At 38.8% G+C, this 248,315-nt stretch overlaps 6 protein-coding genes across 15 annotated transcripts; 2 read left to right on the top strand and 4 right to left on the bottom strand.

Annotated features, from left to right (window-relative positions):
* The first annotated feature begins 51,624 nt into the window (after positions 1-51,624).
* Positions 51,625-54,727, top strand: LOC135733042 (uncharacterized). Its single transcript, XM_065293274.2, has one exon. The coding sequence runs from the start codon at positions 51,829-51,831 to the stop codon at positions 54,634-54,636; it is 2,808 nt and encodes a 935-aa protein (XP_065149346.2). The 5' UTR covers positions 51,625-51,828; the 3' UTR covers positions 54,637-54,727.
* A 3,007-nt stretch (positions 54,728-57,734) lies between these two features.
* LOC135782765 (uncharacterized) lies at positions 57,735-60,810 on the top strand. Its single transcript, XM_065293273.2, has one exon. The coding sequence runs from the start codon at positions 57,797-57,799 to the stop codon at positions 60,626-60,628; it is 2,832 nt and encodes a 943-aa protein (XP_065149345.2). The 5' UTR covers positions 57,735-57,796; the 3' UTR covers positions 60,629-60,810.
* Positions 60,811-63,366: 2,556 nt separating this feature from the next.
* On the bottom strand, positions 63,367-66,978 carry rmp64 (ribonuclease MRP subunit p64). The gene is made up of 9 exons (XM_065292511.2): positions 66,828-66,978; positions 66,438-66,592; positions 66,191-66,279; positions 65,987-66,115; positions 65,742-65,819; positions 64,543-64,904; positions 64,386-64,450; positions 64,054-64,289; positions 63,367-63,873 (listed from the first exon to the last, which is right to left on the bottom strand). The coding sequence occupies exons 1-9, from the start codon at positions 66,976-66,978 to the stop codon at positions 63,489-63,491; spliced, it is 1,650 nt and encodes a 549-aa protein (XP_065148583.2). The 3' UTR covers positions 63,367-63,488.
* A 454-nt stretch (positions 66,979-67,432) lies between these two features.
* tex30 (testis expressed 30) lies at positions 67,433-69,041 on the bottom strand. Its single transcript, XM_065293270.2, has 5 exons — positions 68,961-69,041; positions 68,564-68,800; positions 68,398-68,449; positions 67,849-68,060; positions 67,433-67,703 (listed from the first exon to the last, which is right to left on the bottom strand). The coding sequence occupies exons 1-5, from the start codon at positions 68,973-68,975 to the stop codon at positions 67,545-67,547; spliced, it is 675 nt and encodes a 224-aa protein (XP_065149342.2). The 5' UTR covers positions 68,976-69,041; the 3' UTR covers positions 67,433-67,544.
* A 1,075-nt stretch (positions 69,042-70,116) lies between these two features.
* poglut2 (protein O-glucosyltransferase 2) lies at positions 70,117-77,115 on the bottom strand. The gene is made up of 10 exons (XM_065251619.2): positions 76,773-77,115; positions 75,506-75,711; positions 75,147-75,352; positions 74,939-75,016; positions 74,692-74,864; positions 73,728-73,965; positions 73,248-73,457; positions 72,827-72,916; positions 70,667-70,771; positions 70,117-70,287 (listed from the first exon to the last, which is right to left on the bottom strand). The coding sequence occupies exons 1-10, from the start codon at positions 76,949-76,951 to the stop codon at positions 70,270-70,272; spliced, it is 1,503 nt and encodes a 500-aa protein (XP_065107691.1). The 5' UTR covers positions 76,952-77,115; the 3' UTR covers positions 70,117-70,269.
* A 2,433-nt stretch (positions 77,116-79,548) lies between these two features.
* On the bottom strand, positions 79,549-246,933 carry stxbp5l (syntaxin binding protein 5L). 10 transcript variants are annotated; one of them, XM_065251620.2, is made up of 30 exons: positions 246,012-246,933; positions 219,579-219,676; positions 172,979-173,060; positions 165,914-166,014; positions 155,808-155,942; positions 138,432-138,495; positions 136,715-136,798; positions 131,475-131,598; positions 129,358-129,433; positions 125,122-125,279; positions 124,262-124,334; positions 122,648-122,795; positions 122,390-122,457; positions 119,504-119,544; positions 119,141-119,358; positions 118,827-118,993; positions 118,398-118,523; positions 116,642-116,793; positions 111,574-111,642; positions 109,676-109,741; positions 105,620-105,724; positions 99,659-99,712; positions 97,240-97,422; positions 87,985-88,083; positions 85,673-85,912; positions 85,030-85,393; positions 84,658-84,823; positions 83,842-83,953; positions 82,256-82,476; positions 79,549-82,036 (listed from the first exon to the last, which is right to left on the bottom strand). In XM_065251620.2, exons 1-30 carry the CDS (start codon positions 246,177-246,179, stop codon positions 81,995-81,997), a joined length of 3,804 nt encoding a protein of 1,267 aa, XP_065107692.1. In that variant the 5' UTR covers positions 246,180-246,933; the 3' UTR covers positions 79,549-81,994. The 10 variants fall into 10 exon arrangements, with proteins under 10 accessions (XP_065107692.1, XP_065107693.1, XP_065107696.1 ...); XM_065251621.2 differs by lacking the exon at positions 99,659-99,712; XM_065251624.2 differs by lacking the exon at positions 87,985-88,083 and having other exon boundaries at positions 81,490-82,036.
* Between the last annotated feature and the right edge of the window lie 1,382 nt (positions 246,934-248,315).

Below are 248,315 nucleotides of genomic sequence, written 5' to 3'. Positions count from 1 at the left end.
TAGCACTTTTTGACAAGTTTTGTCAACCCAGTGCATGCAAGGTTTGTGCTGTGAATCTGAATTAAAAGTGAATTAAAGAATAGAAATGAAAAGAGGTTGCGTGTCTTTGTCACAAGCCAGGGGCTGGCTGCTAGTGGTTAAGCCACGCCCCTTCTCAACTTCCACCTCGAGGAGGTCCCCAAAACCAACCCAATGACCAGACAACAACGAGGACAGGTAAGTATAAAAATATTCTTTATTTATTTAAATAGTTAAAATGTACGGGGACTTGGGGAAAGGGGAATTAAAACTGAAATCAGGCTCTGCCCTCCAGGGGGCCACGGCCGAATGAATGACAGAGGGTAGGGGGGGTTTGCGTCGGGGAACTGGCTCCCGCCTCTGGTTCCCTCTGCCCGTGGCGCGCTCCTCTTCCTTCCTGGAGGCAGAATAAATCACAGTCAGTGTTGGTATAGACTTTTCTTGTCCGTGTACCTGTATACAGCGCAAGGCGGTTCGCCGCCTATTTCCCACAGCTCCTTGCTCGTTGACTCACTCTCCTTCCCTGTTTTCTCTCTCTCCACAGACTACAGCGGGGACACGGAGGCACGGTGGATCGGTCTCCACGGGCTCGCTCACCTCTTCACCGACTGCAGCTTTTTAGTACGTATGGTTCTCCTTCCGAGCTCGTTCCCTTAACACTCACACTTGTTCTCTCTATTCCTTCGCAGGTGACGGCTGGGACACAAAAGGCACAGTGAATCGACTTTCAAGGGTTCTCTCACCTCGTCGCTGACTACAGCTTCTGGATAGGTATGACTCTCTTCACAGCTCGGTATCGTAGCGTTCACACTAGCTCTCTTTCCCTCCACAGACGACTCAGCGTACACGCTGGCTCTCTTTCTCTCCACAGACGACTGCTGGGACACAGGGACACAGTGAATCATTTTCAAGGTTTTCTCTCACCTCTGCGCTGGTTACAGCTTCTGGGTAGGTATGGCTCTCTCCACAGCTCAATATCTCAGCGTACACGCTGGCTCTCTTTCTCTCCACAGACGACTGCTGGAACACAGGGACACAGTGAATCGGTTTCAAGGTTTTCTCTCACCTCTGCGCTGGTTACAGCTTCTGGGTAAATATGGCTCTCTTCACAGCTCAGTATCTCGGCGTTCACATTGGCTCTCTTTCTCTCCACAGACTACTGCTGGGACACAGGAACACAGTAAATCGGTTTCAAGGTTTTCTCTCACCTCTGCGCTGGCTACAGCTTCTGGGTAAGTATGGCTCTCCGCAGCTCTCCTGACACACTCCTCTTCCCCGTCAATCAGCAGACATAACAATTCGTATGGTATTTTTACAGGGTGGCGGGCTTACGCTGGCTGGCTACACAATACGTCGACCGGACGGTGGTTTCAATGGGACGCCGGGGACCAAGGCCCTCTCGGCGAGCTCGTTGGCTTACAGAGGGGCGAAAACGTCACGCCGGCACACCGGGTCGAGCGCTGCCCTTTCCTCGAGACCCGTTGGTCAATCGAAAACTGGACCGGGGCGCCCTTTCGTCGAGACCTCGGGGCGGCGGACCTCTTTCGCCTCTAACTCTGTGATGATGAAAAAGACACAGGTAAGGTAACAATATTATATGTGTTACTCACACACACCGCCAACCGCGCAGTTCTTCGCCGCCACTCCAAAACACAAGTCCGCCCGGCGTTGGCTGCGAGAGGTACTTCGAGATACCACTCCGTAATTTGGAAGACTGAAACACACTACAGCATAATCACATACAAGTTTTATCTAGGGCCGCTTTCCTCTTCGTCGTCCCGGGACGAGTGACTGGAGGCGGGTTTACGTCTGATAAGACACAGCAATCTCACTACAATACACAGCATTACACAGCACCACTTCAAGTGAAAATTTCTACATCCAAAGACTCACCCACCACGTTCAGTGCACACGATAGACACCCGTCTTCCTTCACTTCGCTCTGGGCGAGGATATGGAGATGGTAACATGGCCTAGTGTTTGTTTTTCGCCACTGTAGCTGCTTCACACAAGGACCCTTCGGCTCACCCACCACGCCGGTTCAGGGGTAGGGCCACTCACTCTCTCTTGGAAACACTCAAACGATCTGCAAGTCAATGTACATGCAAAACACCTCCTTCACGGCATTTTGTTACTCACATCTACTGTACTTCCTTCGTCCTAGGTTGACTTCACACTGCAATAACTCCAGATGCATAGACAGGGCATTTTCCAGCCATCAACACCACTTTTCCACAGGTGTATACTCACAATGGTAAGTTTCCTCTTCCTTCGTTTCTCTCATCCAGCTTCAGTATCCGTCTAAGGTTTAACCTATAAGGTCTTCGATATCCTTAGCAAGGTAGATCTACGATCCAAACGAGAGAGAGAGCAAGTACAGCAATCCAAATAGCGTATCCGGCGAGCCCAACTCGGCGCTACGATACACACCAACACAACAGGGATAACAACAGCCAAGACCGTGGTTTAACTGTTCTTAAATACTCTCCTGGGTGTTGCTCTCCTCCAATCACCCGGCGCTCCTCTTAATAACTCCCAGCTGTGTGTAGTTTGGCTGATTATAGCGTTTTCTCTTACCGGTCCGGGCGGAAACATCCGGGCGGAACCAAAACTTTCCCAACTTTTGGTTCCGCCTAACAGATCGTCACTCCTGTGACATCTTGCCATGTTATTAGTCTATAGGTTGCATTACAGTGGGCTCTAGCTCTATTGTGTTTGGTATGTCTACCATCATTTACTAGACTTTTACCAGATCATTGGTCCATGTTTATGACCCTGACAGTCATTGTTACTGTATTTTGCCATAAGTCTTCACTGTGCCTATTCAAAGCTCGAGGGCCAACACATAACTTCTAGATTTATAAGTAAGGGATAATGTAGAGGCAGCCGGTAGTTATTGGGAAATAAGCCCCGACAGTGTGATCAGGACCCGACGCGAAGCGGAGGGTCTTTTATCACACTGAAGGGGCTTATTTCCCAATAACTACCGGCTGCCTCTACATTATCCCGCTTATTACACGGCTACTTGCCACATAAGAAAAAAAACTGGACATGAATATGAATTTGAAACATTTTATTGGCATATTTGTTTTAAATTAACATTTTTATCCTTCCGCGAAACTTTGCACAGATGCATAAAATGATCGTAATACCTTATTAAGATCCTCTGCTTCATACTTGTCTCCATTTTTTCTCTTTTAGCCAGTCTTTGAGAAGTTTTAATGCCCATTCTGTATTTTTTTGTGTGTTGGCTTCGTAGCTGTCATGCTCTATTTTGTCAAGTTCAGTCTCAGTAAGCTCTCTGTGTCTTGTCGTGGTTGTTGAGTGTTTGTCACAAGATGGCGCCAAACAGACAGTAATCTTTATTGATCTTTATTGGCGCGGAGCGATTTTACTCGTGCAAGTAGTCCGGCTATGCGTTATTATTTTGGAGCGGTTATTATTTGAAAAGAACGAACCTGCAAATGTCTCAACTGACCAATCAGAATCAAGCATTCCAGAGAGCCGTGTAATAAGCAGCAATAAACAACATTTTAACATTTTATAATGCCTAGTCTTACTTCTGTTATTTTGATGAAAGTAACTGAAAAGTAACGCAAAAGTAGTGTAACTCATTACAGTTCAGAGTCAGTAATATTGTAATGTAACTAATTACTTTCAAATGACAGTAATTTGTAATATATAATGTATTACACTTTGGAAGTAACTTGCCCAACACTGACTATATCCTATTATAAATCTACAAAAATGTTGACAAACTATATATCATTGGAAAGCTCTAAGAATGTAGGTTTCATTTTCAAAACGTTTTAGCAGTAATAAAAATGCAGTGACAGTTATGTATTAATTTATGACAAGAGTATGCAGCAAACCGTTGACACCTAATGGCCGTTGTTGGTAAAACCACTAAAAGTGTAACACAAACCTCATTTTTTGTGATTTTAACTTGAAATTTGGATCACAACTGCTTGAGACATATGGCTTCATGTTTACACTTTTTTGAGATATTTACCTTTTTATAATTTTTTTAAATAAAATAAAATTGTCTTCTTTAAAACAAGACCAAGATTAGGGTTCTAGACCAAAAAATGCCAGAGTTATATTAATTTGAAGATGCACTTCAACCCCCCCCCCCCACACACACACACACACTTAAAAGGGTGGGGTGACGCCGAAGAGGTTAAGAAACCTATATCTTAAATGACATCCTAAAGAAAATTCCAAATCTAACCTCAAACCCAAGTTTGGTTTAAAAAACATAAAAAAGAGAAATTAATGAATAAAACAATATTAAAATATGTGCCATATAAGTAAACAGGAAGGACTGGCATATCATGTATGGCAAATTGGAAATTGGCGTATGTATTAGACCAGGGGTTTTCAAAGTTTTTGTGTGTGTGGACCACTATTTGTAATCAAGAATTTTTGCGGACCACCTCATAATACTCATTATAAAATATGTCTACACAAAGTCCTGAATTAATCTGCACCACTAAATAGGCTTACTAGCACTAACACTATAACTGGTCATCACAAACAGGTTTGTTAAAAGAAAGTTTACTTCACAAAATGGCTGCCACATCTTCATACACCGATCCATTTTGTTCGGCACTGAACTCGAATGTCACGGCCGAGCGCCACTGGCCTATTTTAGTTATCACACAATAACTTGACAATTTAGTTTAAAATGTATATCAATATTCTTATATCAATATAATTTATATACATATTCTTAAAATATACATATTCTTATTTTGCCTTTACATGGACCATCTGCAGTACCCTCACGGACCACTAGTGGTCCCCGGACCACAGTTTGGGAATGGTCGTATTAGACGACTTTAAACTGCATGCTATTTATACGCATTTCATGAGAATGGCTTGATTAAATATCAATGGAGTTCTGATATTACAATTCACCATGGAAAACAGCACGTGAAGAAGAGGTCAGTATAATTTTCACTAGTAAAACTGGAAGTGCTGCTGTAAGTGTACATCGACTACAAACATATATTTTCAAGAAAACAACACGGCTGCAGAGTTGGTGTGGGAAATTGCTGCTCAAGTCAGTGTGTATGTTTCATTTATTACTGTTATCAGAGATAAAAAACAATTAGTTTTGAACTTTATATTCATTTTCATTTAGATGCAATCCTATGGACATAAAAAAGAACCTGGCAGAGGCTAAAAATGAAAAATAACAACATAAATCAATCAGGTTAGACTTAGAGAGATAGTTCACCCATATATTTTGTCAACATTTACTCACCCTCAAGATGTTCCAAACCTGCATTCATTAGTTTGCCTGCGCATTCAGGTCTTAATGATTAATAGTAAATGAACTTGGCTTGCTGTCCTCGAAGGGAGCTCTACACCAGAGTTCTGAACCTTCAGAGAGAGCGAACCCAAGGCCGGGGCTCGAGTCCCAAATTCTATTCCCTGCAACAGAAACTGTCCAGAGAAAGAAAGAGAGCAGTGAAGGAGGAGATGGGGAGGAGGAGGGATGCCAGAAAAAATGCAGCTGGACCTTGAGGCCTGAAGGCTGCCTAATATACACCCATAATGATGATTGACAGGCCTCAATGTTTAGGCTCCTCCCGAACCTATGTTTAGAACTAACATTCTACGTTTCCTACTATGAAAGTTAATGGTGCTCCTGGTTCCTGCTTGATTACAAATATCTTTCTTTGTGTTCAGCAGAAGAAATTTATAAAGGTTTAGAACAACTTGAGGGTTAGTAAATGATGAAATCATTTTCATTTTTGGGTGAACTATCCCTTTAAGCATAAAAGTTTCACAGGGGAGGAGCAAACCGCCCCGGTCGCGGGTCACGCTCCTCCTTCCGTTTCCACTCCGAGGAGGTCCCAAAACACCCCAACGACCAGACAGACGAAGAAATAAAATTTAACAAGTTTTATTAAATATGAAAAGACCACGTAGGGGGATTTAAATACTTTAAAAAAAGGACTTCCAGTCTTTAGCCTTCGCCTCATGGGCACACACAGGGGAGGGACATTTAGGTACACTGGGCTCTTGGCTCTAGGTGTACAGGTGAGTATATAGGGAGGTACACTGGACTCTTGGCTTTGGGCGTACAGGTGAGCACACAGGGAGGTACACTGGGCTCTTAGCCTTGGGCGTGCAGGTGAGTATACAGGGAGGTACACTGGGCTCTTGGGTCAGGCATCTGAAAGCACTCAACAGACGTATCATCATACACTGAGACAGCACATATGATTTTTCCACACAGCAGCCAGTTCAAACTTCCCTCCTTCGATACTCCACACAATAGTCACAGCAAATTCTTACTTGACATAGTTGCCACGCCGCCACCAGGCGGGGGAAAGGGTTAATGAGTCGCAGTCGGGTGTATTTATGTAGAAAACCGCCGCCCAGCATCACCAGTTCACTTCTTCTAATGCAGGGCTTTCTCTTCGGCCTAGGGAGGGATTTCTGACAACACTGGCACAGCACAACACTACAATTCTTCAGGTGTACACACGTCAAAAAGACTCACCCACTGCACTCCACACACTCATGGTGAATTAGGGTCAGAATCACCACGTTGGGCTGGGAAATAGTTCTGAATAGTTGAAAGGATTTAGTGCGGAGGATGGACCAGACGTCAAACCCACGACTTGTAAACACACTCCTTCCTCTTCTCACTGCGTTTCTGGTGACTTCTCAATGTACACAATCTCTTTGAGGTAAATAGTACATGTCAACACAATTGCTTCTAAAGGGATGCTTTAACACTTAGCTTCGTTTGTCTTCAGCCCAATCCTCTGTTTTAACTTCGCCCAGTCTGCAATATCCACAATAATACGTCTCTCCAAGCACACCGATCGCTTCGTCTTACCCACAGCATTGGCCGGAATAAACACTTCACCACACTTCTCGTCTCCTTCGGCCCCCGTACTCTCTCCGCGAACGCCGGATCAACGTGGCTTTTCGACTCCTTCCTTGAAGGTTACTTTTGTCTCTTCAGCCCCCGTACTCTCTCCGCGAACACCGGATCAACGTGGCTTTTCGACGCTTCCTTGAAGGTCACTTTCCATCCGCCAATTGGTTTCCATTTACCCAACGCTCGGCTCGACTCTTGGTTTCGGTTCTTTAGTTTCGGTTTCTTAGCTTCCCTTCACTCGCCCCCTGTCATAACAAAACCCCAGCGGGTCCCGGAGCGAACTCGACTGCTACTGCTTCTCAAATGCCCTTTTTATGAGCCTCCTCTCCTCGTAAAAGCCCAATCACTGAATGCCACATATTTCATGCACACCTGATCAACATTACTCCTGATATCTCTTAATTCCTCTGCCCGGAGTCGGCCAGAACCTGCCTGGTGTTTCACGGACGCCGGGCCGGGTGGAACTATCTTCGCTGTCTTTAGGTTCCGCCGTGTAAGTCACTCCGTTACAAAAGGCTAACACACACATGCAGGTTCCACACATGTAGGCAGTGAGGACCGATTAAATGATGATGAGACTTTAGAAGGTTTAAAGAGCTGCTTCACATGTAGCCTGGTAAGTAGTTAAATGTTTTGTTTTACATTTTGTCTCAGTTGATTTGACGCTGTAGCGATTCAGTGGGAGGAGGAGAACGGCGTTATTTAAAACACCATAAACCTCCGACCGAAACACTACGGAAATTTCAGGAAATTTGGGGAAATTCCCATATTTAGCTCAAATGGAATAATAAGTACAATTAACTGTAATTAATTAAATTATTAAGATTTTTAACTGATTTAGCAGAATAATAATAACAATTAATTAATGTATTTGTCCAGCAAATACTCATAATTGTACATTTAAGAAGTTAATTCCGTGGCCTTTAGAAAATAACATTCTTACTGCTATAAAGTATTTTTAAGCATGTAGCTTTAAGATCTTAACGGCAGATTAAGTGACATTTATTTCATGAGCATTGAACACAGAAACAATTCAATCGTGAAATGCAAAACCGGTTTATTAAACTACGTTACACTACAAAAACACACAAGACTAACTATACATACAAACAAGAGAGAGAGAGAGAGAGTAAAAGAAGGGCAATATCACTATAGACTTAACTTCTGCACAAATCATCAGAACTCTAAGAATCACCTTAATTAAAAGGGGTAATAACTTTTTACAGCGAATGAACAAGCGATACTTGCGTTTGGCTTTTGTGAGGCACGTGTGTACGTCCAGCTGTATGGGCGCGTATGTGAGGAAGAGAGTTCCTGAGTTTGTGGTCACGTGACGGAGTCCTTGGAGGTGTCCGTAGGAGTTGTTCCTTTTTGGGTTAATCCGTCGGTCTGGTTAATCTGTGGCGATTAATTTGTCCAATTTGTTAAAGTTTGTCCAAGTGTCAGGGTGCCCGTGAAAACTATCCGAGAGAGGGACAGGTCTCACAGCGAGCCCGGCTGGGCGCCGTGGCATCGCTGTTGAGCAGCCGTTTGGCGTGCTGTGCGTGAGCTGTGTGCTGTGAGCATCGATGAATTGGGGTGCAGGCCTCTTAACCTGAGCTTAGACCAACCCCTTGAAGTTCAGATGACCAATCCAAAAGGGTGTTGATAGAGTAGGAAAACTTTGTCTTTGTTTTACCAGACTCATTTGCATAGATGGACTATGCTAAAGATTTTGTTAAATAATAATTTGGATTAATATTTAACAAGTTTGATATCAGTTATGGGAAGATGATGCATATCATTGATCAGGAAAGGAAAAGGGGATCATTAAGAGTGTAAACAAGGTATGGTTTGAAACACACATCAAATAGTAATCTCATGAATGTGAATTATGAGACATGCTAAGATGAATAAAGCATCCCTATAGTGTTACGAGAAAGTGGTTCATTACAGATACAAACATGCAATACAAGGATATATAATCCCACCCATAATAACGACCCAGACTGAAGAGACCTCCAGTTGACGTCCAGCCAGATGTTACAACGCATTTCTCTAAATGAATGTAATTCAAAACAGTTAACACAGCAAATGCTCTCAAAACAGTTAACACAGCAAACTAAACACACTCTTATGTTGGCAAGACAGTTAAGTATTCACTGCACAAAGAAACACAGCGTTTTATTCTAGTGATGAATTTATTAAAATTCAATATTCAATATCAAAACTAAAATTATGTTCTCTGTTGATTTGATCACAAATTCAGCTGAAAATACACAAAGTAAAAAAAATGAAAATACATGATTTTCATTAGGTTCTTTAATGAGGAGTTGAAACGCATTGAATGCTTGTGCCCCAATATCTCCACAGGCCTCTTACATCGGATGAAGAACCCTTACTTGGTTGTAAGGGTTGCAATCATACTTTCCATCTCCAAGAGGAGAATAATTCCTCATTTGGGTTTAGGAAAGAAGAATATGGTGGAAGGAACACCATCCTGGGTGATTCTCAAACCACTCTCGCACTAGTGCTGAATGGTGAAAGTGGACATTGTTCTAAACAACTACAACATTCCACATAATTTGCTCCTGAACACCCTGCGGAAAGAGGATTTCATTGAGGATGTTACAAAAATGTAGGAGCCTTGCTGTGTTGTATGATCTCAAGAAAGCATTGTGTGCCACAACAGTTGTAGAAATTGTGGCACAGAAAGTGATGTTGCCTCCTTGTTGTCCAGGAACATTGACTGTAGCACGATGACCAATCACATTTCTCCCTCTTCTCCTTTTTTGTGAAGATTGTAGCCTGTTTCATCAACAGGTACTCATAATGAGTTGCACTGCCATCCAACTCCAAGTTTCTCTAGAACAGTGGTTCTATTTCATAGCTCCAGACCGCCAGAGGCATAAGCAGAGTGAAAAATATCATGTGCTCGCGCATTGGTTACGAGAACTTATTGATTGGTTGTCATCCCATGACCTCATGACACATATAAAAACCTATCACAACATCATGAACTTTCTCTTTGTCATTCTCGCTTGGTGAGAACTTCGTTCTGTGTGCAGCTTATTTGGGCCTGCAATTCGCTCCCCACTTAGCTGTTTGCAACTGGAATGGTTTGAGTTGGATTCTATTTGGATTTTGGATTATTGGATTTTTCTACTGTTGGATCGTAAACAGTGTCGCATCTTCCAGCGAGCACCTCTTGGTTTTACAAGGTTCTCTCGCGCGGGTCACACGACAGGATATTTACACCGGACAGGTAAGCCATGTTTGTCTTCTGGTGGTCGCATTGACGGCGATTACCTATTGGTTTACCTGGGTTCTCTCGCCTAAGATTTTAGCCTCTCGCATTGAGTACCTGCGGTTTTCCCGGGTTCCCTCGTGCGACGCTACTAAGCCCACTTGATAGCTTTGCTCGACGCACCTGTATCACGCGGTCGGCGGATCGCTTTGTGGAACGGTTGCCATGGAGCATGCGTCTTGCTCGCAGTGCCTCACTGCGATGGACATCCCCGTCGTGCCTGGGTAAAGAACATCTGCAGGACGCGTTGCAGTATTATGCCTGTCGAGCTGTGTCAACAACGTCTGTTTAACGTTTGTTCGCCTGCATCGAGAAATCGAGTCACGTGTGCCCCGACGGACGAAAGTAAACGCAACCTCAAGCATCACGGTGATGGCGAACAACCGAAACTAAAGAAAAAGTCGTCATCTACGCTGGCGAAACGCATGGACGAGCTGGCTGCTACGGTGCAACAGATACAGTCACTGTTGGCCGGATCAGCTGCTTCAGCGGCTAACGAATGCCACACGGAGGTGAGGGAATGTACGGCTCAAGCCAACGCTACTGATCGCTTACATTTTCTATCAACGGATGTTGATGGGTGCGACGCCTTATTGGTGGCAGCCACGGATTCGCTCTTCAGTGAGTCTTTTAGTCAGCCTATGTCCAACGCTATGTTGCCTCCTACCCAGTCTTATCCGCTCCCCTCCGCCAGTGGCAGCGCACCGGGGACGGGAAGTGAGGCGTCCTCCGCATCACTCTCGTTACGTGACACTTTAAAGTGTGTGCTGGCGAAACTGGAGCTTGATGTCCCAGCGGCGTCTACAGGTCCGACCAACATGTTGTGCCGCTCGGTACCTGGAGTAAGGATGCACGTCTGCCGCACTGCAAAGATTTTACGGAGGTAGTATCAGCTGCTTTTCAATCAGCATTGTTGTTTCGGCCTGACCGTGTTACCCGCATGCTTGCGGACATGTCCACACCTGACACAGTAAGGCTCGGATCGATGCCGTCTTTAAACCCCTGTGTAGCTTCTCTCATTGTCTCGCCAGACGAAGCCCTGTGACAGGATGTACGCTGTCCTAACAAAGAGTGCAGACGTACAGACGACGTTCTGGTCAACACATAAAACACAGTGGCCAGACTGGGGCGTATTGGCAACTCAGTGGGGCACTTGCTTTTGGCATTACATTCGTCCCTGGATTTCGCCAACCATGATGACACAGTGGCTAGCTTAATGGACGCCTCTCTCCAGGCTCTCAGCGCTGTAGCCGGTGACTGCGGGAGAGCCCTGGGCCTCCTCGCATACGTGTGACGTCAAGTTTGGCTAGCCCAATCTCCCTTGCCAGAGGTCTGTCGTAATAATCTATGCCAACTACCCTTGACACCGGGTCATCTGTTCGGACCAGCTGCTCAGGAGGCTCTAGAACGACGGGTGCGTGTGTCGGAGTCCCGTTCACATCATGTGAAACGATGCACACCATTTAAGGATCCGCCACCGGACATACGTTCGCCTCGTCTGGCCCCCACTCCACAACGCGGACCTGTTGGGTCTTCCAACCGTTTCTCCCGTGGTCGACACAATCGCCCCACCCCACTGCTACACCGTAGGTCTGCGGGTACACGCTCACACCCTATGCCGATGAGACAACCACCATACCAGCACCCCCCAAGCCTTCAGAATATCCGGCTAGGCGATGCTGACGGACCCGGGTCGACGGCGACGGGTTTTTCCGCACCTCAAATGCGGTGCTGGAGAGACATAACATTCAACGCATGGCTTCTCGAGACTCTCGAGAAAGGTTACAGACTACAGTTTCGCCGTCGACCTCCCTCTTACATCCGAGTTTGTCACACGTCGGTATCGGACGGACGACAATGCCTCACCCTTATCGCGGAGGTTCAAAGTTTAATGCAGAGGAATGCCATAGAGGAGGTAAACCCTCTGCTGTGTTCGGGAGGTTTCAACTCCTGCTACTTTCTAGTTCCCAAAAAGGATGGAGGGTTCAGACCCATCCTGGATTTAAGGCGCCTAAACAGGTTCTTGAAACGCCTACCGTTCCGCATGTTGCGCACGGTCGATGTGATTCGTGCCGTTGTTCCAGGTGTGTGGTTTGTTACTGTGGACCTGAAAGACGCCTATTTCCATGTGCCCATTGCAGTGGAGCACAGACAGTTCCTAAGGTTCAGCTTTCTACACAAGACCTACCAGTTCAAGGTCCTTCCGTTCGGGCTCTCTCTGCCCCCCCGTGTTTTCACAAAATGTGTGCAGATTGCCTTAGAGCCACTGCAACAGGACGGTGTTTTATTTGTACTTCCCTACATGGACGACTGGCTATTGTGTGCAGCCACACCAGAGCAGGCTGTAGCCGACACCGACCGCCTGCTGAGACATGTCGAAGAGCTGGTCTTCAGTGTCAACTGGGAGAAATGGCACCTCACTCCTACACAGTCAGTACACTTCTTAGGCATGCATCTGGACTCACGGACAATGCGCGCCTCTCTTACCGACGCCAGGAGGTCGGTGATACACCACACCCTACAGAGTGTCCGCTTGGGACACCTGATACCTTACATTCATCTACTGAGACTGGCGGGTCTGCTCACTGCAGCTTCCACAGTGATCCGCTTGGGTCTGCTTCACCTACGCCCTTTTCAGCGATGGCTGATCGCTCTTCGCCTATCAACAGTCCGCAACCTCTCTGGTTATCTTTCCCTTGCCCGGTGGCGGCAGGATGATTTTCTACAGTCGGGTGTCCGGATGGGTCCACCCCCGTCAAGCAGAGAGGTGATCACGACGGACGCCTCCCTTTCAGGCTGGGGCGGCGTGTGGCAACATCAAGGTGTGAACGGCCTGTGGGAGCCACATCCACTGAGGTGTCACATCAATGTTCTAGAGCTACAAGCGGTTGTCCTGACACTCAAGCACTTTGAAACAGCTCTGATGAGAAAACACGTTCTGGTCAGGACGGACAACACATTGGTAGTGTTCCTTGTAGGACAGGTGGACAAGTTTTGGTTTTGGAGCTGGACCATAAAACAATGAAAAACACATTCTGTGTCTATTTTTGAGAGACGTGTTGTCTCTCTCCACAGGGGTCACGGATACCCAGGAACTGATCTGTATTTCACCCCCTCTCTCTTCTCCTTTAAGGTTTTGGTTACTGGAAATATACTAAACACATGTAACATTGGATATATCATATGTTGTGATGCTACAAAGGTTTCATCTTCATGTTTGGTTTCAATTTAAAGGTGATGGTGCAATGGTTAAAAAGGTCTGATTTCTATAATACTAAGAGAAAGTGTATCAAAGTTTAAAACTTAAAGACATAATCTGTACTCCTGCGAGGGGTGTCACATCATGAGAAGATCTAGATTACAGATGGTTAACAGTCCCATTTGGTGCTCCTTCAGGTCACGAGAACCGACCAACCAAATACTGATTTGAGATTTTATTATTCTTTGTCTCATACTGTGTATATAAGGTGGCTTGGCAAGAGACTCTGGGAAGTATTCTTTAGCAAGAATCTTCCCCACACTTTGGGTGTGTGTATTCAGCCATTATGGAAGTATTCTTTAGCAAGAATCTTCCCCACACTTTGGGTGTGTGTATTCAGCCATTATGGAAGTATTCTTTAGCAAGAATCTTCCCCACACTTTGGGTGTGTGTATTCAGACATCATGGAAGAAATCTTTAACAAGAATCTTCCTACACCATTTTAGGTGTATTATATTCATGATAGAAGTACTCTGTAGCCAGAGTGTCTATTGCCAGGTATGACTTTGTAACTTTTGCAACTGTTGATCATTTTAATTGGAATTGAATCATATTCTGTATTATATGATATTCTTTAAGCTGGAACCTGCCTGGTATAATAAATTGTTATAATTGATTCATTTTAATTCTTCAGAAATTGTATTGATTTATTTTAATTCTTTCAGAAATAATTATGACTAGTAGATTAGAAGGAGTCTGGTATTACCGCAAGATTATTCTGTCAGGATATGAACACACTGGTGTTTTGATGGTCGAATGGAGCATGGGGCACATTCATTAAAACTCTCAGATTTATGTCTATCACCTGCCTTAGCAAGTTGCATGAGCGCTAAACTAAAGTAACTATTTTTATGATCGGAGCAAGCATGGAGCGGCCAGACATAAAAATATTAGTTTTCCCGGCAACCTCTGACTAAGATCAGACTGACAATTTTGTGCCCGTGAGATGTACGCAACGGCCGGCGTATATCCTGTGCGATATCGGGTCCCTAATGAACGAATAACTAAGACTATGGGAATTTATAAATAATCAAATATCTAAATTATGATCAACAGATAATTGGAATAATGCACTAAATTGTTACTTTATTAAATTGGAGTCAGATTATAATTTAAATACAGAGGTCAAAAGAATTTTTATTAAGCCTGATATGGAATTATTCTTCTAGAAGCGCTGAGGAAGGAACGAATACGAGACCCCTTCACCCACTCCACTTGTATCTGTCGTTGGGCTTGTGGGTGGTACCTTACAATTTGTAGGATTGAAAATATAGAGATTTGTAATATAAAAAATATAGGAATTGATTACTTTGTCACAACTTGTCACAACCCCCATTTCCATACTGTACCATCTGCATTCCTGTGCTTACAAAGACTATTGTTACAGCTGTTTATCCAGTACAGTGGGGGTTAAAGGTGTGGTCTTCTGATTGGTCAGTTTGAATGTATCATGTTTAGTCACATGGTCAAGGGATAGAGAATAAAGGTCTTGGTTTTCATGAGCTGGGCTTTTGCCTTTTGGCATTTGCCATTTGCTTTCTGCCCTCTGCTTTTCTTCTTTACCTGAGTTCTTGGGTTTAGGCCTTTAGGCCAAGATTCCAGTTCTTAATGGTGATTCTCTTTCTTCTAAACTTTATTTCTTTCTCTGTTCTCTATCTTAGCAGGTAATATCTCACATACATTGGAAACAGTTAATTGTTTGTATTAAGTACCATTTTAATGCATTTATAGTGTAACCATTTCAATTGTAACTTTAAGTCAGTACTGTTATTAAACCTTTCATTTACAAATCTGTTGTTTAGTTTTGATTTAGTGTTAATACTTAAACGCTCCATATTGCAATTCAATATATTTATATTCTAGCAATGCTCTCCCACATATTTTGCTATTATAACTGCACTTATTTCCGTCATTGGTATAGGTTGCAGAAGGGTGAAAATTGACCAGAAATACACAGTTTTATAATATCTTGCTGTTAACATTTCTCAGTCATTTCGGCGTTCCTACAGACTGAACCACTGTAGTGAATCCACCCTTACATCCTTATAAATCACCAGGGCGGCACGAGATCACTGCCTTCTCTGCGCCTGACACAGAAACTCCAGACTTGGGTGAAGCCGCGTCTGCTCTCCCTGCGGGCGACACACGTTCCCGGCCGCCTCAACACTGCAGCAGATTTGCTGTCTCGGGGGGGACCGAGGCCGACGGACTGGCAACTGCACAAAGAGGTTGTGCAGAGGATTTGGCATACATACGGCAAGGCGACAGTGGATCTGTTCGCCTCCAGAGACACGACTCACTGTCCTCTGTGGTTCTCGGAACGGACAGAGATGCCCTGGCTCACGAGTGGCTGGACTCAGTACTGTATGCTTTTCCACCGACAGCTCTGATCTGGGCGGTACTCAGCCGGGTCCTGGAAAAAAGACACAAGGTACTTCTGATTTCTCCCAAATGGCCGAGCATGCCGTGGTTTCACTTGCTTCTGGCTCTCACGACGGGACCGACTAGTCCGCTGCCCCTGAGGAAGGACTTGCTGTCCCAGATGGAGGGCTCCTTGTGGCACCCCTGCCCGGAAAGGCTGAAACTCTGGGTTTGGCCGCTAGGAGGAGTTGGGACGTCTTGGCCTGTTCAGACAGGGTCAAACACACTGTTCTGAATGCTCGTGCATTATCCACTAGGACAGTTGTTTTCAAACCCTGGGTCGCGACCCTCTGGTGGGTCGCGGAAATTAAAAACTGGGTCGCCAGAAAGATTTCAAAAAAATGTTACTAAAATAATTTATTCAATTTTACTATAAAAACTATAATAATTACAACACACTTGAATAAAAGCACAGTAAAAAATAACTTTTAAATACACGAAATAAAAAAATACTCCACCTCTGTGTCACATGACCCATGTGCGTGCGCAGCTTACTGTATTAAATTGCGTGCGGGGTCACAGCCATTTTTTAAATGATGCAAGGGGTAAATAAAAACTCCTAAATAAAAATAAAAATGTGTTTGGTCTGATTTAAAAATATATATATTTTAAAGGTATTTGATTGGTTTGTCGATAGTGAGCGCGGAAATGTTTTGTTGTTTGCTAAGCATAGCGCCACCGTTAAGACACGGTTGAGTTTTGCAGTAAGACTGACACGTTATGGTTCTGCTGTTATCTTTGAACTATTTTTGCTGCTGAAACAACAAAAACAGTCAACATTGCGTCTAAAATGTAAGTGACTAAATATTAATTACTTGTTTAGTGAACTGTCATATGAAATCTGTAAATTTTCAACCGTGATGTATGCTGCTGAACTGTATCATGTTTTTTAAAACTCCACTTTTTTTCCGCAGTATGTTTAACCCACTCTTAGCTCACTTTGTGTTTGCTGCGCTTATTTGTTTAACTTAGCGTTATTACATTATGCACTTTCGGTTGCTATTAAGACTAAAGGATGCAGAATCATGATTGTGTTTTGGTGATTGTTATTTGCGTTTTAATCTAAGGTTACTTGTCCCTGATAAGCGGACAAGTGTTGATGTAGAGCCCTGCGACGTGTTTTTAGACTGCTTCAATAATTAATGATATTATGAATTGCAGTGAGGTTGATCTCATTTGTGCCCCGTCCGTGAATTTGTGTCTTGCGTCTGGTCTGCTCATTAGGTAAGTTATATGTACATACAGATGCGCATGCACGTTTCACCGGGCTCACTTCACTCTGACGGCTTTCGGCCCCGCCCTGCTACTAAGGGGGGGGGGGGGGGGGGGGGTAGAGTGTGGGTCACATAATTTTTATTTTTTAAAATTAGGGTCACTCCTAAAAAAGTTTGAAAACCACTGCACTAGGACGATGTACGACAACAGATGGAAGCTGTTTGTCACTTGGTGTACGGAAAGAGTGCTGGACCCCTATGGCTGTCCTATGTAACGATGGTCATTCACCAGCTATGCTGAGAGTTTATGTTGCTGTGCTTTCAGCTTATCGGACTCCAGTGGATGGTGTTTCCTTGGGCGCGCACGCTTTAGTGGTGGCTTTTCTCAAAGGCGCACGGCGTCTACATCCATGTGCGCAGCTAGAGTTTGCCCCTTGGGACTTGAACGTCGTTTTGGATGGCCTATGCTTACCGCCGTTTGAACCTTTGGAGCATGCCGAGCTTAAGTGGCTTTCGGTTAAGACCGCTTTCTTGTTGGCCACAACTTCCGCAAAAAGAGTCAGTGAACTATACTAGGCGTAGAGTGTGGCGACCTCATCGCCCATCCTGAGACTAAAATCAAAGGATGCAATCAGCCAAGTCATGCGCATGACGTAAAAATGCGATCGGCTGTGCAGGGCTAGTAACCCGCATGGCTTAAACAAAATTACTCCGAAAGTCACAAAAGAAGTACCCATTCCGGGCAACAAACCGTCTTCGTCGTGTCGCTGTGCGAATAACTCGCTAATGACGGTGTATACACCCGACAACGCAGCGATAACACAGGACAACAAAAATACCACAGACTCAGCATCCCACCGCCACTTCTCCCACCGTAAAACAACCAATGTAGCAACGTACAATGTCCGAACGCTACGCAGAATAAACAAAGAAGGTAAACTCTCAACACCTGAAACACTCAAACAATCAGAAAGATTTCATCAGCTCATCCATGGCTGTGAAGATAAAAATATAGATATTGTAGCAGTACAAGAGCATAGACTATCAGCCTCAGACAACATCATTACCTATACAGAAACCTACAACAATAAAGAATGGCGATTTGACTACTGCTCAGCAACAAAAACATCTCAGGGAAATCATGTCGGAGGAATCGGCCTTCTTACAAACAGTGAAGTAGCCAAAACCATGACATCAACAACTAAGGTTTCAGACAGAATAATGAAAGCTAATTTTTCTGGCAATCCATTAACAACTGTCATTGTTGCATACGCACCAACTGAAGAAAAGCCAAAAGCAGAAAAAGATGATTTCTATGCCAAGTTGTTAAAGTGTGCACAAGAAGTACCACCACACGATATGCTTGTCATCGCAGGTGACTTTAACGCAAGAATCGGCCTCGACAGCAGCATATCGAACCCGAGAGCAGTAGGCAAACATGCCCTACACGAGAAGACGAATGACAATGGCACTAGACTTGTAGAGTTCTGCGAGACAACAAACACGAGATCTGCACAGTTCAGATTCCCACACAAGAAGTCTAGAATCTGGACGTGGCAACCCGACATTAACAGAAAGAAAAACGACAACAAAAATCGAGCACAACTTGATCACATACTTATAAGAGGAAAATGGGCAAACTCAGTGAAGAACATTCGAGCATATAATACAGTAGATGTCGGCTCAGATCACCGCATAGTCAACGCCCAAATAAGAGTCAGTCTGCGCGCACCAGTCGAAAATAAGAACAAGAGGCCAAAATACGACTGGAGTAAGCTAAAAGAGAATAACGAGCTACAAAACAAATATGCGATCACAATCAAAAACCACTTCAGCGTGCTAAGTGAAGACGAACAAGACGTACAAACTAAATATGACCACTTTGTAGCTACCATCGAAAACGCGGCTAAATCAACAGTCGGTCTTATCAAGAAAAAAGCCCCTAAAAACTGGGTCTCAAGCCGAACAACGAATTTACTCAACCAACGAAACCGAGCCAAACGAGACCGAAAAGAAAAGCCAGAGTACCATGATCTAAATCAAAAGCTTCTCGAGTCTTACCAGCAGGACAGGATCGCCTTCCTATCAGAGAAACTTGAGCGTCTCAAGGAAGCGGCGAAAGCAAACAGGTTACAAACCACATGGGAAGTTATCAATGAGATCAGCGGCAAAACAAAATCAATAAACAAGCATAAAATGAAGAAAACAGATGGTAGTGACATCAGTTCTCCTAAGGAACTGCTAGACGAGTGGCAAAATTACTTCAAAACTTTACTGAACAACGAAACAGTCACGGAACATCTACACATCGAGCCAGCTACCAGAGACTTAGAGATCGATATAGGCCCATTCACGTTCGACGAAGTCAAAATGGCTGTAGACGAACTCAAAAATGGCAAATCACCAGGTGTCGACTACCCCATTACCGCTGAAGCTCTCAAATACGGAGGCCATCACACAGTCAGACAGCTGTGCAATATATGCAATGATGTCTACATGCAAGAAAAAGCACCAGAGCAATTCACCACTAGTCTCATTGTCCCATTGCCTAAGAAAGGCAACCTCACTTTGATGAATAACTATAGAGGGATCAGCCTGATGTCGATCGCAGCAAAAGTCTACAATAAAGTTCTTCTTAACCGAATAAGAAAACCAGTAGACGCTATCATGAGAAAGAATCAAGCAGGATTTCGAAGAGGAAGAGGATGCACCGAACAAGTTCACATTCTTAGACGAATAATTGAGGGCGCCATCGACAAGAACCTAGACCTCTACATCATATTCGTTGACTTTAAGAAAGCGTTCGACTCGCTCATACGAAACGTCATGTTCGACATCTTGCGACACTACGGAATTCCCGAAAAAACCGTAAGAGCTATTCGCACTATCTACAACAACTCAAAAAGTCAAGTATTGGTCGAGGGCAAGCTATCAGAACAGTTCAACATCTCAACTGGCGTTCTTCAAGGAGACACGCTAGCTCCCTTTCTATTCATCATCGTCATAGACTTCACCCTAAAGAAATCAGAACAAGAGCATGCAACATCAACGGGCTCACATGGCTTCACGACGAATCTATCAAGATCATCGAGATATCCAGCCACTTCACTGTTCGACCTCGATTTTGCCGACGACATTGCGCTGCTTGAGGGCGGCGACAACAACAAGCAGCAAAATCTAGAAAAATCGCAAGCTCAACTACAAACAACAGCAAAGTGGGCTAGACGAGTAGGACTTGAGGTCAACATTAAAAAGACGGAAGCATTTAGCAACCAAGAGCTTGCTGGGCCAGGGATGCCGATCAACTTACATCAATTCATTGAACTCAACGGACAAAAAATCGAGTGGACAAAAGACTTCAAGTATCTTGGCTCTTACATCGCGTCGAGCGAAACAGATATCAGAGCACGAAAAGGACAAGCGTGGGGAGCATTCTGGAAAATGAAGGATGTATTTCTATCAAAAACTCTTCCAATCAAACTCAAACTAAACATCTTTGAAGCAGCGTGCATCTCCGTCCTCCTGTACGGCTGTGAAAGCTGGATCATCAACCAAAAAATGCAAAACTCACTCAACAGCTTTGCCACCAGTTGCTACAGAATTATGCTCGACATCAAGAAAATAGATCGAATAAGTAACCAAGCTGTATACGAAACAGTTGAAAAGAACCAGCTTATTCTTCAAATCCAACAAAGACAGCTACGTTTCGTTGGCCACTCACTCAGAAGAGACCCAAACGACCAAATTAACAAATATGTGTTATATGCACCCGAAGAACGACATGGCAAACGAAGCCGAGGAAAGCCACACACATTATATCACACATACATCGGCAAACTAATTAACAACGACATGCCACCAACTGCTGACGAGATGAGAAGAGCTGCTAGCAATCGAACAGAATGGAGAAAACTTGTGACCGACTGCAAACCCGTTTTGTTCGCAGCCGATTAATGATGATGATGATGATGAACTACATGCCCTTTCTGTGAGTGCTCATTGTTTGAGATGGGGCCCTGACTTTAACCTGGTCACACTGTGGCCTAATCCTGCCTTCCTGCCTAAAGTGTTGACTCCTCAATTCGTCAACCAACCTTTGTCTTTATCGGCGTTTCAACCTACGGACGCTTCTCGACAGATGCTATGCCCGGTACGTTCTTTGCGGCGCTACGTTGAAGTGACCACTCCGTGGCGCACAACGGATCAGCTGTTTGTTTGTTTTGGTGCGTGTCGGAAGGGAGCGGCCCTGTCGAGACAAAGATTGGCACACTGGGCCACAGAGGCCATTGGTGCTTACGATGCAATGGGCAGGCCTGCTCCGAATTCTGTGAGATGTCATTCGACACGCGGTGTTGCAACTTCTTGGGCTGCGTTGAAGGGGATCTCTATTGCTGACATTTGTTCCGTGGCAACTTGGTCGTCGCCGTGCACTTTTTCAAGGTTTTACAGGCTGAATGTGGTTTCACTACCTCCTGTCTCTTCTGCCATACTGCCTGGTTCAGTGTGATGTGATTTTTGTTTGTGTACTTTGTTATTAAAGATGTTGAGTTTATTCTGAAATGTCTTTATTACATTCCTCGTGACTTGGTGGTATCAGTCTTCCACTCTGTTTATGCCTCTGGCGGTCTGGAGCTATGAAATAGAACGCTGGTTACGAATGTAACTGTGGTTCTATGAATAGTGGAAGACCGCCAGAGTCTCTGGTCACTCGGTCTGGCGAGCAGGGACGTGCACAGACATTTTGAGGGGCAGGGGCTCAAGTGAAATAAAGGGCACTTCTCATAATTATGTATAAACAATTATATATATTAACGCAATTCTGACTTCCTTTTTAAAAGAATATTAAAAAAGTTAATTAATTTTATCTTCCTCAAACTCACGCAATTGTTTAATTTTCAAAAGATGTCTACAAAATAATCAGTTGTAGACACCATGGTCTCCTTAGTAGTCTAGGTTTATAGAGCAGGAAAGGAAGCCATTACACAATGTGCATGTTTTGAAAACATTAAATTACACATTAATTACAAATTTGTTAAAATGCTAAAAACAAAGTTGTGACTGCTGAGTTAGCGCCAGGGGCGGCGTTTGCGTATGGCAGGGTATGGCAGTTGCCATACCCTAGCATTCAGACAAAACACCAGAAATCAACAGGCTATAATGAAGCTTATTAAAAATAATGTTAAATATTTTCAGTAGAACATATCTGAACATTGGTACATCACTAATATGGATAATTTACGCGTGTGCGCGACTTCATGCTATAATATAGGAACCGACATGTGGAAGACATCAACGATTTCTCGCCTCACCCTCGCGGTACTTTGATGTCATCAACCTGTCGTTTGTGCATGAGGTCTCATAATGACCGCTGTTGTTATAATTTTTATTTTCGCAAGTAAACTCCTTTTTTTTTACATTCAAACAGACTCACGGTTCTCCCCCACACTCGCGCAATGCATATTGCATACATTATTCCAGAAGTAAAATGATTTGTTCTCTGTGGATAAATAAACATGTTCTCTTACACTGGGCAATTGTATCCCAGTCGAAGTGAATTGTATTAATTATTTGCGCGCGTTTTTGAATATGGCGCCTTGTGGAATAAAAACTGCACGACGACAAAAGGTAAGACTTGTTTTTGCATTTAGCCCTGTTTTATTAAGTTTTATTTAGTGTTTTAGTCTTAGTTGGTTGGCTGGCTGGGTTAACTACGTGTGCTCTATCACATCATTAAAAGTCTTTATTGTGTTTTTATAAGTGTTTATTGGCGGCTGTAATGACAAGATTTGTGAAGGGATGTTACAGTATGTTTTTGATATTATCTTGTTTTAGTTTATCTGTTGCTGGAGTTGCACTTAGTTAAGAATGACAACATTTGAAAATCATTTTAAACAACCATGATTTCTATTTTTGTTTTTCATTTGTATTGCTTCCGTATTGTTGTCAGTAAGTGTACATCCGTGCAATAATAGTATAATTTTATACAGGTTGGTGGAGTATGTACACATATGGATATAATGTGGTTTCATAGATTCGTTATTTGAATGGCCTTCTTGTATGAAGAATTTTTGCCATACCCTAGATTTTCGTGAAACGCCGCCACTGGTTAGCGCTACATGCCAATAAATGCTATATCATATGCTAGCGTTTAGCTGATTAGTTGTTACTCAAAATGTATTTTTGTCTGATAAGGGCTCAAAATATAAGGTCTGTTTACTAATGTGAGCTTCTGGCATGAGCCTCAGAGCAGAGCCAATCAGAGCAGAGCTCAACATTATTATTCATGACCCTTTCAAATAGGGCAAAAATAGACCATTTCATTCAAATGATAAATTCTAGGGTTGTAAATTGACATGTAAAAACGTTTCTGGATAATTTTTGCACTTAATAAAGCAACATACCTTCTATGTAATTGTCAAAGAACAATTTAACATATTATGACAACACATCTATGGCACCTTTAATCTTAGGTTTCATATTTATTAGGGTTACACATGTCAGAAACAACAAATATAGATTAGGCCTATCTTATTTGTATTTTATATTTTACTTTTTTGTGATGTCAGTGAAAATTCAGACTGGGCAAGTAAAATACTGAACCATCAGATTTCTTCCCAATCTACTCCAGCACTCCAGTATAACACATTATACTTATTTAACAGACATTACAAAAAACGCAAACAAAAAAGCTTACTACTGTAGTTAGCAATTATATTATTGTTTGTGCTTTATTATTTTATTGTCCCTGAATCATTATGTGTAACAACGTGTCCCATATTTTGTGCATAAAACTGTTAATATAAGAATGCTTTCTTCCTCACACACTTACCGGTAGCTGCCTGCATAATCATGCACATGATCGCGTCTCGTTCAGGGCAGGCTGAGCTTTGGCGCTTGAAGCGCGAATGATGCAGCACGAGTGTTGACAAACCAATCATAAAGCGAAGTAAGTTAGAGAGGCGGGACTAAGGAAAGGTAAAGCCAATCATATTAGCGATTTGAATTTTGGAGGCGGGACTCATCTGTTAACCATTTGTGTGCCACAAATAGCGCTATTTTTCTTTATATAAGAGTTTAAATCTCATTTAAAGGATTTCTGAATAAATTCATGTTAAATTAAATAAGCAACAAGTAAAAAACACAAGAAACAGACAGACATCAGTTGTTACATGAATAAAGATCATATTATTATTATTTTTTTAAAAGCACCCCAGAAAAAAAGGGCACTTTCTCTCCAGGAATAAAAAGGGCAGGTGCTCAAGCCCCCTGTGATGTCTATGTGTGCACGTGCCTGCTGGCGAGAATGACCATTGAGAAAGTTCATGACGTTGTGATAGGTTTTTATATGTGTCATGAGACAATGGGATGACAACCAATCAATAAGTTCTCGTAACCAATGCGGGAGCGCATGATATTTTCCACTCTGTTTATGCCTCTGGCGGTCTTCCACTATTCATAGAACCACGGTTACATTCATAACCAGCGTTCCCAATTCCAGTCCTCACCCCCCCCTTCCCAGAATGTTTTAGATGTCTCCTTATATGAAACACCTGAATTCATTAAGGCTCCTTAATTAACACACTAACGAGCTGATAAACTGAATCAGGTTTTTTATATATGAAGACATATCAAATGTTCTGGGGGGGGGGTGAGGACTGGAATTGAGAACCACTGCTCTAGAATATAAAGAACACAAGGTACAATACAGTAAATTAGTGTTTTACAGTAATTTATCCCTCTATTCTCACTCTACTCCTCTATCTTCTTTTCCTACATCTTCAGCTCTTCTTGCTAGTGATGGGAGAAATTAAGCTTTTCGAAGCTTCGAATCAATTGAACCAATTGCTTCGAAAATTGATTCAGTTTTCTGAAGCAGTTTGAAACACCACACACGCTGACGACCCTTGCTGGTCAAAATAGTGTAAAAGCAGATATGTCCAAACATTTTACACATTTTTTAAGAAAATAATAGCAAGATTTGTATTAAAATATGTTTAAAAAATTATTTAACTTAATTAAGACATAGTTAAAAGTCTATTATGTGTTTTTAGTTTTATTTAGGGCAAACAAATCATTAAAACTAACTACCCTTTTAATTATGCACATTTTTAGGGCCCGAGCACCGAGGAGCAGGCCAGAATGGCCTGCACCGTAGGTGCGAAGCCCTATTGTTTTTGCTCGGATTATTAGGGCCCGAGCACCGAGGAGCAGGCCAGAATGGCCTGCACCGTGGGTGCAAAGCCCTATTGTTTTTGCTTCGTTTATTATTATTAGGGCCCGAGCACCGAGGAGCAGGCCAGAATGGCCTGCACCGTGGGTGCAAAGCCCTATTGTTTTTGCTTCGTTTATTATTAGGGCCCGAGCACCGAGGAGCAGGCCAGAATGGCCTGCACCGTGGGTGCAAAGCCCTATTGTTTTTGCTTCGTTTATTATTATTATTATTATTTTCCGAAATGAATCGCATTTTTGAAGGCCTAACCATGCTCAAAAACTCATGAAATTTTGCACACGCGTCAGAGGTGGTGAAAATTTACATGTGGTATAGGCGTCAGAAGTGGGCATGTAGAAATGGCTCGATAGCGCCACCTGCAAAATTTCAAAAGAACAGCCCCCCCACTACGAAAAACGTACAGATACGAAATTTGGTAGGATCATCTATCACCCCAAGACTACAAAAAAGTCTCTTGGAACTAAGCTCTAAACCCCACAGGAAGTCAGCCATTTTGAATTTTCTCTGTCATTTTTTGACATTTCCAAGCGTCATACTTTAACGAACTCCTCCCAGTGATTTAATCCGATCATCATCATATTTGGTCAGTATCATCTAAAGGCCTTTGCGATGCTAAATTGCGGAGCTTTTGACTTTTCATTGGAGGGTGTGTCTGTGGCGGCCTGACAAATTTCAGCGTTTTCGCCATGAAACAGGAAGTTGTTCTAACTCAGGCATACAATGGCCAATCTGCCCCACGCTTCACATGTTTGATAAGGGTCTTGGCCTGAACACATTTCAATGCCAATATTTGGCTTCAGTCATAGCGCCACCTAGAGTTAGCAGAAAATGCCATGTTTTACGCTGTGATTTACTGCTCGTAGAGATTTAATCCAATCATCATCATATTTGGTCAGACTGATCTTAAGCCCTTTGCAATGATAAATTGCGAAGATCTTGACTTTACGTTGGAGGGCGTGTCCGTGGCGGCCTGGCAAAGAGTGATGTTTCGCCATGAAACAGGAAGCTGTTGTAATTCAGGCATACATTGTCCGATCTGCCCCCGACTTCACACGTTTGATTAGGGTCCCAGCCTGAACACATCAACATGGCATAATTCAGTAACAGTCATAGCGCCACCTAGAGGCAGCAGGAAATGCCATGTTTGACGCTGTGACTTACTGCTCTTACAGATTTAACCATATTAACATCATATTTCATCAGTCTAATATCAAGACCTTGTGTGATGATAAATAGCAACGACCTTGACTTTTCGTTAAAGGGCGTGTCCGTTGCGGCCTCGCTAAGTATCGCTAAATGAATCGCATTTTTGACAGCCTAAACAAGCTCAAAAAGTCATGAAACGTTGCACACGTGTCAAAGGTGGCGAAAATGTTCATGTGATATAGGCTTCAGAACTTGGGGTGTTAAAATGGCTCTATAGCGCCACCTACAAAAATTTAATAGAGCAGCCCCCCCCCTACGTTAATCGTACAGATACGAAATGCGGTAGGATCATTTATCACCCCAAGACCTACAAAAAAGTCTCTTGGAGCAAAGCTCTAAACCCCACAGGAAGTCAGCCATTTTGAATTTTCTCTGTAAATTGACGGCAAATTTTGGCATTTCTGGCCTTCGTATTTTAACGAACTCCTCCTAGAAATTTAATCAGATAATCATCATATTTGGTGTGTGTCATCTAAAGGGCTTTGCAATGCTAAATTGCAGAGATCTTGACATTTCAATGGAGGGTGTGTACGTAGCGGCTTGCCAAATTTCTGTGTTTCTCAAAGAAACAGGAAGTTGTTCTAACTCAGGTTTAAAATGTCCAATCTGACCCACGCTTCATAGGCTTGATAAGTGTCCTTTCCTGAACACATCAACATGGCAATATTCAGTAAAAGTTATAGCGCCACCTGCTGGAAGCAGGAAATGACATGTTTTACACTGTGATTTACTGCTCATTGAAATGTATTCAGATCATCATCATATTTGGTCAATCTGAACTTAGGGATTTCACAATGATAAATTGTGAAGATCTTGACATTTCGTTAAAGGGGCGTGTCCGTGGTGGCCTATCAAAGTTTGATGTTTCGCCATAAGAAAGCTGTCGTAACTCAGGCATGCAATGTCCGATTTGTCACAGACATCATATGTTTGACAAGGGTCCTGGCCTCAACACATCAATGTTGCAACAATCAATTACAATCATAGCACCACCTGCTGCACAAAGGAGGTGTGGCACTTCAAAGTTCCTTTGAATATCCACCTATATTTACCCACTGAAATTTCAATCCCCCTGGTTTATTGCTTTACTAAGGCCATAGAGTGCCGGTGCACATGCGTGCGAGGGCCCTTCCATCACTGCTTGCAGTTTTAATTAGGGCCCGAGCACACCGGGGTGTGAGGACCCTATTGTTTTTGCTCCGTTTATTATTATTATTCTTCTTCTTCTTCTTCTCCGAAATGGATCGCATTTTTGAGGGCCTAAACATACCCGAAAACTCGTGAAAATTTGCACACGCGTCAGAAGTGGCGAAAATTTACATGTAGTATAGGCATCAGAAGTGGGCGTGTAAAAATGGCTCGATAGCGCCACCTGCAAAATTTCAAGAGAACAGCCCCCCCACTACGAAAAACTTACAGATACGAAATTTGGTAGGATCATCTATTACTCCAAGACCTACAAAAAAGTCTCTTTGAGCTAAGCTCTAAACCCCACAGGAAGTCAGCCATTTTGAATTTTCTCTGTCATTTTTTGACATTTCCAAGCGTCGTACTTTATCGAACTCCTCCTAGAGATTTAATCCGATCATCATCATATTTGGTCAGTATCATCTAAAGGCCTTTGCGATGCTAAATTGCGGAGCTTTTGACTTTTCATTGGAGGGCGTGTCCGTGGCGGCCTGGCAAAGTGTAATGTTTCGCCATGAAACAGGAAGCTGATGTAATTCAGGCATACATTGTCCGATCTGCCCCAGACTTCACACGTTTGATAAGGGTCCAGGCCTGAACACATCAACATGGCATAATTCAGTAACACTCATAGCGCCACCTAGAGGCAGCAGGAAATACCATGTTTGACGCTGTGACTTACTGCTCCTAGGTATTTAACCATATCAACATCATATTTCACCAGTGTAATCTCCAGACCTTGTGTGATGATAAAAAGCAACGACCTTGACTTTTCATTAAAGGGCGTGTCCGTGGCGGCCTGGCAAAGTATCACTAATTGAATCGCATTTTGACAGGCTAAACAAGCTCAAAAAGTCATAAAACGTTGCACACACGTCAGAAGTGGCAAAAATTTACATGTGGCATAGGCGCCAGAAGTGGGCGTGCAGAAATGGCTCGATAGCGCCACCTGCAAAATTTCAAGAGAACAGCCCCGCCGCTACGAAAATCCTACAGAAACTAAATTTGGTAGGATCATCTATCACCCAAAGACCTACAAAAAAGTCTCTTGGAGCGAAGCTCTAAACCCAACAGGAAGTCGGCCATTTTGAATTTTTGCTGTGATTTCTGTGCAAATTTTGTCATTTCCAGGCTTCGTACTTTAACGAACTCCTCCTAGAGATTTTATCAGATCGTCATCATATTTGGTCAATCTCATCTAAAGGCCTTTGCGATGTTAAATTGCGGAGCTTTTGACTTTTCGTTGGAAGGTGTGTCCGTGGCGGCTTGACAAATTTCAGCATTTCGCCATGAAACCGGAAGTTGTTATAACTAAGGCATACAATGTCCAATCTGCCCCACACTTCACATGTTTGATAAGAGTCTTGGCCTGAACACATTTCAATGCCAATATTCAGCTTCAGTCCTAGCGCCACCTAGAGGTAGCAGGAAATGCCTTGTTTTACGCTGTGATTCACTGTTCTCAGAGATTTAATCAAATCATTATCATATCAGGTGAGACTGATCTTAAGCCCTTTGCGATGATAAATTGCGAAGATCTTGACTTTTCGTTGAAGGGCGTGTCCGTGGCGGCCTCGCAAAGAGTGATGTTTCGCCATGAGAAAGCTGTTGTAACTCAGGCATGCAATGTCCGACCTGTCACAGACATCATACGTTTGACAAGGGTCCTGGCCTCAACACATCAATGTTACAACAATCAATTACAATCATAGCGCCACCTGCTGCACAAAGGAGGTGTGGCACTTCAAAGTTCCTTTGAATATCCGCCTATATTTACCCACTGAAATTTCAATCCCCCTGGTTCATTGCTTTACTAAGGCCATAGAGTGGCGGTGCACATGCGTGCGAGGGCCCTTCCATCACTGCTTGCAGTTTTAATTATTATTATTATTTTCCGAAATGAATCGCATTTTTGAAGGCCTAACCATGCTCAAAAACTCATGAAATTTTGCACACGCGTCAGAGGTGGTGAAAATTTACATGTGGTATAGGCGTCAGAAGTGGGCATGTAGAAATGGCTCGATAGCGCCACCTGCAAAATTTCAAAAGAACAGCCCCCCCACTACGAAAAACGTACAGATACGAAATTTGGTAGGATCATCTATCACCCCAAGACCTACAAAAAAGTCTCTTGGAACTAAGCTCTAAACCCCACAGGAAGTCAGCCATTTTGAATTTTCTCTGTCATTTTTTGACATTTCCAAGCGTCATACTTTAACGAACTCCTCCCAGTGATTTAATCCGATCATCATCATATTTGGTCAGTATCATCTAAAGGCCTTTGCGATGCTAAATTGCGGAGCTTTTGACTTTTCATTGGAGGGTGTGTCTGTGGCGGCCTGACAAATTTCAGCGTTTTCGCCATGAAACAGGAAGTTGTTCTAACTCAGGCATACAATGGCCAATCTGCCCCACGCTTCACATGTTTGATAAGGGTCTTGGCCTGAACACATTTCAATGCCAATATTTGGCTTCAGTCATAGCGCCACCTAGAGCTAGCAGAAAATGCCATGTTTTACGCTGTGATTTACTGCTCGTAGAGATTTAATCCAATCATCATCATATTTGGTCAGACTGATCTTAAGCCCTTTGCAATGATAAATTGCGAAGATCTTGACTTTACGTTGGAGGGCGTGTCCGTGGCGGCCTGGCAAAGAGTGATGTTTCGCCATGAAACAGGAAGCTGTTGTAATTCAGGCATACATTGTCCGATCTGCCCCCGACTTCACACGTTTGATTAGGGTCCCAGCCTGAACACATCAACATGGCATAATTCAGTAACAGTCATAGCGCCACCTAGAGGCAGCAGGAAATGCCATGTTTGACGCTGTGACTTACTGCTCTTACAGATTTAACCATATTAACATCATATTTCATCAGTCTAATATCAAGACCTTGTGTGATGATAAATAGCAACGACCTTGACTTTTCGTTAAAGGGCGTGTCCGTTGCGGCCTCGCAAAGTATCGCTAAATGAATCGCATTTTTGACAGCCTAAACAAGCTCAAAAAGTCATGAAACGTTGCACACGTGTCAAAGGTGGCGAAAATGTTCATGTGATATAGGCTTCAGAACTTGGGGTGTTAAAATGGCTCTATAGCGCCACCTACAAAAATTTAATAGAGCAGCCCCCCCGCTACGTTAATCGTACAGATACGAAATGCGGTAGGATCATTTATCACCCCAAGACCTACAAAAAAGTCTCTTGGAGCAAAGCTCTAAACCCCACAGGAAGTCAGCCATTTTGAATTTTCTCTGTAAATTGACGGCAAATTTTGGCATTTCTGGCCTTCGTATTTTAACGAACTCCTCCTAGAAATTTAATCAGATAATCATCATATTTGGTGTGTGTCATCTAAAGGGCTTTGCAATGCTAAATTGCAGAGATCTTGACATTTCAATGGAGGGTGTGTACGTAGCGGCTTGCCAAATTTCTGTGTTTCTCAAAGAAACAGGAAGTTGTTCTAACTCAGGTTTAAAATGTCCAATCTGACCCACGCTTCATAGGCTTGATAAGTGTCCTTTCCTGAACACATCAACATGGCAATATTCAGTAAAAGTTATAGCGCCACCTGCTGGAAGCAGGAAATGACATGTTTTACACTGTGATTTACTGCTCATTGAAATGTATTCAGATCATCATCATATTTGGTCAATCTGAACTTAGGGATTTCACAATGATAAATTGTGAAGATCTTGACATTTCGTTAAAGGGGCGTGTCCGTGGTGGCCTATCAAAGTTTGATGTTTCGCCATAAGAAAGCTGTCGTAACTCAGGCATGCAATGTCCGATTTGTCACAGACATCATATGTTTGACAAGGGTCCTGGCCTCAACACATCAATGTTGCAACAATCAATTACAATCATAGCACCACCTGCTGCACAAAGGAGGTGTGGCACTTCAAAGTTCCTTTGAATATCCACCTATATTTACCCACTGAAATTTCAATCCCCCTGGTTTATTGCTTTACTAAGGCCATAGAGTGCCGGTGCACATGCGTGCGAGGGCCCTTCCATCACTGCTTGTTAGGGCTCGAGCACCGAGGAGCAGGCCAGAATGGCCTGCACCGTAGGTGCGAAGCCCTATTGTTTTTGCTCGGATTTATTAGGGCTCGAGCACCGAGGAGCAGGCCAGAATGGCCTGCACCGTAGGTGCGAAGCCCTATTGTTTTTGCTCGGATTATTATTATTTTTTTTTTTTTTTTTTTTTTTTTTTTTTTTTTTAACACTTTTGGACTTTTTGGGGGCCTTAACATACTCGAAAACTCTTGAAAATTGGCACAGATGTCAGAGTCGTCCGTCATCGCAGAAATCCAAAGGCTGGAACACGGGCGTGGCACGGGGGCTCTATAGCGCCCCCTGTAATGCAAAAAAAAACATTGATGCACAGATCGGGCAAAAATTTACGCACATGTACGAGAGTTGGTACGCATATAGATCTCATCGACCCGAACAACTTTCGCCCTCTAACATTTAAGCTCCGCCCAACAGGAAGTCGGCTATTTTGGATTGTTTAAAAAATGCATGCGTTGAACTTTTAAATACTCCTCCTAGTGGATTCATGGGATTGACACCAAACGTGGTGATCATGATGCCGAGACATTGTACTTGCTAAATTGCGAAGGGATTTTTGATATCTCGAACGGTTCTGCCATGGCGAGGGGACGAATTTATGGCGAATTCAGAGAAACAGGAAGTGTCTAATATCTAAGGCAAAAAATATCTTATTGTGATGCCATGCGGGGTGTTTGTTCGTCTGAAGATTCCGATCGCATCGATGTGCCTATTGTGACTCCCGGGTATAGCGCCACCACCAGGCGCCAGGAAGTGTGTCAGTCATGAACTTTTAAATACTTCTCCTAGGGAATTCATACGATTGACACCAAACGTGGTGAACATGATGCTGAGACATTGGACTTGCTAAATTGCGAAGGGATTTTTGATATCTCAAACGGTGTTGCCATGACGAGGCGACAAATTTATGGCGAATTCAATGAAACAGGAAGTGTCTAATAACTAAAGCAAAAAATGTCTTATTGGGATGAAACGCAGTGTGTATGTTCGGCCAAGGATTCCGATCGCATCGATGTGCCTATTTTGAGTCTCGGGTATAGCGCCACCAACATGCACCAGGAAGTGTGGCAGTCACAAAAGGTGGATTTCTTGACAGTTGCATGTGGTGAACTTTTAAATACTCCTCCTAGGATTTTCATGCGATTGACACCAAAAGTGGTCAACATGATGCTGAGACATTGTAGATGATAAATTGCGAAGGGATTTTTGATATCTCGAACGCTGTTCCCATGGCAACACGTCAAACTTTACTTTCATTTTCAGGCATATTTAAGCTCTTGGCGTGCACTTTGGGTGCCTTAACATGCTCGAAAACAACGGAAATTTGGCACAGATATCAAAGTCACGTGCCACTAGGCTCATGCAAAGGCTGGAATATGGGCGTGGCAAGGGAGCTCTGTAGCGCCCCCTGTAATGCAAAAAAATAACATTGATGCACAGATCGGGCAAAAATGTACGCACATGTACGGGAGTTGGTACGCATATAGATCTCATCGACCCGAACAACTTTAGCACTCTAAGTTTTAAGCTCCGCCCAACAGGAAGTCGGCTATTTTGGATTGTTTAAAAAATGAATGCGTTGAACTTTTAAATACTCCTCCTAGTGGATTCATGGGATTGACACCAAACGTGGTGAACATGATGTCGAGACATTGGACTTGCTAAATTGCGAAGGGATTTTTGATATCTCGAACGGTTCTGCCATGGCGAGTCGACAAAGTTGTGGCGAAATCAGAGAAACAGGAAGTGTCTAATATCTAATGCAAAAAAATTCTTATTGTGATGCCAAGCAGAGTGTTTGTTCGCCTGAAGATTCCGATCGCAACGATGTGCCTATTGTGAGTCTCGGGTATAGCGCCACCACCAGGCGCCAGGAAGCCTGTCAGTAACCAAGGTGGATTTTTTTGACAGTTCCATCCGATGTTCTTTTAAATACTCCTTCTAGGATATTCATGCGATTGACACCAAAAGTGGTCAACATGATGCCGAGACATTGTAGATGATAAATTGCGAAGGGATTTTTGATATCTCGAACGCTGTTGCCATGGCAACGCGTCAAACTTTACTTTCATTTCGAAGGCATATTTAAGCCTTTCAGTTGACGCCGATGTTCTTTTAAATACTCCTTCTAGGATATTCATGCGATTGACACCAGAAGTGGTCAACATGATGCCGAGACATAGTAGATAATAAATTGCGAAGGGATTTTTGATATCTCAAATGCTGTTCCCATGGCAACGCCCCAAACTTTACTTTTATTTCAGGCATATTTAGGGCTCTTGGCGTGCTTATATTAACCTAAAAGTCGGCACACACATCAGAGTTGTCGGCTGTTAAGTGTGCAAAAACAGGTCAGACATAGGCGTGTCTCTCAAGTGGCTCACTAGTGCCCCCGTTTGTCTAAAATGTGGGGTTTCTTTTACCTACAGTCCCCAAATGGCTCAGTAACAACATTAAATAGCCCACTGATATTTACCCACTTGATGCCCTTGCCCACCGTGCATCGTTTTCTCGGACGCACTGTGTAGCGGTAAAAAAACGTGCGAGGGCCCGCCATTGCTGCTTGCAGCTATATTTATTTTTATTATTATTCTTTTTTTTTTTTTTTTTTTTTTTTAACACTTTTGGACTTTTTGGGGGCCTTAACATACTCGAAAACTCTTGAAAATTGGCACAGACGTCAGAGTCGTCCGTCATCGCAGAAATCCAAAGGCTGGAACACGGGCGTGGCACAGGGGCTCTGTAGCGCCCCCTGTAATGCAAAAAAAAACATTGATGCACAGATCGGGCAAAAATGTACGCACATGTACGAGACTTGGTACGCTTATAGATCTCATCGACCCGAACAACTTTCGCCCTCTAACATTTAAGCTCCGCCCAACAGGAAGTCGGCTATTTTGGATTGTTTAAAAAATGCATGCGTTGAACTTTTATATACTCCTCCCAGGGGATTCATGCGATTGACACCAAACGTGGTGAACATGATGTCGAGACATTGGACTTGCTAAATTGCGAAGGGATTTTTGATATCTCGAACGGTTCTGCCATGGCGAGGCGACAAAGTTGTGGCGAAATCAGAGAAACAGGAAGTGTCTAATATCAAAGGCAAAAAATTTCTTATTGTGATGACATGCGGTGTGTTTGTTCGTCTGAAGATTCCGATCGCATCGATGTGCCTATTGTGACTACCGGGTATAGCGCCACCACCAGGCGCCAGGAAGTCTGTCAGTCACAAAGGTGGATTTTTTTTTGACAGTTCCATGCGATGTTCTTTTAAATACTCCTCCTAGAATGTTTATGCGATTAACACCAAAAGTGGTCAACATGAAGCCGAGAGATTGTAGATGATAAATTGCGAAGGGATTTTTGATATCTCAAACGCTGTTCCGATGGCAACGCGTCAAACTTTACTTTCATTTTAAAGGCATATTTAAGCCTTTTAGTTGACGCCGATGTTCTTTTAAATACTCCTTCTAGAATATTCATGCGATTGACTCCAGAAGTGGTCTACATGATGCCGAGACATTGTAGATGATAAATTGCGAAGGGATTTTTGATATGTCAAACGCTATTCTCATGGCAACGCGTCAAACTTTTTACTTTCATTTTAAAGGCTTATTTTAGCCTGACAGTCGCATGCAATGTTCTTTTAAATACTCCTTCTAGGGAAATAATGCTATTCACACCAGAAGTTGTCAACATGATGCTGAGACATTGTAGATGATAAATTGCGAAGGGATTTTTGATATCTCGAACGCTGTTCCCATGGCAACCTGTCAAACTTTACTTTCATTTTAAAGGCATATTTAAACCTTACATCTGCATGCAGTAAACTTTTAAATACTCCTCCTGAGGAAATAATGTGATTCACACCAGAAGTTGTCAACATGATGCTGAGACATTGTAGATGATAAATTGCAAAGGGATTTTTGATATCTCAAACGCTGTTCCCATGGCAACGCGTCAGATTTTACTTTCATTTTAAAGGCATATTTAAGCCTTTCAGTTGACGCCGATGTTCTTTTAAATACTCCTTCTAGAATATTCATGAGATTGAAACCAAAAGCGGTCAACATGATGCCGAGACATTGTAGATGATAAATTGCGAAGGGATTTTTGATATCTCAAACGCTGTTCCCATGGCAACGCGTCAAACTTTACTTTCATTTTAAAGGCATATTTAAGCCTTTCTGTTGCATGCAGGAAACTTTTAAATACTCCTTCTAGGATTTTCATGAGATTGACACCAGAAGTGGTCAACATGATGCCAAGACATTGTAGATGATAAATTGCGAAGGGATTTTTGATATCTCAAACGCTGTTCCCATGGCAACGCGTCAAACTTTACTTTCATTTTAAAGGCTTATTTAAGCCTTTAAGTTGACGCCGATGTTCTTTTAAATACTCCTTCTAAAATATTCATGAGATTGACACCAGAAGTGGTCAACATGATGCCGAGACATTGTAGATGATAAATTGCGAAGGGATTTTTGATATCTCAAACGCTGTTCCCATGGCAACGCGCCAAACTTTACTTTCATTTTAAAGGCTTATTTAAGCCTTTCAGTTGACGCAGTTATTCTTTTAAATACTCCTTCTAGAATATTAATGAGATTGACACCAAAAGCGGTCAACATGATGCCGAGACATAGTAGATGATAAATTGCGAAGGGATTTTTGATATCTCGAACGCTGTTCCCATGGCAACGCCCCAAACTTTACATTTATTTCAGGCATATTTAGGACTCTTGGCGTGCTTAGATTAACCTAAAAGTCGGCACAAACATCAGAGTTGTCGGCTGTTCAGAGTGGACAAATAGGTCAGACAAAGGCGTGTCTCTTTAGTGGCTCACTAGCGCCCCCGTTTGTCTAAAATGTGGGGTTTTTCTTTTACCTACATTCCCCAAATGGCTCAGTAACAACATTAAATAGCCCACTGATGTTTACCCACTTGATGCCCTTGCCCGCCGTGCATCGTTTTCTCGGACGCATCGTGTAGCGGTAAAAAAACGTGCGAGGGCCCGCCATTGCTGCTTGCAGCTATATTTAGGGCTCGAGCACCGAGGAGCAGGCCAGAATGGCCTGCACCGAAAGGTGCGAAGCCCTATTGGTTTTGTTAGAATTTATTATTATTATTTTTTTTTTTTTTTTTTTTTTTTTTTTTTTTAAAACTTTTGGACTTTTTGGGGGCCTTAACATACTCGAAAACTCTTGAAAATTGGCACAGACGTCAGAGTCGTCCGTCATCGCAGAAATCCAAAGGCTGGAACACGGGCGTGGCACGGGGGCTCTGTAGCGCCCCCTGTAATGCAAAAAAAAACATTGATGCACAGATCGGGCAAAAATGTACGCACATGTACGAGACTTGGTACGCTTATAGATCTCATCGACCCGAACAACTTTCGCCCTCTAACATTTAAGCTCCGCCCAACAGGAAGTCGGCTATTTTGGATTGTTTAAAAAATGCATGCGTTGAACTTTTATATACTCCTCCCAGGGGATTCATGCGATTGACACCAATCGTGGTGAACATGATGTCGAGACATTGGACTTGCTAAATTGCGAAGGGATTTTTGATATCTCGAACGGTTCTGCCATGGCGAGGCGACAAAGTTGTGGCGAAATCAGAGAAACAGGAAGTGTCTAATATCTAGGGCAAAAAATGTCTTATTGTGATGACACGCGGGGTGTTTGTTCGTCTGAAGATTCCGATCGCATCGATGTGCCTATTGTGACTCCCGGGTATAGCGCCACCACCAGGCGTCAGGAAGTGTGTCAGTCACAAAGCTGGATTTTTTTGACAGTTCCATGCAATGTTCTTTTAAATACTCCTTCTAGGATTTTCATGAGATTGACACCAGAAGTGGTCAACATGATGCCGAGACATTGTAGATGATAAATTGCGAAGGGATTTTTGATATCTCAAACGCTGTTCCCATGGCAACGCGTCAAACTTTACTTTCATTTTAAAGGCATATTTAAGCCTTTCTGTTGCATGCAGGAAACTTTTAAATACTCCTTCTAGGATTTTCATGAGATTGACACCAGAAGTGGTCAACATGATGCCAAGACATTGTAGATGATAAATTGCGAAGGGATTTTTGATATCTCGAACGCTGTTCCCATGGCAACGCGTCAAACTTTACTTTCATTTTAAAGGCATATTTAAGCCTTTCAGTTGACGCCAATGTATTTTTAAATACTCCTTCTAGAATATTAATGAGATTGACACCAAAAGCGGTCAACATGATGCCGAGACATAGTAGATGATAAATTGCGAAGGGATTTTTGATATCTCGAACGCTGTTCCCATGGCAACGCCCCAAACTTTACATTTATTTCAGGCATATTTAGGACTCTTGGCGTGCTTAGATTAACCTAAAAGTCGGCACAAACATCAGAGTTGTCGGCTGTTCAGAGTGCACAAATAGGTCAGACATAGGCGTGTCTCTTTAGTGGCTCACTAGCGCCCCCGTTTGTCTAAAATGTGGGGTTTTTCTTTTACCTACAGTCCCCAAATGGCTCAGTAACAACATTAAATAGCCCACTGATGTTTACCCACTTGATGCCCTTGCCCGCCGTGCATCGTTTTCTCGGACGCATCGTGTAGCGGTAAAAAAACGTGCGAGGGCCCGCCATTGCTGCTTGCAGCTATATTTATTTTTTTTTTTTTTTTTTTTTTTTTTTTTTTAACACTTTTGGACTTTTTGGGGGCCTTAACATACTCGAAAACTCTTGAAATTTGGCACAGACGTCAGAGTCGTCCGTCATCGCAGAAATCCAAAGCCTGGAACACGGGCGTGGCACGGGGGCTCTATAGCGCCCCCTGTAATGCAAAAAAAAACATTGATGCACAGATCGGGCAAAAATTTACGCACATGTACGAGAGTTGGTACGCATATAGATCTCATCGACCCGAACAACTTTCGCCCTCTAACATTTAAGCTCCGCCCAACAGGAAGTCAGCTATTTTGGATTGTTTAAAAAATGCATTCGTTGAACTTTTAAATACTCCTCCTAGTGGATTCATGGGATTGACACCAAACGTGGTGATCATGATGTCGAGACATTGTACTTGCTAAATTGCGAAGGGATTTTTGATATCTCCAACGGTTCTGCCATGGCGAGGCGACGAATTTATGGCTAATTTAGAGAAACAGGAAGTGTCTAATTTCTAAGGCAAAAAATATCTTATTGTGATGCCATGCAGGGTGTTTGTTCGTCTGAAGATTCCGAACGCATCGATGTGCCTATTGTGACTCCCGGGTATAGCGCCACCACCAGGCGCCAGGAAGTGTGTCAGTCATGAACTTTTAAATACTTCTCCTAGGGAATTCATACGATTGACACCAAACGTGGTGAACATGATGCTGAGACATTGGACTTGCTAAATTGCGAAGGGATTTTTGATATCTCAAACGGTGTTGCCATGGCGAGGCGACAAATTTATGGCGAATTCAATGAAACAGGAAGTGTCTAATATCTAAAGCAAAAAATGTCTTATTGGGATGAAACGCAGTGTGTATGTTCGGCCAAGGATTCCGATCGCATCAATGTGCCTATTTTGAGTCTCGGGTATAGCGCCACCAACAGGCACCAGGAAGTGTGGCAGTCACAAAAGGTGGATTTCTTGACAGTTGCATATGGTGAACTTTTGAATACTCCTCCTAGGATTTTCATGCGATTGACACCAAAAGCGGTCAACACGATGCTGAGACATTGTAGATGATAAATTGCGAAGGGATTTTTGATATCTCGAACGCTGTTCCCATGGCAACACGTCAAACTTTACTTTCATTTTCAGGCATATTTAAGCTCTTGGTGTGCACTTTGGGTGCCTTAACATGCTCGAAAACAACGGAAATTTGGCACAGATGTCAAAGTCACGTGCCACTAGGCTCATGCAAAGGCTGGAATATGGGCATGGCAAGGGAGCTCTGTAGCGCCCCCTGTAATGCAAAAAAATAACATTGATGCACAGATCGGGCAAAAATGTACGCACATGTACGGGAGTTGGTACGCATATAGATCTCATCGACCCGAACAACTTTCGCACTCTAAGATTTAAGCTCCGCCCAACAGGAAGTCGGCTATTTTGGATTGTTTAAAAAATGAATGCGTTGAACTTTTAAATACTCCTCCTAGTGGATTCATGGGATTGACACCAAACGTGGTGAACATGATGTCGAGACATTGGACTTGCTAAATTGCGAAGGGATTTTTGATATCTCGAACGGTTCTGCCATGGCGAGGCGACAAATTTATGGCGAAATCAGAGAAACAGGAAGTGTCTAATATCTAAGGCAAAACATTTCTTATTGCGATGCCAAGCGGGGTGTTTGTTCGCCTGAAGATTCCGATCGCATCGATGTGCCTATTGTGACTCCCGGGTATAGCGCCACCACCAGGCGCCAGAAAGTGTGTCAGTCACAAAGCTGGATTTTTTTGACAGTTCCATGCGATGTTCTTTTAAATACTCCACCTAGGATTTTCATGCGATTGACACGAGAATTGGTCAACATGATGCCAAGACATTGTAGGTGATAAATTGCGAAGGGATTTTTGATATCTCAAACGCTGTTCCCATGGCAACCTGTCAAACTTTACTTTCATTTTTTAGGCATATTTAAACCTTACATCTGCGTGTGGTAAACTTTTAAATACTCCTCCTGAGGAAATTATGTGATTGACTCCAGAAGTGGTCAACATAATGCTGAGACATTGTAGATGATGAATTGTGAAGGGATTTTTGATATCTCAAACGCTGTTCCCATGGCAACGTGTCAAACTTTACTTTTATTCCAGGCATATTTAGGACTCTTGGCTTGCTTAGATTAACCTAAACGTTGGCACACACATCAGAGTTGTCGGCTGTTCAGAGTGGACAAATAGGTCAGACAAAGGCGTGTCTCTTTAGTGGCTCACTAGCGCCCCCGTTTGTCTAAAATGTGGGGTTTTTCTTTTACCTACAGTCCCCAAATGGCTCAGTAACAACATTAAATAGCCCACTGATGTTTACCCACTTGATGTCCTTGCCCACCGTGCATCGTTTTCTCGGACGCATCGTGTAGCGGTAAAAAAACGTGCGAGGGCCCGCCATTGCTGCTTGCAGCTATATTTTGTCATTAAATCTGTCTATAAACAAAAAGTAGACAAAATGGCCTTGTTAGTCAGAAGGATAAATGTTTTATGAACTTTCATAATAAAACTGACCCGAGTTCACCTAAACATATTAGACACTGGTCATGATATCAACTCCCCCTAGTGGTGAACCATCGGATTTTCGAAACGTTTTGAAACAGTTATGACGTAATGAAGCCTCGTTTGCTAAAATCACGTGACTTGGGCCAGTTTGAAACAAGCTCCGAACCACTGATTCGAAACAAAAGATTCGAAGCCTCATGAAGCAGTGCTTCGAAAACGACCATCACTACTTCTTTCTCTTTCTTCATCTCCTGTTTCTTCTCCTCTTCTTTTCCCTCTACCCTGTCCACCACCTCTTCCTCTTACACCTCTTCCTTTTCACTGCTCCTTCTACTTCTCTTCAATCGTCTTCTTTGTTTTTTTCCCTTTTGTAGTTGTTGTAATTAAGACAGCTGTGTAAACAGTTAGGAAATTTGCTTTTTTTGTGTTGAGTGAATTACTAACTCATCAGATATCAATTTGGAGTTATTTGAGTACATTAGGTGTGCAATTGACTAATTCACAGAGTTTTATTTGTTTTGTTTTTTAAAGGGAAACAAAAATTATTTTGATCTGTGTGAAGACCAATGAAAAAGCTGAAAATGTTTTTCCCGATTAAAGATTTGGTTGGCTGTATGAACTGTTGTGATAACATTAGGGAATTTTGTGCACAGTGTTTTGAGAAAATTATGCTTTTGATTTGTAATTTGTATGAACTGATGCAGAATTTACGATCTGTTTAGGACTATCACAAAGTGTTAACTGTTTTGAGAGCAGTTACTTGAGTTCGGAGTAATGTACCAAATCAATTGAGAAAAAATTTAATCTGTTTGGGAGTAAAATCTACATTATTCCTACAGGAAGAGAAACTCGTTAATAATATTAAACTTGAGGCAAAAAGAGAGACTGTTTTATCTGTTTATAGACGAACAGCAGGGCTCGCAGGCGGGTACCCGTGGGTAAAACGCATAATATTTAATGTAACGGGTGGAATTGTATTAACGTGTCATTTGCAGATCGGGAATCAATAGGCATTAATAAAGAATCAATTTGCGGTGCGACTGGGCAGTCTTTGTCAATCGGCCCGGGATTGAAATTAAATGATGCTGATGTCATGTAACGGGCCGGGTGTACTGTTAATAACTGTGGCTGCAGGTTATGACTCTGCGAGCCTAAATTTAAACATGCGAATGAAGTAGGCCAGTAAAAATATTTTTAGAAAATACATTTTGGAACAAAAAAAATCAGTATAGGCTTGTATTTTGAATTGGGTTGAATTGGGTTGTGTTTTAGGAGCAACTAAAATGAATTAACCCTGGGATTGTTTTCTTGCAGTGTAGGGCATTCAATGTGCTGTGTGTAAATTTAAGCGGCATCTAGCGGTGAGGTTGCGAATTGCAACCAATGGCTCAGTACACCCCTCACTTTTGAAACGCATAGAGAAGCTACGGTAGCTACCCCCGGACAAACATGTCGTATTCGGAGACAACTTAATAAAAAAGTTTGTCCGCTAAGGGCTTCTGTAGAACCATGGTGGCACAAAATGGCGACTTCCGTCTAAGGGGACCCTCAGTATGTTGATAAAAACGTCTCATTCTAAGGTAATAAAAACATAACAGTTCATTATGAAAGGTCTTTATAGACCTCTGATAATATAGTTTTGTATTTTATTTTGGATTTCTGTCAAGAGATCCTTCTAAAAACTACACACTGCACCTTTAAGCCTCTTAACTTTAAAATAATTGTTGTTTATATTTACTGTCAAACTGTAATTGATTGGTGTAATTTAGGATGCTTCAATATTTGATCACTATTTATAATAAAAACGGATACAGTGAGAGTAATTTCACTAGTATTAATATTATTAATAAAAATGGCCCTCACTCTTTTTACTGTGTGTTACAGTTACAAAAAACTTTGTAAACCATTATCATGTTAATTTTTTATTTAAGATTTAGACTTTCATTTTAATGTAGTCAACAAAAATTTTAATTACCAAGTTCGCCGTAAAAATCATAACACATGTTCCGGTATAGATTCTATGATAGATCAATCTGCCCCCCCCCCAAGCTTAAATGTCAAACTACAACTATGGCTACAACCACACTTTATGTAAAACACACATGTATTCTCATGAGATCATGTTGTTTGATCTGTACAAGTACATTCACAGTTTCAACAAAAAGCTGTTGTTCTTTATAAACTGAAACCAAAGTTAAGAGGAAGTTGTTCATCCAGTAAGAAGTGTAGCAGATCTTTATAGAGACATGGGAAAAAGTACATGTTTTCTTTTGCACAGATCTAATCATCACATTTAGAAATAGCTTTTTATTTAACTTCAAAGGGTTTTCTTTAAAATGATATAAAGATATTGCATTTATTTCACTGTATGTGGTTATGGGGACACTTCAAATGTTTTTAGGCAGAAATTGTATACAAATTGTATATTCCTCCCTTCAGTTGAAGTAAAATAACTTTTGCATACATTATGATAGAGAAAAAAATCATTTTTCCTCTGTAAGCTGACAATTGCTGGAATCAAACAATACTATCTGCAGATAGCTGGAGCACCAAGTGTATCATAGAACACTGTTCAGAGTTATACACTTTCAAATAAAAACTTTAGAAAAATTATTTCCAATAGGGAAACCTGGTCTTCCGAGGAGGTGTACTCTTATTTGAGGGTCAAGAGGACCCAGCTGTGAAACAGTTGATTGAAATTAATATTTACATAGCCAAGAGGGCATTGACTGTTAATAGCCAAGAGGGCATTTAATTATACAAAATTTTGCTGCTTTTATGGACTCAAACTAAACATTAATTTTTCAAAGAGGGCAGTTGTCACAAATTTGGAAAGTCAGTGGGCTGATTTAAAGGTCCCGTTCTTTCTGTGTTTTTGAAGTTTTGATTGTGTTTACAGTGCACAATATAACATGTGTTCATGTTTTTTACGTGTTAAAAATGCAGTATTTTTCACACAATCTACTTATCTCTATACCACTGTTTTTACTGTCCTAAAAACAGGCTGATGTCTTCCTTGTTCTATGAAGTCCCTTCTTCAGAAATACGTAATGAGTTCTGATTGTGTTGTTTGTTTATTGTGTTGTGATTCGATAGCAGCTTAGCTTTGCAGTGCCCGTTTGAGCCAAATCTGGCAACTGATGTATTCCTGTGGGTGGAGTTTAGTCAAAAAATAAAACAAATGTTTTATTGACATAATTCAATCGGGAGGTAGAGGGCTGTGGTCCAAACCGGCCGTTCGCTCTAGGCTTTGAAAGGGGAATTCTGTTAAAGGAAATATATCACCTGGCAGTGAACTTTAAGCTTTATACTTTTGCAGGTATTTTTTATGCTTTAAAAGCAACATTACACACTAACTAAAGTTTGAAAATGGGATCAGGAAGAACGTGACCTTTAAATAGACTATCTGAGATGAGCACAGACAGGCCAGCTGACAGTCTTGCCTGGGCCCGGGACAAGATAATCTTAGAGGGCCCCTCGGCCCCCCTACTTTTTACTGGTAACAAGACATTTGGCATTATCAGATTCATGCCCCACGAATATTGCATTATTATACATTGTATTCAACATTTATAGAGTAGTTAAATGTAGCACTGACACTATATACTGACACAAAATAACTTTTATTTATATAACGTCAACCTCTTTTGAAAACCTCTATTTTCTTCTTCTCTTTTATTTCTTTTCTGAGCCCCAGACATGTGCTGAGTCTGACCGGATATTTTGAGCGTACTGAACTTCAAATCAAATGGCATCATAAAACTTTCATCAGTGGCCAAACCATTTTTGTGTTGGGCGGGGGGTTCTTGACCACTATTTCTAGTACAGGAAGAAAACAAATAAAAAGTTTTTATGTATCTCAAATATTAGATTTTTTACCACAAATATGCCTATTTTCTTTATTTTTTTAATTGCAGTGTTTCCCACAGGATTTTGAGAGACTGTTGCGGTGATGACGTCACACGCCGATTAGCATATATGTGGCGTCACTGCGTCGTGTTTTACTCTTTAATCTGTCACATTATATTGCATTTCAACACAACTGAATGCTATTTTTACATATTATTTGTTCTGTTTCTGTTGTCTATAAAATAGTGACTAAACAGGACCCAGTAATGAACCAGTAACTCCTTGTTAATGTATGTGTCACGGCCGGGGGCGGACCCAAATATACCAAAGGTCACACCCCTCTCAACTCTACCACCTCGAGGAGTTTCCCAAGACCACCCCAATGACCAGACAGACGAGTATACTACGTTTAAAATAAACTTTATTTAAATATTTAAAAAAGAAAAAAAGGGACAGGGGAAAAGGCAAGTTTAAAAACTAATGTGGCTTCTTCTGCCCTCCAGGGCCACTCGTGACAAGGACCGGGGACAGGGGCTCCTTAAGGCACTGGTCCTAGCACCCGTGGCGCACTCCGCTTCTTCCTGGAGGCAGAATCAAGAACACTACACAGAGGTAAGTTACTCACGACACTGGGGGTCTTCGTTCACACAGAGCATCCCTTGTGACACAGGTAAGTGGTTGTCACAGACAGTGGACTTTCGCTACAGCGTCGGTGCACCGTGTTCCTTCACCCGTCCACTCAAACTTCTCGGGCGTCGTAGGGACTGATGGGTCCAGTGGCACGGAGCTGAACGCTTCCCGAACTCCCCCTCCTGTTTCCACGACCATTATGACTCATATTGAGTCATAGCCGCAGCAAATTTAACTGCTCATGCTATCATGTATTCTGTTGTGCTATCTGTCGTTTTCTGTGCTTTTCACTGCTTCTATTTATGTAAAGCTGCTTTGAAACAATTGACTTTTGTGAAAAGCGCTATATAAATAAAATTGAATTGAATTGAAATTGACCAGGGTCCCGAGTTGGGGCGAACTTTCGTTGAGGCTCCGCCACCACAAGCTTCTGTTGGATGGGTCGAACACACACACACACAACTATGACCTTCAATCCGCACAGTGCACTTCCAAAAATACTCACTCCTATCCACCACTGGGTTTCACCACTGCCCGCTCTATCGAAGAGTGAAGCTCTCTCTAACACACCCGGGCCAAGGCTGAATTTCACTCTCTCCGTAGGACTCGGGCCACAACAGATGTAATCCTCTCACGATTCGTCCGAGGCCGGGCGGTTTGGTCGCTACAAGCACAGCATACACACAGCAAGCACGGCACAACACCAAGTAATAAGTGAAACTCACCCACGACACTCTTGTACACACTTCACGTGATATTAAATATGGACTTAGCCACCAGGCTTCAATTCCCTCGGTAGGATAGCTGGGCGATGTTTTGGTCACCGTTTGAGAGTAGGCTTTATATTACTCACAGCCCCGATGTGTTGTTTGTTACTTCTCTGGCTCACCCACGCTTTCTTGTCCCGCAGGGCCACTGATCGATGCGTAGACGGCGCTTCCTATACAAATGTTTCGACCGTGTTTCCGGTCAACCCACGGCTCGCCCACTCTTCCCTCTCCGGTGGGGCCAGGGACCTCAAACACAAGAAAGACACACACCAAGCAACTCATCTTCGAAATATCACACGATGAACCCAATGGCCGTTACTCACTCTTTGTTGTCAATAGCCTCCTGTATCTGTAATCCCGTTGGCTCTGTGTCTTGCTCACTCACGAGTGAAAAACTCTCCCAATATTCCTTCGCTAGCTGTCTCTCCTTCCTTTACTTCTCCAAGGGAACGATCAAGCCAGCACAAGCGTCTGCAAAGCAGCAACACAACGCACACAAAGTACATAACAAGCACCCCGGTGTGGTGTCCCTTTAATTTCTTCACAGCCCCGTCCTTTTCGCCTCTTCTGGCGGCCGCACTCTTTCCTTACACCATAGGTGACTCACTGATCAACGGCGCCCTTTGGCTCCTCCAGGGACGGGGCATGTGGTTCGGTTTGCCCAAGGCATAAAGGGACTCACGCCCGAAAACAGCTCCCTCTTTGTGCCTCCTTGGACCTTTTTATGTTGCTTGGCTTTACTCCCTCCTCCAATCGTGTCTCTCAACTACATTCGCCACACCTGTTGCTCATTTTCTCCCACTCTGTGTTGCCAGGGAGACCAGGAAGCGAAATGGTGTTTTTAAAATCGGGTCTGGGCGGAAACCATCTTCACGGAACCTTTCTCCGCCACTTTTGGTTCCCGCCCTACCATAGTCACCTGGTGACATATGTTAATGTTAATGTAAATCCAATCAGCTCTTTCTTTAACTGCTGCTTAAAACGCGCCCTCATCTGACAAAATCATCATACATTTACATTGTGGCTGTACTGATGTTGCTCTTCTCATCAGTGTTGTTGCGTTATGAGCGCTTTTATTTTAATTACGAGTGGTAGTTTTATTGTATATCCCGTATAGCGCAGACAATTTGTTGCAAATTCAGAAATATGAGAGAATACACGGTTGCTGTTACTACAGAACACGTGCACGAGCATACCGCATCATAAGGTAAGGAGAGAGCTCCGACACAGACTCACACCAGAACGGGTATGTGTGGTAATGCTCACAGAGGAACGGGGAGTTAAAATACTTTTGACTGTTGAGAGAGTTGCGCTGCTTGCAACATGAGAGAGAGAGAGGGGAGGGGGCGCGCACTGTTGAGGCGCTGCATGCAACGAGAGATGGAGGAGGGAGGCGCGCTAAGCGCTTGCTACAATGAATAAATAGTCAAATTAAAATGTAAATGGGAATCATGAAAAATCTATTTGTGGCGACCAGTGTTGATTCTGTGACAGATAAATCAATGTATGGGAAACACTGAATTATTCCATAGGTTCCAGTTCTGGGCCCCCCCCCCCTCATCCTGGGGACAACAGACCCGTTTGTCCCCCCCTGTCGGCGGGCGTGAGTACAGATATATCTTTTAAAAGGAAAGAAAAACCAGTGGGTTGATTGTGAGAGTAGTTGTTTTTGGTGTAACTTGTCTTGATATTTCCAAGGTGCAAGAGACTTTAGCTACAAAAATAAAGGTGAGATAAGAGAGACGATAATTTTTTTATGAACTATGAAACTATAAATTGCTCTATTGGACAAATATTAATGAGTTTGCATAGTTTGTTTTCCAAGTGCTTAGAATGTGCAAACGAGGGAGAGAGAGAGAGAGGGAGAGAGAGAGAGAGAGAGAGAGAGAGAGAGAGAGAGGGAGAGAGAGAGAGAGAGAGAGAAAGAGACTACAGTGTGAAGAAAAAACAGTGGGTTGCTTGATTGATTGTTTATGAGTGCCTCTATCGATGAACTATGATACTATAGAGAGCTAAATGATATGGACACAGTATTCAAGAGTGCTTTATCGATGAACTGTGATACTATAACGTGCTCTATGACATGAACACAGTGTTTAAGGGTAATTTATCGATGAACTATGATACTATGAATTACTCTAATCAATCAAATAAACACAGGAGAGACAAGGGAAAAAACTTCTGTCCAGTTTAAAGCTAAGAAAGCATTTAATAATTGTTTCATGGATTTACCATGGGTGAATTTTTTTAAACTAACCAAGAGGATTTCTGCATTTTATTTAATTCATATGAGAATGTTTATTTTGTAAATTAGGGGCACATCATGTCAACAGTGATTTCTTGATTTTTTGTTCAAGTGAACCTTATAAACAAAAGCTGAGCATGTTTAGGGAAAGAAAAGTTTAGTTTCATTTCACAGCAATATTAAATTGTTTATTTAGGATGTTTTGAACATACAAATGTTAAAAAAATAAACCAAAAATAAAATGTTAAATGTAAAAAATTTCTGTAACACTTTACAATCAGGTTAATTAGTTAACATGAACTAATAATGAACTGCACTTATACAACATGTATTAATCTTTGTTAATGTTAGTTAATGCACTGTGTACTAACATGAATAAACAATTAAAAGCTTTATTTCTATTAACTAACATTAACAAAGATTAATAAATAATGTAACAAATGTAGTGCTCAGGGTTTGTTCACGTTAGTTAATACATTAACTTATGTTAACTAATGAACCTTATTGTAAAGTGGGTAACTATTTATTCTCACATTTGTTAAAACATTACGTAAAAAAATTATGGTTAAATGCTTTTCTAAAAATCATACTTTTTAATATTTAGTCTGATATTAAATGTGTTCTGTTCATACCTAATTCCTTCTTGTTTTTCATAATGTGATATTTAAGGAATTGCATTGATTGCAATTAGGGTCAATCTGACACGCTCAATTAAAATCGTCACAGACATCGAACACAATACAAGAGTTAATGACAATGGTTTTTATAGTTTGGGATTGCAATTATGTGCAAGCCCGGATTGACCATAGGGAGGACCGGGAGAACACCTGGTGGGCCGGTCTGTTTTATAATTATTTTTTTTGGTCATGCACCAGCACTTATCCAGCCCCACTCACGTAATTTGAGTGTCGGAGATGTCCCCATTCCTTTATGCATAAGTGTGTCCCAAGTCCCGACCACTTATTGAAAGAAAAATTGCATTATGGGCCATTAATCTCAAAACCACATGGGAAACGCAGGACGTGCTGCTTTCTTCTGCTTTTCAAAGCACTCGCCTGTAAACATGAGTTTTGTTTCAGTGTCAAAGACTGATCGACTCCAAGACACGCCACATTGCTGCAGTAATTCAGGCAAAAGGAGCCCCAACTAAGTATTGAGTGCTGTACATGCTCATACTTTTAATGTTCATACTTTTCAGTTGGCCAAAAATCCTTTCTTTGTATGGTCTTAAGTACAACCCCAAATCAGAAAAAGTTGGGACACTGTAGAAATTGTGAGTAAAAAAGAATGGAATAATTTACTAATCTCATAAACTTACATTTTATTTACAATAGAATATAAATAACATATCAAATGTTGAAAGTGAGACATTTTGAAATGCCATGCCAAATATTGGCTCGTTTTGGATTTCATGAGAGCTACACATTCCAAAAAAAGTTGGGACAGGTAGCAAAAAGAGACCAGAAAATGTAAATGTACATATAAGGAACAGCTTAAGGATTAATTTGCAACTTATTAGGTCAATTGGCAACATGATTGGGTATAAAAAGTCTGTCAGAGTGGCAGTGTCTCTCAGAAATCAAGATGGGCAGAGAATCACCAATTCCCCCAATGCTGCGGCGAAAAATAGTTTGCTGAGTTTCTCAGAGAAAAAATGCAAAGAGTTTGAAGTTATCATCATCTACAGTGCATAATATCATTTAAAGGTTTAGAGAATCTGGAACAATCTCTGTGCGTAAGGGTGAAGGCTGGAAAACCATACTTGATGCCTGTGATCTTCAGGCCCTTAGTCGGCACTGCATCACATACAGGAATGCTACTGTAATGGAGATCATAACATGGGCTCTGGAATACTTCCAGAAAACATTGTCGGTGAACACAATCCACCGTGTCATTCGCCGTTGCCAGCTTAAACCCTATAGGTCAAAAAAGAAGCCATATCTAAACATGATCCAGAAGCACAGGCGTTTTCCCTGGGCAAGGCTCATTTAAAATGGACTTTGGCAAAGTGGAAAACTGTTCTGGGGTCAGACGAATCAAAATTTGAAGTTGTTTTTGGAAAACTGGGACGCCATTTCATCCGGACTAAAGAGGACAAGGACATCCCAAGTTGTTATTAGCGCTCATTTCAGAAGCCTGCATCTCTGATGGTTTGGGGTTGCATGAGTGCGTGTGGCATGGGCAGCTTACACATCTGGAAAGGCACCATTAATGCTGAAAGGTTTATCCAAGTTTTAGAGCAACATATGATCCCATTCAGACGTCGTCTCTTTCAGGAAAGACCTTGCATTTTCCAACATGACAATGCCAGACCACATACTGCATCAATTACAACATCACGGCTACGTAGAAGAAGGATCTGAGTACTGAAATCGCCAGCCTGCAGTCCAGATCTTTCACCCATAGAAAACATTTGGTGCATCATAAAGAGGAAGAAGCGACAAAGAAGACCTAAGACAGTTGAGCAACTAGAAGTCTGTATTAGACAAGAATGGGACAACATTCATATTCCTAAACATTGGTTCTCCTTCAGCTGTTCCTTATATGTACATTTAACTTTTCCGGACTCTTATTGCTACCTGTCCCAACTTTTTTGGAATGTGTAGCTCTCATGAAATCCAAAATGACTCAATATTTGGCATAACATTTCAAAATGTCTCACTTTCTACATTTGATATGTTATTGTGAATAAAATATAAGTTTATGAGATTTGTAAATTATTCCATTCCTTTTTACTCACAATTTCTACAGTGTCCCAACTTTTTCTATTCAAATTTTCTGAGATACTGAATTTGGGATTTTCCTTATAATTGTCAAAATTTAAAGAAATAAACATTTGAAATATATCAGTCTGTGTGTAATGAATGAAAATAATATACAAATTTTACTTTTTGAATGAATTTAGTGAAATAAATCAACTTTTTAATGATATTCTATTTATGTGACCAGCACCTGTATATTTATTTAGCAGGCGAGAATTTTTTTTTTTTAACACAAAAAAGCAACTGGAAAGAAACTCACACATCTGTGGTATCTTGTCACAAAAAAAGGAAGTTATGTTTGTGTGAATTTGAGTACTTTCACATAAGAAACTGAGAAACAACACCGAGTTGAGACAACTGAATCACAACAGAAGAACTTGAGCTGCATAAAATTACTCAGGAACTGAAGATGATTCTTTTATTTACACTTTTTAAAGTTCATTTACAAAAAAAAGATATTCTGACAAGGTCCTTTACCACTGGAGACAGAGAGACAACATCAAGACGGGACAATAGAATCACAACAGAAGATTAAGCTGAAGAAAAATCATCCAGAAATTGAAAAAGATGATTCCTGTGTTCTCATTCTTCCTGTTGTTTATAAAGACTTCATGTGTATTTTCTTGGCTTGCTGGAAAGTGTATATTGTTCAATAATGTGGAAGAATTTCCAATTGACACAACAAACTCTGCCTTCTGCAGTCGTGTCACTGATATTAAAGAGGACCTCCGCAGACTTCCATCAAATTTACTGAACCTCTGGATTTACATGGATTATAATATGAAGCATATTGGTGTCTTGGCTCCAGGGTCATTTTCACGCTTCTCTTCTCTGGAATACCTTGAAATCAATGGATGTTTTACCGAGATCTCTTCAGATGCTTTTACTGGATTATTAAAATTAACTTCATTACAGTTGATTGCCGATCCAAAAAGCTGTTGTGATGCAGCTGTTGATTTTAGTGGCCTGCCTTCACTGAAAAGTTTGCGTCTTTCAAAATATAGTTTGTCATTAATGGCAGCAAATGTTTTTGATACAATTCCTCAGTTAGAGAGATTAGACATAAACAATGTGTGTTTAAAAGATTTATCTGAGATTTTGTGTCGACTGGAAAATATAAAATCCCTAAAGCTGTTTAAACTCAATGATCAGGAGTTAAATAGTCTTCAGTTTCCAAACTGCTCCATTTACAACTCCTCTAGCAGTAACATATCTACTGTATACAATATTGAAGAGGTACATTTGATTTTGGGATCAATAGAGCACATAGATAAAGGGGCTTTAAATGTTTTAGGAAATTTGTCTGAACTAGAATTGGGTTTCAGATCAGATTTCCTGAGAGATCTTTCTATGATTGGAGTAAATAAAATCTTTGAGTTGAGGTTCTCTGTGGATGTACTGAACATTGATGAGTTGTGTTACGCAGCAAAGTTATATTCTATTAAATCTGTATCTGTTTCTTACCAGATTGTTAACTTGCCAACCATGCCCACAAATATTTCTGAAGACTGTAAGGTGATTGTAGACATTACTCTCAATCAAATGCTTAAGGTAAAGCCTTTAGATGTAGGTTTGATTTTTCAAGTTTTCAGCAACCTCTCTAAATTTGATCTCCGTAAACATGTGCTAAGATCAAATGATTTTAAATCTCTTTGTTTGTCCAATCCACAGTTAGTCAAACAGCTGTCTAGTATGATTTTAAACTCCAATGACATAGGAAAGATTATTTCTCAGCAGTTTATGTGTTTCATAAATCTTGAACATTTGCACTTAAACTTTTCAAGAATTTCTAGCATAGAAGCTTTTGGTTTCGTTGGATTAGACAAACTGAAAGATTTAAACCTATATGGCAACAAGTTATCTTACATTTATCAAGACACATTCAGTGGTCTATATGATCTGATGTTCCTAGGTCTTCAAGAAAACCCAATAATTCAAATTCAATCAAATTCATTTGGACATCTCATTAACCTTCGCAAACTACTACTGGGAGATCTAAACTTTCTACCAAACATTTCACAGGTCACGCTGCATTTCTCTGATATATTTGGACGCATCCCGTATAATCTGAGTAATGTGTTTATTAGTTCAGGCTTAAGACCAATGCAGTTGATTATTGGAAATGCTACACTGAATCAGAGTCTTGATCTCCGAATCAAAGGTCAATATGTGACAGTGGAGGATTGTGACAGTCCACTCTTAACATCTGTAGTCAAACTTCAAATAAATGCAGAATATATCATCTGTGGAAAGGAGTTTATTGGGAAATATGTTAAGTCAGTTGTTAATCTGGAATTCACATCACTGTTTTCAGACAACATCGGTGACTTATCAGTAATAAATCAACTTGTTCATTTAAAAACCTTAAGGCTGGAAAACATTGATTTGTCAAAACAGCCAAATGTGCCAATAATGTTTCACAATTTGACAAAATTACAAACCCTGATCTTGATAAACTGCAAAATTTTCTTTTTGGATGGAAGTCTGACAAAGGACCTAAAAGCACTGACAGCTCTGATATTTAAACCAAAGAATGATGTGATAATTCTTCAAGACTTTGTTGAACATCTCAGTAGTTTAAAGTTGCTCTATCTCATGGGGTTGCGATTGCACTGCAGTTGTGATGATGCTTGGCTGATCTCTTGGGTGAAGAGCAACAGGCAGGTACAGGTTGTTATGAAAATGCCCACCATGGAGGAACTGCAGTGTTTAACTGATAATGGAGTTGACCATCTGAACTTTATTCATTACACCCAGGAGAACTGTTCATTTGATATTGAATTCGTGCTCTTCATCTCAACTTCAGTTTTTTTATATTTGTTTATTTTTGTAGTGTTTTCATATCAGTTTGCAAGACAATACATAATGCCGTTCTATCACATTGCCAGTGGATGGTTCAGAGAGGCTTTGCGTATGAAAGCCAAATGCCAGTACCGCTACGATGTTTTTGTTTCCTACAGCAGTAAGGATGAGTGCTGGGTCATGGAAAAACTTCTTCCCAACTTAGAGCAGCGTGGCCCTCCATTCTTGCGTCTCTGTTTGCACAGTCGTGACTTTCAGTTGGGTCAAGACATTGTGGAAAACATCACAGACAGCATTTATGCAAGCCGCCGAACTCTTTGCCTTGTCAGTCGTAACTACCTCCGCAGCACCTGGTGTTCTTTGGAGATGCGTTTGGGCACCTACCGGCTCCAGGTAGAACAGAGGGACATTCTTATCTTGGTCTTCTTAGAAAAAATCCCATCTCGCTTGCTATCCTACCATCACAGGTTGGCCCGTCTGGTTAAAACTAGAACCTATCTGGACTGGCCAATGGACATTGAAATGCATGAGGAATTCTGGGACAGATTGTGGTGTAAATTAAGCTCTGATTGAGCAATGAGGCTTTACTGTACACTGTATGTATCAACAAATAAGCTCACACACTATCAAATTGACTCCATTGTTTATGATCAAAATAAACTTAGCCAACTTGGCAAAGTTTTACACTCACCTTATGCCTTTTTCTTTTGTATGAAGTAATCAATATGACCCAGTGAGTTAATTAATGTCTTTTGGGGTGAGACAATAGGTTTGTAAAAAACAAATCATTTTTTATGATTGCGTATGTAACATTATAAAAAACACAGTTTGGAACTCCAGGTAAGCTCTGCAGCTTTGACATTGGGACAATTTATATTTTATTTTGCGTGATGTGACTATTAAAACACGTTGTGAGATATCACCACTGATATACAGTAAGTAGAAACATCTCTCTGGCTTAAAAAAAAACGTACCGCGTTAAGGTTAAATGGAAAAGCAATAGTATATAAATATAGTTTTATTAACTTTTACCTTGCGCAAAACAATAACAACATAAAAGACACAAATATGAATTAAAAACAAGTAATAGTTTCATGACACCACTGGGGGTTTAATCTAACTTTTTTAACACAGATAGGCCTACATCAGAGCCAGGGAATCTCTGTCAGTGATGTAACCCAGATAGGGCATTAATCGGTGGGGTGAGCAAACACTGACGTCCAATGATTCGTTTGGAGCTCATGTACCAAATCTTTCTAAGCAAATGTTCAAATAAGTGCTATCTTTACAGCATTGTTTCTCTGGATAATGCAGTCTTGCCTGGTCCAGTTGGTGTACGATTAAGAGGCCAATGATAGTTATTACTGACATGAACACAGCCAAATACATACATAGGCTGAGAGCAGCTGTTAAAAAAAGGACCTTAGTTCTACCAGAAAGACTCGAAGATAGGTTAAGACTTGACATAGGAGTTTATTTAACAGTAGTTAGCAACCAAGGTTAGAATGTAACACAGTATAGTTCTTTGGCGTAGGCCCCGACCATAGTTCAAATCCGGGGGTCACGGATTCTTGCGGTTCCTGTCTGAAGATGAAGACAGGCCAGAATCTAATCCCCCTTGAGTATGGACGGAACCGACCTGGTGATGGTGGTTGGGAGGGTGGGTTGTAAATGCTGGCATCAGTATCTGCGAACGCAAAGACAGGTGAGTACGAGGCTTATATACTCTCAGTATCAGGGGTGATTGATTGCGCCTTGTGACATGAATGACGTAACATTCGAGTTTCCTGGTAGAACTTACGCTACGCTACGCTAAAGCTAACATTTCTTGTGCAGTGGCGGCGTTTCACGAAAACCTAGGGTATGGCTAACATTTTCGTACAAGAAGGCCATTCTCAAATAACGAATCTATGAAACCACATTATATGTGTACATGCTCCACCAACCTGAACAAAATCATACTACGATTGCACGGATGTACACTTACTGACAACAACACGGAAGCAATACAAATGAAAAACAAAAATAGAAATCATGGTTGTTTAAAATGCTTTTCAAATTTTGTAATTCTTAACTAAGTGCAACTCCAGCAACAGATAAACTAAAACAAGATCATATCAAAACATACTGTAACATCCCTTCACAAATCTTGCCATGACAACCGCCAATAAACACTTAATAAACACACAATACTTTTAAATGATGTGATAGAGCACACGTAGTTTACCAACTAAGACTAAAACACATAAAACTCTTAGTAAAACAAGGCTAAATGCAAAAACAAGTCTTACCTTTTGTCGTCGTGCAGTTTTTATTCCATGTATTCCAAGTGGCCATATTCAAAAATGCGTGCAAAAAATTTATACAATTCACTTCGACTGCGTTACAATTCACAGTGGAACAGAACTTCCATGTTTATTTATTCATAGAGAAGAAGTCATATTACTTCTGGAATAATTTATGCAATATGCATAGCGCGAGTGAGCTTGAATGCAACTGCCATACCCTGCCATATGCAAACGCCGCCCCTGTTCTTGTGTAAAGAGGTGAATTTAATAACAAATACTGTCAGACCAGGGCTATAGAAATTATTTTTTTAACTATTAATTGCTTTAAAACATTAAAAAAATTTATATTGCAAAGCAATGTATTTCACTTCATGTGTATTAATATTTCTGTGGGCCCCAACATACACCCGGCGCATTGCAGCACAATGTGTTTTTTGCTAGTTTGAGCCCGACGCAGTTATTATTTTCACGTCCAGTGTCACGTTGGCTTGAAAACGATGTGTTCATGTGCATTGTTGGAGCGTTGCAATTTTGAGGCAACTAAAATAGACTACGCAATTGACCAACTAAAACCTGGTCTAAACTCAATGGTGCAATATTGTTTTTGTTATTTAAAGAGTGCATTAGTAATATGCGCCTATAAATGAGACGACAATACGCGTTTGCTTATTACACACATGGGTGCACATCAGCATACAAAAGTTTTTAAATATAAAAATTGAAAGGATTAAAATTTAAAAGCTCATTATTGAGTATCTTGGACATAACTGAGGACCGATTATGAGACTTTAGAAGGCGTAAAGAGCTGCTTCACCTGTAGACTTGTAAGCAGACTTTTTTGCTTTTAAAAGTGCTAATATTGCATTTATTGCGATTTGTTTTTTTTTTAAATGCTACTCCACAGATTTATTGTATATGATTACTTTGTACTCTTGTATATGGTGAGATGAGAAACATTTTAAAGTAATATTTTTTAAAACACCCAGGGTGCTGCCCCAGTGGTGAAACACCTCTCCACATGTTTTTACTTTTTTTTGTTACTCCTGTTTGTTAAAAATAAAGTATTTGTATGTTTGCAGGATTTTATGATTTTTTTAAATAATCCATAAAATACAGTAGTGCAAAGCATATAATCCTATATAAAAGTATGCAGGTGTTGAGTGAAACACATTAAAGGACAGCCTGACTGATGTATCATCAGTATTTATTTATTTTGTTGCTTAATTTTTATCAGGGCTTTATGCATGAGTACAGAAAGCAACAGACTAATAAAGCAACAGGAAAAAACATCTTTGACGCCGGCACAAAAAAGGGAAGTTAATTTCTTTATCTAAATATATTTATTCTGACATGGTCCTTAACCTCCAGAGACACAACATTAAGACAACAACAGAATCACAACAGAAGATTAATACTGAGCTGCATGAACCACTCATGATTTGAAGATGAAACATATGTTTGCCTTCTTCCTATTGTTTCTAAAGACTTCATGTGTATTTTCTTGGCCTGCTGGGAAATGTGTTGTGTACAATGATGTGGAAGAATTTCCTGTTGACTCATCATGTAACCGAAAAACAAAGTGTGCCTTCTGCAGTGGTGTCACTGATATTAAAGAGGACCTCCGCGGACTTCCATCAGATTTACTGAACCTCTGCATTCATATGGATTATAATATGAAGCATATTGGTGTCTTGGCTCCAGGCTCATTGTCACGCTTCTCTTCTCTGGAATACCTTGAAATTGATGGATGTTTTACCGAGATCACTCCAAAAGCTTTTACTGGGTTATTTAAATTAACTTCATTACAGTTGACTGCCGATCCAGAAAGCTGTTGTAATGCAGCTGTTGATTTCAGTGGCCTTCCTTCACTTAAAATTTTGAATCTTGCACAGTATAGTTTGTCATTAATGGCAGCAAATGTTTTTGATACATTTCCTCAGTTAGAGAGATTAGTCATAAACAATGCGTGTTTAAAAGATTTATCTGAGATTTTGTGTCGACTGGAAAATTTAAACTCTCTAAAGATGTTTTCCCTCAGAGTTGATTTAAATAGTCTTCAATTTCCAAACTGCTCCATTTACAACTCCTCTAGCAGTAACATATCTACTGTATACAATATTGAAGAGGTACATTTGATTTTGGGATCAATAGAGCACATAGATAAAGGGGCTTTAAACGTTTTAGGAAATTTGTCTGAACTAGAATTGGGTTTCAGATCAGATTTCCTGAGAGATCTTTCTATGATTGGAGTAAATAAAATCGATAGGTTGAGTTTTACTGTGGATGTACTTAACATTGATGAGTTGTGTTACGCAGCAAAGTTATATTCTATTAAATCTTTAACTGTGTATTACTGGGCGATTAACTTGCCAACCATGCCCACAAATATCTCTGAAGACTGTAAGGAGATTGTAGACATTACTCTCCATCAAAACTTAATTTTTAAGATTGTAAAGCCTTTACATGTAGATTTGATTTTTCAGATTTTCAGCAACCTCTCAATTTTTGATGTAGATCAACATGTGCTAAGATCAAATGATTTTAAATCTCTTTGTTTGTCCAGTCCACAGTTAGTCAAACAGCTGTATATTATGATTCTTAACTCCAATGACATAGGAAAGATAATTTCTCAGCAGTTTATGTGTTTCACAAATCTAAAATATTTGGAACTAATTACAAGTAATATTTATAGCATAGAAGCTTTTGGTTTCATTGGATTAGACAAATTGAAAAATTTAAACCTTTTTAGCAACAATTTATCTTACATTTATCAAGACACATTCAGTGGTCTATATGATCTGATGGTCCTAGATCTTCAAGAAAACCCAATAATTCAAATTCAACCAAATTCATTTGGACATCTTATTAACCTTCGCAAACTACTACTGGGTGATCTAAACATCCCATCAAACATTTCACAGGTCACGCTGCGTTTCTCTGATATATTTGGACGTATCCCGTTTAATCTGAGTAATGTGTTTATTAGTTCAGGCTTGAGACCAATGCAGTTGATCATTGGAAATGCTACACTGAATCAGAGTCTTGATCTCCGAATCAAAGGTCAATATGTGACAGTGGAGGATTGTGACAGTCCACTCCTGACATCTGTAGTCAAACTTCAAATAAATGCAGAATATATCATCTGTGGAAAGGAGTTTATTGGGAAATATGTTAAATCAGTTGTTAATCTGGAATTCATATCATGGTTTTCAGACAACATCGGTGACTTATCAGTAATAAATCAGCTTGTTCATTTAAAAACCTTAAAGCTGGAAAACATTGATTTGTCAAAACAGCCAAATGTGCCAATAATGTTTCACAATTTGACCAAATTACAAACCCTGATTTTGGCAAACTGCAGAATTTTTTTTTTGGATGGAAGTCTGACAAAGGACCTAAAAGCACTGACCGGTTTAGTGTTTATGCCACAAAATGAGGTGATAATTCTTCAAAGCTTTGTTGAACATCTCAGTAGTTTAAAGTTGCTCTATCTCGCTGGGTTGCGATTGCAATGCAGTTGTGATGACGCTTGGCTGATCTCATGGGTGAAGAGCAACAGGCAGATAGAGGTTGTTATGAAAATGCCCACCATGGAGGAACTGCAGTGTTTAACTGATAATGGAGTTGATCATCTGAACTTTGTTCATTACACCGAGGATAACTGTTCATTTGACATTAAATTTGTGCTTTTTGCCTCAACTTCTGCCTTTTTATATTTGTTTATTTTTGTAGTGTTGTCATATCAGTATGCAGGACAATACATAATGCCGTTCTATCACATTGCCAGTGGATGGTTTAGAGAGGCTTTGCGTATGGATGCCAAGCGCCAGTACCGCTACGATGTTTTTGTTTCCTACAGCAGTAAGGATGAGCGCTGGGTAAAAGAAAAACTTCTCCCCAACTTAGAGCAGCGTGGCCCTCCATTCTTGCGTCTCTGTTTGCACGGTCGTGACTTTCAGTTGGGCCAAGACATTGTGGAAAACATCACAGACAGCATTTATGCAAGCCGCCGAACTCTTTGTCTTGTCAGTCATAACTATCTCCGCAGCACCTGGTGTTCTTTGGAGATGCGTTTGGGAACCTACCGGCTCCAGGTAGAACAGAGGGACATTCTTATCTTGGTCTTCTTAGAAAAAATCCCATCTCGCTTGCTATCCTACCATCACAGATTGGCCCGACTGGTAAAAACTAGGACATATTTGGACTGGCCAATTGACCCTGAGATGCATGAGGAATTTTGGGACAGGTTGTGGTGTAAACTCATTAAATGTAACTAAACTGTCTTAAAATTCAATTGAAATGAAATGTATAATAATAAAATTACCTTTCAAAAATTTCAAAAAAGTATCTTAACACTTTTCATTTTTTCAACACTGGATGGATGGATAGATAGATAGTAAAAGGAAGAATACGCAACACATGCAATAATTGTGGTAGTACACTGTACAGATAAGCATGTATAAGAAACTAGGGCATGCTGAACATTACAATTGAATATTTATTTAATATTGTTGTAATGATATGGAGAATGTTCAGAGTGTAAACAGGCCAACAGAACTGCATAATGATGCAGTCAGTGCAAAAGTAAATAATAATTGACATATAGTGACCTAACGATGTAGTGTAGAGTTTAACACTAAGATGGTTGTGGGGATAAAACTGTTCTTGAACCAGGTGGTTCTAAACCGAATCGATTATAAGCTCTTAATAATAATAGATGGGACTGAATGTTTAAGAACCTACGTTTAAGACTTCATTAAATGACAGCTATATGTTCAGTATTGTTTATGTACAAACTTGTTAATTTGAAAATGTTTATTCTACTGCCTTTTAACATTCATCTAGGTGCTGTAACTCCCTTGTTATATAAGGCCTGTTTCAGGCCAGTTTACATCACTTATTCGACGCCCATGTTAACAGATTATTCACACCACGATCTGAAGCTATTTATATAGTCAATTTTTTGCTGAGCTACTGGTAATGTGCTGTGTCCAATTGGTGGGATGTTATTTGGTGGATGGAAACCAATAAAACACCATTCAATCTGAATGGAATACGGCCCAAAAAATATTACACAAGGGAAATTTGTAATGGTTTTAATGGCAGACTTGTAATGGAATCCAATAAAATCCATATTAAATCCATTAGAATTTATGTGTGTGTTTCTATTGTTTAAACTAGGAATTTTACTGGAAAATCATGTAAGTAGTCAGGCCTGGATTGGCTATAGGGATAACCGGGAGAATACCCAATTGGCCGGTCTGTTTTTTTGGCCACGAGGGCCGGTGTTACCATGTCACCGAGTTGAAGGTTGCTGCTTTCTAGAATTCTTGCATTAGGGTCCATTAATATTAAAAACACACGGAAAACGCAGGACGTGCCCCTTTCTTCTGCTTTTCAAAGCGCCCCGCCTGTGAACACAAATTTTGTTTCAGGCGCTTCTATATTTGAGTGTGCTTGCCGCATGTCTAGATTTAAAACAAACTTGATCGCGACTTGATACGAGCAGCCTCTATAAGGAAAAGAATCTACAAATCGTATTTTTTTTTTAATAGTCTATGAATAGCCATTATTTATCGTCTATTGCAAGATTAACAAAAATCTTTTTGATGCAAAAACTCAGTTTATTGGAAAAAAGTATGTTTCAGATAAATATGATGTTTTCTCATATAAACACATTTTTAAAAGTATTTTTTTTGACACATGGTAGGCCTACCTTACCTTACATTTATACATGATCTAAGTACTAAAAAAAATAATTTAAAATTGTGTATTGTATATCAGGGGTTTTCAATCTTTTTTAACCCAACAGGTTACCCACCATTTTTTTAAAATAGAAATATAAGGAAAAACACAAATACATTTGCTCATTTTCAGTAGTTTTTTAATATGTTTAATGGAATAATATCAAAATACCTTATTATAGGGCTGCAAGATTCTGGCAAAATCATAATTTTGTACAATTACATTACTGTGTGAAATGTGTACTATATAATGTATGCAATCTTAACTACAGATAAGCTGCCAAACCTTCCTTCAAATAGTGGTGATCCATGAATTGTTTTTCAAACCTAAACTACTCTAAGAGGACTCTGTTGTTATTGATTCTTTGTGGAGTTTACCATAAGATACGTTTGTCGAAAGCGGTTTGTTTATTTTGTTAATGCTGAAACCATCTATACCATATTTTTTCTACCATGGACCAAAAATCAAACATGACTGAGGGCGGTGGGCCGAAAGTAATATTGCTGTGTTATATTAAAATTAAAGTTGCCCTGATTCTCCTAATTTATAATTTTCTAATATTTAAAAAAGAAATAAGCAAACATTATTATGTTTATGCATAATAACTAACACAGTTGTTTTTTCAAAGGTTTTGAAATAATTTTTTAATTTCCTTTTGTCTGTGTGCCACTGCCTCGTCCTCTCCATTATTAGTATATACTAAGTTCGTTGAGTTTCATGATGCATGCTATAGTTCAAGTATACATGTACAAATATTTTTGTAAACCTACTGATGTGCAATCATCAAACATCAGATAAACAACTTAAATGCCATGAAAACAGACCCAAAAATATTTCTGTAACATCTAACAAGGTTAAAGAAGCAAACACTGATAAACAGAGAAACAACTGAAACCTTTTTGTACATTATTTTCTCAACCTCAGACTATTTCTGAATGTGTTTATCAGATATGTGCAGCAGTTTCACTTAGCAGGGTGACAACAAGACGACTTCCTCATTGGCATGGTCTCAGAATTAAACTAGTACTCTTGCTTGAAAACTAAATGTGCATGTTAAACAACTACTTGTCCAGCACAAATCATTGTAATCTGTAATTTCATATACATTTGTTCAAAATATTTTACATTAATGAAATTCTTATGCAAGAAATACTAGTGTTCTACTTATAAATCTTGTGTTGACCTTTTTTGTTTATTTTGCTAATTAATTTTCCTTTAGGGTTTAAGAAAAAATAAATTAGGACAAAATATGAATTGACTACATGTGAAATGTAATAGATTTTAGCTAGAATTTTATTTTTTGTTTTTACATGATTGTGTTGTCAGTTTTTCTTCTTACATTTTTTTTATATAAAAAAGAATTCATTATTTTAGTGTTCCAACACGAAGAAACTAAAATCCAATAGATGCAAAAATATCATCAATGTCATCCTTGTTTAAGTTAATTGGTTTCTGCATGACAGTCTGTGATTGCAGTTTTTCCTCCTCATGAGTTGGTGCCTCATTATGTCCAGATATCTCTTTGTTTTGATCCACTGGTCTGCAGTTCCTCTTGTTCTTCAATGGCATACCAAACAAGTTTTTAACCGTTTTAGAGGACATCTTGACACACATCGATCCTCGTCTGCAGGTTCTGTAGTGTACCATGAATGATCGAATGGAGGTTCTGTGGTGCCACTGAGATCTTCGAAAAGGAGCAAAGGTACTGGAACAGTTCTTCTGAAGCATCAACGCCTTTCGAACTTTGACCTTAAATTTCTTCAATCTTTTCTCCACCCTGGGGTTAAAACAAATATGACTTCATCATAATTCATACATTTTAATGTAGAGTGATTCAGTTTTTTTGACTGTACAATTTGTGCCTTTTCGCTTTAAGAGTACACAACAAAGCAAGAATACCAAATACGTGGACAGTTAAGACATTGAATTGTAGTACATAAATAGTATTTTTCTGTACCTGATGCTATCAGCTTCCAGACTTTCCATTCTCAAACACTTGAGGAATAAGAAGGACAGCCGTTTACGCTCTTGATGAAACTTAGAGCTCTTGCACCAATGTATTACTTCCTTCAGCTGGACCGTCATGTCTCTGAAGGAGGAGACCTTCCTCACCGAGTTCAAGAACTTCCTCTTCTGACAGACTCCAGCTTGGCTTGAGATGCCCAATTTTTGTCGTGGTTCATGAGACAGAATCTTTAAGAAAATTGGACCAAAATGTAAGTAAAGCAATCAGAAGAGTACAGGTACTGGTTGTAATAGTAACCAAAATTATAAAAACAGACCAAATACCTGTTTTGTTGTTTTACAGGGTTGTTGAAGCATTGCCTTTATGTCCAGTACACAGGAGGAAATTTCTGGAGATTCACAAGCCAATATAATTGTATATCACATATATTTTCATAATAGCAGAATTTTATAAACACATGGGTCAGAAAATCCCAATTACCTGGTCGTTGTTGTGAAATTGCTGTCCCCAAGTCCATATTAAAGCCTTTATAGTGACCAGAAGCGAATACTTGCATCTCTGTGTCCTTTTCTCCCTTCTCCTCCTCTTCTGTGTCCCCAAACAGTCTGGTAAGGACTGAAAACTGGGACTTTTTATTTCTTCTTGAGGACCATGAAGGTTTTGTAGAGTCATCTTCTATAAGCAGATCAGGGTATGACAGGAACAGGAAGTCTTTCAGGTCCGCAGGCAGAGTGAAGTCTGTCAGGTAGGCCATGGGCTTAGACTGGGCCACGTTCTTTATAAGTTCAGTGGTTCTACTGTACATGGGAATGAGGACTCTCAAAATGCCTCTGAAGAACACCCTAGCGAAAAATATTATGCATAAATATAAATATGGATTTGGTTTCAAAACGCAATAAATCCATTTTGACTAATTTCGGTAAAAAACTTGATTTCTATACCAAAAAAGTGACAAGATGAAAACCACTATTTTCTGTTGCAAACTTTCACATAGCATCCTTAGGTCATAAAATCATAAAAAATTGAGATCCATAATATGATTTTTAAAGATTTATTATAAAAACTGATTGGTCCTGCTCGATATTCGTTGGCTTCAAATAAAATAATGGAAAGTTTTTCATAAGATCCCCTGGGGTCAATGTGTTAGCATGACAGAAGCTTGATGCTGTCGGAAGAACAAGCAACATTCGACATTTTTCAGTCTCCTGAGTGCCTTTTGCGTAAATTAATAGATTTTAATGGCTTATGTTTCTTTCCTGTCAAAGAAAACCACCACAGGTTTATCAATGCCATCAAAGTATTTTTTGTTTTTGTTTGTTTGTTGATCACGAAGTACAAAGTAGATGAGGAAAACTAGAATTCTGTGTGTATTCAACATGCCGCCATTTTTCTTTACAATGCGTGGAATGGTGCGCTGTGATTTGTTGAGCAGATTTATTGCATTCTGCAGAAAAGAAGGAGTGGTGTTTATGGCGTTTTGGAAAAAAAGGAGAAAAGATGACAGAATAATACGCCGTATATTGGATTTGGGTAAAATTAAGAATTTACTTTTTAATACTGACCTGATACAATACTGATTTTTTTTAAATGCTGTTTATCGCGTTTTGGAACCAAACTCTTCATATATTTATTCATTTATTTACAGCAAACCATTTTATACCCATAAGAGATAAACTCACCACAGACGACTTAGCATGCTGGTTATCACTACGTTCAGGACAATGAATTCGGCCAGCTTCAAGTGTTGTCGTGTCCGTCTGCCTGGGGAGTCAAGAATCACAGCTATGCAAAGTTCACATTACTACCGTGAATGTTACTACAAAATCGAAGCATTATTAATAAACATGCATTATGCAATCTGTTTTTGATGTACTCCAACATGTGGCCCCGAGCAAAAATGCAGGTTAATGAAGATTTAGGATACAGGAATGCTTGCATGCACCGCTCCAGTGTTCGAGCCAACAAGCTGGAGGCACCAAGTAGTTTGAGACAGAGCCACTCCAACATAGGCTGACTGGGAACATCACAATCCCCAACCTCTGTTCCAGCTTCACTACATAGAAACCATTTCAAAAATATAAACAAGAACATTCAAAAACATAAATCATTAAATAAACCCATGCCTCACCTCTGAATGTTTTTAGGACACAGTTCCTTCAGGTCCTCTATTGCTGCTTGTAAATTCATCTCTTTCAAACGGTTTATGCATTGTTCAACCTGCACACAATGCAAATGAGCTTATACACTTTACCAGATTTAATTGCATTTAAATTTAAATGAATTTAAATGCATATTAATATGACTTTACTGCCAGTCCTGCGTCTATATACAGGGAATAATTATGCATTTTATACTATAAGACACTGGGTTCCCACCTGCTTTAATGCCCGGAATGGCTTGTGTTGTCTGAAGCTATTGTTCAAGACGTAAAGTAGTTCATACAACACACGGATTTCTGTCTGCAAAACTTCACTGCGTAAAAGTGTCAACACTTTCTCACAGTCAGCAAGCAGACATTCCACTAGGACACCTTTAAAAAACACAACACAAATATATGTTTATGCTTGGTGAATGGAGACGGAGCAGTGAATGTTATATATTGTGCAAAATCGCCCCAGACAATTTCACGTGCATCACTATAACGTTACATGAGTTTTATAAAGCACACGTGTGAGCCATGCGTTCAGATCAGATGCATCTAAACCACATGCTTTATGTATATCCGTAATAGTAATAATAATATACTTTAAAATATCGACACGTACCCGTTGAGTCGGTAAATTCGACTCGACACGAAGACATAGCGCTTGGAAACGGAATATGTACTTTATTCCAGGGTTCCTGCGCCATGTTTACTGTTGTCTGTCGAAGAGCGCCAACCAGCCAATCAGACGCTTGCTCGAACGATCGCGTCATAGCTCTTAAAGGTACATACATAGCATACACGTCCAACATGTATGGCTCATTTGTTTGAACTGTTATTTACGCTCTTATTTTAACAAAAAAATATAAGTATACAGTTCATTTTGATGACGAATTAAAGCTAACTGAGAAGTAATTTTTGAAAACGGTCTGTATTTTATCTTCATATGTTATGTTGTTCTGTCAAACTCACTCTTATGGAAATGTGTTAGAATATTTTTGAATCTTATTATTATGTGTTTGTTAAGCGTTTATTTAATAATTTCCATTCAATTTAATACTTCTAATACATCTTTACACAAGCCTGTTGAAATTGTTACTATTAACAGCAATTACTTTGAAAAGCGATTTTACAAAATTGTTTTTCCATGTGTACATTAAATAATGAACATATTTACTATTAAAATAGTAAATAAATAAAATACGGTAAATTTTTATTATTAGAAGCAACAATATTTATTTCAATAAAAAAACATTAGGAAGAATAATATATACATCAAGGAGTTATATATAAGAGATAGATAACAGTCATCAATTATAATCATCATCAAATGCATGTCTCATTTATGTTGTTTTATCCATGCAATGATATGTGAATTGACTTCCTCCAGGACTGATTCTTCTGTCATGCCCCTGACCGTAAGTCCATGGCCCGCACCCCTGACCCAGTGAATATCAGTAGGACACTGCATTAACTTCATAACATTTTCCAAAAGTTTCTGGGAAAAAATAAGCATAGGATGTTTTTAAAAAGCAATAAAGCTCTCACAATAAACCACAGGATAAAAAAATATTAGGCCATTAGTTCAACAAGAACAACTTCAGACATCACTGTACCAGCTAAAATTTCATATCCAGGTTTACCTGTTCACACATGTTATCTGCAGTGCCAGAAATAAACATCACAGGAGTGTGGGACAATGCACAGAGGTCTTGGCTCCGCTGAATGTGCACGTGCGTTTGTCCTGGTGGATGCAGTGGGAATGACAAACATAAAAGACCCTGCACTACATCCTCCTGCACCTCACACATAAGTCGACCCACTGCAATGGCTGCACGTGCACCCATAGAACGACCTACAATAGAAAGGACATACATTTATAGCTTTCTAGGCCACAAAGGCAAAACATTTCAGAGAAATAAAACCAAAATAACACCTCTTAACCTTTCAGTTCCCCTTTTAATTAACTTTGGGGCGTTTTCCTGAACAGGTTTAAGGTTAATCCAGGACTAGGCCTTTACATTACTGGTGTGCATCTTGAGTCAAAACAATGGCATTGATATATTTTAAGATGTCAGTGCAATATGTTTCCAGTTAAGACACCTTTACATTTATATTTTAGTCTGGGGCTAGACCAAGCCCTGTCCTGTAAACTGCCGCTGTGTGTGGAACTGCGTGAGACAGAGACCTACCTCCCAAGAAAATGCTGTTTGGGGTGTACCTCTCATGAGTCTTTAAGTAATCCTGGTGGGTAGTAAAATTAAATATGTTAGACAAATTAGTCAAATATTAATTCATTTCTTAAATTAAAAACAAAGAAATGTGCACGATGTGCTTATATGATAAATAAATGCTTACTACAACAGCTCTATAAGCTCTGATCCTGTACGCTAGGTTTAGTCCTTTACATGTAAAGCGCAGGCACAGAACACCTGAACGCGCCAGAACGCGTGCGAGGGTCTCCAGCTGCGCCATGTGCATGTCTCCCCCCGCGCCGTGCGTCATTACCATGGCTGCAAACCCCGCGCTGACGTCAGCGGGCACGGTAAACACACCGTCCAGCTGTTTCTGCTCGAACGGGATTCTGACATTCTCCTGCAATATTGAAACACAATCTCTTAAAAGTTAAACTGTTAAAACTGCAACATTTTGGGTCCTAATGAGTGTTTTCTAACATGCTTACTCACTCTTCGACAAATATTTACATATTAACTGACATATAAGTTGAATTTAATATGTCTATAGAGAACTGCACCTCTGAAAACTCCATTAAAGAAGTCAAATTAGTAGAAGCAAGTCTTGCAGCGTGGAAGGTGGGAAACGTCGATGTACACCAGTCTATGTACACATGAATTATGTTGCTTATTGCGCCATCTGGTGTAGAGGAGTGAACATGCGCCTCGGAAAATCTACATGCATACAACGTGGCCAAAAGTTTTGAAAGTGACACAAATATTACGTTTTACAAAGTCTGCTGCTTTAGTGTTTTTAGATTTTTTTGTCAAATGTTCCTATGGTATACTAAAGTATGACAAAGTCAATGTTTGCAGTATTCACCCTTTCTTTTTCAAGACCTCTGGGCTACATTCTGACCCTCTTAAGAAATGACCACAAATTCTCACTGAGAGTAAGGTCTGGGGAGTTTCCTGGCCATGAACCCAAAATGTCATTGTTTTACTCCCCAATCCACTTTAGCCTATGATTGGCAAGGTGCTCTATCATTCTGGAAAAGGCTTTGTTCGTCAGCAAATTGTTTTTAGATGGAAAGGAAAAGTTGCTCTCGGAGGACATTTTTGTACCATTCTTTATTCAGGGCTGTTCTCAGGCAAAATTGCGAGTCCACTCCTTCCACACATGAATGGTTTTTGGATACTTTATTGTTGCCATGACACAGAACTGATGGTAATGCTCACATTTTCTTCTCCAGAAAAGCTTTATCCTGATGCCTGCCCCAAGCAATCGGAAAGGGGATTAATCAGAGAAAATTACATTACCCCAGTCCCCAGCAGTCCAATCCTTGTACCTTTTATACCATTTCTTGACACCAGGCAATTTCAAAAGTCTTCGCCTCACTGTGCATACAGATGCACTCATACCTGCCTGCTGCCATTCCTGAGCAAGCTTTGCACTGGTGGTGCTCTGATCCCGCAAATGAATCAACGTAAGAAGGACATGGCACTTGCTGAACTTTCTCAGGCACCCTAAAGCCTTTTTTACAACAATTGAACATCTCCCATTGAAGTTCTTGATGATCTGATAAATGGTTGAGTTAGGTGGAATCTTATTCTCGCATGTGAATCTTTTTTTGTGCAAAGCAATGATGACTGCACATGTTTCTTTACAGGTAAAAATGGTTAACATAATCTTATAATAATTGATGTTATGATGTATAATATAATCCAGACAGGCAAAAGTGTAGAAACAAATATTTAATACAAAAAGAGGAAAAAAACATTATACACAAAAGAAACTGCATATTTAAGATGGTTGATGTAAAAAGTATGTGCCCTTAAGAACATTCTCTGATGTGAATCCATCCTGATATTTATACTGAAGTAGGTCACTCACAGCTCATCTTTGACCTGTACAGAAAAAAACATAAAATGCAAATTGTAAAACAAACAAAACAAATGTTTTATCTGACTGCGAACTTATGCATTATTGCCTTATGTCTTTTTTTCTGTGGACCGAAACAAATTCTGCTTTATCACAGCAATGTTTTGATGTTGCTACAATGAATGCTACAGTTGATTTTGTACCCATAATGAAAGTGATACTGTAAATTACCAGTATGATTAAATCACTTTGGAATCAAAATACACTACTGTAAATGTAAGACCTTAGGTCAGATAAACTATAGAACATATAACAAACAATCTCTTTTTTATTGTGCCAAGCATTTTGTACAACAGTTAGTATATAGATTTACAGGATTTTATTGGCATGCCTGCACATACACACCTTTTTTCTTGCACAGTAGCATGGGAACAGATCATCGTTTGGCTGCTCCACCAGCTCCATGCCATCTCGAACTTTAGGCTCAGTGACTTGAAGTTTAGCGTATTTCTAGACACACACGCAGACAGAAGTATAGTGAATTTGACTGATTAGTAAAACATTAAAAGAAAAAAATGCAAGATGAATCTTTAGAGTCATAAACAAATCCCCAAGCAGTATCCTATCCGGGTTCGTTCAGTTAAAATTGTACACATTTTGCAGTTTTTATTTTGAAATGAACTGCTTGATATTTCAGGGTTAAGAAAGCGTAATGTAACATGTTTCTTTATCAGCAAAAAGAATCACATAAAATTCAAGTAGCCACTATGGCTTTGACCTGCAACACTTCCACACCTTAAGGTTTATAGCTGAGAAGTGCATTAAGGTCAGAATGTGTGTTTAAAGATTAATGTTTGCAGCCTGTGGTTATGGAAAACCATAAAGTTCTCAGATTCATGACCTAAGGGGTACTTGACTACTGTGAGTGAAAATTGGGACAATTTTTAATTTGCAAAATTTTTTGTCATTACCCAGCAAGCAATTTGGGCTAAAACCAGGCAAAATTTGGGCTGTCAGTGAAAATCTAATAGACGATTCATCTACGTCTACGAAACCAAAACACCTTGAACACCTTTTGACTTTGCCTACATGTTGGAATATCATACATCTTCAAGTTATTTTGGCAAAAATGGCATGTAACCAAATTCAAGGCTATTTAGGGTAGAAGTGGGTTACTCATAGCCGGTCTATAATGGGTCTATAGTTAGCCGTCATTTCAACGTCTTGGTTTTTGCTTGCTGGGTAGGGCGGTCATGTTTATAAAATTTGCCTGATGATTATCCGTCTAATAAATACTTGCGGTTATGGCGATTAATTGTCTTTTTTTCTTCTTTGACAATTTAATTGTCATGAAAATTGTCATACTTACTTTTCTGTGATTCATTTATTGACACAAATTGTCTTATTACCAATTTAATAGTTTGTAAATTGCCATTGCAGCATAAGATTAAAATTCTTTACAATATGAAAGTATTTTTTCTTTGAAGAAAATACATTCAGAAATGTGAAAAATTAAAAAAAGAAACAATCACTATAAAGCGACAATGTAAAGGACCCTAAACTAAACCTGAGATATAATGATGATGATATTTTGATAAAAACTAATAAAGCTGATACAACTCAAATGATAAAAAAGATGTCATTTGAAAATAACATTAAAAGCAGAGCAAAAATGCTGGATGTAGGGCTGGCACAAATAAATGTATTGTACTAAATATGCCCTTGTTTTTCTAAAGGTGTGCAATAATTTTGTTTATCTAAAATACATTTTTTTATTTTTTTTTTAACTTTTTACTTTTATGTAAATTGTAACCGTCCTACTTGTGACCCACATAAGATAAAACATTATATGGGTTTAAATGACAAATAAATGGTGGAATTTTCCTTTTCGGGTGATCTAATTTTACCCTCAAGTCTAATAATTAATTCAGGTATTTTTGGAGATTTACATACAAATTAAGGAATTATATGGATAATGATGCATCACTGATAATTAGTATTAATCTTCGATTCAACATACACAGTTAAATGAATGTGTGAAAGATAGGAATACCAGTATTTTTGTAATCTTATGGGGACATTTTGAGGCTTCAAGAGGAAACAAGCTTATAAATCAAACAGAATGTTGTTTATTGAAAATGTGAAGTAGCAGAAAGTTTTCTGTGATTGTTGGGGTTAGGGTTTGGGAATAGAATATACAGTTAATACAGTATAAAAACCATTACGTCTATGGAATGTCCCCACAAAACATGGAAACCATTGTGCGTGCGTGTGTGTGTGTCGTGCAGACGGTAAGACATGTTATCTGATCTGTGTATTTTATGGCTTTGAACTCAACACATAAAACTTAGATGAAGATGGAAGATTAAGATAGGATAAGATATAAACACTCATAGGTGTAGAGTAACTGCACTTAAAAAGTAAAGAAAAGGATGTTACAAGCAAAAACAAAGTAAGAGTGTCAGCAAAACAGTGACCTCTTCTCTCAGTGTTGCCACCAGCACAACACACATGCCAGAATAAAGTACTGAAACTGAAAAAATATCACCATAAAAAAACAATTACCTGGAAGAGTTTGAAGTAGTAACAGAATATACTGTCACCCATCAGATGGGTTCGAGCAAACTGCTGACCTGCCAGGGCAATTTTCTTAGCCTGGATGAGAGTGAGAGAGAGATATAGACAGAGAGAGAGAGAAGGGCAGAGGAAAAGAAAGATGAAGAAAGGCAGAATTGTAATAATTTAATGTTTAACTACTGAAGCAACTGCTTTTTTTATCACATTTGTAACCCCACAGTTGTGTGAACCCATTTACCTCTGTCTCACATTATAGCATCACCACAAGCCTACATCTAAATCTTTTACCAATTTAAAAATGAAGAATGCTAATTTATAGCTACAGCATCTCTGCTTATATTATTTATTATACCAGTTCTCTTTTAAACAGTCTTTAAGTTCACATCAGGCATTAATGAGGAGCTTGTACCTCCTCATCGTGGTCTCTAGCCCACTGGATCTTCTCCAGTAGATCACTGAGGTCAGCCCTGAAGGGGATGTAGTGTTCCCACGGCTGGAGCTGTTTATAAAAATGCTCATAATAGATGGAGTCGTGTTTAAACACCACGCTGTTTCCTGCCAGCAGATAAGGCAGTCTGTATGCCGCTACTGTTCCGTCCACATTGATCTGGTACTTATACTGTAAATAAAATTATAGATTAAAATGACATCAAGAACCTCAACAAATGATATACTGTATCATATCAATGGCCTAGAAAATAATGTTTTATTCTTAGCAAAGTGTTTTGTTCAGATTACATGACCAGTTGAATTTAATTTTATTAACTGCTTGCTTTATCACATTAATCCTTCCTTATCCTTCTTGTCACTTTAAGTTGTGAAATAAAGTAATCATGAGTTATAACATCCCTGTGATTTCATCTATAATACCTTCTTAAGCATCTCTTACCTTAAAGAAGTCGAAGAAAGACACATGCTTGACAATGGGCCCGTAAAGACTCTCATCATGTTTGAAAAAGAAGAAGTTGGTGAAGGCAGCATCGAGCATTGCAGGGTTCGCCCGAGCCAGTTTAACCAGCTCCAGGCGCTCTTTCCTGCTGTCCCGGCCCCTCCAAAACGCTTGACTTATCTTCTGCTCCCATGCTGGACCTGTGTGTCCCTGAACAGACATCATGTCCAGACTCACTCTGTCACAGTTGAAAAGATACACTGTATGTATATATAATATATGCAACATATACAGTAAAAAACTATGAACTTATATATGGTGTTTTCAAAATTAGCACAATATCATTAAATATATATTGAGCATTAGCACTAGTTTATTTAAATTGAAAAAGCCCTATAAGGAATCAAAGGGACACTCCAATTCTTTTTTTAAATATGCTCATTTTCCAGCTACCCTAGAGCAGTGGTTCTCAAACTTTTTCCGCATGCGGCCCCCCCTTGTGTACGGTGCATTCCTTTGCGGCCCCCCCAAAGATCATTTATGACAAAAAACTGTTCTGAAATGAATGTATTTTATAAAATGTCATAAAACTGGGGCCCCCTGGCACCTTCTCGCGGCCCCCCTGGGGGCCCCGGACCCCAGTTTGAGAACCACTCCCCTAGAGTTAAACATGTGAAACATGTAACTACAAAAGAGTCAAGTTTTAAATAGGAAAAATATTGAAACTCTTTGGTTATTTTTTTTTGCGCAATGCTAATGGTCTAGTCAGATTCAAGGGATTAAGCTAAGCTATGCTAAAAGTGATAGCGTCAGACCCGGAGATCAGCTGAATGGATTCCATAAAGGTAAAAATCGCGTATTTAACTCTAGCTGAGCTGAAAAATTTTATTTTTCAAAAAAAGTGGAGTGTCCCTTTAACTGTAGCTACATGGTAATTCCTTAGAAATCTGTTGGGTTATATTACCTGCCCATGGTCTCCAACACAGATTCAGTGAGGTCATAGGTCGGCATGACGATGTCTTGAGTGTCATTGGATCCACACCATGAAAAAATTGGGCTGGGCTTCTCTGAGGCGCGCCTCTTCTCCAGGGGCCAGTCCCCCAAATTCACGAAGAACTCAATGTCTGGAAGCCTGACCTTCAAATATTTTTCATTAATTCAAATGCATAAAATGCTTATTTGTAGCATCTGTATATTGGACTAAAACTTACTTTACGTGCGAGTGAAAGAAGAAAGGCATCCATGAAGATCCTGAATCCAACATGTTCTCCGTATGTTTTTATATAAACCTAACATTGAATATACAAGCACTTGATACCAGAACTCAGATTTATAAATGCATCATTCATAAATACATCAGAAAAAATAAATAGTACATAAAAGCCCCATGAAATCAAAACTAAAAATTTGTGTGTGTACCTGGTTGTTTTTGATGGTATAATGACACAGGCTGTGTCTTTTCTCAAATCGCAGAGGGATCTCTTGTGCATTGTGGTCTGGATCTACACTGGAGAAGACTGATAAATCGCTATCTATCTGAGAGAAAGTTTCGGGGCAGTGCATGTTCTTCTCCCATAATGCACCACTGGGCTCTGGGCAGTCACATGATTCGTGATACACTGCACCTGGAAATAAAGAAGTTGAGAGTCCGAATGACACGATGAAGAGACAAAGGTTAAAGACATAAATATATATGAAGGTTGTCGCAGAAAGGTTAGCATTTGACTCCGTTCACCTCTACAGAGATGAATCATGAAACCAAAATTGATTCTCTTTACCTCTGAGCACATATGGTGACCTCCCCACAGCCTTGTCTTTTAACAGAATCCGGATGTGCAGATCTGTGTAACTGGCGTACATGCGATACCGAACCAGAAAGGAACCATCATGCCGGTCTAAAATCTGAACCCAGACTCTGGCATACGGGTCCGTTGGAGATGTAATCTGAACTTCAAATGTCTTCTCCCCAGGAGAAGTTGTGAAACTGAGGATAGGGCATTCAAGATGACTGATATTAGCCAAACAGACACAGTTTTTTTTAAGGTTAGGTGGATAACAGCTACAGAGGAAGAAAGTATCATGTGTGTAAACCGATGCCTTCATGTAAACAGATGAAATGTGACTCCAAACTTCATCGCCTTATGTGAAAATTAAAGAATGGCTGTCCTGGGAATTCCCCTGGCATATAATGTAGGGGTTTATTGTTTTTTTTTTTTTTAAATGTAGATCGCAGAAGACAGAAGAATCTTTAACATTGCAGTTAAAAGAAAACAGTCGCAAAATCAGAACAAAATAAAGGCTAATATCTATAATACAGGCAGCAAATATCTTTAATAATATCTCAATTCAGCTAATTTCTTATTTGCACTATTCCTAATAAACAATTAAAAGTAAAGGTTCTTAAATGGTTCATTATAGCATCTAGTTCTTCATCAGAGATTGTTTTTCTTATTAAGGATCATGTATATTGTATGCAGTTCTTCTTAAATAAACTTTGAGTTTTATCATAAATTCTGTGTTATTAAACTTTTTAAATTACATTTGACATTAAGTCATGAATTTGCTTTGGGAGGGCCGCAAAGGGATTCACCCTACACAAGGGGGGCATATGATGTAGTATACTTTTTATATTGAATGTAGTGAAATGTAGTAAATTGTAGTATACTTTAGTGTATTATAGTAACCATACTATGGTATAATATATGATTACTGTAGAATTAACTATAGTAACACTTAATACTATAGTATATCCTAATATTCACAAACAATAACATCCAAAAACACTAAAGTATATAGGAATTTAAAACAGTATACTATAGTAAATACTAAAGCATACTACTTTTTTTTTCATTTGGGGATTCTGCAGTATCATTATCAGGGTGTAAAGCTCTTTGGGGTTCTAACTGGAACCATTATTTTGTGAACGTACCAAATGATATCTTAACCTGCATAACTATTTTGGGGTTTGAACCCACAACCTTCACCTTCCCTTCCAGATCTGAACCAAATCAACCACATTACTCTCAGCTGGGGCAGCTCACTCACTTTCTTCCGGTGGTGTCCACAGTCTGAATGAAGAAGAATCGAGCAGGGACAACAATGTTTGTCTCCAGTCCAGGACCCCAGATCAAAGTTTTGCTCGCGCTGGGTACTGACGCTGCCTTTGATCTCCGCGTCATGAGAATGATACAATGTATGAAGAGCAGCAAAAGTTTTCGTAGCATTTTAACGGAGGGCGGGCGAAGTTCAATATTTGCATGCGGTTTAAATTATCGGACAGTTGGGTGTGTTCATTTATAATGACAACCCAACGCGCTTAAAGCCTTAATAAAACATCGCATAAAACACTGATGATGATGATGCATACTCACATTCAACGATATTTCTTCTTATGGTTCAGTATGCAGAGCTTTAAGGGAGAAGGCGTGTTCAACTTCATGCGGCGCTGCGCAGCCGCAGAAGAATATAAGCGTATGACTGCGAGATCGACTCAAGAAACCAGGTTTTGAATCGCTCTCGCGGTGCTTTGATGTCATAGGCTGATCAGTATGCGCAGGGCTGGATTTAGTCAAACGTGCAAAAAATACAGGGTGTATGTGATTGGTCGTTCTCGCCGCGTGTGTAATTTACTAGAAGCTGATTGGCTATTTAATAGGAAGATGTTTAACGCCTGGGCGTGTTTGGCACATCATCGACCGTTTATTTCTGTGAGACAAATATTGAAAATTTACATCAAACGCGGCAAAACGCGGAACATAAACTAAACACGGTGCCGAAAAATCTTGCCGTTTTATTGTTAACGCTCAAAGATATTGTTAACGCTCCGCTAATGATCCACTGATTCCGGTAATCCATTTCTTGTTTTCCCGCCCGCTCCGCGCAGCATCTGTGTCAACTCTCTTCCTGGAGAGCGAAGACCACAGAAGTTTGTTGCATTAATGGGTAGATTAACTACATTATATCAGTTATTAAAAAGCAGAATTAGTAATTTGTTAGTTTGTTTATGTATTTTTTTCGGTAATGATTTGATGTCGGTGTTCTTAAAGTGCTAGTTACAATGCTAATTTTACCACTTAATTTTAAATTAGTATTTACACTCACCTAAAGGATTATTAGGAACACCATACTAATACTGTGTTTGACTCCCTTTCGCCTTCAGAACTGCCTTAATTCTACGTGGCATTGATTCAACAAGGTGCTGAAAGCATTCTTTAGAAATGTTGGCCCATATTGATGGGATAGCATCTTGCAGTTGATGAAGATTTGTGGGATGCACATCTAAGGCACGAAGCTCCCGTTCCACCACATCCCAAAGATGCTATTGGGTTGAGATCTGGTGACTGTGGGGGCCAAACCAATTTCAAATGATTCCAGCTTTGTGACATGGTGCATTATCCTGCTGGAAGTAGCCATCAGAGGATGGGTACATGGTGGTCATAAAGGGATGGACATGGTCAGAAACAATGCTTAGGTGGGCCGTGGCATTTAAACGATGCCCAATTGGCACTAAGGGGCCTAAAGTGTGCCAAGACAACATCTTCCTGAAGGCTTCCTGAAGTTAATGTAATAGTTGTGTAATGTAATAGTAATGTAATGTTCTGCAATACTGTACAGTAAGCTCAAGTTAAAAGAGTACAATTCCATATAATCTGCTTAAAGTGCTCTATTTTCATGTACTCATTTTGTACATAATATAGCCAACATTTTTTTGTTCTTTAGTACATTAATATGAAATATGCTAAAATGTATTTAAAAATGGATTTAGGTATCACTTGTAATACATTTAAACCTATCTTTGTACGAAAGATGAGTACAAGTTTACTTCAAGTGGTATACATTTTTTAAAATACGAGATAGTATGTTAAATGCATTTCAGTTAATATTCATGACATGTCAAAACAACAACGATAAGGACACCTATGTTTTAAAGATTATCTTAAGTACTAGAAAAAAAATTATTTTTGGTATATTATGTACAAAACTATAATGTGTGAAAGTAGGGCACTTTAAAGGGATAGTTCACCCAAAAATAAAAATTGTGTCATCATTTTCTCCCTCTCATCTTGTTACAAACCTGTATAATATCTTTGTTCTGAAGAACACAACGGAAGATATTTTGAGAAATGTTTGTTACCAAACCTTTAATGAGCCAGATTCACTTCCATAGTAGGAAAAAGAATACTATGGAAGTCAATGGGGCTCATTAACGATTTGTTTACAAAACATAGGTAAAATAAAACTGTTGGCAAAAACTTTAGAATTGGGTGCGGCCGAGGGGTTGCTGTCGCAAATACGCCCTCCCCTGACAAATGTAATCTCCCTCCAAACTTTTGGTAAAACTTGAGAGCCCTGTTTCTTATATATGCATGGTTATAATCATTGTTTGTTTGTAAAATTGAAGTAATTAATTAAAATTAAATTAAAAACAGTGGCTGTTTCTCAATCCGAAGGCTGTAGCCTCCTGAGGTCGCATTTGTAGGCTGCATACGTAATCAAGACGTCTTATTTCAGAATTGGAACAATTATAAAGTTGACTATTATTCTTAGTTAATCGTAAATTGTTAAAATAGTGCTTATGATTTGTGAATGTAATACTAACTTAATTTAAATAAACCAGACTTGATGACATATGCAACCTTTTCAGTCAGTTATTGTATAGTGGAATTAATATGTATGAAGAACTCTAGATAAGGTATCTAGATAAGAAATCTATATGTATCTTTGCATATGTACAACACAAGAATAAGCAAATAACTGGAAATCTTTTGTCTTGATTGATCCTTCCAATCCATTATGTGACAAAAACAATCCAGTCTCAAAATGTTGTGTACATCAATCAGTGTTTATTTCAATTTGATTTGCATCAACATATTTTTCCATTTTATTTTAAATAACCTCTATAACACTATTATATCTATAGGAATGAAAGGTGGCATTATCCATTTAAACAAGACATTGCTGCCTTCTCTGAAGGTATCAGAGTCCAGGTGTTGTTGGGTTGGAGGAAACGGTACCATCAGACACGGTACCAACAGGTACAGCTTTCACGAAGGAATATCCAAATTACATTTGTCAATAATTTAGTTTAATGACCATATCACTATCCCCCAAGATGGGCTTTACATTTTCATATAAAAACATACAAACAAAACACCCTGTCTTTGAGAGTCAGTTTTTTATTCGTTTTTTGACACTAAAGAGAATTATTGGATAATCTGTTGAAACAAATATAATAGTGAACATGAACTACAGGAAACCCCACAGGTTTCTTCGGCAGACCTTTCCTTCATAGTTTTGGCTTCTGATCGGCTGACCATTATGGAGACTTGAGCGGTCACGTGTCCAATTACACACTCTCCACGCATGCAATGCCTTCGTAACATCCGTCTTTCCTCCGACTTGTACAGTAATGAGCTTTATTTCAAACTTAAAAACGCGAGAACAAAAAAATATATTGCGTAAGAGCCCAGGTGTATCTGCGTGAGCCTTGAGTTTGTCAATGCACAACATTTACGTCACGGTGTAGCAGCTTGTATTTACAAAGCCAAATGGACAGAGGCATGGACTACGTAAGAGATGCTGAGTTTGTTACAGTAAAGCACTAGAAGGTATGAGGTCATCAAAGAACAAATCCTAAAAACAAAACATGAGTCTCAAATACAATTCCGGAAGATTTTGCTTACATTTAACACTAATTCAGTACTGCAGGGTGACTCACTCTGCTTATTCTTTCCAAACACATATTCAAAAAACATGAATATTCATCAGTAACGCCCACTGGTCGCTCTAAAACACCATTTCCACATTCAAATGATAACCAGAATACACTAGTAAACAATCGTCGGACAATACAGTAGTAAAGTATAAAACATTGTTGGAGATTATATTGAGAAGAAGAAACAAAAATTGTCTCTTGTACTGGAATGTGAAGGTAAATCACTCCACAAATGCAATTCAAACTTTGGCAGAGAAAACAAGAGGTCATTTACTCGTTCTCAGCGAGGTACAAAACAAAGCACAATCTTTGTTACATGTGCCCCTTAGGCAACCAAAGAGACTAGAATCAAACTGAAATAACAGGCCAGCTGAAATTTATCCTTTTAAGAATAACAAACATGACAAATAAAAAAAACAAATGATTGAAAAGCCAACCATTTTGACTTGAGTTTGGCTGGCTTGTCGTATCTACAGGTAAGAGCCCAGAATATTAACCACAGACGAGAGTTAATTCATCGCTAGTTTACAGTCAAGATACTTCACCCATCTAGAATATGGCACGTTACGTATTACATACTGTATGCTTATTGAAAGAAACTCGCTCCGAAAGGACCTTACAGACACACACTCGTCACATGGCGCCAAATACATTTTACTACCCACGTTTTTTTAAATCACTTCATGTCGTTCGTTTCTAGGGGAGGGTGAAGTAACTTCTTTGAGACTGAGTAAAAAGTTGTTTGTGGTGCTTTTTTGCGAGCTAGCAGCAAAGAAAACGGAAAAACGTTGTGTTGTTGTGACGTTTGTGACTCGGCATCATGGTGTTGTTTAGGTACGATGCTTTTTACCTGCGGTTGTAAGAACTGTGAAAACTCATATCTTGGAGATGACTTGGGTTACACAAGGGAGGATAAATTTGTCTAATTTTTGACAAGACAAAGTGGTAAATATTCAGAAAATATACATTGCTGAACGAAACAAGAATGGAGTCATCAAAAAACAAAATATTTTGGCCTTATAGCAATGCAGGTATAGTTTTTGTTTATATATATATATTTGTTTGCTATTTCAAAAAATATAAAGTTTTTTGTCATAGTTTCTATTATTGGCTTATGTTAATAAATAAAAGTTTTCCTTTAAAGTAACATGCTGCTTTTTAATATGGCAGTTTTATGTTTTTATAGGTCATCCATTTTGTTTCATGCACCCTTGTTGATTTCGTAACTTTCAAAGTATCTACACAGCTCGAGCCAATTTGATTCTTGTAAGGAGACCCAAATCAACCCCTGTACATAAATGAAGTCGGATTTACAGCGTGGGATTATGGAACCCCTACTTGTAAATGGTACACGTCCATCGTATCATAATGTGGCGTTAGTCTTTTTAAACCAATCATTGTAAGACAATCCTGTACACAGACAGAAGAAAGGCTGACCAGCCCTTATGTCATTCTCTGTCCATCCTTGAAGTGCTCTCTTTGTGAAAGTCCAAGTACCAGAGTAGCGCACTCTTGTGGCAGAAGAGCAATATGCACCATCACCCAGCATCGTCTAAAACTGATACCACTTCTTGTCTTTGCATTTCAGCATCAGCTGTGGGAAACATAAAAAAGCACATGAGTTTAAACAAAAGCTCAGTAAAGATGGAAGCATCTTTTTCTTTATATGTGACTAATTTACATAGAACGTTGATTTGCTTGTGTTAGAAAATAAATGATAATGACTTTTAGTGCACCTGTTTAAACTGGACTGCATGGAGGCTTAGCAATACTGTTTGCCCATAACATTTCAATAAAATCTATCTTTTCATACCTCGTGAGCATGTTTAGAGAAGGTTTCGGCACTAGTCATCATATGGGCGGTTCTCTCCTCCAGCTCGCCCAATCTTTGTCCTCTCTCATCCAGGGCAATACGAGCTCGTGCCAGATCTCCCACCACCCCGCCTGCTGCAGCCTTCATGCCCTCCATACCACCCTGTCCCGGGATGTGCTGGGCCAAGCTGCGGGATGCCTTACCTGCCGCTGCCTCACCAACTATACAGAGCAAGAGAAAGGGTTCTGAAAGTCAAACTGTGCTTTATGTCAATCTTCCTGACTAAGTGGATGATTTTTGGCAAGTGTAAGCTGTAAACTAGACAGTACACTCACCTAAAGGATTATTAGGAACACCATACTAATACTGTGTTTGACCCCATTTCACCTTCAGAACTGCCTTAATTCTACATGGCATTGATTCAACAAGGTGCTGATAGCATTCTTTAGAAATGTTGGCCCATATTGATGGGATAGCATCTTGCAGTTGATGAATATTTGTGGGATGCACATCCAGGGCACGAAGCTCCTGTTCCACTACTTTCCAAAGATGCTCTATTGGGTTGAGATCTGGTGACTGTGGGGGCCATTTAAGTACAGTGAACTCATTGTCATGTTCAGGAACCCAATTTGAAATGATTCAAGCTTTGTGACGGTGCATTATTCTGCTGGAAGTAGCCATCAGAGGATGGGTACATGGTGGTCATAAAGGGATGGACATGGTCAGAAACAATGTTTAGGTAGGCCATGGCATTTAAACGATGCCCAATTGGCACTGAGGAGCCTAAAGTGTGCCAAGAAAACATCCCCCACACCATTACACCACCAGCCTGCACAGTGGTAACAAGGCATGATGGATCCATGTTCTCATTCTGTTTACCCCAAATTCTGACTCTACCTTCTGAATGTCTTAACAAAAATCGAGCCTCATCAGACCAGGCAATATTTTTCCAGTCTTCAACTGTCCAATTTTGGTGATTTCGTGCAAATTGTAGCCTCTTTTTCCTATTTGTAGTGGGGATGAGTGGTACCCGGTGGGGTCTTCTGCTGTTGAAGCCCATCCACCTCAAGGTTGTGCGTGTTGTGGCTTCACAAATGCTTTGCTGCATACCTCGGTTGTAACGAGTGGTTAACTTCAGTCAAAGTTGCTCTTCTATCAGCTTGAATCAGTCGGCCAATTCTCCTCTGACCTCTAGCATCAACAAGACATTTTCGACCACAGGACTGCTGCATACTGGATGTTTTTCCCTTTTCACACCATTCTTTGTAAACCCTAGAAATAGTTGTGCGTGAAAATCCCAGTAACCGAGCAGATTGTGAAATACTCAGACCGGCCCGTCAGGCACCAACAACCATGCCACGCTCAAAATTGCTTAAATCACATTTCTTTCCCATTTTGACATTTAGTTTGAAGTTCAGGAGATTGTCTTGACCAAGACCACACCCCTTAATGCATTGAAGCAACTGCCATGTGATTGGTTGATTAGATAATTGCATTAATGAGAAGTTGAACAGGTGTTCCTAATAATCCTTTAGGTGAGTGTATATTAACCGACAAATGCCTAGAGATATATAAAGTACACTCACACAGCTCCTCTCGGTCAAATGTTTGGGCGTTGCCGCCAAAAAAGCCCTTAAGAAAGCCACGGTTCTGAGCCTCGGGGGTCTCAATGGGTGTAAAGAGTTCCCCTAACATCTCCTGCAGTAAATGGAGAAAAGTTTAAATAGAAAAATGTGACCATGTCCAGGTTAAATAAAATTTTAAATTAGAAGTATCAAAAAAGTTTTTAAATTATCAATTTCACTTTAATTTAATGTTTCAGATAGAATTACAGTGAATATTAAATATATCAATATTTAAATATATATAAAAAATAACAGCACAAAAAAACACCAGCAGATGTCAGTAAAGTTACACAATTCATCCTCTCTCTCTCTCTCTCTCTCTCTCTCTCTCTCTCTCTCTCTCTCTCTCTCTCTCTCAGGTTTAATTTAGTCGGAGGTAATTTGACTTGGAAATAAAAAGGTATTTTGCTTTTTATAAATCCAAGTTAGGATAAAAAATGGCACTGATTTTGGGAGGCCAATGAAATCATTTCCAGTTCATAGAGGGTGCGTATTTCACATAACGTACACTGTACTGCACTAAAATTTTGGGCACTGTGCACAGTATACATACTACATGCCGCAGAAATAGTATGAATAGCATAGCAGTGCCATTTCGAGCCCAGCTAGTGAGAGGGGAATGACATAGGGGAAAAGGGACAGAATGACAACCTGTGCAACAGAAATTACAGCGGAGATGCAGCAGGGCTCAGCTCAGCAGAGCTCAAAGCATTTCTGACAAGCATGACATTTCACTTCAATAGGCACACACGCGCACACACATAAAGTCAAACCCACCTGTAGGTTGTCACACATCTCTTGGCTGTAAGTGATTCTCTGTATCTCTGTAGGGGAGCACAGATACAGTGCCTGTCCTCCGTTCGTGAAGCAGAAGGTTCTGGCAATGCGCATGTCTGTAAGCGGCAGGTAGCTGATGTCTAGCAGAGGTCGTAAACTGGGAAGGCTGCAAGGCACACACATAAGAAGGGAAAGATGCCAGGTTTAGCTACTGCATTCCAAAATCCTTTGTACTCGCAAATTAATCAATGGAAGTGACAACTCTCAATGTATTCGATGAGTTTCTGCAACCTGGATCAAATGAATACTGAAAAGGTTTCTGGCATGACCACACTATCCCATATTTAAGACAAAATAAATGTTGACATATACCTCAGAGTCATGATGTGTCCGTTGGCGCAGAAGCAGGCCAGACAAACGCTGTTGCAAACGGACACCACATCGGCACGCAACACAAAGGACGAATCGGTGATGTTGTGCACGTATAGACACGCCTGGGAAGGCATGAGGAACACTTTGGCCTGCCTCTCCGAACACACCACGGCTAAGTGACCATCTCCACAGGCCTCTTGAGAGGAAGAGGGCGAGAAGTTGACCAGCTTTCGTTTGCGGGGTCGATCTGGGTCCTCTGGGGCATGAAGGTCCCGCCACACCTCGTAGGGATTTTGGATTAAAGCGCCCCCACAGTCAAGGAAGCCAAACCGCAAAACGGAGCCCTTTAGCATTAAAACTGTTCCTAAAATATAAAGATTAGGATTTTTTTAGCTGCTTGTTAAATTTTGTTTCATTTAAAATAAAAATGTCAATATCACAAAATTCTTTAAACAAAATACAATTTTAATTTGTTTTTATTGCATATCATTTTTGGATGTTTGTGCTGTTGGATGTTTGTGTGAACCCAAATTCTTATCTGAAAGCTTGCATTAAAATACATGGTCTCTCTTTATTTACTTTTATAGACGACACATTATTATTTTTAAGAAACCAATGAATAAAAAAGTCTGTCGGGTCTCACCAGTTGGAGCCACAGTAACTGGCTCTTCCTGACGTTCCTCCTCATCCATAGGGATGGATACTGGGATGATGAGCACCAGGCCCAGACTCGTTCCCACCCACAGACAGGGCGTAGGCATGCTGTCCGACTTACGCCCGTACGACTCTGCAAACTGCAAGGTGGTCACGGCCTCTTTAGTTTCCCGGTCAATGCTGGAAACACTGGAGCTCCGTGAACGACTGAACGAGTTTTCTCGACTCTCTGAGAAAGAACGAATAAGGGAGGATAGGAGAGAAATGTCAGGAGTAATGGAAGGTGAAAGATAGTGGAAGTGTTGAAAGATAAAGAATTGCAGAGAAAGAGAAGATAATAGAAGGAGAAAACAGAAAAAAATTAGAATCCTTCTGAGAAAAATTAACTCTTTAGTTTATAGAGGGTACAGACAAAAAGACAAGTGAAGTCGCTATACTCCTCACACATTCAATTGCATAAAGTGATACAGGTGTGCAATTGCAAACATAACAAAAAACACAGTTTTTTTAGATTTGTTAAAAAATACACATAGTGACACACACTAATGCACATCTGATGAGCACACACATCTGCAAATGCATTTCTCCTAACTGAATGTTCAGACATGTCACACACAACACACAAACTCTCTAAACTTATTTGTGTCATCTATAGCATCTTTAAAATCTTACTGCACATAAATTGTTTCTATATACACACGTTCATGCAGACCAACACACATTAAACAATTTATAATTAACAAAAATCTATTAAACTAAAGGATAAATAGTACTGTATACATCAGTATATGACATTCAGTATGATTACTTTCTGTGCATTGCAACTCAGTTTGTCTTATAATAAAAACTGTATCATGATACAGATTAATAACCAAAAACAATATTTATGAAAAGCTGACAGACTTAATAATATCAAAACATTTTAATGTGTGCAGAGATAGATGCACAATGATTTGTTTAATCAATCATGATGGACGATTTCGTGCCTGCCGCTTCTAAAATATGGATTACAATTAATTTAATTATAACATTTATCATATGTCACAGCGGCTCCTATAAACCACCACCAACTGCATTGCATTACTAATACTCAGTTGCTGGATGTCAATGTCATAGACTATCTTTCAAAAGTTTTGGGTCATTTATTTTTATTTTCCACATTTAGGATAAATACAAAACTCATCAAAACTATCGATTTCACAAATGTAAATATAATATCAAATAATTGTTATATTTAGCATCTTCAAAGTCCTTGAGTCATTGTATATAGTAAGTACATTATAAATCATTATTACTCAGAACGTACGGTGTAATTACACTGTAACAAGGACAGCGTAAAATAAAGTGTAACCTTGTACTCTTGGCGTATTATCTTCTTGAGGTCACACGAAGATGCTTTGTAAACAATACTGGAGTCCCATCTGTGCTGGGCTCATATCGGCTGCTTTTTCTTCACTATTCATCTTTATTCATGAATAAAGTTTAATCTTTAACAACAGTTTTTTAATGTAATAAATGACAAATATATTTTTTGTTTGTAAAATAATTTTAAGCATACACCTTCAGATTCTTAAGATTGATATTTTTACCTCAGATGACCCGAAACGTTTGACTGGTAGTGTATGTGTGACACATTTGTGTGCAAATAACTATTAAAACCATATCCAGATTATTAAAGCAGTGTAGATAAATATATATTAAGTGATTAAACATTTACATTATTTACTTGAATTAAACATCTAACACACATCTATACACATACATCAAACAAACAAGATTTTAGCACAGCTGGCACTGTTTCCTGAGAATGACCCCATTTTAAAATGTGGCGACTGTCATGTTTTTTGTGGCTTTTTTACTTTTACTTTTTCTATAAAAAAAAAAAAAAAACTTGACAACACACCTTACTATCTTGTGCATATACTAAACAGTAATAAAATAATTTCATTTTTAGGTAAACAAGCCTGGTTACCATGATCCAGTTTAGTCTTGGACTAAGATAAACAGTTCACACTTTATCACATGTAGTCCAGCACTACATTTAATCTGTGTCTAGATGTTACAACATGATACAGACAGACGACTACAAGCCGACAGATTAACAGAGGCTGATGTGAAACACAAAGCAGACATTTTTGTAATGTTCAGCATTGGGAATCCAATCCAGTGTGAAATGCAAAGTGAAGATCCTAAACATCATTAAACGTGATGAGAGAAGAATTCTGACCAAGCAACAATGAGCCACAGGACGGGACGCTACGGGTGTGAGGTCCAAGGGTCGCCTCAATCGGCCCTCCTTACCTCTCTCGCTCCAGGAGTAGCTGGTGATGTGATGCTCATCGTGAGAGTACATACTGACTCCATGTAACTGCTGCAACATGGCCCGTCGGGACGGATAACCTACCACCAAACGTACATACACATGCATATACGCACGACATGCCAACAGTCACAATCACACATAGACACACAAAGTGACGATAACACACCACGACATACAAAATTACACAAAAAAAGAACGTATACAGTACGTTAAGACGGGACCAGACGATCACAGTGTACAGAGTGACAGAAACGGAGAGAAAGAGAAAACAGATAAACCGATATGTAAGAAAGAAAGAAAAAAAAGAAGGGGTCCTTTTGTCTCGTCATTTTTAAAAATTGACAAGACAGGTCGATTTTTTCAAATACCTGTTCACAGCACATCAGTACATCCAACAGAAAACAACCTGATGAGCAACAGCAAAATCAATTCATTCTGTGAAGGTTGCATCAATGTTAGGATGTTTGTTGGGTGTATGTGTTATCACAACAACTAACGCCCCATTCAGACAGACAGCGACCAGCAGTAGCAGAGCGACGCAATCTCGTTCATTGCAATGGAAACCGCCCGACTTCCGGCGGCACGAGCGAAAGTGACCATTGGCGACCGTATGGGTGTGTCCAGCGACGCGAGAAAGTTAAGAAAAGTTTAACTTTGTGCAAATGTCGAGCGAATGTTGGGAGCGACTACCAATGAGAACGAAGCAGTGGAGTTCACGTTATCCTCTGGCGTATTACTGGCGTGGATGGTACTCATTTGTTTATGGCAAGCAGATTTAGAAATGCCTCATTAAAAGAGACGAGCGACACACAGCGATAACATCGCTGACTGTCTGAATGCGGCTTAAAGGAATAGTTTTATGCTGTACTCAACCTCATGTTGTTTCAAAAATCTTCCCAAACTTTTGTGGGAAGCACATGACACTTTTTTCTATACAGAAGGGATATCAAACTCCAAAGCTCACTGAAGTGCTGGGAAAGTTATTTTGACTTGAGTTGCAAGTCTTCTAAAGTCATGTTATAGTTTTGCCTTAGGAACAAAGCAAATTTAAGTAATCATGTCCTGACCATCTTCCTCTCTGAAGACACCCTACCATCCAGCAAGCAATTTTGTTTTTAAAAGAGGTCTAATAGCTGTCCAAACACAGCATAAATCTAAGCTAAAACAGGGCAAGATATGGGGCCCTATTTTAACGATCTGAAACGCAAGTGTGAAGCGCAACGCGCAAGTGAGTTATTGGGCGGATCTTGGGCGCTGTTGCTATTTTCCGGGCGGGAGAAATAACTCTTGCGCCAGGCGCAAATCAATAAGGGGTTGGTCTGAAGTAGGTTCATTATTCATAGGTGTGGTTTGGGCGTAACGTCAAATAAACCAATCAGAACCCTATCCAACATTCCCTTTAAACGCAAGGGCACAAGTTCCATGGCGGGTTGCTATTATTATGACGGATTTACCAGGCGCACGCCAGGAGCTGTTCACAGCCGAGGAGACCGACGTTCTTGTAAGAGCAGTCAAAGACAGAGAAGTTGTTTTGTATGGGGATAGGAGAAACCCACCCAAATCAGCGTAGGTTAAACAGGCGTGAGAGGAAATAGCCACAATTGTCTCATCAGCTGTCATCCCCATCGTTGCGCCAAGCGCTACAATGATGTCAGGAGACGGGGGAATCCCAAGCTTGCCAGCATAAATCGGTCACGCCGTGTAACGGGAGGTGGATCTGCCTACACATGACCTGATACCAACAGAGGACATCGCTGCGTCCACCCTCACCGCTGAAAGGGTTTGGGGGCTTTGAAATCGGACCCAAGAAACGCAAGCAAGGTCCAACCCCAAAGTACTCTTACAAATCAAGTTCATATACATTAAGGTTTCTTATGAAAACATTTGAATTATTATTTACATAAAATAAACGTAATACAGCCACACAACAAACTTATGAAAATATTTTAATCGTTATTTGCATGAGAATTTTTTAACGCAGCCACACAATAAATAAAAACTATCACCACAATGCTCACCACTATGATTCCCCTCATCTCGTGTATTAATATTTTTAGTGTAACAATTTATGATTTGCAAAAATAACTGTTGCATCTGTGTAGATTAGATGCAAAGTGTATGCACGTTGTGCACGCTATACATTATGGTCAAGCATGTGCCCTTAAAATAGCATAATGAACAACGTGCAACGCGCCACTGACTTTAAACTTTTTTTTCTGGTCAGTGGCGCAATTGTTTTTTGAAACTGCAAAATAGCATCAGGGATGGTTTGCGCCGGAACACGCCTCTTTTTTGCGCTGAACCGCCCAGGGAGCGCAAGTTCATTCCCTAGTTTGCCGACGTGCGTCTGTGGAGGGAAAAACCCGCTGTGCGCCGGTGCAAAATACGAATGATACATGCGTCACTGACAAAGTCAATTGCGCTGGGTGCAAGATAGGGCCCATGGTCTGTCAGTGAAAATGTGATAAACCTAGCCCAAAAACAAACTAGCTAATTAATTAATTAATTTAGAATGCATTAAGCCAGTGGTTCCCAAACTTTTTCAGTGTGCGGCCCCCCTTGTGTACGTTGCATTCCTTCGCGGCCCCCAAAAGAAAATTTGTGACAAAAAGCTGTTCTAAAACTCAACATTTTAATAAAAAAAACATTAAATTATACAAAAAAGTAGTGCTTTTGGTTAGTAGCCTTATTTTTTTAGGTTTAATTACTCAGAATTCATGATAAATTTATGTACTTCAGAAAATGTCATAAAACTGGGGCCCCCCTTGCACCATCTCGCGGCCCCTCTGGGGGCCCTGGCCCCCAGTTTGAAAACCACTGCATTAAGCCCTGGAAACACTGCATGATTATTGGCCGTCCCAGATGAAAGATTGGCATCGTGAAACAATCGTCAGGATTTCTGTGATCGTGGCTCTTCATCGGTGGTCCTATGTTTTCGGTCCTACCGCTTTCCTAGCCTACGATAGTTTTCTGACATTGTCAGAAATTCAGCTTGATCAACGCACAGTGTGTTTATGACACCAGTGCATGCTGGTGACATTGCGCTAACGTGTGATGCAGCCGCCAAAGCTTCCGTGTCATCATTGTACAGTCTACATGCTTGTCGTACCCAAGATACTACTCTTTCAGTTCTTAAAAGCTGTTTAGTCGAGAATATAAATGAATAAACTTAAAATCTGTGGTCAGTTAGTAAAGAAAGTACCTATATAAAAATTTTCTTCGACGACTTTTCGATATGTAAGTTCCAGGTGATCAGCGGGGCAGCCTCAATCCTCAATTTTATGAGACAATTTTCTTTTTATTATTCATATGAAGTCTGTTATTTGGTATTGTCATTTTAATTGATGTTAAAGTTAAAATCACATATTTTCTATATAATCACTGTGGTAAATCACTCCATTTTCCTTTAACTGGATTTTTTCTTTTGTTTATTTCAAACGTTTTGTAGTATTAAAATAAATTGTTGCGTTTTATATCATATTTAATTTTGTAATAAATACATTAAAGCTAATCAGCGTATTTACTTGTTACCTCAACCACATATTCATTTTTCAAAACAAAAACAAGCAGGGTTTTTGCATTTTATATATATTTTGTTTTATTGTAAAAATACATTACAATAAAAATAGCCAGGACTGCACGTATCGGTTAGACTGAATGATGACCTCAAGTACTCTGCTGTTCCATTTGCAATAGCCGAGCCGGACTCGTGTCCTCCCGTCCTCGGAGTTTGCTTTTCTGAGCCTAACTTGGCGTTCTTGGTATTGAGAAACGGCTCTTGTAATAAGTGTTGACTTTGCTTACATGATGTAATATCATATAGCTCACAAGTTATTTTGGCAAAAACAACAATCAAATTTATTTTGGAAAGAAGTGCGGATTACTCATATCCGTACGACATAAGGTCTATATTTAACCTAGTTAACTTAGACAGTAAAATGACAGCTTTCGCTTGCTGGATTATTTTAATCCAATGATACCTCAATGATTTCAACTATTCTCAACAACATGAGGATGAGTATACGATACATTTTTGGGTAAACTATTCCTGTCACAATGAGCACGACAGAATGCTGATCTTACATAGCATTCACTTCACAATTTGAAACAATAAAACAAAACAAAAAGCTGCATATCCAAACACTCGACTCTCTCTCACAAGCACATGGTGTCAAATGTTCACACAAAATCACACCGCCGCTAGGTTTGGGTACAGACACACACATTGACCTTTTCTATTAGCGACATCACCTGTATCTGTGGGGACAGTAAAGATAATTAGCCGTATCCGTCCTGTTAGCCTGTTAGCTTAAATATTTCATGAAAGAGACAGAAAAAATCTGCTCGCTTTCTCTCTCTGGGACTCCTTTGCTTAGGTCACAGTCTGTCAATCACGGCAGGAAATCCAAATGACAAACCTTATATTAGAAACACCAACAACGCCCTCACCCTATGGAACGAGCAAACAATTTCTGATGTTGGAGCCTCTTTTTTTTAGCAAGAGTGGTTTTATAAATACTTTATGAGACGTACAGTAACTTCATTATATTATAAGTTGAGACATACAGCATTTATTTGTATCCAAAGCGACTTATAGTGCATTACAAGGTATACTTTTTCCTCAGTATGTGTGATCCCTGGGGCTCAACCTCATGACGTTTTGTGCTGCTTTGCAGTGTTCTACCAATTGAGCTACCGCAACACTGTTGCTGATAGCTTGTTTGTGTTTTTTTACGGTGAGGTAATTTCTTTGAGCATTTCTAACTGTGTGTGTTTCCACGCTTCACGGTTGTTTATACGAGACTACATATCCCAGCGTTCTCATCTCCCGCCGCTCTCTCTTCCTGCGGCGTGTCTCATGAGCGACGGCCTGGCTCTCCTCGCTGCTAATTGACCTTTAATTATCCCAGCGACCCCACTGCGGCACCACATGCCTGTTACCGTAGCGATAGGGATGCACACCACGCGCCGAGACCAAAGGAGCGGCAGGCAGTCCTCTAACGGACAATAACACTTCTTCATAAGAGGAGAGAAATAAGTCATGTCTAAACTGGACTGAGCAGTGGGAAAGGACATGGATTTGTTTCAACATCAAGACTCAATTAAAATAATTCAAACTGAGAAGAGATTCAGAGATGAATATTTTGCTTGGAAAAAATGTCAAAATATCCAAGTGAAAATGTAAAAGTGATGGGAAAGGAAAAGAGGTGTTTTGACTAGCTAGTCAGCCATCACCAAATCTTTTCCATTAAATATGGATTATGTCAAAAAGCGCACTGACGGTCAGTCAGAGGGTGTTGCGGTCGTTGTGAAAATCTTATGAATTCTGTGACACTCTCTGTATGCTGCTGTCTGACTTTGGCCACTTGTCCTGGTTGGTGTCCTTCACGTAAACAGGATTACGGACACAGGTGGCAACGATTGGATTAGTAATTGACAGAAAGTCAGCGTGGAGTGAGGATATGATCTAAGTGATGTGTTATATTAGGGACATAAATGACTGACAAGGACAGGGCATTGACAGTCAAGCACATTTGTCTGTGAAAGTCTTTTGAAGAACAGACAGGAAGCCTAATGAACTAAGGTCATGATGTTTTGGTTTGACTCAAATGCAATGATTCTCCGACTCGACAAGTTAAATACCTACATCTTTAAGTTCATACTTATAGTTCAATTTTTTTGGTTCCCTTTCGAGGGAACACCACGCTGCGTCAGAGAGCTGATGCTTTTGGAATGCCTACAGTGTGACAGTGTCTGAGTATTTATATCAAATTCAACCAATGGTTGGCCGTAACGTCACCGGCGGAAGCCAGAGAGCATAAAAGGATGAAAAGGAATGCCCACTTTTCGGCATATGCCGAAGCGGGTGTACAGGTACGCCGGAAGTATGGCAAAGAAGACGCAGCATTTTGTTCCCTTCTCAGGGAACAGAGGTTACATACGTACCCTGAGACATTATTTTATTATTCATATTGGCATTTTATCAGCGAACCTGAGTATAACGAACCATAATGTGTAAGGATAAGGTCACCACCCGACTGGTCGGCTTTGATGACGCATTTTCTCTGTGCACCCTCTGTGCAGCATTCATATTTACTCAACCGCAACAACCGAGCAATCGCACCACAGTTTGTTTTAATCAAATCAAACATGTCAAGTATGAACACACCCTTCTGTCACTTTGGACTGGCATGGCCAGTTCAATATTGTTTACTTCCTTGCAAAACCTGCATTATTATTGTGAAAGGGCTCCCAAAAGAATCTGATTTATTTATGCTATACAAACTATCAAGACCAGACTGCAATGTCCTGTGATACTTCAGAATGATATGCAGAGAAGCTCCTGACATCCAGGAACAGTTCAAACTTTTAAATGTCTTATTTGTCACTCATATATTGAGATATAAATGAATGGTCTTTCTGCACTGAAAAGCAGGTTATTATAGGACCAGAGATACAATTATTTCATGATACAGTAAAGGTATGACCCCTTAAAGGTGCAATGTGTAACTTTTAGGAGGATCTCTTGACAGAAATTCAATATAATATAGACCCTTTTACTGTTTGTATACAATGATGACGTGGCAACGTATGCGCGCGCAGTTTGGCAACGGAAGTATGGCAAGAATCAGCAGTGAAGCAACACAGACAGAGAAAGTTATTTTAAGAAGTTGACCTGTCAACTTTTTCAACACAGCTACCAGATCCGTGTACTATAGTGGAGTGGATAGAAGACGTTAGCAGATGGCCAAATATAAAGTGGCCAGATACATATATATGTATATTAGTATATTATATTAGTGCAACCAAACGCAAAAACCAGACATTTTGATGCTGGGAAACCGTTTTAATAAACTTTCTGAGTCGCTTACACGTTAGAACCAATGGCGAACAACACCACTTCTGTTGCCGAAATGTGCGCGCAGGCTATTTGATCACGTGGGCTGTAAAAGGGTCTATACATAACTATATTATCAGTAGTGTAAAAAGACATTCCACAATGAACTGGATTGTTTTTAGTACCAAAGAATGAGCCATTTGTTTCTATATACACAGCGGGTCCCCTTACATGGAAGTCGCCGTCATGTTTCTACAGTAGTCCTAAATTAACAAACTGCTCTACAGAGTGCATTTCATCCCTACGTTGTCTCAGACGACAACATGTTTGTCCTGTGGCAGCTACCATAGCTTCTCATTGCGTTTTGAAATTAAGGTTGGTTGCAATTCACAATCTTACCGCTAGATGCTGAAAAACGCACATTAGACCTTTAAAAGTAAGACTCTTTGTTACTTTCAAGAATGGGCACACACACACAAACATTAAAACATAGCAGCGATATGCACAAACACTTGAACATATACACTCTGATTATGCGTTTTGTAGGAACGTACGGCATTGTCTTAACATTCTCTAGTAAGCATTAAAAAATATTTCACTGAGAGGGTGTAAAAGAAAGACCAAGGCCATGAATGTAACATAAACCTAAGCTAGTTTTTTTCAGAGTCCGTCTACACTCATTTTTCAATTAACATCACCAACCCACTTGTCGAATGGCTGCGTGCAGAGGTGGCAATTAAAAGCATTTTAAACAAAAGTATAATTAGGCTCGCAGTGGTGTCTGCTTAAGCCTCCATGTTTGATGCAAACATACAGTCTCAAACATTAAAGGGATCAAAGATCCCCAAAGCTTGTAATGCTCTCATTTTTGTGAGTCACATTCTGCAAGGTTTGTGCTGTGTTTTCTAGTTTTACTTTGAAAAAACATGGGCGAACATTAATTAAATACACCTATTTGCAATGTTCCTTCTATTCATCCCAATTTTAATCAGGATGAACAGGATTCGACTGAAGTTCAAAACACAAACCTAATATGAGATCACAAAAACCTGTCCCCAAATTGTAAAAAGTGTGTTAAAAGTGCCCTGTTACCCCTTTTCCACCTTCAACATTCTTGTCCCATTCTGTGTGTTGCCCCAAAGAAAAAGTGGCAATGGGTGAAAAATACCACCTGAATGTTTAATGAATCTATTCAGTATCTGAGTTGGGATGACATAACGTCTCTAAATTAAATTACTTGTGAACGTTGAACAAAAAGATTTAAAACTACCAATACTGAATAACAAAGACTCTATTGGTCTTTCGTAAGCAGGTTATGTTGTAAAAGGGTACGCTTACACGACAACGATTGTACTAAAAATTTTGTTGTTTTTCCTTGGTGTATTTAAAAAAATTAACGTACACACGGATCCACAAGAACAATAAAAACACTGTTATATGCATGCTGGACCAATCATTGGCAATGATATCTTGTAAAGAAATGCTGCCCGCCTGCACACAAACAGTATGCATTCATCTACAGAGTAATAAATAAAAAAAGGTCAGTTTATTGCTGCAAGTGACCCAGGATTATAAAACGCAATTGTTGTTTTGGTTGTTAAGTATACTCCTATATGCCTGTACCCTGAACACATACTGTAATACATATGCGCATGGCATCACAGTTTTTACAGATTTTGTTGTTAGCAAGAAAATGATATTGGTGTCCTTTTAACCCTGCTGAAAAACAATAGAAACCATCACAGAAATTCTTTTGGATTTAATGGTTTTAATTGGAATTTTATTGGTTGTAATGGAAACTATAATGGTCTTTATGGGTCTCTCCTGGCTTGTGTTGGGTTCTATTGGTGGGGCCATTAAATCTTAGTGGAATATGTACCAAAAAAGAAATTGTGCAGTGTTTTAATCTTTAATGGTTCCTAATGGTATTTTAATGGAAACCAATAGAATTTCTGTTATGGTTTCTATTGTTGTTTTTAAGCAGGGTAAATACTTCCTCTTTGAAATAACTTTTAAAGCTTGTTAATTGTAAATAAACACCATAATGAATAACAGGTTTACAGTTTTTGCTTGAAAATGTTGTCGTGTAAACGTGGCCAAAGTCAGTTACATAATGACACTGTTTAGTTCCTTAGCTCTTGTGATTTTCTGTCCGAACACCTATTCGGTGGAAAAGGGGTAAGTTTCCTGCATGGCATGAAAGGGCTGTTGAAGTCACCAATCTCTCCAACAGTGTAAAAAACAAAGCATTAAACACAAAATGCAGTCAAATCAGTGCAAACCGCAATAAAACCCCAACCCCCTCCTTGTATCCCTTGATGAGTGGGAAACATGCAGGAAGGGATGTGGATACGTGGAATTAAAGGGATAAAGGAGTTGGAGAACAAGCACACACCTTCGGTGAGGGAGGACACAGGCAAAGAGACCTCCATGCATGCGGCGGACTGGGCCTTGCGGAAGGGTGGTCGGCCGGGCCCTCTGCGGGCGAGGCGTGCACCTTCTGGGCCCCCCGGGACTCTGGTCTTCCCAGAAGGACAGGGCTGAGAGGTGGGGCTAGTGCAATGTCCATTCACATGATCTGTAACAACGGGCATAGCATTAGCAAAAAAAAACATACTGAGATTAGTAAGAGAGAGAGGTGAAAAGGACAGTGAGATGAAAAATGGAGCCGCAAAGGAGAGAACAGTATATTCAGAAAAAGAAAGAAAGAAATGGAAAAAGGAAAAGAAAAAAACTTAATCGAGCATTCGGAAAGGCATTCTCATCCCATCTTAATCCAAGACAGTTAAAAAGATGATGCTTGATTTCACAAAACAAACAAACCAAAAACTCATTCTATTCCTGCAGGGAAGTCACAGTTTTCAGCAGCACCTGGGTGAAAGTCTCACTAGACCCTGCCTAACCAGAGCCTTATGTATGACTTTGATAGACTCCTGACTATTTTAATATTCTAGCTGCATATTCCCTCTTTCCCACATTCAGATCTTATATCATTTTCGATCAATCAATTTCATGCCAACGCAGCCATCCAAATCCACAACTGTCTGCTGATATTTCCTATCAGTGGAATTTTCATTTTAATACTGCATGTAGCCAAGTCTCTTCAACCAAACCTCGAAACAAAGCATTGGTAAGAACACCATCTGTAATAAGTACATCAATATTGTAAAGTCATTTTTATTTAAGTCATCTACTGTTATCATCCTTTCCATTTTACTGTGTACTGTCAGAAAAGATCTCTGAGGTGAACCCTTTAAAAAGTCCTAAAATGTACTATTTAGGCACAGATCATTTGATACCAATACTGTATGTACCTCTGAGATATTATTATGAACTCTTTAGATAGAAAAGGGTACCACTCCAGTGACAGCTAAGGACCATTTTTCATAATTTTTTCTGACAATGTAAAGTTATATTTTAATGCTATTTTGTAGCAGTCATTGATACTTAATGGAAAGAAATTGTTTTTGATTGTAGCTACTAAATATTTAAAATTGTCCCAATTGTTCAACATAGCCCAGAGGAATCATTGCATAGCAGCCCTGGAGGGTCGGACAATGTGACAGAGCTGCCTCTGGGATGAGAAAGCCCAAATAATTGACCCTGTCCGCTGTCATTTTCATGCCTGTTTTCCCTGGCTTGCACCAGAGGTAAGGGTCAATGTTTCTAAATGAGCCCAGTGGCCATTCATTGAGAGCCTGAGAGTGTCAGCTACAGCCCTGGTGCATTCAAGGGGAGACAGTTCTGCTTCACCAACATTACATAAAGCAATTTAACACCAACCTAACTATAGACACACATACACCCACACTGCCTCTCTAACTCACTCCCACTTAAAAATTACCTTTCTAGTATGTTACCAATCTTTCTATGACCAGAACCCTCAAGCTAACATTTTCGTATTATAAAATGACCCACTGTGCATTGTAAGATATTCTGAACAGTTTCCAGCGAGGTCAAATATCAAAACCTCCAAGGATTAGAAACAAGAGTAATTATTCACAGCCCAGAACATTTCCTATTGTAATGCTGTTCAGGTCAACCTGTTAAAGAAACTTGTTATTACACATAAGGACATATTTGGCACAAGAAATTGTTCAAGTGTTCAGCCCTCAGCGAGAGGTGTGTTAGTCGCAGCCTAGCACGAAACAAAAAGCCAGACGATAGAGAGAGAGAGAAAGAGAGGAACAGTAAAGAAGAACAAGTACTCGGCGAAAGAGACACAGTGAGAGATTTTGGAGCGTTGCCATAAAAGGCCAAAGAATGGTCCAAGTCACGATGAGGCAAGCTCAGTTGCAGAAAATGGACTCATTACATAAGTGCATGTCTATTCAGAGCCATAGAGAATGATCCAATCACAATGAAGCAGGCTTTTATAGAGTAAGAAAATGAACCAATAGGGTTAGAGCATGTTTTGAGATAAACAATGATCCAATTACGATGGAGCAAGGCTGTTTAGAGGTAAAAGATGAACCAATTGCGAAACAGCAAGTTTTTAGAGTGATACTCTTTTTAACTTAGGAATGAATATGTTGAACAAACCACCTTTGTAAACACTTGCAAAATGTACATTGAAAAGCAAAAAAAGTTCAACCACACACAGAGATGTAAAGAGGAAACTTCATGGAGCGCCACTTTATGAATTCAAATTAGAGGAAAGTGACAAAAAGCGATCAAATTAAAAATACATCAAATATGAACTTTAAAGTGCAGGGGCTTTATCATTTCATTCTCAACAGGATGGAAACAGAGAAAGTTGATGAATCGAAGGCAAGAATCAAGAAAATGAACTGCTCGCTTTCGGCCTACCGTACCAAGATCAGTCTTAAGATCTGTGGGTAGACTTAACTTTCTGCCTGGTCCCTTTACTGAAACAAAACAAAATAGGACAAAAAGGGGCAATTAATTGATTCAAGAAAATAAAACGAAAGATGCAAAGATCAACAAAACGAAGAGATCAGATCAAATCTAAATCATATACTGATGAAATAAAGAAAATTATTTTGCGCAACACATGCAGGTGTACACATTGACATGTGACGCATCATTCGACTGCCATGCCCCATCGCGTACTGCCACCAGACAAAATAAGACGTATCTGTACTTTTTTTCGGTGCATGCAGTACACAATCCATGTTTATTTTTATTCCCTCCAATGTGAGGTAAGGACATATGACATAGTAAAATTTCATAAATTGATTTAAAAAAAAAAACAACAACAACAACAACACAGAAACCAAATCACACATACAACTATCAACACCCACAAAAAGTATAAAAAGATAAAGGTCAACATTTTGCAAGCATTTTGCATCCGCAAAGGTTATAGTAGTATGTGCTGAGCTAAATGTTTTAGGAAGAATACATGGTAAAATTACTGCGGAGATGGATTTATCAAAGAAACTCAAAAATGGATTCTGAATATCAGTTCATTATAGGTTTTCACAGCTGTAAATATAAAATACATCAATAATCAAGCAAGAAACTTTTCAAAGACTTTCTGTTATCTAAAAGACTTTTCAACTGAAAGTTTGTAAAGTGGGGTGCAATTATACAATATCATTTTAGGCTTGGTACTGACGTTGCTCTTCGTAAAGACCCCATGAAATGATCTGATGTATGCAATTGTCTTTTCTATGTTGACATACTGTAAAAAAATCTACATATATTTTATGTTACTTTAACTAAATTTGTTAACTTGTTTTCTGGATAAAATCACCCTATATAATGTAAAGAACATTCTGTGGAAATATAACCTTGATATCTTTAATGAAAGCAAAATCATTGAGTGAAATGTTTCTAATCTCAAAATTAGATTATGAGACTTTAGCCTGGATTTCACAGACAGGGTTACATATTTCCCGGATGAAATGTATGGGACACATCAGTAGGCTGGTACTTCTTTAAATAAGCCTATAGCCTATTTTGCGCTTCTTGCTGTTATAGGTGGTAGAGGAGGGAATCATCTCCTTAATATATAAAATATATATATATATATATATATGTGGATATACTTTGAACAAACAAAGTATTTGAATTTAGAGACATGGTTATGGTATTCACTTTTTCCCACTCTTCCACCATGGATGTAAAGATGGACAGTATTCTGGATGGAAGGAAATTGCTCCTGGAAGTTGCAGTAATTGAAACCCCCCTAGATCAATAAACTGAGCTTTAGATGTGGAATCCTTGCCAATAGTTTTTACACCGATAGTATCAGCTTGCACATGGATGTGCATGTGTAGAGAAATGGACAAAATGACCAAAAAGCGTGACCCTACATGCTGCAATGAGAGAGTGATACACAAGCTATGAGTTGTATGTTGCGTGTATGTGTGTCTGCGTAAACATGTGTTGCACATCATTGGTTATTGTAATCCAGTGGCACAGCCACAATGGCAAACAACAGCTGGCATCCGCTGATTTCAACGTCAGACCTCCAGTGGCTTCTCTGTATTATTGTCTTTTCCATGGGCAGAATTTCAGGAGTTGTTTAGCCATTCCAAACACCACGTCTCCTCTGTGAGGCCGAATCAGAAGAATAGTAATTTGGGATTGTTTTTGGATTGATCTCAAAAAATGGTCTTCTGCCATCCTGCATTGCAATTTGCATGAATTAGGGACTTCTTTGCTTTCAGCTCACGCCATCTTTGGCTAATTCGTAGAGGCGGAAAATACTTCAGATGGGCGCTAGAGATTTAGATGGCAAACTACAATGAATCGAAAGTAATTTTACTCTCACAAACACACATTAGCATTTTTAAACCACAATGTATTTTTTTGTTCGTATTGAATGGCTAATCATGATCATTTTACTCTTGTTGCATTTTACCTCTTGTATGGTATTGAAAAACACTTTCATTTTCTGGCTAAAGAATGCATGTCTAATTAGTGTCACCATTTAAGTGACCTTTGTTTTTTTTATTTATGTTTTTAAATTGAGCCAACACAAGGCCATTAACATGCAGGGCATTTTCAAAGGTAAACAAAGCATTATTAGCATAAATCTAATGCTCATGCTTGTAGCCATTCTCACTGCCATGCTCAGTAACAAAGCTTTGCAGTCAGTATAATGCAAATTGATTTATGTTTTGTTTGAAATGTTATAGGCAAAAAACATAGCACACATGTCCAGGAAATAGAGAAATTCTAGAAATACAAATGAACAAAAGCAAAATACACTATATTGACAAAAGTACTGGGACGCCCCAATAAAGATAAAGATGTTTGGGACAGCACAGAGGCCACCTTAAACAGAGCACTGTTGTCTCACAGCAAGAAGGTTCCCGGTTTAAGCCCTGGCTGGGTTAGGAGGTCTCTGTATTCTGTGTTCTCAGTGTGTTAGCATGGGTTTACTCTGGGTACTATAGTAGTTTATTACACGGCTCTCTGGAATGCTTGATTCTGATTGGTCAGTTGAGACATTTGCAGGTTCGTTCTTTTCAAATAATAACCGCTCCAAAGTAATAACGCATAGCCGGTACTACGGTACTACTTGTATGTTTAAAATCCCTCCGCGCCAACAAAGATTACTGTTTGGCGCCATCTTGTGACAAACACTGGACAACCACAATTAAGAATGGACAATTTTGACATTAATTTTAACATGTACGGAAAAAAACAAAACATTTAAACAGTGGATAGAAGAACGAACAACGACAAGACACAGAGGGCTTACTGAGACTGAACTTGACAAAATAGAGCGTGACAGCTACAAAGCCAACACACAAAAAAATACAGAATGGGCATTAAAACTTCTCAAAGACTGGCTAAAAGAGAAAAAAATGGAGACAGACATGTATGAACCAGAGGATCTTAATAAGGTATTACGATCATTTTATGCATCTGTGCAAAGTTTTGTGGAAGGATAAAAATGTTAATTTAAAACAAATATGCCAAATAAAATGTTTCAAATTCATATTCATGTCCAGTTTTTTTTCTTATGTGGCAAGTAGCCGTGTAATAAGCGGGATAATGTAGAGGCAGCCTGTAGTTATCGTGAAATAAGCCCCTTCAGTGTGAAACAAGACCCTCCGCTTTGCGTCGGGTCCTGATCACACTGTCGGGGCTTATTTTCCGATAACTACCGGCTGCCTATACATTATCCCTTACATATGGTTTCCTTCCACAGTCCAAAAACTATACACACGTTGATCTATACACACACTGAGAGAAGGGCAATTTGACATCTCCAATTTACCTAACCTGCTTTTTTACCTAGTGATTAAACAGTTCTCCCCATGAATAAAGTGAAAAAATGCATTCAGTATATGTGTAAACATGTTTATCTATTCCACGCTCTTCGAACGAATGTGTTAAAACAACACATTATTGTTGATTGTGGGACAACACATTAAATGTGTTGTCCCAGAATCCACCCATATCTGTGTTATTATTGAAACAACACATTTTGTGTTACTTTTAACACAACTTGTGTTATATTTTAACAGAAAATGAGACATAATGTGTTAAAAGCTTTATGCACAAAGATCGTAAAAATTAACACATCCTTTCGAAGAGTGCAGTTATTCCAATAAAAACAAATATTAATTCTAAACCATACAATACTATTTTAAATAGTTTTGTTTTCGTCATTGTTGCAACAGTTTTGGAAAGGAATTTTCTGTGCTGAAATGACTCTGCCCGTGTACAAATCATTGATGGGTTTGGGTGATGAGTGTTTGGCTCAAAGCCTGCAAATCATAACAAAGGTGTTCAGCTGGGTTCCAGTCTCGGCTCTGTGCAGACCAGTCAAGTACTTTCACACCAGACTGAATCAATCATTTCATTTTTAACCTTGCTTTGTACATACTGTAGAGGCATTGTCATGTTGGAATAAAAAAAGGTGTTCTGCCCAAACTGTTTGTGCGCTTCTATCAAATAAGCAGCACACAATTTTCTTGAATATCATTATATGCTATAGAAACTAAGATTTTGCTTACTGTAATGTCTAAAGTAGTCAAACCTGTTCATGGGCGTCTCAAAACCTTTGTCTATATGGTGTAAATGCAACAACTAAATAAGTTTAAACTTTCAAGTTTAAACATATAACTTGAAACAAAAACTTTGACCAGATTAACTCTTTCGCCGCCATTGACAAATTATCTCGTCAATTAAGAGAAAACGCTTCCCTGCCAATGATGAGTATTTTCGGCTTTCTGCAATACCACTATTATCCACCAGGTGGTGCACTTCCCGTCTTACAAAACCTGGAAGTATCGCGATAGAGCAAACAGCTGTATGTCCGTGTAAGTTTTTAGGATCGCTCTCAAACTGATCTCTAACTAATTTTATTGTCTCAGCCTTTTCTGCTCAAAATTTTGTGTTTTTGAAGAAACCTACTCATATTTGAGAGGTGATAAAAGAGAACTAATGAAGTTAGGATGAAAGCAGATGTTCTGTTCTTTCATTTCATATATTGTATGTTTATATATTTAAAGAAGAAAATTCTCTGGAAGGCATTCAACTTTTGTGAAAATCCTGAAAAATGCTTACGCTGGTGGCAAAAGAGTTAAACAAATTATTATTCGCCATATGTCAATTTTATTATAAGTAAAATGTTAAAGGGATAGTTCACTTTAAAATGAAAATTCTGTCATCCTTTACTCACCCTCATGTTGTTCTAAACCTGTATGAATTTATTTTTTCTGATGAACACAAAAGAAGATATTTAGCGAAATGATGGTAAACACACAACAGTAAGTGACCATAGACTTCCATAGTAGGAATAACAAATTATGATGGAATTTAATGGGTACTGTCAACTGTGTGCTTACCATCATTTATCAAAATATTTCTTCATTATTTATCACAATACTTCCAAAATATTTTTTTTCTACTATGGAAGTCTATGGTCACTTACTGCTGTGTGTTTACCATCATTTCTCAAAATATCTTCTTTTGTGTTCATCAGAAAAAATTAATTCATACAGGTTTAGAACAACATGAGGATGAGTAAATGACGACAGAATTTTCATTTTAAAGTGAACTATCCCTTTAATCAATAAAAGTTAACCAATAAATGAACACCATTCCAAGATAGTAAGTGTCTACAAACATAATAGCCAGTAGGACATTGACAAACACCTGTTCACATTTACACACACATACAGTACATACATGATCCAAACAGGTTCAAACATAACTGTCCATTGCTGCCATGTATATAGAAATCCTAATAAATCTTTCAAATTTGAGTCACCTGTCTTGCACTTTAAATCTTTTCAAAATGACATGAAATTTAAAAACATAACAAGTAAATGTTTATATTTTAACTTAAACACTATTTTGACCCTGTTACATATGCCTACATATGCCTAAGATATGTTACATATGCCTAAGAGTTAAGTAAGCACATATTGGGAATGTTAAGCTACTTTATAAAATGTGTTATTCATTTGGTGTGCATCAAATTCTGTTAAGCATTGCAAAATAAGTAATGTGAGTCCATATTATAACTCATTCAACATCCTGTCTAGGCCATTGTGATGAAATCTCATCTTTAACATACATACAGATGGTACGTACTGTTTACTATCATGCCCCAAACACACACATGCCAATACTACCCACACAGATACTCGCATACATTCACACTCACACACGCCTAACACCTCAGCAGCAAAGAGCGTGGCATGTGGCATCACGAGCGTGAGGCTACTTCTACTGCAGCATGCGACCCCCAAACAAACACTCACACACACGCACGCAAATAAAAGCGTCGGTGTGTGTGTGTGCGTGTGTGTGTGTTTTTAAGGGGCTGGACACATTCTTACCATTGTCTAGGAGATAAAACACAGGACTGTAGTGGCAGGACCGGAGGTTAGACACAGGTTCTCCTGTGCCTCGTGGGTCATTATGCAGGGAAGGGGAGTAGGGTGCTGGAAATCAAAAATTACACAATTACAGTCACATGTTGAGGATTCAGTGAGGCTAAAGTACTGCTAAACAACTTTTAATACAAAGGTCTTTAGATTTTTGTAGGATGGAAGCATAAAACTAATTAAAAAGCAATCTTCTATTAAAACCATTATATTATTAACATTCTAGACAAGATTCTATATATTTACATGTGCAAGAAAAGGTTTTTTTATTTGTAAAGAAAACACATAATAGGCCCCAGATAGTGGAAGACAATTAAACTACCCCATCTCAAAAGTATTATGAAATCTTATGGCATCTTCTTGCAATTTATTCCTAAACATTTCTTGCAAAGTTTATTCTACGTTGAAAACGTCTGACAGAATTTATCGAGCAGCACCTGGACGTGTCTTTTCATTTACTGAATATATGTCACCTCACAGGAGGGTCTTCATCAGTTGTTGAATGGTGGAAATCCCCCAATTTTTAAACCACATCACACATCATGAATTCGCAAGACTGACAAATCACTGCAGATGTTGTCGACCTGATGGCGTGAATCGTGATTGATGTGAATTGGGGCCAAATTGCTGGGGTAAAGATGAAAATACAGCACTCTAAGTGGCGCACAAGCATATCGCAAACCCTGCTGGTTGGCATGAATGGCCCTTCTCAGTCCTTTTATGAACCAAGTACCATTCCCATCCAAAAGCTTTATATTGCTTTCTCCAAAACAGTCATTCTTAACATTTAGATATGTGACTCACACTGCCCAAAATGGCCTTTTCCTTTATATTGTGCCATCAGCTTTTCCTTTTTCTCTATGTTGATCTTACTTAAGATGTTTTTGAAGTTAAGGCAGCTCTGTAGGTACAGTGCTGCTTCCAAATTGAAGTATCAGAGGTGTCTATAGTTGTGTATAAATGACATAAGTGCTGATATAAACTTGTTCTTGTGATAACCTGGGAACGCTTTTGTTTCCTGTCAGCAGTAACTGTAATTGTAAAACTGTGAAAAGTTTATTAATGCCACATCTGTGCAGCATTAAACTGTGCCGTCTGTAAGTAAATGCACCCTCATTATGGTTTAGCCAAATTAGGTTGTTTTACTTTTTCACGAGAACATCGTAGACAGGGTTTGCTGGGCATTAAAATCCATGACTTGAGGCTTAAAATGCAAAATGGTGACAATATAGACAACATTGTTAAAGTAGTCTGTTTTAGCTGTGCTGTAGCTGACCATCAGTTTATATTAGGGATGCACCAATACAAAATTTATATCGATATAATATTCAATAACTTAGAGTGACATCTGCCAAAACCGATAATTTAGTGTTTAACTCCTCGTTTCAAATCATTATGTCATGAAATCCTAGAAGTGCAGAGCATAAACTGCAATTTTGTTGTCATTGTGACCCAATTCAAAATAATTACACAGCATCAGTGTTGGGGGTAACGCATTACAAGTAACATACATTACGTAATAATATTACTTTTCTGAAGTAACGAGTGAAGTAACGAATTACTTTATAAATGTACACATTAATTTTTGAGTTACTTTTTAAAAAAAAGTAATGTGAGTTACTTTTTAGTTTAATTAATTAGATAAAAAAATCTAATGTAATAAATTAAACTGAACATGTTTATTATGCACTCTATGTCTGCGTGTCTGAGCGGGAACAGTTTGAGTCAGAAACGGAGATGGCAGGCCAGAGCTTGACATTTTTGCGATGGAAATATGCAATTTCTGAATGCAGAACTTCTCAGTTATATAAAAACACCTGCCAGGCCTGAAAGAAATCAAGCCTCAGCCAAGTAAGAAAAAGTAACTTAAAAGTAACTAAAAGTAATTTAAAAGTAACTTTAAAGTAACGCAAGTATTACTTTCCATGAAAAGTAACTAAGTAACGCAAATAGTTACTTTTTAGGGGAGTAACTTAATATTGTAATGCATTACTTTTAAAAGTAACTTTCTCCTACACTGCACAGCATGAGTTCTGATGCATTTTCCCTTTATTGCATTAATTTATATGTGCTCATTTAGATTTAGATTTTCTGGTCTCTAAACCTTCATCTTTTTCTTTTAATTCCAAAATAATCTGTTACTAAAAATATCACTACTGGTCACACAGTCGATGGCTGACATTTCATCCTATTAACCGCCTAGCAGTGTAGTCGGCCTTAGCAACCCACTTCAACCCTGCTGACAAATATAGCAACTGCACAAACAATAAACAACAACAACTGGCAAACACAGAAGTAACACTTCAAAGTGGAGTGATATCTCTGGAGGTAACACTGTCAATACCACCTAAAGCTTGAAATAAAATCCCACATCTTCTTAGTCTGGGACAAAGACATGACAGAGTACAAATGTGGTTGAGATTGGGATCGAGACTTTCAAAAAAAAAATTTCTTTTTCTTTTAATATTCTATTCTTGTTCTTTTAGAATAACTTTTATCTTCATTTAAGGATTTTTAAGTAAAATGCTGCCTTTATAATGTGTATATGTTTCAGTGGCTGACATCCAGCCAGGCCATTTTCAAACATCAGTCATAATAGCAGCTTCCACAAAAACACATTTGAATTACCTAGCAGCAGGAGGTCAAAGCAACAAATCCCACAGAAAGAAACACAAAAGGGACAAAATATTGACAGACGATTTTTTTGCTACAAAGCATTCTGGAAAATAAATCGCAAACACATAATGTATTTAATTTAAGGTCTGAATTCGTAAAAGAACACTTCATCCAAGAATGAAAAGTCGTGTAACGAATCATGACATGGTAAATTCAAATGCCGTTGACAGAATTTCCATATTTGCTCGCGCTATCTCTTTCAAAATGCCTAGATCTCCTCATCCCTGATACACAGACAGTGTTTACAGAAGTAAATTCAGAAATAAACCCAGCGTCAGGCTAGAGCCCACTTTCCCAAGTGACTTCCATCTTTCAGGGGCAGCCTGCTGAGATGGGAACTGGGAAAACAAGCAGAGGCTTCAACTGCACCAAGACATGAGAGCGAAAGACAGACAGAACAAACAGCGAATTTTGTATTCCAGAGACACTGCACAAAATGTGTCTCTGGTTTTTCAAACAACTTCAAAAAACACACAATGAAACAGTTCATCAACTGAAGTGTCAAAGCCTTACTGGATTACTTTATATTAAGAGCTCTATTTGGATTCTCAAGGACATGCGCCATTGTTCTCATCATATTCATGCCACAAACGTGATGAGCAAAGTTCTGTAAACATCATCTTATCCTTATCAAAATTCTGGATATGATGTTAAAAAGAAAGGAAAAACAAAGAAAGAGAGACAGACATTGAAGAAAAAGCCTTCAGGGATTACAGACCTGTGCTGTGAAAAAAAACTTCAGACTTAGAAGAAAGAAGACAAAAAGAAAATGAGATAGAAATGCAGAAAGGTTGTCTGAGAAATACGGCTTTAGTTTGCATTATTATATATACTCTGTCACTTTAGTATAGAGTCAAGCGATTTTCATTTGAAGAACGCATTTTACAACATATATTGGCAAGAAGATAAACTCCCTTATTCATCAAAACAAGCAGTCCCACCTAAAACGTATGCTATTGACAAGTGTTACACTTTTTTAAAAAGTCAACCAACAAATAGCCTGCAAACATTTTTAAAACAACTTAACACACATTAACATTCATTTGTTATGGATTTTAATGGCTCATTAGAAAGCACACATCCAAAAATAGCTGCAGTCGGTCTTTGAGTAAATACAGATTTTCTAAAGTGACTGGTGAAGAGATTAGAGGTAGCAGTGGGTGTGGCTAAAAGACTCACACATATTCATAGGTGAATGTAAGCAGTTATATATGTTGCTGTCTGAGGTAGGTTAGTCAGAAATTTATGTGGCTATCTGGCCAGATGAGTGGGTGTGGTTGTAAGTTGGTGTGACAATCAGCTATGGGTGTGGTCATGATTGGGTGTGGTTACCTGAGGTGGGTGACTTGCTCCTTTCCAGGTCCAAAGATACCTGATTATCAGAAAGCTCTGTAAGGCCTGCCATGAAGGAACATGAAAAGCACGATAAGATGAGTTAAAATGAAAATAATCATTGGATTTCATTGCCACCGAACACATCTGCATGCATCAAACCACCAGAACAAACAATGTGGTCTGGGACACCACCATGATCCTGGAACGTTATATATTTTTGCAAGGAAAATATATATTTCTCACCTCATGCTATATTTGCTATTTTACAAAAAACTTCAACTCACATTGTTGTTATTTTATTACTGCTTTGAACACCAGATCAGGTGAGCTGCTATAAGCTGTTTAACTCTTTCCCCGCCATTGACGAGATTTCTCGTCAATTAAGAGAAAACGCTTCCCCGCCAATGACGAGATATTCCGTCTTTCCGCAATACCGCTATTATCCACCAGGTGGCGCCCTTCCGCAACTTTTTAAAACCGGAAGTATTGCCCTATGCCAAGCTGCTGCATGTCCGTGTCTGTTTTAAAGATCGCTCTGAATGGGATCTCTATGAAAAGTCCGTCATAAAAATGGAATTATTTCTGCTTTTTGCTCAAAATATGGTGTTTTTGCAAAAACCTACCCATATTCAAAAGCTGATTGCAAAAGAACCACTAAAGGTAGGATGAAACGTTTTTTTTTGTTTGAAAGCAGAGGGTCTGTTCTTTCATTTGGTATATTGTATGTTTATATATTTAAAGAAGAACATTTTCTGGAAGGCATTAAACTTTGGTGAAAATCATGAAAAACGCTGGCGCTGGCTGGCAACTTTTTTTAAAAACGCTGGCGGTGAAAGAGTTAACTGCTCATGTAACCTCTGGATAATGTGTACATTCATTCCAAAATCAAACATGTGCACCAACACCACCAACACTTTCATGCATGTTTGCGTGTGTATGCAGGAGAGACCGAGGTGAAAAACAAGTAACATTACTGTTACTCAAGGCACAACGGCAAAAATATTATACTGTAAGGCCTGCACTGCAACAATATCAGTTACTGTGTGATGGGTGTTTCACATGGTACGCAGCGGAATCGCCACGCTACACTTTTCTTATGTAGTTAAAGCGTTTTGTGCAGCATTTGGTGCAAATATTTTTGCCGGCGCCTGCCTTGAAGAGCTGTGCTCACAGGTGGGACAGGATTTTGGGTGCACAAGTACTGCTCCACATGTGAAACAGCCTGTGTTTTCGCATGTCTCCTATTAAAAATGAACTAGACACTCGCGACTGCCGCCCGCGTACCATCTGAAATGCCCTTAAAAGGTGAAGAACAAAAAAATCCTTCTGAAAAGAAGAAGTTTATGTAGAAGATTAGTATAATCGCAGTAATTGTACAACAAAAATAAAATCAAAAATATCACGTAAATGCAGTGAAAGCCTCATCTACGGTACACACTGGACAAATCCATCAGCTTCAATCATGTTCATGGCTGAGCATTTTATTGTAGATAAAATGCTTTGCTAGTAGGAAAATCTTTTTTTGTTTGTCGCAAAATTGTTTTTGTTACATAAGTAATTATTTATTTTATTAGACATTTTAAGAACATGTGATCATGTCTGATTAACTCTGGCACAAACCAATAACAACACTTAGCAAGGAGACAATCAAAGATTACGATTGGATGTTTTCATACTCTTATGTACTTAAATTCATCGTATACATTTTAAATCAAAGTAACCATAGTTAATTCATCCTGACTATAACATACTTTAGATTCAGATTTATACTACATGCTAAAAAAAATCTTTCAAAAAATACTGATAAATTTTAATGAATAACATCTCATTGTATCCGCCTTGCCTCCTTGCTGCTGTGTTGCCGCCGTCGGCCCTTCAACGGAGACGTGACTTACTCTGGTAAGAAGTACGGATCCGTTTCTTTGAATCTGAATAAAAGTAAGACAGGCCACGCATGCAAGTGTCTGCGACAGCGCCCCCATGCCCCATCACCGCCACCCACGAGAGGAGAAAGGGAGTGAGGGAGGAAAAGAGGAGGGGAAGAGAGAAGAACAAAACAGGCTCAGAGTGACTAAAGGTGTGTGGCTGCAATCTGAGCAAGACCCATTGTACTGTGTGAGGGAGAAAATGAATGTAATGTATAACACGGGGCCTAACGTTTATTTTTCTTTCTTGCTTCCAAAAACAATTAAAAAATGTAGAAAACCAGAGCTATATTAAAAGTTATAGGCAATAACTTTAAGTCTTAACTTTTTGGAACAGCCACTCAAAATGTATTTTCGGGTACGATTTGCGGTCATAAAAATATACAGAGAGATAATTTCAGACTGAGACCTGAATGTGTGGGTGAGCATTGAGACGCTCTCCATCTTTTTTGAGAGCTTACATAAGCTATGAATCGAAATCACTCCTCGAATGCACCAAACGACCTTTCTGCCCACCTCTGCATCTCCATGTCGGCTCAAAGCTGCTCGGTTTCTAAAGATACGGCTGCCTGAACAAGAGAAGGGGGAGCGACTGCTTTGAAGTGAGGAGCCAGCATGGCCGCCTCCCCGCAGCTTCCTTTTGATGAAGCTCTATGAAAACATATCTTCATCTCCAGCACTTTCGCTCATGATACTTCCCTTCTCTGGCTCGTCCGTGTGTGTGTGCGTGTGGTAGAAGGACAGAGGAGAGGAGGGCATGTGGAGTGTGATCTGTGCCTGGATTAGTAGCAGAGATTCAATATGACAGGTTTGCTGTGTTCTCTGTTAGGAATCGTGCTCAAGCAAAGATCAACAGCAGAACAGATATACAAAGGACGACATGCAAAGGAGGCAACAATGAATGCAGTCCATCCCATGCAGTTATAAGAGAGGGACTGTGTGCTTGTGCAACATTACAGACAGAAAATTTCCAAGCATGGACAGAAGTATGACAGTATGATTTGCAGACAGATTCGCAAAGATTGGGTCTCATTCACTAGAAATGGGTTTGGGTGTTAAACCTGTATAAATGTTTTTACATAGCACTTAATATACTTTGTTACAGTCACTCTTATTTTTTTTAACTTTAGGTTAAATTGAGAAACAATTCAAACAACATATAAACCAAAATCAAATGCTCCTGTTGGCCTTAGACACATTACGTCATAATTTTAAAAATAAAAGACCCTAAAACACTGTAATTCTTCTTTTAGGCTAACAAAAATAAAAAATAAAAATTAATTTGATTTGATTTGGGATAGATTATTTCATATAAATGTAGCCGATCACCTTATTTTTTTTTTAAATAAGTTCACTCTAGGGGCGCAGGGAAATGTTTTAGGTTGGTGTGCTGTGTGTACGGGCGTAACCAGCTATAAAGTCACCAAGGTCCAGAACATTTTTTAATCCTCTCTATATTAATAATAATAATTAACATGTATTTTCAGATCGCTGCAGGGTTTGAATGAGAAAGTTGTGATGCGGGCACAGGAGCAGCCTCCACAACTATGTATTCTTTATATTGGCAGATACTATTTGCACCTCAGTATATTTGTATATTAAAGAGCACCTATTGTCCAAAGTAAACAATGACACAAGTTATCATCTCCAACGTAAATCTCTTTTCTTGTACTACAACAAACACAGGGATTGTAGGCAATAGTTTACTTCCTCGGCCTGTTGACATGGACACAACGGTCATTATCATAATTATTCCCGCTTCTGACTCACAGCCTGTAAGTTAACTTCTGTTAGCATTTTTAACACTGTAAGGAGCTTCACATTTCCGGCTGACGGCAAAGGTATTCAGGGCAATCACAACGTACAGATTAGCTGGCCAATCAGGGACACAGCGCTTTTCAAATCTGTGCGTTTCAGGAAGAAAGTGAAATCTGGAGCTACAAAAATGTACGGTATCTAAATTATTTGTTTTTTAACCTTAAACCATGCAAACACATTGTATTATACCAAATACACAAAATAACACTGTATTTTAGCAATGAAATAGGTGCACTTTAACAGGATGCAATAATAACATAAAGTGTAAATTTTTATATGTATTAAATAGATGCTGCAATATTGGAAGAATTAAAGCCCTCCCTACACGACCACTAATCCTACCCAATAAATGCATTCATTCTTAATAAACACTTTATTTAAAAAAAAGGTGGATTGAATCAAGGATATCATGTCAAAAGCCAGATGTATGAGCCACATGCATCTCTGTTGAATTCTGCTCATCTTTCTTAAGCATGTTTTTAAAAACTAGACAGACTCAATGAAAAAAAAAACGAGTGTTTATAGTGTTTACCAACAAGAGAAGTGACACTCAATAAAACACACCGAATGAATAAATAAATGAACCAAAATTTGTTCCAATCTTGTGAAATTAGGGGGTGCTGCAACTCTCCCCTACTCCCTGCGCCCCTGGTTGACTCACTCCAATTATTATTCAGAAAAGCAAACATTTTACTTTACTATTGCTGCACTTGTTGGCACATAGCTGTACAGAAGAGCTTGTGCAGAAAGCCTTTATATGGAGATGGATGTCATTTGTATAATTTTTTTATTAATTGCAATTAACAAGCTTTCTCATTTAGGTTAATGAGGTTCTGAAACTATAATTATTAGTGAATGAGACCCTTTGTTTTTGAAAGCTGAAGTGCTAAGCATGTTGCAGATGGTCTAATCTCGTGTTGCCAGACTTTTGACACAAAGTCTGATTTACAATAGAGTTTATTTATTTGGTCAAGAACCGCCCACTTAGACAGAAATAGGTCAACCAGCTATTTTGTAACTACAGTATACTATTTATAAAAGCACAGAAAATAGCAAAAAAATGTATACTCAGACTTTCACTTTTTCTAAAAGTAACACAAACTGATTATTTCAAATATATTTCACACAGAGAAAACCAAACAGAATACAAAGCTTTGCACTTAAATGTCTAGTTAACATGCATCTAATTACCTATGTTTCAAAGCTTTGATTTCACTAACCTGACAAATTTACCCTTTTTCAGACATGCCAATGTGACCTTGTGAAAAATAAACTCCTACATAAATATTAAAAACCCTGCGTGCCCAGTCTCACAAAAGTTGCATAATGTCACCCAGTTAGGATTGGGTATCGAGAAGCGGTTCCATTTAAGAACAGGTCAAACAAACAAACGGGAAATCGATGTGACGCGCACATTTCGATTCTGTTTATCGATTATTTACTTTTTCAGTCATTCTCACATGGCGAACAGCAGTGAGCATTTTACAGTTGTATTTATCTGCCAGGACCTGCATCAAGATCCCCATGCACAGTTCATTATACTCGGCAATATAACTGATTGAAGCAAATGTTCAAAAGTTTGGTTTAACTTTGTGACTGTAGTATTGCCAAAGGCAATACATGTGGTAGAGGATATTTTATATAATAATAATAATATTAAAAAAGTTACATTTATATAGCACTTTTCTGCAGCTCTCAAAGTGCTTTACATATGAAAGGGGGATTTTTCTCAACCACCACCAATGTGCAGCATCCACCTGGATGATGGGACGGCAGTAATATTGCGCCAGAACGTCCACCAAACACCACACACCAGCTTATTAGTGGAGAGGAGACAGAGTGATATAGCCAATTAGTTGTTGTAGGGGATGATTAGTAGCCCAATATTAAGTGAGGAGATACCTCTATTATGATGAAACATTTGCTTCAACACAGCGTTAATCTGAAGATTTGTACCGTGTTTAAATCTCCCAGTCGTGAGTCATCCTACAACGCACCAGATACAGCTAATATTAGCAATAGCAGCATCTCACAGTCGGGTACAAAAGACAAATTCACCTTCGAATTACAGTCGCATACTTTTGGATAAACTGACAATCACTTTTGTTTACTTGTTTTTTTAATAGCGATCACGATCAGCAAACATAAAAAACATTAGGCAGCTACACGACAACATAGTTTATTTTAAACTATATAAATTTGTATCATTCATTCTGGCATTAAACAATTTGTGTTTTATTCATGAAAAACGTAATGGACAAGTCTTAGCTTTAAACGCCTCTTAATGAATGATTAAGTATTTTTTATTTTTAAACAGTCACTTGTTGCGACCTAGTTTACTTGTATTCAGTATTTTTATTTAAAGAGAATCCGTTCACTGTAGCCATGAAGGGCTAGATGAGATGGTGAATGAATATCACAGGGCGATGACACGATTTGTGCAGTGGTGGCTCGTGACTGCTCATCCAAGGGGAGCTAATTCAAAACAAGTGTTCGGAGTGTCATGGGTGTGGTACCCTTTTCAAAAATATGTGTTCTGCGATCCTGTGTGCATCACGTGTTTTGTCAAAAAAGTGCCTGGTGCACACGTGTCAAAATCGTTTATGATAAAAGAGACACTCACGTTCACAAAATACACGCAAGAAACTCCCTTTACAGTAAACTCTGATTACGCATGATATTATGCGAGTATCTGGAAAAACGCGAGCATCTCTTGTATCATTAACCCTTAGACGCATCTGCAGCAGGCACTTATTTTGGCATGACGCGTGATGCACATAGGATCTCTCAAAGTGCAGAACACATATTGTGAAAAAAGGAACCACAAACATGACGGGCTACGCATGCTGTGACTAACTTTGCATCGAGCACCCTCAAAAAAAAAGAAGTCACCGGCCGCCAGTGGATTTGTGGTAAAAATCTTGAAAGTATTTGCTTAAATTTTTCTCTCAGTAAAAATATTGGAATCAGAACCTGAAATCGATAAGAAACTGATTCCATAAGCAGAATCAGAAAATTTTAAACGATACCCAACCCTACACCCTAAAGTATGCCAAACTACTTTTTTAAGGTACTGTATGTGTCTAATATGCATCAGACTCTGCATCGGACTGTGGGCGGTCCATGCCAGTAATGTGAGTGTCCACTGCTGATTATTTTATAGCTTAGTTACAGACCGTACTTGAATGTATGTGGTGTGTGAAACAGATTGTGTTTGTACCTGATGTGGACTGACGGTTCTTACGAGGAGAGCGTGTTAGCCTTTGGAAAGGGTCTGCAGATCCGTACAGTTCCACAGTGCTCATACACAGAAGAATAGTTTTTTGCAGGTAGTCCACAACTGCCAAACCATTGCAGTTACCAAAAGCCAACCTATACAACCACACACACAAACTCTTTCATTAAAACAAACGCTTATGTATTACTGTAAAGGTGTCAGTCACACATTAAGCTTATACAGGCCAGTCATGGGTAATAGATTGGTGTATGGATGACAGGGAATGTTAGAGGGGACTGAATAATAATATTCCGCTTTTTGACACACTTTGGTCATTTTTGAGAGTGATGCTAATGGTCTAATCAGATTCAATGCATTATGCTAAGCTATGCTAAAACTGGTACCGCCAGACAGGGAGATTGGCTGAATGGATTCCAAAACAGTAAAAATCAATTGTTTAACTCTAGGGGAGCTGGAAAATGAGCCTATTTTTAAAAGAAGTGTAGTGTCCCATTTTAAATGAATACATAAATGCTTTGTTCTTTTAATGTTAATGAGGCTATGTTCCCATTTTGGGCTTATATAAATCTACGTCATCTGATGTTGTTGAAAAACTAAAACTGTACTTGCACACCTCACTTCACTGAAGTAACAGCAAATAAAGTTGGCTTATGCTTGACTCATTCGATCTGCTGTAAATAGCCAGCGAGCTTTGCATGCCTTAGAGGCACTGAGAGTCATTCACTCCACTACGAATACCCAGTTAAACTGTCTGTGCATTATTTACTGGTAGTTGCAGGAGATAGAGAAACAACACAAAAATACCAACTGAACAATTTCTAGGCTGTCTGTGTTTCTACATATGCGCATGTGGATCTTTGCAGTTAGATTCGAAAAATTTAATGTACCTAGTAATATCAAAAACCAACCTGCATGCCGTGTCACCATTAAGCAAATCTCATGACAGATAAAAGAAAACTGAAAGAAATCTAGATGTGCAGTGACATTTAAACTTTAACTAAAGTCTTTCTGTTTATTGTAGCCAGACAGCATCAGTGTAACCTTTGCTCTTGTAATAATGCTTTAATGTTTAAGGTCATATGTGGCTACAAGTAAATCAAAACAGGATGACAACAGGTGCATGATTCAAATGAAGGTCAAACTATATGGTCTCAGTTTAACCACTTGAATCAAAATCATATATTGAATCAAGGTGATCTCACAAGAAATCGTACATATTTTACGAATTGGCTAATTCTTATCAATTCATATGAAATGAATCATGCAAAATCGTACGATTCTCATGAAAAAAATAAACCAAACCCCTAACCCTGCACCTAACCCCAACGTCACGTCAAGGCAAATCGTACCAAAATTAATGTGGGTGTATGAATTAATACAAATTAGCTGACACGTAAAATATGTATGAATTCTCGTGAGATAGCGTTGATCGTATATACCAAATTGCCTTATTCACATAGGCTACTGTAGAGGCATGTTTGCATTAAAAGGAATCACAAACATTTAGTTGAATCATGTACATGCAGAACTATAAAGACAGCCAATGGAGTGATGCTGTACAATCCTAGTAAAGTATGCAGCTTGCTGCAACCCAGCATTTTGAAAGAACCAAGCCGGAGTGCCATTTGCAATTTTTAGTCTGTGTGTATGTGCCGTTACCTAATTGTCACAATCACTTCAGTGAACTTTGCAACTTTCTATAAAAAGAAAATTTTATTTAAGGAGGAAAGCCACTTACAGGCCATAGGCGGAGTTTAAGTCCAGACTGGTGATTTGTTGAGGTGGCTCTCCGTCGACCCACAGCAACTGAACCACAAGCTCTGCCTGGTATCCGGGAGGCATTCGAATCATACGATCTTTAACCCTTACAGACAAATATTAGAAGTTATTTTGCAGTTGCAATTTCAGGCTTTGGCCTTAAAGAGCCAGTGAGATGCAAATTTCGACTCCCTACTTGAGAATCCAAAAATTGTATTAATTGTGCACTTTTTGGTTTAACTACTTTGCACATTTTTTCGAGGATCTGTGTGGCTCTTTAAAGTTCTTCACATACTGTATTTTCTTATCTAGTAATCTATCTAAAGAGTCTTATTCTTAAAAATACTCAGAGTATTAAGTATTTTAATGTTTCTTTATAAATAATTTGATAAATAATGTAATGTCTGACTTAAGGCAGGGAATGCTGTCCCGCACACTGTCCGGTGTGTTGCTGCGGGGACTGGGGGGCTGGGGTTGGGGAGAATGGCCGCTGGGGTCCGAAAAACATGGGGTGTTTTCAGTATCAGACGGAGAAATCACATCCTCCATATCGCACTGTAGTCGCACCTCCAAGGACTTCAAATGAATAAGAGCACACAAACACAGGAAAAAACACAGTTTAATCCATCAAATCGATATGTTTTTTAACTATCAAAAGTGTATGGAAATCTACACAAACAGGAAGTACTGTTCATTGTGTGCTGAACTGTTTATTCAACTCACTGTGATGATGGTGTTGGCGTCGTGCTTGCTAAAGCGATATAGGATGACGTGGGCACTGATGCCAACCACACAGAAGATACGGCTCTGCGGGCACCAGCTGATCATCTGAACGGCGAAAGGGTCTTCCTCCACCAGCTCGGCGCTACGCCCCATCTCTCCACTTTTTGGCTTCTCGAAAACTTTTGACGTCTTGAGCTTATACAACATCTGCAGTGTGACTGACAGAGGCGGAGCTTGTCATCATCACATCACAAAGCATCCAGGGACGTTATTAATACGAATCACTGCGGCGGTAAGAAATTGAGACAGAAACAGCGTGAAGCCAAGAGGGGCGAGAGAGCTCTGAAAAGAAAAGACACTTACTCGCTGTGGCATCCCAAAACTTTATCGATCCGTCTGCATGCCTGGGCGGGACGACAAAGAGGAAGGACAAAGAGGTATGGTATGAGGGAATGTGCGTTTTTGTTATACCAGCTGTAATGACGGCTATAGAAAGAAACCCGGAGAAAACAACGTGCAGGGTCAATAGCGCTATTGAATTAAAACTGGAAAGTGAAATACATTTTTCAATGAGAGCGAACCAGAAGGGCACATTTTAAACATCTTTGACTAAAAAATAAAAAAGGAACACAATCGATACACTCGAAAACGGAACAAAAACAACATCAATCCAGACGTTTGAAGCAAATAAAAATATTATAGATGAACACCTCCTGTGGACAGAAAGTTTCACTTCAATCATAGGGTAAATATCATCTGTATTTACCCAGTCTCAGTATCTGACTGAGTGCTCACAGACCATTCACAGACCACCCACAGTCCTTTCACTCACCATCTGAATAACTCTCACAAAAAGTTGAAAGCACTTTTGAGGTTTGGGGAAGCTCTAATCTGATAGCTGACTTTACATAAGTTCAGGGAGTTTAATCAGTCCAGCAGGAAGCCAAGTCATGTTTACAAGTTTGATACGGTGAGTGCTTCCGAGAATAAAACAATGACTAGACTGAAAGTTTGCCAGCTATAGCGGCATCAAATCTATTGAGTTATGCTCTATGTGTTATGTTTGTGAAAAACTATACTAAATAATAACAGACATTTGTCTTTTTTGTGACATAAACATACATCTTTAAGGTGATGTTTGTTTATGTACCTGTTAGAGACTCAATGAAACTAAATTTCTCTGCTGGTACCGATAACCGATTATTAGGAGTGATGTCTACCCATAATGATTACTGATACCAATAGTTTGGTAGTTTTACCTTTTATACTTTCTTTAAAAATTAATACTAAACAATTATCTCTATTTAGGACCGGATTAAAACAGTGTAGTGCCCTGATGACCACATCTAAAGTGCCCCCCCCCAAAAAAATACAAATAAATAAAAGTCTAGTCATTCAGGGCTCCAGACTAACTTTTTTTGTTATTACCAGCACTGTAGCATGGACTGAAAAATGTTAGGAACACAAGTAGTACATTTAGGGCACACCTTAAATCAGCCTGCAATGAAATTATTTACATTTTTTTCCAAAATAACTGCATAACTGAAAAATACTGGTGTCCCAACTTGTTTCAAAGCAACTGGTCTTAGTTATATACAAACCTATACTCACATGACTCACATGAACTAAATTCTGAATATTAAAATAGTATTTCCACATTTTGTGAATTACAGTTTTTCTCAGTTGCTTTGGTGAATTTCTCACCTCACTATCACGTGCACAACAGTTAATGCAGTTCTTAAAACAATTGGTACAAACTGCAAAACCTAGTTGATAACCTGCAATAGCGTGCCACTTGCTCAAAATGGATAGGTCATTCGTCAAAAGCAAGTATTAATGTCAATCAAGTGTCATCAAGATTAAAAGTCCTGACACCTTTGTTTATGAACAAGATAGTAAAATGGCTTTGTCATGTTTTCATTATGACAGTTTACTCTGTACATTTTTTCCAATGCAAAAAAGTCAGATCTTGGTGACATTAAGTGAAAATGCTCAATACGGCACTATATACTATTTTGCACAGCTATTTGAAAAATACAGTAAAGTTGCACATAACTTTATATAGTGAGGTAACGGAGTACAAGACACTGAATGTGTATCTTTCAGATTTTTACTGCATATGCTCTCTGCAATTATAATTTGTTCACAGCATTGTGCAAAAGAAGAAATACACCCTTATTTACAACAAACATAAACTCTCTTTGGTTAGAGCTGTGCACAACTGCAAACATTATTGCAGTACATATTGGAACTGAACATACAACATACATAGTACTGTAATCATTCTTGCATATCCAGACATTCCTCTCTGTCTGGCCACATCATTTCAGAAATTGTTCAATTTAAAGACATTTTCGGGATAAACAGATTTTAAAAAATGATTTTGACAACTAGTTCAACATTTTTGTATGTAATGACTCAAGCAATAAAATGAGGACTATTAGTTTTATATGGAATGACTATTCAGCATTCACAAGTATAGTTAATTTTGATTGACATGACATAAGCAAATGATAATGTTATAAAACAGCAGAGAATTGTATGAAAGCAATTGATGCATGTCCAAAAACATTCGCCATTTGTTCGAATGAATGAAAAACTGCTACTATGTGCACAAATGACTACATTTTGTGGAGGTTGAACTAACTGTTGTGCAAATGTAAATAGTGATGTGAGAAATGCACCAAAGCGACTGAGAAAAACTGTAATAGCATTCAGCTAATTACCATCGACATTGAACACACAGTAAGCGGATGATTTTACTAAACACTTCATTAACACACAGCACAATTTGATGCATTTCCTGACCCTTTTTAATTGACAGGAATAACGGCTGATTATTTTTTAATTGATAAATTGCTTTACAGGTAAATTGATAAATTGCCTTTTTGGCAAAATATTGGTGCATTTCTGGTAATTATTATTTTTTATTATTATTATCATCATGGTTAACAAATGCAAAAGATGAGAGTAAAGTTCAAGTGTAAAGACAACAAAAACATTCTGTATTAATGGCAAAATGTCCTGGTTATGCTTACATTATTTTCTTTTGCAGAGGTGAACACAATTCTACTTTTCTAAATTTGCATATAAAGCATGTGAGCATTTATAAAATTCTGTATTCTAAGCAAATTACTGTAAATTATAAAATAATTCTTAATGCTGACATGAGCTGTAAGCCACAGCTGATTGTTGGAACACACACACACACACACACACACACACACACACACACACACACACACTTACCCTGTGATGATAATCTCTGGATACGTCTGCGAACCAACAGTCCATGTACCACCACTGACTGGCCACTCCTGAACACATAAATGCATAACATCAAACAGTAAACAAAATCAGCAGACTAACACATACACATCCGACCCACAACTCCTCAGAAAACAGATGTTAACCTTGAAATGATAAGGTGATGTCTTTTCAAAGTGATTACTGGGACAAAAAGGACACATTTGACAAAGGGCATGTGTTGCAATTACTTTGACTAACCTTGTGGCTGTAGCCTGTCTTTTTATGTTTGGCTCCTATGGAATAAAGCACTGGTATGATGTCAGGGGGACAGTCGGCAAAGTAAGCCGTGCACGTAACTGGAGACTCGTGGATGTCCATGGGGTATGGGTTCTCAAAGATGGGAAAACTGTAGTGAAGAGAGGGACGTCTTAATAAATACCAGGCAATTAGAATGCGGATAGCTGTGACTCATAATCGTGATAGCATGAATCCTGTTAAAGGCGATTGTAAACTGGCTAATATAATGAGATTTTATATTAATATGCTAAGGTGCTACAGGCAACCGTAAACAGCCCACAGCAGGGGTCTCAAACCATATTGTGTGTGTGAGCTACCTGAAGAGATAAAATTATCTAGAGGGCTACTTGTATTAAATATAAAAAAGCATGTGCTGCTCCTTTTCCTAATGCCTCAGGCAACAACATGTTGCTGATATTTTAACATTTAATTATTATTATGTGTCTTAGGAATATAAAATGAGTTATATCCTGGCTTATTTAATATTTCACAAGCTCCACAAATTATTTTACTTGACAGAAAAATTGCTCATTGCACTCCAAACATGTTATAAATGCAATACGGCACTCAAGGCAGTGCATTACGGTGATTTTATACTAGTACATTTTGTGTCCAAAAACATCTTGTAAAATCACTTGAGTGGCTTATTGCTTCAATATAACAGATCTTGAAAGTGCTTTAAAGTGCCAGGAAGGGCATTCCTAACAATACATCACTTTAAGTTGAAAACTAAATAAAAAAGACAGTTTGCTTTTGAGAGGACTTAAGTGCAACAGTGTGTTTTTTCTTTATTGTGTCCTTGTAAAGAATTGGGCTTGAAGCTAAGAAAACTTCATATCAAACTGGCAAGTTTGTGGCAGAAGTGTCAAGTGGACAGTTAGTTTGTGTGTGTGTTTGTGTGAGGCTGGCCCTGGCTCAGTTTTTTAATAATAACTCATGTGATTGATGCGTATGAGTGACAACTCCAGTGACATTTACTCTTAACAAACAAACGCACACACACACACACACGCACGCACGCACGCAGGCACGCACGCACGCACGTTCTGGTTTCCATGTTTTTTGGGGACATTCCATAGACGTAATGCATTTTATTCTGTACAAACTGTATATTCTATTCCCCTTACCTGCCCCATTCCCTAACCCCAACCATCACAGGAAACTGTCTGATACCTTAGATTTTCAAGAAACATCATTCTGTTTGATTTATTAGCTTGTTTCCTCATGGGGACATCAAAATGTCCCCACAAGGTCACAAAAATACTGGTATTCCTATCTTTGTGGGGACAATTGGTCCCCCCAACGTGATAATTACCCGGCCGCACACACACACACACACACACACACACACACACACACACACACACACACACAAACTCAAAATGAAATCTATTTCCACAAAGCACACACGCAATATATTGGGTGTTGGCCGATGTTGTTGCCCCTGGACAAAGCACTAGTTTGAGGTGTTACTGAGGTGCATCACATCGGGTTACATCATTCAGACACTCACAAGGGACATGAAGTGTGTAAGCATGATAGTTGAAAAGATGAGCTCTAGAGGAAATTGCTCACTTGCTCTGTGTTAGATCCACCACAACAAAATCTTTCTCCAGCAAAACCACCACTGCATATGGCTCCTGAACCTCTGTCAATACAAACACAACAACACATCACCATTCATGAACTCGAAAAAAACAACATCTAGAACTATAAATATTCATTAATCCGCTGTGGGGAAGGAATGACAGTCTTATATTTTGAAACCAAAAGGAAAACGTCTGACTTTGTTGTGGTATGTTTATGTTGTTGTGTATATAACTTTTCAATTGTTAAACACAATTAAATCCCAATAATGTTCATAATTTTCAGGTAAAACCAAAAATGTTAAGCCATTAGCTGTTTTCTTCAGCATAGATAGATAGACAGACAGAGACAGACAGATAGATAGATAGATAGATATATACAGATATAGACATATAGTGCAGTGTATTGTGGGTAGTAATCTATGTGCATGTGAGTACTTCATGTGTGTTTGACAGTTTCTTGGCCATTTTTGCTTTTCAGAGGAGACAGGTACAGCAATGGTATTTCCCCTATGACTAAACAGAGCCAAAGCTGTCATCCTCTGAAGAATACAAATGTAAAGTCAGAAGAAATTCAGTTTCACATCAGAAAAGGAATGATACTACTTCCCTTCTGCGCTTTGGAAATTAATATTCTTTTAAGTTCGCTGTTTTAACGGTTTGGTTGATGCGTTTGTAAATCACTGAATTGTAAGAAAGAAGTTTGTTGGGGCATGAAACATTTGATTAAACAATTTCTTCTACCAGATCTTTGGTATTTTGTGGCCCAAAAACAATCAGGATCTTAAATCACTGATATCATCAAACTGAAACATAGATTGGCAGGATTTCAGTGCTCAGCGTACTCACCGTTTGAATAGGGCGTCTCACAGAGCACCATGAAGTCCACGATTGGGTAATCCATCTCTAACACTGTGATGGCTTTACCATGCATGATGGTGAGGGTGGGTCTTCGTCCTGCCTTATCATACGACAAACCCCCAGAAAACACGACGAATGCCTCACTACTGGAGGACAGAAAGTGGAACATGTCATGTTTTTATGGTTTTGGTATGGTGGCCGATAAGTGCAAAACAAAACAACAAAGTACAAAATCAAAGCAAAAAATTTTAAACACAACAGCAAAAAACACAACAACAAATCCAACAAAAAATAACACAGTCAGAAAACATTTTGTTTAATTTTATATGGTTTTCTGAATTATTTTGTTTCCTGACTTTTTCTTTTGTTTCCAGGCTTATTTTGTTTCTTGACTTGTTATTTTGTTTCCGGACTTATTTTGTTTTTAGACTTGTTATTTTGTTTTCTGACTTATTATGTAACTTATTTTGTTGCCGGATTTGTTGTTGTGTTTTTTGACTTGCCATTTTTTTTTTACATTTGCCTTACATTTTTTTGTTTAGATTTTGGATTTTTTTGCATTGTTTTGCACTTATCTGCCACCATAATATGAGGTAGACAGCAATTAAACACAAACAGTTTGCACATATAGTAGAAAACCAATATTTTAAGCAGGACTATTTAGTAGGGATGTGCATCGATGCATCGCGTTCCCATTAAAAAGACCTGTCTAAAATTGATTCTGAATAGTAAGGCTCCGATGCAGCATTTCACCGTAATTCATTCATTGAGAAAACGAGCATTTGCCAGATTAATTGTCACAACTCTACTATTTAGTGTTGTGGATTGTGTTCAATTTGAAGTGGTTTGCCTCAGATTAAATTTTCTTTTAAACTAAGTGGATAATCAGGCCCGGCTCCAGATATAAGATGAAAGGAGGGCCAAGTGATATTCAAGGTGGGCCGGTTGGATTGGAGGGGGGGGTTCTTTAATGTTTTTTTGTACATATTTTGGAACTATCTAGTAACTTTATATATATATATATATATATATATATATATATATAAATGGTTAACATGTTTATTTTTACATTCTCTCTTTTTGCATTTGTAATATTATTTTTTTGACTCCTTAACAGATCTAGGGCCCTATCTTGCACCCAGCGCAATTGACTTTGTCAGTGACGCATGTATCATTCGTATTTTGCGCCGGCGCACAGCGGGGTTTTTCCCTCCACAGATGCACGTCAGCAAACTAGGGAATGAACTTGCGCTCCCTGGGCGGTTCAGCGCAAAAAGGAGGCGTGTTGCGGCGCAAACCATCTCTTATGCTATTTTGCAGTTTCAAAAAACAATTGCGCTACTAACCAAAAAAAACTAGTCTAAAGTCAGTGGCGCGTTGCGCGTGGTTCATTATGCTATTTTAAGGGCGCATGCTTGACCATAATGTATAGCGTGCACAACGCGCATACACTTTGCTTATCTAATCTACACAGATGCAACAGTTATTTTTGCAAATCATAAATTGTTACACTTAAAAATATTAATACACGAGATAAGGGAAATCATAGTGGTGAGCATTGTGGTGATAGTTTTTATTTATTGTGTGGCTGCGTTAAAAAATTCTCATGCAAATAACGATTAAAATATTTTCATAAGTTTGTTGTGTGGCTGTATTACGTTTATTTTATGTAAATAATAATTTAAATGTTTTCATAAGAAACCTTAATGTATATGAACTTGATTTGTTAGTCTACTTTGGGGTTGGACCTTGCTTGCGTTTCTTGGGTCCGATTTCAAAGCCCCCAAACCCTTTCAGCGGTGATGGTGGACGCAGCGATGTCCTCTGCTGGCGTCAGGTCCTGAGGCAGATCCACCTCCCGTTACACGGCGTGCCCGATTTATGCTGGCAAGCTTGGGATTCCCCCGTACAAGGACGTCGGTCTCCTCGGCTGTGAACCGCTCCTGGCGTGCGCCTGGTAAATCCGTCATAATAATAGCAACCCGCCACGGAACTTGCGCCCTTGCGTTTAAAGGGAATGTTGGCTAGCGTTCTGATTGGTTTATTTGACGTTACGCCCAAACCACACCTATGAATAATGAACCTACTTCAGACTAACCCCTTATTGATTTGCGCCCGGCGCAAGAGTTATTTCTCACGCCGGGAAAATAGCAACAGCGCCCAAGATCCGCCCACAAACTCACTTGCGCGTTGCGCTTCGCACTTGCGTTTCAGATCGTTAAAATAGAGCCCCTTGTATCAATTGAGTAACTTTAGATTTGAGAAAAAAGGGCAGTTCTTTTAAAATAACTATTTACATCAACTAAAACAAACTTACTTAGTTACAAACTAAAAATGTAAATTTTATCTGAAATGCTGTTTTCTTAAGAATTATTCTCATGTCTGTTAATATACAGTAGTATATCATTACAGATTTTTGGCCAAAAGACTGTCTGTTATGTGGTGTAGGGCCAGGGTGGGCCAAGCCTCTGACTGGGTGGGCCAGGCCCACTCTGCCACAACACACCACCCCCCCAGGGAGCCGGGCCTGTGGAAAATTAAAAAAAATTGCTGCATATGGGCTTGAAAAACCCTATTTGCAAAATAGTGAAGGAGTTTCAGGCTTCTGTTGATTTCTATCATTATGAGTGAATCAAGACAAACTCTGAATTATGATAATTTACAGACCCCGGTCATCAAGATCCTTTACAGTCTTATAAGACCTGATTGTCTCACGACCAAAGTCAGTAGATATGCATTTCTTAGAGACACCAGAAAAAGTCCAAATGCATGACCAGCATGTGTATATCTGTAGGTATGTACCCTGCACGTACACGTAAAAGGATATACTGTGCAATAAACGAGTTACTTAGTACTTTAAATAAATGCATTCAAAAAAGGCTAAGACTGATTAATGTGTTACATTAGCGCATTTAAGCAATAAAACACATCACTTTTCTGCATGGAATTTATTCTTATAATTATAAGAGGAAATATGAATGTACATTATATAATTCATCATAGAAAATTACAGCCAAAGTGCTGCTCATATTTGTTACTAACAGCTGAATAGTATAATGCTTTCACAAATGTCCCCTCTGCTTTACTATAGCAATAGAGAGAAGAATATTAGACCTGATGTCTTCATGATATTTCATGACTCGAACCCGACCTTGAATCTAACCTGGACGATAATGGGGTCATCTGCACTTTGACTGTGGCCTGACCACCGACCCAAGTTCAAGAACGCTGTCACATTATCACTATAATTCAAACCAGAGCGTGTGAGGTGTAAACACAAGGTGTTTGAGTTAGCGCCTGTTCACGCTAAGAATAAAACAGAAAAGCAAAGCAAATTGCTGAGGGAAGGTCTATTCACATGCTTTGATGCAATATAACCCATGTGACGAATACTAATTTCACCTGCTCGGGTTCATCAGCCAACAAATCACAAACAATAAAGAATAAATTCAAAATACAACCCATGTGCGAAAATAAATTTGACTTGCTTTAATGGAGTGATAAAGTGATATTATTTCACAGTATGATGAAAATAAGAGAAGTTTACTGTTGTAACGGTACGCCAGCTGTTGTAAAAAAGTGGTGCTCTGAGATATTACATTATAAATACAATAATTTACAAATCACTTTTAATTTCCATATGTCCCTTGTGCTCAGAGGGTTTTATACACATGACCCAAAAGTAAATTCACAGCAACCGTTAAATTTGTATACAAACAGCCTTTTAGCAATTTTTTGACAGAAAGAAACAAGTGGGAAAAACAATATTACAGGCCAACTCATCTAAAATTTCATTAAACAGCGACAGCCACTTATGACCAATTTCTCGCACACTGCAGAGAGAAAACAAGCAAACAATCAAAGATGTAGGCTTCCTCAAATGATGTTTCTCTGTTCCTCTCCCAAGGAGGCTTTTCAAAAGCAGGTTGTAAACTTTAATTGTTTTGTGACAACATAAACCAGCAATAACGGTTCTCGAGTGGGACTTGGACGCATATATCACAAACAAATCGGAGGACAAAATCACTCTTTATCACTCAAATCAAAATTTGTACCAAAAAAGCTCAGAATGAATATGAATTAATTAGTCCGACATTGTCTTTTGGTGCGACAGTCTCATTTAAATCTTTCAGACTGTGCCATAAGCAAACAGTATAGAAATGTACTTTTGTGTTTTTAAAGAAAGATGCTGGATATCTGTACTGTACATCTGTTTTGTCTTACCTGTTTCTGGAAGTCTTGTATTCGACTTTGAGAATGGGTTTACAAGACTCTTTTCTTCCATCTCTCTGGGATTTGCCTGAGAAAACAGACAACATGGTGAATTTTAAGGCGGGCCACATGACAACTTTAGTCCCGATTTAAATGATACTGTGGGTACAGAATTTTTCCCTCAGTCTATGATTTAATCTTTTTAGGAAATTTCAAACGCACTGGATTTTTCAAGAATAAATACAAATGTGAGGGAATGAGTTTCTGTGTAAGTCTGCCGTGTTCGAAATTACTTGACAGTTAGGTAGTGAGTGATGTCTTTAAGTGTCTGATGACTACAGTACTATATTAAAATCTTTTCAGATTTTGACAGTGTTGTGTAAATGTAGTGTAATTCATGTCTTATGCTCTTGCTTCTTCACACTAGAACTTTCTGACGTTGTTCAGCTTTATATAACCCACTGAGCTCAAGGTTAAGACCCCAAACTTATCCACCAAGACTAAGAGTGAATCACTGATTCCTGTCAAATCATACCCACACACTGAATCATCCTCTATAACCAACACACCTGCTGAGGGGGTGTGTTTACTGACTACGTCAGAGTCACTTTACACTAATAGACGGTGAGTCATCATGGCTGAATAAGTACAGTATTGAACTCTGTGTGGGTTTACTAAGCTGTACTTTAGGGACAAATTTGTCCCCAAAAGTTACCCAAAGCTTTTTTGGGGGAATTCTCTTCTAGAAAATAATTAAATTGTAAAGCAAAAAATTTGTTTAAAAAAACATGTTTTCTCTTTTAGGGGATAGGGTTTGGATTAGGATTGAAATTATCTGTTAGTCTATCTGTTAAGTCTACATTGTAACTACACTGTAAAAAAATCTCTGTAGAGATTACAGTATTACAGGGTATTACTGGCAACTAGTTGCCAGTAACTTACTGTAGATTTTATATTTATGTTATTTACTGGCGACAGTTTGTTCACAGTTAAATGAACATGAAACATTTTCACTCTTTATCTTCTACAGTAAGTTACTGGCCACCAGCTGCATAAATAACAGTATTGACCAAACAGCCGCAATCATAGATCATATGACTATATGGTTATTTAATGGTCCATATACTGTATGATGCTGCATTCCTTATTTTTTATGTAAAAAAAAATTAAAATAAAAAAATGTATTGAAACAACAAACAAACTAGAATTTCTCGATTATTTACTTTGGATATTTACGTGGGTAAAATACTGTAAAAGTGGTAGACCAAGGCAACTTTGCATTGAAAAATTATTTAAATTTTTATTTTAAAAAAAATATTTTTTTTAAAAATATGAAAAATTTATTGAAACAAAATGAATAAACAGGAATTTCTCGATTTTTTACTTTGGATATTTACATGGGTATAGGAAAATATTGTTGCGCTCTCAATGTTTCTTCAGGTGCGTAGAACCAAGAAGGATATGTAGAATGAGGTAGAAAAAATGGCTGACCGCACACTGAATCCAAAAAGACTTAAAAGGTCTAGAAAGTACAAAATTTATTTATTAAAGTGCATAGTGCAAAAATGTGAATTAAAAACAGAAAAACCTGAGTAAACGTGTCAGCAGCTGGCTATCCTCAGTGCTACTTTCTAGAGTCTTTTTGGACTCATTGTGCGGTCAGCCATTTTTTCTACCTCATTCTAGATATTTACGTGGGTAAAATACTGTAAAAGTGGTAGACCAAAGTAACTTTGCATTGAAATATTATTTTAATTTTTATTTTTAAAAATATTTAAAAAATATATAAAAAATGTATTGAAACAACATAAATAAACTAGAATTTCTAGATTTTTTTACTTTGGATATTTACGCGGGTAAAATACTGTAAAAGTGGTAGACCAAAGTAACTTCGAACTGAAATATTATTTAAATTTTTGACTAAAAACATATTTTTTATTATTATTTTAGCATCTTTGAGATCCTCACTTGTTATTTACTCATAAACTTGCGAGGGAGCAGGTGCACCAGGCAACATGCCTGGTATGTCATAATGCATCTGTGTGTGCATGCGTGTGTGTGTGTGTGTGTGTGTGTGTGTGTGTGCGTGTGTGTGTGTGGTGTGTGTGCGTGCGTGTGTGTATTCTCACCATGAGGAAAGGTGACTTGAAAAGGTTTGGCTGTGTTTCTCAAATGCCACATGCTCAGACTGCCATCAGAATGACTGCACATAAACTGACGCCCCTCATGATGCCAGCTCACTGAGTGAATAGCCTTAAAGAAAAAGAGGGAGAAAAAGAAGAGCACCGGTTAGAAATACATTAAAAACACACATTGAAAATACATTAAACATTTTTTTTTTGGAATCTTGGTTACATAATGTAGTATCACAATAGAAGTTATTGGTTTATATCCTGTTAATTTCATACACAAGCCTTATTAGTCCACTGTAAGACACTTTTATGTTCAGCCAGGTCAAGTGAGGACAGGAAAAAAAATATTGCGAATGATACAGCCTAAACTCAAACTCTGTAGGCCAAAGTTCTGACCATTACAGCATTCTCACTTGAGAGGAATAATTGCTTTTTCAAACTGTCTCTAACTCATACTGTCTCATACTGTACTTCACCACTGTGATACTGCGTACATACCAAATGCAAAGCATCACGTTCCTCTCTCTATATTACTTGGGGGATTCAAATTGCGCAAAGACACGTTTGAGGTGAATAACACATGTTTTCAGAGCAATTGCGGCACCCGATTCGCTTTCACATTGTCTACTCGCGCAAATTGCTCATGTACTCTCCGTGATGTTGCTTTAATTGCACTCTTTTGGGTTCTGCCTGCAGCTTGCCTTAGTCAACTCATTGTATGCATACTGCATCTGTTTATTTCCGATCAGAGCCGGCCCTAGACCTTCGGGGGCCCTAAGCACAATTTGGTCGGGGGCCCATTTGACTGTTTTAAGTAAGGCCTAAAGAAAAGAAATGACTACCTTATAACTATACTGTACATATTATATCTACTATGTTATTTAACTCACTATATACGGTCACCGGTGATCAGCGCGAGATGCGTTTTTCAACTTGTTCTTGACTTATGACATTCATATTTTTTATTAGTTCCTTTAAACTTTTGTATTGGTGTTGGATTAGTTGTACTGTGAGCTGTTTATATTTTACACAAAAACGAATTTAGACTTAGATTACATCCCAACATTTACTAGCCTTCCAGTAATGAACAGTTCACCTTTGTTGATTCTCCTTATAAACATCTTAATGTAAATGCATTTGTTGGTATTTCAGTTGCATCTATTTAATCTGCAATAAAATACGCGAACGCGATCTCTTCCATTGCTGATGTTTGCAGTCCACAACAAAGCGAGATTCATGAAGCATCCGGCTAGTTTGACAATGATCAGGTGATGAGTGACATCATAGGGTCAGTCAGGGTCAAGATTAGCGGGGAACTCGCCATAATAAAGAACTAAATAAAAACAAATGTGCTTATTATGATGCCCGATAAAGAGCGCTGTTCTTTTAAAGAGCCATTTCTTTTTATTTATTTTATGTTACTTTTGATGTATATTTTTTTTCAACCACTAGCTGGCAGTGACTCTATGAGGCCCTCTGCTGGCCACGGGGCCCTTTGCAATTGCAAGTGTCGTTTAGTGGCTGGGCCGGCTCTGTTTCCGATTTCTGTATATATAATTATTCTTATTATCAGAAATAACTTTTTTGCAAGTATTTTGAATCTCTGATTTTTCTGATTTCAAATGAATGTTCAGTTTAAACTCAGTTTCCCTCAGGATCACAGAGAATAAGTGTTGTTCATTCCTTTAACGATGCACATGCACTACTAGTGTTGCACCAATGCAAAGTGTGCAAAATCTCAGTTTTAAACATAATATTAATTAAAAACAAGTGATTTTGTGGACATCAAATTTTATTGTTTTTTGTACCATAATACTTAATTCTGTGTAACTGGAACATGTTGTACAAATTTTTTTGGATATTATATTTATTGGTTCTTCCTAACCCCAAAATAGTTGGTAGAAATCTGAAAAAAACTAAAGTTCTAGGTTAAAGAAGACATATGATGAAAATTTGACTTTTTCGTGTTTAATTATAACCCCAGTGCTTCTATCAACCTAGAAAATGTGAAAAATAACCACCCAGTAACTTAGTCTTGGTAAATAGGTCATTAAAATTTGGCTCCACTTGTGATGTCAAAAGGGGATAATTCGGCCCCTTAATCTGCACTATCCAACCACAGCACTGCCATTTAGTGCAGAGATCAGCTCATTTGCATTTAAAAGGACACACGTTATAACAAATAATCTATATGGTATTTTGAGCTAAAACTTCACATATGTACTCTGGGGACACCAACGATTTATTTGACATCTTAAAAAAGTCTTGAACTGTGAAATGTCCCCTTTAAAATGAAATACAATTTGGGACATTTGAAATAGGCTTGAAAGAAAGCATATTGTATAAAGACAGAAAAGAGAAATCAAAGCCAAGACTGTACAGAAATAGACAAAGAGTGCATATGTGCATGTGCATCTTCTAGTTGGCAATGGTTAAATTAGGAAAGGTGAAGACAAGACTAATAGTTCTGGCCTTTGAAAGTCTCACACAATCTGAAAGAAACGTCAATAACCCGATCTCAGTAATTACTCCACGATTAAACCAGCCAGATATCTGCTCATCTACTAACTAATGTCCCACAGTAAATAATAAGTGAAATGATATCGGCATCAGAATTATTGGATCTTTGTGACTGTGCATATTGTTTAGGTTGTTTGAGGCTGACGCATACCAGTCACAAACATAAGTCACATGTCTATGACAGTGATAAAGTTAGACTCAAATACAATTAATCATAAATCATACATCTATAATATATTGTGTTAATCAGTAGGTCCATGGAGCACAGATAGATTGCATGAAATTCTTTCATCTCCATAAAAAAAATGAACATCAATGTTGGTCTGCGCTCGTCTATACAGTAGCTGGTGGAAAAGCATGGTCTTTCTGTTTCAAATTGATTGACCAATCTAGAGAAGAGCCCTAGTGGTAACACCTGCCTGAGACGAATAAGAGAAAGACTTTTGTACCAATCTATTCCACTTTCTTTCAACAGAATTTCTGACACCCCTCTAACAAACATGTGACTTGTCTTTCGACTCATTTTCTCGTGTCTTTTCCCTTCCGCAGCACAAAAGCTTCGTCTCTCCCCGCTTCACTCCCTTATTCGAAATCCTTCTATCAAAAATAATTTTTTCCCACAAGCATGGGCATTTCAGACGGGCATCTAAACTAGCAATTAGCAGGCCCCCAGACATTTTCATTTACCCACCCTGACAAACGCCTGCGGAGCTATGGTACCCGGACTCTCTCTGCACAGGCGTCGCTGACAGATGATCAGAGAGTGCCGTTGTTGCATTGAAGCACACAGTAAAGGGTTGAAATGAAAAAAGGGGGGGGAGTTTTTTTTTAGGTTTTGAACATTAGCCCAGTGGATAGGCTGTTGCTAGCGGAGTGGCAGTGTGATTGAAATACACTTTAAAGGGATGAATACAGGCAGCCGGGGCTGCACGAAGAACTTTACTTTTCAGAGAGGAAGATAGTCATGTGCCAAGCAGCGATTATGCTAAACACATCCACATTTCACAGGGAGAGAACTTAAAGGGGAAAAATGTGTTCATTGTTGTTGTATGTATAGCATCCACAAATTGGAAAGAAACAAGCAGGGTGGCCAATTTTTGGTACCCAAAGTCAATTTATTTGGACAATTGCTAGCCGGAGAGACGTCATTTATTTATTTATAAAGTTATTTTTGTTCTTGTCCCGTATTTGTGGCTGAATGCTGGAATGTAACAAGGTAAAAAATATGTCGGAAGTCACACGGGTATGTTTGTAGCAATAGACCCTTTTAGAGCCCACGTGATCAAATAGCCTGCGCACGCATTTTGGCAACAGAAGTGGTGTTGTTCCCCAGTGGTTCTAACGCGTTTGAAACTCAGAAAGTTTATTAAAACAGTTTCCCAGCATCAAAATGTCTGGTTGTTGCGTTTGGTTGCACTAATATAATATACTAATATATATATATATATATATATATATACACATTATATTTGGCCACTTTATATTTGGGCATCTGCTACTGTCTTCTATCCACTCCACTATAGTACACGGATCTGGTAGCTGTGTTGAAAAAGTTGATAAAGTCCACTTTTTAAAATAACTTTCTTTGTCTGTGTTGCTTCACTGCTGATTCTTGCCATACTTCCGTTGCCAAAATGCACGTGCATACGTTGCCACGTCATCATTGTGTAAAAAGATTTATTAAAGGGTCTATAGCCAACAAAACATTGTATAGATCGTAAATTACAGATTTTATGCCAAAAATCATTAGAATATTATGTAAAGGTCATTTTGCATGAAAAAATTTATACATTTCCTACAATAATTATATCCAAACTTTATATTTGTCAGTGGGACTTTATTTGGACAAATTTAAAAGGCAAAATTGTAATCTTTTTACATCCTCAGATTCCAGATTTTCAAACAGTTGGTCAAAATCTCAGCCAAAAAAATACTATCCTAACAAACAATACATCAATGGAAAGCTTATTAGTTCAATTTCTTTAATTTCTTCAATTAATTCAATTTCAGATTATGTATATTTTGATATTTTTGCAACCTCAGAATCCAGATTTTCAAATAGTTGGCCAAAATCTTTGCCAAAAATACTATCCAAACAATACATCAGAGGAATACTTGTAAATTAAATTTCAGATGATGTATAAATCTCAAATTAAAAAACTGAACCTTATGACTGGTTTTGTGGTCCAGGGTTTAATATGAGCTTTCATGTCACAAATGTGAACACAAACACACACTAAAACATACAAAAATAAACATAATACTCAATAAACATACATACACATTAAATGAGCATACCCCCGACTTACTTAACCCTATTACACTAATGCTTAGTGTAATTATCTTTTCGATTAATATATACATAGACCAGTGACTTCTTTATTCGAGGGCCCACGATGCAAAGTTCGTCACAACATGTATGTAGCCTATCATGTGTGTGGTTCATTTTTTCAAAAGATGTGTTCCGCGCATCGAAAGATCCTGTGTGCATCGAGTGTCTTGCCAGGCACTTATTTTGACAAAACACGTGATGGACATGGTTCACATGACGCAACAAACACATATTTTGAAAACACAAGCAACACACATGACACTCCGAACACTTATTTTGAATTTGTGCCCCTCAGAAGAGCAGTCACAAGCCGCCACTGACATACATACACACACACACACCTCTGTAAGGTTATTTAGGTAACAAATAAACATGAGACACTCACCTCATCATAGTATATTCTGAATTCGGTTCTTTTGGACCTCAGGTCCCACATTACTATTGTACCGCTCTCAAAACCTATCAGCAACTGAAAGATACAAAGACACAAAAATAAAGCTAGGTGGTAGGTTTTGACACAATGACCAAAGACAAATTGGATTTTTAAATTGAACTGAGCACACCTCACAGGATGCTAACCTTAACTTTAACTGTACATAGAAATTTTATTCATCCAACAAAACATGAAACTGTATTATCATCTCATGAATAATCAAGTCTTCTTCTAATGGTTGGTTCAAAAGCATTCATCTTTAAGCAGCACCTATTTCATTGCTAAAAAACAACGTTATTTTGTGTATTTGGTATAATACAATCTGTTTGCGTGGTTTATGGATAAAAACACATTATTTTCCACATACCACACATTTTTGTAGCTCAAAATTTCACTCTCTTAATGAAACGCACGGTTTTGAAAAACTCTGTGTCACTGATTGGCCAGCTAATCTGTGCTTGTGATTGGCCTGAATACCTCTGACATCAGCCAGAAACGTGACGCTCCTTACCATGTTTAAAAAAATTTGGTTGCTCACAGGAGTTAACTTACAGGCTGAGTCCAAAGTGGGAGGAATTATGATAATGTCGATCTTGTCTACATGACCAATCCCAGGAAGTAAATATTACCTACACTGCAAAAAAATGATGTGTTAATTTTTTACACATTGTGTGTGTCATGCCATTTAAGGCATTATTTCATGTTAAAATAAATGAAAGGGCCAACACAAGTTGTGTTAAAAACAGTGACGGGAGTAACGCATTACAAAGTAATTCCGTTACTGTAATTCCACTACTTTTAGCGGTAATAAACATGTAACGAAGTATTTTTTTTTAAATCAAGTAACGCAGTTACAATTACTGAAATTTAAATGAGTTGGTTACTCGAGTTACTCTATTTTGTGATAAATGAACACTTGCAGACAAGAAATTTCTGGACATCGCAGGACTGTGGTGGGCGGCACAATATATAATAACACTGAAGGTGTATTAGTATAGGGACAACACATTTAATGTACAATCCATTTGTTTGTTGTAGCCTAGAAAAGAGATTTACATTGGAGACGATAACTTGCGTCATCGTTTACTTTGGGGTTTGTACCTTTTGCATATCAATAACATGTACTAATACACACTTACACACCAAAGGAAAATTAAAAACGTGATTCGGACAATAGGTGCTCTTTAAAAAGCACATTTTTATAAGACTGCAGCACATTCTTCTTTTCCTTTCTCTTTCAAAACCTTACAGGACCCCAAGTCTTCTCTTATTAACTCCAATAATGCAACTGTCATACTGTGTGAGAAAATCATCACCATATTCAAACACTATACGCTGTACACAGCAGCCTGTTTTTTTTCCGAACCACCTGTCCTTTGTACACAATCTGCGAGAGATGTTTTTGAGATACAAGATGCTAGATGTTAACAGCAGTTGCCAGGGTGAACATCAGGTCACATACTGTGTATGAATGCGTGTGCATGTTTCCAAATGAGTGTTAATGAATCAGCACTGTGCCAACGCATGCAAACTGCTTTTAAAATGCACTCAAGCTCATTACACAGACACTTATACTTTTATTCCTTCTGGCATACCGCTTCATAGTTTTCGAGTTTGAAACACTTGAAAAATGTAAAGAAGGAGGGAAAAGAAGAAAAGCACTCCTCACCTTTCCTTCATCTTTTGGACTGTCACTCAAATGAACAACAGGCCCTGGATGTGTTTTTGTTGATCTGAGAAGAGAGGGAAACATTTTGAAAAGGTAATCGGAGGATTGAAATGAATGAAAAATATTTACATTAATGTTTTGCCTGTGAGATATGCATGTGTTTTAAAGACCTTATTAAAAAGTATATACGTTGTGGGGCCAGCATTGAGGACAACAATAGTGTACAGTACAGTGGATAAAAATATTTGCTATACATTTTTTATTTTTATTTTGTCTGAGTGTAAAAAAACACAAGAGAGAAAAGTATGTTCATTCAATTTAGTGCTGTTTTGGAAACGAATGTCTATAAAAAACAGATCATTATAAAACAGTTTTTATATCGTTTATAGTTTTGCCATCTCTTCTATTTAAACAAAACAAAAATTAGTGAAAAGTTATTTTATAAATAAACAGAACAAAATGAACAAAAACAAATTAATTGAAAACACAGGGGTGAATTCCCTTAAGAATATACTGCGCCCACATACTGTAGCATGCTGTCTAGGTTTTAGCACCAAATTAACAACAGGAATTATGCAAATAAACGAAAAATTTGCACAGCCCAACTTTCAATCTTGTAGGCCAGTTTTAAGTGCTAGACGTTTAATAATGGGACAATACAGTGTTGTTTCACCACTGTGATCCAGGCACCTGAATCATTTCTTTAAAATCGTTGTGATGTTGGTGATACTGTACTGTATGTGCCTTGTTATGATGCTCTTCTACATCAATTACTTTAGCTATCTTTGATGAATTACTGCTACAAAACATACACCAATATCTATTGCAAATTTAACTCACTTCCTTTACAGTAAATAAGTCACAACACTCTCAGAAATAAAGGTTCAAAAGTTGTCACTGGGGCAGTACCCTTTCAAAAAGGTAAACCTTTGTACCCAAAGAGTGCATGTTAGTACTTCAAAGGTACATATTGGCAGTTCAAAGATACATATTTGTACCTAAATGGTACATATTAGGACCTTTTTTAAAGGGTACTGTCCCAGTGACAGCTTTGTACCTTTATTTTTGACAGTGAAACTCTGATAAGCTTAAATTATAAAGAGAAAAGCGAATGTGCGCGTGATGGTGCAGTGCAGTTTCAGTACCTGGTTAAACTGGACTGTGGGAGGTACGTGAATAAAAAGCAGATTTTTACTCTGAAACACCTCAACGTACAGTCACTTTTTAGACTACAGGTAACCCAGGTCATTCACACACTGTCTGTGAATGGCAGAAAGTTCTGAAAGTGTTCTTGTCAGCATTCGACTCAAGGTCTTCTTTTCAGCAGTATTTCAAAGGTAAGGAGTGACAGGTCGGGAAATGTGCTCAGACAGTCTCCAGTGAAAACTCCAGTGAACAGACTTTTTTGCTATTGTGAGGATGTGCCGAGTACAAGAGGGACCAAAAAACAGTAAAGTTACAGAGAAGGCGAATAATGCTAGCACACATACACACAACTGACAGACACAGATCTTTTTGTGCCAGTGAAAATGTTACTGAAACAGACATTACAAAGAGACCAAGCAAACAAAAAGCCCAAACATCCCATCATGCCTAAAGTCTTAATTTTTATTAAACTCTGGGATCATAGCAACAGAAAAACGAATCAATCACTGCACAAATAAAAAAAATAAAAAAAGGGATATAAAGAATATCATGAGTGAACCCCCTTCAGGCATGTGTCCACTATTCAATGTTTGAATGTAGCTAAAATGTTGTTGTGATTTGAATATTAATCTATCTGTGCAGCGTTTCTTTTGAAAAGATTTCAGGTTAAATACAATAGGCACATACAAATTACTTTAAAGCCCCCCAACCTAAAAAATGCACTTTAAATGTGTTTCTAGCAGAAAATGAGTCACCAGTGTGTGTGCAGAAACATTTTATTATTATACAAATCCATCTATTATTTGTGTAATCTCCTTTAAACCTCAACAGTCACACAAAACAGGCTGTTGGGGATCCGCTATCAATGGATATGTTTACATGCACAAAATTTTGTCAATCTGACTGTATTTAATACAACTGAAGATACAGTTAACATGCACCCTAAACATTGCAATCTGATTAAAATGTTCGTTTACATGTACATTCTATAAATACGACTGAATGTCTGCGCAGGCGCACAACTAGGGTTGCCAGATTCGTGTATCAAAACCATCCAACTGGACATTCAAAACTAGCCCAAAAGCATCCTAATGACTGTCCACAGCCCAAATATCAATAACTAAATCAACAAAATCATTTCATCTTTAACCCGCAGAAAAAATAAACTCTTGGAAACAGTTTAAATAGTATCCCATATTTAACTCGAAAAAAGCAGAGGACTTGGCAACGCAGCGCTGTGGACAGCATCTCTCGTCGAGTTCACGCTTTATCTCTGGATAAAAGTCGAAACTAAGTTGGAAAAAGTTGTTCTTAAGAAGTTTTTTAAGATATAGGTAATGAAAACACACTTTTCAAAAAACACAACGCTATTTTATTGCTTTAAGTAGCCTAATATTTTAAAAGTACAAATAAACGCTGCAGAATGTCGCGTGTGACCTCATTAACGTTACCTTAATAATGCGTTTTGCTATTGCCTTGCTATTGCATGTTTCTGTGAGTCATGTGATATAAGAGGTAATTATAAGATGTTAACTTGAGCACAAATGTTATGCGCATGTGCATAATGTATTTTTGCATCCGACTGAGAAAATACTACGATTCACGTGTATACATGCATACTTTTCTCCTGCTGATTGGATCACAGATCGGAGTACACCACCCCCTTCAATACGATCCAAATTTGCATCCGATCGTCCTTGATCGCATTGATTAAGGTGTTTACATGAAAGATTTTCAATGCGACTAAGCCATCAATACGAATACAAACTGATTATTTGGTTGCATGTAAACATACCTAATGTGATGTCACATTGATTAGCCCTAGACATGACCGCTCACAGACTCCGACTTATGAGCGCCTAGTTCAACCTTCTGCCAGAGACACATGTTTTAATGTAGTCCAAAGCACATGTGCAAGCACTCTACTTCCTACTTTGCATATGGGGAGGGAAACAGAAGCTTTCTTTGCAATTATAGAATCACAGCGCCATTTTTCATTGCAGCCAGAAATGGCCATGTTCAACATCGTAAGTGAAAGATCTGTGGTGTATTTTGAGCTAAAACTGTACAGACACATTCTGGGGATACCAGAGACTATTATTATATTGCTGCATCTCTTTAAACATGTCTCTCGGTTGATAAAACAAAGAATAATTAACTTAAGAACTTTAAAGTCTATGTATAGCACAAGGTTTTGGATTAGAGGTGTATAGCTTGTATTTTTGCAGATGCACTTGCAGTCATTATAAAAAAAAACATGCACATTTGTTTTATCTGTAAAATTTCCTTAGTCATTCTTTTGAGGTGGACTGCTTTTCTAGGAGAATGAACCGATTATGCATATTCAGTGCAATTCCCATGGGTAGAGTTGGTTCGAGTAAACAATGATTTATGGATCCATTGCGTCACAGAGTAACATTCGTATTTTAAGCATTTACTTGTCGTATGTGTATCTATGTCCCAATACATTGTAAATGCATTACTGTACACATTTGTTCTTTGTTTTTACAAATTGAGAGTCTACATTATTGTCTATAGTAATAAACAGCATAGCCATGAGCTTAGATTTCATTTAACCTGAGTATTCTTTCAAATAGTTTCTTCTATAGCTCACATTCACCTTTTAAGTTGTTCTCATTCATGACCCTCTCTGGCAAATTCAGGCTAAAGTCTCATGATTCGATTATGAGATTTGGAGCACCAATGTTTAATTTCAATTATGGTTTCAAGTTGATTTTAATCTTACATGGACTTACTCAATATAAAACATATCAAGGTTATATTTACAGACAATGATCTTTACATACTGTAGAATGGTTTTATGAAAACAGTAAATCACAAATAAACAGACTTTATCTGGGTTTTCACAGACAGATCATATTTGGTTTGAACTTAAATCTAACACAATACAACAAACCCTGTACAACTATTTCACTTAGTCTCTTTCTCTGTGAACTTGCCCATGAGGAACAGATGAGTTCAGTATGCTATATATCCCCTGCAGGATGCTGATGTAACATTTGTCAACTCATCATTCTTCTATCGGTGGTGCTGAGGTTGCAAGGAATACAGTTGCCATGGGCAAAAAAGTTAAAGGAGGGTAGATGCACAACCCAGTGTGCATTCAGTTCTGGCTAATATTTTAGCTGTAAATACTATGTCACTAATTGCATCACATGATGATTACAGTACTGGCAAAATTAAGTAAACAATGACATCAGAACAACTTTCACAATCCCAAACTGTCAGGCTGTGACATCAAAAGTAGCAGACAAATAAAGTATATTTCATGCTTTTAAAACCCAATGGCTACTTCTGAACAGATAAAGGTCAATGGAGAAAGATGTTTGCATCTTTCATGTAAACCAGCAACGCTAACCTTTCATAGACATGAAATATCAGACTAAGGGCTGATATTTACTAAACGTGGGGCAAATTAATTCCAAAAAAACAGTGCAATTCCAAAAAAGCGCTGATCGGTGTGGTAATATATGCAGGTTATTTACTAAAAAGGCACAAATTAAATAACACAGGTGTAACAGCTGATTTCCATAGTGACAAACGTAATCTACTAAGATGTGGGCAAATTAGTTCAGGGTCGCAAATAAGCTGAGCTACTGCAGAGCTCCTTTTTTTTGTAATAATTGCAGCCATTTCAAGGGCGTCTAAAAGGGAAACTCCTAGAAATGCATATGCGATAAGGTCAGTCGCAAAAATCTTTAGTAAATCCAGACAGTTGTTATTTGCCGACAAAATGATGGTTTGTGCTGGCGCAAGTTGTTGGTAAATCTGTCCCTAAATAGTTAAAGAAGTATGATATAATCTCAGCACTTTAAGGCATGTCAATTAAAACTAGGAATGTTTTTCCCTAAAAGATTAAGCTGTCGCATGCTGAAGGCAAACCAAAGTCTGGTAATCTTTTGAAGTTTTACTTTCATGTCAAAAGCAAAAATGTTGCTGTGATACTTCATTAATTATCTTATGGCTCTTTGGAGAAAATACACACATCCAGTTTCATTTTTGAAGAGTATGATGTTTTTAGTTGAAGAAAACCCTTTAAATGCATTAGGGTTACTTTTCTCACTGCAGATACAGTATCAGATGAGGTGAGGCATATAACAGATATAAAAAACACACGTCTTCAAACATCTAGCACACTCCAGCAGTTCTTCACCTTTATCCTGAATTCCCGTTTGTTTCTCATATGAACTGATTCGATCCACACCAGTTGTCATAATCGACCTTCAGCTCCACCAGACCACAACATGTCCATTATAACAAATCTTTTGTACCTTTTGTCATCTCTTGACATACAGTAGATTTAAGCAGTTATTTACTATGTTTTGTAATATCTTCTCATTCCCTCAAGTAACAAGTCGCGTAACACAATGAATCTAAAAACAGAACACATTATTTTCTCTGAATGTACACACGTTGGCGGTGCCCGACGGTGGCTGTCTGCTGTGACTCTCGACGCTGCCACAGAGCGCCACTCACATAGTTTAACATTAAATAACATAATTTTGTCCCAAATTGTTAGCGATTAACATTGGCTGCTAACGTATATTAAGCATTTTGAAGTAGACACTATCTGACTAAGCCCAACGCAGCGGTGCACCTTTTCTCGTCCGCTGTGCGACCCCCTTCAGACTATCTTTGTGTTCGTAAATTCCTTTTGACCTGAAACTCAGAGCACCACTGAGTTCCTCACCCAGACTGCCATTGATCAATTTTCATACAAAAGAAAATTTCTAAATGGCCATCTCTGCAGGTGCTGTCTGGAACTAAAGACTGGCAAATATTAAAGCACTAGATCAACTTTACATCTTTTAACAGAACTGTTTAAAATGCTGTGAGCATGATTTTGGAAAATACTGCTCACTTTATCTCAGTAAGCCTTCATAATATTCTTAAAAATAAAAGTGCAGCTTTAATAAAAGTAAAATCTTAACGCAAACTACAATATAATGCACACTAGAGATTTGGAAATAGGAAAATGAATTTGCTTTACAATATTAGGTGTAGTGTAACAGTCAATTCAATCAAGTTTTGAATAAAAGAGACACAACCAGTCCCGCTTTCCAATTTTCTCTGCGTACTGTATTTAAGTTAAGCTTCATTTCCAGATAGTGAAAAACACAAACAGAGAGAGAGAGAGAGAGAGAGAGAGAGAGAAAGAGGGCTGACCTGTGGGCACTGGTTTGACCGGTGACTGAATCAACAAATGATGAAAAAGAGTGATTGTATTACTGAGGTGCAATGGCAGAAAGGATATAGGAAAGATATGTCATATCTAAACGAGTATCTGTCTCGCTGGGCTTCAAATCTAATTTCAGTCTGATTGAACGTCCAGCACTGCTGATTCTCTCCTCATCAGAAACACTCAAACTTTGTCTCTGCCTTCTAACAGACTGACGGTGTCTTCTTTGTTGATTTATACAGAATGTTGAGAACACCACACACCATAAAATTTTGTACAGTTACTTTTATAGTTAATTTATTCTGTATTTTTTGTATATTTACTGCAGTCCCATCCGATTCATTTACAATAGATAGCACTACACGTGTAAGCAGGCTGCAAGTAAAAAAAAAATGTGCATGACTTAATTATATTTAAGTGTAAATTAATAATTATTAGAGATGCCAAGATTTTATATTTTTCCACCGATACCGATTATTTAGATTGATAATTGCCGACGCCAATAGTTTGGTGGTTATATAAACCTGTATTAACTAAATTATGAAGATTACATTTTCTGAGTGTTATTTATTCATATAATCAGGGGTGCACATAGCTTTAAAAGGCACCTTTGCATACCAACATTCCTGGAATTTTGTCACATAGTTACCTAATTTACTGCAATATAAGGGGGGGATTTCTCCATGTATCATTGGTAAAATAATTGATTTGTGGTGTCAGCAGCGATGCAACAGTCACTGACTCGATTGAACTATTTAAATATTTCAATACTTTACTTGCGCGTTTGAGAAGTTTTGTTTGGGCGCACCTCTAAAGCGCGAGCGCGATCCGCATCTCAAGGCTTCAGACAGCTTGCTAGTACAAGCAAATAGTAAAGACAGCGCGCAAATGCCAACTGAGTTTGTTTTTTTGTCCTTGAGCAGACATTTAAAAAAAATTGAAGTATTTTACACATTAAATAAATATAAGCAGTTGAGAAAAAAATGCGTGTGTAACAATATATTGGATCCGTGCATTTAAAGTGACAGTACACCCAGCATTTTAAGAGTATAAACCTGATGCTGTTGTTTAATAAAGCAATAAACCCCAAGAAGCAGTGGGTTACCAGTCCATTTTATAACAGCTAAGGGGCGTTGTTAGGCACGACGCGAAGCGGCTGTTATAAAATGCACTGTAACCCCACTGCTTCGAGGGGGTTTATTGCTTTTATAAAACGGTTACTTCATATGCATAACGTTAGAGGGATTTTATAAAATAAAACACAAATAAGTTGTAATTATATTAGTACAAATATTACTCTTCCGCCAAATAAAGTAGTTCCTCAGAATCAAGTGTGACTGAAACAGAGCGCAGTTCCCAACCAACACAGATGCAGCAAAGACACAATAAAAATATGATTTAAGACTGTGGTGTTTATTTTATAAATCAACATTCATCTAATTTAATTTATACATTAACATTTATATTGTGCTGTTGAAGTGATGATCAAATATGTTTGGAAGCATGCTGAACTCTTTCCCCGTCAGCGTTTTTTTTTTTAAGTTGCCACCCAGTTTTAGTTTAATGCCTTGCAGAAAAATTATCTACTTTAAATAAACATAAAATATCAAATGAAAGAACAGACCATCCGCTTTCAAACAAAAACAAACAAAAACAAACAAAAAAAACGTTTCATCCTACCTTCATTGTTCTCTTATCACCTCTCAAATGTTTTGCTAAAAGCGGAGATAATTCCATTTTTGTGAAGAGCTTATGTAAGAGATCAGATTAAAAGCCATCAAAACTTACACGCTGTGTTTTCAGTGTTGAGTGAATGCGTCAGTGTTTAAGTTGGGTAAGATCGCCACCCAGTGGATAATAGCGGACGTATGAACTTGAGTTATAAACTTCTCAGACAACGTTTTCTCTTTATCGACGAGATGACTCAACAATATTTATTGACAGTTATCTGGATATCGCCATTAATTGTGCAATTGTAGACAAATTCAAAATATGATTAAAGACACTGGTGTTTATTTTCATAAATCAGTAGGCAGCAACAGTGGCGCAGTGATACTTATGTAATACGGTCTGAACCGTGAGGTTACCGGTGTATTTTATCACGGCTTAGAATGCATTTCAACCAATCAGAATGAAGAATCAGAACTGCCCGTTTTATAATGTTAATCAAACCACAAACAAAGAAAATCATAATTTCCCTGTCCTGACTGAATGACATTTGTAACTTTAATAAGCATTAATCCAATTTACGCAGTAAAGACTATGCAGTGATATCTGATTACTTTATTCAGTTTCTGTATACCTGAAAACTTGAACAGCACTGTTTATTTCATTGGTATGTTTATTCTATTGTATTTATTTGTGCTATTGCTCAAATAGTGGTTATGAATAGTGCTATAAATAGTGTGAGTACCAAGCAAACTCTCCAGCTGCTCCTTTGAAAACCAGGACAAAAAAGTTATGTGCACCCCTGCATATAATGACCATTAATGTTGAACATTATACTAATGATGTTTCTTTACATATTCTATACACAAAGCACAAATTCATGCATGGTCCTGTTCACTTTCGATTGATGGGATATATCGGCCCATGACTATTGAGTGTTTTTAAATGATTGGCTGATAGATAATAGTGTGAAAATTGCTTTTATTGACCAATACCGATTATTGGTGCATCCCTAATAAAAATATAAAGGGAGCCTGCCTGTGGAAACCAAACTAAAATCTTTTATTTACAGATTTCTACATTATACCATCCCAGATAATGTAAAAATCCTTCTGTGAAAATACAACCATAATATCTTAAATATTGACTGAGTAAGGCCTTGTCAAAGATTGAAATTAAAGTGAAATCAACAAGTCAATTTAAACTTTGATACTCCCAATCCCATTATTAGATTATGAGACTTTAGCCTAAATTTCACAGACAGTGTCACATATTTAGTATTATTTAGTATTACTCTTCATATGCTTTTTCAAATTTTGAGATCAAACTATTATTTCTTTAAATCCAATACATAACTGGCTTCAAAACTGTGTATGTCTCTTTTTGTAATTCAGAAGTTGAACGACGGGAGAGTAGGGGCTTCTTCCCTCTTTTGCTAAAAAGACTGTAAACTTCCCTCACCACAACGTAAGGCCCGTCTCTCCCCTCATTCGAATGGACAATGGAAAGACGCGAATGATGTCGGGCGCTTCTCCGCTCTCAGTGCTCCTTCAAAAGCGTGTGCTGCAGCTGGCGGCAAAAACTGCAAGCTGCTCGGCGCGCATAAACAGCGCGCAAACGCTCCCTGCCCATAGAATATCATTCAAAAAAGGCGCCTGCAACTGCCATAAACGCTTTTGGTGTGATTAGCCCCTAAGTTTTTTGATTAATGGCATTAATGTTTTTTTATCAATGTATACCACTAGTCAACTAAATGAATATAACATGGCAAAGATGAATGCACATTAACATATTGATTCAATAGATTTATAGCATTTTGAAAAAACCCTTGTCATGGATTTATTGCATTTTGCGGAAAAAATTATTAGTTTTTATAATAAATCTTTGAAAATCAAATTATGGATTTTGAAATTTTAATGTTATTAAAACCTAAATATGCTATGTGAAAGTTTGTTACAGAAAATAGTGGTTTTCATCTTTCAGCTTTCTTGGTGTGGAAAACACGTTTTTACCGAAATTAGTCACATTTGGATTTATTGCGTTTTGGAACTCTTAATATATACTTAAATGTAAAGACTTGACGCATTTAGTATGTTGTATGCAGTGACTCAGATAAGTTGCGAAAGATAAAAACATTTGCTTAATTAATAACTATGAATTATATTCCAAAACAGATGTCTGGCTTATAAAACTATGAGCATTCTATTGGAAGGTTACATTTTTTGATTTGCAGACTTGTCTGTCTTTTGTGCTTCATTAACATGCAGTGATACACTGATGTATTGACTCCTACTGATGAAGTCCACAAGTGGTTACACGAGATGCATTAAAACACCAGGTGTAAACAGGAATGTGTCTCGCATGACCACTTACGATTCGATCGACAAGACAGGTAAAATACTAGGTGTAATAGCCTAGTTGTTTTAATCTCATTTCCCTCTATTTGTCATTCCTCCTATTATTCTCTACCTGTTTAGGTCTCTAGGCAAACAAACAGACATTTACCACATAAGACCTTTTTGGGTCCTGTGTGTGTTTGAAAGGTGGCCATAGGATGACCGTAAAACAGCACAGGACGTATGTTAATGTGTTTGTGTGTTTACACAGAACAATGACAGGCAAATAAATTGAGAACAGGAGGTCTCTGCTTATCAGGAAGACACCCTTCTCCCTCACCCTTATCATCCCTGCCTACCTGTGTGATCGCAACAGCCTCTAGCAAAAACACACAAACAGCGTACGCATCGGCAGATCAGAGCCACCGTCTCGAGCCGAGCTGCATGCTGCTTGCGTTCTGTTCACTCGTCAAATCCGAAAACACTCATTTATTGTTAACACATCGTTTGACAGCAAACGTGAGGTGCATGCAAACAGTGGCCTGGCTGGCTGTGAGCGTTCTCTCTGTTTGAGTCCAACTTCAAAGGCTGTGATAAGAGTCGTTGAAGTGCTTTCAGTGGTTGAGATGGTTGCCGTGGCAATGGATGCAGCAATCTCATTCGGGATAATAGATTTGAATATTATGGCGAAGAACAGGAAATTGGTTGGTTGCAATTTGGCGAGCTTGATTTGAAAAGCTTAAGGGTACTGCAGGGGATTTTTTGTTTTGGGGAGGATAGTGTGTGGTTGTATGGTTGCAACTAATTTCTGGAGCTCCTGTACATGCACTGTGCAGTAAATTTTTATTGGGGATCAATTAACCAATGAATCAAATGCACAATCCATGAATCAGTAAGGCAAACCATAAACTTTTCTATAATGTTACTTTTGCATGTATGTGATTATTCTTTAATACAAAAAAAGGATAATGTATAGGCAGCAGGCTGTTATCACAGAAATAAGCCCTGACAGTGTGATCAGGACCCGACACAAAGCGGAGGATTTTGTGATAACAACCAGCTGCCTGTGTATTATCTTATTTACCTCATAAGTAAGGTAAGGAACATTAAATATTGATTTAAAATATTTTATTTGCTCTTTTTTAACGAATGCAGACCTTCCATGAGGAAAATCTCTTTACTTTCGGTTTTAAGATAAGACGTTCAAATGTCACGAATACACTATTTGGTTTTATCATTTGTAAATATAATGGCATTTGTGTTATTAAAAGACATATTTATATTCCATTTTTGTGTAATATTAAACTGCACCAAATCAAAATGATTTGCGGCATCAGGGTTACTAGTTTAAGACGGTTGTTATCTCACAATAACATACCGTGGAATGTCACAAATGGCCAATCAAAATCAAGCATTTTAAACTGCAGTTTAATAAAATCATATATCTGAACACTCAGAGTTGTTTTTTAATTTGTTCTTCTTCTTTTAGGGGGCGTGCACACCAAAGCTTTTATGCCCGCGGCCGGCGCATGTTTTCAATTGTTTCCAATGGAAGCTCTGCGTTTTTCAAAAAAGCCAGCAGCTAGCAGTTTTCTTCCACGCTGAAAACCGGCACTCGGCTGTTTATCCGCGCTCAGCGCCGAGAGTTGAAAAATATTCAACTTTGGATGAAAAGCTCTGCTCGTCAATGTCAGTTCTCACACGGCCATCCAATCACAGTGGAGGAGGGGCGGGACATTATCACAGCAAACAACAGGCTCACAGCTGAAGTATCACAGCTACCAAAGTGCTCAGCTGAAGAAAGCTGGCACTCAGCTGAAAAACAGCTGGCATTCAGCGTCCTCCAGGCGTTTTCAGACGCATTTAAAAGTATTGGTGTGCACAACCCCTTAGGGTTGACAAACCTATTTAAGCACATTATTAATCTAATATTCCAGAAAGTGTAACACCGATAAAAGCCTTAACAGGCTTTGGAGACACTGACAGGTCCCCAAAATATTTTGAGAAACATAAAAGCTAAATTATGTAAAATCATTAGTCCTGTATAAAAAGATTTCAACATCTTAGCAGATGATCCACAATTTAAAGTGAGCAGCATAACCTAGAACATGAAATTCTTCCATGGCATTCCAAAGCTGCTGAAAATGTAAAACAGATTATGTAGGCGTGATGTTAGTTTAGCTTGGCACTCCAAGGCAGATCAATGGAGAACTGATTATGTTTAAAATCAGGCTGCCCAAGTATGTTCAGCTAGGCCTTGAGATAGAGTTTCAATACAGACACAGTGGTTTTTAAGATAAACTTTTTATATAGGCCGCATGCAGTGATGTGTCTCACGGTTTCAAAGCATGGCGGCACATTTGGAGTATGCCATACCAAAATAAAGCACATGTCAATTGACTTCAGGTTTAGGTGAAAAATAAACTTCTGCTGGAGATTGCACTGTAAGCTGAAGGCAAGTGAATTTAGTGAAGCACAGTGTGGAATTGTTCAAGGTTCTGAGGTTACAAGATCTCGGTTATAATCTCTCACTCGCTGAATCCCTCCCATATTTTTATCTTTCTCTAACTTATTCATGTGTGACTCGAAGTGAGGGAAACAAATCTCTGAGTTCTCATTTCCACCCTTGCACTTGATTTCTATCAGAGGACGTCTGCTGTTGGCACACAGGGGCCGTGTTTATATTTATTCATATTTATTTATTGAAATGAGCTGCACTTTGCCTCTATATAGAGGAATTCTCTCAATTCCAAGAGTGTGGATGCATTTCCCTGAATCTATTATTCTCACACACTGCTGGAAAAACCTACAGAGCTGCTTTCTTGTTAAAAAAGTGACAGGTTTACAGAAAACATAAACATCCTCACGAAAGCCATAGCACACAACATTTCACACGAAGTCTGTAGACCGCAGTATTAAAAGTAAGAGAATTGACAGGAAGTCTGCTATACATTTTCATGATTTGTATGTCAGATACCATAGTGAGTTTTTTTAAATTCACAAAACAATTCACAGTTGCATTTTAGGATGTGTGCATGCATTAGAGCGACCTTACAGCAAAAAAACAAAAACAAAAAAAAAACTAAATAAAAACAACACAATGCTCACATAGGCTACTTTGTCTTGGTTTGTCACTTACACTTCATGGCATATAAATACACAGTAAAACATTGCTAGTTATGCAGCAGTTTGTCAGTAACTTACTTTAGACTTAAATTAATGTTATGATTTATATTTTGTTTAAAGTTAAATGTACATTAAATATTAACAACTCTCTGTCTTTACAGAATAAAATTTTAAAATATAAGGCGGGGTGCATGATCTCTGAAAGCCAATGTTGACATTTGAAATCACATAAACAAACACGCCCCTACCCCAATAGAATCTTGGCTGTTTCTCAATTCCAAGAATGCAAAGAACGGACTTATGTTCTCGTGGAGATCGGTCTTGCCAGGCAACCTTGGAAGAATGAACTCAAAAGGTTGCAACAGTGTACCCCCAGGATTGTCAATCCTAAATTCAAGGCTTTTTAAGACCTTTTTAATACCACTTCAAATGAAATTTAATACCTACATCGCACCCATTCGGGTAGAATAAATTATTTTAAATAGCGTAATATACCTCAAATAATTACTATTTACAAGTTACTATTAGAACATTCATGACAACATGCCTCTGAAAGGCTGAGTCCAAGGCCCAAACGGCCTAACCCTTATCTTTACCCAACAATCAAAACCAACAATCAAATAGATTTAATAGATTTAAATGTACATTTATTGTCAATTTGACAATCCCTAAATCAGGGATGGGCAACTGGAGGGCCAGGGGCTACATGCGGCCCTCCTCTTTATCTTGTGCAGCCCGCCACGTTTTAATATGACTATTATGTCGGATAAGGTAATTTATGTTAAAACAATAGCCTTGTTTGATCCATGAAATAAGCTGCAAACTAAACAATAACACCAATTTTAAGATATTATTTTTTTTACTGTTTAATATAGTTAAATATGTAACAACATCTAATAACAGTCATCAGTAATGCTCTGAACCAGAACAATACTGACAAACAAAATTAACCATATTATGGCAAATGAAAGAAAACCCCCTCAAACACAACAACAAATTAAAATGTAATGCTATTTTGACCCTAAAAAGACAAGAGATCTGTTCACTGCACCAAACAAAAAACTGGACACAAGCTCATGGATATATTTCTGTTAATCTTTATACAGGACCATACTAAAGTTTTCTAATGCTAACTTAGTGTGACAATGTAAATATGTAACCTATAGTATGTATTGCAAGTTGATATTATCTAATTAAACAGTAAACAAAATATATAATAGCTTTCAAATTTGCGTTATTGTTGCAGCTTATTATTACATGGATCACACAAGACTATTGCTTAACATATACAGTAAATGACCTTCTCCGACATAATGATCATATTAAAACGTGTCTTCTCTACCTAGATTTACTAGAGACGGATTGTGGAACAGAAGATTGTGTGTGTCATTGATTAAATCAAACAACCGATCACAGGTGCGAGGACACCCGTCATTGTCCCGCCCCACAGTCCCTAAGTCAACTTGACTTGTTGTGCAGCTGCGAGCGCATAGAGAGAGTCGAGCGCTCATCCCAGCCTTTTTACTTAACTTTTTACTTTGCTCGCGTGAATGCATTTGTGCGCTTTGAACAGAGGCGCGCTCTCGGGAGGACGTTTTTCTGCGCGCGAATAGTGTTCTGTGAACACGCAAGAATGCTTTCCCGCGCGTGGATAGTGTTCTGCGCGCTCGCTAAGATGCTTTTCCAAATATGGATAGTGTTCTGCGCTCGTATCTGTCGCTCGCGCGTGGTTTTTGTGCATACGCGTTTTGTGTCTGAATTAACAGCATATAAATCTATTGATCATTTGAAAAATTAAGACCTCCGTGAAAAATTCAAGACTTTGAGGTGAAATTCAATACCTTTTAAGGCCTTAATATGGGAAAATGAAATTCAATACTTTTTCAAGACTTTTAAGACTCCGCGGGTACCCTGTGCAAGAACACACAATGCACTTGTGAAAATTGAGATGTGTGAAAAATCCGCTCCCCTTCTCCCTCTCATAATGGGAGAGGGAGAGTGTTACTGCGCCGAGTCGAAGTATCCCATAAGTGCTATTACGCCATACAATATAGTTACCCTTTTAAATCCGCTCAGAAAAGCGCTACGTTTTATTTTGTGCCACCAAACTTGCTTGTAAAACTACTCGTCTTAAATAGGAAAAACGTTGATGTGTTTGGTCACTTCTAACTTTATCTCTGTTTGATACCATTGAATGAATGGGGCTAAGCTAAATGCTATTGAAGTGACGCAGCGCGCCCCAGCGCTTACGTGCACGCACTAAGATGATAGAGGGATGTATCAACTCTTCTTAGTTAAGGTAATAACATAGTTTAATATTGAAAATGAGTAGACTATTCCTTTAACAAGTAAGTTACTGTCAAACAGCTGCCAGTAATACTGTAATTTCTACAGAAATGCTTAACATTTTAATTCAGTACCATAATATTTCGATGTAATACCCTCACTTAACCATTACCTGTTTGCCTTATCATTGTGCAGCATAAAAATATACCAGAATTTCAAACTATTTTTTATACTAAATGTATTTTACCACAGGAATTTGCTTAATAAAAGATTTTAATGAAAATCACTTTTATACTTTGTTCTTTAAGAACCATTTCACGGGCAGCCTTGCACTTGAGACTCAAGAGCATAGCGTCTTTAACAATGGTATTAAGCAATAACTATAATAACAATACAGCAGTTTCCTGCCCTTTTGACAAATAAACCCGACATTCATTTTATAATCAGCAGTAAAGCAGTATGTAGCTCACAGGACTAAACCACTTCTGTGCGTAAGTATATAAAACTTCAATAAATGAACTAAAATGATACATTTACCAATGGGAACCTTTAAAAGCACTTCACAATAATGAACCACTAGGATCAAGTCCTCTCATTTGAAAAAATACAGATATGCCACCGCACACTCGATGTGCCACTGAGCTACTTGAGAAGTTAAGGAGTTGAGGGGATTCTGGGTAAAGGATCTGTAGTAGGCCGCAAGTGGGTGACAGGGATCTAAATGTCCTTCAGAAATCCATCCACGGTTACTCACAGCTAACATTAATGTCAGTCTGCAGGGATTCCGCCAAGAGCCTCTTGTGTAGGTGGAGATGTGATTGACACTTGCAAGCTATTTGCTTGTCAGATTATCACTCTTGAGACTGAGGTGTTGACTTTATTCATGAAAAGAGCTGTGTATGTGCACGCGCCTACGATTGTTTATGTGTTCATTGTGTGAAGTGTGTAACTGCAGACATAAAGATAAAAGAATTTCATGATAAAGGTTTGACAGGATAACATGATAACTTATTTATTCCTCAGCTGGGATGAGGGTTATTGTAGTTGCCTGTGACAGTAGAGTAACATTGGCAGGTGCAATGTGGATTTCTGACAGAATGATCTAATCAATGTTTATGAATCTGGAGAAAGACAATTAGTTTTGTTTTGGAAATATTGTGGAATGGAGTGCCTTTTGAATTCATCTTTGTGCACATAATTACAGATTAAAAATAATCTCTAAACATCCACAATTCACTTGAGCCTGATGCTAATCGTCCTGGTATGGTGCTGTTCCATACATAAAGAAAGTTAAAGGAAAGATTCACTCAAAAGTTTTGTTTTCTCTTTAAGTTAAACTACCATGATACTGCAATACATCTAAGAGTATGTGTTCCACTGAAAGAAAGTGATAGTGCTAAACAGGTTCCTGGGATAAAAGCTTTGAATAAAATATGCATTTTTAATTGCTGGTTACATTAAATATTCTATGTGACTTTTTTAATATCACATCATCATATTAAAGTATCTTTATTACTTGAACACATTATTTGATAATATAGATTAGGAGCTTTTCAGATTTTCGTTTTTTGAAGTTAGCAGCATCAGCACAATACCTTATTTAGTTGTACTTACAGTTCTATAGCCTTGTTCCACATAATGACATATCCAGACAAAACAAAGGATTCGATGTTCACTATGTGTGTATTTCCACGCTCCGTCCCCACGTACAGCCATTTACTTTGAAACGGAAGATGACAGAATGTGATGCTGAAAGAAAGAAAATAATAGGAGAGTGAAATTACACAGGGTATGTCAGATTCATATTACAGTCTGTAATTAATCTCACTATAAACACAGAAAAATAATTACCTTTCAAAATAACATGCTTTACAAAGTAAAGTACAAGCATCAAGTTTCAGCAAACTACAAGGCAGTAACCATTTTTCATTATATATTTAAACAAACATATTGTGCAGGTATATGCATTACAAGAAACAGTTGTCTGTCCAGTTATCAGGCCCTTAGTTTAGAGATTTAATGCATTAATTAACTCCCTAATGAAGGTTTTGTTATTAACAACCTTATGTTGTTACCAACACAATCTCAAGGCAATACGTGTTATAGTCACGAAATATTTGATTAATTTATTCGTGTTCTTGGACACTACTTACATGCCATTGAGAACAAATGCCTTTTCGTGTCACTTAGCATGAATTTCTATAAATAGTTTTTCGTGTCCGTGGCATAACTTTCTTTTTCGTGAATTTTATATATTGTTTTTTTTTTTTTACAATTGTCGCTTGGAGTTGGGGTAAGAACGACTTTGTTACATTTCGGACATCCTAACCCCAACTCTAACCCCAACTCCAAGCCAAAATAGTTTTAAAATCGGAAGAAAAACATGTAAAAACCAATACATAAAATTACATCCTAACCCAAACCCAAAATCTAACCCCAAGCGACAATGATTTAAAAATATGAAGAAACAATGAGAAAACTAGAGATGGAAAGATATATTGGCTGGCCGAGATATCGGGCCGATATTTGCGAGGTTTATGTATATCGGCATCGGCTGATACGTGGCTGCCATGTTCGCCGATTTTTTTCCAGCATTATTTACAGACAGAGTACTATATGCCACAAGCAATTGCAGGTCATGTGACTAAAAACAACCAACCTTTCCATAACCACATCAAAAGCTCGGCCTAGCAGCTGATTATAGATGAACAAAGCGGGTTTTTATTTCTCATCTCTATGGGGGGTCAGGGATTAGACTAGTCCTAGATTAAAATAAATGTAAGAACTGTCCAAACTAATAACATCTCTATTTAACATATCTTAAAATACACGAGTGTCCTGTGTTTTGCCTCAAAATGGACACAAGTAATGTTTTTAGTAAGGCATGTTTGTAAAAACTAGTTATATTTCCTAATTAAACTAAGCTCTAGTCCTAGTTTAAGATAATTCCTGTCCGGGAAACCACCCCTATATATATTTGTAGTAGTAAAGTGCTAGAAATCAATATCTTTTGCTGATAGTTCCTCATCATTTTTGAGAGTGAAGTTCATGGTTCCATAGAACCCTCACCTGTTTTTACTATTTGTTCAATAAGTTCAATAAATGTTACTTTTTTAAAATTTAGACTTGTAACATTTGACATCATCGTGTCATTTTTATGATGCAAATTGAGTGAGCAAAAGCAGTATCGGCTCCAAATATCGGCTCAAGAAAATCGGCAGCCTGTATCGGTCATCGGCTAAGGCTGATGAATCAAAAATCTGTATCGGTATCGGCACCGAAAAATCCATATCGGTCGATCCCTAGAGAAAACAAAATATAAAATGACACGAAAAAGAAGTCGTGCCACGGACACAAAAAACTATTTATAGAAATTCGTGCTGAGTGACACAAAAAAGACATTTGTGCTCAATTGCACAAAAAAAGCAGAAAATCTTGTCCATGAACACAAATAAATTAATCAAATATTTTGTGACTATAACACGACTTGCCTTGAGGTTGTGTTGGTTGTTACACACCCATAAGACATCTTCGTTCATCTTTGGTAATTAATGACAAAATTTTCATTCTTGGGTGAACTACCCCTTTAAACTATATGCTAATATAATTAAGATATTATAACATATGCAAGTTCTACTCAGAATTAGTATGTTTTTCCACAGCTTTCAAACTAGGGCTGTACTATTAATTGAAATAAAGTCAAACCATAGTCTTTATCTTCAATAAAAAATAGTCTGCATGCAATGTGTGCTTTTACGTAAAGGTCGGCCATTATATTTTGTCTGTTGTGTAATATAAAAGCACTCGGTTTCACACTTGGTTTGTTTTATCAGCCTCAGAGAACGTTCACAAAATATGAACTACACAATGCACACTTACTCCACCACTGGAGTGGATCCGAGTACAGTTGTGAATGCAAAATGTACTTAGCAAGTCACTTTATGGCACTCTTTGGTACCAATAAGTACCTCTGAAGTACTATTCTAAACTTTTTCTCTTTTAAAAGGGTATCACCTACTTTGAAAGGGACCATTTAAAAAAAAAAATCTGACAGTGTTTATACATTATTTACAAGCAGGATGAGATGTTAAAACAAATATTTCAAATGTTCAAGTTCATATCACAATCACATTTAATCACAATTTTCCAAATTACCACTACATGATTTTGGACCAACATTTAATGGCCTCATTTTAAGGCACTGACGATCAGAGTCACTGCTATTCTTTGTAGTTAGAGGAACATTTGTCACAATTGTGTCTTCTGTTATCTGGTTTGGTTTTGCTTTGGGGCTTATGTCAGTCAAACACCAGCTCCCCTTGGGTCCATTTGAGTGTATTTTTGGAAAGCTGCAATTAATTAGAACACCATTACCTTAAGACAAACCAGAGCTAATGAGCCATGACTGAGACGTGACAAGACCCTAAAAATGTGATGAGACGCTAAAAAAATACCTGTAACAATGAGATATTACACGATTTCCATTGCTGGTGTGTTTGTTTTCATGGTGTGCTGCTGTCTTCAGTCATAAAAAGGTTAACAGAAATTGCAAGATAGCATTTGGCTGATGCGCACAATGTTAATTACAAAATAATCACAAAATTAGGCAGACTGTTAGCGCTGTGATGTATCACTGCTAATGTCACAACAGAAACTCTCCAAGGAATGCATCTAGAGTAATAACAAGGCACATATTTAAACACATGTAAACAGTGTTTAGTATTGAAACTGATGTGTGCACTGATTATAACTGATATTATAGATATACATACAGTTTAAACGTTTATTTGTTAAAGGTTAAATGGGACATTCCCCAAGATTTTTTTAACATGTAAAATAAATCTTTGGTGTCCCTAGAGTACATATGTGAAGTTTTAGCTCAAAATACCCCACAGATAATTTATTATAGCATTTTAAAATTGCTACTTTGTAGGTGTGAGCAAAAATGTGCTGTCCTTTTAAATGCAAATGAGCTGATCTCTGCACTAAATGGCAGTGCTGTGGTTGGATAGTGCAGATTAAAGCAACACTAAAGAGTCTTTGCTCTTTGCTCCTCCTACAGGTTGGAAGCAGAATTGTCCATTACCACTGTCCTAAATAATTTAGCCTAGCTGGCTCTGATTGGATTGTAGGTCTGCCGTAAAGCAAGTTTTTGTAGTTTTTACTCGAACTGCAGGACCGCGACCCGACGGTTGGAAACTTCTTTGGTGCGGTTTTGGCCGATAGAGGGCAGCAAAGCGAATGTGAAAGTGCCGTTCATCCTGTTTCGAGTGGATGAACGACTGAAACTCTTTTGGAAACGTTATTTTAAAGGTAAAATAAACTATTTGGTGTTGCTTTAAGGGGTGGTTTTATCCCATTCTGACATCACAATGGGAGCCAAATTTCAGTGACCTATTTTGTCACATGCTTGCAGAATGGTTCACAAAAACTGGATTGATCTTTTTCACATTTTCTAGGTTGATAGAAGCACTGGGGACCCAATTATAGCACTTAAACATGGGAAAAATAAAATTTTTGTGATATGTCCCTTTAAGAATGTAACTTTTTAAATGTTAAATTACATTCCCTTTCCTTCTTAATTTTAATGTGCATACAAAAACTGATGGGTTATTTCAGATCGTGGTTGGGTAAAACATAGACCTTTAAATATAAACCTTTAGGGGTTGTGTACACCAAAACTTTTACGCCCGCGGCCGGCGCATGTTTTCAATTGTTTCCAATGGAAGCTTGGCGTTTTTCAAATAAGCCAGTAGCTAGCGGGTTTTTTCCGCGCTGAAAACCGGCTCTCGGTAGTTTTTCCGCGCTCGGCGCTAAGCGTCGAGAGTTGAAAGAGATTCAACTTTGGGAGAAAAGCTCCGCTCGTCAATGTCAGTTCTCACATTGCCGCCCAATCACAGTGGAGGAGGGGCGGGACATTACCACAGCAACCAACCGGCTCGCAGCTGAAGAAAGCTGGCACTCAGCTGAAGAAAGCTGGCACTCAGCTGAAAAACAGCTGGCATTCGGCGTCCTCAAGGTATTTTCAGCCGCGTTTAAAAGTTTTGGTGTGTCCAGCCCCCTTTGTAAGCATGGGCTACGACAATGTATAAAACAATCTGGAGGGCTACATTCTATAACTTTTTTACTTGTTGATTTTAATTTAATTTACTTGTTGATATGTTTTATCATTGTTTAAAATGTTAACATAAATAAAAAAGCCAAGCTAATATAAAAAATATGAACTAAATAAATATTAAAATTGAGGCTATTAATGTGCATTGGTGGGCAAGTCACAGACTCTGCGCAGGCAACGGGATATAGAGTATACAAACCCAATAGAGTAGACAAACTGATATAGAGTAGACAAACCCAACCAATGGGTTTAAATTAAACTATGCTGGGTTGTTTCTCATGGTTGGGTGAAATATGGACATTTTCAAGGTGAATTCAAATCAGTGGCGGCCGGTGACTTCTTTTTTCAAGGGCGCACGATGCAAAGTTGTCACAACATGTATGTAGCCCGTCATGTGTGTGGTTCGTAATTTCAAAATGTGTTCTGCGCGTTGAGTAATCCTATGTGCATCATGTGTCTTGTCAAATGCCTGATGCATCTAAAAGGTTTATGATAAAAAAGACGCTCACGTTTGCCTGATACTCGCATAATATCATGCGTAATCAGAGTTTAGTGTTATGGGAGTGTCTTGCGTATATTTTTTGAACGTGAGCGTCTTTTTTTATCATCAAATATATTTATCATATTTTGACACATGTACAGCAGGCACTTATTTTGACAAAACACGTGATGCACATGGTTCACATGACGCAACAAACACATATTTTAAAAATACGAGCAACACACATAACACTCCGAACACATATTTTAAATTTGCACCCCTCAGAAGAGCAGTCATGAGCCGCCACTGATTCAAACCATATTTTACCCAACCATGGATGCAAAAATGAATGTATTAAAGCCATTGGTAGCCCTTCATAGCTGTTTCAAAAATATTGCTTTGTTTGGCCTTTATTTTATCCATTATAGATATAGAAAAGTGAGTTGGTTTATAGGAAATCATGTGGGAATGTAATTGTTAATGTTGCGAGCCACATTTAAATCTGTATTGTCCACCTGAGCACCAAAGCTAAATGTGACACACGCAACACAAAGCTGCTTGATAATATGAAGCAGACAGTGAGTAATTAGGAAAATGATCAATAAAACTATCACATATCCAAGCTCTATTTGAGACTTGATGCTGAAATCCATCCAATCCCATCATCCATCATCCTTATAAACAGGTTAAGTAGAAAATAAAGACCAGCACATGGTAATTCACTTCTGTCCACATTCATTACATCTATCTTTGTTTTCCTCCTCTTACATCCCAGGGGTCTTCAGAAAGGTAAGGTGATTGGAAATGAAGCTTGAGAGACGCGGGACAGAAATTTAAACTTGTCAGGGTTAGAATGTTAATAGAGCACCTGGCCATGCTAATACGCAGTTTAATGTTTTTGACTGCAACACTTGGAAAAGGCCAGATTAGAAAATGACTATGCCAATGATGAAGGCATTTAGCGGGTAACTGCACCAAAGAGCTTTTTTGTTAGTTGTGGAAGTAGCTCAAGGTTAAGCTGTAGTTAACTAATCGAAAGGTGTTCAGGTAATTTTTTGGAGACAGGAATAGCACAGAAATTACTCTTTAACTTTAATGTGCAATCTTATTGTGTCAGTAAGAAACCCAGGCACAAGGAAATGATAGAGAGACCCTAAAATGTAAATGTACAGTTTGTCTATACTAGCATCCTGCTAATTTCTAACAAATTTGCTCAAAAATATATTTTTGGTTTGCCAGGAAGTAGTGAGAAGTCTCCATACAGGAAGATCCTACCGTCCACTTGTGCTCACTGTGGCAACCGTAAAAATGCACCACATACTTGTGGTTGCATTACGAATTGTGTCTGACACATTTTAAAATGCAGCGTCTGAATGTCACAGGGCTAGGTGAGTGAAATCATCTTGTATTTCAGAGACAGACAAGCATGCTGAGCGTCTTGAACTCTTATAGCCCCCCTGAGTCTCTCTCCTGACCCCGCTGAGCTGAGAATCTCTGTCATCTGACACAGCCTAGCACAAATATACGCATCCAACTGTGCCCGCGTGCACACACATAGACGGGCACCTACTGATCTGAGACAACATTTCTCATTACACGCAAATTTGCATAATTTTAATAAAGCCAAATCTAAAACACTTCAGGGTCAACAAACGCAATCGGTAAAATGGCTGTGTGAGTGTGCGAATCTGTGACAGTGTGAGAAAGCGTGACTTTGTTTGTTTCAGACAGTCTGATGAGGTGCTGAACAACAATCATCGGTTATTACGGAGGGGAACAAAGCTCATTAGGCAAACCCAGCAAAGCACAGAGCTTGCAAAAGCCTGTATCATAAATCACGCAATCCGTTATTCCTACACTTTCATGCTGTTGGATTTAGATGAGTATTGAAATCTTTTCACAGCGGTTTTGCTTTTACTTCTCTTTATCAGAGTTCTCAGTTTGATGATGATTTGATGCTTGTGTCCTTTTGGGTTCTGAACATTATAAATGATCATAAAAACTTGGTAAAAGGCAACCACCAATGGTCAAATGCACTTCTAATTCAAAATAAAACAAAAAACATTTTTGTTTTATTTAGGGGTGCACCGATCGCCAGATGATGCTTGCTGGTTCTCAATGGATTACGGTGAAATGCCGCTACATTCAAAACCAGAGAAACTCAATCTGGGCCGCAGAAGAAGAACCATTACACATGCAGCTATGATACGCAGCTCCAGGAAATGGCTTAAGCATATATTTATATTGATGTTCTTTAAACCTTCAAACCATGAGAATTATAAACTTTATAAATATGCAGATGATATGGCACTTGTGGCACTTTTATGGAAAGACCGTGCGCATTTTGAGATCGAGGAGCAGGTTTTGAAACTAGAAAAATGGTGTGAAGAAAGTTCTTTATTGATAAATGTAAGTAAAACAAAAAAGTTAATAAAAAAAAAATCTAGAGCCTCTAACAGGAATAATGTTATGTGATCAAAATGTTGAAATTGTCAAGACTTAAGTATTTAGGAATCATGATTGAGTGTAAATAATGTAAATAATAACTTTTCTGATAATGTGGCTCTTTAATATTGTATATATTTATTGTATTGTATATATTTATATTAATTTTATTATTGTGGATGTTGTGTATTGTTAATTGTTTTGTGATTGTATGGCGAGACCAAAGATCAATTTTCAGCTTTTCAGGTATTTTCATGATAATAAAGAATTTATATGAATTTAACTCCGTTTTTAAAACTTAGCTGTATTTTTTATGAAGGCTTAAATCAAATCAAACCAACTGCAGTTTGATTGATATTAATTGGAATGCAAAAAAATAGATTTTTGAAAAATTCAAAAAACAGAGTTCTCTCATTTTGGAACCAATCTCTTCACATAATGATTATGTTTGACGAGTGTTGCTTTTTCAAATGCATGTTATAAACGACTCAAACTAAAAGTGATTTCAGATCGATAAAGACTTACTATTCTGCATTTATTGTTGCATCCATAGTTTCAATTACAAAAACTTTTAAAGCATGCTCTCTTTCTTCCAGATTAGTGGACACAGAATGTCTGGCAAAAGAGTGTTAAAGGGCCCTATCAAACACCCCGTGCAATGCAGCGCAAAACGTGATGTAAGTGTTTTTTCCTAGTTTTAGCCCAACGCAGTTGTCATTTTCACGTTCAGCGCCACGTTATTTTTATTTTGTTTGTGCCCATGGGTGTCTGGTCTTGAAACGCATTTTGGCGCATCGCTATTTTGAGGCAACTAAAATAGACAACACCATTGACCAACTAAAACCTGGTCTAGAGTCAAATATTTGGTTTTTGTTATTTAAGAGCGTGTTAAAAAAAAAGTAATATGCACCTATAAACCAGTCCCTCCAGAAAAACGTGATAATGCGATCGCATGATTCAATGCATAATCTGCATGTTTATGCATTTTTTCAAATACGGCGCACTTTCACAGCATAAATTGCAGATTTCCGTGCGCAAAATATGCGGGGCCTGCATGATTTCATAATCCCGCATTTTCGTAGCAAAAATAACATATATCTTAGCAGAAAATAAAAAATTTTTTCATTTAACTCACACGCGCAGCAATGTCTCCTGTTGCCATGGGAACGTTATAAAGTGACTTGATTATGTAACGTGAACATCATTAAAAAGCTGCATAAGCTGAAAACTTTTTTGCAAGTTCCCGCAGTTTTTGCAAGTTTTCGCAATTTCATCGCATAAAACTGCATAAATATCCTGCATATTCCATTATAGTTTTTAAGAAAACGTGCCGCAAGATCAAGGATTTTTGCCCGCAACAATCACAAAAAACTAGATGACAACACGCGTTTGCTTATCACACACATGAGTCTATATATTTGATAGTGTTTGGGTACACACACTGATGAAAACATATTTCTTTGTGTTCAGCAGAACAATAACATTTATACAGGTTTGGAACAACTTGGGTGATCTCAAGTTTCATTTTTAAGTGAACTATCTCTTTAAATATCATGAAGGTCCTTTCTTTTTTTCCTGGCTATATTATAACAAGGTTTTTGACACATTTTTATGTGGTATAGGAAGAAATAAAGATTGTTCATGACTTTCTGTTCAGCTCACTCAAGGTCTTTCTGTTTATTCAGGATATGTCAAGATTACTTTTTAAACTTCACTTAGAGTTTCTATACTTTTATACAATTTTAGAGGCCAATGCCAACAACCTAACCAGCCCACACCTCATATTTCACAACTCTGAAAGAGAGTGACGGCTATTAGAAGTGACCCTGGCTCATTCAATGCAGAAAATAGAGTAACAAAAGTCACATCAGTCACACGTATAGCAGGGCATTTTGTATTGAGTAAGTTCTGCTGAGAAGTAAGGTTTTATTAAGAATTGTATAATATACTATATAATATATTTGAGTTATAGCCAGTGGTTAGCAATAAAGAGATGGGAGGGATGGTACATCACCTTTAACTTTTTTTCATTTTAAAGCACACGCTTGGCCCAAAATTGTATAAACTCCCCTGCAAAATAATATGAGTCAACAATATCCAGGGTCAATTTTTCCCCCAAAACATACACAGGTCATTTGTGTGCATTTGCAATGTCTGCTTTTAGGAATGCATGGCCATATAGATATGGTTTTAAAGCTAACACACAGAGACAAAAAGCAACAAACTGCTTTTTTGTGAAGTATGTGATGCACAATCATATAATGCTATTTTTTATTTTCATACTGAATCAAATATTTTGGGGGACATTAACAAAAAACAAAGGTGAAATGTTTTTTGGTAGAATTTTGGAAGGTTTAAAAAACCTTGAGACTTGGCTTTGCTTTGCAGCCTTGAGCTATCTGTGTTTGCATTTTTTAAATATTCATTCATTTGACACTCTGTAGCCTTGGGCATTCAGCAACTTATTCACAAATGAAATATCAAATTGATTTCTCACTTTGAATGTTATTTGAAACTAAATGAATTCATATCTTGTTTTCTAAAATCCTCTTGACTCTCGACTTTATCTGTCTTCATTTAAAATATGCACACATGCATACAGTATACAGTACTCAGGATTCATTACTAAAAAGGACTGGGAAACTTGTTGCATGCACATGTAAGCTATTTCTTACTCACCGCTCTCTGTTGAATTTTAGAGAGTGAAGGATTGCCGGACGTCTCTGTCGCAGGTTCCAGAGATGCAGCGTGTCATCTGCACAGGCTGTGACCAGCGCCCCCTAGGAAAACATCAAACAAATGCATCAAACAGTTATAATGTATCTACACTAAATCTACAAAATGTGTCAAAAAACACGGATGTACATTTACATTTCAAAGTGATGCAAGGTAACGTGTCAGCTTCCCTATGCAAATATTTCTATTGAAAATTCATAAAGCAAGTTTCATTTGCATATGAAAATTTGCCAGGCTTAGACTAATGTAGCCAAGTGATGGAGAAATTAGAAGTTATACTGTATATCATCTATGGCACAAATGAAATAATATAAATTTGCTCTAATAGAATTGACTCATATACAGTAGCTGCTGGGAAATGATCAACCTTAATGTATTCAGTCACATTGCTTTGGCTCATTCTGTGTAACTCTGCTGTTTACCCATGCATTTCATGCATATTTCATGATATTAAAGTCCTCCTTGGATAGACATTGAAAACATCTGAAGGGAAAGAATTGTCACATGTGTAATGCAGTGCTCTCAGGATATCTCTACAGAGAGCCACGTGTTACCAAGTTGAGGATGAGGTTGATGTTCAAATAATCCAGACAGAACAAGCGGAAAGAGCACAAGATGATGAAAGTGCTATTGTGACTTTTTTCCCAACCTGCCTGTCAATCAGGACGACAAGAGTATTTCTGGCCCATTTAATCTGGAAGTCCTATATTATTTTGCCCTATATAAAGTCCTGTATCTAATTACTTTCTACATATTAGACACAAAGGGGAATTAACAGCAGTAATCCTTGCACAAAGCCCCGAAGGTGTTGTGAGTTTTGGTCACCTCAAGTGTGTATTGGTGCTTTTCCATTACATAGTACACCACTGGTTGGGTCGTGTTTGTACTTTGGTTCGGTTAGCTTTTTTATTGGTTTAGTAGCACTTCAGAGTGGGAGGGATTATAGGCGTGTCGTTATTTTTGCGCTGCCTACTGCTGGGACATCATCCAAAAAGAGGGGGCAAGGTTGGAATGCAGTGCTTCCCATATATTCATTTATTTGCCAGTCCACAACAAAATCAATATTGACCACCACAAATAGATGTTTGCACATTGCTTTTATCCCTACCTCTCTCTCACATGACAGTTTTTGTACAAATACCCGTGGCGTCAGTTGACGCGCTCCGCTAAGCCACATTTAAGTTGCAAATATGCTGTGCATACATGTGGAAGTGCACTTCACAGATGTGCCACCACAAACTGTCTGGAAAACACTGGTATGGTGTTCCTGATTCTCAGCTTGTGGATGTTTTTCACTGCTAAAAGGGAGTTTGGGAACTTACAACAAAGCACAGATGACAACAGGTTTGCTCAAGCCAGCGCACGCACGGAGGTAAAGCTAATCTTGCATTTAGCAATGACACTGGTAGCGATGATTCTCTCAGACTAATCATCTACAGTTTTTTCAGTCATGTTTAAGTATCAGCTCAGCTTGGTTGGAACCTCAACAGAGATGGTACTACTGTAAAAAGGTATTGGGTACTACGTATTGTACCCAGTGGAAAAGCCCCCAAAAGTGAGCTGACCTGACCCGTGGGGCACTTTGCAATGGAAAAGTGCCATAAGTATATTTGTGTTATGAACCGCCACTCCCTTTCTATTTCCAGGGCCATTTACACAACACCGTTTTAAACAAAAAACTTTTGTGTGTTTCGGCTATCCATTTACACAACAACACTGTTTAAGGGGCCTGAAAATGCGAGGTTTTCAAAACAATACTGTTATCATCTCAGTGTGAACTTCAAAAACGCATGTGTGGTGACATCAGGTGCATGCATATTATGTGTTTAGATATTGCTAACTACTAGCCTGGAATGTAAAATACACATATTTTTTTCATCATTTTCATGAATCTGTGTGAACAGGGATCATTTTTACAAAGTTGTCATCTAAACATGAAAAACGTGAACTTTTTCATTTTTAGTACACTGTTGTTCACGAATTTCTCTTCATGTTTTCATGTGTATACCTTTAAAAAAAATGAGCTCCTTCCCTCACTCCATTACCAACAGACAGTAAGCACTTTCGTTTTTTAAAGGGATCTGATTCCTGTGAATACAGTCTGGGACAGTCTAGTATCTTTACCCGCATTAGCGCTACAATGTGCTAACAATCACATTTAGAAAAGCTTTTGGGCAAAATTATCCATTCAGTCAGTGGCCATGGGTGGGGCATTATCAGCGTGATGTCACATTAACAAGAGAATCAAAACAGCATGTCTAATGGTATTTTGGGGATTTATACAGTGAGGGTAGTTGTTTTCATTGTAAGGCCAACACAAATGTATGTCCTAACACCTTGTAAAAGTAAATTTTGCATAATTTGTGCCCTTTAAGGATTTGTAAGATTGTGGATAATCAACGGGTGTTGATAATGTGTGTATTATCAATAACAACCAAGGGACAAATGAAATAAGTAAGGAACAATTGGGTTTTTATTTTTAGAATTGAATTATAAGAAAATAATGCACACCCAAGGTGCAATGCGGCACGACGCAAATAATTCAAAGGACCGGAGTCAATTATTCCTCTTATACCATGGTTACCACAAACATTGCTCTGGTGTATGTAAACATCCACAGAACTTTTATGTTGCTTACAGGGTGTAGTGAAAAAAAGGTTTCACAGAGTATGTGGCCGATCACAAAGAACATGTTTTTAACCAATAATGGGGACATATCATAAAAATCTGACTTTTTCCATGTTTAAGTGCTATAATTGGGTCCCCAGTGCCTCTATCAACTTAGAAAATGTGAAAAAGATCAACCCAGTAACTTAGTTTTGGTAAACCATTCTCTGCAAGCATGTGAAAAAATAGGTCATTGAAATCTGGCTCCCCTTGTTATGTCAGAAGGGAATAATATTGCCCCTTAATTTGCACTATCCAACCACAGCACTGCTATTTAGTGCAGAGATCAGCTCATTTGCATTTTTAAGGACACACCCAAAAACGGCACATTTTTGCTCACACCTACAAAGTGGCAGTTTTAACAATAAATTATCTATATGGTATTTTGAGCTTAAACTTCCCATACATCCTCTGGGGACACTCTGGGAGTCTTGTGAAATGTCCCCTTTAAAGGCCTTTATTTTATTGACTGCAGAAAAGAGCAGTACAGTACATTTTTTTATCTTTATAATCATTATTATGCTAGGCAACCACGAAGCAGATGTCCTGTCAGTCAAATATGGAAGCTTGAGCGGTCTTGAACCTTCGGTTTGCTGGTAACTGTCATATTAGCAGAAACTTTAAAGAGAGGATGCTTGCTCTGACCTTAATTGAGGCTGAGAGGTGTACAAACACACAGAAGACAGTGAGTGAGTGCAGTTTCCGGTTATTCCAAGCCACTGTTAACGTCTGTCATCACAACGGAAAACTTTCCTCTCCTCGCATTCGATTGAAAAATAGAAAAACCACAAATGATGTTAAGCGGTTTCCGCTCAAAGTTGACCTTTTTCCAACTTCAGGCAGTCGTAGCGCTTCAGCAAAAATGTATGGGGTTCGGCGAGCATAACCGGTGCACAAAACGCTCACTGCCTAAAGAAAACAATTCAAAAAAGGTGTGTTTTGTGTGATCTGCCTCTATGGTAAGAACAAACTATTTTTGGAATAACCTTTGACTTAAAGGTTCTTTGGGCAACCAAAATTGGCTCTGTTATGGCATCACTGCAAAGAACCATTTCAGAAGCGTTATTTGTGAGAGTGGGATAGTGTGATAACAGGTCAAAAGAAGGTCTTATCAGTTTATCACGATCATGATTTTGTAGTTTTGTCTCCATCCTCGTTCTCCTTTCTTTTTTCTTTCTCTCTCTCTCTCTGTCTCTCTCTCTCTCTCTCTCTCTCTCTCTGCATTGAATCTATCATTTAGTTGACTGACAATCGGGTTTCCATGGAGACAGTGTTTAGGTAAACACAGTTTGCAACAGCGTGCCTGAGAGACAGATGCAGTGAGAGACAGATGATGACAAGGAAGTTTAGTTGTGCTGTGTTAAGAGGGAGGAAGGGAAAATAAGACAATGAAGAGAAAGGAGTTATGAGTGATCGCATTCTAGGAATTCTAACATCTGGTTAGTGAGAGACTGTCCCGTGTGATTGAATGTTATTTACATCAGTTGCTCAGTGTTGTAATGATTCATGTAATGAAATCAATATGGATGAAAGTGGAATCCCTAAAGTGTAATATTGGAGTAATGCACCTTATGATAAAGTGTGCACGCACAATATATCAATTTACATAGTCTCATCTTTTCAAATAACATTATTGTCTGTATTTGTGTTTTACAAATTTCAAGTCAACATATGATATTGAAATTATTTTAGGCATTTTAGGTATAACTTGTATTGTGCATGCTTTATGAGTATCAGTTTGTTCTAAAGGAAACAAAAGTTGTGTCCCAATTTAAAGGCTGCGACCTCAGACGGCTGAATTCTACTGCGTCACAACAGTGCGACTGAAGGCTAGTAAGGCCGTCCCAATTTGAAGGCTGCTTAAAATGCAAGCTCAGAATGTGTCCTTCTTTCTCCAGGCTAGAGAAAGAACGAATAGATCCGTCACAGCGAGGCTATCCCAAGATTTATTGCGTGCCTGTAACGGCTGAATATAACGGCTGGATATTTTAAAATAAACATTTAAAACCTTTCTTAAAGTGCATCTATTTTATTGCTATAAAACAATGTTATTTTGTATATTTGGCATAATACAATGTGTTTGTGTGGTTTAAAGTTTAAAAAACACATTATTTTCCAAATAACGTGCATTTTTGTGGCTCCAGATTTTGTACAAATCTTATAGATTTGAAAAGCACTGTGTCCCTGATTGGCCAGCTAATCTGTACGTTGTGATTGGCCTGAATACCTCTGACATCAGCCGGAAATGTGACGCTCCTTACCATGTTTAAAAGATTCGCTCAGAATGCAATGCTAACAGGAGTTTACTTACAGGCAGAGTCCGAAGCGGAAGGAATTATGATATGTTGGTCTTGTCTATGTCACCAATCCCAGGAAGTAAACTGTGGTCTACAATCCGTGTGTTTGTTGTAGTCCAAGAAAAGAGATTTACGTTGGAGACGATAAGTTGCATCATCTTTTACTTTGGGGTTTGTACCTTTTGCATATCATTAACATGTACTAATACTTTCAAACCAAAGGAAATTTAAAAACATGAATCGGACAATAGATGCCCTTTAAAGGAACAGTATGTAGGATTGTGGCCAAAACTGGTATTGCAATCACAAAACTTGTGGCTAAAACTGGTACTGCAATCACACAGCTGGTGGCCAATGTACCAAACGACAACATAAACATCAGTTGAGGGCTGCAACTCCACTTTTTAAATGACAATATCCTGGCCAGACCGCTGTTGTCAGTGATATAAGTATTTGAAATAAAAATGATTTCTTAATGTCTAGTGACATTTCAGGGCCATTTAATGATTAATTGATATAAATTTCTTACATACTGTTCCTTTAAATAAAGTGTGTTTCTGTGTTAGCAGAAAAAAGTTTTTTGTCAATGTTTAAGTATTATAAATTATGTTTTGTATTAATATTATTCTGTGTATTCTGTGTATATTTCTGTGGTTGATTAATTTGATATACTGATGGCTAATTTATTTAATCTATATGAACGTGTCATATTTCCTAAAATAAAATAAATATTTTTCTGCTTCAAAATGTATATGTAAAATGTTCAGTATATGGGCGTCAGAACCATTATGTGTGTGTGGGAAAAGACCCACCCACTTTTTAAGACCACTGATATTGGACCCACACACCTTTTCTCTAATTAAGCGCATATTTCTGTTCACTTGTCATTTCGCCGTCAGTCAAATCCATTCCCCTAGAGCAGTTATTATTATTATACACAGACCCTTCTGACATCACAAGGGGAGCCAAATTTTAATGACCTTTTTCAAATGCTTGCAGAAAATGGTTTACCAAAACTAAGTTACTAGGTTGTTCTTATTTACATTTTTTAGGTTGATAGAAGCACTGCGGACCCCATTATAGCACTTAAACATGGAAAAAGTCAGATTTTCCCCTTTAATTAAAAAGCACCAGAATACAAGAAAATGGCTTTTACTCCAATAAATGTTTTGGAGCCACCCACATTTTTTTTTTGCTTCTGCCACCCATGGCTCAGTCTTTATGCATATAAGCATTAGCAAAATCCATATGTAAATGTAATCAAAGAAAAGAAAGAATATGTCAAGATGCCCTTGAGGATGCACTTGACCTTTAGTCTCCTCATCCCACACACCATCATGGTATAATCCTCAAAAACACATGACCTGATTCCTCTGGCACAATTTTTATCCTCTTTACAACTTATTACAAACCTGTACTCTCAGACCTGGCTTATTTCTTAAATTTGGCATCCAGTCAAATTTCAAATGGCTAAAAAAGTCTAACCTTAGATTTCTTTCTCATTACTAATGAAAATTGAGGTTGTGAAGGCTATTCCATATTAATTTGAAAGCCGTCTGCAGGTACTGATACAACAGATGGAAACTTTAATAAGTAAACCCTGTGTGTAAGAAAGCATGTAAAAAAATGTTCCTCAAATGTCAAACTTGACTACTTTCTTTATTGTTTCAAGCAAATACACCAATGCCTCTTTTGTTATTCATGAGCTGATGCAGTATGTGTGCATTAAAATGAGAAAGAGAGAGGGAGAAAGAGGAGAGGGGGGGTGAGAGTGAGAAAGAAAATAAAATTTAGCTCTTGACACGTCTGATGGGAAATAATGGCTGACTGCATTAGCACCACAAGACCAAGAGGGAGATCGGCTCTTGACCTAAACGTATTCTTGTGAAGAGCTGAGAATGCATTTATAGTAGTACACACAGGCTCCTAAAATAAAAGATATAAACACGCACAGACACACTCTTCCCTCCTACGTGCTTTCTACATATGCTGCCTGAATATGTGGTGTAATATATGTGTGCCTGCATGTGTGGGTGTGTGGTACCTCGTTGATGAGAAACTGCAGTTGAAGGACTGCCGCCCCACTCTCGTGCTGGCAATGGCAATCCACTCCTGGTCGTCCCAGACTGATAACATCAGAGTTAGGGAAAACAGGACAGTAAGAAGAGGATAATAACAACTTTAAACTAGCAAACGAAGGTTAAGACAACTGCTGATTTAAAGCTTGTGTAAGCAAATTCTTTATGGTTAGATTGACAGACAGACATTTTATTGATCTGTGAGACTGTGTGTGTGACAGACAGACAGAGAGAGAGAGACACACGGCCAGACTGGGACAGGGAAATACACTCATGAAGTGACATTAACACCTTTCAGTCTAAGATCAGCTCAGACTGTTTTAAATAGATTCCACTGTTGGAATCTGCTGATTAGGAAAGAAATAATGATTTTTGTTAGCCACTCACACACAGACACGGAAATCGATCAAGGGAGCTGTGAGAAATCAGATGGTGGGAGGGCAAAGACCATGTTGCCATTTGTCTCTTAACTGCACGCAAACTGACACAAGCACAAACAACTGCATCTGACCTCTTCAAAAGACAGGAAAAAAAGTTATTTTAATGCTTTACTTAATGCTTAAAAACTCTTGTTAACTGAATTTTCCAGTAAGCGTATCTGTGCACAAAGTGTGAATGTGTTATACTGGTATGTTGGACATGGGGGGATCTTAAAGCCTGTTGAAAAATTAGTAATAAAATGAAACAACAGATATTGTGGGGCCCAAATGTCTGACAACATTGAAGTAATTTTTTAATTTATAAACGCCAATCCTGAATCTATAGCTATCTATATTCATGAAGAGGACCGGTTAAAGGGCCTGTTGCAGGGTAAATTTTTTAAAAATTTTTTGCTATTGATTGTTGATAATAAACATTTTAACTGTTATCCGTTGTATTTTATGTTGTTGGGTATCACAAAATGGAATATAATATGAAAAAGTAAAGAGGTTTGCAATGATTCTCCTTTCCCCCACAACGCACTGCATTACCGGTTAACGTTGGGGAGAGAATTTACCAATGCCACCTTAAGAGCATTGAGAGTGACTAGAGAGACGAGTAAAGTACAATATTCATATTATAGATAAATACATAGATATAGATAGACTAGATAGACAGACAGATAGATAGACAGACAGACAGATAGATAGATAGGCTAGTCTGATAATAGTTATACACTGCGAGTTATATTACACTAGCAACACGGTCTGTCGGTCAGATGTGCGGCCAGGTCCCGCAGCACGCTGGTCAAACTGTGCAGCCTCTCTGCTCAACAAATATAAAAGTGCTCAACCCGTTCGGCAGGTCCAACCATGTCCAGGATTTATAAAAATACAGGGATCAGTGAGCGGTTGCTAACCAAATTGCATAGCCTGTCGTTCTTTGATGTAAAAAGCCGCCGAACGCCTGTTTATTGCAGTATGTATGCGGTCGGATTCGAGTGCGCTGCAGCTGCTGACCACTGCTTCTGTGTATAAAATGATTGTGTGATTCGTTATGATTGCATAAACAATATAACAAAACATTCTTTTATTTCACAAAACAATATATATTAGATATTATATGATAGTAAGTGTGGATTAAGGATGTTTAAAACTCTCTAGCCTGGTGGTCAGGACATAAATGGATTAAATCAGCAAATTTGCTAAGTTTTATTTATCTCCACATATATCATAAATAATAATTAGCAGGGTAACTTTGCAGTATAACACATTATATATTTCCTACTATGTATATATGATTTCCATATTATATACGTAATAGGGCTGTGTATCGCCAACAATTTCCCGATACGATACGTATCCCGATACGATGCGCATCACGATACAAGACTATTTTGAATTACATTTTTTGTTCAGAATTTAGTAACATTATTATTATTATTATCTGTTTATTGTACATTGAATAAGCAGTGTTGTAACAGTTGTGTTTTTGCCATTCATTTATTAGCTTTTGGGGTAACATAGAAATGCCTGAAGTTTTACAAAAGATATAGTGCCTTACTCTAGGCATTATATTTGTCTCTCACTTCATTATTCTATATCAATGAATATATCTATAAACATGCAGTCAGAGTTAATACTATTTAATAGAAATCAGATTATTAATGTGACAGTTATAGTTTGAAGTAGCTCTGTATCTCTTCTCTAGACGTACACTTTTTACATGCAAATCTTTGTCGTGTTTCTTCTCAAATGCGTTAGTTCTGATTTATAAGAGAGTGACTGATAAAGCCCTTGCAGTAGTATAGGCTAAGATCTGTGCTTTCATACAGAACTCATTGATTTTAAATACACACAAGCGCGCGAGAGAGAGAGAGCGGGAGAGAGAGCGGGAGAGAGAGAGCGGGAGTACGCGGCTCGCTATGTAGACAAGTGCACCAGCGAGACAGACACGCAAAGTGAAAGTATACCCCGCTACCTTTAACTCTACATACTCCACAGGACACGTGCGTCCTTCCCAAATGGATCACGGATCAACAGCGATTCGTCACGTTACTTTCAAAAGTACATCCGAATCGATACGGAAGGTGCTGTACCGATGCGCGCATCGTCAGGCGTTCATGACGATGTATCGTCGTAGCGATATTTTGAACACAGCACTAATACGTAAGTATTGAAACAGAAATAATTGTCTCATCTATCTCTATGGCTCTGGCTGAGGCTTTCACCCACTTCTCCCCAACGTGACGTCATCGCCGAATTGCTTAAAAAAAAACTTAAAAAGTTAATCTATAATAAGATAGTTATAGACCAAAATATTGTCACTTTCGGAGTGATTTTATTTTTTACAGCTAATCCACAATAAAACATACTGCCCAAAAGTGTCCGACACTGATCGGATTCATGAAAGTTGTTTGGCTTTAATAAATGTATTCTTTCACAAGGTCCAGGATGCTTTGAAACTGATACCGACTCATACGAAAGTATGAATAAATTTTTCCTTCAAAAACCACAACTACCTCAACAGTTGTGTTTTCTCCCAAATCCTCTCATAAAGAATTTAATGTACTCATAACGTCTGTTTTCCTTTGGTTTCTTTGTGAAATGTAAAGCAACAGCAAGTTATCTACATCCATCCCTGTGGCTGCAACACTCCAGCATGCAAGCTTAGAATTAACATAATGTTATTGGTGTGGAGGAAGTTTATCTTTATAGTTAGCGCTCATAGTTTATGCTACCATATTGTTATTAGCATACATAAGCCACACTCACAACGATACTCTAAGTAAAGTGTGTGTGCACGCACGCGTGCATGCATGCGTTTTGAATAGGGATCTCTCATACAGTATAAGTAATTGTTCTATGTGCATGATTGGCCCTTAATTGTGCTTGGTTCAATAATATTGGCAAACATAAAAATATACACAGTACACACACATGGAGTTTAAAAATGCCGGGGTGGAAATCATCCATGAACGCACACAAAAACATCCTTATTAAACAATAAGCTTCATATAGCGAATATTCAAACGGATTATTAATAAGATAAATCCATTCAGGCTCAACGTAGTCTTACAGTACAACAATACATCACTCTAACAATGTCCTCCCATGCACCACCAAAGCTTTTTTAATCTTGTTTCAAAGGATTTCAAGGATTCTAAAATGTCTTGACAGTTGAAGCTTTTCATATAAATTAAATTATTTTTTATGAAAATTTTGTTTTTTAATAGTTAAGAACAGGGGTGGGCAATTCTGGTCATGGAGGGCCACAGTCCTGCAGAGTTTATCTCCAACCCAAATCAAGTACACCTGAAAAATCGAATCAAAGTTTTCAGTTTCACTTGCAAGTTCAGGTGTGCTTGATTAGGGTTGGAGCTAAACTCTGCAGGACTGTGGCCCTCCAGGACCAGAATTGCCCACCCCGGTTTAAGAATAACAGAACTATTAATTTATCAGCCTTTATGATATTCATCATGTTTAATCACATGAAACTCTGCTTTTTGTCAACATGCAAGTTGCATAATATGCCATAAACAGCTAAAAAATGACTTCCATTCCAAATCATATTGATTTTCAAACCACTTGGTATTACAAGATATAGTTTTATACAAAGGGCCAGGTTTACTAAACAGGCAAATTAGTGTAAGAGCGCAATTCCAAAAGAGTGCAAATGGGAGTGGTAATATATGCAGGTTATTTACTAAAAAGCTGCAAATTAAATAACACAGGCGCAACAGCTGATTTCCATAATGACCAACGCAATCTACTAAGAGCAGTGCAAATTATCTCAGGGTCGCAAATAAGCAGAGCTGATGCAACTCAGATGCATGAGTTCTAGTCTGATGCACTTGAGTTCATCACCATGGACATCGCAGCTGAAAATTCAGGATGTGAAATCCCAGCTGACATAGTCATAGTACACAAAAAAAACTGGAGGACAAAAAATTGAGGTTTACAAGAAGTTTTGAAACACCTGCTATTGTGTGACTTCTCCTAGTGACCTCTCCTAGTGACCTCTTTTATTTCCTCCAGCAAATAAATAACATGGCTTGGCAAACAATAAATGTTAGATAATATGTTCCTCTGGCATTCCAAATAAATGTGGAAAAACATTCAGAAAAAATATCTGCCTTGTACCATGCGCTCTCTGACTGCGTTGCGTGAATCATTTAAGTACTCTCCTCCCAAAAATAGTGTGTCTGAAAGGGAAACTCCTGGAAATGCATATGCAATAAAGACAGTAGCAAAATTGACTAGACCACACCTTTTCATCGCTAATTATCCAGGGTGCGTATTTAGTAAACCCTGACAGTCGTTATTTAACGTCAAAATGATGGTTTGGGCAAGCTGTTAGTAAATTTGGCCCAAAATGTATTGTGGGCTTGGCAGCCCTTGGCAGTTTCTCAAACGGAGGGCTGCGGTCGCATTTGTAGGCTGCATACATCATAAAGACTGTCTTATTTCAGAATATTAACAATTATAAGTTTACTATTAGTTAATCGCACATTTTTGTAAAATACTTGACTTGTGAATATAATGAAATAAACCAGTCTTGATGATGTATGCAGTCTGCATAGGCGACCTCCGGAGGATGCAGCCTTCCGTTTGAAAAAAGGCCAACATCAATGTTACGGAACACGAGTTAACAAATCTTCTGAAAGGAATTTTAGAAAAGGCCATTGAGAAGTGGTGAACGGGTCATTAAAATGATGTTTCTATAGTAAGCCAGGGCTGAACAGAGGGGCGATGCATGATCGATGGAGGAAAAAGAGAGAGATGAAAAGAGCTAGGAGGTGTTGAATAGAAAGGCTGGTGACTCAGCCCCAAAGAAGGGGATGAAAATACAGAGGTAAAACAAGAGTGTCAAAAAGGCAGGAAGTCAAAGAGAGACATGAGTCAGAGATAGAGAAAGTGAGATATTGACTGTAGAGAGAGAGAGATGGAAAGAGAGAGAATAGAGAAAGAGAGAGACTTCGGCAAGTTTCCCAGTGTGTAGGAGAGAGAGATCACTCAGGGGGTTGAAGTTTAATGGTCAATGTCATAAAAGCCACATACACTACACACACGTTATGAAACATTTCATCCCAAGTGATCTGGTATTTAGCTTTTGTCTGCCATGTTGCACAGTTTATGCACATCTAAAGAATACACTGTAGATTATAGACTTGCGAATCAATAGATGTTGTCTTTCCTTTACATTGAGATGTTTATTCGTTTTTTATCCATTTTATCTGCTTCAATGGTTTTTAGCTTTCCTTGCACTCTTTTTTTTAGCGTCAATCTCCACATGAGCTTCATGCAATCAATAATATACTTTTATTACACGGCACTCTTAAATGCCTAAATGGCCAGTTGCAACATCCAAGGTATATTATAACAACCACCTGAAACTAATAAGCTAACACATGGTAACCCAGATGCGCAACTCATTTTGACATTTTAGGTACATTTTAACTCTTTCCCCGCCATTGACGAGTTATCTCATCAATTAAGAGAAAACATTTCCCTGCCAATGACGCTACTGTTCCTGACCAGTACAGTAAACTATAATTCCAACATTATACACTAGGGGCGCTCTTACACAATTTAAAAAAAACTGAAGTATCAACTAATTTTACAACACTGTAAAAAACAGTGTAGTTTGCTAATAGTTCTGAATCTGATCTCTAACAAAATCCTTTACAAAAAGGCAACTATTTCAGCTTTTTGCTCAAAATTTCGTATTTTTGAAGAAACCTACCCATATTTCATAGGTTATAAAAAGAGAACAATGAAGATAGGATGAACCTTTTTCCGTTTTGTTTGTTTGTTTGTTTAAAAGCAGAAAGTCTGTTCTATCATTTTAAATATATTGTATGTGTATATGCTTATAGAAGACATTTTCCTGGAAGGCATTTTATGAAAGCTTTGTGAAAATCACAAAAAATGCTGCCGGGCAACTTTTTATAAAAAAAGGCTGTGGGAGAATGAGTTAATATTACAAAAAATTGTAATATAAATGTGTCTTTTAATAGTATATATGACATTATTTACAAATGATTTAATCCTACATTTATTCTTTTTATTGCTTATTTTAGTTCAATTTTTTCTTCTTCTCTGTGTATTATTATATTGTTTAATTCTATTTGCTCTTATTATTTCTTGTTTAATTTTTCTCTGTGTATTTTTACTTACACTCTTTTATTGTACAGCACTTTGGTCAGTCCTATGGCTGAAATTATTAAACCAAATAGTGTTTTCATGACATTTAAACGTCCACATTATCCCTTTATCAAAATTTGTTCAAAACTGGTCCCTATAGCTGGCATTCGGGCAGTCTCTTCTAAAAAGTACACTTTTGAAGAGTTCATATTAGTACCTAAATGGTACATATATGGACCCTTTTAAAGGGTTATGCTCTATTGACAAATTGAAACCAATTTTCTGACAATGTATAAAACTAGAATAATAGAATAATGGTGAAGAATCTGTGGCGACGTAAAATATTTTTAGCCGTTCAACATTTGGGTCTGTTTTTCATTTCAGGCTCTTGTATAGTACTGTATGTCAATGGTGATTTTTCTCTTTGACAGCCTGTGGCCAATGCATGCAGGATCAACATTTTACTAAAATAATTGCACGACACTCTCTTACAGACACACACAGATACAGACTGACTGAGAATTTTCCAGACTCTGCTGATGACTTATTCACGATGATCAAAACAAGTTGTTACATTTCCTACAGTGCTACAGACTTCCTCTGACAGAAGGAGAAAATGATGTTGATGAACAATATGACAATTTACTAAGCATTCACAGCGAGAGAAATGAATCAGTCACAAAGGGTAGAATTATAGCTGGAACAATGGCATGCAAGACAGTTTTGAAGATACAGTAAAGAGAAAATGTGTCTCCTAAAACTAATATCTCTTGAAACCTTACTAAAGAAAAAATATATACTGTATCACCTAAAGAGAAAGAAAGTGCATTTGATTTCTAATTTCATCTCTTTCCAAGTAATTAAAAATGTTGGCATTACTGCTAAATTACAGAGCAAGCTGTTTTCCTGTGGGTATCCCTCAGCCAAATGTCTGAATGTGTGTGTGTGTGTGTGTGTGTGTGTGTGTGTGTGTGTGTGTGTGTGTGTGTGTGTGTGTGTGTGTGTGTGTGTGTGTGTGTGTGTGTGTGTGTGTGTGTGTGTGGTTAAAACTGTCACTGCGAAACTGATTGGGTCTGTTGACATTTCACTTGTGTTTGTGTGAAGGGTGCCAGTCAATGCTAATCTATCACAATATACACAAACGCACTGCTCAAACTCACTATTAAACTGGTACTGTAGATTTTTAAGCATAGATCATCATTTCATGCATTCTGAACTGTAAAGATAAAAGAGTGACACTGATAAATATGGTCACCTACAGTATAAGAAAAAATCTGAGAAGAGATCTCAATATCCTGTTTCTTCTAGGCAGAAAGTTAACTTTGGCTTAATAATCTCACATACATCAACTCTATGGGGTTCTAGAAAACATCTCAACAATGTCTTAAACTAGTGTAAGACGTGATTTGCCAAACTCAGATTTTTTATACAAATATTTTTAAAATGTTATACGTTTATAGGTGTTACTCATAAAACTCTGTTTACTTTACTTTTTTTTACCATCGTGAATTTTAGGTGAAACGTCTGGGACAAAGTTGATATTAAAGAGCCCTATTTTCCTATTCATGATTTCACAGTGGTTCTCAACTCCAGTCCTCTGGGTGCCTCATAATGTTTAAGATGTCTCCTTGTATAAAAACACTTGATTCCACTTATCAGGTTCTTTTCAGAATGTTTCCTTCATTAACACACTAACAAGCTCAAGACCTGAATCAGGTGTTTTATATATGGAGACATCTAAAATGTTCTGGGAGGGAGAGCCAGAGAACTGGAGTTGAGAACCACTGTGTTGCAGTGTTAACGATCAGTAAAGTTATAAATCCAAAAGTCTACATAATTTCGACCACTTATGAGTCACATCCTGTACATGTAAGTTGATCGATCAGCTTGGTCATCTGCATTTTCATTTTCGGCTCATATTGATAATGTAGTAAAGACTACATTATATTCTTTGGGAGCTGATCTTCCAAATATGGTATGAACTTCGTATTTCCGTCACATACTTGTTTTTTAAACATTAAACCACATTTCATTACACCAAATACACAGAATTACACCTTTTTTAGTAACGTAATAGAGGCTCTTTAAATAATGCATCATTGAGAACTGTATCAATCTCCTGAGCTATTAAAGTGCAGCTCCTAAAAAAGGTAATTTTTCATCCCAGATCTTTTTACTAGCTACAGTACATAGCCAGAATGTTTTGTGATTATGTAAAGGATTAAAATGTGGAGTTACTCTGTAATCCACATTTACACACACACTCAGATTCTAGTAAGTACTGTAAACACATTCCTCTGTTGTGTAAACACATATGAGCGCTGTTACCTTATGAAATCAATTAGACATTCAGAATGAAAACCACCACAGGGTGTGTGTGTGTGTACATGGGATATCTCAGCAATACAGTATGTTAATACAGTCATCATTGGGAAGATGATCACCTCACTTCCTCACTGTACATGTGGGTGTGTGCATGTGTTTGCATCTGCATACTCTGTGTTATTAATGTTTTAAACAAAAAACACCAACATCCACTTTGATATTACAATGCTTTTGTATTGTTTTTTCTTCAAGTGTGTTTATGGTAAAAGCTAATGCATAGCTTTTCTCCTTTCTTGTTTTCCGCCTCTCGAACAATAAATTGTCAAAAGACAAACAATTAAATAAACTGAATTTGTAAAAAAAAAAATCAAGCTCATTTTAGATATTTTAAATTAAAATTCCTTTGGATTATGGCAGTATTCCTTTACTTTGTTTACGCCTATTTACAAATCCAACAACATCATTTAATAAAAATTTGTTCAAGTAGCATTTTGTTATATTTATTTTTCATATAGCTTATTGGTGGCTGGAATTAAATTATTGTGCATATTAAAAAGATGTTTAAAATTTTGCATTATTTCTAATGGTGCGTACACACCAAACGCGAATCATTGCGTTCCTCGCACTAGATTACTCACGTGATTTAACTTCGCATCATGCAAATTTCCCGCACAAGTTGACAAGTTTGAAGCGAATGGCACGTTTTTGCGGCCCAAATCGTGTCATTTTCATCACCCCATGCGAGTTTGCATCTATTTGGTGGTATGTAATCTATTCGTGCAAATAGTTAATAGGGATCGACCGATATGGATTTTTCAGTGCTGATGTCGATACCGATTTTTTTTTTTTTCATCAGCCTTAGCCGATAACCGATACAGGCTAACGATTTTCTTGAGCCGATATTTGCCGCTGATACTGCTTTTGCTCACTCAATTTACATCATAAAAATGAAACAATGATGATGCCAAATGTTAAAAGTCTCAATTTAAAAAAAGTTACATTTATTGAACTTTAAAAAACTATATTAAACAAATAGTAAAAACAGGTAAGGGTGCTTTGGAACCATGAACTGCACTCTCCACAATGATGAGGAACTATCAGCAAAGGATATTGATTTCTAGCACTTTACTACTACAAATATATATAGGGGTGGTTTTTCCGGACAGGAATTATCTTAAACTAGGACTAGAGCTTAGGTTAATTAGGAAATATAACTAGTTTTAACAAACATGCCTTACTAAAAACACTACTTGTGTCAATTTTGAGGCAAAACACAGGGCACTGAAACCCGCTTTGTACAGCTATGATCAGCTGTTTGGCTTAGCTTTCGATGTTCTCATGGAAAGGTTGGTTGTTTTTAGTCACATGACCAGCAATCGCTTGTGACCTTCAGCACTCTGTCTGTAGATAATGTCGGAAAAAATCGGCGAACACGGCAGCCACGTATTGTCCGATGCCGATACACATAAAACTCGCAAATATCGGCCTGATATATCGACCGGACAATATATCGGTCTATCACTAATAGTTAAATTTGCTTCTGGTGTGTACCCCATAAGTCAGTAATCAAATGTAAGAAAATGTGTGTAAAAAAACACTTTATCTCTTGTACAAAAGGTAACATATTTTTACTTCCACTTTAGCACAATGAATACTCTTTGAAACATTCTCAAAGCATGCATTCCCAAGCACACTCAAGCAAAAATTGAGGACATACCGTACAGTACTTTAAGAAACTCAAAAACATTTGTAGCATACGTGTGAAATGCCAATATACCGTAGCACATAAACTTAATAGAATGTATTAACCTTGTAGGTAAAAAATGAATATTTGTGCAGATACTCCTAGCCGACCTCCAGTAAATCCACTCTGATTAATTGATAGTGAATAAGCAATCTCACTTCTCTGTGTGAATTATTCAGTGAGGGGTGATGTTTGTAACTCAAGGACATGTGGTTTTGTTTCCAGATTCAAGGGTAGAGTGAAAATATCATGTGTGAAAAGCTGTCAGGCGTACTCTTTGAAGGTTTTCCCTTTTCATACGAAAAAGTTCATTGCGATTTATTTTGTAAGAACAACTGCGCGGATGAGACTGTTGGCACCCAGGCGCGTTTTTCATAGAAGATGACAGAGCAAAAGCTCTTTAAAAGACCTTCAATGCGACTCATTTTAGCTAACTCACAGGACATGTGCTATTAACATTTTGGGGGTATTCAGATTACGAAATGTCAGCAGGTAACATGGTCATTTTGGGTTGTTGAGTTTCATGCTTATCTCTCGTGATTCGAGCTGGCAGCACCGGACGGCGCCCATGGCGCCTGGGCTATCGCTTTTAATTACGATACCTCAATACACTATGCACACGCAGACGATCCAGGTGTTAACGCGCGTACCTAAACCTGCTCTGACAAATGACCTCATCCGCTGCACAAAACCCTTCTGGCTCACAGCACACATCTGCCAGACGGAGCAAGAGAAACGTAAGGATGTAGGAAAAAAGAGAGATTGTGACTGAAGTGAGGCTTATGTATAGGTCTTCAATAATATAGAAAATAGCAGGACACAGGTGTTCGTACAAAAAAGAGAGAACCAGCAGTGGATTATTGATAGAAGATCATCCAGCTGTTCCAGTTTCAACTTTAACAAGCACTGTCTCACCCAGACAGGGCCGGTGACCCGGGGCGACACATCTATTGCGTTTTTAGCGTGACATTTTATCGTCCCTTTTTTCGCGAATGGCTGACAATTAGAATAAAGAACGAGATGCAATTTGCATATGGCAGCCCGTTATGACTGCCAGTTAGCTGAGATAGGCTCGCTCCTTTGTTAGATTTTTTATTTGTTGTTTGGTTTCTATACTGCACATGATTGGCAGGTCTGATTGTAGGGTACTATGTGGTATGTTTTAGGCTTATTCTATTATTTTTGCATTCTCAAAACCCCAAACTAACCCTGACACAGTAAACTCAAATTATGCAGCTTGTGCAGAGAGGCGCGCTATTATTTTTTTGTTAATTGCATTGCATAACATCATTTTTAGAAACATTTTATGTTCTGCTCCCTACGTTTTCATCTCTTTTGTGTTTAAGCTGATCTGTGTTCTTATAATACCTCTTTTGTTTTGACCATTCTCTATTATCCAGCATGTTTCGTCCTGTACCATCTTAATTACCCTCAGGGGCAGAATAGCTTGTTCCCGTGACAACGGACAGTCAGACAGCTGCATTGGGGTGACAAATTAAAGACCAAATCGAAGGCTGTGATTACAGTAAAGATAAAACCCCTCTGTCTCATACTCCTTCTCTCTCTTTCCTGCTTGCTCTGCATTCTATCTGGATGTCGCCTGCCCCGGGTCACCTGTTTTTGGGGAATTGGTGCTTGACAGGGCGGTAAATAGCAATGTTTGTTCAACACGCTCCATTTAATGAGGACTAGATCAAATGAAGGCAAGATGATTGCACTTAAAGGGACGAGCCAATGAAAGTCACAGGATGAAGAGACATCAAGGTAATGAGGGGGAAGGGTGAGGGGTGTCTAGGAGCAATCAATAACCCTTGAGCAAATTATTATTGGCTTGTCACCCGCAGTACACTAGAACACACTGCAAAACCAATTCTGTTTCCCACCCCCGAACATGTACAAAAGTCGATAAAACATGATCTACAAGAGAAAAGCATCCCTACTGTCTTAAAGTTATATGGTGCAGACAATGACAGGTGTCAATCAAAAAATATTTGATGTATAGTATACTGCAACAGCCACTGTCTACTTTTCACCATTCATTGACTTCATAGACAAAGAGTTAAAAGGGACATTTTTACAAGGCTTTTTACAGATATGAAATAAATCTTTGGTGTCCCCAGAGTACATATGTGAAGTCTTAGCTCAAAGTACCATATAAATAAATGAATTGTGACATGTTAAAATTGCCACTTTTTAGGTGTGAGCAAAAATGTGCCGTTTTTGGTTATGTCCTTTTAAACGCAAATGAGCTGATCTCTGCACTAAATGGCAGTGCTGTGGGTGGATAGTGCAGATTAAGGGGTGGTATTATCCCCCTCTGACATCACAAGAGGAGATAAATTTCAATTACCTATTTTTTTCACATGCTTGCAGAGAATGGTTTACCAAAACTAAGTTACTGGGTTGATCTTTATCATATTTTTTAAGTTGATAGAAGCACTGGGGACCCAATTATAGCACTTAAAAATGGAAAAAGTCTGATTTTCATAATATGTCCCCTTTAAGCCTTGAACCAATCAGCTCTGAGATGACTCAGAACATGCAAACTTTGACTTGAAGTATTTGCAAATGAATATGAAATACGGTATACTGCAGAGTCATGCACGGGTTCATTTTTGGAGACCCGCTGCCGCCCGTACCGTCTCCTGTGATAATATCAAAATTAAATCCATACCCGCCCAGACCCGTTAATATTGGCCCGTTACCCGATCCGTACCCGCACACGCATAAATCACACACTCTTAAATCATTCCAATTAAAGTGCTTTATTTTTTTATCTTTTACCTCTCTCAACATCACAACAGCTAAAATGCGCTTTGTTTTGCGCCATTCAAGGAGCCTACCATCTGCACCTAAATAGGCTATGGAACCTGGTAACTATACACAAATAGACATATTATTGAAAAAAGAACAAGAAAAAACACAACCTACCTACACAACCCCTGCTGTGCTCCTACAAGTCTCGAAATGCTTTCTAAGAGAAGACGTTCCCAGCTTCTGGCTATCAACAGCAAAACTTTATGCTCCTGCAACGCTTGCTCCAAATAGGCTACGAGAAGCCTCAACAAAGGTCGCACTGTCGCAGTGATGGTGACGTGATTGGTCAAATATCATATGTTGCGTGTGTAATGATAATTTAGACACATTTTATACAAATATTCCACATATTTTTTTATTTGCGCTACTACCTGCCCGCACATTAATTATCCGCATCCACAATTCACCCGTTTGTAGACTGTAACTCACGTCTTAAAGCCAGACAATAAAAAGCTAATGACTGGGGGTCATTAAATATAAGAAACTGTATAATAACAGTATAAAAACAGAATAAAAAAGTCACTTTAAATTAAAAAACAAAACTGTGCTTATGAGTTCAGATACAGTAACCTTTCTGAATGACTTCACTCTAGGATTATTGGTAAAATTCACTTTCTCTGTGTAAAAAATTAATAAAGCAATAAGCCCCATGAAGCTGTGGTTTAAGGCGAATTTAGAGCAGCACATGTGGAGTGGAGCCTAAAACCCCCTTAGCTACTCAACGTTCACTGTAAACCATGGCTTCATATGGGTTATTGCTTTAATAAAACAGTTATTCCATATACCTGCCAAGGTTTCATAAAATAAACTCATAAGCTACAAAAATGTATAATATTGATAAAATATTAATCTTCCACCAAGTAATGTAGTTCTTCAGAAACAATTCAAGAGAATGGTTGCCGAGCCATGTAGACGTTGCAAGAAAGATGCAGTCAGTGATGCAGTAATACTGATAAAAAGTGCTCTAAAATGTTGGGTTGTTTTAATGTGTAGTTGGGTCAAATATGGACAAACACAACAGTTCAAAGTTGAGTAAGAACAACCAAGCATAAGGATATTTATAACCCAACAGGAGAGTTCATCCATATTGATCCAACCATGGGTTGAAACAACCAAACTTTTTTTAGAGTGTTTACAGTATGACGGCTTTGAATGTGGCTCAACCAATCGTCTGAAAGGACAAGAACAACAGGAAAGAAACCAAAACAATCTTTTCTCTTTATCACATCACACATGCTTAGGACAAAGTATTAGGCGGTGCTAATAATTTGTTTTCCGGAAACACCTGTCATGCCACCTTCCTTTTTGAACTTTCTTTTCTCTTCTCAGTCTGAGCACAGCTGTGTTACCCAGACACAGGCATTCCAGATCACTGTCACTCCATTAGCGCATAATGTCAAAACTATTTTCTCTCATTCTCATTCTCACTGTCTGTCTTTTTCTCTCACAGCTGATTGTCCCATGAGGTGATCCTTTCAGGCCGTGGTTACTGTGTCACTCAGTGTGGGACAGGGAGGAAAAGTGTGCAATTAGACTGTGTGGGGCGCCATCATTCCAGTCCATTAAATAAGGAAAAGAAAAGACCACAAATACAGAAACAATAACAGAACAGGGTGGAGAAACAAGAAGGAATTTTTGAAATTTGATAAGAAATCAGATTTGATAATGATCTTATGGGCGTGACCACAGTGAGATGTGTGCATAGGTGAGGGTCAGCAGAACGGGATGAACATAAGTGAGTTTTTATCTCTCTCCCTTTGGGTCTAAATGAAGAATCCTGCCCAAAATTAACAATTTGTTCCATCTGCTTTAAAATCAATTATTTCCTCCTGCAAGCCAGCAGAAAGTGGTTTCTGGGATATGCAAGAAATGCCAGCAGGACAGAAAGAAACATGTGTAAACAACACATAGTCAGAAAGAGAGAAGTGAAAGAGGTTATACAGCATTTTGCTAATGTGTTGCTGCTTTTTTAAAGAAAGGCTGTATACCTACAGTATATAAATCTACCTTGCTCACTCTTTCCCTTTTCTTTTATTAAGCAAAATTAGCTTAAGATGCGAATCCGTCATAATGATTGGTAAAGCATTCATTCATTTAAGGGTTAATAATGTAAATGTTTACTATTGTTTCAGCCTAATTAGAAAACTATAAGTAACCCATTTGTAGGCTGCCTTTCTGAACTGTAAACACTGTGGCACTTATACTGTATAACCAGGGTGTGATTTGTGAAAAAAACAGAGGGGGGGATGTTTTCATAGGCGTCGATTTCGGCGACGGTGGATACCCACCATATTTCGTCATGAGTCATTTTGTACCCACCACTAGCTTTAACTATTTTAGCACAAATTATGAGCTTATTGACGATTTTTTATAATTCTTGACATAATGCGTCTCTGTCCACAGCACATTTCAAAACATTTTAATTCATAAAAATAAATCATGAGAACATGAACTTCATCACTGCATTTGCAGATATGGTAAAATCTTTTTTCTTATTAACTCATGAAGCAGCCTAACGCAATATTTTTATTCTAATAGCTTATCTTTCCCCACACATATGAACTGTGATCATGCACAACAAAAAAACACGCAAGAATTAAATCTTGAATGGCAAAACTATATGGCACAACGTAGTGTCAACTTAAACATAAATATGAACAATGTATTGATTACAAAGTTAAACCATTACAGTAGAAACAGCTTTACTTCTGCTTTTAAAGTAATAACATTAACTTTACACCACGATGCTGAGCTACAGTGAAATGATAGTAGACAGATGAATTATGTGTTAGTCAATTAGCCTCATTTGAGCAAACTGGACGCGCCCGCGCCTCGCTAAACGCGCCTTATCGGCATTTATCATGTGTAACTTCGGCGATTCTCAGTGGTGTGACTGGGACACTAACTCTGCTTGTCATCATAAACAAATAATCAGATTGTTATGTTTATTCCCGCTTTATTAATATGCAGCTGAATATGCTGCCTTCCATCGTTTCGACACACAGCTCCATAACCATCTCACAAGTGTCTATTACTTGTGAGGTGTAACCGGGTCTGTAACCAATCAGATAGCGCCGTGGGCGGGACATTGAGCAAGTCTGCAGAGTGATGAATACAGAGAGGCTGCACGGCAGCTGTATCAGAGCCAGCCAAAGTAGCGTATTTTAAAACAAAATTGACTTTAATCAAACCACGGATCCATGATAAGTTTTGTGATCCGTCTCGCCACTGGTGTAGTAGCACTGATCACTTTGAGGGGGGGATAAATTTAGGAGGCAGGGATACATTGACCAGAAAGGGGGAAATTCCACGCATCCCCCCGGCAAATCGCACCCTGTGTATAACATTGCTTCGGGCAACCTGACACATCAACTTGCAACTAATATCTGTTAAGTGTTTGGGAAACCTTACTGAAAACATAATTAATTTAGCATATTAATAGTTTCATCCAATTCGAAAATGAAACATGTTTCTACTGTATCACTTACAGGTTAAAAATGCAATGTGTAACTTTTAGAAGAATCTTTTGACCGAAATGCAATATTACACACTAGGGTTGTGCCGATAGACGATAGTATCGTGAATCGATGATTGTCAAAAATATCGCCAATACCAGGCTTTTATGACAATAGTTGGCGATGGTTATTAATATTATCATCAAAGTTTTGCATCATTTATATTAATATTAATAACCATTGCCAACTATCGTCATTGTGTGCTTTTTATCGCATGAGAGGGTTTGTGGGCTTTACTTTGCGCGAAAGAGCTTGTAACGCACAAACCTGGACTTAATTTGCGCGTCTTAGACTCCTGCTCGGACCTGAATGCACGGTATGAACTTCTAGCATCTGAACTTGTATGCGCATGATTCTGACTCTTCCTTGCACATAAATTGTAATACGCATGGCTTTTGACATTTCCTTGCACTAGAGAGGTTGTTAGGAGCGAAGGGATTTAATGACGCGCTCGGATTAATGGCATCAACTTTAAGAAGGTTGCGGTCATGACAGTGTTGCCCTTGCTTATTTTTTGTCCACCAATCAAGAGATATGTCATAAATGAGTAAAAAATTGAACAGATAAATAAGTAAACTACTGCCCCGCCCCCCAAAACTATTGTGTATCAACAATCTCATAGGCTTACGATAGGACGATCTCAAAATGGGGCATATTGCCCAACACTATTATACACATAACTATATAATCAGTGGTGTTGTCCTGTGGCAGCTACCGTAGCTTCTCTTTGTATTTTGAAATTGCGGTTGGTTGCAATTTGCAATCTCACCACTACATACCGCTAAAAACCACTACTGTATCTTTAATTTACACTTAAAAATGTCACCTGCGTTGTCAGTGGTACTAAAGTCACTGATGAAAATAGTGCATAAGCATATAGCATTTTACTATAATTATTAAATTCCTCTACTAATATCTCCAATTCTTGGGCAGAAAACTTCAACATCCGCTGCCTCTCCTTGGTTTATGTTGCCATAATTTTACCAAAGAAAAGCACACGTGTCTATCAGCCTTTATTTACATGTTTGTTGGGTTACAGCAAGCTGCACCTCAGGTGTTAGTAGATCACGTACACCTAAGGAGCGACCCTGTGCTAATTTGCGCTGCTCCAAGCAGATTGCGTTTGACATTATAGAAATGAGCAGTTGTGCCTGTGTCATTTAATTTGCGCCTTTTAAATAAATTACCTGCAGATATTTCCATTCCCATCATTGCTTTTTTGAAATTGCGCTCTCGTACATCTGGCCCTTTATCTGTTTTATTAGGGTTATATTCATACATCCAAAATACTTACAGACATAAAATATGTTTAATTTGTTTCATGGTTAAGTTAACTCACGTTTACCGAAACGAATACTTGATATGAACTATCTTGCATTGCTTGACTGACCAAATCTGGCAGTATTTGGATTGACATTCACCAGTTCAAGCACCTATAAACAAAAGTGAAAGGCTCCTACTACTGTCAGAAAAAAAATGATTTACGCTAGTAAACACACACATGAACACGAAGGAGGCAGCACGCATCTGAAGATACAAAGATGAAATGTGAGCAGACAGACAATGCCGCAAGCACAATCGCTATGACAACCAAAGGACCACTAGAAAAAGACGTTAAAGCACAGTAACAATTGTATATGAATTAAACAGTAGAAGCCACAGGTGTTGTTTATCTGTCACTTTTCACGCCTTGTGTGAGCTGCAATGATAACTAAAAGACAAGTGTGTCATTTCTGTGCCACTAGCAGCACTAAATTGAAACACTGTTTTTAAAAAGGTTTTTAAACTTTCCTTCCCTCATTTACATATGATTAAGAATTCAATGATAGAGAGATAAAGCATATCAGGCTTTGCCCACACAAGGATTTTAAAACCTGAAATCGCCGCTAACAGTTTTATAAATAGATAAATCGGAAATATAGTTCAGCCTCAGAGTAAAAACAACAGGCAGTAATATAAAGTGTTCACCATTACAGAAAAGCGCATGTGTGGATAGATGAGAGTGAGATAGAAAATGAAATGGATGTTGAAGATGCATATTCATGTTTTTAGCATCATAATGAAGTGCCCACTTCAGTTTTAGAAGGGTGGGCACATTGTGCACTGAATCATTCATTGTCTTTCTTCATGCTTCACTTATTATTTTCATCTTTTTATTTTAAAACTTTTACATTTCTGATCAGGTCTGCAAAGGTAATGTGGTAATGCATGACATTAATTGCATATACAATTATTACACCATTACCGAATAACAGTATTATTTTTCAAAAAACACAGAAAACATTAGCCTAATATGTTATTAATACTTTTTTTGTGTGATTTCTATAGGCTTGCACCATCACAAGTTAAAAACGCACATGACCTTAACCCAAGTTATTCAACTGCACTAAACATCATTACAAGAGATTGAATATTAATGAAAGACCTGCTGACATGCATATCAATAACAATGCATTAATATTCAGTGACATGACATATTCCCTCTTCATATCTCACTCCATTTCTTTCATAATGATGAATGACGTTTGATGACACAAAATAACACAACAGAGCATTCATCTGCAAAATGAAAAACCTAATCTGACATGTAATGAGATATTACTGCTTCAACCCTGGAGAGGTGATATTAGGCAATCCTCTGTGTCATTGCATTGTTTCTGTTATGTTGAATTACTAATGAATCGTTTCTTCCTGTAAGACTTTCTCCAGTGATTCTCTTCTATTGTCTTTGCTGTTTGTGAGATTTGTGGGACATGCCTGGAGTGTGTTTGTGTCCGACTATTGATTTAAACAGCACTCAATAACAGACACAGGCTAAGGCAAATTCTTGGCATTGGAAGAAGATAGTTATTGTCTGCAAAATCGTTAAAGAAATAGTTAAAGAAAAGAAAAAGAAAAGAAACAAATGTCAATATTTGCTCAATGGCAGTTTGACAACAAACCCGTATGACTTTCTATCTCCAGGTGAACACAAACGGAGATAAAAAGCAAAGTATATTCAGGCATGTGATTGGCCAAGGACAAAAAAAAAGGATGGAACCCAACAACAACTGAACAACTCCCCCCAAAGCTGTAACAAGTGGCACGTCCTTACTATTTTACATCTGCAATCATTTTATTTTGCCATAACTTGTCCATCAGTGGCAAGGCTATACATTTTTGACTGATTGGACCTTGGAATAGGGTGGACCTGAAGGCGTACATGTAATTTAAAATGACTTAATTTTACAATAGTACTGGTTAAGAATATAAAATAGAAAAAAACTAAGTTACAAATAAAGTAAGGTCTAACAGTAGTATTTAGGTACAGAAATACAGTAGAATCAACTGTTTTCATTCTATAAATTAAATATAATTAATCTTTTTAAGCTATAAAAGTGGTTTTCCTTTTGTCTTTTGTAGTTTAACATAGTGACACAATCATACAATAAGCTTTTCTTATAAGAGGAACTGTGTCTTTAAGACCAGAGAAGCGTTGATCTATACACTGACACATCTGATTTCTTTCTGAACTGTTCACTTATAATAAACGACTGTTTTTATGAGAATACTTGTCACGACTGTGGTATTACAAGATAATTTGTGTGTCTATCTACTGTCAAGCGCAAATAAATTATGTGCTTGCGCGCTTTTTGAAATGCACGTCTCTGCATGGGCTTTTGAGTTTGTGTCTTTGCGTGTGTGTGTAACAGCTCACTTTAGTGTCGCTCAAATAGTGTAAAATCTCTTAAATATTAACATCTGCAAGGCTTATAAACACATGCAAATGATCAACTTTCTACATAAATGGTTATTTCTGATTTATGATTACTTGACTGATTATTATTGATGTGATTAGTTTCATGTATGCGTGATTATAGTCTTTTCTGACTGCGTGGACCAGCAGTCAATCTGTCAAGCATTAACCAATTTGTATTAACAGTTTTTTTATGCAATACTTTGGAATTTTAACATGTTTACATTTACGTATTTCCAGTAGGGTAGTAGACCAATGTGACTTACAAGCGAGGAGCAGCCCATGTCCATCATTTGTTCCAGTTTATTCCAATAAAATCTTTTCAGGTCTCTTTGCCATGTCAGTCTATGTATACATTTATATGTTGCTTTAACTGATATCACGGCGAAGCGTACCCCCCACCATCACTAAAATAAAACTCTTTTAATAAGAATTTATGTGATTTAGACACATAAGTCATCCCACCAAGGTCAGAAAATATGGAAATTCGTATTTATACGGAAAAATCACATCCCTATAGACAGTTTCAGCAGTAACATAAACAGCGGCTTTCGTGGTCCACACGTAACTTCCGGTAAACGCCACAAAAAATAAATAACAACAAAGGAATTTAAACATAGTTTATTTATATTACAAGCAAAATAAACAACACGTAGATTACCTAGGAAACAAAAACATTTGTTTTTTTTCGACGAGGTATTTGTTCAAGCATTCAGTTTAGCAACTAGTCAGAGCATTAAAAAAACTGAAACCGGATGTAAAGATCGGACCAGACGCGTATCGTGTCATCGCACATGCGTCCGATGAAACCGTCTATATATTGTGACCATCAAGACCTTAAAATGGACATATGGGGGATATAAAAAACACAGGAAATTTTTACTCTGTCTGTGAAATCTAGGTTGTAACGTGTTCTGTCCAATATTTACCCAGCATTAAGTAAATTGATCAGAATTTAGTGTGTGATATTAAATGATGTGTCACACCAAAAACATGAATTAAAGTGCATTTATTTAAATATAATAATAAAAATAACCCTTTTTTTTTTGGTAAAAGAATAAAATCAAAAAGCAGCTATTGTGCTAAAATTAACTTTTACTTTTTACTAATTAAGTCACAAAATAATCAAACCACTACGACCGGCGAGGAGTGCATTTTGTTCTTTTTAGTCTTAATGTCTTCATGAATAAAGTCCATCACAGTACTCTATTTGAATAGTAATCGTGTACAGCAAATAAAAATAATACATGTAAATTTACAAATAATAGTACAATTACTCAACACGCCTGCAAAAATACTAGATTTATCTCTGGCACTATTTTTGAGTGATTTTTTATTTTTTATTTGTCACACATACTGTGTCAGAATCCTGCCAGATCCTTGTTTGTATTTAGATCTAGTTTAGCATGGCAGGGTTCTGACAGTACATATGTTCTATGTGGGAGATGCGTGGTTTTAGTATTGGTTTATTCTGACCACGCATTTTCCGGGTCTCGTCGCTTTTTCCCCGATCCCTTACTCGTAATGATTTCCAGCTGTATGTAGTTTATTTTGTCCCTACTTATTGTCCTTGTGTTTGCTGTTCTGTGCACGTTCGTCTTGTCGCTTATCCTGTTGATTCCTGTGAGTATTTAGTGAAGTCTGAGTCATTGCCTGTTTTATGTTTTGAAAAGTTTATTGTTAGTTTTGTTAAGTTTAGTGTCGTGTTTCCCTTGTCTTGTTTTGCCCCTCGTGGGTTTTGTTTTCCCTGTTTTACCCTGTTGTTTAATAAATTCCTTTGTCGTCAAATGTCATGCATTTGGGTTCATGTCTTGAGTGTTCAAAAACCCTGACATACTGTACACCGTTATATATGGATGGTGATGGTGCAGTGGATAAGACACACGCCTTTGGTGTGAGAGACTTGGGTTCGAATCCACTGTGACACACCATTGTGTCCCTGAGCAAGAGACTTAACCCCTAGTTGCTCCAGAGGCGTGCGACCTCTGACATATATAGCAATTGTAAGTCGATTTGGATAAAAGCCTCAGCTAAATAAATAAAAGTATACAACTTGTAATGAAATGCAAAATGTCTTTTAAGATTTCAGGCAGTTTTAATGATGCACTCCTCACTTACCAACAGCAAGAAGTGAAGTAATAACTGAGCTGAAAGATAGTGTCTTCCCCTACTGATTTTGATTCAGCACCACAGTCAGCAGTTCTGTTGGCTACCTGAGACGTTACGGGCCACAAACCGATCAAATAAAAGGAGACATTTGAGTTTAGTCAGGCCTAACTGCAACTACTGTGAGCTTGAATGCCAAACAGATTCTAATAGCTTCAAATCCCATGCCTAGTTTGCTATATTCCTTTAATCTCTCCAGCTCTCTGTGTGTGCATCTAGATTTCTCTTATGCTGGGATTAGTTTACTAAAGCTTTTCAATAAATCGCTAACAAATATGAGCATACGACTATTCAAAGGTCCATTGTCCATTTGCTCATAAACTTCAAATGCACAGGTCTTGTGTTTTATGTGAATAATTCCCTGCTGGAAAGAAACAAGCCCCTGCTTACATTTTCTGCTCCAATGAATAAAGTGCAGCTAATACAACATCCTACCTCTCTCTCTCTCTCTCTCTCTCTCTCTCTCTCTCTCTCTCTCTCTCTCTCTCTCTCTCTCTCTCTCTCTCTCTCTCTCTCTCTCTCTCTCTCTCTCTCTCTCTCTCTCTCTCTCTCTCTCTCTCTCTCTCTCTCTCTCTCATCAGGAAATATTGATTTTGTGGCCTGTAGGCTTTTACAGCATCAGGGGCATCATAAGAGCTCTCCATCACCAATGCACTAGCAGTCGAACACACGTGAAGGTTTCACACAAAGCTGCGCATTACACAAACGATGTGTGTGGGGCAAGATATACAACCCTTGAGTCTGAGTAAGCCTGCATACAGTACTTTCTGCTAAACGAAAAAGGGGTTCTGTTCCATTACCTAGTGAGGTGCCAACCTAGACAGCAGCTTTAGACATCACACGCCACTGTCTGAACATTTTGACTTGTACATTATTTTAAAAGGACGCAATAAAACATCTGTCAAGCAGACAGCAAACACAGAGGATGAAGAATGAATAATACGGTTGCTCTCGAAGGGCAAATATGACGTTTTTTACTCATTTATGGCCATTTAAGCTGTTTAATCTGTCTGTTTTCCTTTCTATGTATTTGTCGGATGTCCATACACACGCCTACATGTGCATACACACACGTACACAAACACACAAATGGGTTCGCAGATGCACGCACATTTTGACAGCAAAAACAGAGAGTGCAGCCATCATTACGCTGTTGCCATTGAAAATAAAGCCAATTACAATCATCTGTGATTTTGGTGTGGCTGAAATCAATGCAGGGATTGATAAGACACAAATTATGACAGGATCACAAAATCAGTGACTGCTTGCAAATTTTTTCAACCAGCGTAAAGAGAAATTCTGCCTTGCCCATTTAAATTCATCTATTTGGCAGACCCTTTTATCCAAAGTGGCACTATTCAAGCTATTTATTTGATCAGTGGATTCCCTGCAAATCAAACTCATGACCTTGGCATCGCAAGTGCAAATATTCAACCATTTGAGCTAAAGGAAAGCTCAGCAATTTCTGTTGTTCAACAATAAAAGTTCACATAAAACTCACACCATTGACTGAGGCAGAAGCTGCATTCCAGTGAACAGATCAATGTTTCAGTATTTACACTCTTCAGGAAGTCAACCAATAAATAAATTACGTTTCTTAGATAGGAGTACTTTAACATTGAAAAAAATGAACAGAAGGCTGGCTCAGTAAATCTTTCGCTCATTTATACACAGTACACACACACAATTTCTTTTTAAACTGTGAGCAGATGTGACCCTGCCTGTGAAAACCCAGCTAAGCTTATTTTTTGTGATTTACTTTCTCTACATAAAATCATCCTCCATTCGAAAAGAACATTTTGTAAAAAATATACCCTTGATATCTTAAATATTGACTGAGTCAAGGCCATTTCAAAGATTGAAATTAAAGCTCACATAACACACGCTGTTTCCGCTAATCTCATGTTAATCTTGGGTACCTATAGTATTAAATCCCTCATATATCCAAAGAGTCTTTAGTTTAATCAGATTTTTAAAAGACAGATCAGCTGTACTGATTCTTTTCGAATAAACTCGACCCCCTCCAGGCGTACCGCAGGCGGAGCGAGTCACACACAAAACATTATCACACTATCTCTGGATAATTTATGATTCACTACATGTTTTTACATTATATGCACTTACAAGCTGATTGCCAACTAAACACAGACATTTGATGCAGTTTTATTTCAATGAAATCCAGCGTTAAACAAACACAAAGGAAAACATCTCTCCTACCCTGGATAACATACTATATTTCCATAATCCCAAAAGTTCTTTGGGAAGCTGAACAAACTTCAATTTTCCTCACAAACAACACCACACTTCTTTAGTTTCAGATCTTGGTTGGTCTGTGTGTGCGCGTTTATGATTTAAGTGCCCATATAAGGACTTCCACTGTACTTCCTGTTTATATGAGTGGCTTAGATTTTGGTCTGAATAAACGCAACATACTTTTGAAGCTATGCTTACCACGCCCCCCTTTTAATAACTCCGACCCAGTTGGGAAATCAACCACTGCCTTAAACAAAAGTCATCTTTTGTCCGTTGTCTATTAGATTTTTTCTATGGATCTGGGCCGAAATCATTAATTAAGTTAACCTCTTGTGGCCAGTAGGGGGCCCACCAAGCCCCTACACGCCACTGTGTGTAGCATTAGGAAAATAACTCTTATGCTGCGTTAACACCAGACGTGGTAGAGGCGGCAAGCGCAAGTGGTTCAATGTTAAGTCAATTTAAAGAGGCGTTAACACGCGTCAGGAGGTCCCGCGGGGCGGATGAGGCATTTAGCGCGGGCGGATGAGGCATTTAGCGCGGCGCAGAAGACACGTTTCTGCCTCGTATGGTGTGTTACGCGTGAATGGTGCTTTTTTTGCGTTTGACGCAAATTTGTGGCTGACGCCAGATGAAAATTTTGAACTTTGGCCGATCTTCGCGCAGCAACGTTAACCAATCAGGAGCCTGCTTGCTGCTGTTGGGTCACTCATTCAGCATGAAGGCTTGATATTCTTCGTGAGCAGTGACCCGGAGCTATACAACACAAGTTCTTATTTCTATAGAGATAGGAATAAAAAGGACCTCGCTTGGAAGAGTGTCAGTGAGGTAATTGGGCAACCTGGTAAGTTGTAAATACACATTTCACTTTTGAGTCATGTGACGTTTATTGACCCGCGCCGTTTATTTTCCCCTATAGTAAGGTGACTAAATACAAACCGGTAACTCTCTTGATAAATACACAATCAACATCAGCCATCCTGCAAACAGACAACCGCATAGCAATTGCCCCTCCCACAAGAAGCAGATTTTGCCTCAGACACGCGTTAAATGCTTGCTTTTTCCGCGCGCCTACTTCACTCTACACGCGCGAATGCATTCAAACTGTTCAAGCAGCAAACTAGGTGCGCTACACGCCTGAAACGCGGTTGGTGTAACGCAGCATTAAACAGTGTTAATAAGTCAGAATGCATGAAAAAGCTTTAACTTCCCCCCCCCTTAAAGAAAAAAAGTGATATTACTAATCTCATAATTAGATTGTAAGACTTTAGCCTGGATTTCACAGACAAGGTTATGAATGTGCACATGTACAGCAATCTCTTTCTTAGTAATATACAATAATATCTAAAATCTAATCTCTCTCAGTTCAATTTAATATTACATTTATTTATATAGCACCGCACACAGTTTGCATTTTTCCTAAGCAGCTTTACAGAAAAAAACATTTTATTTAAATACAAAAAATAAAATAAAAAAATACATAGGAGAGAGAGATGATTTGGGATCTACTCTTGCTTTCACTCTCTCGCTCCCTCTTTGTGAAACATGAGCTGGTCGGATGACAAGTGGTGAGTCACAATGTGGGCTGGTGAATATTCTTGATTTAAACACACTCATACACCCACTGCACCCACACGAACGCACACACAAAGACCTGTGATGTAATGTGCGAGAGATGTCTTATATCTTATGTAAAGCTGTGCTACCTTAAGATTGTAAAGCTACACCTTCAGCAATTATTCATTAACTTCTCTTCAAACATGAAAGGGTGAAAATAAACAGTGAATACAGTCGGAAAAACTCACTGCAGTGTATGCTGTACTGTACACTCAGTTTGCTCTCTTTTAGCATTTCTCATTCATCTAATCATGACTGTTGCTCAACTGGCAAATATCCATCAGATGTACGTAACATGCATCCTGCCACCTCCGTCCATGGACAGAGATTCGTAAACAGGAACTTTTGAGCCAAGAGCTGTATGCAAAAACATCATAATAAGGATGACTGGCTGCTGGTACCACAAAAACACACTGTCCCAACTTATCCGCTATTGATACTATGGTGTGACATCCTGCAGACAGCTATTTTTACAGTTAGTATTGTTAATATACATAATCTTATAAAACTAAATATGCATGTTTGCTTAAAGAGCCACTAATAACCTATTCATGATTTTACATTTCCTTTGGAGTGTGTGTGTGTGTGTGTGTGTGTGTGTGTGTGTGTGTGTGTGTGTGTGTGTGTGTGTGTGTGTGTGTGTGTGTGTGTGTGTGTGTGTGTGTGTGTTAGTACGTTAATGATATGCAAGTACAAATCCCAAAGTATAAAATGACGCACATTATCATCTCCAACTGAAATCTCTTTTTTTGGACTACAGTACACACAAGGATTCTAGGCAACAGTTTACTTCCAAAACGAGTTGACGTGGACTCGATGCACATTATCATAATTCTGCCTGCCTCTGACTCACAGCCTGTAAGTAGCTTATCTTTTCAAAATTTGCTACTAACTATTCAAACATGAGTTTTAAGCAATGTAGAGTAGCTCTTGTTGTTTGTCATTTTGTTGTATTGATAAGGTAGTAAAGACGATATTAACTCCTGTCAGTATTGCATTGGGAGCTGATCTTCCAAATATGGAAAGGAGCATCACTTTTCCGCCTAGGGTTGTGCAAAATGACGATATTTGATCGTGAACGTTTAAAATGTCTTCGCGATCCACTTTTCGGAAACAGCGTTGTATCAAGTACATCAAGTATGCGGGCCAGGTATACCTTTATGTTTTCCGCGTCCGCATTCAGCTTGCGCGCGCACGAGTCTGCAAAGCTTTCTAAGTATACTGACCGCGGCTACGCGTGGATGGCTGTGTTTGCCACATATGCAATACAAATGATTTCTTATTCAAATTAGTACTCTACCAGGCCATCAGGGCATTACTGATTTGCAACATTTACAGTACATTAAACATTTTTGGATTAGTGAAGAAAAGTAGCCGATCCACCATGCCAACATCGTTTAGAACAAACATCAAGAAAACAAAGTATGGGAATCAAACATTATGGTGACGAAAATGCTCCACGGCTTTCTGTTCTTGGAAGAATTGAAAATAAAAGAAGAGAAAACAATAGTGTGTGTGCAAATGCTGTCTATTTCCTAATATTGAGTGTCCTGTCTCAATATTTTCTCGTGTATGCGCTGAAGTACGCGTACTGTTTGTGCACTTTCCACGAATATATTTGTTACCTTGTAGGACTGCATTTTTAAATGGGGGTATTAGTATGGCTGTATTAAGGCTCAGTAATGGCAAAATACTCTTTAACTCTTTCACCGCCAGCATTTAAAAAAAAGTTGCCAGCCAGTGCTAGCATTTTTCATGATTTTCACAAAAGATCAGATGCAGAGCGATCTTTAAAACATACACAGAGTTCTCTCTCTCTCTAGTGAGGCGCTACTTCCGGGTTGCATAAGTTGTGTATAATAGCGGTATTGCTGAAAGCCGGAATTTCTCATCATTGGCAGGGAAGCGTTTTCTCGTATTTGACGAGTTATCTCGTCAATGGCGGGAAAGAGTTAAAAACAACATAAAAAAATTTGATAAAATCTTGAAATCGTGATTTTGCCTATATGATATTTTTCCCATATCGCCCACCCCTATTTCCGCCAGACGGTAAAGGTATTCGGCCAATTACACCTGTATAGCTGGCAAATCGGAGCATACCGTGCTTTTCAGAACGATGAGCTTTGTACAAAATTGATCTTACCCTGAAGGTCCGGAGCACAACAGAGTTTAGGTCCAACCCTAATCAAACTTACCCACCTGTGATTTTCTAGTGACATGAAGACCTTAATTAGCTTGCTCAGGTGTGTTTGATCAGGGTTGGAGCTAAACTCTGCCGTGTTCCGGCCCTCCAGGGTAAGATTTGGGAAACCCTGCGTTGGCGCATAGAGGAGCAACAATAATCTATGGAATGTTGAAAATATTTTTTTAACCATAAATCTTGCAAACACATTGCATTACACCAAATACACAAAATAACGTTATTTTTAGCTAAGTAGTAACTTTCCAATTACAATCATCCAGACATCTTTTTTATACTCAGTATTGCTAATACACCCTGTATGCATTCCATGAAATAATTTGATACACATATTTGTTGTATGTGGCACTATGAATATAACAGGCCAATTACAAACCTACAGACACATAATTGTCAATGAACATTTTTTGTATTCTACAAAATGTAGAATGTCTCTGGCATGTATTTGCTGTAAAGCTGCTTTGCAAAAATGCAAAATTGTAATGCAACAAAATTGTAATGCAAAAGAATAAATAAGAACAAAGTAAATTGTACAAAAACATGATTATTGTTAAATGGTTACATTTATGAATGAGATCAAATTTGATCTAAATCTTGGCGTCAGTCAGGGTTTGAGTGATTAGCATAATCAAGCCCCAATTGCTAGATTCCATAACTCCGCTATTATGCTTCCAAAAATGCAACTTTCTCCATTACCAGACATCTGAAAGTAGCCATGTGTATTCTGACAAAATAAAATAGTGTTTAAGTAGCCTTCTTATTATTTCTAAAACGCCTCTGGCTCTGCTTGTGGTGTGGGACACATAACTGAACATCTAAATCATTTTATACCAGCAGTTACACGAGCTGCAGCAGTGAGACCTTACATTTGACCAACAGAATAAAACAACGTCACGGTTCCAAACAGAACACATCCATCAATCTTATGTACATTCAACTCCAATCAGTTCAGGAATCAAAATCCAGCATTATATAAAAGGCCAAGCATATTTAAATGGAAGGCATGTCTGCCGTTCAAGGGCAATCACTAATTATAATGATGATGATGATGATAACAGAAGAACAGATGACTGATTGCAGAAAAAAACTGAAATAGGGGAAAAGGACAATGGATAATAGCCCAGTCTGCCCTTGCAACCCTCATTTAGATAAAATAACCACCTGCTGCTCTGCTGCTGTGGGAGTAAAAACTGCATTTGTCAGAAATTGGCATTTTCTTTCAGGTAAGTGTATATGCGCTTGTGTACACATGCGTGTGTATGCTGAATGCTTCTTCAAGAAAAATTTAAGGAAGATTTCAGCAAAAAAAAAAACATTGTCATTACTTTCCTCACCATGTTGTTCTAAACCTGTATAAAATATATATTTAATGTAGAAGGAAAAGACTAAAGACTTACACCTACATCAGAATCATCATTCATCTAAACTCCCCTCCTTCAAAGCTCTTTAATCTCATTTGCATTTTTTTGTATTTTCAAGGACAAGGTTCATCGAGTGATCTCCATGATTGCCAAACCTGCCAGTCATTGTTTAGTGAACTATAACTGTAATATATATAAGGGCAGAATGAATGTACAGAACACACACACACACACACACACACACACACGATGCCTCTTGCTACAGTGAGCAAGTCAAGGGACCTATCAAATCAGTTCTGCTCATTCATCCGTCAATCCATTACTTTCTTTTTATTTCTTCTCCCTCCTCTTATTCTATAACTCTTATACTCCCATTATTAGTTTTCTATCTGCTTGTCACACAGGCCAACTCTACGTGCACACAACATACAAACACACACTACATTAGTAAGGACATTATGATAATAAAATCTTATTTCACACCGCAAGCGTGAGCTGTGCGTGAGGAGAGTGCTTGCCGCGCGTGGCCATTGTGCTTTCACATCGGCTGTGTTTGCAGCGCATACTGTGCAGTTTAATAACAGTATAAAAATCTCAAGTTCACATTACTTTATTTTACATGCATTTATGACCAAAACCCCTTCAAGACGCTTTTCAAGACCTCTTCAAGACGGTCAGTGTAATTTATATAATGTTTATATAATTATATATATATTGTTTTCGTGCTGTTCTGGTCCGTGTAATGACAGATACACAATACACAATACAAAATGCCCATGACATATTATTAAATCTGTTTCTCTTTAGTTTTATGATAAAATAAAAAAGCACTCTTGTTGCTTCGCTGTCTCATGAGGCAATGACTTTGACGGCATGAACGCAGCTCTGGGAAACACATTCAGTCAGCCTTCATTGGCAGCATAATGGAATTCTGCTTTAAATATAAATGCGCCTTTGTGATAACTAATCCCATATTTGAAAATAACAATACGAATTTGATGCAATCAAAAGGTGTAAAAGTGAAAAAATAACCTTATATACACGAAATTTGTGCTTAAGATGCTTTCTTGGCTTCCATTTTATTTTTTCGAACACGACCAGGCTCGACCAATCACATACCCTGCGCTTGCCCATTCATGGAATTGTGGGACAAGATGATGAAGGTATCTTAGGAGACAGGAAGTAAACCAAACGTTGGATTCGGACGTGCCTGATGCCTAGAGATTTCGGACGCAGGCCTGAATTATTCTGACAGTAATATCACCTACAACCCACAACCCTCACATCCCTGGCAAGGGGCTCCTTCAGTATATCTACATATATATATAATGCTCTATCTATATACAGCTGACTGACACATAGGAAATCCACAGCAGGGTGCTGCAATGCTATAGGACTTATTCATAACATTCTCTACATAAATTTCTTCTCATTCTTCTGCTCTGTGTATTCCTGCATTCATCTCTGATACTTGAAAGGTAATCAGGAAAGCCTTGACCTTAGAGGCGATCAATTGAGAGCACGCCTACATATGTATGCTTGCATTTGTGTGTGTGATTTGATCTGTGTCCTTGTTTCTCATGAGACCATTCTGTGGGTATCTGGGTATGTTCAGTGTATGTGTGTACATGTCTTTATTTGATGTGGTTAAAGGGTAAGTTCACCTTAATTTCTTTGTTGTATGACACAGTGTCTGTGTGTGGTTAATCTAACATAATAAGTACACATATCTTGTAATTCTATAAAGTATAAGTAAACCTTATATCTTAATATGAGCATTCTGTCTATGAAAAGTCTTTGCTAATGTTCATTTGAAGATTTGTCTCTCTCTCTGTATGATCAGTCTTACTCTCGTGTACATTAATGCATTTGCATTTTTGCTCCAGTTTTTTATAAATTGGGTGAGAGATCCATCTAGTGGATAATAGCAGAATTACAGATTTCCATATAAACTCATCAGGAAAGCGTCATTTTAAAGGAAAATGTTTTCTCTTAATTGACGAGATAACTCGTCAATGGCGAGGAAAGAGTTAAACAAAAATGTTCCAGTCAGAACCAAGAAGAACTTTACAGGATAGCTTTTTATTCACTTGTTCTTTAGAAAACTATATATGTGCTGGTGGTTTAAAGAACTTGGAGAACAAAAAAACTGATCTATAAATATATTATAACAGCACGAATGTCTGTAAACTCAGGCAAACTCAAGCAGTCTTTACAGTGAACATTGTCCTTGATAAGAACACTGGAATGTTCATCCGTGTTTTTGTGTGTGTGTAGTGCTAGTCAGTCAATTTTTTCCTTTCCTTCTTTTGATCTCCTCTTCAACCTCTCCTCTCCAACACCTCCACATGCATCAAACCCATCAGCCTTTCTTTCAGTGCCTTTAATTGCAATCATTTCTGCACAATGACCGAATAACGCTATTTATCTCATTTTTCTTTCGTTTACTCGCGGTGCCGCTCCGTGCCCACTCTTTCTTCATACCTTTAATAATAAGCCAACCAGCATCCGGAAAAACCTGACCTCTCTATTAAACAAAGAGACCAGGTCAAGCAGCAGTCCACATGGATTACACACACATATTAGGATAAAACTCAACCTGACATGTTCATAAGCAGCTCAAAATGTGCAAAACACTACAACCAGGGCTCGAAAGTGCGACCAATTTGGTTGCACATACACCCTAATTTCTCAATGGTGCGCCTTAAAACAATATTAGGTCACACCAGTGCGACCAGCCGTTCGACGGATTAAAAATCTCTACAACTCTGTCTCTATCTGAAAGTCTCCCTTTGGTTCAACAACAAGCACACATTAGGTCCAACCCAATCAGAGATAGTAAAGGGCGGACCCCTCCCTTTGATTGGCCGATGTCCAGATATTCCTGTATGTGTGTGTGTGTGTGTGTGTGTGTGTGTGTGTGTGTGTGTGTGTGTGTGTGTGTGTGTGTGTGTGTGTGTGTGTGTGTGTGTGTGTGTGTGTGTGTGTGTGTGTGTGTTTAAAAATACGCGTGGCGTGCTGCAGTCAGAGGCGAGTGGATGTAGCAGCAGATGTCAAGCCCCGATTTTGGGTGCACCCAACTTTTGTTTTAGGCACACCAGTGCAACCAGTGAAAAAAGTTAGTCTCGAGCCCTGACAACAATCAAAAACTAGTGATGGAAACACTGAATTTCGAACAAAAAGAGTTCTGTTGTTTTAAAACAACCGTTTTAAGAGTGTATGTTAGGGCTGTCACAATGATTAGATAAATGTCTCATTGTGATGATTTCAGATCACCGATAATAATCAATAATCTTGTATTTGGTGCTGAACGATACAAAATGGAAATGCGATAACTTGTAAAATCTATTTGAGTAATAATAACATCTATTTACAAACTGAAAATTCTATAACAACATACATGTTTCACATTCTTTCTGGGAAAAGAAAGCATCACTCTCTCTATCTCACCAGTCTCTCATCTATCTGCTTTAAAATAAAACTTAGACTATGAATAACTTTAAGTATTAAAAACGTTCTGTTACTGCAAATCATAGTGGGGTGTACTGCGATAAGCACATTTGCAATATTCCAATATTTTCTGTCTCCTGCAGCCTGATCACGAATGCTAATCACATACAAGCTCAGTGGTCTTATCAACATAAGGAGCAGGACTGGGCATGTATTATGCAAATTACTAACCTCAGTCAGACCATTGCTCATTAAGAATACACAAAATTCATCAACATAACAAAGAGAAAGTCATGCGTGTACGCACGTGCTGTGAGTTCCCTTTCAATACGGTTCACTTCGCATTGCGTCAGTTTGCTGACGCTATGGGGGAAACTCCTGTTTACTCCGTGATTGAAGCCTATTGGTTAACGTCTGTAGAAAATACAGACCAATGACGTTTGAGCCCGCGCGGGGGCGTGGCACACGTCCCTATATAAGCCGGTGAAATACGTCAAGAGCTCATTACTTTTCTCCTTCAGCGCGAACCTTCTCGCTGCTCCGAAGAAGAAGCCCTTACTCGCCGTCGATCCAAGCACTGCAGCGGACTACAACACACCAGCGTGTTCCCCTGCCGCTTTCCGGTGAGCCTACAAGAGTATCTAAAAGAGCAGAAGCGCGTTGAGATAATGTCGCTTCGGCATTGCGGCTCCTGCCGAGCCCCTTTGCCCGTGGAGGATTTCCACAAAGAGTGCGTCATCTGTCTGGGTCCTGCCCACGCCGAGGCCGTACTCACTGAGGCGGGCTGCGCCCACTGCGAGCTCCTTCCTATCGCGGTGCTGCGCTCCCGCCTCGAGATCTTTAAACGGAAGGCTTCCCGTGCTCTCCCGCCTAAACAGCAGCGGAGCCGTGAAGCTGGAAGACACCCTGAGACCGAGTCCACGCCGGCTCATCCCCCGCGTGCTCTGTCTCCCCGCCGTCATCCTGTCACCTTCGCCCGTGAGGACTTACGCCCCCTGCCGAGTGCTAGCGGCATGGTTTCCTTTGGGTCCGGTGACAACTTGGAGATGATGTCATCCTCTGAGGAGTTGGAGGATTGGGCGGCTTCGGATGACGACGCCCACGCAGCCGCCGCCGATGAACCTACCGAGTCGCGTCCTCACGACTCTGAGCTCATCCGCATCTTGACGCAAGCTACGGCGGAGCTCAATATCAAGTGGTCGCCGCCGTCAGAGCCTCAACTCAGCCGGTTGGACGAGTGGTTTCTGCAGCCCGGGCGCCGTCAATCATCCCGCCAACGGCAGGCGCCGTTTTTCCCGGAGGTTCACCAGGAGCTCACCAAATCCTGGCGTGCTCCCCACTCCACCCGAGCTCAGAGCGCCGTCTCCCACGTCCTCTCCGTAGTGGACGGCGCCGACGAACACGGCTACTCTAAGATGCCGCCGCTCGAGGAAACTGTCGCCGCCCATCTCTGCCCGTCTTCAGCCGGCGGATGGAGGGCTAAGTTGAACCATCCGTCGAAGCCCTGTCGCCTTACATCGACCCTGGCGTCGAAATCCTACGCCGCCGACGGACACGCTGCATCCGCTCTCCATACGATGGCGGTACTGCAGGTATACCAGGCAAAACTCCTCCGCGACATGGACGAGTCAGGTCCGGACCCGTCGACCTTTCAAAACCTGCGCAGCGCGACTGATCTGGCCCTTCGCGCCACTAAAGTCGCCACTCAGGCTGTAGGAAGAGCCATGGCCAGCCTGGTTGTTCTGGAGAGACATCTGTGGCTGAACTTGACGGAAATCAAGGACACGGACCGGGTTGCCCTTCTTGACTCGCCCGTGTCACCGTCGGGGCTCTTCGGCTCCGCTGTGGAGGGGTTCACCCAGCGCTTCACTGAGGCACAGAAATCGTCGCAGGCTATGCGGCATTTTCTACCGAAACGATCTGCCTCAGCGTCTGAGACCGGCCGCCCAAAACCGCCGCCAACTCAACGCCCTAAGCCAGCACCAGCTCAGCCCCAGCCGAGAGCTGAACCGGAGGTCAAGCGCCAGCGTCCTGCACGACCGGCTGGCCCGCCTCGACGCCGCGGTCCCCGTCCTAGGATTACGCTGGACCCGACGCCGGCACCGCCTCCCTGAAGAGAGTCTGAGGAGGAAAAGAGGCTCTGGTCCCGCTTCGGCCGGCCCGCCCTCGAAAGTTCTGCGTGTTTCAGTCCCCTCGGGCGCTGGACACACCCTCGCTGTAACAGCGAAACACAAATTTTTACCTTTTCACAAAAAGAGCAAATTTCCTCCTCTGTACACACAAACACACACACACGGCTTAACGTCCATAAGCATATCGACGCTCGCCGTCAAATTTCACGTTTGGCAATCCACCCCCGGTATGCCGGGCTGGATTCTAAACGTAATCCAACACGGTTATTCACTTCAATTCGCACGGAGACCACCCCGGTTTCGCGGCGTTCTCTACACCACTGTCCCAGACGATCGTATACAGATCCTCAGGGAAGAGGTGCGTTCTTTATTACTAAAAGACGCGATAGAGACGGTCCCGGCGGATCAAAGCGAATCAGGCTTTTACAGTCGTTATTTTCTCGTTCCAAAGAAAGACGGCGGCCTCAGACCGATATTGGATCTACGCGTTTTGAATCGCGCCCTTGCCAAACGGCCGTTCAAAATGCTCACAGCCAGACGAATCATGGCGTTAATTCGACCGGGCGATTGGTTCATATCAGTGGATCTGAAAGACGCTTACTTTCACATTCCGATAGCGCCACGTCACAGGCCGTTCCTAAGATTCGCGTTCGACGGGACAGCATACCAGTACAAAGTTCTGCCCTTCGGATTATCTCTGGCACCACGCACATTTACCAAATGTGCGGATGCGGCTCTCGCCCCTCTCAGACAGAGCGGCATCCGCATATTGAATTACCTCGACGATTGGCTTATTCTGGCACAGTCAGAGAGGGAAATTACTGCGCACAAGACCGTTGTACTCCAGCATTTGGAGAATTTGGGGTTCAAAATCAACCTCCAGAAGAGTTTGCTCACCCCCACGCAGCGAATCACGTTCTTAGGCACGACGCTCGACTCATTAAAGATGCGGGCATGGCTTACACAGGAACGCGCGCTCACGGTCAGACGCGAGGCGGCATCGTTCAAAGCGGGTTCACATCTCCCTCTCAAACGATTCCAGAAAATGCTGGGTCTGATGGCAGCAGCATCCCCACTAATACCGTTGGGAATGCTGTTCATGAGGCCGCTCCAGTTTTGGTTGAAAGCGAAAGTTCCGCCCCGTGCTTGGTTGTCGGGCCGCTTATTAATCAAAATCACGTACAGCTGCGTGAAAGCGCTTTCGATATGGACATCCCCTCACCTTTTCCTCTCGGGCACGGAGCTCGGCTCCGTGAGCAGGAGGAAAGTGGTGACTACGGATGCGTCTGCGACGGGTTGGGGCGCTCACTGCGACGGCGAGCTCGCCTTCGGTGCGTGGAACAACCAGTTGTCTCAGCTACATATCAACCACCTCGAGATGTGGGCGGTTATCTTAGCGCTACGACACTTTCGACCGAAACTCCAACATCAACACGTTCTAGTGCGGTCGGACAGTATGACGGTGGTTTCGTTCATAAACCACCAAGGAGGGCTGAGATCTCGCTCCCTATCCAGGCTGGCGAAACGGCTTTTATTATGGGCTCACGCGAACGTACGTTCGTTAAAAGCGACTCACGTACCGGGTGTAGCCAATACGGGTGCAGACATTCTCTCGCGCAACGGTCCGCCGCCGGGAGAATGGAGACTGCATCCTCAGACGGTCGAGAGAATATGGACCGTCTTCGGCCGGGCGGAGATCGATCTGTTTGCATCAGACGAGAACGCGCATTGCCCGATCTTCTTCTCGAGACATCACGATGCCCTGTCGCAAGCATGGCCGGCGTGTCTTCTGTATGCTTTTCCTCCGGTGGCCCTGTTACCACAGGTCCTTCAGAGGATAAGAGAGACGAAATGCGCGATAATTCTGGTCGCTCCGTTTTGGCACAATCAACCGTGGCTCCCCGACCTATGGCAGCTGAAAACATCAGCACCATGGCCAGTACCGCTGAGGAAAGACCTCCTATCTCAGGCGAGAGGGACGATATGGCATCCACAGCCGGAGCTATGGAATCTACACGTTTGGTCTCTGAACGGCAACCTTCACGCCTTTCAGGACGAGTGTTAAATACTCTAACTGAAGCTAGGGCCCCATCTACCAGGCGCCTTTACGCTCAAAAGTGGTCTATTTTTTCTGATTGGTGCACGACGAAAGACTTAAACCCAAACACCTGTGAAGTGGAGCATATTCTCTCCTTTCTGCAGGAAATGCTGGACAGCGGTCGCGCGCCCTCGACGCTTAAAGTGTATGTGGCGGCGATAACGGCGAATCACGCCCTTATCGCCGGTCGCACCGTGGGAAAACATGATCTAATCATTAAATTCCTCAGAGGCGCTCGCAGACTACACCCACCGCGACCTAACACGGTCCCGTCTTGGGATCTGTCCACGGTCCTGAAAGCGCTGCGCGGTCCCCCTTTCGAGCCCCTCGAGCAGGCTGACCTGCGCGCTCTCTCGTTTAAAACCGCTCTCCTCCTGGCGTTGGCATCGGTTAAACGAGTGGGCGATTTACACGCGTTTTCAATTGACCCGTCGTGTCTGGAATTCGGTCCTAACGATAGCAAAGTGGTCCTTAGACCGAGAGCGGGATACATTCCTAAAGTTCTGACCACGCCATTTAGAGTTCAGGTGGTTTCACTTCTCGCCCTTCCAACGGCGGACGGCGAACAAACCCCGAACACGCTCTGCCCCGTCAGAGCGTTAAGAATATACACGGACCGTTCTGCCTCATACCGCAAGTCAGATCAGCTGTTCGTAAGCTTCGCACAACATTCCTTAGGTATGCCGCTCACTAAACAGAGGCTATCTAAATGGATCGTCGAAGCCATTGCTTTGGCTTACGCCTCCCTGAATGAACATTGTCCAGTTGGTTTAAAAGCTCACTCCACGAGGGGTATGGCTTCATCTTGGGCTTGGTCTACGGGGATTTCTATCGTTGACATTTGTAACGCGGCCGGCTGGTCCTCGCCGTCTACGTTTGTCAGATTTTATAGCCTGGATGTCCCTGCCTTACAAGCACAGGTCTTATCGGCTTAATGATTCACGCGATTGCGTTTCTGTATGCCTTCACGGTGCGTTGCTAGCTCACCGTCATGGCTACCTATTAATAAATCATGCACAGCCCGCGGCGCGCTCAGGGAACCCGCCGTCTCGTGCTCTATTGTATATGCATCATGGTGCGTTTAGAAACTTCACTGTATGCGTATTACTGTCTCATATATGGTGCTTACACTTGCGCTCGCTAGAGCTATGTATATACTGGGTTAGGGCCACATGCAGTGTCTCTCCGGTAAGGGCACCTCAGTCCGTTGTGTATGCACGGCGGGATGGGATTACGTTCCCCCATAGCGTCAGCAAACTGACGCAATGCGAAGTGAACCGTATTGAAAGGGAACGCTTAGGTTACTCACGTAACCCCGGTTCCCTGAAATAACGGGAACGAAGCATTGCGTCGCTGGCCGTGCTACAAACGTCTACGCAGCGAGTGTTATTCGGCTGCGCGCTTCAGTCGAATAATAATGAGCTCTTGACGTATTTCACCGGCTTATATAGGGACGTGTGCCACGCCCCCGCGCGGGCTCAAACGTCATTGGTCTGTATTTTCTACAGACGTTAACCAATAGGCTTCAATCACGGAGTAAACAGGAGTTTCCCCCATAGCGTCAGCAAACTGACGCAATGCTTCGTTCCCGTTATTTCAGGGAACCGGGGTTACGTGAGTAACCTAAGCGTTTGGTAGAAAGTTTAAGTCTGATCTCAAACAAGGAAGGCCTCACATGTATACATACTGTACATTGATGCTTCGTTTCTAACGCTATCTCTACAACATTTCATACAACAATACATTAACAATATCTGTCTTTAATATGTCTCTCAGGTTTGCCAACATCTTAGGGTCAATGAAAATTCCCAATACGACCTGAAAATGCAACATGTGAGTAGGTGTGCGTGTGCGAGTCCTGTATCTTGTTGCAGCCATAAAATTTTCATTAATTTAATTAGTGGCATTCTCTATAAATCAGTTCAAATCAAATTAAGCTCTCTGCATGGGTCCCTAGCTACACTGTAAGTGTAAGTATCACTGTCTGTGCATAATCGTGGGCATATGGTTTGGCAACGATATCTTAGTCCACAACACCGAGATTTTTTAACAAGATGAATATTAATGACACTGAACGCGATGACATCATCACAATCTCTGTGGATTTAATTTCGAATAGAAATTCAAGCGGCTCTAATGCAGCATTTCTGTCAAAGCCTAAATCAGAAGCTTGCCAGCTTCCACAATGTTATTTTGCTGTCTTGCAAGCAAGCAGAACAAAAACCTCTTTGCATTCAGTTCTGCATCCACGATTTTTTCACCCAAGCCATTAATGCCATGTGACAAACGTATTAGTGTCAGGAAAATGACTTAAGTGAAAAATATAATTTCATGCTTTTAAGAGCCTTTTAAAAAAATTCAACACCAGCTATAATATAATGAAATACTACATTTTGAAATTGCTTGTAAAAACCTGTCAGAGTTCATGGGTGTAGTTGATTGGCCATCAATGTAAAAAGTTTTTTGAAGCATGGAATAGTTATAGTTATACACCAACAGTATATTTTGGGCCATGCTACTCAGCCAGTAACTTAGTTCTGTTTCCAAAGGGCTGATTTGGAACATCTAAACATGACTAATTTTCCCATCTGATTAATAATCGCATAATCCCAGCAAATCAGATTGGAGCTTATTGTTTTCACAAATCTCTTGCTGTTTTATACCAAATGCTAAAATAGACTATGACTATGTTATATAAATAAGATTAATGGGAAAGATTAACAAATCAAATGTTATGTCATGCTACAGTGCAGAAGCCCAAAACAGTGATAGGTTTGACAAATGAGTATAGTAGCGCAATGATGTTAGGACAGAGAATATGAAGATAGGTGACATACTGCCAGCATGCTAACAATCGGCATCAGTGCTAAGATCTCAACATTATTCACTGTCACTCCGACCACACGCGCAAGACATCTGTCATTGCCATGGTGTCTTTGTATGTTTCTTTGTGGCTGATCAGATGTGTTTGGATGGGTCTGTGTATGTGTGTGTGTGTGTGTTCTGCCCATCATCCCAACATTAACTAGACAGAGGCTGCGGTGAACTCTGAACGTGCCCTGCCTGATAATGAAATCAGTACACTAACACACTCTCTCTCATTCTCTCTCTCTTTCTCTCTCTCCCATACAAAATAAAAGAACAGAAAGAGAAAAAAGAAGCGGAAGGTTATGTGACTCCACCTACTGCTGCTTTTCCCATCTCACCAGAATTCATCATCACTCCTCTACCAATTCCTATCTCACTATTTCCGCAAGTCTGCTGTGATGAGAATCGACAGCTTATCATCGAGAAGATTTCTATTACCTGTTCACATGTACACACAAACATGCAGAGATCAGTGCAAACTCAAACTGTTTAAGAAGCAAGCATTGAATTCAATTACATCTTAGACTACACACACACACAGGTGAAGAATTGTATTACCAGGTCTTATTGGAGAGTAATCCTCTCTTGAATCCTGCTATGATAAAGAACGCATCACACAAACAGCAAACCCACAGTGTACAGGAGTCACCGATCAGAACCCAACATGCTGCATAATACAAAAGATCAATGACTTATAGTTTTTTAATGGGGGCATAAACAAAAATGTGATTGATAACATCACGTAGGAGTTTCACCATAAGCACTTTCTCTCACTCAAACACCCTTACCATATGCAAACAACCAACTACAGGGTTGCCACACCTTGGTTAACTTCAAATTCAAGGACCATTCAAGTACTTTCCAGGTCAAATACCCTCATATTCAAGGACTAAATGTGGGACACATTTTAGGTGAGAACAAGGTTACATCATGTTAACTTTTAAGATACATTGTTACAGTTCCCTTTCGAGGGAACTCACGCTGCGTCACTGCGGTGACACTTTAGGGACACCTCCGGAGGTAAGTGCGTCTGAATGTGTATATCAAATTCAACCAATGGTGAGGCTTAACGACAAAGACAGGGTGACGCAGGAGCCAGAAAGTATATCGCTATCTGAAATATTGCCAAAGATGGCGTTACAGGGACGCAGAAAGTATGGCAAGGGAGACGCAGCGTCTTGTTCCCTTCTCGGGGAACAACAGTTATATATGTAACCCGAGACTATGTAACTCAAACACAACTACGCAAAAAGGCATTTGGGTATAAATCAACATTGGCATACAAAAGATATAAGCATTTAAAGCGAACAGTTTAGCACATGTGCTTAAAAGGCTAGAAATGTTATTATATCCTACACTACACAGGGAATAATATGGATTTTTTCCAAAAATCTTCTTGCATAAAATAGATTCAAGCACTTTCAATGACCTGTATCTATGTATGTATATTTTCAAAAACTTCCCAGGGCCTTGAATCCCCCCAGATTCACAAACCTTCAAGGATTTCAAGGACCCGCGGGAACCCTGCAACTACTAATGTTAATGAATTAGAGGCTATTTTCAATAGTACTGTAAAAATGCAACCTACAGTACCTCATTGTACATAGTAACACACACACACATGCACACACACAACCTACAGTACCTCATTGTACATAGTAACACACACACACACACACACACACACACACACACATAATCAACTACAATATTCGATTTGGATTTGGTCCTCCAGACTATAATTGTCAGGATTACTTACTCCAGGTTAGAGTTCACATTCATTTGCACATAGACTATGCTACCTACACCCTATTGGTCGAGACGAAAGTTAACTTGAGTTTGTTCAGGCTGCGCTTCATCCTACAACATCTCTTTCTTTCCTCAAGTTCGGAATGACTTTATTGGATTAGTGTGACATTGATACTTTGTCTTCATTCATAGTGCAACCCGTGCAGCTTGCTGACTGCAGTAAAGTGAATGCCACACCGATCTCAGCCCCGCATGCTGCCACCCTGCCAAGATCTGCATCAACACACTCGCACACACAAACACGTGATATCAACAGAACCGGTCAGTATGGTGAGCTTCTTGCTTGTTTCAGCATGATGCCTATTTTTAAATACAGTATGCATCACTGTGTAACACCTTTCAGTCGCTGTAAAGAGATACTATTTTAATAGATTTACTAATCTTTTCTCATATGAACACACACACAGACACACTTTTGAGTCTTCCTCCATAAAAATGATTTGCAGACAGCGTATGCAGTGAGTGCACAAAAAGGTTGATAATCAATAGTGCAGTGTGAATGTTTAACTTTGGAGGCTCTCAATCAATACGGAGCTCTGAACAAGAACTAAATATACCATCCTGCCTGAGTTAGAGAGAAAAATAGAGAGAACGATCGAGAAATGACATCTGCGCAAAACGGCAAACAACACTAAACAAACATATTGAGTAAGCAGTATGAATACATTCATGTTATTAAACAAGCAACACAATGGTTTTATGACCTTATGCACAGTATGCCGTGGGTTCACAAACAGTTTGTTGTCAGATGACCCAGAAATGACTGCCAGTGAAGTCCAGCCCTCTTACTATTATGCGTCACTGACCAGTCACTAAACATCCTTAAATTTATCTCTTACTTTTTATAATTTTATATTGTGTATAATGTGTATTGCTATTTGTACAATGTGTGATTGAGGAGCCAAGATGCAAATAACTTAACGTTATTATAAAATGTTATTCTTAAAGTGCTGAATGATATTTAGGGATGTTCATATACAGTACTAAATATATTTTAATATGGCAAATACTGATTAAGACAATGATTTTTGCCTTTATTAACTCTTTCACCGCCAGTGACGAGATATCTCGTCAATTAAGAGAAAACGCTGCCCTGCCAATGACGAGATTTTCCATCTTTCCGCAATACCGCTATTATCCACCAGGTGGCCCTTCCGCAACTTTTTAAACCTGTAAGTATTGCCCTATGGCAAGCTGCTGCATGCCCGTGTCTGTTTTAAAGATCGCTCTGAATGGGATCTCTATGAAAAGTCTGTCACAAAAATTGAATTATCTCTGCTTTTTGCTCAAAATGTGGTGTTTTTGCAGAAACCTACCCATATTCAAAAGCTGATTACAAAAGAACCACTGAAGGAAGGATGAAACGTTTTTTTTTGTTTAAAAGCAGAGAGTCTGTTCTTTCATTTGGTATATTGTATGTTTATATATTTAAAGAAGAACGTTTTCTGGAAGGCATTAAACTTTGGTGAAAATCATGAAAAACGCTGGTGCTGGCAACTTTTTTTTTAAACGCTGGCGGTGAAAGAGTTAAAGGAGCCAGACAGTCACAAAACAGGTGTACGAGAAGAACAGCCCAAAGGAAGAGAGTCATGCTTTCACAGTTAAGTAACACTATCCACAATTATCTTCAGTAATGACAGATTTATAATTAGCAGATTCATAAAAAGCTAATTCACTTTGATGCAATATCATCACGCTATCTGTCTCTCACTCCTTACTTTACTCTGGCCTTCATTCTTTTATCTGTCTGCTATACCAACGACCATCATTTCTGGCCTTCTTATCTCTCTATTTCCTGTTGGGTTTGTCTCTATCTCTCTCTGCACATTGACTTTGCTATATTCTACAATGAAGATGCTTATAATGACCTGATAAAAAGCACGATCATTGAGGAGAAATTAAAGCATTTAACACAGCCATGTTGCTTTTGCGGCAAGTGTTTTCAAATAACAAAACACTCCAGAAACTTTAGATTGGAGTAATATTTCCTCATGCAGCTCAGGGAATAAATTCCACATGCTGCAAATCAGATAAGACAGTTCTTTTGAAGTCTTTTTGTATCTTTTAAACAGTGAACCTTCTCTCTTGTGAATTTATATTAATGGGACTCCACTTTTTTGAAAATATGCTCATTTTCCAGCTCCCCTAGAGTTAAACATTAGATTTTTACTGTTTTGGAATCCATTCAGCTGATATCCAGGGTCTGGTTGTACCAATTTTAGCATAGCTTAGCATAATACATTGAATCTGATGAGGCCATTAGCATCGCGCTAAAAAATAACTAAAGATTTTTAATATTTTTCCTATTTAAAACTTGACTCTTCTGTAGTTACACTGTGTAATAAGACAGAAAATTAAAAGTTGCAATTTTCTAGGCCGATAAGGTGATATTACGCACTGCCTGAAAATAGTCCCATTGGTTACTTTCAATAGCAGGGGACTATTTTCAGGTGCTGCATAATATCATTTCGCATGCTGCAGCAATGGTACGGCAGCAAAGTCCTTGATTATTACGCCAGAATGAGAGTATAGTCCTAGCCATATCTGCCTAGAAAATCGCAACTTTTAATTTTCTGTCGGTCTTCGTACACAATTTAACTACAGAAGAGTCAAGTTTTAAAGGGACCATGGCATGAAAGTCTGACTTTTTCCATGTTTAAGTGCTATAATTGGGTCCCGTGCTTCTATCAACCTAGAAAATGTGAAAAAGATCAACCCAGTAACTTAGTTTTGGTAGACCATTCTCTACAAGCACATGAAAAAATAGGTCGTTGAAATTTGGCTCTCCTTATGACGTCATAAGGAGCTCTTATTGTAATAATACCACCCCTTAAGCTGCACTATCCCACCACAGCACTGCCATTTAGTGCAGAGAAAAGCATTTTAATTGCAGCAAACCACCATCATTGTGATTAGTGTTCGAATTTCATCAGCTCATTTGCATTTTAAAGGACACACCGCAAAACGGCACATTTCTGCACACACCTACAAAGTGGCAATTTTAACATGCTATAATAAATTATTTATATGGTATTTTGAGCTAAAATCTCACATATGTTCTCTGGGGACACCAAAGATTTATTTGACATCTTAAAAAAGTATTGTGCCATGGCCCCTTTAAACAGGAAAAATATTGAAACTCTGATTATTTTTTAGCGCGACGCTAATGGCCTTATCAGATTCAATGAATTATGCTAAGCTATGCTAAAAGTGGTACTGCCAGATGCGGAGATCAGCTGAATGGATTCCTAAAAAAATCAAATGTTTAACTGTAGGGGAGCTGAAAAATGAGCAAAGTGAATGACAAAAGTGTAGTGTTCCTTTAAGTTTCTTTGTATTGGTACCGTATTAGGCCTACTTCTTGCTCATAATTAGACCCAGACATTTAGGCTTTTGCATTTTCAGCACTAATTTAATATAAGTATTTCACTTCTGTCAAAAATAAGATGATGACATTAACCAAATGCTCTCTGCACATTTTATATGTCCATCGAATTCTTTTTCTAAATCTGTTTAATCCCAGCCTCAGGGCATTCAGTAATACCGGTTTGCTGGCAGAATCCATTAAGAGTCTGATAAAAAATATATAGAATTTGTTATAAAAGGCTAATATTGTGACCAGTTATGATATTGCTTAACCAACACTGTGATTATCTATGTCTGCATCTTTCTCTCTCTCTCTATATCTCATTTACAACAATAACAAATTCCTAACTGCATGCAGCGATTCCTGAGGGAGGCCATCAAATGGTCTCAAACCCTCTTTGCCATAGGGAGCTCTTTAAAGCAATGAAACATGACAGCATTATACCTTACCTCAAACAGCTATCCCAAAAGCCACCTCAAAGTCTCAACATTACGCTGTGGAGAAAATACTGTGGTGCTGGATCACGTTTGGCAAAAGGATACAGCCGTACTCCTCCAGAACGAGAGCCAATGGCAAGAATCTTCTGCACCGGGTCAAACGCTAAAGCTGTGGGCTGACAAGGGAATCCATGACGCACCGTCTAGAATGAAGGAAAAACGACAGAAAACAATTCAGAGAAAACATTGTATAAAACTTCTGAAAACAGACCAGCGGTATCGAGTATAAAATGTATACCCTGAATGCTCTGTAAGTTGCTTTGGATAAAAGGCATAAGCAATGAATAATTGAAGACGGGTCACTGAACTATTCGAAAATAATGCACACCTAAGGTGGTAATGCGGCACCAGGCGAAGTGGAGTGCTGTTACAAGGCGGATGTGCATTATTTTCAAATAATTTATGAATTATTAAACTTATATAACGGTTACCACAGACATTGCTAATACATTGTTCTAGTGGTTATTTTAAGACATTTGACAGGTCAGGTGTGCGTTTATCGAAAAATCATGCATACCCATAGAACATTTCTCAGCCATGTGGTATAAACATAAATATATTCATCGTATACCCTTTAAATTAAAACATTTATGTAAAAATGTTTCATGTTGACCTACTGTAATATGGCATTATACTGGCCATTGTAAATTGACTGCTGCAATTAATACTGTCAACCACCAACTGCTTCTCTTTCCTTCAGCAGAGATGGGCTTGTCCAGATTTGCAAATTCATTGTATGTTTACCATCTGTGTAACAGTGGGTACAAAGTCATTTGAAGTGAATATAACTTGCTTCTTCACCACCTGTGAAGCTGGATCCTGCTATAGAAAGCACTGGGACTTTTCCCACTAGGCTTGTGTCCATCTGTTAAAACCAAATGTATATACACTATAAATATCCAAAGATTAAGATGGGAGAAGAAGGTACGTCATTAGCCCTGCCGCAGTGACAGAATCCTGGCACAAGTGGCGTAGCCAGCGCATACCGTAGGTCTGCCCAGTTCATAGACATGTACACCCCACTGCTGCAGTTTTACAGGATTGTGCCCACTTTTAGTTTTGTTTCTACGCAAATTTTACCCAGCTGCTCTTTCCCCCCCTTACTCTGCTTCTGATGCTTTCTGTCTGAACACTAAATAAAGGCTATCAACGGCTGGAAGCCAAACATGATCTGGTATTGATGTAATGTTGATTGCACCATACAGAACAGGTCAGGTTAATCAAGTACTAGAGTTGATTATTTGATTTAATCACTGAATCTTGCTGACAACAGCCCAGTTTCCATCTGATTCCCACTATTTTATGCTGTAGCTCTGTTCTCAAATCCATTGAGCATAAATGGGCAACATCCTTACTTAAACGAATAGGATTCTGCACATGAAGTGTACATTAAACTGATTGGTGATGCATTCCTTATTTGCTACAGAAAAATAAATTGAATAGATTACGAGTGTTATCTATGAAACATGCAGTGTTGCCTTGGTGAAACAGCAATCCTTTACAGACTACAATGGGACAGCAAGGCAGCTCACTGGGTTTAGAAACAAAGCACATCTACTGTACAATCTCAGTAAAGATCTCAGCATTTCTTTTTGGCAACCTGCTGACTACTCAAGCTTAACTTCATCAAAACAGAGCTCCCTAACCTATAGCCAACGGCTACACTACTCAGTCTCTGAACTATCTTACAAAATCTGTGTTCAACACTGTGACAGCGGCCTAAATGGCAAATTTATAATCCACAAATGGTTAAAGGGTATGGATAGTGTTTACTCAAGAGGAAACATTTATATCCCATTCATGCATTTGGCAGATGCATTTTAGCTATTATCACAACTTGGATACTCTTATGCTGCGTTAACACCAACCGCGTTTCAGGCGTCAAAACCGCGTCTTCCGCGCCTAGTTTGCCGCTTGAACAGTTTGAATGCATTCGCGCGTGTAGAGCAAAGTAGACGCGTGGAAACAGTGGGCATTTGACGCGCGTCAGAGGCAAAAACCGCTTCTTGTGGGAGGGGCAAGTGCTATGCGGTTGTCTGTTTGCAGGATGGCTGATGTTGATCAGCAGCAAGCAGGCTCCTGATTGGTTAATGCAGTATGAAAATCGGTTTTCAACTCGGGCGTCAGCCGCAAATTTGCGTCAAAGCAAAATGCACAAAAAGCACCATTCGCACTTACCACGCCATTCGCGTGAATGAGGCGGAATTGCGTCTACCGTGCCAAACGCCTCATCTGCGCCGCAAGACCTCCAGACGCGCGTCAATGCATCTTCACATTGACTTAACATTGGAACTACACCTCTACCGCGGCTGGTGTAAACGCAGCATTACTGTAAATTGAAAAACAAATTGCTGCCTTAAAGTTTTAACCAAAGTGTTAGGTGTTTGTAACCCAATAAATAATTGTATTTTCTTTGAATTTGACAGTAGCCTTTTTGTCGCCGCAAACATACACACACCCTGAAACGTACCGAAACCGTAACCCTAAACTGTGACACAAACCGAACCGTGAGTAATTTGAACCGTTGCACCCCTACTTGCTTCATAGCTGATCAAAGTTTTATGTAAATATTTTTTAAATTGTTTAACGATATTACAAGTACACACTTTACACGTTTGAACTGGAATCCCCTTAAACTCTATTTATCCAGCAAAGTCAGTTGGTGGACACTAAATCCCAGGCCCATTTCTATAACGATTTACTTCTTCCCCATCTTCCAAAACAAACATTTTCCTTCTAACTATGTGTGATCTCTGTACTCAGTTAACCTGGTAAAGATCCAAGGGTTTTGTTTAACTTGATACTCAGCAATGTACTGTAAAAGCAGGTGCTGTCCACAACCATCACTTCTGAAAGCATGCAACAAGAGCCATCCACAGCCTGTGTGTCTGCGCTAGTGTGCTGGCGCCAATCACCACAGATGGTGCTGAAATCCATCACACATGCGACTCCAGAGCTGTGACGCAAATTGTGACATTGTCCAAATAATCAATTGAATTAGAAATGGTTCAGCGGATTAGTGTACAGTAGGGTGTTACAAATTTAAGACGTCCACAAGGTAATATTTTATGTGACTTACTGCATGTGTCTCATTCTCTCATCTTTTGTTTATTTCGCTGCATGTAAAATCACCTTTTGCGCACTCTCTCTCAATCACTTCCCCCCATTTTCTTTTTTTTTTGGCTCCCTTATGGACATGCATTCATCAATAATTCATCTGCATGGCTCTGGACTGATGCAAGCAAGTACTGGATGAATGAGCAGGATGGAGTGATCACAAAAGCAGGAAAGAGAGAAAGAAAGAGAGAGAGAGAGAAATGATCCATCCGTGGCTATTAAGCAGGAACAGAGCTGTGACGGAAACCACTGTCACGTTTAAATTCTCTCGACTTGTGACTGCGCCTGCAGGTTTATTGTCTGATTATGCAGAGGTTCGGAGCCTATGGTACTTCTGCATGGGCGTGGCTGTGTTCGCTGTTCAGTGAGTCTGTATGTGTGTATGTGTGTGTGTGTGTTGCCTTATCTTCTCTATTAATCAAACGAGTGCTAATGAATGCCTCAGCGTATGGATTTTTATTCAGTGCTCTGCTTTATTGCAGACCATTTAGGCATCCCCCTCCCATTCCCTCTTCATCGCTTGCTCTGTCTCTGTATCTCTCTCTCTCTATCTCTCTTGTTCACTCTCTCTCTTACACCGATATGAGCTGCTGTCTTCACAGTTTAGCTATTCAATTTCTCCATCTTATTTCTACAACTCTATACTGTTCTGCTATCCTAAGAGGGAGTTCACACAGAAACCCTTTCTCCCAATATATTCACTTCCTTTTTAGCATCTTCTCAAAATTCAATTTCCGGCTGCCACAAACAAACGTCTGCTACAAGTTGAAAGTGAAACAAGACAATCATGTTCTCCTGCAAACACGCGCAGATGCACAGACATATGCATGCACACTCACAGCTTTCCATAAACCGACACGGTCACACCACACGTCTGGCTGTCACAACCCTGCAAAAAGTTGTGTTAATGTCGAGAATCAGAAGAACAGGCCCACATATGCCGCATTGCCTTACAAGAGTGCATGTTTGGGAATGTCTCTGCGTGCCGTAGCAAGCTTCTTACTAAAGATCAAACCTCAAATAAACCTCCTCTCCCCCATTCTTACTGTTTCACCCAGTCATTCATAGTAGCGATAAACTGTAAAAGCTTCTTCATGCTGAACACGTTGGTCTATCTGCTCTGCTCTGAAATATGTACTTCCAGAAGTATGTAATGTAATTTCAAAATGCAGACAGGAATTTAATACTTCCAGTAATACCATGATATGTCCTGCACCCTAAACTTCTGTTAGTAACAGACTAATGGCATCATCAAAATGAAAGACTTTGAGGCTACTACATTAACAGGGTAAACTTCTTAATAGGAGGGGTACAAATTTTACTCTAATGTTTACTGCAAATACTGTATATAGGGCCCTATGATTTCCACAATGTGAAAAATGCGGACGGAACCACAGAATCCAAGCATAAAAATGAAATTTACTGTATAATGCAGAATGGCACCCAATTCTGCAAAATTTGCATTTAGTTATTTTTAAAAACTCATTATAACTCATTTTCAAATGCTAGTTTATTGTTTCATTAATCAGCAAATGACAGAAATACACGGAAACACTTTTGTGTAATGTTGGACATACTGTAATGAAAGCATTGCAAACAATGACAAGTGTTGCCTCATCAGAGTGCAGGCAGGTTTTCGTCAAAGCCCGGAACACAGTATAGTCTAGAGTAGTGTTGCTTTCGTCAACGAAAAGTATGACGAAATATAGTCGTCAACGAACCTTTTTCACGTGACGAAAACGAGACGAGACGTAACGAAAATGCTGGTCATGTGACGATGACTATAATAAAATGTATAATGCAATATTGTTGACGAATAAAAACGAGACTAAAAGTGGTTTACAAAATAAAAACTAAGCTAAAATGTCTCTTCATTTTCGTTGACCAAAACGAGACGAGACGAAATGTTATAACGTTATTTCGTCTTTTACCCATCTCAGCATCTCCGCGCCCCACCACCTGACTGCAGGTGATCGCCTGTGTTGTTGGCGCTGCGTAGATCAATCAAAACATGAAAGTACCGCGAGAGTGAGTAGAAAGCATGCGGAGCAGTCTGCTCTCGCGATGCTTTGATATCATACGCCTCCATTTGCACGTTAATGGGCATTTCAAACAGTGTACGCGGCAACCGCGAGACATGCGGAAAGCGGAGAAACGGGGGCGGTTACAGAGGTGAAGCGGAGTTGGTCCACAAGCCTTGCTCGTGCACCTAAGATCCTTTTACGGACACGACTCTTCATGGCAGTCGCTGTTGAAGATAAACACATTTCCACTAAATGCTGCACAAAACGCTTCCACTGCATGAGAGAAGCTGTAGCCACGCGGCGATTCCGACCGGGAAGATGCAGCATTCTGGCTCCAAATGTAAAAGAAAAGTCCAAAATAAATCCCGTGCATCACTTTCAGGTCAGTTCAACAAGCCTGTTAAAATGTAAAGCTTTGATTGCTGACACCACCAGTATAACAATGTACAAATTTATATCATGTAACAGTTGTTTAAATGACATTGTGCTGCGTTGCGTTTTGAAACATTGTAAATATATCTATGCTAAAGACATTCGTTGTTTTGTATATGCTTAATAACTACACTTATTTATTATTTAAATAAACAAAACATACTTCGCTGAATACTTGAGTATTAAATCAATCAAACATCTGTACTGTTGAGAACGTACAGATGCAGAAAAATAAACTATAATAATATATAATTACATATATATGATTGTAGTTTGTGCTGCTTTCAAAATACAATTATAAATGTTAACAGTAGCATATTTCTATTCTCACACATACTATAGTTGTGTGTGACCCATTTGACCTTGTGTGTGTGTGTGTGTGTGTGCGTGCGTGCGTGCGTGCGTGCGTGCGTGTGTGTGTTTGCTTAGACTACTTTTGTTTTGATTATGTAGACTTTTATGTAGACTCTTACGAACAGTCAAGTCACTCACTCAGAGAATAGTAAAATAAATATCTATTCAAATCAGAGCATCTTCCATGTCTGGAATGGATGTATTCTTGGGTCTATAAGGTAACAATAATATAACTTTTGTTTGAAATGGGTTTGGCTAAAAGAAAATATTGTTTTGTCTATAATACTATTAGGTCATTATACTATATGGGTTAAATAGAATGCATTACTAAAAAGAGACTAAATACAATTTCACTGACTAAAACTAGACTAAAATGTCATCAGTTTTCGTCGACTAAAACTAGACTAAAATAGTAATGGATAAGTCTGACTAAAATAAGACTAAAATGGCAAGAATTTTAGTCGACTAAAACTTGACTAGACTAAAAAGAGTATGACGTGACTAAAACTAATAAAAACTAAAATGACAGCTTGACACAAAGACTAGACTAAAACTAAAATGAAAACAGGCTGCCAAAAACAACACTAGTCTAAAGGCACAGTATACTTTCTTCCCACGTCCACCTTGCTCGCACACACGTCCACACAACGCAACGCTCTTCACATCTAACTATTACCTGCGTGCATAGCTTGTATATGTTCCTCAGACATGAGGGCTCATATCCAAAGAGCGCATACAGGAGCATCACCACCAGCAGTCAACACACGCAAGTGATCGCTGAACTAAGTTTTCTTTCTTGTTTAAGTGAACATAAACAGATGGATGTTTATCAGTATAATGAAACAATGCAGTCTGTTTTGGGTCTTAAAGTGACAGTAGCCTGCTGCTTTCTTTGTCAGAAATGTTCATTACACACCAAAAATGAAAATCACTCACTTCTCTTAACTAAACAACTTCGGCTGCTGTACATTTAATTCATACAGTGAGGACAGTGTTTTATTTGTATTTATTGCTAAAGTTAAATCAGATTGTTGACAGACAATTTCATAACTAATATATTTACATTTAATACAGATGCCTGAAAGAAGATCAAGATGAGTATAGACTTATGATTAAAAGAAAAAAAAACGAAACATTCGGTTGCTTGTCAATAGCATGCTTGTAGTGACAGACAAAATACATCAGCCTATAATTTTAAATAAAACTTTCAATAAATTGTTGTTAAATTGTATTTGTTTAATGATTTCAGTTCAATTAAACTTAACCATTTAAACAAGAATCATAAAAAATTTAAACTTAAACATGGAATTTAAGAATAAAAAAAACGGAAAACACGGAATTTAAGAAAAAATAAAACAGAATTTGGGGAAAAAAATAAATGGATTTCATAGGGCCCTATTAGAGGTGTCACGATTCTATTACATTTCGATTCTAAGTTCACGGTTTCAATTCCATTCTCGATTTTTACCTTTTTTTTAAAAAAAACAGGTTGTTATTCCATTTTTAGACTTTGTGAAATATAATATCTGACCTGGAACCCGGAGATGCCCTGCCATGTAACGAAACTTCCTGTCAGATGAACATCTGTCGGTACCTTGCACCTTTAAAACGCACTTTTATTACCGTCAGACGAGATTGTGAGACTATACCCCAATAAGTCATGTTTAAATGTTTTCATAACTCCTAAGCAACTGAAATAAGTTGTTCTGAAACTTAAACTGATCTCAGTTCGGAGAAACGACTGGTCCTATCACAGACGCCGCTCTGCTGTGCACGTGTGCATGCTCTGACTGAATTCAGGTGAAGGCGGGAGGCGCGTGATGTTTTTGTTTCCCATGTAAAGAGCAGCTCACGTAGTGTCTCCTGGTGGAATGAACTCAACTTAAAGAGGCCCTTCCACATAAAACCGTTTTTACTTGTATTTTTTGATATGTGTTAGGTCCATATATGTTTGTGTTGTGTCGTGAATGTGAAAATTAACTTCCACCTCCTCTGTCAGCTCTAGCCACTGAAAAGAAATAAGCGGAGAAATCAGGTCAGTTAGAAAAGCTGATCAGTGTGACGTGGAATTTACTATTCATGAGCTCTTCAATTTGAGACCGCGCCCACATAATACGTGTAGTTCATTGAGTTTTCATAACAAGTTACAGCAATGATGGCTAAACGTCAACCGTACCGTATTCGGGCCATTGTTTTTGTCGAGAGACATTATCCCTATTAAACGAGGGAAACATAACTTTTGCTACATGTTTGGATGTTCAGAAGAACGCTGTATTTGAAGAGGGACTGCGATTAAAAAGCAATGTTCCTCAATCAATATCGGATCCGGACAGAGTGGCGCAGCTTATGTGAGTAAAACACTTTGGTCCTATGTGTCACAGTGGCGGCCGGTGACTTCTCTTCCGAGGCACGCGAATTTACGCGAATTCATGCTGCACATGCTTTGATAGGGTTTATGATAAAAGACACGCGTGTGTGTGAGTAAAACACTTTAGCACTTTAGTGTGTGTCAAAAGGGTTTATGATAAAATATGTGTGTGTAAGAAAGACACTGTGTCTTAAAGGGACACAAGGCAGCATTTTTATGTTAATAAATCATCTTCGTAAGTCGGTATATGGTTAAATGACTCATTACATGACGAATGAAGACTCTCTCGCCCGCCCCTACCGTCTGTAGGAAGAATACCCCACTTGCAAGTTCGCTGTATCCGACCCGGTGTCCTTCAGTCTCGTATAGTCTTAGATATAGAACGCATTTACTCCCAGACACTAGGGGGAGCTAGTAGACAAATAATACTCAGACTTGCCTTGTGTGCCTTTAAGACACTCACTTAACATTAAACTGATTACACATGAGATTAAATAAGTATTGAAAGTTAGTTTGACTACGAAAAACTGTTATCCAATCATAGCAGTGGGCGTTTACTTCCAAGTCGTCACTGCGGCCAGCCCATCAAAACGGATCATTTCCCGAACCAGCCTCAAAACCAGGGTACAAAATGGCCTATTACTTATTACTTGTAATGTTTTTAGATGTAAAAACCATGCAAACATCATGAGTAGACCTCAGACAACAGTATAAAACAATAAAAACGACAGAGAAGGGGGAACCTTTAAAAATGCAGTGTGTAATTTTTAAAAGGATCTCTTGACAGAAATGCAAAATAATATACAAAACTATATTATAAGGGATGTATAAAGACCTTTCATAATGAACTGTTATGTGCTTATTACCTTAGAATGAGACGTTTTTATCTACATACACCGAGGGTCCCATTACATGGAAGTCGCCGTTTTGGGCTGTCATGTTTTTACAGAAGCACTTAACGGACAACATTTTTTTACTAAGTTGTCGAAGATGACATATTTGTCCAGTGGTGGCTACCATAGCCTCTCTATGTGTTTCAAAAGTTAGGGGTTAGCAGTGGACTGAGCCGTTGGTTGCAATTCTCAACCTCACCACTAGATGCCGCTAAATTTTACACACTGCACCTATAAACAACCCAGCTTTGTTTGATAGATTGGCAAAATTCCCAATGAAACAGGAAGCGTTTAGTTTACCTCACAATTTAGAATCTAGAATAAAAGCTGAAGTGCAGAATGATGTCATAAAAATCATTGATCCATATCTGCGGAGTAAGAGACCATAAGTTTTAAAAATGCTTATAATATCGAATTGTGATTTTTTTTTCAATGTTTTGGAGCACACTGGTCTGTACATAACTTTAATGCTAAAATATTCATAGTAAAAGACAAAAAGATCAATTTTGATTTTATGGGGACTTTAAAAGACGATTTAGAGCACATTTACACCTGGCATTTAGATGCATTTTAGTTGATCGGATCACAAGTGGACGAGAGAGACACATGTTCGTTTACACCTAGTGTTTTAATCCGTCCCCTGTTGACGCACACTAATATTATGTGAGTACTCCTGCTTATGTGTTTTGTACATTATGTTTTCTCAGGGTTTTCTCAGATATTTCTGAGCAATTGATAAAATGAGCTTGCACAACTTTCACATGCAATATAAAACAAAAAAGAAAGAGGCAGAGAGCAGCCACATGTGTTTTATCCATAACAGTCTAAAGACCGCACCGAACACTTTGGGTTCGCACAATAAGTCAGATCCGATGGAAAAACATTATGTGCTGGATATATCCCACATTAGATCAGTAGGCTGAGAGTAGGCAGTCTTTTATGACCATTCAAACACATTCAACCACATGAGTGTCTACACCACAAAAGCAATCCGGTTGAATGCGTTTTCGACTATCTCTGAATGTGGTTGAAAGTGGATGTGCTCAGAATGATTCACACCCCGTTAACTAGGGCTGGGCTGGGCGATATATATCAGGGGATTGTCATGCGCATCTCGTCAGTAAAGCCAGTTCCTTGATTAGTAGTAAATAGCCATCAGCTGCTTTTAGATGGAGCGGCATTTACTACAAAGAGCCGTAGTTCGCTGACAAACGGGGAAATTTCGCATTAATTATCAAGGACGTATCCCCTGCGATAATTAATGCGATATGCGGTATTCAATATATCGCCCAGCCCTACCGTTAAACACCTGAATATAGCGTTGTACACTGATTGACCAAATCGCATCTTAATACCAGGTATAAACAGGGCCTTAGACAATTTAACAGATCAGGTAACAAGACTTTGTTTTCACCTAAGCATTCATTCAAGCGTTTTAATAAAACTACAAATCTAACATTTCAGTTTTTTTACTTCTCTGAACAAGGGTTCCCTTCTCCAGACATGATTATCTTACATAGACACAGCACACAGACATCAGTTTAATAATAACCCAGAATATGACTATAATGAGCCACAGACAAACACTTGTCCCCTGCAGGTGGAATGGGGCAGGTGGTCTGGGCTTGGCAGCTCTACAGTCTTTAATCATGGGCTGGAGAAGAGGTTATCACATAAGGGGGTGCTGACCTCCTGTTTGTCCCAGCAGGGTGATGTGACATGGGGCAGGAAGAAGACACAGGGCTGGGATCTCCCCAATCCCCATATATATGCAAAGACCCCTCTCATATGCCATTAAATATACATACTACAGATAGTGGATAAAAAATACATCTACTGGCCCAATCTTTAAAGCCTCATTCATATTTCATAACCAGAAGGTCCATTTTCCTCCATCTCTCGTTTTTCTAATTTCACGTCTCTGTCCTTATTCCGTGAGTGTATGCTGTTTGTTGTGGACAGCATGTTGAATATTGCATGCATTAAATCTGCAGGAAAGCCAAGCGATAAAGAGACCTGATCGCCACTGATGCTACTGTATTGAACTCTCTAAAACTATCTCCCTTTTTAGCTCTATCTATATCTATCTAAGTACATTACAAACCACTCTTTATCCATTGCTACAAATAATCCAACACACGCACACACACATACAGTACACAATGAACGCTCTTTCTTGCTCATTCACTCAGCCTCTTGCTTTAGAGGGGAGGGTGGGCGAGTCTAGACCCCAATCTAAAAATAGACCTCACATCTAGCGTTCCTGTGCACTGCTCTGTGCCTAAGACTGCAGATCTCGCTCTTACAATCGCGCTCAAAGAAACACACACACACAGACCTACAGTACACATTATTTTAATAATAGAAATGGTATCGGCAAACGGTCACCCAAATATACTTGGATTTCAGTGGCATTCATCTAATGCACACACACTTCTTTATTAATATAAATAACACGGTCGACAGCATTGATCTGTTGCTGCAATGCAATATAACTCGGTGTAAGCAAAAGATGGTCTATATAAAGGTCCGTAGAAATCATTACTAATGCAGCATGTACAGTATTAAAAATGTATCGAGGTAACTGTTACACATGCATTTTGTACATTCAAACTTAGTTAGTGTCAGAACATGGAATAAGCTGGAGCCACAGTGTACATGTGTTCGTTTAATATAATGTTAGACATTGAATTTCACGCTTATTTTGACAATACCGATTTGGAACGATTTCCTAATCCCTTTGCCCCCTCCATCTCAACACCTTATATCGGTCATTTTTCTATATGTAGGACAAAATACAGCTTATTCCTGCAACAGAAACATCACTGATTTCACATATACAGTATCAACATTCGTGCCATTCATCTGTGCCTTCCGTCTGTTTGAATGTGTGTGAGAGTCTGTGTACAGTATGACCCTAAGATGATTCTGTACATATGAGCAGCAGAAAAAAACTGGTTTCTCATTAAAGCAATCAAGCATCATTAACATGATACCAGCCTTTGCTTATTGATGGCCTGCTTCTAATGTCATTCTTTGTAGCTTGCACATCACTCTGGTGGATGACTGGTACAAGACTGTGGTGTTCTCAGAGATGGCTGGTACATATGCTAGTGATACTTGGAGGGTTTCTCTTTGATTAATATAATGCCGATAATATCCTACAGACTATCTGCTTGGGGTGTGAATCATCACTAGTCTCACGATTCGGTTATGATCATTATGTCAAAGGTTTAATTCAATCCGATATTCTCGATACACTGTGATGCATCAGTATGCTTGCATTACACATTTTAAATATTCGGTCACACTTTATTTTACGGCATCACTGTTACAGTGTAATTATACATTTAAGTACTAAGTAATAATCATTAACAACATGTACTTACAAGAGGGTTGGGGTTAGGATTAGGGTTTGGTTTAGGGCAGTGGTCTCAAACTCCCGGCCCGCGGGCCATTTGCGGCCCGCCCTCCCCCTATTTGCGGCCCGCGGCACCTTTCAACATTATAACATAATCTGGCCCGCAGAAAGATTTGTATTCACTTTGTTAAATATTCGTCTGATTTTTAATTGAAACGTTTAATGGTTCGTTCACATGTCGCGTCTAACAATGTGTGTTAAGGCGTTTCTTACTTTATAAAGTGCTCTGACGTTGCGCTCCGTACGGGGTGGCGTCACCCGTTGCTACGCAGCCATGAGCCGCGCGCGCCCTCCGTGATTGCGAGGAGAACGGAATGCGTGATCGGATTTTAATTCCTCTTCTGAACCTCGCGTCAATCATATCATTGTCACAATGCGATCAGTTAATCTGGTCGGGACTTTGTAGTGTTTGTCCAGAGAAAATTTGTTATTTCCGGGTGGATTCTCAGCTCAGAGAAGAGCTGCGGTGGAGTTCACATCAACAAGTCACTTTTTATGGAGACACCGCATGGCAGAGCCAATGCAGTATTAAAGTACAGATAAGAAAAAGAACCATCAAAGTGCCCAGGTTAAGAAAAGAGGAAAGATGAGGAGAAACGTAGCCTACAGAAGATAAAAGTATGTATACTGCTATATATAATGAAGTATATTATATTATAGCTTGCTATGCAATTACACATAGAGCAGTATTATATTTGTTTTCTGTTTAACTAGCTTATGTAACATTGACTACTCATTCAAAAGTTTTAGGATCACTTTCACTTTTTAATATTTTTCCACATATAATAACAAATTCATTAAAACTGTGGAATAACAAAGATGGAACTACTGAAGTCAATACTATGACTGAAAACAATCCAAAATAAATCAAAACACTGATGGTAATATTTTTATAATAGTTTATAAATGTATACAGAAATTTAATTTGTTAGATAAGTGCAAGGTTTTAATAGGCCTTAGTTATTAAAGATAAGGTTAAGAAATGATTTACTTTTATAAAATAATGTATATTTAAAAGATAAAAACCCCTGCTTATATATATTTTCAAGTATTATTATTATTATTATTATACATTAAATAATAGAATTTAAACAGTATACATTTACCAAAAAAATTTACTTTTTTGAACATTAAAATAAGTCTGCGGCCCTCCGATGAAATGTCAATCTCAGAAATGGCCCCAAGCCAGTTTGAGTTTGAGACCCCTGGTTTAGGGTTAACTATGCCTAATTAACTGTTATTACTATGATAATTACATGTAACATGTGTAACAAAGACACCGTAAAATAAAGTGTTACCAAATATTCTTTTAATATACAGCAGGTAAGTCTGTCTCCCTCACATTTTTACCGTTGCGGCTCTTTGTCGTCTTTCTTGTCAATTGCCTGCATTAAACTCTGCTCCAGATGTGCGTGCTTTATTGATAAGGCGCGTATTGCTTTAAGATGCAATGTGGCATCTTTAATGAGTGCTTTACATCCTAAAGAATTTTCAAAATCGGTTCAAGTTCAATATAAAATGCGCTTCATTAACACAGTCTCCTGCGCATGCGCACACTCACCTCATAGAGATAGCTCACCAGATTTTGGAGCAGTGCCCAGAGTGAGACACGCATGCGTGTGAGAGAGAAGCGCGCAAGAGAGAAGGATGCGAGAAAGAGACGTGCATGAGCACTGGTTTTTAAATAATTGATTATTAGTTTTTATGCATTGATGCAGTAATCATTTGCATTAGCATTGCAATGCATCATAAAAACTATATTCAACAACCCGTCTATCTGCTTGTGGATGGAAAAAAAAGCTTCTAGACTGATACGCTGTGATGTTTCATAAATCACATGTACATCCCCTCAGTCCTTAAGATAGAAACAAAAATCTAGACACTGAACTTGTAGGGGTTTCATTTTTAAAACAAAGTTTAGGAGAATTGGTATTTCTGTCCAAATCAATTGATGTGATCATATTTTTAAACTTCTTAACTTCTGAATTCCAACAAACACCAGACTTGCTCTTGTTTCACACGCACTCAAATGGTACATAGGTGCTATGCAGGTGCTATATAGTGGTTCCCATCACCAGCCAGTGAACCACTTTTAGAGCTATTTAGCACCATTTGTTTTTAGAGTGTGAAACAAACTGTAGGATGTCTTGATGGAGCAGGACATGGAAAGGGGGTCAGGACTACGGTAATTTGCTGAGCCGGAATTTAAGAAACACGTCTACATAAAGATATTAAAGGAGTTGTGTAGCCTTTTGTTATTTTTCAAAATATTCATCAATTAAAATGATAAATAATGATTATTTAGCAACCAACCATCAGAAGAAGCTTAATCATGAGCACGTAACTATACAAAGCTTAAAGTACATGGTATGACACACAGACTAAATTCTAGCTAGTTAATTTCCAAGCAGTTTTCAATCTCTTTGTATTACAGTAAATCTTATTTTATGGTCTAATTAGGATGAACTGTTTATGTTGTAGCACTCATTTTTAAGTCACTCCGCATAAAAGCTAAATGAGAAAGAGTAAATAACTCTAGTTGGCAAATAAACTATAAATGTGTCATATGGGGTAAAAAATTCAAATTCAAATTTCAAGACAAAACTCTCTCATGTTATTTGTAACTCTAACATTAAGATGAATTTCTCTCAAGCTATTTGTATATTTTGCTAAGTCCCACCAGCCTGATCTCACGAGAAATCGTAAATATTTTACGAGTTGCCTAATGCCGAGTTCAGACTGTACAATTTTAGCCCTGATTTTGACTCGCCGACAGGTTTTGAGAAATCGCAGACAAAAGCCCGAAATCACAGGCAAATCGATGCTCGTGCACACGAGTGACAATCACACAGTGTAAATTATAAAAGACGCGTTCTGAGAGAATCGCCGACACCCGTGAGATATTTGGCATGCTAAATATCTGGATTCAAAATGCTGTGTGAAATGTGTTTTGACTGACAATAACATCGGCGATGGCCTACAGCCAATGAGAGAGCAAGATACAGGGCAGCTGGAAGTTCGGTGAGGAGTCTCTCCAAACATTTCCTCCTTCATAATTTAGTTCTTCTTCTTTCTGCTGCAAATGAGCGCACATGCAATTTGTATTGTAAGCTTCTTGCGAGCTACTATTTTTAACTCTTTCCACGCCAGCATTTTTCATGATTTTCACAAAAGTTTAATGCCTTCCAGAAAATGCTCCTTTTTAAATATATAAACATACAATATATGAAATAAAAGAACAGACCCTCTGCTTTCAAACAAAAAATCAGTTTCATCCTACCTTCATGTTTTCTGTTTTTATCACCTCTCAAATATGTGTAGGTTTCATCAAAAACACCAAATTTTGAGATAATTCCATTTTTGTGAAGGACTTTTGATAGACATCAGATGCAGAGCGAGCTTTAAAACATACACGGACATACAGCTGTTTGCCCAAGGGCAATACTTCCGTTTTTTATAAGTTGCGGACCGGTGGATAATAGCGGTATTGCAGATTGACGAGATAACTCGTCAATGGCGGGGAAAAAGTTAATAATAATCCCAGTCTCACATGAGAACTCTGGACTTGCACGCGTGACCTCACGTTGTTTCCTTCGCGTCACTTCTCGCGTGCGTTTGGTTGTGAGACGTAGTTTGCGGACCGGGACAAAATTATCAGCGATTCTTCTTACGGTAAAGTCATGCAGTATGAAAACCCCTGTCGCCAATCCATCATGCAGTCTGAAACAGCAGCGACTGAACGCTATCCCAGATAATCACGCAGTGTGAAACCACAGGTGACCCGACTAGTTTGAAAATCATGCAGTCTGAACTCTGCATAATTTGTATCAATTTATACAAAGTTAATCTTGCAAAATCGTATGATTCTCATAAATAAAAACAACAAAACTGAACCCCTAACCCCAACGTCACAGGGGTCAAGGCACATCGTAACAAAACTTACAAATGTGGTTGTATGAATTAATACGAATTTGCCAAGTCATATAACATATGTACAATTTCTCGTGAGATTGCGTTGGTCACACTATATGAGAAATTTACATGTCAACTACCCACGTATACAGTTGAACTTAAGATATCTGATCCAGTCAAATAAAACGCTTAAATATCTTTCAAATGTCATTCTCCATTCATTCTCCGAACCCACTTGTCATCCGCAGTACCGTGATAGATCTGGAGCCACAAGCACAATACACCCAGAACAGATGACCAGTCCATTACAGGTCACTAGACACACAAACGCATATACTCACACTCAAAAAAGGAGGCTTTTTATCACCAATGTCTTTTTCTCAGTGTATTGATAACATTCTGACCTTACGCAGAACTCAGACAATCATACTGAAACTGTGATTTCAGCTAGCACCCCTAGAAGGGGACTGAAAATGAAAATGTCATTAGCTCAGTATAACAACAAACATCAATGCAAAATCCCTACATGATAGAAACATGTATGTGCACAGAAACACATAAAAACATGGCCCGCTGCGTTCTCAGCCAAATGCTGTCAAGAATAATCTTCAAAAGACAAAATATACCAGGAATGCAATATGACCCAGAAAGCATCCATAAGGTCTGTGACTGAATGAATGTGAATAAGAAGAAGACATAAATAAGTAGAGAAAGGATGAGAACAGGAGGGAGCAAAAAGTGGTTTCTGGCATTATAACTTTGGCTTGGGTGTGCAAGAAGACGTGCCGGATTAAAACACATTATTCATATAGCCCTGCCCACCCTAACCCCAAGACATACAAGTGTGATTAAGAAAAACCCTTTGAAATGAGGACATCTACAGTACAAATATGTGAAGGCTAAAATGAGCAGCGCAAAAAAAGATGATTGAATCTCACTCAAACATACTAGTATTTTGCGTATGATTCAACAAGCTTAAATAATTAAGTGAATCCATTTGAGAAAAGAAAGAGAGACAACTGGTGGGAGGAGGGGGGTAGATACCAGATAAGAGAAATTAGGCTCTTTTATTGGGTCAATAAGTGTGCCATCCCCCTGGTGAAGCCACATGAGGGCAAACAGCCCACTTTAAAAGCAGTTCTGTTACCAATCAATTACTAACCAGACAATCACTTTTCACACAAAGACACACAAACTGCTTTTACTATTCTAGTGAGATCTCAATAGACTTTCACTTTTTTATACCAGGTATTATCTGAACCTTCAACAGCTCCAGGCACATGAACAAAAGCTCCAATCTCAATAGTCGGCCAGTTTTGAACACGGCGCGTCAAACCAAAAAAATGACCCCAAGGCGTTTTAATAAAAATGACGGCTGACATTTTATGCGTCGGTAAGCTCACTCACAGTGTCACCCTTTGTTTAGTTAAGAGGCGTTAAATGTCAGCGGTAAGCGCACACGATTATGTTTTTAGGTAAAACTTGATTTGGCTGATTTATGAACAGTTTCCCTAAAACATTTTTATAAGGTTTTATGTAAGGGTCGACCGATATGATTTTTGATACAATGCCTTATCAAGTACTGATAACCAATATTTTGAACCAATATACTGTATGGGCCATTCTACAGAATTGGTCCAAACTGTGGTCCCACATTCAAAAAGCACTTTTAAAAAGAATAAGTATTCAAGTCTTAGATGTTTACTTAGATAATTTTATTATCTATTGAAATAATACAATAATCTCTATTAAAATAATATTAAAAAATCAGTAAGATTAATATATAAATCAAATAATTATTTATTAGGTGCTTTTAATTGGGAGGTGGCTCTTTTCGTAATCCTAACCCCAAAATTTTCCATTGTTGTTTGTAAAAATATCTTTTTAGGTTTTTTTTTAAGTTACAAAATATATATTGTTTTATGTAATTGTTTTTAAATCTTGAAACTTTATTTAAAAAAATGTGTCCTGCATTTTCATGTCACTACCGAAACAGTGTATGTTTAAGTCCACTGTCCGAGACATGTCTGAGTGTCTGATTTTACCCACACCCCTACATTTTTTTTCAGGAATTATTCCAACCAGTGACGGGTCGTGACTGCTCTTCCGAGGAGCACAAATTCAAAATATGTGTTGGAGTGCAAAGTGTGTTGCTAGTGTTTTCAAAATATGTGTTTGTTGCGGGCAACTTAACGGGCAACTTCACACACAATGGTTACACAATGTTAACACAAAGAGAAGGATGAGCTCTGCTCCATTACGCAAGTCTCTGGTTTCACTACATTGTGGCTGCACTTTCTTTGTAAAATACCTTTTTTGTGGTTTTGTATTTAAAAACTGAAACACTGTTATTTAACAAAATTGTTTCTGGACTTTTAAGTTTTAAAGAGAATATTTTCTTATATTATTCATATGTAATATGTTTTATATTCCTATATTTATTTGATGCACATACAGTTATATATAAACTAAACAAAACAAACAAATACTCTATACCAAAACCAGAACACCAAAGTACAATAAAATAAATGCATGCCAAGCAAGAGAGAATGAGAAAATTAAGAACTTTAAGAAGTTAATCTGATGATCTGAGAGTATAGTATTTGTTTCATGAAAGACAACACATTGCATTTGACCATCCTCCTGTCTAGTCTTTGTTACTGCTGGTGTGTGTGTGCATGTACATGGAAACGTCACTTGAACAGCAGAGAGTATGTGTGGGCGCAGCACGTTTGAACCCTGCTGCTGTTTATGCTGCTGGCAACCATGCTGTGCTAAGAGCGAGAATTAGAATGCAATTGCTGTGCGTACAAGCCATTGTGTACTTGAGCGTGCAAGTGCACGTGCCTAACTAGATTCTGGGCTTCAGACATATCAGCTATCACTTCCCTCTACAGGGAGGGTGATGGTTCAATGCTGAAGTCATCAGAAAGGGAGGCTATGGAAGAATGCCAATCACAAATGAACACTTCTGACAGGGGTTATATCATCATTGACTTGAAACAAATATTGATGAATGCTGACAGTGGGGTTGTCATGGAGGTGAGACAACAACATCTTAATTGGACATTGGACGACTCAAGCTGAGTGTTCTGGAGTCTAACTCCCAATTCTGGCCAGAAGTTACATTTGTTTCTTTTGCTTTCGACTTCACTGTCAATACACGTGTTGCCGTTTTCAAGCATGAAGAGAAAAGCAAATGACTGTTAAAGACTATAAAAATTTAAAATAACTTTTAAAGAGCATCTATTTATTGCAAAAAAAAGTGTGTTTGGTATAATACAATGTGTTTACGTGGTTTATGGTTAAAAAATACATTGTTTTCCACCTACTGTACATTTTTGAAGCTCCAGATATCCTGCTTTCCTTAAACGGATTGATTTTGTACAAAACTCGGCGATCTGAAAAACGCCGTGTCCCTGATTGGCCAGCTAATCTGTATGTTGTGATTGGCCTGAATACCTCTGACATCAGCCGGAAATGTGACGCTCCTTACCATGTTTTAAAGATTCGGCCACAATGCAATGCTTACAGGAGTTAATTTTAGAGCCCGACCGATTTATCGTTTTGCCGATTTTATCGGCCGATATGAGCCTGTCGCAGATATATCTGTATCGGCGTATAAGCCGCAGATATGAAGCCGATATGAACGTTCCTTACAGAAGACATTAAATGCTTTTGAAAGATGTAAGTACTTGTTTGTCCAGCAGAGTGCGCCCTACTGGTTGCTAATGGTGACCCAGGTCACTCACTGTAGTGACACCAGCAAACCCCCTTCACTTCAGTCAGTCCCTCAGTTCAGGTGGTGGCAGTCACGCGGTTTCTTCACAACATTTTACACCTGGTATTAAGACGCGCTTTGGTCGATTGGATTATAAGTGGGCGAGAAAGACACATTCCGGTTTACATTTGGTGTTTTTAATCCGTCTCTTTTGTCCACTTGCGAGTTGTTTAAAACGCAAGCGGAAGAAATGACGCTAGGCGGAGAAAGGACGCGCTTTAACTGCCGCGCAGTCTGTGGGAGTACACCTGCTTGTGCTGTTACTGAACATGCTCATTTCAAAGCAATTGATTAAATAAGCTCGCGCAACTTTACACCCTCGCTAAATTAAAGAGGCGGAGAGCAGACGCTTTAGTTTTATAAAAGTTTAAAGTCCCGGCAGAACACTGTGGGTTCGTGTTATAAAAACGTTGTGCAGTACATTAAACATAAGCCTACATCATTATGTTGTCAGCAAGTCAAGCATTGTCGTCTTAACGGTAGTTTCTAATTAATTTGTGAAGTACATAACTTATTGTAAAGCTAATAAATAAATGACTTTATAAGTTTCCATTTTCAAAATAAGCCCAATATAACATTATTCTCGTCAAAACTGACAATCATTTAAGTTATATGTATTTTCTTTGTTTGTGTTTTAAAGTTATTTATAATTAGTCAAGTTTACTGTTTTGTGCACTTATATCAGAATCATTTTGGATGATAAAGTTTATTGTTAACTTGTAAAACACACCTGCCTATATTACATATCTTTGTCACGTCATTTTAAGTGTTTGATCACCACATTTGTGAGTGATCATTGCAAAAAAGTATTTATATATAGTATATTCTGTTAATGTATATAGTGTATTATATGTACAGTAGCCTGCTGTAGTATAATATACTGTAGTATATGTGTACTGTACTATAATATACACATAAAGAATATCGGCCGATATATCGTTATCAGTGTTTTTTACTCCCTAATATCTGTATTGGCATCGGCCCCAAAAAAATGCATATCGGTCGGGCTCTAGTTAATTTACAAGCTATGAGTCGAAGCAGGAGGAATTATGATAATGTCGGTCTTGTCTATGTCAACAGGCCCAGGAAGTAAACTGTTGCCTACAATCCGTGTTTTTTGTAGTCCAAGAAAAGAGTTGGAAACGATTACTCGCATCATTGTCTACTTTGGGGTATGTACACACTTACACACCAAAGGAAATGTAAAATCATGAATTGGACTATAGTTGCTCTTTAAGTTATGTTTTGTGGGTTAAATACAATGTGGGACTGTCACTTCGCATAAGTATTACGTCCTGGAGTAGAGGGTTCACTAATATTTGCTAAAGAAAATATAAAAATCTGTGCAAAGAACAAACATGCAAACCAAATCTGTGCTGAATGCAGTTCTCCATCTTGCAAGTAATTTTTTCTGCACCAACCAAATACAACTGTATTGTATTGGTGATTGATTTAAGTTTCCAAATAAGTAAATATAAATCCTAAAACGCACAACACACAAACACACACAAACAAAAAAAATAATTCCTTTCACTTAATCTTTTGTGCGAGTCACTCAATTACAACTAGAGAAAATAAAGAAGCCTTAGAGAAGTAAAATGGGAAAGGTTTAGAAGATATAGATTGGCTAAGTAGAGCTATTCCTTTATATGTGATTACAAGCACAGAGCTGCTTGAAGTATTAACTACCTTTGGCTCTGCTCAGTCACTGGAGAGACAACACAGACACTGAAGGAAAAATATAAATAACAATCAGGTTCAAACAAATGACATCACAAGAAATCAACTGAGCAAATGTAAAACTATGGAGAGATTGTCAGAAATAGCAGAAAGGGTAGAAGAAAATTACATAAAATATCTGTCTGTTTTGGACAAACAAAGCAATGTTTCAAACAAAGCAAATGGTTACAGTGTTAAACTACTTGTCAAATGTACATACAGATGGATCTTATAACATATATTAAAGATATTACAAAATGTTTTACATGGATCATTTATATAGGTGGAGGGTCAAGAGAAAGAGATGCCCACTTACATTAGCTGTATCATCTCATTTTAGCTTATAGCTTGCTGCTATGGTTAACCCTGCTGTAAACAGCAGCTCTGTGTTTTCTTTCTCACCCTACCGCTATGATCAAACACAGCATCTGACCGAAAAAAAAGATGAAAAACATCAATTGTAAATCTATCGACAATAGACACTGAACCATTTATATTTGTTTGTGTTTGGTTGAGTGATCACAGCTTTCCTGTGGAGAGATGAGGATACATGCAAGCAGAGCAGGCTGCTCTCGAGCACAGGCTGTGCAGCCACTGCGGTCTCAGAGCAGTGGAGAGGACGCCAGCACTGTTGACAGTGCCACAGACACAATATTACCACAAGACCTTTTCTTCAGAAAAACAAAAACATCTTCCATACATCTTCATCAATTAAGAAACTCAACTTGTTTCTTGTAAGTATCAAATAATGGGGAAAACTGGTTGTCTGACTTGAAAGTCAAGCTCAGCTGCAGTTTTTGTTAGACTTTCATTATATTAACATTATAGTAAAATATGTAGCATGAATGTTTAAAAGGTATTCTATTTTTTCACTATACTTTTTATTCCTGTGTGTGTCATAGCAATCCTGGAATGAGAAAATTGAACAGAGAGAGAAAGAGAGAGAGAGATCTACATTCTACCAAACATAAAACATGACAGCCCATGACGGGAGCTGTTGTCAAATCCCATAATTCAGTTCAGTGATCATAACCAGAAATGGGTGTCACGGGCTGTTCTTAGACACATGAGAGGGTGTTCGGAGACAACTTCAGATTTAAGTCTCTGGGGCACTGTTTCAGTCAACATCCCGAAGAAAACATCTCTCCTCAGAATCATGTGTCTACTATAATGACCTAGCCTGGGTGCCAGCCAAACTTTGCCCTGTCCACAACATTTGAGGACGGGAAGTTCTGTCTGGAGTTTCTTCATTGTGGCGCTACTATGTTCGGACAAAAACTCTTTGAACTATTCGTATTGTCAGGGCGAGCTTTCTACGTCGATGATGGACAGATGATCAAAAGTAACGTAATCAACCACGTCACCAAAGAGCGTGTGTGTTGAAACTGTTTTCTCATGGAGGACCAAGTAAAAGAAGCAACTGAAATGGGTATCACGGCGATGCAACTCGTTGTGCACGACGAGGTGGATATGATTAGCGTCGTTGATTTTTCGGAAGCCCGGAATCGCGGCTGTTGGATAAGAAGGGACATGCTGGGCTCCGATGTTTTTCAAGCCAACGTAATCGTTGTGGATGAAGTTCACCTAACTTACAAATGGTAAGAGATAGCCTGACTGTATGACTTAGTAAATAACTCACAACGTAGGGCTGTGACGATTAATCGTGCAAATGCACATTTTCTCAATTAATGAATTTGAATGAATTACGGTGAAATGCCACCACATCCAAAAGCCAGAGGGCGGTCTCGTGTAGAAACGCCATTTGAGCCACACAAGAAGTAGCATTAAAACCGCTACTCCAGGAAATGTTAAAGGGATATTTATATCGCTGTTCTTCAGATTCTGTATTTTCATGATAATAAAAATATTTTGAATGATTGTGTTTGACGAGTGTTGCTTTTTTAAATTCACATTATAAACAACTCAAACTCATAGTGATTTTAGATTGAGAAGGACTTCCTACTGATCACAGAGCCGTAGTACACGCACAAGTTGTGCAATGAAACACAGAATCAGAGGCTTGCGATTCAGAATCGATTTCAGGCAGGTCTTTTTAATGGGGAATGCAATGTATTGTCACATCCCTATCACAACGTTTGCTAAATCAGACTTATGCTGCCTTCACGTGCTATGGAAAGATGATAATTTCCATTTATGAACTGGTATTTACCAGTGTATTGTGTTTAAGTGCTTTTGTTGTTGTACTTTAGGGAAAATACATTCACGTGAGTAAATTGCTTGACCTCTTATTACTAGGAGGCTTCTATTGACTCTTAGCTAGCATCTGCTAACCAAACCATAACGGTATTTTTAAAACTACTTCATCCAGCGTGCATGCAGTTGAGTTCTGTTGACAACAAGTAAGCGACGCTAAACATACGTCACAACACTTTTTTTGTCCTGGTATCGGTGAAACACGCCCCAATAATCACAGCCCAATAGAGTGGTCTCAGACTCAAATTCTGACTAGAATTTTGAGTATGACAACGTCAGGTTTATATTAATGACCCAAATACAACAATAAAATTACATGATATCACCTCAAAAAAGACGCCCATTCACCCAGTATGGCCCAACCATTCAAGATGTAACGGTTTAATTTGTTAAGAAGGCTGATATTGAGGAATAGGGCTTAATGAGGAAAACCTGCAGCATCTAGATATGAACTATTACATACTACACACATCAATGTTATCAAAGAGATTATCATATCAAGTAAGGGTGTTTACATAAACAGACCAGTTTTATTCAAAAGTTCTGAGAGATGCTGACATTTGGTAATGAAAAACCAAATTACCTTAACATCAAATTTATATGACCTTTAATAATAGCAGGACACAAACAATGCAACCTAAGCTCTTAACATGGCAGCTAAAGGCAGACAAATTACTACCTTTAAGTGCATGACATTACTGCCGATAGTTCAATTTCAACAACGCCAATTTAGGCGACATTCAGAAACCGTCACATCTTATACAGACTGTCATTTCAATAAACTAAAATACTAACAATAAAATAAAAATATGTGTCTCTTTATATATTTTACAGTAAATAAAAAACGGTTTACGTTTACCTACCTCTCAGCGTCGACATTCAATGATTTCAGTCTGTCACTAACCACCACTTCCAGTAAACAACGTTAACATTGCGTGCCAGTGCTTTTTACGCATGCGCAATGCGTTTCGATTAACTTTTCTGAAGGCCTAAGCCGCCTGAGGTAAATATGAAACTACACGACTACAATCACAACAGCAGACGAAATGATGTTGAATAATTTTTTATATTTATCATCACGTAAGCGATTAGAAGCGGAATTTTGAATCACATCGCTAATGTCTCACAGTGTGTTGTTTTATCTAACTTATTAAGGCAGTGGTGAATGTTATGCCCAGTGTTTATGGGTAACTTACTTGTAGGCGTAACGATTGTAAGTCATTTGCAGGTCGCTTCGAATTAAAGCATCTGCTAAACGAATAAATGTAAATTTATTCCCGCGTATTCCCTGTGGACAAGAGCAACGGCTGTCGCTTTAACGTTACACGGTGGGACTAAAAGCTTGAATGAATGTGGTGCGCTGAGAATATTTAAAAAATTAAGCCTCTAACGTTACATTTAACCAAACTCTTATCCACTGTCGCTTTATTTCTGTCTAATTTGTCAGGTTGGTAAACAAAATTACTCGAACCACCTCAAAGGCTCACGTGAACAACTTATTTACGATATAAAGCCCCCATTCAAGTCTTTTGAATCGATCCGAGACTGGACAGCCGCAGCAGTTTCCGTCATCCAGTCCATCTGCAAACGGCCCTAAAAGCCTAAAAATAGCTTCAGGCAAATCACATAAGCCCGGAGACTATGGCAGGCTCTCTCACTTTTTTTATGTAAGTGAAGACACTTCGGTTATGTCATCGATTATCCGTCACTTTATACTTCACTGCGGAGAGGACAGGTCTCAAGAAAACCTCAACCTTAGCATATTTTCCATAATCCCGAGATAGATAGATAGATAGATAGATAGATAGATAGATAGATAGATAGATAGATAGATAGATAGATAGATAGATAGATAGATAGAACTAAGGCAAGATGGTTACAAAGACTTCAGCAACTGAATTTGACAGATCTGTTTGACAAGAGAGAATATTAAAAGATGTGTCACTGTTCTAAAGGCCATGAAAGTTTGAGGGACCCCTTGGACAGCACAGTGTGAATGCTAAGTGAGCCCATTGTGAGTATCTAGTGACTGGGTAAAAGTTACAATGTTTACCTCTGGTTGACTAACCAGTAGCAGACAGTATATTAATGTTGACACAAGTCTGGCTGCAGTTTCGCTGCAATTTCTTCTGTGTATCTTGTCCTAACAGCTGCATTGTTTGGCACAGGCATTTTGGCTAAAACTACTGCACATCTGCAACGATAAATGAGCCCTTTACGGCAGTGTAGACAAGGACACCCACCTTACAGATCTGAAAGTGCTCTGACATCAGCGTTTCCTGAATGTCCAGCTCCCGCGGTGTCGGTGCCGCACTGGGGGTCCCGGCCGCACTGCCGTACACTGGAGATCCACCAGGATTGATGGGTGAAGAAGTCGTCAGCCCGTCCAAAACCTTCCGGAACTTCTTCATCTTTATCCTCGTGTTTGTACGTTTGTCGACGTTGCTCTTGGACAATCTCAAAATGTGCCGTAGAGACGTTTAAAACGGCATAGGATATGATGCGGCTTCACAACTCGAATTTAGACGGCAAAACTGCGCTTTCTCTTCTTCCTTTGAGGGATTTATGTGCAATACAAAACGCCGTAGAAGAACCTCATCGTTCAGAGGAGGGTTAAAGATCACGAAAAGTAAATGATTGATTTTGGGCAAACAGACGAAAGAGGTTTAGTGCGCATTAATGCCTGAACCAGGCTGGTAACGAACTAAGAAACTTCATATTACTTACGCAGGACGGTTTCGCATCCAACTAATCAGAATTTTTGTGAGCCATGTCAGAAACATATTAAAGTATAATTTATGAAAAAAGCGTTAACGTGGACAGACGCCTGCCTGTTTATCCGCGAGAGTCAGTAGCTGTGCACGCCAAGAGTCACGTTGAACGTTTGTTGTTTGGGATCCCAGACGCAGAAGAGACACGCTGCAGAGAACCAGCGCACAGCCACCAGCCAACGTCGACAATTGATCATAAATTGACTCAGAAGGACATAATATTAAAGGACCAGAAGAAGATTTTCTATGAAATACCCTTCTTTATCTCTTGTTTATGAGTAATTTGGGAGAATAAGAGGCGAGTACGCTCGACCCGCACCCAAAATCTCTCCCGCAGTCGAGTGCGAGCCGCTGTCCAGGGTGCTGAAACATCGAGCGAAAGCAAGTCCCGCCTCTCTTTGTGCTGATTGGACGGAATGCCACGGTCCTGCTGTTATGCCCGCCTACCCGTGGCAACGATTGGACCATGCGCTTTAGAGTTCACAAACAATGAAATAGTGATAGTGATTTAAGTATATATCTTTATATAGATATATATCAATATTAAAGTTTTATTTGACAGTGGATTTCATTAATTTGGCAGCCAGTTTGGCATTAAGCTAACCGTCAAGGTCTGGCCGTCCCACAAACTTGTTGCTGTGGTTAGGTTTGTTTTAAATCTATGTGTTAGACTGTGTTTGAGACGTGGAGAAAGAATAAAAATCTGACTGTTTTATAGTAGTTTATGTTTTGTAAAGAACATGTGCAGTACAGTATTATCAATTTAACTGATCAAAACAGATAAAAATAAAAAATGTAATATTCCCACAATAATGCCGTATTATGCAAATACTCTGAGAAACCTTCTAAAAAGTGTTTGAAATACGGTTCTCGAGTTATGGACACACTCAATCCATCAGTCTGTATATAATGTCAGTCTTCTACACAGCAAAGGCCTCGAGGGGGCGCTATGGCGTGCATCTCACAAAGGCTGATTACATAAGCGCTTACATCATCCCCCCTTCGGCACAGCTTATACTATTGAGTCTTTCCCACTGAAAGCAGCCTGTGTAGTTGATATCATCTCTAGAGATTTCGATTCTAATACTGCTCCCATAAACTTTTTTTTATTTAATGATTTGTTTTTAACAATGTAATAGGCTTATGCAAAAGCTGATAAATCTAAACTCTTCTTTTCTAAACGTGCTTTACTTATTCAGTCTCATAATTGAGATAGCAGTGTTTTTTATTTTTATATTAATTAATGAACTCTTGTTATTTTATGTACATATGTTTATTTATATAGCACATTAAAACAGAAATCCAGTCAACCAAAATCATTCTTATTATCACCTTCACTTTATTTCAAAAGGGAACGACAAGACTATATTCAAATGGCTTGCAATTATCATGATTATAGAGTACAAACACTATGCTTTCTAGTTTTTTTTATCTTGACATTTTCAGTTGTCCATTGCTTTGAATGTTGTGGAATTATAGATCAGGATCAAGCACCCCACCTAACAGCTATAAGCTCAGTAGGCCGTCACACATAATTGCTTTTCTTTTCATTAAATATACTTTTCATCATGAAAGCTGAGATAAATATACTCTCTCATCTTTAGTGCAGCACACCTCAAAGACAATTTTCAAGGACTCCCTAAAGAACGTAATCAATACAAACAGTGGCCATCCTACACTTAGCATTTGCCCTTTTTACATGAAATGGCATAATTTTACAATCCTTCATCCAGAAACTTTAAAACCCAGATGTACAAATAAAACATTTCTAGCTTA

The sequence above is a fragment of the Paramisgurnus dabryanus genome, chromosome 15, assembly GCF_030506205.2.
Source record: "Paramisgurnus dabryanus chromosome 15, PD_genome_1.1, whole genome shotgun sequence".
NCBI classification, from domain to species: Eukaryota; Metazoa; Chordata; class Actinopteri; order Cypriniformes; family Cobitidae; genus Paramisgurnus; species Paramisgurnus dabryanus.
Note: the sequence above shows the minus strand (reverse complement) of the source record. Positions and strands in the feature narration are given on the sequence as shown.

Excerpts from the sequence above, each read along its gene's own strand:
- LOC135733042 (XM_065293274.2), top strand. The coding sequence starts at position 51,829 with ATGATTCCTGTGTTCTCATTCTTCCTGTTGTTTATAAAGACTTCATGT.
- LOC135782765 (XM_065293273.2), top strand. The coding sequence starts at position 57,797 with ATGAAACATATGTTTGCCTTCTTCCTATTGTTTCTAAAGACTTCATGT.
- rmp64 (XM_065292511.2), bottom strand. The coding sequence starts at position 66,978 with ATGACGCGATCGTTCGAGCAAGCGTCTGATTGGCTGGTTGGCGCTCTT. Across the intron at positions 64,290-64,385 it reads CCTGTAAAACAACAAAACAG|ATTCTGTCTCATGAACCACG; the intron begins GTATTTGGTCTG and ends ATTTTCTTAAAG. Across the intron at positions 63,874-64,053 it reads CTGGAAGCTGATAGCATCAG|GGTGGAGAAAAGATTGAAGA; the intron begins GTACAGAAAAAT and ends TTTTAACCCCAG.
- tex30 (XM_065293270.2), bottom strand. Across the intron at positions 68,450-68,563 it reads GAGCTTATAGAGCTGTTGTA|GATTACTTAAAGACTCATGA; the intron begins GTAAGCATTTAT and ends ACTACCCACCAG. Across the intron at positions 67,704-67,848 it reads CAGATAACATGTGTGAACAG|AAACTTTTGGAAAATGTTAT; the intron begins GTAAACCTGGAT and ends ATTTTTTCCCAG.
- poglut2 (XM_065251619.2), bottom strand. The coding sequence starts at position 76,951 with ATGCTACGAAAACTTTTGCTGCTCTTCATACATTGTATCATTCTCATG. Across the intron at positions 75,712-76,772 it reads GTGGACACCACCGGAAGAAA|TTTCACAACTTCTCCTGGGG; the intron begins GTGAGTGAGCTG and ends CCCTATCCTCAG. Across the intron at positions 73,458-73,727 it reads CTTTCTTCGACTTCTTTAAG|TATAAGTACCAGATCAATGT; the intron begins GTAAGAGATGCT and ends TTTTATTTACAG.
- stxbp5l (XM_065251620.2), bottom strand. The coding sequence starts at position 246,179 with ATGAAGAAGTTCCGGAAGGTTTTGGACGGGCTGACGACTTCTTCACCC. Across the intron at positions 129,434-131,474 it reads TCAAGTCACCTTTCCTCATG|GCAAATCCCAGAGAGATGGA; the intron begins GTGAGAATACAC and ends CTGTTTTCTCAG. Across the intron at positions 124,335-125,121 it reads TGAGACGCCCTATTCAAACG|AGGTTCAGGAGCCATATGCA; the intron begins GTGAGTACGCTG and ends TTGTATTGACAG.